We start from the raw sequence: 288,358 nt of genomic DNA on the forward strand, positions 1-288,358 counted from the left end.
AATCTAAACACTATGGTATAACAGTTGTTCAGCTAGTCACATCATATTACATTTTGCACAAATATAATACTCTATTCAGTGTATTTTGTCTAGATATCACATTTTTCTGTGATTTTCAGAAGTTGTTATATATTTTATACTCATATCCAGTTTTCTAAGCATTAAGATTACAGGATAGTTCTAGATTTTAAAAGAATTTGGCACAGGAAAACTGTTTTGGAAGAAACACTGATGACAACTCGGGATCTGACGGTCATTACTCCGCCCGTTAACTCAGAATGTTAACGTCCCTGGGGATATACAATTTTACATCCTTTACATTGTATTTCCCCTTCTGTAATCCACTTGTGAGATCTACTATAAATAACGTTTTAGGATGGATCACCTTTTGTACCCGGTACCGTCCCTCATATTTTTGGAAAAATTTATGAGTCTCTTTCTTCAGAGCCAGGTCATCGACTTGGTACTGAGGTTCCACAGCCTGTTCGCTATGCTTACTTACTCATTGTAGCACCTTTTCAATTAAATTCTTAGAATCTATTTCCTGATTTACTTCGTAATTGACACTAGGTTGTTCAAGCCAATTACAACACTTAACTAGAGGTTCTCCTATAAAAGGTTTGCCTAGAACTACTAAAGGAGCCAACGCAGTCAATAAATGGTTTAATTCATTTAGGATAAGTTCAAAGTCTTTAATTTTCATTGCCCACAAAGTATGTTTTTCATGGCAGTAAGTACGACATAATTTTCCAATTTCCTTCATTACTCATTCACACGGATTTGATGACAGGTTATGATTGGATATTAACACTTGTTGAATTCTTTCCCACACTAGGAATTCTCTAAATTCGTTACTCACAAATTGTGGTCCGTTATCCATAAGAAACTGTTTTGGTTTACCTGCTTCCAGAAAGTATTGTTGTAAACAGTGTATAACTGTCTGTGTATTTCCTCTTTTAATAAGACATAGTTTAACATTTTGACCAGCATCCTATGGCAACCAAAATATGTGATACTCCTGCCTTTCCTTGTGGAATTGGTCCAAAAAATCTGTCGCTGTTGGGTCATGTAATGTAAAAAAATATTTCCAATGCTGCAGTTCACTTGAGTTTCATATTTTACGAGTTTACTTTTTGTTCCCATTGTCCTGATTATGTATACTCCAGTCACAGGCGATTACAGTAAGTGCTTTTTATTCTGTATCGAGTTAAAAAATGCATTTGAGATGAGTGATACCTCACTCTCCGAATCTATAAATATGTTAACCTCGGAAGTTTCCACTGTCCCTGCTATTACAGATTGTGGGTTATTAGTAGCTTAGCTTGGTTCTTAATGCAGAAACCATTCCTTTGTGGGTATTTTGTGTGTAAAGTTAACATGCTTGTATGGAATAAGGCCTGCTAATGTATCTCCATGACCTGGGCCCTGGCTCTGGATCCAGATTAAACAATGTTTTCCTCATTACTACTAATTATGGGTTGGTTACCGAAATGAGATACTACATTCCCATTCTGTGTTTTATGGTTACTCGGTACAAGTTCTTGAGAAGCTACTGGATCTAAATTTGAATGTGATGCTTTTTTTGATAAATGTCATTACAAATTTTCGTATTGTACTGGTGTATTCTTGCAAAGTTTGCCTCATGCTTTTTAAAATTATTCCTGCTATTTCTTTTATAGTTCAAACTTTCATTTCAGTGTAAAGTATCATTGCAGTCCTTATTTATTGCATCAAGAGCATCAACAAAAGACAACATCTCTTCTATCGTTTTCCAACCACTACACAAGATGTCTTTTCTCACATAGATTGGCAAACATCTATTTAAAATACGTAGTAACCCTTCTTCTTCCATTGGCTTATCTAAATACTTTGCTAGTGTTAAATGTCAATTGAAATATCTCCTCGTAGTACTCCATGTTTAATTGTAATATTTTGGGTCCCATAGATCTTATATTAAGTTTTCTTGAGCACTGGCAGACCAGTACTTATCTTTAAATTTCTTTTGAAACTCTCCCCAAGAAGAAAAATTCTCATTATTTACTGTTTCCCATTCTGAGACTTCCCCTAGAAGGTACCCCACAGCAAATTCAATCTTGTTTGAATCTTCCCAATTTTTTGGTAAAGCTCGGTTAAATCTATTTAAGAAATGGGTCAGATGTATCTCTCCATCCAGTTTAAATTTAGGGAATTGTCTAGATAACCCTGAAGTAGCTTGTCATAGCAAATCAGTCTCCGCTTCACTAGTTAATACAACATTAGGTGAAGTTACCCTTTTTCCTATTTTATCTTGGATAAGCTTAATTTCTCTCCACAGGTCATCCATACCCTTCCTGGTATCATTGAATTCGGAAGAAGAATAGGTGACATGTTTCCAGACGTTAGTCCCTTGGTAACCTTTCTATATACAATTTCTCTGAATTGTTCCTCCAAACTAATTACATTTATAATATCAGAGTTAGCTATTTTCTCTTTGAAATTTCTTTCTACATTACCTACCTGCGTATTGACACCTTTAATTTGTGACTGAATGACTGGCATTAATTCGTGCTGCTTATTTACACTCTCTTTCAAAGTATTCAACCCCTGCCTTACATCATTATACTTAATGCTGTACACATTTTCAGAAGATCCTAACTTTTCAATAAGTTCATATTCTACATTATTACATTTGTTTTGAATGTTAAGTTCTAACTTTTTCGATAAATCTTTAAAAGTGTAATTCTGTTTCTGACCAATGTCAGTAAACATATGATTTATGTGAGTGGTCAAAGAATTTGTCAACTCATTCTTTAAATCTACTTTTAAATTCTCTACTTTATTACTTATAGCATCAAACTCGGTCTTCAAAGCACCCTTGCCTTTGCATAGATTACAAAATTCTTTGCTTTGAGAGTCAACTTTGGCATTTAATGAACCTAAATTTGTCATTTGAATATTTTGAGTTTCACTCTGGATATTTAATTGAGCACTTAATGAGTTTAACTTAAGACTCTGAGCTTTGATTAAATTTATCATCTCAGCCTAGTCAGGCACTTCTTTGCTAATTTTCATGGCCATAGCTGGGTCTTGAGTTTCCCGAACGTGTCGTATATTTTCCATACTTTTATATGACTTAGCTCTTGTAAGCATTTAAAACTAACTTTAAATATGATAGTTACACAATAAAAGTTCACTCAACAGTGTCTTGTACCACTTCGTACTAAAGTAATCAAACTTTGTTTCATGCTCACCCAGTGTAGAATTCACTTTACATAAGTGAGCTGATGTGGAAGCAGGTCAGCACCAGTGAACAGCAACTGGTGCCGGCAGCGTCAGATGTTGGTTTCCTCGCCTGTGTCCCCTCAATTTGTGAGAGAGCTGTATACTCCCCACACTGAATCTTCTTGGATGAAGCATTCTACATATATTTCTTCTTAGGCAGATATGTCAAAATCATCTTTGCTGCTTTATCATTATGAATTTTTCGTTTCTTCACCATTTTTCCATTTAAGTTTTGCTCCATTGGATAGTTGAACATATTCCAATTTCTTGGAGTAATTCCGTTTTCTTATTATGTTTGATTGCTATGGCAGCACGTAACAGCTTCATCTCTCATTTTTTACTTAAATTTCCTGTTTTCTTGGTCCTTTCACACAGGTCGCCATGTTCTAACGACTTAAAGTGTGAGTGTGAATTTGGGTTATATCAGTTTATTCCGCCAAACCACCTTACACTTCTTTACAAGGTGACTTACTTGGAGCATGCAGCCATTCTTCATTACTGGCTACCCAGCTGCTGGAAACACTCTCAACATCTTCTCCCTCAAATAACACTAGGTACAGGAATTTTTAGAGTCATTCTACTTATGATATAAGTAGACATACAAACTTTACTTTTCGTCAGTTAACGATGTATTTGCCCTCCATACACAATAAAACTCTCAATTTCCACATAAATATCGTAATTCCTGTAAGTCTTTCATACAGCTGAACGTCAGAAACAAATTGAGTTACAGTTAAAAACAAATTGAGTTACACTTAAAAGAAAGTTGGCTTAGGTACCATAACTTTTCTTGACAGGAATGAGAAAATAAGTCTCACCTATAGCAAGCTTATGTCAAGAGTTTTCAAGATGTCTTTTTAAATTGTCTTTGTTTTAATAACAATAGTCAATGACACAATAAGCTCAGAGCTGCATATAAACCCCATGGTTCTTCCTTACACATTCACTAAAACATCTATGGATTGCCCGACAGGTACTTGTCAGTGCCATTCGTCTGTCACATCTACTTTCTTTTCCCAACTGATTTTAAACCTGCATACACAAACTTGAGAAGTGCAGTAGGTAGGATTCTACCATCCCAGGCGCATATCCAGAATATCATGTGTTCGAGATGGTAGAAGGCTGAGTGGGTCTAGAATTTACACAGAAATTCTCAAATCACACCATGGTCCCTAAGGGAATGCTATATATGGGACTGTATTGTGTTCCACACTCCGTAGTGGTTCTTAGAAACTTTATATATAGGAATGACTGTCATTCTGTTTATTCTTTGTTGTGCTATCAAGTTTGGTCAAAGGCCTTTATCCCGCACAGATTTTTGTTAACAGCAAGAGCTGCATACATACATAAAAAGACATGATGTCAAAATTATAATATATGTTTATAAATAAGGTTTAGTAATGCATGAGTGTAGGTAGATAAGGACTTAACAAGTGACCACACAGCAGCCATCTTCTTGATTTATAACCACTTGACCTGGCTGAAAGACCAAGTCCATCGTATTCAGTCATACTGATGAAAGAACATGCATTCATTACATTAAAACTGGTGCCTTGCAGGGTTAACTGCCAATCCCACATCTACATCTGCAATTACGTACATGCTCCACAGGCCACCATACAGTGTGTGGTGGAGGGTACTTTATATACTATTGTCACCTCCCTTCTTTCCGTTTACAGTCGCAAATGGTTTGAGCGAAGAATGATAAACTTCTGTGTGAGCTTGAATCTCTCTAGATTATCTTTGTGGTCTTTTGTTGAGAAGTGTGCCCAAGGAAGCAATATACTGGTTCCCTCTTCTAAGAATATATGAAGGGCTTATTTCAATAGTAGTACAAGTCCACTTTTGTTCATATTGAGATACAGAGCCCTAAAGTTAAATGAGCACTGAAAAATCTGCAGTTGAGATACCAGAAATATTCAAGCATGTGGCTTCTTTTTAGAGATGAACCTTTCTTTCTGTTTGTTTGGCTCATAAATTTCAGGAGCATTATAGACAGAGAGTATTGAAATTAGCCCTTCATATGCTCTCAGAACTTTAACAGTAAACCACACCTTGATGCTGAACACATCTCTTGCAGTGTCTGCTGCTGGTGTTGACAGAGTATCTCTGTGATGCTATTGCACTGACTAAATGAACTTGTTAGCAAATATGCTGCTCTTCTTTGGGTCTTCAGTGTTTCCACTTTCAATCCTATCAGATATGGATTCTAGGCTGATAAGCAATATTCAAATAGTGGTCAAACAAAGGTTTTATAAGCTGCATCCTTTTTGTGTGGGCTTCCTGTTGATTCTTCCAATGATTTGCAGTCCATCCTACTCCATACCTGTGATTGCTTTTATGTGCTTGTTCCACTCTGAATCACCTCATGTGCATACTTCTAGACATTATATGGATGTGACTGCTTCCAGTATTGATTATATGTAACCAAATCTTTTTGCCTATTTACTATTTATGTGCAGTATGTTACATTTGTTTGTTTTAAGTGTAACTGCCAATACTTCCATCAAACACTGATTCTCTGCAATCTTCCTGAATTTTGCTACAGTTACCAGCATTACAACGTATCTTTGTACAACAGCATTATCCACAAACAACCTAATAGAGCTTATGATGTTATCGACTTCATCAAACAATGGAAAATCCAGGGTATAAGCTATCAATACCAAAGAAGGAAATTTGCTACTCACCATGTAGTGGAGATGCTGAGTCGCGATAGGCACAACAATAAGATTCACACAATTATAGCTTTCGGCCATTAAGTCCTTTGTCACAGCAGTACACACACACACACACACACACACACACACACACACACACACACACACACACACACACACACACATACACAGACACACACTCTCTCTCTCTCTCTCTCTCTCTCTCTCTCTCTCTCTCTCTCTCTAAGTGCAAACGCAACTTGCACAGGTCTGTAGTCTCAGAGAACTGAAACTGGTTTCAGTATGCATGTGTGTCTACTGCTGACAAAGGCCTTAATGGCCAAAAGCTATAATTGTGTGAATCTTTTTGTTGTGACTATCGTGACTCAGCATCTTCGCTATGCGGTGAGTAGCAACTTTCCTTCTCTGGTGTTGACTTCATTTTTTTTACATACCGGGTGATCAAAAAGTCAGTATAAATTTGAAAGCTGAATAATGTAGATAGAGAGGTACAAATTGACACACATGCTTGGAATGACATGGGGTTTTATTAGAACAAAAAAAAAAATACAAACGTTCAAAAAATGTCCGACCGATGGCGCTTCATCTGATCAGAATAGCAATAATCAGCATAACAAAATAAGACAAAGCAAAGATGATATTCTTTACAGCAAATGCTCAATATATCCACCATCATCCTTCAACAATAGCTGTAGTTGAGGAACAATGTTGTGAACAGCACTGTAAAGCATGTCCGGAGTTATGATGAGGCATTGGCGTCGGATGTTGTCTTTCAGCATCTGTAGAGATGTCGGTTGATCACGATACACTTGTGACTTCAGGTAACCCTAAAGCCAACTACCTACATTATCCCATAGTTTATTAAGATTTCAAATTTATACTGACTTTTTTATCAACCAGTACATTGTGAACAGTTACGGTCCTGTAACAATGCCTTTGGGTACCCCCAAGTTACTTTTATGTTTGGAGATTTCTCTCTGTATAGAATCCATGCTATGCTCTGTTTTCTACAAACTCTTTAACCCAATCACACAGCTGGTCTAATATTTCATGCACTTCTATATTGTTTCTTAGGGAGTAGTGCAGAACTGTACTGAATGTGTTCCACAACTCAAGAAACATGGCATCAGTCTGGACACCAATATCTCTGCTTTCTTGGTCTTGAATAAACAGAGCACTCTGAGCATTTTGCCAATCACTGGAATGCTTCACTCCTCCACCGAGCTATGAAACACTGCTCCTAGAAGAGGAACAAGTTCTTTCATGCACTCAATTTAAAACTCATATTGCTGTCCTGTCAGTTCCAGTGGCCTTTCCTCTGCTGAGCAGTTATAGTTGCTTTTCCACCCTGTGGCCACTTATTTACATTCATACAATGATTAAGGAAGAACCACAGTACAATCTACCTCAGTGAAACAATTTTGGAAAAAGAGATGTATTTCAGCATTCTCTCCATCATACTCCATGTTGATTCTATCATTGCCACAGAGTGTGGGAAGATGGTTTTGATTATTTACTTATTTAACATAAGATGAAAACTTTTTAAAATTTTACTTTCAAATCCACGGAATGCTTCACCCATTGCTCATCTTATACAAATTTTGGCTTCATTTAACTTTTGTTTATCTGTGAGGCTCTGGGTGTGTTTCACTAAGCTTGAGAGGGTACTATTGAAACTATGGCTGGGAAGATGAAACTGTGCACAATAGAACTGAGTAGGAAACACATCTGGAACAATGTATGTAATATGGTAGGAGAAGATAGCTAACTTTTGTGCATGACATTCACGAAACAAGAGACAGAAAATGATGATGATGATGATGACTCATTCATAGTACAGTGAAGTCAATGGATTTGAATGAATTATTTACAAAGTAATTTATTGCTAATTCACATGTGACCTACATATACATATACATCAACATACATAATATGTAAACCACTGTAAGGAACATGGCAGCATTATACCACATGTTAGAATTTCTTCCCATTCCATTCATGTTTGGAGGGTGGGAAGAATGATTGCTTAAATGCTCTAATTTGTCTAATCTTGTCCAAGAGTTATATGTAATGGGCTGTAGAAAATCACTGGAGTCTTCACTTAATACTGGTTTTCAAACATTTTTATGTAGGCTTTCATGGGACAATTGGTGTTTATCTTCATGTTTCTGCCAATTCAGGATTTTCAGCATTTCCAAAATCCACTCCCGTAAGTCATACAAATATGTAACCCTTTTTGCTGCCCTATTTTGCATGTATCCAATATCCACTGTTCGTACCAACTGACGTGGGTCCCACACAAGTGTTTTGTAAACAATCTCCTTTGTTGACTGACCACATTTTTCCAGTATTCTATCAATGAACTGAAGCCTACCACTAATGAAGTGATCATTGTGTTCATGTATCCACGAATGGTTATGCCAAGGTATTTGTATGTAGAACTGATGTAAATACATTTTGATGATAGTGCAGCCACTTGAATATCTTGATCTATCCCTTTAAGGATGTTGTGTAAGAAAAGCATGAGCTGTGTTACACATGTTTGTAATTCAAGTTGGTTGGCATGGTGGAGAACATTCTCTTTGAGATACCTCATTATGTTTGGACTCAGAGTATGTTCTAAGATTTTACAATAGATGTATGTCAATTATACTGAATGATAGATCTCTTGTGCTACCTCACTTGTACACAGATGTGACTTGAGCTAGACAGATGTGACTTGAGCTTTCCTTCAGTCACTGGGAAAAGTTTTTTTTATTAGAGGGATTTACAGTGTAATATGAGTATAAAGAGGAAAAATCAACTGTAAAATATTTATAGATCCTGAAAGGAATTCTACTTGTCCTTTCGTTTAATTTTATCTGTTTCTCAACATCACTGATGATAATGGAAGACCTGTCCCATACATCTTCCTACCACCACCTACTCCAGTCCGGTCACTAACATCACTTATCCCATCAAAGGCAGGGCTACCTGTGAAGCCAGTCTGCTGCTGAACATGCTGCCAAACATGATACCACTGATCTCAGTGACTGCTTCACAGCCTGTGCCATATGGATCCTTCCCACCAACACCAGCTTTTCTGAATTGCGCAGGTGGGAACTTTCCCTGCATACGTCCTACATTCCTGTAACCCTCCTGGCATCACCCTTTGTTAGTCACTGTCCTCACCCATCCAGCCCCTCCCCGTTCTCATTCCAGCACTACACAGCCGTCATTTCACAGCCACACCTAGTCTTTTAATTTCTGTTTATTTCTCTCCTTTCCATTTCTTACCCCTTCCCCTCTCTGCACCTTCTCCACTGCCCTCCATCTAAACTGCAACACTTCACTGTCCGCCACTCCCACCATACTATACCTCCCCCTCCCCACCTCAGCCTCCTCCTTACCCCCACCCAATTGGCACTCCCATCATGCACTGGTGCTGCTGCTCGCAGTGTGGTTTCAGCTCTCTGAGACTGTGTGTGTGTGTGTGTGTGTGTGTGTGTGTGTGTGTGTGTGTGTGTGTGTGTGTGTGTACTGCTGACAAAGGCCTTAATGGCCAAAAGCTATGATTGTGTGAATCTTTTTATTGTGCCTATCGCGGCTCAGCATCTCCGCTATATGGCGAGTAACAACTTTCCTTCCCAGGTATTGTTACATTCCATGCTGGATTTTGCCTGATGGCTTTTATTCAATCCGAATCCAGAGCTGTTTTCCTTTGTTATTATTATTTTTCTTGCACCAATGTTCATCCGTCTTTCTGTACTTTCCAATGTTTTTCTTGTCACCGACAAACCACACTGGACATTCTACTTACAAGCCACCTTTTGAAGATTGGGCTCCACATTTCCAATTTTGCTTTGATTTCCTCTGTTTCAGTTTTTGTGTCATTCTTGAGTGACATACATGCCTTGCACTTGGGAGTATCCCTCAATGTGTTGATCTCGGTGCCAGGGTGCTATTTTGAATACTGTCACTCTCCATTGTCATATGGATTTATTTTCTGATTTTTGCCACTAATGTACATAGTGATAATTCTCCAAGAGTGGGCAACAAAAGTAATGTGCACAGTAGATAATACCACACCATATAGAAGCCCCTCTTGTTGTTGTTGTTTTTTTTACATTCACCTAATAGCACATATTAGTCCTATTGCTGTTTGTGGCTAATAATAAGTATCAAGTTCATGTTAATTATGATTTACACATCTGCAATACAAGATAAATCCTTATCATGTAAATTCCACCTGCTTTTCTGGAACACACAGCAGGGCTCTACGTGTGGTGTAATACTCCTTAAGCAGTTGCTGGCAGCTGTACAAATTCAAGAGAAAGCCACATACATATTTTGCGAACAATTTTTCATACAAACTTTCTGATTTGGATTACAGCATTCAAGGCAGCACTGTAACATCCGTCAATGTGTGTGTGTGTGCGAGTGTACATCTGTCCTTTTTTTTCCCCCAAGGGAAGTCTTTCCGCTCCCGGGATTGGAATGACTCCTTACCCTCTCCCTTAAAACCCACATCCTTTCGTCTTTCCCTCTCCTTCCTGAAGAAGCAACCATCGGTTGCGAAAGCTAGCAATTCTGTGTGTGTGTTTGTGTGTTTTGTTCATGTGCCTGTCTGCCGGCACTTTCCCGCTTGGTAAGTCTTGGAATCTTTGTTTTTAATATATTTTTCCCATGTGGAAGTTTCTTTCTATATATATATATATATATATATATATATATATATATATATATATATATATATATATATATATATATATATAATTGTTTGCAAACAGGTAAATTGTATTAATGACTTACTGGTTTATGATTAGACTGCTACTACAGAACCTTAATTTTCAGTAATAATAAACTAGACTCAAGGTCAGACAGAGGGGAGGGAAATGGAGGTAAAAAATTGGAAGGTGGAGATGGACAGAGAGGGGGACGAAGAGATGGAGAGAGAGGGAAGGAGGAGAAAATTGCGAGAGAGGGCAGAGGAGGTGATGAACTGAGAGAGAAGGGGAGAGAGGGGCTGGAGGAGATCGAAAGAGAACATAGAGGAGAAGCTCTGGATCTACATCTGTACTCTGCAAACCACTGTGAGGTGCATGGCAGAGGTTTTCTTCCTGTTCCATTCATGTATGGAGCATGGGGAAAATGATTGATTGAAGCCTCTGTGCATGCAGTAATTATTCTCATGATCTCTATATCAATGTGAGCGATACTTAGGGGGTTGTAGTGTATTCCGGCAGTAATCATTTAAAGCTGGTTCTTTGAACTTTGTTAATAGTCTTTCTCGGGATAGTTTATGTCTATCTTGAAGAATCTTCTATTTCAGTTTATTCAGTGTCTCTATGACACTTTGCCGTGGATTAAACAATCCTGTGGCCATTCATGCTGCCCTTCTCTGTATACGTTCAATGTCCCACATCAGCCCTATCTGGTATGGGTCCCACATACTTGAAGAATATTCTAGAACTGGTCACAAAAATTATTCGTAAGTAATCTCCTTTGTAGACTGATTGCACGTCACCATTATTCTACCAATAAATCAAAGTCTGCCACCTGCTTTATGCACAACTGGACCTACATGATCATTCCATTTCATATCCTACAAAGTGTTACACCAAGGTATTTGTATGAGGTGGCTGATTCCAACAGTGATTCATTGATATTATAGTCATAGGATACTATGCCAATCTCTGCAACATGTTGAAAACTTATCAAGATCTGTCTGAATATTTAAGCAGCTTAATATTGTCTGCAAGGCTAATAAACACCCGAAGTTACTTCTACAACTAATGATGACATTCCATTCAAGATAACATGCTGTGTCCTCCCTACCAAAAATTCCTCAGTCCAGTCACAAATTTCACTTGATACCTCATAGGATCATACTTCTGATAATAAGCATAAGATGGGCAGAGAGAGAAAGGAGGAGAACATGATGGGCAGAGAGAAGAGGAAGAAGGAGGAAATGGACAAAGAAAAGGGGAGGGAGATATGGCCAGAGATGAGGGAGAGGAGATTAGGATGTATATCCAACTCTCGTACATATTATATCTGTTTCTCTCTATTATATTCATATTGTACATATTAGAAACATGTGTTTCCTCCATTCTTTCTTTTCCATTTAAGCAGACTGAGGCACACCAAAACATGGCTGGGTACAGCTAGTCATGAAAACATTGACCAAGCAGTAATACATAAATATCACCTATGGTGCTTAAAGGTGGAGGAAGAGGGGGGCACATCAAAGAGAGTAGATCAAAGGTAATACATTGGTAAGCACTGTTCTAGCTTCAGTCATTATGTTATGAAGAGTAAAAAATGGATTAAGAGGACCAGAAATTAATAGGACAAATATGAAATAGAGAAAATCAGAGAGAGAGAGAGAGAGAGAGAGAGAGAGAGAGAGAGAGAGAGAGAGAGAAGGAAATGAGGGCAATATAAAATATACATTGCAAATGATGTCTGTAGGGTAGTTGAGCAAGAGGAAAACCTGGGAGAGAGTCCAGGTAAATTTTGGGATGACAGGATATGCTGGAGCACAAGATCCTATCTCTGGAGTTCAAGGATACAAGCCTCAAGTGGGAGGATACAAACAGCCAGCGCTTTGCAGCCGGCACACAGCCCCCTTTGGCTCGATCAGCAACTTTTTATTGAGTGTTCTTAGGGTGGACAGTTTTTCTATAGGGTGGACAGTTTTTCTATAGGGTGGACAGTTTTTCTATGCCCATTCATGTACCCAGGCAAATTAATGGTGGTCACAGCTTTATAAAACACAGTACAGTGGACACAAGTTAGTCAATAAAAATCTGCATGGTTTTTCTCTGTCTTTGATGTTGTAGGACAGACCAGTACTGGGGCTGAAGTAGTTGGTTGTGGAGATGGTGCAGGAGTACTTTTGACATGGGCATGATTGCAGGGGTAGGAGCCTTGAGATAGATATAAAGATTTGGGGATGTCATTTAGGATGTTACAGAGGTTGTTAGGGGGAGGGGGACAGAAGCATACAGTGGGTGGACTGGGGGGGGGGGGGGGGGGGTTACACATAAGGATAGAGACTGTTATTTCAGCGTTCTACTTGAGGAAGTCATAGTCGTGGAGAAGTAATATGTTGAGTCATTGAAGGTATGGATGCTCCTAGGTTACAAGGATGGTTGGGTGGTTGGGGGTGCTTCTGAATTTTTTGGAAGTAGGAGTGGTCAGACTGTGAGAAAAGGATACTACCCAGGAGGTTTGTTTTATCAGATAGTTACTTGTTCTGTAGATAAAATTCATGGCAAACATTGTGGAATATGTCAACAGGAGAAGCATAGAATACTTATGTACAACTAAATAAAAATAAAGAATAATTTTGTATGGCTGTATACTGGCCATTTACAAGTAGTTTTTGATGACTAATTATCTCTATTTAAGAATTTCTCTGTGATATAGGAGTTTTTAAAGAGAAATTTCTTTAATCTACACCTGAAAACATTTATGCTATTTGTTAAACAGTTTACTTTTCAGGATAGATTGTTAAGAGGTTTTATAGTTGCATATTTCACTCCTTTCCATACCAAAGGTAGATTCATCAAACTGTAATGTAGATCATTGTTTCTTCTATTGCTGTTCTTGTGAATATCTCTGTTATTCTTAGATGGATTCTTGATAAAATGTTTCATAAGTGAATAAATTTACTGTCCTTAATATACCCAACAGCATAACAAGATACCTGCAGGATGTACTTGTGTAAATTCCACACATGCCCAAGCAAACAGTTACCCCAGAGTATTACTCCATAAGATACCGAAGAATGAAAATACGCAACATGCGTTAAGTTACTAACTTCTGTACCCCCAAAGTTGTCAATTATTCTTATGACAAAAGTAACCAAGTCTAAACATTTTAGCAGGTCTATTATAAGACTTTTCCAGTTTAAGCTTCCTTCAATATGCACACCGAGGAACTTAAAATTTTTTACACTGTTTATTATTTCTTGTTGGTATACTAGGTTAATAGGAGGTGAGATATCTCTTATAGTAAAAAACTGGGTGAACTGTGTTTATTCAAAGATGAATGCTAGCTCCGTTGTGCTAAACTATTCAGCAACTTTCACAAAAATAACATTTATTATTTTCTCTGTTGATGCTTCTTTGCTCAGCTTCTCAAGTATGTCTGTCTTACCTGAAAACAGAACTAATTCTGTCTCTGATTCAAATAAACAGGCAGATAATTAACATAAAGGGAGAAAAGTAGTGGACCAATGATTGAACGATGTGGGACTCGCATTGTAATTTCTCAACCTGCAGATCATCAATATGATGTCCCTCGTCGTATTAGTCAAACTCCCTAAGATAACTTCCTGCATTATTTTCCTTAAATGAAAACTAAATCATAAATTTGCTGAACTACATATTCCATAAGAAAGTCTTTAACACTTGGAGCTTTGGAGACCAGGCACGAGCCTAGCTTGTGGCACAATAGTGTGTCAAAAAGACTGTGCCGGAGTATAGGTTGGGCCACAATTTTCTTGACACAAGAGCCACCTAGCATTCAAAGACCACTGCTCAATAACTCATCTCACCTTACATTCTGGACCCCCTCCCCCTCTCCCCAAGGATAATGATCCTCCCTGTTATCAATATTTTAAAATTTATTATCTATCAGAGAACTAAATTAATATTCAAAATAAATCTTGAAGCTTGATCTATTCTAAGTGTGTATTACTCTTGAAGATACATCAATTACATATGTGCCAGTAATGCTTTAAATACGACATTTGGAACATAAATAGTGTCAACTATTTATTCACAACCGATACAAAAGAGTTACATGCTTGCACGTGTTAGTGTCCTTCAAAGTAGTAACCAGCATTGTGTAGAACCTGTTGCCAGCAATGTGGAAGGCATAGTGTACCATTAGCAGAGCCTGTTCTGTTTATGGTGCAAATGGAGCGGTCTACTTCCTGTAGAATCTCTGGTACAGTTCTGAAGCGATTGCCACGAAGTGGTTTCTTCATCTTCGGAATCAAGTCAATGTCACAAGGACTTAAGTCCGGGGAGTATGGTGGATGGTATAGTACTTCCCAGTCCCATCTATTGAACAGAGCAGCCACAGCTTGCGCTGTATGCGCCCGCGCATTGTCGTGCAAAATGATGGGTGGGTTGCGCAGAAAGTCTCGCTGCTTCTTTTGCAAAGCTGGTTGCAGGTGATGCTCCACAAACAAACAGTAATACTGTGTATTGACGGTCTGCTGTGTAGGAACATAATGCATTAGGATAACACCATCACAGTCGTATGAGGGTCACTCCAAAAGAAATGCACACTACTTTTGTAAAAATAGTTTTCATTCTGCTTGTGTGAAAGTCTTACAGTGTGTAGATACATTCTTCCCGCTTGTTTTCAAACTTAGTTCAACCTGTTCCCATGAGTGGCACCATCACAGCATGTCTTCAAGATGGCTGCTACACTTGACATTCGTCAGAAGCATCGTGCTGTCATAGAATTCCTTTGCTGTGAAAATGAGACAGTGGGTAACATCCACAAGAGGTTTGAAAAGGTGTATGGAGATGCTGCTGTCGATCACAGAACAGTTAGTCGGTGGGAAAACAGGTTATGTGATAAAGTGGGCACGGCAATATTGAGGATTGTCCCCACAATGGCAGGCCTCGTACTGCACACTCTCCAGACAATGTGCAGAGAGTTAACGAATTGGTGAGTGCTGACAGACACAGCACAGTGAATGAATTGTCACGCTACGTTGGGATTGGAGAAGGAAGTGTTTGCAGAATACTGAATGTGTTGGCGCTAAAAAAGGTTTGTGTCAGGTAGGTTCCCATGATGTTGACAGTGGCTCACAAAGAAACAAGAAAAATGGTGTGCAGTGAACTTTTGGAATAGTGCGAGAATCTACATCTACATCTACACTTATACTCTGCAAGCCACCCAACGGTGTGTGGCGGAGGGCACTTTACGTGCCACTGTCATACCTCTCTTTCCTGTTCCAGTCTCGTATGGTTCACGGGAAGAACGACTGTCTGAAAGCCTCCGTGCTCGCTCTAATTCGAATGGTAGAGATGAATTTCTTGGCTCCATCATTTTTCACCAGAGATGAAGAGGCAATCAATGGAGTGGCATCGTGCAAATTCACCCAAGGAAAAAAAAAAAATTCAAAACCACACCTTCTGCTGGAAAAGTTAAGGCTACGGTGTTTTTCAATTACGAAGGACTCTTGCTTCTGCACATCATGCCAAGTAGAACCACCATAAATTCTGTTGCATATATGACGACACTGAAGAAACTTCAAGCTCGACTGAGTCGTGTTCGACCACATCGGCAAAAGCCGGATGTTTTGCTGTTGCACGACAATGCATGACCACATGTCAGTCAGAAAAACATGCAAGCGATCACAAAACTCGGATGGACAACACTGAAACACCTGCCTTACAGTCCTGACCTGGCTCCATGTGACTATCATCTCCTTGGGAAACTGAAAGACTCTCTTCGTGGAACAAGGTTTGAAGATGATGACTCCCTTGTGCATGCTGCCAAACAGTGACTCCAACAGGTTGGTCCAGAATTTTGCCCTTTGTCAGAGTCACTTATCTGAATGGATTTCCCCATTTGCAGCCCATGTCTTCATTAAAGTGACTTTCCATCCTTGTCTGCTTTTGCTTAGGTGCTTCTGTTACCATGTCATTTGCCCTTGATGCCACCAGGTGGCATCCAGTGTCACAGAGAGCAGTGTTCATGATGAATTTGACTTATTAGCATATGTATACATGGAAGAAGCCTGGAGATACTGACAGCTTTCAGATAAATTATATAATGGTAAGACAGAGATTTAGGAACCAGGTTTTAAATTGTAAGACATTTCCAGGGGCAGATGTGGACTCTGACCACAATCTATTGGTTATGAACTGAAGATTAAAACTAAAGAAACTGCAAAAAGGTGGGAATTTGGGGAAATGGGACCTGGATAAACTGACAGAACCAGAGGCTGTAAAGAGTTTCTGGAAGAGAATTGGGGAACAATTGACGAGAATGGGGGGAAAGAGATACAGTAGAAGAAGAATGGGTTGCTTTGAGAGGTGAAATAGTGAAGGCAGCAGAGGATCAAGTAGGTAAAAAGACGAGGGCTAGTAGAAATCCTTGGGTAGCAGAAGAAATATTGAATTTAATTGATGAAAGGAGAAAAGATAAAAATGCAGTAAATGAAGCAGGCAAAAAGGAATACAAACATTCCAAAAATGTGATAGACAGGAAGTGCAAAATGGCTAAGCAGGGATGAGTAGAGGACAAATGTAAGGATGTTGAGGCTTATCTCACAAGGGGTAAGATAGATACTGCCTACAGAAAAAGTAGGGAGACCTTTGGAGAAAAGAGAACCACTTGTATGAATATCAAGAGTTCAGATGGAAACCCAGTTCTAAGCAAAGAAGGGAAAGCAGAATGGTGGAAGACGTGTATAGAGGGTCTATACAAGGGCGATGTACTTGAGGACAATATTATGGAAATGGAAGAGGATGTAGATGAAGATGAAATGGGAGATACGATACTGCGTGAAGAGTTTGACAGAGCACTGAAAGACCTGAGTCGAAACAAGGCCCCGGGAGTAGACAACATTCCCTTGGAACTACTGACGGCCTTGGGAGAATCAGTCCTGACAAAACTCTACCATCTGGTGAGCAAGATGCATGTGACAGTTGAAATACCCTCAGACTTCAAGAATATAATATTCCAATCCCAAATGAAGCAGGTGTTGACAGATGTCAAAATTACCAAACTATCATTTTAATAAGCCATGGCCCCAAAATACTAACATGAATTCTTTGCAGACGAATGGAAAAACTGGTAGAAGCCGACCTCGGGGATGATCAGTTTGGATTCCATAGAAATGTTGGAACATGTGAGGCAATACTGACCCTACAACTTATCTTAGAAAATAGATCAAGGAAAGGCAAACCTACGTTTCTAGCATTTGTAGACTTAGAGAAAGCTTTCGACAATGTTGACTGGAATACTCTCTTTCAAATTCTAAAGGTGGCAGGGGTAAAATACTGGGAGTGAAAGGCTATTTACAATTTGTACAGAAACCAGATGGCAGTTATAAAGAATCGAGGGGCATGAAAGGGAAGCAGTGGTTGGGAAGGGAGTGAGACGGGGTTGTAGCCTGTCCCCTATGTTATTCAATCTGTATATTGAGCAAGGAGTAAAGTAAACAAAAGAAAAATTCGGAGTAGGAATTAAAATCCATAGAGAAGAAATAAAAACTTTGACGTTCGCCGATGACATTGTAATTCTGTCAGAGACAGCAAAGGACCTGGAAGAGCAGCTGAACGGAATGGACAGTGTCTTGAAAGGAGGGTATAAGATGAACATCAACAAAAGCAAAACGAGGATAATGGAATTAAATCGGGTGATACTGAAGGTATTACATTAGGAAATGAGATGCTTAACATAGTAAATGAGTTTTGCTATTTGGGGAGCAAAATAATTAATTAATGATGGTCGAAGCAGAGAGGATACAAAATGTAGACTGGCGATGGCAAGGAGAGCGTTTCTGAAGGAGAGAAATTTGTTAACATTGAGTATAGATTTAAGTGTCAGGAAGTCATTTCTGAAAGTATTTGTATGGAGTGTAGCCTAGTATGGAAGTGAAATGTGAACGATAGATAGTTTAGACAAGAAGAGAATAGAAGCTTTCGAAATGCGGTGCTACAGAAGAATACTGAAGATTAGCTGGGTAGATCACATAACTAATGGTGGTGCTACAGAAGAATACTGAAGATTAGATGGGTAGATCACATAACCAACGAGAAGGTTTTGAATAGAATTGGGGAGAAGTGAAATTTGTGGCATAACTTGACTAGAAGAAGGGATCAGTTGGTAGGGCATATTCTGAGGCATCAAGGGATCACCAATTTAGCACTGGAGGGCAGCGTGGAGAGAAAAAATCGCAGAGGCCAAGAGATGAATACACTAAGCAGATTCAGAAGGACATAGGTTGCAGTAGGTACTGGGAGATGAAGAAGCTTGCACAGGATAGAGTAGCATGGAGAGCTGCATCAAACCAGTCTCTGGACTGAAGACCACAACAACAGTGTATGTAAATTAGTTGATAAGTAATTCCCATAATTTTTAGGTTGCGTATAGTAGCACTAGCCATAATTTGATGTTAGTATACTTTGTGGTAGTTACTGGAAGTGGTTCCTTCTGCCTATTACAGTATAAGTTGACTCATTTCCACATTCCTGAAGGCTCTCTTCCATGATGAGACTTGTGGGTCACCGTGTATGAATGAATGAATATGAATGAATGAATGAATGATGATGATGAGGCACATATGAATTTTCCAGTCATCCACGTCCTTAGTATGGGAGTAGACAGACAGTAAAGGGTGTGAAATATGTTTAATTGGTCAGGTGTTCCTTCTTACGCCTCATTGCAAATACCCTTTTACACTAAAGTTTCTGTACTTAATCAATGTTGTTATTTGTTAAGCAGAATGATGCCGTTGAGCTTCCTTGTAGTGTCTTTAGTATTGAATAATTAATGATGTAGATAAAATAGAAAGAAACTTCCACATGGGAAAAATATATTAAAAACAAAGATTCCAAGACTTACCAAGCAGAAAGTGCTGGAAGATAGGCAGAATAAATAAAACACATATTTTCTGCTTGTGTCTGTGTATGTGCGGATGGATACGTGTGTGTGTGCGAGTGTACACCTGTCCTTTTTCCCCCTAAGGTAAGTCTTTCCGCTCCCGGGATTGGAATGACTCCTTACCCTCTCCCTTAAAACCCACATCCTTTTGTCTTTCCCTCTCGTTCCCTCTTTCCTGAAGAAGCAACCGTCGGTTGTGAAAGCTAGAAATTCTGTGTGTGTGTTTGTGTGTTTTATTTATTGTGCCTATCTACCGGCGCTTTCCCGCTTGGTAAGTTTTGGAATCTTTGTTTTTAATGAATAATTAATGATAATTATATGTTCAATTCATAGATCAACCAGGAAAATGATCTTAGTGTCGACATAAGTTAGATGCATATCAATGATTTACACAGTTAATGTAAAATTATTCTTTTTACCAAAAAGAAAAAAAGATAAAATAGTTCATAAGATATGATAGGTAATTGACATAAAATACCAACCACAATAAAAGCAATAACTTGAATGTTGATTAACAATCTTACTTCAGCTAGCCAATGAGTTCAGCATTAAGGCTGAGTAGTCACGTTGTACATGTGAGCCACTTGGTGCTGTAGTGCTGAAATTGTGGAAAAAACTTGGGAAGGTTCAAGATTTTTTTATCTTGGATTCTGGTTAAACTTTTAACACAAGACTGCACCTTAATGTGTCATCTTTACAGTAAGTAGCAGTAGATTTTTTGCTACACTCTAAATAATGTTATCTGATAGTTTCGACCTAAGGATCAGAATGTTGGACCTGGCCAGAGAAAGATCTAAGCAGAAAACAAGTGACAGAGATGCACTCTTTATTAAGGATCCTGGGTGAGATGGAAAGGGACAGGATAAGAAATAAAACAATATGAAACATGTTTCAGATGAGTCCCCTAAAAGAAACTGTGCAGGGAAACTGGCTGAAATGGTTTGGGCCACATTAAAAGAATAGAAAAACAAAGACTACTGAGAAGTGCTCAGGAATGGACAAAATATGGAAGAAGACCAACTGGAAGACCATGAATAAGACGGCGAGACAAGGCAAAGTATGATCTGAATTGAAGAGAACTACAGTGGGAGGAAATGTTGAACAACAGACTGAGTGAAAAGAGAAGATTTGAAGAGGCTTTGTGAACAACCTGGGTAAGCAGAAATCTTTAAGGACGAAGAAGCTACTGAAATTAATTCATACCAAGAAAATTATTTTGGTGTGTATTATGCAGTGAAACAGATGTAATAAGCCCTGATTACTTTCAGGTTACATTAAATAAATTTAATTCTTCTGAAGAACATGCATAAGAACTAAAGAGCTATTTAGGCAACTATTAATGATGCAATTCTTTGCATCTTGCAGGTAATGTGTACTGTCTTGAAACTTTCTGGCAAATTAAACTTGTGTGCTGCACCTGATCAGCCAGGAAGTTTCAAGAAGGAGTTTGTTGACTAAAGATTGCATGTAATTTATTTGTTCACAAGTGAAGTTAATATTAAATAAATACTTCTAATTATGCACAAATGTGTGACTAGAGTCTGGCTTCCTGATATGAAGGATAATGGTGTTGAATGAACCTTGGACATCGATGCAAATTTCTTACCGATGGCAAATTTACAAGCATCAAACTTAACTGGGATCAGTTTTCAGTTTAAGGTGTCCCCTCCTGTCCCCACCTCACCCAACTCCTGCAAGCCCCAAGGTGGTATGTACTTACGATTGAACATTTTATGTTATTTTGCACATGTCTCTTCCTAAGTAAATGAAGAATGAGATGATGACCTGTCCTGCTTCTCACAGTTATAAGAATGTTATTCCTACTGTCTTACAAAATGCTTTTAATGCTAGAATATTTTATCATAGCTGAATTTGTGTGCTTTTTTATATAGGGATGTTCATAAATGAGATGATGTGTAAACACTGATTCAGAAGTCACTTTCTTTTAAATAGAAGAAAACATCTTTGTTGAATGACGTAGAAAATTTTCATGGATGTTCTTCAGTGGAAGGAAAGATCTGTTAAGAAATTAAATATTTCCAGTTCAGAGATTAGATCAAGTCTACAAACACTGATTACTAATTTAAATGAAAATAAGAAAAATATTTCGTACAACACAACAGGGTGTGTCATGCATGGAAACCAGAAGCCTGCAAATGAAGTTTGAGATGGTGTTGGGTATTCATATTAAGTTTACCACTTTTTCCCCAAATTCATTAACGTGAATGCATTACAATTAAAACAACTCACTACAATAAAACATGACTGAGGAAAAGTATATGCAGTTTTATGGTTTGCTCACTTCCCCAGTTATGGTCAAAAATCCTTGGATGCTGGTCAGTGAAACTAATATGAAGTACATTCCAAGCAAAGATCAACATTTTAGTTCAATGCAACATTTATTGTGAAGAAAATACTGTGTTTCCGCCAAAGCTCGAGGATCGGTAACTGTAGTTTGTGACATTTGATATTTTTGTACTGGCAGCAGCTCAAATTATGTTACATCTTTAACCCCTAGCTCACATATAGCACTAAACAACAAATGAAACATCAGACTTTGTGTATGTGTTTATTTCAGCCCTATTCATGTGTGTTTGGATATTGTCCACTGCAGTACGACACCAGTATTGATAAAACTGTTAGTTCTTCAGCTTGCTGTATAGTTTTTATGTAATAAGAACAAGCCTCCTGTTTTGATGAAGCTGCTGCTATGTCCATTTGATCATTTACATTTCCCATACACATTATGTTGTATGATTTCAACCTAGTTGGTGATGAAGGACGCATCTTTTACATGTTATACTTTTCATGTCTTCCTGATGTTATAAAATTAGAGATCACTTATAGGCTTCGATCAGTTTGTTTTTATTGATTTGCATGGGACTTAGATCTCATAGTGTGAATGACAAATGAGGATGTTTTGATTTGCTGAGCAGCTGACCCAATAGTCTGAGGTTTAAAGTAGAATAAGAGATCATTGATACTGTAGCTTTCTTTGATGAATTTATACATGGAGCTTCAACAACATTTTCCATTAATATGTTACTACACATTCATGTGTAACGGGTTTACCAAAGCCTAATATATGGCAGAATTATAACAATGATGTGTGTTTTGTAGACATACTTTTGGTTTTGCAAAAATCAGTCTGTCATAAATGCATTTCATTTATAACATTATTGATTTTACACATAACACTCTTATTCTTTGTTTTATGTTCCACATATCCAGAAATACATTTTATGAGCAACTTACAACAAATATTAAAGATAAAAAATAACATTGTTACAAAAAGAATATGTTCAGATATGTACAAATTCTTTAGAAAAATCTATGTCCATGAATCGTCCAACAGATTCATAAAAATACATTGTAAAAAATAGAATCACTTTTTTGCACCTGGTGAACAGGTCAAGTGTCTGTACATATAAGAGTACAAACAACTGTTTAGTTTCACAGCCACAAGGAATTATTTATATCTGGTACAACATTTCAAACATCTGTATGTCCTTCTGATTCAATCCGAGTGGCAAACTGAGGACCCCAGTTTACGCACACACCAGTAGTCTGACTTTCAGCACAAGAAACTGGAAAGATAAAAATTGTTCTCATTAATGGATTATTCATGTAGAAGGAATACAAAGAGCATTACCAATCAAGAGTAAACTTAAAAGAGCCAAGTGAGCAATAGATGTAAAAATAAACAAGCTACAAATACTAAGTGTCAGTATCATACGTGAAACCTCAAATGGTATTTGCTATTACATCAATGGAGGATGAAACAAGAAACATCTAAATGAGCAAAATATGAAAATCTGAGTGAATGGCAGAATACCTCTGTAGGAGGGGTGGGAAGGATAGTAGGCAGGAAATTTCTCATTTCAGGGCATGACAAGAGGTAATCAAAACCCTAGTGGAGAATGTAATTCAGTTACTAGAGTCCTGGGTGGTACTGAGTTATGAGGGGGCTGCTGCTCTGTGGCCGGATGGCGGGGCTTTGGGAGGTGGGAAAGATAAGGCATGGGAGGTTTGTTTTTGTACAAGGTGGGTAGGATAATTATGGGCAGTGAAAGCTTCAGTGAGACACTAGGTATATTTTCAGAGGGACTGGTCATCACTGCAGGTGTGATGACCGTGGGTCTCTAGGCTGTACGGAAGGGACCTCCTGGTATGGAATGGGTGGCAGCTGTCAAAGTGGTGGTATTGCTGGTTGAGTAGGACCAGGTGAAGCAAATGGGGGGTGAAGTTGTTGAGGTTCTGGAGGAATGTGGATAGGGTGTCCTCTCGTTCGATCCAGATAGCAAAGATGTCATCAATGAATCTGCACCAGATGAGGGGTTTAGGATTCTGGGTATTTAGGAAGGATTCCTCTAGATGGTCCATGAATAGGTTGGCATAGGATGGTGCTAGCGAGTGCCCATAGCCATACCCCAGATTTGTTTGTAGGTAATTCCTTCAAAGGAGAAGTAATTGTGGATGAGGACATAGTTCATAGTGACTAAGAAGGAGGTTGTTGGTTTGGAATCCGTTGGACATTGGGAAAGGTAGTGTTCAATAGTGACAAGTCCATGGGCATTAGGAACGTTAGTGTACAGGGAGGTGGCATCAGTAGTGATGAGCAGAGCACCATGTGGTAAAGAGACAGGAATTTTGGAGAGTCGGTGGAGGAAATGGTTGGAATATTTTATATAGGAGGTTAGGTTCTGGGTAATAGGTTGAAGGTGCTGGTCTACGAGAGGAGAGATTCTCTCAGTGGGGGCACTTCCCTGTACACTAACATTCCTAATGCCAGTGGCCTTACCACTATTGAACACTAGCTGTCCCAATGCCCAGCAGAACAAGGTGTTGACTATTTATCCATATCAAACCTACTAACCACCAGCAATACCACCACTTCGACAGCGGCCACCCATTTCATTCCAAGAAGTCCTTTCAGTACAACCTAGCCATCAATGGTCATTGCATCTGCAGTGATGAGCAGTCCCTCTCAAAATATACTGAGGGTCTCACTAAAGCCTTCACTGACCGTAATTAAAAACAAATCTCTCATGCCTTACCACCTCCCAAAGCCCCACCATCCAGCTACAAAGGAGCAGTCCCCTCGTAATTCACTACCACCCAGGACTCTAGCAACTGAATTAGATTCTCCACAAAGGTTTCGATTACCTCTCGTCCTGTCCTGAAATGAGATATGTCCAGCCCACTATCTTCTCCACCTCTCCCGCAGTGGTAGTCTGCCATCCACCGAACCTACACAATATACTCAATTCTTATACAACCAATGCTCCCAATCCCTTACCTCATGGCTCATACCCCTGTAATAGACATAGATGCAAGACCTGTCCCATACATCCTCTCACCACCACCTGCTCCAGTCCAGTCACTAACATCTTCTATCCCATCAAAGGCAGGGCTACCTGCGAAACCAATCACGTGGTCTACAAGCTAAGGTGCAACCACTGTGCTGCATTCTATGTAGACATGACAACCAACAAGCTGTCTGTCCACATAAATGACCACTAAAAAACTGTGGCCAAGAAACAGCTAGACCACTCTGTGGCTGAGCACACTGCCCAACATGACCTTCATTTCAATGACTGCTTCGCAGCCTGTGCCATATGGATCCTTCCCACCAACATCAGCTTTTCTGAATTGCACAGGTGGTAACTTTTCCTGCAATACATCCTACATTCCTGAAACTCTCCTGCCCTCAACCCTCATTAGTCGCAGTCCTCATCCATCCAGCCCCTTCCCTGCTCCCATTCCAGCACTACACAGCCATCATTCCACCACCACTCCTAGTCTTTTTTTATTTATTTTATTATATAATTTTTTATTTATTTATCTCTATTTCTCTTCTTTTCTGCTACTTCCACCCACCTCCACCTCTCTCCTGCCCGCCACCCAATCTGCAGTGCTTCACTGCCCGCCATCCCCACCATACTATCCCTCCCCCTCCCCAACCCAGCCTCATCGTTTCCCCCACTCAGTCGCCACTCCCATCATGCACTGGTGCTGCAGCTCGCAGTGTGATTTCAGTTGCCTGAGACTGCAGTAGTCGTGTGTGTGCGTATGTGTGTCTATTGTTGATAAAGGCCATTGGCTGAAGGTTTTAAGTGTGAAAATCTTTTTGTTGTGCCTATCTGCGACTCAGCATATCTGCTATATGGTGAGTAGCTACTTTTCTTCTCATAATATTGTTACATTCCATCCTGGATTTTCCATTGTTTTGTTAAATTCCCTTTTTATATTGATAGGAATTGTACAATGATGAAAGTCAGATATCAAAACTGTCCAAAGCAAAGTTTTATTTGAATAAATTTTTAAATAGTCTGTTGCTGTGTGTTTTGCTGAAATCAATCAACTGGTACATACTGTCATCGTAAAATAATCATATTTGATGATATTTATTGCCAATGATAACCATCCACAGTTGGTGGATTCTGTTCATTCCTATTCAACAGTTCAAAATTTGCTTGCTGATTCAAGCATGGCCATTCCTCTGCTGAAGAAGCTGAAAGAACATCCCAAAATATAATCCAGATGAAAAAATCAAACATTTTTGCAGTGTATATGAAATGGGTCCATCACAGCACAAGAAAATGAAACTGTAATTGAAACACTGGCTGGAAGGGTCCTGTGACATTCATTTCATATGCCAGAAGGTTTTATTTTGGATGTAAAAAGGATTTTTCTGACAGATCACATTGCAAGAGCTCAAACAGTAATAATAAATACCATGCATGTTTTTCGGGCCAAATGGATGGAAAATATTTGAGAAGAGGTACGGATTGCAAAGGAAAAAAGTATCTTTAATTGGAACAATGCAACTTCTCATAAAACAGTTTTCCCAGTGTGATTCTGGTGAATTTTAAGCACAACCTGCTGGATCATTAATCCAATTCACCTGATTTTACACACACTGATCCTCACATCTAAAGAAATTGGTTGGAATACATTTTGAGTGCAGTGTAGAAGTTATGACAGCCAAAGATGGGTATTTTTGCAGACTTTACCGAACTGAAATTCATGAATGAAATATCTTTACTCAGTGGAAAATCACTGAACAAAGCAAATTGACCTAATAGGTCCAGTTGTGACAAAAAAACCTGGAAGAATAAGAAATTACCTCTTTGCTCTTGTAAAGGTAGGCAGGTGACATAAGTATTTTGCAATATTTCTATAACAATATATAATGTTTGTAACAGTTTTACAGAAACTAGAATGAAAAGGTAAAATGTAAAATATGCACACAAAACTTTATATTGGCTTGTAGGTTTACGTTTTTGCATTGATTGCTGAAATTGTAGGCTACAGAGGTAGTGGAATGTTCTAGCAAAGAGTATTTCACATTTGACTTCAAGCAGCCATGTGTAGTTCATTTAGAACATCCATCAGTTACACAACAGATGCATTGTGAAGTAACCTCTTGCATCTTAAAATTTTGAGTTACTTACACAATGAATGTATGTACAAAGAGACTACCTTAAACGAGCAGTGATTTTAATTCAAATTATAAAAATTAACATCTTGACAAATCCAAACAATGGAAATTCCAGCTTGAAACCTGTGGTAACATACTGTCACTATATGCTCCACCCAACTGCTTTAACCTCTCTGTCCTGTCATCTCCTCACAATTCACCTCCACTCACTCACTCACTGTGTGCTCCTCTCTGCTGGTGCATCCACTGGTCTGTTCCCCTTTGTTGCTCCTCTCTTTTCTGCTCCTCGTTTTTCCATCACCTCTCCCTTGCCCACAGCCTCCCAAAACTGTGCCTGTCAGCCCTGTCCTGCCACCTCTAGTCCCTGCATGATCTGCCAGCCAGTGCTGATTCCCCTTCTCCCACCTTCCACCCCTATCCTACTATCCTCCCCCACATTGTTCTGGATTGCTGCTTCTGTTCAATGTGTTTCTGTTCCAGTCTGGCTAGAGCAGTCTGGGGTAATAGTTATGTGTGTGTGTGAGGCATGTTTGCATATGTGAATGTGTGTACCTTTCTCTTTTCTGAAGAAGTCTCTGGCCAAATGCTCATTTGTAACAATCTTTTCATCATGTCTGTGTGCAACTCAATATGTCATCTTTACAGTGAGTAGTAATCTATCCTTTCATAATATCAGGCTTATCCTTTGAAAAAAGGACATTATTTTTAAAAGTTTGTGAATATGGTTTATTTTTGCATGGGTATCCAAACACAAGGATGCACTCCATAAAACATAATGATTACAATGAGTCTTCTATGGCGACAGATGTAACAACAGAAAAATGGTACACTAACCTGATGCTGGGGATGAAATTGACGGTGCAGCAGATACTTCCCCCTCGTATGCATACACCTTACAGTCTTCTGCTGTATGTGCAATCAAATCTATATCAGCCTCTTTTTTGCATTTTTCTAATGTAGATGCTCTTCCTATTATAATGGATTCAAGGTGCACATCTGTAAATGCAAGTACAATTTAAAACAATGAATACTGGTAGAAGTATATGTAATGTAAATAGTTTACATAATCCAGACAAAATAGAACATATTGTAATGAATGAAGATTTATTAACAATAGTATTATAAATCTCCCTCATGTATAAAGCATTTACACTCTTACAAATAAACTGCACAGCTTTAATGAACAGAAATATACATAATCGCAGCACTAAAAAACAAGTTAAGTGACAAAGCATCTAAAATAGCCGGATGTATATTCTATAACAAATTTCCTAGCAATAGAAGGAACTTAAAAACATTGTCTGCTTTCAAACAAAAATTAAAATGGTCACCTGGTCTTAGCATGCTGTTACAATGTAAATGTATGGTGTAAATTAGTACTTAGATACAAGTGTACAAGATTTTTCTGCAGATTCCACATGAATAAAATTAAGATGATGTGCTGGCTACTGTATTTAAACACAATTGGATATATTTTTCTTAAATTTGTCTGTTACTGCTTTATGTAGGAATGTGTTTAATTTTTTTATATGATGCAAGCTCTTAATCTTTTTCACACCTGAAAAATTGTGTACCATCCATGTGTATCCTGATGTATACAATTACTCAAAGTGATCAAAGGATGAATAAATAAATAAATGTTCCTTTCTTCTGAACCTGCCAATGAGAAACAATTTACTCAGCATGTGATTGTAGAAAAACACATGCACCCCCCCCTCCCCCCCCTCCCCCCCCCTCTCTCTCACTATTTTCAGTGCCAATTCTACTGTTGTTGCCACACATACATACCATCACCATCCAAAACAACAGTTACACAATAAGCAGATACCTATTGCTAACAGGGTTATATAGCAACATTGTACTTGGTTTTTTCATGTTAAACAACTACAGAACAATTCGCAATAATGGCTATGTATATAGAGATTTTCACATATGTTGTAAGAACAATACATGAAATACATTGTGCTTTATTCCTTTACACTGAATAGTACACACTGTCCCATTTTCCATCTAATAACCAATATTTTAAATGAACCAATAGTGAAGTTATGCAAGCCAGCAATACTAACTTCTTTTATGGAATGTACTGAGTATAAAGTATGTCAGCTGTCAGATTTGAAGCTTTCCATTTTTTGGCAATAAGTGGATGGTACCACTGTCATCTGTCACATAAATCTGCTATGTTTCTGCAAAATCTTAATTTCTTCTGTAATGCAACACTGTATTTATGCTCCTTTATGACTCATTCCACCTCTATGCTACTTGTTGCTTAATAATCTGATTATTTATTCAAATAAGGAAAACACAGTGATATGTATTAGTAAATGCTTGTATGGTAATTCTGTGTACCTAATTGGTCATACTGCTTGAATTATGGACAGAAGGTTGCATGAAGAGCCAAAGCATCTATATTACTATTTGTCTGTTCCGAAACCTGGGGCACAGTACACTGCCACATTTGCAGATTGCTTATGTAATGGCTTCCAAGGGCAACAACAATTTTATTTTAATTATTTTGTATAATTATTGACCATATTAAAAATTCTGCCATAATCCATCATTAGGACATATAATATTATGTTAAAAGTTTAACACAGTAAGACAAAATTATAGTAAGAAATTGTCTGTTAGTCTCGCGGCAACATAATTGATGGCATGCTGATTCCTGGATTTTATTCATCCAGTATTTGAGAATTAGAGTACAAATAATTTCACACCTTCTCAAAACAAAGTTTACAACATTTCCATTATTCATGGAGTAAAACACCGCATCAGGCATGACATTTGCAACATAGTTTGCTTTTAAGCAGTAAGTGAGAAATTGAAATTATGCTTACATTTTGTTGTAAGTCACTAAATGCTCTCATTATGAAACACTGGATTTTGAGCAAAATTGGCTTTTCACACATTCAATGCTTATCTCCTGAACTGAGTATCATGCAACAATATAATTTTGTAGGTCTATTCAGTGGAATATGTAGATATTGTCTACAATGTGTGTTACCATTAGAGTTTGTGGTAAAGAAGTAATAAACTAAAATATCATGCATGATGTTGAAGTTTTACTGTGTCCCATGTCAAGCACTAGTTTTTCATGCATCTAAATGTTTTTGACTTCAAATCTCCTGAACTATTCAATGATATAATTTTGTAAAGTACATTCAATGGTATATGGTATCTATCCAATTAAATAAATTTTATCAATAATTGATTGTTTTTGTTGTTGTCTAATAAACCACATACAGATAGAATACCAGTGCTGAAAGTGGTTAGGACAGTTAGAAAAAAATCAGACTGCTGAGAACTGTTGAACTATAGGACACTGGATGGACCACAAACACTCAAGCTCCTCACTAGCGTTTTCTCTTTTTGGGACAGTCTTATCAAAGAGGCAGTTTGCATTCACACAACAAATAATTTAACTAACAAAGTCACTGGACACAACTTCAGCAAGGTGTGAAATCAGGAGCTAGTCATGCTAAAAACACAATGACTGTAGGATAATGTAACAAAAACCATAAGAAATATATTATGTTGTGCCTTTAGATTTAGCGGTCCACTCAATGTGTATTTTCAGAATCTTCCAACCGATTACAAATGGTGTACATATACCATTGCAAAAGATGACTGCTTATGACAGTGTTCTGAGAGTTTTCCCCTAACAATCCTCTTGGGGTCTTACATCACCAAATAGTTTCATTGACTGAAGGTGATGAGCACTTGCTCTGCCCACGGAGACCATTAGTTTGGTGACAGCAGTTTTTGGAATAAAGACAATGCTGAGCAATTTATGGAATGGCAGTGAGCCACAATTTTTCATATGGCAAAATAAGTAAAATATATATAATTTTTTTAATATTTTAGTCTTAGTTTTTAATGGCAGTATTGCCCATTCAAAGAATACAATTCTAAATTGCAGAATGACAGAACACAATTCATGTTTTACTGGAAGTTAGTAATGTTTTTTACATCAAAACAGAGGCAGACTAGAGTTCAACATTCTGTGAAGATTAAGGTCACTTTTAACTCAACTGAACAAGCTGTTTTTAAGGAATCATTGATATGACGAAATTACAAGAAACCCACACCATGATGTTTGACTGAGTATTTGGATCCCATTATTTTTAAATATTAATCTATTTACAACTCAATATCTTGTTTTTATGGAAATGTTCACAAATTTTTAGATATGCATCACAAGTGTAAAACATTCTTAGTGTAAAACATTCTTAAAGAACTAAACCTAAGCAATATAATACTATCAGCTGCTCAACCTTCCATGGTCTATGTTCATGGGAATTCACAGTACTTCATTTACAGCTCTGTGCAGTTGAGGGATGATTAACTGAAAAAAGTTCTTATTTACTCTAAGTGTCTGTAATTCAGACCATTCAGCAAATTGCTTTAGCACACAAAACTTTAAACATCCAGGGCAACTAGTTTGGTGGCTTCTGTGCAACACTAGGTCACAACAGTCAACAATAATGATAAGTTCAAACAACATACTGTGATCGTAAAATTCCTTGGGATCCAGCAGGCTAACAAGCTAAAATGGGTCCTTCATAATGATAAATTAATCAGGAAGCTCAGTTCAGAATTTCTCATAGGGTTTAATTTAAAAATGGGGTGCTAATTTATTTTGTATGATTTCACTCCCTGTTGTAGTTTGAAACTGTATTCTAGGACAAAGTTGTTCAAGTATGATGTGGTATCCGCAACTTCCAGAAACGTATTAATTAAAATTATTACATCCGACCTAAATTTTACTCTGCTCTACCACCAACAAAGTTGTTTCCTCAGCTCAGGTGCAAATACATCAACATCTATGTTTCTACCACATTTTAAAATTCATTCTGGAAGGTTTTTTTTTTTTTTAAAACCGCCTCAGTCTCTATTCAAACAGCATCCAGCAATGTTTCTCTGTTATTTATATTATGAGCTACTAAGTAGAAGTGTGTCACTTATTTGGTTTTGTCTGTGTGCTTATGTAGTTTAATATTTGATTTCTTATGTGTTTGCCTATTTGCAAGGCATACACTTGCTTATATTAACCATGCAGCTCAGAGTTATGCCTCCTTTAGCTTGGTTTTTTAGTGTGGGCAGGGACTATGAATGCTGAGTTCAAATGTGAGCCGAGTTGGTGTCCCTCTGTTCACAGCTCCAGGCAGTGTTGGGAGGTGACTTTGCCCATTCAGCTTGAGACCATTGCGAATGAACATCACTGTGTGCAGCTAGTCATTGGGATCCAAGGGGTGTCTAGTATGGTTGAAATGTCACCTAATTGTTCCATTGCTGTGGTTGGCCCAATTAATGCCCACATTTAGGTTAACCCCTCATCCAGGATCAAGTGAGAGGTCATTTCAAAGTGTGGCAGGAAGCGAAAGACTTACTCGGTGACTAATCAAAAGACCTCCTTGGTTTGTCTGACAAACAGATTTTGGGCACTATCTGTTTCTGATAATAATCACAAACCAGTTGCAATTGCTTGCCTTGTTTCAGAGGAAGCGTCTCAGTCTGAAAGATCTGGGCTTTCACACACGTAGCTTCCCTGTAAGGCATGTGGTGGAGCCTCTTGCAGATATGACTGCTAAGAAGGGAACAAATCCAGTGCGCACTCTGTGAGCACACTACAGTGAGTCAACCTATATGTGGAATGGGTCCTTCCAGACACTATAAAAAGCACAGTGTACAGCCAGCTGCAGGTAGGTAGTGGCTTATTCAAGTATCAATGATGTGTGTTGCTTCAGATCAGAAGAGGTTCGCTCTGGTTTCTGTCTGGAAACTGAAGTGTTAAAAAAAAACAGATGAAGATGGAGCTCACCATCTGCAATATTGTAGACAGGACCAATTGCAAATCCTTGGTACAGAGCTGATTGGAGGGCTTGAATCAGAGGCTCAGATGATGCTCTTACTGTGCAGGCTGCAGGTTCCTTGACTTCTGTCATAGGGAGGAGAGATATCGGGATCCATGATACCAGGATGATGGGTTCACTAAAACCAGAAGATTTCCACATTGACTGCAGGGGGTGTGTGGATCAGACTGAGTGGTTTTTTTAGGTCAAATGGTCTAGAAAAAGTTCAAACAGGGGTACAGTTGCAAATGGAACGGGTCAAACCCAGGATGAGGGTGGACCCAGAAAATGTCAGCATTATAGTTGTAAACTTGTAGCTGTGTTGGGAAAGAACCGGGTCTCCAAGCCCTCCTAGGAAACACTGAAGCAGAAATCATTTTAGGTAATGAAAACTGGATAAAGTTGGTGATAACTTCAACTGAAGTTTCTAACCAGGACTTCACAGTATACATAAAGGATTGACTGTATTCAGTAGATGATGTGTGCTGGTTGCTTTGCAAATTATTTGGCTTGTTGTGAAATTTAAGAGACTTCTTGCTGTGAGTTAATATGAGTAGAAGTTAAACAAATCAATGATTGCTTTCTTTTACCTCCAACCTTCTCCCACTGTCCTTATTCACCAACTCCATATGATGTTGCTGAAAGGTCCACTAAAACTTTAGGTCTCAATTTGAACAGATTCATAACTCATACGATTATAGTTGGCTGAGACTTCAATTTACCCTCATTATGCTGGCAAAGATACATGTTTAAAGGTGATAGTTAACATAAAACATCAACTGAAATACTACTATATTCTTTCTCAGAAACTGTTTTGAGCAATTAGTTCAGGGCCCTCCCAGGGGACACCACCTCATAGTAGGCACCTTCAGTGCTGGGTGGGAGGGTTTGCATATTTCCTTGAAGTCAAGAGCTATGCTGGTGGCAGCATAGCTACTGGCAGGGTCACCCAAGCTGAAATGGTCTTGACTGAGGAGCCAGACAAAGTGACTCCCACAACATATGGCAGAGAGGGTTCTAGAGGTGTGGTGAAGCCATCTTCACTAGATGGGTAAATCTAATACAAATTATGGAGAAGAGCTAACAGGCTGTGCAAGAGGAAGAAAAAGAGAGTGGACTAAGAAGAAACTTCAAGAACTAGAAGAGTTAAAGGAACAGAGTTAAATAAGAAAGTTCTGTCATGCTGTAGGCAAAATGAAGAATAGATTCCAGCCAAAAACAGTGGACTGGCCCAGTAAAGATGGAAAAATGATAAGGGAGGAAGAACAGATAGTGGGAATGGGCAGAGTATTTCAAAGATACACTAAGCACCAGCTTAGAAGATGAAGAGACAGCTGCACTGCAGGAAAGAGTGAGGCTGGAAGTAGACAATGATACCAATGAGGCTAGAAACCCAGTACCATAAAAAGTGGTGGTGAGGCTGTAATAAAGGAACTGCACACACTAATATCAGATATATGGGAAACAAAAACTATGCCATACAATTGGAAAACTGGAATAATGATCGCCATTTATAAGAAAGGGGACAGAACAACATGTGAAAACTATAGAGGTATAACATTCCTACACACAGCTTAAAAGATCTTCACAAGTATATTAAATGAAAGGATACAGAAGTGTGCAGAAGGCATACTAGGGGAACATCAGTGTGGCTTTTAACCAGAGCGAGGAACAACTGATCAAATATTTGTGATAAGACAAATGATGGAAAAGTTCTTTGAATATGATATAGCTCTGCATTTCCTATTCATCGACTTCAAACAAGCCTTTGACAGCATAAAGTGACAAGAAGTATGTAGTATACTGGAAGAAGTTGATATATATGCTAAACTATTAAGACTAATTAGAACAACAATGACAGAGACAAGAGCAAAAGTGAAGGTCCTTAGCAGAACAAGTGAAAGCTTTGACTTTAATAAAGGCATGAAGCAAGGTGATAGTCTCTCCACTGTCATATTCAATATAGCCCTGCATAGTGTAGTAAATAAATTCTACAAAAGAGGCACCATGTTTATGCCAGATATGTGCATAAGCCAGATATGTGCATAACTAGTCAGATATGTGCATAAGCTGATGACATTGCTATAGTAGGAAGAAAAATCAATACACTCCAAGAAACATATCAGACAATGGAAACAGAACCCTTAAAAATTGGCCTCATGGTAAATGAAAACAAAACAAAACATATGGTAATGTCACAATATAAGGCCAGAAGAACCCCTAAAAACCTAAACATCAATGGGAACTGCTTCAAAGGAGTGTCCTCTTTTAACTACTTGGGAGCCCTAATAACAAATTATAACAGTATTGGAAAGGCTATAAGGGAAAGAATAGAAGCAGGAAACAGAGTTTAGTTTACAAATATGCAGCTTTTCAGAAATAGCCTTGTTACAAGAAAAACAAAACTGTTGATATATAATTCCCTAGTCCATCTAGTTATCACATAGGGGTCAGAGGTATGGACATTGATAGAACATGATAAAAATACACTAAGAACCTTTGAGCGGAAAATACTACACACAATCTATGGGACAATAAGTGAGGAAGAAGGCTGGGGAATATGCTACAATGCTGAATTACAAGAGTTAATACAATGTAGGGACACAGTAAAATTTAACAATAGCTTGGACTCTTGGAGAGAATGGCAGAGGATAGAATTCCAAAGAAAAAGGCGAAAAGTTAGACCTAGAAGAAGATGGGTTGATGTCATAATAATGGATCTCACCAGTATGGGAGTCCGGGGGTGGAAAAGAGCAGCAAATAACCGAGAAGTGTGGAGGAAGATCATTAAAGAAGCCAAGAGTCACCAAGGACTATAGTGCTACTGAAGAAGAACTAGTTCAGGAGACTACATGAACAGAAAATGTTTGTGACAATACAGTAGACCTCCCTCTCTAAATCTATCAGCAAAATTGAAAGAGGTTCTGGTCATAAGAAATGTTTGCCATGGCAAGACGCAATCAATACCATGCTTTCTTTCATGACCAGTATTTTTTTTTTATATGCATTAGGTCTAATGACCCCAAAACAAAATTCACCGAGGACACAATCAATACCTTCATTGCTTTACAGCAATGGTACTGTTACTATGACAATACTGCTGAAGCAGAGTTGCTAAAAATGGTTTTGCGAAGTTCTTTTACCATGAAAGATGGAGCAAGTATTACAGAATTTAAATAGCTGCCAGCATGAGTAATTTGGATATCGACATCCTCAGTGTAGCAAAGCAGCTTAAGTCACTTAATAAAGGAAAGTATTCCAGGGCAAACCAGATAGAAATGAGGTTCTTCTCAGAGTATGCTGATGAAATTGCTCAATATTTTGCAATCTTATACAATTGCTCACTTCATGAAAGACCTGTACCTGGAAAGTTGCACAGGTCGCATCAATACACAAGAAAGGAAATAGAAATAATGCACCAAATTATACACACATATCATTAACATCTATTTGTAGTAGGATTTTGGAACATATACTGTGTTTCAACATTAGAAAATACCACAAAGAAAATGATCTACTGACATATATGAAATATGGATTCAGAAAATCTCATACCCGTGAAACACAACAGGCTCTTTACTAATGCTAAATAATGTGTGGTTTTGGCAACAGTCTCTAGTTAATTTCATATTTTAGGATTTCCAGAAGGCTTTTGACACCATTCATAATGAGTAGCCTCTAAAGAAATAGCTGACTTATCTAGTATCATCTCAGTTATGCTATTAGAGTTGAGATTTCCTGTCAGAAATGTTGAAGTTAACTAGTTATATCCAGGGTTCCACAAAGAAGCATTATAAGCACTCTGCTGCTCTTCATCTATATAAATGAGTTGGGAGACAATTTGAGCAGCACTCTTACATTGTTTGCAGATGTCGTGTCTCTTACCATCTAGTAAAGCTATCAGAAGTTTGAAGCAAATTACAAAATAATTTAGATGAGTTATCTGCATGGTGTAAAAAGTGGCAACTGTTCTTAAGCAATGAAGAGCGTGATGTCTTCTACATGGGTACTAAAAAAAAAAAAAAAATCCATCAAATTCTGGGTACACAATAACTCAAACAAATTTAATGGTTGTTGATTCAACCAAATACTGAGGGTTACAATTACAAACAGTTTCAATTGGAACCATCACATAGAAAATGTTGTGGGGAAAATGAACCAAAGACAGTATTTTGTTGGTGTAATATTTAGAACAACAAATGTACTAAAGAGACTGTCTACATTACACTTATCCATAGTCCTCTGAAGTATTCCCCCACAGTATGGGATCCTTACTTTAGTAACTGACACATTACTACACCTCCTCTGCTACTACCGTGGTGCAGTATTGCACCAATCAGCTGCTTCGGGTCCCCTCCAGAGGCCGCTAGCCATGGATGGTGCCTCAATCACCTGCAGCCAATAGCCAGTGGCCCCTGGCAGGCAAATGCTCTTTATATGGTGGTGCATCAGCTCTGGCTTGCAGTCTTATACATATCACTAAACTGTATTGTTCTACTTATGTTTACACTGTCACACTGTGACCTAATAAATAGTTGTTGGTTTCTCATGGCCATGCCTTTTATTTTTTTCAGAGTTAGAACAGAAGTAGCAATGAGGAGAACTTTTGATTATTCAACTTCAGTGGCTGTTTTTTTTTTGTGTAACTTCTCCATGGAGGTTATATTTTAATCACTTCTCCACCAGCAATGACTTACTACAGCTGCCTTGGGAAAACACGTGGGTATTTTGAATATTCTGGCCCCACAGTCTCACATGCACCTGCTGCCATTTCTGCCAGACGACAACTCTGCTGAGATTGGGAAGCATATGAAATATGGCTCTGCCAGAACTTCATTGTCTTTAGGGTGGCTGACCCGTACACTTGTAAGGCTTCATTTCTGTTGCGGATTTCTTCTCTCATGAACCAGTTGTTTCATCAACTGGGCACTTTGCAGGAACTGGCCTCACTCTCCATTGATGAAATATGTAATTTGTTGTCTTCTTATCATTGCAATTGCACCCATATGCTTAACATGTGCATAAAATTTTACCCATGCAGCAAGCAGCTAAAACAATCTTATGGAGCTTGAGCAGTGGAGCTCCAGGATTTCTAAGGAATCCTATGCAGTCTCTATGGTTAGGGATGTAATCCTGCCTAACACTGGCAAAGAAATTTGTCTGAGTGACCATCCTTGTCTGTAGTTTTAAACATTGCTCAGGCCTTTTGAGCCTCCTACACTGCAGGCCACCAAATCAACGTGTGGGGGATGTCACCATGGTTAGTAGTGAATGACATTGGTGCAGAGCATCATGCTCATCATGTGAAGAGAAAGTCAGTGACACACAGACCAGAAAACCTGGCCACAATGAATAACCTCAATGGCAAAAATGAGCATTTCCGTCATGCTTTGTGAAACATGAGACAGCAGCATGCCCCAGGCAGTGGGTGTCATACCGCAAATGTCACAAGAAGAATGTATCATTTTGTCATTCTCAGCAAACCTCAGAACAAATGGACATTGATATTCATTCTCTTTAATTGTCGTCTGCAGGCCATAATAAGATCTTTATTGAAGTGTTTTGTGTTGAACAAACCATTGTTGCCTCAAATGGATGCTGGAGCGACTGTTTCTCAATTCACCTCTCAAATGTACGCATGGCTGGGCTTGGCTGTTGGCTCCTGTCATTCACCACCTGGTAAGCTACAATAAACAGCATACTCCTGTTCCTGGTAAATTTACGGCCACCAAGCTCACAAATGTGTAGTCAATACTATCACGTACTTGATTGTTAATGATCCTCATACTGAGAATTTATTTGGGTTAACCATTTTCAATGCGTTTGAATTTTCTGTTACTGACACTGTACATCTTGCATCATATCAAGTTCCTTATAAAGACCTAAATTCATTGTGTCCTGAATTTCCAGATTTGTTTTCTAAGTGATTATAATGTGTGAACAACTTCACTGCCGGTATCATCCTTAAACCTTCAGCTCAGCCATGTTTTCTCCATGTGCGGCCTGTACTATGTCCTTAGGTGAACAAGTTAAGTCCAAATTGGATAGGTTGACATCACTAAGTATTGTACAATTGATTTCAACAAGTGGGTGGATTATGCCATTAGGGACTATCAAAAATCCATAGAGTCTGCTACAATTTTGTGGAGAGTTTAAGGTTACCGTCAATGTACAATCTGTAACTGACACATATGCTCTGCTTCAAACTGATGAATTACTTGCACAATGGGCTGAGGGTCAATTCTTTTCCAAGTTTGACTAAGCTGAGACCTACCTGCAGGTTTCATTAGATTACACATCAAAACAGTTGCTTGTCATGAGCATGCCTTTTGGTCTTTATTAATATCAACATTTAATGCTGGGGGTGGCTAGCACCCTGGTTATTTTCCAACGCATTTTTGACTAACTCATGGTGAAGGCTCCTTGCTGCATCGACTATCTTGACAATATTGTAATAATGGGCACTGTGTCAGAACAACATTAACGTAACCTCTGTTCTCTCTTTACTGTTTTGCAAACTGAGGGGCTTAAGTGTAATTTTACTAAGACATCAATTTTCCAACCCTCTGCTGTCTGTGTATCTCAGTCATGAACTTTCCAGACAAGATGTTTGAGCCCTGGAGTAGCATGTTGCTTCTATTACAGCTTTGCCTCATCTGGTCACTCTGCAAGAACTACACTCATTCCTTGGTAAATTAGCATATTATCACAAGTTTTTTCCAGGTGCTGCCACTCTGGCTCACCCTCTGTACCAGCAGTTGTTTCATAAAAATGTGTAAAAATGTTCATTTTGATTAGTTGCCAGCCTGTGAGCATACATTTATGCAGCTTAAAAACAAATTATATTACATGCTTGACGTTTCAGCCTTCCAGATGTAAATATTTAGTCTTGGCCATGGATGAACCCCACTATTAGGTTGCTCAGACCCATCAATATGTCAATGGCCCAGAACTGCCCCCAACCAATCACTTTTGTGTCAAAAATGTTTAATGCAGCTCAGCAGCGCTGTTCGAAAGTTGCAAAAGAAGTCCTTGCGGATGTTTATGCTGTAAATAAATTTCATGTCATCTTATGCACTACAAAATTCTACATAATCACAGATCAACAACCTTTAGTTTCCTTGTTCACCCCTCAGCTGCTTTACTTGACAAAGCTGATCATCACCCTTATTTTGGACATTATTTTTGTTGAGATGTAATTATGATATCCATTTCCAACCTACATTGCAGAACACTTTTTGATCAAGAAGAACTGTAGGTTCACACAGAATAAAGACAGATTATTGATGGTTTCCCCATTATGAACTCCAGGATTGCATTGAAAATAGGTGAGGACCCATTGCTTAAACAAGTTGTGTGCTTGGTACAACACAGTTGGCCTGACCATCTGTTGGGCCAGGCATTCAATCCACTGCAAAACTTCTATGTTTGTCTTTATTGTCTTTCCCTGTTAAGGGATGTCATTCTCTTGTTAACAAGAGGGGGTACTCCCCATGTTGTGATTCCTGCAATGTTGCGTAGTCAGGTTCTCAACCTGTTACATCAATGTCATTAGGCAGCTTCTTGCACTAAATAAGTGTCATATTGGCACGTGTTCTGGCCTCGTATTGTTTGTGAGATGGAGCATTTGGTAATGGCCTGCCAGAAACGTTCCAATCAACAGGTGTGACCAAACTCTGTTTTTTATACCTGGCCAGTGCCCACTTACCTTGGGAAACAATCCATAATGACTTTGCTGGAACTTTTTAGACACTTTTTGACTGTTGGTTGTTGATGCCTTTTCCAAGTTTCCTTATGTTGTTCATTGTTCCATTTACCACAACAGATGCAAAGGTCAACGTGCTGACAGCAATTTTCCTGTCAATGACCTCTCTTGTACAGTGGTTTTGAACAATGGTCCTCAATTTTTGGCTCAGTCCTTTGGAGACTTTTGCTCATATAATAGAATCTGTCATGTCATGGCACCTCCCTTTCATCTGCAATCCAATGGTAAAGCAGACTGTCTCATGCAAACTTTCAAAATGCAAATATGTCATGGGATTTCTGGTGGAAGAGACCCTTATGTTCTTTCTCAGTTCTTATAGAACATCTCCAATTGGGGACAAGAGCCCTGCTGAATTCTTACATGGCCAACAGCCATGGGTGATGTTCCATCTCCTACTGTTGAACAGGTGTCCTGCATCAGCACAAATTTCATCATGGTTTGCACCCGGAGATCCAGTCTGGGCCCGAACGTTCAGATAACACTTGAGTTGGATTACCAGCAGCATCCACAGCTGGTGAGGATGCCATGAGTTCATCTTGAGGACCGACGAGCACCTTATGACATTGCACTACAATCAGCTGCACCACTAGGTGAGTGCTGACATCTCCCCGCACCACCTTTGCTACCTCTGGACACTGTGGCTCCCCAGCTCATGGCACCTGCTTGCTCTGCTGTATGGGAAAGAAGATGGGTGCATCTGCACTTGTGTCACTCGCCCCCCCCCCCCTCCCCCCACTTGCTGTTCCGCATGTGCTGGTAGCTGTCCGTGCCAAGGACGAACACTTCAGGCACTATGGATGTGAAATGCTTCAGGCACTACAGATGTGCCAACCATCAGGTAATCATGGAGGAGCTGACACTGTGTTGCTCTTCCCTCCAAGGAAGGAGCAATGAAGCAACTTGCACATTACTATATATTTCCACTGCCCCTACTGATGCACCTGTTACACATTTGAGTATCAAGCCATATGGCTGCTGCAGGCCACCCCACCAGAGGACGCTGACCATTGATGGCACCTCTATCACCTGTAGCCAAAAGCCACCAACCCCTGGAGAACAAATGATCTTTATATTGCTGTGCACCAATTCCGGCTGGCAGTCTTGTGCATTTCACTAAACTGTATTGTTCCACTTATATTCTTATATTTATGCTGTAGTGCTGTAACCTAATAAATATTTTTGGTTTCTCACAACCATGTCTCTTATTGTACTTGGAGATAGGATTGGTGGAGGACGTTTAAAAAGTTCAAATAAGGGAAGCTCAAGTTGTATTGTTATGAAATAGGGGAGGCAGTGGCATAAGTATGATAAGTGAGTTAGGGTTGCAATCATTAAAGGAAAGACATTTTTGCCATGGTGAGATCTTTTAAGGAAATTTCAGTCAATAACTTTGTCCTTGAAGTAGTTGTGCCACGAATTTTGCTGCAATTATTCTAAACTTCAGTTCTCCTGATAGAAAACATTCACATGAACACAATTTGTTCCCAAAGTGTTGCATAGGTCTGAATCAGATTTCTCACTTTGTTAGTATTTTCTGGTGTAATGTCAACTGATGGCCAACTGAAGCCGTTATCATCACACTGTGTGGTTTCAGTTGCCTGAGACTGGAGTCATGTGTGTGAATTGCATTTGTGTGTGTGTGTGTGTGTGTGTGTGTGTGGGGGGGGGGGGGGGGGGTGGGTGTCTATGTCTATTATTGATGAAGGCCTTAATGGCTGAAAGCTTTATTTATTTGTGACAGTCTTTCTGTTGCGCCTATGTGTGACTCAGCATCTCCACTATATAGTGAATAGCAACTTTCCTTTTCATAATATTGTTACATCCCAACTGATGTTCTAACCAATTATCAGTATAGTCATATAAATAATAAGCTGAGAGTACTACATATGCAACTATTCAGTAAAAGTGTGTTAATGACAACTTTTTAAACATTAATGAATTGCTTGCAAATTTTGTGTGTTATGTTTTGCCTGAATAATCATGAATAGTTCATTGCAATGTAACCATAATTACTATAACAATTCCTTCACTTTCATTTATACAGGGTGTTACAAAAAGGTACGGCCAAACTTTCAGGAAACATTCCTCACACACAAATGAAGAAAAGATGTTATGTGGACATGTGTCCGGAAACGCTTAATTTCCATGTTAGAGCTCATTTTAGTTTCGTCAGTATGTACAGTACTTCCTCGATTCACAGCCAGTTGGCCCAATTGAAGGAAGGTAATGTTGACTTCGGTGCTCATGTTGACATGCGACTCATTGCTCTACAGTACTAGCATCAAGCACATCAGTACATAGCATCAACAGGTTAATGTTCATCACGAACGTGGTTTGCAGTCAGTGCAATGTTTACAAATGCAGAGTTGGCAGATGCCTATTTGATGTATGGATTAGCACAGGGCAATAGCCGTGGCGCGGTATGTTTGTATCGAGACAGATTTCCAGAACGAAGGTGTCCGGACAGGAAGACGTTCAAAGCAATTGATCGGCGTCTTAGGGAGCATGGAACATTCCAGCTTATGACTCACGACTGGGGAAAACCTAGAACGATGTGGACACCTGCAATGTATGAGGCAATTCTTTGTGCAGTTGACGATAACCCTAATGTCAGTGTCAGAGACATTGCTGCTGTACAAGGTAAAGTTGACCACATCACTGTATGGAGAGTGCTACGGGAGAACCAGTTGTTTCCGTACCATGTACAGCATGTGCAGGCACTATCAGCAGCTGATTAGCCTCCATTGGTACACTTCTGCAAATGGTTCATCCAACAATGTGTCAATCCTCATTTCAGTGCAAAAGTTCTGTTGCTGTGTGTTTCCATACCACGATTAATGTGATTTGAAGATAAGTAATAAAATGAGCTCTAACATGGAAAGAAAGTGTTTCAGGACACATGTGCATATAACATATTTTCTTTCTTTGTGTGTGAGGAATGTTTCCTGAAAGTTTGGCCGTACCTTTTTGCAACACCCTGTATATCATGATTCAAACTATGCATCATGGTGAATCGGCAAATGCTTACTTGGCTGACAGTGTGAGAAGTGGCAATGTAAACCAACAATCTAAGGCAGTGTGTATTAATAATCATGTCATGACAATGGTTTTTAAAAAAAAGGAAATGTAGGGCTTTAGTTTATGACATATGTTTACCTCCAAATTCTGAAGAACAGTCATATCTGCAGTGTTTGAAAGACAAAAGTATTTCTGTATTCATTCTTGTCTGACTGCTGCTTGTAATCTATCCATGCTCAGTTTTGGTACACAATGAGGCTAACACGGAAAAAATATTTCTCCTGTGATGTATGGGATCTTTCCCATAGTGTTAAAGACATTTTAATTTGATGCTGAGCGGCTGCTTCATCCTTCTGTTGGGTAGGAATCAAGTAGCAAAGGATAGCCAACTCACTGCTTAAGCATTTTGTTTACTTAGTGCCCTGTTGCTTTCAATGCATGTTTGTATAAAGACACAATTTTACGAGCTCTCTCTCTCTCTCTCTCTCTCTCTCTCTCTCTCTCTCTCTCTCTCTCTCTCTCTCTCTGTGTGTGTGTGGGGGGGGGGGGGGGGGGGTGGATAGATGCTTGGGTTGGTGAATGTAGTAAATGATTTTCTCTTTATTATCAGTTTTATCCCTCTTAAATACACTTGACTCATAAGGATCCAGATGTAGTGTGCTGTAAATGCAAACCACTTGTCATCATTGTCTAAATGTATTGCCATCTCAACAAGGACGTGTTTTGATACAATTATAAGTTTTAAATGATTAATGTAGAAAACTGATATAAAATTATTTTCTTATTTACTGTATAAGTTAGTATATGTGGCAGTGCTTTTACTTACGTTGTAGTTCAATGCAAGTAGTTTTATCTTTTCTTTCAATAGTGCCATGTAAGGATTTTATATCAAGTGCAGCAGTATTTTCTACGCTGTCTAGTTTATCACAGCAGCTTTCTCCATTTTTATGAGCATCATAATTTTCTGGCTTTGTTTTACCAAGACTTCTGGTCCTACGGCTCCACACAAGGAAGCCTACAGCTAAGGCTGAAATAAATCAAAGTGATAGTAGTAGTAACCAATGATGCACTAATAATAGCAGAACATGACAGCTAAATTTAGCACTGCCTGTATTGTTTAGAACAAAATAATTCAAATTATTTTATCCACTAAATCCCTTCAGACTGAGGGATGTCATTTGCACACACACACACACACACACACACACACACACACACACACACACACACACACACACACACACACACACACACGTTGCATAGAATGTCCTTAGGGATTTATGAAATAGTGAAAATGAAGGAATAACTTTTATTTTATGAGGCAGACAACTTTGAATTTGTATAGCACTATTTGCAGTGGAGGTTCTAAAGACTGATGTACTTACTGACTCGACATGAAGTTTGTGTTTTTGCCTGGCATTGTGTTCATGTACTTTAAAGTTTTTATTTGTCTTTTTCAAATTCTCTGTCACATATTTATATGTGTCTAGAATAAAAATACAGGGAGTGGGAGGACCGAAATATTTAGAAAGAGGGTCCTTGCAGGAATCTATTTGTCATGTATGGTTGCATGGTGCATTGCTCTTATAGCACTTTTTTGGGTCAAGAAGATGACTGAGCTAACAGTTGTGGTAACCCAGGATATAATCCCACAGTGTCTCCCAAAGAGGAATCAATGGCGGCAGTAGCATGAAAATCTCAAAGACTATGGAAAAAATGCATTAAAATTATAAAATATATTTCAACAATATATAAGTAATCTTCTAAAATATTCCCAAGAATACCACCTACTGCGGAGAAAAAAAAGGATGACCTGTTCCAAGTGAGGAATCTCTGGGTAAGGATTTTCGGGAAAGGAACACTTAGGCAAATTTTCTACGAGTCTTGTAGAGAAGCTGGGGATTCTGGAAAGAACAGAGGGATGGTTAATTTGTTGGAATTAGTAGCATGTACTGAAGTGAAATGAAGAGAGATCAGAGCTTACTAGTGAGTGATTACAGAACAATAACAGCAGTATTGGTGAATGCTGTAGCATGTGCTGATATAATTATGTGAAGGAAGGCATACTACAGGACAAATTACTAAGGGGAAACAATGACAAAATTATTTTTCTTCTGGTACTGAGCAGAGGCCATTGTCAACTACCAGTGCACAAATTTACATGCCTATATCAAAAGCTGACAATGAGGAAGTATAGAGAATAAGTGAGGACAGCCCTCTCATTGTCGCAGCCTAACAGTGAGACCTCAATTTTATAGTTTCATTTTACTCGCACCATGGATGAAATGTTCTTTCTAGCACCCAGCTGTAACCTGTTTTTGCCCAAAGCTAGCTGACATACTCATACCTGTAGTCTACGGGTAGTGTCTTTATTTCATAATCAAAATGTCTTTGGTCCCGGGTTCAGATCCCGCGGCTCCTGAAATTTTGATTAATAATCAGCATTGGTGGCTGAAGACTTCTGGCATAAGAAGTCACCCTCATTCTGCCAATGGCCTTGTCAAAGAGGGCAGAGGAGCAGACAGAGGTTCAGGGCACTCTCTTGTCCCAGGCGTGGGAAACTGCCCTTAAAGGTGGAAGAATCAGCAATGATCAACGGCATGAGGATGCAGAAGGCAATGGAAACCACTGTATTAAAGACACAAAAGGTGTATCCACAGGACATGTGGCCTAAAATTTAAGTATCACAATGATCTCTCCATTGGAAAAAGATTGAATAATTAAAGAAATAATAATGTTCTATCACTTGGGGCATGGAATGTTAGGAGCTTGAACATTATAGGGAAACTAGAAAATCTGGAAAGGGAAATGCAAAGGCTCAATCTAGATATAGCAGGGGTCAGTGAAGTGAAGTGACGTGGAAAGAAGACAAGGTTTCTTGTCAGATGAGTATAGGGTAATATCAACAGCAGCAGAAAATGGTATAACGGGAGTAGGCTTCATTATGAATAGGAAGGTAGGGCAGAGAGTATGTTACTGTGAGCAGTTCAGTGACAGTGTTGTTCTTACCAGAATCAACAGCAAACCAATACTGACAACGATAGTTCAGGTATACATGCCAATGTCGCAAGCTGAACATGAAGATATAGAGAAAGTGTATGAGGATATTGAAAGAGTAATACAGTATACAGAGGGGGATGAAAATCTAATAGTCATGGGAGACTGGAATGCAGATGTAGGGAAAGGAGTAGAAGACAAGGTTACAGAAGAATGTGGGCTTTGAACAAGGAATGGGAGAGGAGAAAGACTAACTGAGTTCTGTAACAAGTTTCAACTAATAAAAGTGAATAATCTGTTCAAGAATCACAAGGGGAGGAGGCTACTTGGAAAAGGCTGGGTGATATGGGAAGATTTCAATTAGATTACATCATGGTCAGACAGAGATTCCGAAATCAGACACTAGATTGTAAGGCATACCCAGGAGCAGATATAGACTCAGATCAAAATATAGTAGTGATGAAGAGTAGGCTGAAGTTTAAGACATTAGTCAGGAAGAATCAATACACAAAGAAGTGGGATACGGAGGTTCTAAGGAATGGCAACATCTACATCTACACCTACATGGATACTCTGCAAATTGCATTTAAGTGCCTGGCAGAGGGTTCATCGAACCACCTTCACAATTCTTTATTATTCCAATCTTGTATAGCGCGCGGAAAAAACAAACACCTATATCTTTCCATAAGAGCTCTGATTTCCCTTATTTTATCATGGTGATCATTTCTTCCTATGTAGGTCAGTGTCAACAAAATATTTTCACATTCAGAGTAGAAAGTTGGTGATTGGAATTTTGTGAGAAGATTCTGTCGCAACAAAAAACAGCTTTCTTTTAGTAATGTTCAGCCTAAATCCTGTATCAGTTCTGTGACACTATCTCCCACATTTTGCAATAGTACAAAATGTGCTGCCCTTCTTTGAACTTTTTCAATGTACTCCGTCAGTCCTATCTGGTAAGGATCCCACAATGCGCAGCAGTATTCTAAAAGATAACAGACAAGCGTAATGTAGGCAGTCTCCTTAGTAGATCTGTTAGATTTTCTAAGTGTCCTGCCAATAAAACCCAGTCTTTTGTTAGCCTTCCCCACAACATTTTCTGTGTGTTCCTTCCAATTTGAATTGTTCATATCTGTAATACGTAGGTATTTAGTTGAATTTACGGCTTTTAGATTAGACTGATATATAATGTAACTGACGTTTAATGAATTCCTTTTAGCATTCATGTGGATGACCTCACACTTTGTGTTACTTAGGGTCAACTGTCAATTTTCACACCATTCAGATATCTTTTCTAAATCATTTTGCAATTTGTTTTGATATTCTCATGTCTTTATCAGTCGATAAACAACAGCAGCATCTGCAAACAACCTAAGATGGCTGCTCAGATTGTCTCCCATATCGTTTATATAGATAAGGAACAGCAAAGGGTCTATAACACTACCTTGGGGAATGCCAGAAATCGCTTCTGTTTTACTCGATGACTTTTGTGACTGTGACCTCTCTGACAGGAAATTACAAATCCAGTCACATAACTGAGACAATATTCCATAAGCATGCAATTTCACTAAAAGCCGCTAGTGTGGTACAGTGTTGAAGATGCGGCTGAAGTTCTCTAAGACTACAGATACAGCAATAAGGAATAGCTCAGTAGGCAGTGCAGTTGAAGAGGAATGGACATCTCTAAAAAGAGCCATCATGGAAGTTGGGAAAGAAAACATAAGTATAAAGAGGGTAACTGTCAAGAAACCACGGGTAACAGAAGAAACACAACTGATCAATGAAAGGAGGAAGTACAAAAATGTTCTGAAAAACTCAGGAATACAGAAATACAAGTCGCTGAGGAATGAAATAAATAGGAAATGCAGGGAAGCTAAGAAGAAATGGCTGCAGGAAAAATGTGAAGACATCAAAAAAGAAATGATTATCAGAAGGACAGACTCAGCATACAGGAAAGCCAAAACAAACTTGGATGACATTAACAACAAGGGTAATAACATTAAGAGTGCAATGGTAATTCCACTGTTAAATGCAGAGGAGAGAGTGGATAGGTGGAAAGAACATCTTGAAAGCCTCTATGAGGGGGAAGATTTGTCTGATGTGATAGAAGAAGAAATGGGAATCGATTTAGAATCAGAATTTAAAAGAGCTTTGGAGGACTTAAGCTCAAATAAGGCAGAAGGGATAGATAAAATTTCATCAGAATTTCTAAAATCATTGGGTGAATTGGGAACAAAATGATTATTCATGTTGGTGTGTAGAATGTATGGGTCTGGTGACTTACTTTTGGAAAAACATCAGCCACACAATTCTGAAGATGGCAAGAGCTGACAAGAATAATTTACAGAAGAATGAAAAAGAAAATTGAAGATATGCTTGCTGACAGTCAGTTTGGCTTTAGGAAAAGCAAAGGCATGAGAGAGGCAATTCTGATGTTGCAGTTAATAATGGAAGCAAGATTGAAGAAAAATCAAGACATGTTCATAGGAGTTGTCCACCTGGAAAAAGTGTTTGACAATGTAAAGTGGCACAATATGTTCAAAATTCTGAGAAAAATAGGGGTAAGCTATAGGGAGAGATGGGTAGTATACAATATGTAAAAGAGCCAAGAAGGACTAGAAAAAGTGTGAATGACCAAGAATAAAGTGCTTGAATTAAAAATGGTGTAAGACAGGGATGTAGCCTTTCGACCTCGGGTTCAATCTGTACATCGAAGAAGCAGTGATGCAAATAAAAGAAAGGTTCAGGAGTGGAATTAAAATTCAAGGTGAAAGGATATCAAAGATATGATTTGCTGATGACATTGGTATCATGAGTGAAAGTGATAAAGAATCACATGATCTGCTGAATGGAATGAACAGTCTCTCGAGTACAGAGTATGGATTGAGAGTAAATCAGAGAAAGATGGAGGTAATCAGAAATAATAGAAATGAGAACAGCGAGAAATGTAACATCAGGATTGATAGTCACAAAGTAGGTGAAGGTAAGAAATTCTGCTACCTAGGTAGTAAAATAAACAATGATGGACAGATCAAGGAGGACATCAAAAGCAGACTAGCACTGGAAAAAAGGACATTCCTGGCCAAGAGAAGTCTACTAATATCCAACATAGGCCTTAATTTGAGGAATAAATTTCTGAGAATGTACGACTGGAGTACAGCATTGTATGGTAGTGAAACATGGACTGTGGGAAAACCGGAACAGAAGAGAATCGAAGCATTTGAGATGTGGTGCTACAGATGAATGTTGAAAAGTAGGTGGGCTATAAGGTAAGGAATGAGAAGGTTCTGTGCTGAATCAGAGAGGAATGGAATATGTGGAAAACACTGATAAGGAGAAGGGGCAGGATGATAGGACATCTGTTAAGACATGAGGAAATAACTTCCATGGTACTGGAGGGAGCTGTAGAGGGCAAAAACTGTAGAGGAAAACAGAAATCGGAATACATCCAGCAAATAACTGAGGATGTAGGTTTCTAGTGCTACTCTGAGATGAGGAGGTTAGCACAGGAGAGGAATTCATGGCGGGCTCCATCAAACTAGTCAGAAGACTGATGACCAAAAAGGAAGAAAGAAAGTTTATGCACTTTCTCTGTGACCACAAATTACAAGGTCACATTTGCTTTTCATTGTAAATGTCCCTGTTTTTCCTCTTCTACCTGTTACAATTTTCCACCCTCTTGCCCCCCCCCCCCCCTCTTCAAATATGTAACTGCCCTAGTTCAAATTTTAAGCTCTGAAGCCATCCGTTTCAGTACCTGTTTTACAATATCCAATTTTCTACCCAACCAGAGTTACATGAATGATACCAAAATTTGCAAGCTATCAACACACTTATGGCTCACAAACATAAGAGAATCAAAATTTATTTCCCATGAAAGTATAATGATTACAAGATACAAGTTATTATGAGATTCAAATTCATTTTTTTGTCACATTTCCCATCATCTGAAATTTTCACCCCCGGGAGTTTATGTTCTTAAGTGACTGCTACTGTTCCTACCACCCCCCTCCCCCCCCCCCCCCCCCCCCCAAACTGCTGTGCATGTTAAAGCACTGCTTCTGGGATTGGGAGGTGCACTGGCCCCAAAGCAAATCTGTCCAATAGATTAACAATGAGGGTCAGTGTGCTAGCCAGCCTAGAAGGGTTTCCTGTATGACACTAGATGAATACAGGGCTCTTACCTAAGTCCCACCTCACTTACACGATTCACAAACATTTAGGTAGGAGCATCAACATTGTAGGAAAATACAGAACTTACCGTAAAGAAGACATGTCAAGTTGCAGACTGGAACAATTAAAAGACATTCACGCATAGCTTTTGGCCAGAGCTTTCATCAGTAACTCTCTCTCTCTCTCTCTCTCTCTCTCTCTCTCTCTCTCTCTCTCTCTCTCTCTCTGAGTGTCTTTTAATTGTGCCTGTCTGCAACTTGATGTGTCTTCTTTACAGTAAGTAGCAATCTGTCTTTACCTACATTGTTGGTATTCAGAAACATTTAGGAAACTTTTGCTCACTTTTACTTAGATAAACACTACATGTAGAAAGTTGGGGGGGGGGGGGGGGGGGGGGGTTACACACAACATATTCACTCCTGGGAAGAGGGGGGGGGGGGGGGAAGTGGGTGGCAACAGGAAAGGCATCCAGCCACTCCTTAAACTAACCATGCCATATCTGATTACAACCATGCTGACCCTGCACCAAACTGGGACAAAGGTACAAGAAAAAGAAGTAACTGCTATTGTTCCCATCCCTTCTACGTATAACAGTGCTATATCTTCATTTATTCCATCAATTACCATGTATTTCATTATACTGCATTTACATTCAGAACTAATTTTTATATTCTTGTATTAATTTTCTGACCATACAGTCTACATCCTCTTAATCTACGGCTACAGTCAATGGGTCATCTACACATTGCAATGAGTATACCATAATTTATTTGCACCCCATTCTTTAAAGACTATATTGCCCCTTTTTCCAATCCTATTTCCAGATGAGTGTAGTAATATGTATGATTATTTATTAGTCCAGTATACGCAGTCAGTGAGTTTTCAAATATGCTATTAACAGTTTTTAAAAATAGTTTCCCCCAGAATTATGAGTAATATATACAGTGTGCATAACACATATTATTTTAGAAATCCTTTTTAAACTCTCTATTATTTCTATTATTCCCCATGCATCTGTACTGCTTTTCCCTCCAATAAAAGAATATAATTTTCGACATGATTGTTCCCAAGTTTTGTCCTTTGCTTCTATAACATTTGTTCCTGATTTTGGCTTGTGTGTTAAGCTCTATCCTGTTCTAAACTTTTCTAGTATTTAGGTATTTTAAAATATTGTTTTCTTACTTTAAAATTTTACCTCCTTTTTAATTTCCTCAACCCAATAACACAATGAATGGTTTGCATGTTTTTCACTTCTAATGTTTCTTTGGTTGATTCGTGTAATTTATTTTTGATATAATGTTACTGACTTTCTGTAGTACCAATGTAGTTTCCATTGATTTTGTATCTGGTTTCTTACTGAATAAAAACTTACATTCTCAAGAGTATTTAAATTTTGTTTAGAGATTGCCAGTTCTTGTTGTAGATTATCTGTGTCACAAAACTAGTTTTCTTGAATCGCCATCACTCTGAATGGAACAGAAATTTGAATTTAACAAGAAAGGTAGCACTAAGTGTTACTGCTTTATATGGCCTTAAATTCTTTCTCATCTCTTACCTGTTTAACTCTAATAAAACCCATTATTTATTTTTAATGCAGTTTATATTTATGCCATGTGTATTTATATGTTCCTTTAAATTAATAAAGGCCTTCCAGATTTTTCAGTGAATTTTACTCACAAATATAAAGAGTTTATTACTATTATTACTCGCACTGTTTTCTCCAAACAGTCCCATCATTTCATGTCCCCTATCACTTCCTGCCGGCCGCAGTGGCCAAGCAGCTCTAGGCTCTTCAATCTGGAACCGTGCAACTGATACGGTCGCAAATTCTAATCCTGCCTCGGGCATGGATGTGTGTGATGTCCTTCGGTTAGTTATGTTTAAGTAGTGCTAAGTTCTAGGGGACTGATGCCATCTGATGTTAAGTCCCATAGCGCTCAGAGCCATTTGAACCACTTTTCACTTCCTGTTGTACAGTTAAAATTTCCTACAATGAAAATCTCTCTTGTTTTCCGATATTGTTGCATTTATTAAGGAATCCATATTTTTTAATATAATGGTTACTCTTCAGTGATACCAAATGCTCAAAAAATTGTATATATTAAGCTAAATTTAATTTTCATCAGTAGCGTTCTGTTTCTGACCATTCTTTGGAATTTATGTTTCATCAGTTTCAATATTCCATGGTAAGTACTTTGATTTTTTTATGCTACACTATAAAAATGTGTACTCGCTTCCTTGATTTCAATAAAATGTCCCTTTTTCTTTGTTTCCAGGAGAAGAATAATAACCAGTTTCCTGTATACAATTCTTTAATCACTTTTGTTTTATTTTGCCAATGTGGTATTTTGCATACACAAATTATGATAATTCATTTCCATAGACTTTTCCTGTCTCCTATTATACAGCCATTCTTCTGTTACCTCGAAGCCTTTTAACTAAAGATTTTTTCAATGAATAAGGAGTTGTCCTCTTGTGTCATTCTCAACATGGAGGACCAGGTACTTTTTGTTCAAGATTTTCCTCATTTGTTGTGGTTTTAGTCTAAAGACTGGTTTGATGCAGCTCTCCACACTATTCCATCTGTGCATGCCTCTTCATCTCTGGATAATTACTGCACCCTACATTCCATATGAACCTGCTTAGCCTACTGTATGTTGAACAAATATATTTCAAGGAAGGCACAATACATGAAAGTCATAGCTTAAGTAAACAGAGTAAGACGTGTGTACACTTTAACAGTCAAATCATAACTGAGTCCAAGTCTAGCAGCCGCTGGCTGGCTGGCCACTTAGGTGGTGCTGCTGCTGCATGGCTGGCAGACAGCGCTGCATGTAGAGGACGCACGTAACTGCGTGGCGGCACTTTGAAAGATCGGCGAGCCACAACACTTTTCCCCCCTTTGAAGTTTTTGCACAGGTCTTGATGGAGGTGGCCTGTAGATTGCTAACATCCATAGGTATTGTTTGACTGGCCGTAAAGTCTCAAGGAGGAGGCTTCCCGTACGGATGTAAGAGTCCCCGATGATAACGGGTCAAGATGACAGGAGACGTGGGGGTCGAATCTGCTGGGGCCCCATGCACCAATCTGCCCGTTGCAGCAAGTCCGGTTGTTATACATGTAACAGGAGACACGAGTGACGTGTCAGCATCCGTAGGAGAAGGAGGTGAGTAGAGTTGCTCCGACAGATGATGGTTATCTGGTTCCTGCATGGGCACGTCTCCTGGTGGTGCCAGTTCTTGTGCTGGCACCAATATGATGGTGAGAGGACTGTGTTGTGAGTAATGAGAGATTCCAGTATCCCAAGTGTCAGGTACAGCCGAAGGTGGTGTAGCAGCATCTGGAACAGGCGTTGCCAGCACACGAGGCCGAAGCTGGTCCGAATGATGCACTGCAACACCTGTGTCCGTCTGCATTTCATACAGGCGTTGGCCACAGTGTCGTAAGATGTGACCGGGACTCCATTTTGGCCGTCTGCCATATCCCCGTACCCATACAAGGTCGTAGGCGGTGAACTGGCCAAGTGAAGGCACCCGCAGCTGTGAGGTGGAAGGCCGCAGAAGATGAAGTAGCGTGCCGGGCTGTCGGCCAAGTAAGAGCTCAGCTGGGCTGTGGTCGCCCATGGGGGTGAAACAGTAAGAAGTCCGACATTGGAGAATCGCATCATCATCAGCAGCAGAAGAAGTCAGGAGTTTCCTCATCTGAGCCTTAAATGTACAGACCAGTCGTTCAGCCTCATCATTTGACTGTGGGTGGAATGGAGGAATCATGACATGCATGATGCCGTGATGAGCACAAAAATCTGCAAAATCGGAAGAGGCAAATTGTGGACAATTATCAGTAACAAGAATAGAGGGAAGGCCTTCCAAAGAGAAAATGCGAGCTAGAGCATTGGTGGTTGCCGCGGTGGGAGCCGACGTGCGACAGACAATGAAAGGAAAGTTAGAGTAGGCGTCAATAACGAGAAGCCAATAAGTACCTACAAAAGGTCCCGCAAACTCAGCATGAATACACTCCCAGGGCTTCTCAGGCGAAGGCCGTGGTGACAAAGATGACTTCGGGGCGGCGGCCTGTGACGCACAAGGGCCGCAGGCAGTGAACATGTGTGCGATTTCAAGGTCAATGCAGGGCCAGCACATATGATGGTGCGCCAGAGATTGTGTGTGAGAGACACCCCAGTGCCCTTGGTGAAGGAGGCACAAGACCAAAGCACGCAAAGACGCAGGTACCACAACACGCGGCGAAGAATTTTCGGTGGAAAGGAGGATAACACCATCCCTAGCCGTGAGGCGGTAATGCAAAGCGTACTAGTTCCGCAATGGATCAGAAGTCTTAGCAGATGGACGATCCGGCAAACCCTTCTGAATACAGCATAAAACCCGGGAGAGGGTAGGGTCAGAAGCCGTAGCAGCTGCCAGCCAGTCCCCGGTGATGGGTCACCCGTCCACAATCCGGTGCTCGGCAACATCCAGGTGGAAACACGAAAGTTCGTCCCTATCGAATGCCAGATCAGGACCCATGGGAATGCTAGACAGTGCATCAGCATTCGCATGTTGAGCCGTTGGCCAGAAATGGATCTCATAATTGAAACGAGACAAGTAAAGAGCCCAACGCTGGAGGCAGTGTGCAGCCTTGTCGGGAAGTGACGTTGATGGATGAAACAAGGAAACAAGTGGTTTGTGATCCATGACAAGATGAAATTTCGTCCATAGAGAAAAACACCAAACTTATGAAGAGCATAAATAATTGCGAAAGCTTCTTTTCAATTTGAGAATACTTTTGTTGGGCATTCGTGAGCGTTTTGGAGGCATAAGCAATGGGTTGTTCAGAACTGTCAGAAAAATGGTGTGCAAGGACTGCACCAACCCCATATTGAGAGGTGTCCATGGCAAGAACAAGATCTTGGCGAGGTTGATAAGTAGCCAGGCACGGGGCCTGTTTCAGCATAGTCTTCAATTTCTGGAAAGCCGCATCGCATGATGCAGACCAGTGAAAAGGCACGTTTATATGCAACAGGCGATGCAACGGCTGAGCCACCAAAGCAGCAGACCGTAAAAACTTGTGATAGTATGCTATTTTCCCCAAGAAGGCCTGCAGTTCCTTAACAGATTTAGGGCGAGGATGGGCATCGATCACAGCGACAATTTGATGAAGCAGACGAATACCATCCCGAGAGAGTTGAAACCCCAAGTACGTGATAGATGCCTGAAAAAATTTTGATTTCTGAAGATTACACTTAAGACCGGCAGTCTGTAAGACATGAAAAAGTGTGCGGAGATTTTGAAGATGTTCGTCAGTAGTGGAGCCAGTGACAACAATGTCGTCGTGCAATACTTTAAACATAGTTGCACAACAGCAATAGTTTCATGTAATAAAATAATAAACAGCCGACTAGTTGCAATGGATTAAGAAATTCTTTACCTAGGTTTTGACAAATATAAATTTGTCTTCTTCAGAAGGTAGCAATTTTACATTAGTAAGGACTAATGTACCATCGCCGTTTTTACAATTGTTGGCATAGATCCATGCGTCAACAATAAAATATAGCCCTAGAATTAGGGTTTGTCATGTAAATATAAAATAGCTCGTGGATCTTGCAGTGCTCACCTAGGTAAAGAGTTTCTTTATCCATTGCAACTGATCAGCTGTATATAATTTTATAATGTCATCCTGGTAATTTATACACCCAGGGACAGTGAGCAATAATTGTTCCAAGAATTGCTGAAAGAGAGCAGGGGTGCTGGCAACCCAGAATGGCAATCGTTGGTATTGATAGAGGCCGAAAGGCGTGTTACAGACCAGAAACTGCCAAGAAGCAGCGTCGAGAGGAAGTTGATGATAAGCTTTTGACAGGTTAAGTTCGGAAAAATACTGGCCTCCAGCAAGTTTAATGAACAATTCTTCAGGTTGAGGCATAGGGTAAGTGTCGATAAGGCATTGAGCATTGACAGAGGCTTTGAAATCGCCACAGAGATGAATATCACCATTCGGCTTAGCAACGACAATGACAGGAGAGGACAACTCACTGGAAGTGACAGAAGACCCCTGAAGCAGTGAGATGATCCAGCTCCTGTTTGACCTGAACACAAAAGGCCACAGGAATGGGCCGAGCCTGAAAAAACTTAGGCCGAGCAGTGGGTTTGAGCATGATATGAACTTCAAAGTCATTTGCACGGCCTAACCCAGGACAAAAAAAAAGGGACAAAAAGGTCGTTGGCAAGGAATTGAATTGAGCATAAGGAATAGCATCAGAGACGATATTGACAGAGTCATCTATGGAAAAACCCAAAAACGCGAAAGGCATCGAAACCAAAAAGATTCTCCGCATTACTATGGCCGACCACAAATATGGGAACAGTGCAAACGACAGATTTGTAAGATACCTCAGCATTAAAATTGTCCCAAGAGAGAAATCTTCTGTTTATTGTAAGTCCGTAATTGCTTAGTGACAGGTGACAGGATTGGAGAACCCAACTAACAATATGTCTGAGAATTGAAGATAGTGGCAGCAGAACCAGTATCCACCTGCATGCGAACATCTCGACCAAGTATTTGAACAGTGAGGAATAACTTCCCTGAAAGGGAAGAAGTACAATTGACAGACAACACAGAATCAGAATCAGTGTCATGTTCATGAACATCATGTATGAGGTCGGATTTGCAAACGGATGTCACATTTTTCATTTGTGACACACAGCGCAACTTTGTGGACAATCTTCTCGTGAATGTTTCGTAAAACACTGAGGACATGAAGGAAGTTGCCGTGGGTTTTGCTGCAGTTTCTTAGAGGTTTGTTTATGGTAAGGCAGAGGCTGCGCTTGGGAGAGTACTGTGGCCACATCGGCCGATGGGGATATGCCACACGCTCTGTCAACATCCCACAGAGTTTGTATTTCCCAGACATCACCCCATGCCTCTATTTGCACTCCAGTAGTGCGAGGAATTTCAAAAGACTGAGCGATGCATAGGACTTAATCTAGAGTTGGATTTGCCAACTGAAGGGCACGTTGCCTAACTTCTGTGTCGAGTGCCGATCAGATAATAGCATCCCGTACCATGGAATCAGCGCAGGATTCTTTGTGAACTTTAGTAACAAATTGACACTTTCTACTGAGGCTGTGAAGTTCAGCAGCCCAAGTGCAATAGGATTGATTCGGTTGTTTTTGACAACGATAAAAGGCAACACAAGAGGCTACCACATGCGTTTGCTTTTGAAAATAGATAGACTGAAGTGAGCACATTTCACCAAAGGACAAAGACGCAGGGTCTTTCAAAGGAGCCAATTGCGACAAGAACCGATACATTTGAGGTGAAATCCATAAAAGGAACAGAGACTTACATGTTTGTTCGCCTGCGACACATGAAATGCCACGAAGTGCTGTCGAAGACGTTTTTTGTAATCAGACCAGTCTTCTGCCGCCTCACCGTAAGGAGGAAAAGGAGGTAGAGACAACGACGAGAGATGTCCTGCATTTGATGCTGCGATGAAATTACAAATCGCATTTGTGAGAAGCGTTTGCTGTTCTATAAGACCTTGCAATAGTTGCTCTAAAGTAGCCATGGAAACATGTGGGTCAGCGATGGAAAAGAAAAATCCCATCCTCATCACCAATTGTTATAACTTGAAGTTGAGCAAATAAATTTCAAGGAAGATGCAATACATGAAAGTCACAGATCAAGTAAACAGAGTAAGATGTGTGTACACTTTAACAGTCAAATCATAACTGCAGCTGCTGGCTGGCTGGCCACTGGCCGCTTAGGTGGCGCTGCTGCTGTTGCATGGCTGGCAGACAGCGCCACATGTAGAGGACACGCGTAACTGCGTGACGGCACTTTGAAAGATCGGTGTGTCACAACACCTACTGCATTTATCCTTGAGTATCCTTCTACAATTCTTACCCTCTGCCATTAACAGACTAACAATTCCTTCCATCTCAAGTAGCTCCTATCAACCAATTCTTTCTTTTAGTCAAGTTGCGCCATAATTTTTCTTCTCTCAAGTCAATTTAGAACCTCCTTATTAGTTATCTGATCATCTAATATTGAACGTTTTTCTGTTGCATTACATCTGAATAGCTTCTATTTCTTCCTTTAGCCTTTGGTAACCAATTTCCCAAATTGAAAGGGAGCAGGTGCTAATTTTGGTACAGTCCAAGTATTTCATTTCCCTGGTGCCCTTCTTATCAACACAAGGACCATAAATAAGCTAAATTGGGTAGAAGGTGTGGGGACAATGGGTTAAAGGAGACTGGGGCCAGGAGGGTTACAGCAGTGAAGGATCTTTTGCAAGAAAAACTCCCATTTGTGTAGTTCAGAAAAATAGGTAGTGAAGGGAAGGACTCAGAGGGCCCAGGTTGTGAAGAAGCCATTGAACTCGAGCATGTTGTGCTCAGATGCTTGTTGTACTCCTGGGTGGTCAACTTTGTTCTTGCCCACATTTCTGCAGTGCCCATTCATTCTGTTGGTCATACTGAGATAAAAAGCTGCCCAGTGACTGTAGCATGGTTAGTATATGACATGGCTGCTTTCACAGGTGACCTGCCTCCTATGGAATACCATAAGAATGTGACAAGATTGGAAAAGGAAGCACTGGGTGGGCGGATTGTGTAGATCTTGCATTGGGTCTTCCCATGTGGCAAGAGGTTGGAGGTAGGAGTGACATAGGGATGGACCAGGATATTGTTTTTAAGTTGCGTGAGTGGCTGAATAAGACTGTAGGACACCCTAAGTGAGATCCCTTCCATCTCTCATGAAGTATATTCCATTTACCTTCCAACTTATGCAAAATTCTGGTCCATCGCTATGCTACTTCCATTCCCAACCCATTGCCACAGGTGTCATACCCCTGTGGAAGCCCAGATGCAAGACCTGCCCAATCCATCCACCAAGCACTTCCTACAACAGTCCTCTAACAGGGTTATCCTATCCCAACAGAGGCAGCACACCTCTGAAAGCAGCCACATTATATACTAACTGCTGCAATCACTACACAGTTTTTTACAACCAGCCAGCTGTTCACCAGACTGAATGGCCACCAAGAAACACTGGCCAAGAGCAGACTTGACCACCCAGTGATACAGAATGCAGCTAAGCACAACATGCCGAAGTTCAGTGGCTACTTCACAATCAAGGGCATCTGAATTCTTCCCTCCATCAAAACCTTTTCTGAACTACACAGATGGGAGTTACTCTTGCAACACACCCTTTGTGCCCATAACACTCCTGGCCTCAGGCTCCTTTAACACACTCTCCCCACACCCTTTACCCAACAGTTTTCTCTTTCTCTGTCCTGTCACACCCCACTCCCCCCAATCAACAACATCATGCCATCATCATCATCATCATCATCATCATCATCATCATCTTCATAATAATCATCATGTGCAACACCCCACCAACTCCGGTATGCTTGTATCATAGGATAATACTTGGTTGTAACAGCCAAGTAACTGCCTACTGTGTGAATGATGGATGTATGGAAAGCAGATGTAAGTCTTAAGACTGTAAATATAGGAATTTCAATTTTAAATCTTGTACATAATCTGACTATTCTTAACTGAGGATCACTGAAATGAATAATTTACTTTAATTTTTGACAATACTTGGTTGTAATAGCCAAGAAACTAGCAAATGTCTGAATGATGGATTGAATGAAAGCAGACATAAGTATTAAACCTGTAAATATTAGAAGTTTAAATTTATTCATCTACATAATTTTACTGTTTATTGACTGAGGACCATTAAAATTAATGAAACTCAAGTTTTTCTTATTACATTTTTGTAATGTGTTTATCTGACATGTTCCACACCCAGGAGGATTCCCTCTTTTATGGATCTATGGAATTAATAATTAATCTAATCTAACCATGTAGCGAGCACTTGCCTCTGCTTCGGTGTGTGTGTGTGTGTGTGTGTGTGTGTGTGTGTGTGTGTGTGTGTGAGTAGCCTAACTCAACAAAGGATGTTTTCTTTCACTTGCATGTGTCATCTTGTGAATGTTTATTTTCACCTTGTGAATGTTATTAAATAAACTGCATACACGGTATATGCCAATATGAACAATCAAAGTTTTCTCAGCTAATCATGACATTTTCCAGTTCATAGTTATTGCAAAGGATATTACATACTTACCAAATATGCAAATAAAGCAAGTTATTATTGCTACTAAGGCACTGGGACTAAGTTGGAAAATTTGGCTTTCAAGTACAGATTCACAGTTTGGCCCTAATGTCCCATCAGGACAAGAACAATTATACTGTGACAGAATGTCTTGAGAAATGCACATGCCCCCATTCCAGCACGGCAGTTGTGAACATCCATTGTTATCTGTGCAGTCATTGTTACCAAATTTCAGTACTTCTTCTGCACACCTGAAATAAGTAAAAAACATAAACCAAACGCTGTCCTATAAATTATTTTGCATTTTGTTTTGAATAAATATAAAAAAAAAAACTGGGATCAGTGAAGAAATGTGTCATCTTGAGAACATCAAATGGAGGGTTTATTAAGGGGAGAAATTGATATACTAATTAAATTTTAAAACTTGTGTCAGTGCACAAAATTCATGACAATAATGGAAATTCCTGGATGGATCAATAAGTAAAATAAGGGGAAGAGAACCACTCACCTATACTGAATTGATGGGTGGAGGGCAGAAACATGTATTGACACTAGCTTTTGACCACTTGCTCTTTTTTTTGCCAAAATTACACACATTCACAACACAGCCACATTTACACATGTGTTTGGATGTCTGGGGAATTGTGTGTGTGATTGTGTCTACTTTTTCTAAAAAAAGATTGAGTGCTCAAAAGCTAGTGTGAATGCTATTTCCTATTATTTGCTTTTGTGCTCCAAACACTAATCTGCTTGCTATAGGTGAATGGTTGTCTATCACTGATTGCATGTAGTACGTGAAAGTAACTACAGTAAGTGAGTTGACAGAAAACAGTTTCTGAAATTTCTCTCTCTCTCTCTCTCTCTCTCTCTCTCTCTCCCCTCCCCCCCCCCCCCCCTCTCTCTCTCTCTCTCTCTCTCTCTCTCTCTCTCTCTCTCTCTCTCTCTCTCTCTCTCTCTCTTTCAAGTTAACAGCACTATCAAGCCTATCAAGCTTGATGTATTCCTTCATTACAATGTAATACAGTCACAATTTATCCATTTACAAGTACATTTTATACACAGTGACCTCAACAGTCTGTGTTTTGTATTCCACAATTTGTTTTTTACTCAACTGGAATTTCACAACTGACAGCATACTATCTATGTTCAGGTTAATGTGCACCTAGAGTACTGTGATACTGAGAGACATCCAAATTCTTAGCTTTACAACTCACAGAAGAAAGGAGGACAGGTTTTGGAAGGAGGGCAAATCACTCAAACCCCAAGTTGTTTTGTTTTGTTTTAGAGTGCAAAAACAACTAAAGTCATACATGTCCATCTCAGAACCATAGAACATGAAGGTGAAAAAGGAGTTAAAAGTGACTACATGTTAAGCTAAGCTGACAGAAGGAAAGACAGTTAAAAATAGGGACTTACTCTGAGAAAGGTCCATAAAATATGTCATAGAGACAATGGAGGTCCTGAACTAAAGATCAAATGTCCTTCACCATCTTGCTATCATGGGTAAAAAGTAAAATGTGGTCAACAGCCTGCATGATGTTTGCTAAAAAGGCTGATAACTCAAGATGGCAAAGACAAATTAGAACATAAGAGGTTAAAAAGAAGGCATTCAGTCAGGAGATGGTGAACCTCAAAGGTTGATGACAATGAGCACTAAGTGTGAGGGATCACCACTTAACAAATGGCAATGGCTAAAAAGATAGTGCCCAATACACAACCTAGTTAAAACGATCTCCTCACGGTCAGAGCACCCAGAGGAGGTTGGAGAGGTTTAATTCTGTGGAGCTTGTCCCCATGAAGTGAAAACCATTGATGATGCCGAAGTGACACCACCTGCTGAAAGACAGCGATACAGAGATCATTGGAGGGAATGGAAGAACTAGCGACCTGAGGTAGGAGGGCTGTAGCCTTGGCTGCAGTGTCAGTGGCCTTGTTTCCTGTCAGATGGACATGACCAGGGGCAAACATTAACATTACAGTGGATCAATCAAGAGTGAACAAGTGGAAGATTTCCTGGCCCCTTTGCACTAAGGGATGGACTGTGTACAGCACAGAGAGGCTCTGAATGGCAATGAGAGAGTTGGAGAAAATAACACAACTGAAAAGCCTATGTTGCCAGATGTATTGTGTAGTATGATACAGGGCGAAGACCTCCACTGTAAATACTGGCTGAACGGATGCCATGATGGTGGATTATTTGAGACAGAGTAAGATGGACAGACATGCACATGCATAAATGAAACACCCGTAGTCTAGTTTCTAGCTGACAAGGGATTGGTACAAATGGAGGAGGATGATCTAATCTGCTCACCAGGAAGTACCACTGAGAACACATAGGACATTGAGGGGCCAGGTTCACTGGGCTGCCAGGTAAAGCACATGAGAGGACCAAGAACGTTTCCTATCGAGCATGAGCCCCAGGGATTTTGTAGTTTCAGTAAACTGAAGAGCAACAGGCACTAGATGTAAAGACAGTTGAAGAAACCCACTGCGCCACCAAAAATTCAAACAAATAGTTTTGTCAGTGGAAAAGTGAAAGCCATTGTTGCTGTTCCATGAGTAAAGACTATCGAGACAACACTGAAAATGCCACCAAAGAAGATGAGTCCATGGAGAAACGCAATAGATTGCAAAATTGTCAACAAAAAGAGAGCCTGAGATGCCCAGTGGGGACAGGCCATAATAAGGTTAATGGCTATAGCAAAGAGGATGATGCTCAGAACGGAGCCCTGAGGCACAGCTTTTTTCTGGGATAAAGGTATCAGACAAGGCAGAATGCACATGTAACATGAAAACTCAGTCTTTGAAAAATTCCTGAAGGAAATGAGGCAGGTGGCCTCAGAAGCCCCACGTGTAGAGAGTGTGGAGGATACCAGTCCTCCAGCAGGTGTCATATGCTTTCTCCAAATCAAGAAACATGGTCACAGTCTGGTATTCCCATAGTAAACCATTCATGACATGGCTAGACAAAGTGACGAGATGGTCAACTGCTCAAAATCCACATTGTGCAGTGGTTAGCAAATTGTGAGACTCAAGCCACCATATCAGTCAGGCATGAATCATATGTTCCTTCACCTTGCAAACACAGCTGGTGAGAGAAATGGCATGGTAGCTAGAAGGAAGGTGTTTGTCCTTACCAGGCTTAGGTATGGGTATGACAGTGGCTTCACACCAGTGTCTGGGAAACATACCCTCTGTCCACATGCAACTGTACATTTGAAGGAAAAAGTGGTTGCCTACATGAGAAAGTGCTGCAACATCTGAATGGTGAACATCGTTCAGCACTGGAGTGGAGGATTGGGATGAAGTGAGAGCATCATCTAGCTCCCTCATCATAAAAGCGGCTTTGTAGCATTCATGATTCTGAGAAGAGAAGGGTATTTCCCAAGCCTCATCCACTTGTTCCTGATGGAGAAATACAGGTGATAGTGTGGGGCTCCAAATCTCCACAAAATAGCAGCTCAAGGTTTTGTCCGCTATGACACCATTTGCTACTGTCAGACCTGAAATTGGGGAATTGACCTTGGTCCCAGTAGGCCAACACAGGCTGGCCCGCATGACAGAAGATGGAGTGGAACTGTTAAAAGAACTAGTAAAGGAAATCCAGCTTGCTGTTTTGCTATCCCAAAGAATACAATTACTGCACTCGCAACTGTTTATAATGAATGCAGTTCGTCATCTTAGGATGATGGTTAAGAACCCGGAGTGCAAATCTTTGTACACAAATTGCATCATGGCACACCTCAGTCCACCAAGCAATGAGGACATGGCATGGTAAAGATGAAGTTTGAGGAATGGAATGTGGTGGTAAGGATAATGTTTGTAATGGGTGCTACCTGATCATGGGGAAATGCTGTTCATCAAAAATCGCCACGGAGGAGTAAAGCCTCCAGTTGGCTTTATAAAGCTACCTTGTGGGCTTGCAATAGGTGGGGTAGAAGCCAGCATATGGATAGCACACTGTAAATGGTCGCTTGAGTACACGTCAGAGAGAATGGACCACTCAAGGTGATGGGCAAGCTGGGCAGTGCAGAACGAGAGGTCCAAATAGGAATAGGTGTGCGTGGAATCTTAAATGTATGTGGGTCCTACAGTGTAAAGGCAGATGAGGTTGATTTGATTGAGAAGGTCAGCCAGGACGGCATCACTCTGACAGGTTCTGGGAGAGCCCCAAAGGGGATGGTGTGCATTGAAGTCACTGAGCAACAAAAATGAATGAGAGAGTTGCCCAATAAGTTGGAGGAAGTCTGCCCTGGTGACATAACATGACGGTGGGATGTAGGTGGTACAAAGAGCAAAGGTGAAGCGAAGAAGGAAAATGTCTACTGCATCAACTCACAGCCAGGTGAGATGGTTTGAATATGAATGTCATTCTGGATGTGCAGCATGACTCCCCCAAGAGATGGAATGCCGTCCTCAGGGGGAAGGTTAAAGTGGACCGCAAAGAAATGCATGAGGTCAAAGCCGTTGTGCGGATGCAATTTTGCTTCTTGAAGGCAGAGAACAAGTAGGAATTGTGTTTCCAAGAGCAACCATAATTGCTACTTGTTGGAACTAAAGCCGCATATATTCTATTGGAGGAGAGGCATGACAGGGAAAGGGGAGGAGGGAAAAAATGAAAGTGTGTCACCTTGGTGGCTGCTGAGTGCCAGTGTTCAAAGACACTCTGCTGCAAGGCACAAAGGTTGGAGGATCCTGCTCTATGAGATCTACAGAGGCATCAGCATTCTCCCTCAGTTGGTCTGCGGAGTCCAGAGCAGAAAATCGATTGGTGGTGACCGTCAGTGACACAGAGTTTGGCCAGGTGAAGGTATCATGCAGCAACACCCTTGAAGAGGATCTTTGAGTCAGAGGAAGAGGAGACCGTTTGCCTTTGTTTGATTTCTTTGAGCCTTTGCAGCTGACAGATGAAGTTTCGGAAGTTTGTTGGCTGGAGGCACATAAAAAATCTTTGTGGGAGTATTCTTTCCATCCCATCTGACTTGCTGGTTGTATAGCAGGTGATTTCGCCAGGTGAGACAAAAATTTGGTGGCTTGTTGCACAGCTGGAGGAGGAGGAGGAGATGGGAATGCTACCATGACACTGGGTGATTTTACAACCACAGTGCTGAATTTGAAATTGCAACTCTGTGTGGCGATGTCCTTCATGAGTTAGATGTGGCAAGAATGATACCGTAAGTGATGGATTGTAAAATGCAGGGCTTCCAACTAGCCAACAACTTGCATGTGTCAGGGTAGGGCACTTTTTCCTTCACTCAGATCTTCTGAATGGCCCGCTCATCAGGATACATGAGACATTCTCAGGAGGAGGCTGCATGGTTGCCATTGCAATTGATTTAGCAGGGAGGAGGGGGAGGGCAATCACCCTGGTGAGCATCCCTACCACAGGTAACAGATTTGGCCAGGTGTCGACAGGACATTTGAGTGTGGTTGTAAAGATAACACTGGTAGCAGCACATTAGGTTCAGAATTTACGGTTGGACTGTGATGATTTCATAGCCTGCTTTGATCTTTGATGGAAGTCCTACTCTATCGAACATGAGAAAAAGAGTTTATGTGCGCAGTAAGGATGCATATATATTTTTCATTACCTGATGGACTGCTGTGACGTCCTGATCAGAGAGGTAAATTTGGATTTCTGCCTTGGTCAGACCATCAAGCAGCCTAATGTAAATAACACTGTGTGGAGAATTCAGCATTTGATGGGCCTCAGCATGAACAGGATAGCCATAATGAAGTAAAGCTGCAAGCAGTTGCTGTGCTTGAGAATCATAATTAGTCTCCAAAAGCAAAGTGCACTGTATAAACAAGAGCATGATTTCAAGGACCGGCAGTTGCATCAACACCTTTCTGAATATTAAATGGATTAACCATAGCAAAGGACAGTGAATTATTAGCCACACACCATTTACACTTAGTAGACATAGACTGAGAAAAAGATAAGTGGCTTATTGTGAGAAAATCACCCATGATTGCCAGCATCTCTGATGGTGCACCCCTTCTAACTGGGGGGTCCCCTCTGAGGGTGGCAAACTCACCTTAGGTGATTGTTCACACTTCAGGTCATACCTCCCAAACACCTGACAGAGGGACCAATTGACAATTTGAGAAGGTAAGAGGTCACCCCTTCCTGGGTTGGGCCTGTACCAGGGGGTACATAGGAACACTACCTGTCAACCTGGGGATGGGAATTGTGTGTTACCCAGCACCTGTTATGCATCAGAGGCATGAACCAGCCTTCAGGAGCACACAGGGAGGAAGGGGAAAAGAGGAACCTCAAACATCAAAGCAGAGTAAGGATAGTAGAAGGGAAGCAAAGAAAGAAAAAATGAATGAAAAAACAGTGGGGGACTGTTCTGATGACAGGCTACTGAAAATTCAGAATATATTCCCAAAAATACTCAAGACATGTTCCCCAGGGGAGGTGAAAAAGAATGGCAGGAGGATAGACATGCAGCACTGAAGGACCATGTCTATTGTGCTGAAATGAGGTAGAAATTTTAAGAGGAAGGGGTCAGAGAGAGAGAGAGAGAGAGAGAGAGAGAGAGAGAGAGTATGAGATCAAAGACAGTATTCTGGTAAGCACTGTACTGGTTTCAATACAGAGATTCTCTCCTCCTATCATCTCTGGGCTATGGAGTGTCTTGCTTGGCAGTACTGATGTATTGGACCGGAAATTGACATCATGTAACCACACTCACCTTGCTTCAGAGAGCACATGGCTGCACTTATATTATTCTGAAAGTAGCTGTTAATATGTGCACTACACTTGCCTACTTGCATATCACTTGCTTACTCCTATTTTGCTTGCTTGCTTACTTTGTTATGTTTTATTTTTGTTTCTGTTTTTTAGCTGCTGCTGGAATCTACTATTTTTTATATAGTTTATGTTATTGAAGAGACAAATACAGTAAGCAGGACCAAAATGATATAGGTTGCAGTAGTTATTCAGAAGTGAAGAAAGTTGCATGGTACAGAGTACTCCTGCAGAGTTGCTTCAAACTAGTCTTCTAACTGAAGATCATAACAACAACAACAACTATTAAAAAAAATCAGTCTCTATAATGTAAATACATGGTAAAACTTGAGTACCAAAATTGTTAAACAGGGGTTTACAGGAGTTTCTAGGTTTACATCCTTTATGATTTATAATGGCTTTTTTTGTATTGTGAAAATTTGCTTATCAAATCATCCCAGAATATGACTTCATATTGGTAGTAATCTAGATTTCACTTTTAGACTGAATAAATCTTAATAATTTTAACTTCACTGGGAGGAAGATGTTATGAGCCACCTTTACCCTTGATATAGATGCCCAGAAAAATATGAAAGTTTTGTGTCATATATCAAATGCTAAAAGAGAAGTCTTTATGAAATTTGGAGGTATTTCAACTTAGTTTAGATAAACAACTATACAACTTTAAAATATTTTATTGGCACAGAGTAATAATTATATTTAAAATATCCATATGAATGTATTTAAAGTAATCCCCAATGTTCCCCTGGAGTATGGTGTGATCTCATTGTATTCATTTTGTGAGAACAATTTCAGTACCATAATACATTTCTCAAAATTTAATGTGCAATGATAATTAACTTGGCCATGTATGTTACAATAAATGTTGACTACTGTTTTATTTTGAGTCTGCTTCTACAACAGGATCACACACATCTGTTGCAAAAATAGCAACCACACACTTTCTTTCTGCCAGGCAGAAGTTCTTAAGCACACATGAATTGTAATTAGCACCACAGTTTTCTTTTTAATTGCCGTCAGCCATTTTAGTATACTTGCTAATTTGTTTACTGCTTGTAGATAACTGGGGGATCAAAATGAGGAAAAGTACATGAATTTTAAAGTTACAAACATACAATAATCCACTCAGGCATAGAGTTCCACATCAGCAGTTCATCTGTCATTGCAGCCAACTGTGCACAGCAGCTAGTCACATGGTCCGAAATGTCAATACAGCCGGCTGTTTTTCTGGTGTGACACACTCCCCATTGAACTAATGCTGGAATATTGCTTACCAATGTACTAACTTTGACCTGCCACTTCCATTTTCACTTTTATCTCCCTTTGTCCTCAGTACAGAGGGTTGTACTTCATTTCTCTACCTAATCTTATGTATCAATGTGTTGTACCACTTTTTAGAACAATATTGCCATTACAGAGGAATACAGACACTGTAATACCATTACAACATTTTTCGTGTTTACTGTAATAAGAAAACCAGATTATGGAACAATGGAAAACGTAGATTATGTTAGACAGATTTTTCTGTGTTAATTACTCATCTAATTAACAAAAAATTATTGTTATATTCATTTGAGAATTATCATCAAAATGCTAGAATACTTACACACATTCATATGAATCTGACATTTCAACACATCGGAGAGGTTCTGGGCAGTTAACAAAGGCACAAGAGTCATTTAATGTACAACCATACACTACATTGTGGGCTACTACTGCCTGCGCCCACTGGGTGGCATTGATCACTGGTGGTAATGGAAGACTTTTTCCATACAGTCTGATGTCATCCATACAACCTGTTACAGATAGTGCACAGTTAATATTCAGCTGGTCATTAATATTTATTCCTTTGCAATCTTTTATCCTAATGTTAAGAATGTATTGTATTTTGTAAATTTCATTTCTAACAACAGCAGCAATAATATTCTAATCCATAATTATACAGAAATAGTTTATGTTGATTAAAGGTTGTATGGTTTTCCAAGAATTACCAATAAAACTAGTTCTATTAATACAAGTAAAATCATTAGTATGTCAGTGCTTGAACTTTCAACAGATGCATTGATTATACAGTACTTTTCCTTCAATACATCTATTTCCCAGTGATCCAAGATCACAACAGAATAACTCCACAATTTGCTATCTGCTATTTAACTGCTCATTTCCTAAAATCTATCAAGAAAATTTCTGTGTCATCTCTTGTATCTGATAAATTTAAACCATTTATCAGCATTGTGAAGACCTCTCTCATTTTGTCCCAAATCTAAGCCCCCTCCTCCATCCCCCTCTTAGATACACAGCTTATGAGAAAGTGAGACTTAAAATTCTCTGGGATTATGTTTAAAGGACTAAATTTATGAACTAAATTATTTGCTTCATAAATACCTCTCAGTCAGCCATATTTAAGATAATGACTGAGTACTTAGATATTATCCTATGCTGTAATTTTTTATATTATCTAAATATGATTGGGGTGAAGTACTGTTAACATTTTATGCTCATGGTAAACCATTCATTACTGCACAGTGATGACCAAGCTGCAAGTTATTTTCAAAATAGTTATATTTACTGTCCTTCAGGATCATTTATTATAGAATCTTCTGGTGGAAACAGAATTGTTCAGTAATTTTAATAATAAGACTGGATGCTCCTAACAGTGGTTTGAGCAAGTAGACTGTTACCAGCAACATTCAAATTAGACTATACAACATGTCATGGAAATGAGTGCAATATACTACATAAACACATGGTTTTAACACTGGTATGTTGAGGGACTTTCAACTGATACAGCTTTCACATTAGTATGATGAACACACCCAGCAATGTGTCTCAAAGTACATTGCTGCATCTTTAAAACTGTAACATCATGAAGTTGGCATACATCTACCTCTACATAGTTACTCTGCGATTCACACTTAAGTGCCTGTCAGAAGGTTCATTGAACCATTTTCATACGACTTCTCTATCATTCCACTCTCGAATGGCTCATGGGAAAAAGGAACATCTAAATCTTTCCGTTTGAGCTCTGATTTCTCTTATTTTATTATATGATCATTTCTCCCTACGTAGGTGGATGTCAACAAAATATTTTCACATTCGGAAGAAAAAGTTGGTGATTGAAATTTCGCAAATAGATCTTGCCGCAAAGAAAACCGCCTTTGTTTCAGTGACTCCCACACCAACTTGTGTATCATATCAGTGACACACTCAACCCTGTTGCACGATAACACGAAATGAGCTGCCCTTCTCTGCACTTCTTTGATGTCCTCTGTCTATCCTACCTGGTAAGGATCCCATACCAAGCAGCAATATTCCAGCAGATGATGGACAAGTGTAATGAAGGCTGTCTCTTCAGTGGGTTTGTCACATCTTCTAAGTGTTCTGCCAACAAAGTGCAGTCTTTGTTTTGCCTTTCCGACAATATTATCTATGTGGTCTTTCCAATTTAAGTTGCTCATAATTGTAATTCCTAGGTATTTGGTCAAATTGACAGCCCTTAGTTTTGTGCGATTTATCGTATACCCAAAATTTATCCCATTTCTTTTAGTACCCATGTGGACGACCTTGCACTTTTCTTTGTTTAGTGCCAATTGCCACTTTTCGCACCATACGGAAATTCTATCCAGATAACTTTGCAATTGGCATTGATCATCTGATGATTTTACTAGGCGGAAAATTACAGCATCCTCTATAAACAGTCTAAGGGAGCTGCTCAGATTATCACCTAGATCATTTATGTAAATCAGGAAACATAGAGGGCCTATGACACTACCTTGTGGAACACCAGATCTCACTTCTGTTCTGCTCGATGATTTACTGTCCATCACTATGAACTGTGACCTCTCTGAGAGGAAATCACGAATCTAGTCACACAACTGAGACGATACTCCATATGCATGCAATTTGATTAATAGTCACTTGTGAGGAATGGTATCAAAAGCCTTATGGAAATCTAGGAATATGGAATCGATCTGAGATCCCTAGTTGACAGGACTCATTACTTCATGGGAATAAAGAGCTAGCTGTATTGCACAAGAATGATATTTTCTGAATCCATGTTGGTTATGTATCAATAAGTCATTTTCCTCAAGGTGATTCATAATGTTTGAGTACAGTATATGCTCCAAAATCCTACTGCAAATTGAGGTCAGTGATATGGGTCTGTAATTCAATGGGTTACTCCTATTTCCTTTCTTGAATATTGGTGTGCCCTATGCTACTTTCCAGTCTTTAGGAACAGACCTTTCGTCAAGTGGGCAGTTGTATATGATTGCTAAGAAAGGCGCTGTAGTGTCTGCATACTCTGAAAGGAACTTGATTGGTATACCATCTGGAGTGGAAGACTTGCCTTTCTTAGGTGATTTGAGTTGTTTCACAACACCTAAGATATGTACTTTCATGTCACACATGTTAACAGCTGTTCTGGTTTTGAATTCTGGAATGTTTACTTCATCTTCTTTCATGAATGAATTACAGAAAACTGTATTTAGTAACTCTGTTTTAGTGGCACAATCATCAGTAACATTCCCATCGCTATAGTGCAGTGACGGTATTGACTAGTTTTTGCTACCGGTGTACTTTACATATGACCAGAATCTCTTTGGGTTATCTACCATATTTTGAGACAATATTTCATTGTGGAAACTATTAAAAGCATCTCGCATTAACGTTCGCACTAAATTTTGAGCTTCCATGAAACTTAGCCAGTCTTGGGGATTTTGCATCCTTATGAATTTGGCATGTTTTTTTTGTTGCTTCTGCAACAGTGTTCTGACATGTTTTATGTACCATGGTTGATCAGTCCTGTCTCTTATTAACTTAAGCAGTATGAATCTATCTATTGCTGTCAATAATGTATCTTTGAATTTGAGCCATATCTGGTCAACACTTACATAATTAGCTTGGAAGGAATGGAGACTCTGTCTTAGGAAGGCATCAAGCGAATTTTTATCTGCTGTTTTAAATAGATATATTTTGCGTTTATTTTTAGTGGTTTGGGTTGATGTGATTTTGAGCCTCGCTACAATGACCTTGTGTCCCTGTATCCGTCATGAAGCTCTCTATTAGATCAAGATTATTTGTGGCAAAGAGGTCAAGTGTGTTTTCACAACCATTTACAATTTGTGTGGGCTCATGAACTAATTGTTCAAAGTAATTCTCAGAGAAAGCATTTAGTACAATTTCAGAAGATGTTTTCTGTCTACCACCAGCTTTGAACATTTATTTTCACCAACAAATCGAGGATAAATTGAAGTCTTCACCAATTATAACTATACGAGTGGGGTATGTATTTGCAATGAGATTCAAGTTTTCTTTGAAGCGTTCAGCTATTATATCATCCGAGTTGGGGGGGGGGGGGGTGTTGGTAGAAGGAGCCAATTATGATTTGACATGGCTGTTGAGTATAACATCCACATTCGCAGGAACTATCTATTTCAACTTCACTACAAGATAAACTACTACCAACAGACACAAACACACTGCCACCTACTTTATTTAATCTATCCTTTCTGAACATGGTTTGTGCCTCTGTAAAAATTTTGGCAGAATTTATTTCCGGCTTTAGCCAGCTTTCTGTTCCTATAACGATTTCAGCTTCAGTGCTTTCTATCAGTGCTTGAAGCTCTGGTACTTTCCCAACACAGCTACGACAATTTACAACTACAATACCAACTGTTGCTTGATCGATTCTTGTCATTTCTTTGCCCTGTACCCTTCGAGACTGGAGCCCTTTTTGGTCTTTTCCAAGACTGTCTAATCTAAAAAAACTGACCAGTCCACGTCTCACAGCTTCTGCTACCTATGTAGCTGCCTTCTGTGTGTAGTGGACACCTGACCTATTTAGCAGAACCTGAAACCCCACCACCCTACGGTGCAAGTTGAGGAATCTGCAGCCTACATGGTCGCAGAACCATCTGAGCCTCTGATTCAGACCCTCCACTTGGCTCTGTACCAAAGGTCCAGAATCGGTCCTGTCTACAATCCTGCAGATGGTGAGCTCTGCCTTCATCTTGCTAGCAAGACTGGCAGTCTTCACCAACACAGATAGCTGCCAGAAACCTGAGAGAATCTCTTCCAATCCATAGCGACACACATCATTATTGCTGACATGAGCCACCACCTGCAATTGGCTGCACCCTGTACCCTTCATGGCATCCGGAAGGACCCTTTCCACATCTTGGATGACTCCCCCCAGTATGCACACTTGTGGCTGTGCTGCCATATCCCTAAGGGTCTCCATCACCCGCCTAACATTGGAGCTCCCAATGACAAGCAATCCCACCCTCTGTGCTTGTCCGGACCTCTCAGGAAGATCAGCCACTTGTTAATTATTAGCATTTCAGTGCAACCACACATAGTCAGTAGGAAGAACGCCATCTAGATTTGGTGTATAAGGGAAGATTACACTGTGAGTTTCTCATTGTGAAATCACATTTGAATGTTAGTTGTTTCAGTGCAAATTGTATTTAAGAAAGAGAATTATCTACCAAAATGTACTGAAATTCAACAGTGGCAGGATCATGGCATATTTAGATCATTTTGTCATCCCATAATATTGTTGCTCATATTAGTTAGGGTACTATGATCAGGCAAATATGGAATCAGTGGATTCAGGAGGGAGATACGTGATGCCCTGCAGAAGCTCAATGGCCCCACACAATTAGCACCTAAGAGAGCAGGTGTCTTGTTTGTTCACTACGATGGAAATGAGCTTGTTGGCAGCAAGATGAGTACCCACAGCTAATGGACCACCAAGGACTATCAACATTGTGATCACTGCTGGGACTTCCCTGGACATGGCATCAGAAACAGACAGGCTGACAGTGTTTTACCTGATGATAGCACCAGACATAGAAGTGGCACCACATCAATTTTTCAGGTAACTCCTGGCTCTACATACAGCATCAAGATGGATTAATCTGTGTTGGAGGCTCTGTATAACAAATGTTGTGAGATTGTTATTGTCTTATTTTATGGGCCCTACACCTGGGATGATGGTATAGCATGCCATTGGGTACACAACATGATCAACTCTGGTTGACATAGTTGGATGTTTGGGCAGCAGGCATTAAAATTCTGCAACATTACAACTGGTGGCTGTGACTTTCCTCTGAAGACCGTGTGACATTATCTTTCAACAAGATAATGCACGATCTCATGCTGCATGTGCCATAGCAAACTACATCGATAAAGAGGACGTTTAAGTGCTGGGTTGGCAGCACATTTTCCAGATCTCTCACCCTCTGAAAACAGCTGGTCATATGTTGCTGAGACACTGGCATGTGACCAGCCAACAACAACTGATGAACTCCGGAATGGCATTGAAAAAGCATGAAATACAGACGCATATTACCCATGCTCCTTTAATTCATTGCCCAGCCATGTTTGAGCCATCTTAGAGCCATTCTCACAACCAGAGGTGGAATGTCTGTGTACTAAATTTTGTATCCTGTGTATCCTGAAATCACTGACAAATTTACTTGTCTCTTCTTCCTGCTACACTGTTCATACACCATAAGGAAAATTTCATTACTTTCTGTAGTCCTAGTGTTGCAGTTTTAATGGTCAACAGTGTAAATGCTATTTCATAATTGTGGTTGCAATCTAAAATATTGCCTGCCTCCCCTCTCCATTCCCTGCAACCTAAGTCCAAATGAATACAATACAACCTCTTTGCTATGATCTTTTGTACTTGCAAATTTATTTATGGTGTGATTCCAAGCCAGAATCACAATATGACCAATGATAAGGAGCAGGAAAAGATACTTGCTTTCTTCCTATTCTGTGGCTCCATGATGGGCAAGATAAACCACCTGCTGAAAAGACAAGATCGAATCAATCTTCAGACCTCTGACAAAAATCCTGTAATTATGTAGATCAGTTACAGATACTGCTGGTCACAGAACACCTAGGGTCTTAAGGATACATTGCAAGCATTACATCAAACAAACAGTACACACTGTAAAAGTACACGGGAAGGACCATGAGAGGTTTTATTGCCTACACTACCCTCAGAAACGTGCTTTAGTTGAATGTGGTTTGGAAAATGATCACCATATCAGATTTCATGAAACAATTGTTGTGGCCCACGCTAACAGCTTCTGGAACTGTGTAATTAAAGAAGCCGTTGAAATAAAAGTCACCAATAGCATCATTAATAGAGACAGCAACTTGCAGCTCAGCTCGGCATGGGATCCAGTGATTGCGCAGTTGGAGCAAGGGCATCAATAGCCAAGTCAACATATGCCCATATACAGTGATGCTGTGAGCACCTGTGACATCAAAGTTGGCAGCTAGTGTTTGTAATGACATAGCAGCAGCCCACTGGCAGTCATACCACTTGCCAGTGGCCAAGAAGTGCTTGGCTGAAGGCTTGTGTAATTTTAATCATTTGAAGTTGCCGGGAACCCAAGGGGTTTTTATTCATTGCTAACCACCATGAGGCTCTGCATTCTTAATTCTAATTCTAATCTCTAGCATTACAATTCATATTTTATTCATGTCTCCACCCTTTATGTCAGCCCTCTTCTGGAATCTTTTATGCTTCTCTATCTCATTTCTGCTGTTAACTTCACTATCCATTACTTATTTATTTCTTTTCCTTTCATTTGCTTTTGTAGTTTCCCACTTCTTGTTATATACTACCACCTAATGTCCTTTCTTTAATATCTGCCAATTTGATTTGAATCCATCTCTGCCTATCATTACCTAGTTTATGTTACAATAATAGAAATTATACAATGAAATAAAAATAATAAAATACAGTAAAAACTAATGACATGCAACCAATTAACTGCCAATGAATACTGAAAATATGAAAAGCATAGATTGCTACCCACACTACATATAGGAGCTGTGAAGTTGTCAGCAGGCAGCATGAAAAAGCTTGCTAATATATATCTAAAATATTAAAGCTTTCAGACAAAAGTCCTTTTTCTGAAGTGTAAAACACAAATATAGCCACATAAATACAATCAGAATATGAATGAATGTGAAAGTGTGTGTTTTCTACTTCAACAGTCCACATTCTCAGTTTTTGTGCATTACACATTTATTTTTCTGGCCAATTCACCATTAATTTGTATTTTGCACTACACATCCCATTGTATCATCTGACTTCTCCATACAATTTCCAAAAAGTTATAATTTTTCACTTTTACTAAATAGAAGAGACTGTTAAGTTTGGACTGCCAGATATTTTTGCTACTTCTTGCTCATGTATGTTTTCTGCTGTCTGTTAAGTTTTCTATTTTTATATGAAAATGTATTACTAGTTATTCCTATTAACTACTACCAGGGTTCCTGATCATTATGAATTATCTAAAAAATAAGGGAAGTATCATATCCTTTTGATTACACCCCCAATTGTCATATAACAAGAGTACTGAAAGTCTATGTTATTAGCAAATCCTGATCACAATATCATGCAGGAATCTAAATTCTGTTAATTTTAATGCTCAGATCTCACTGTTTTCAGCACTGAAGAATAAGTAATTGTGGCAGTTACTTATTACATGCATATAGCTTTAAAAAGTGTGTACCATTTTTAAAATCAGCCTGTATTTCAAATGTCTTAATTCCTGTGTATTCAGCTTTGCCACCTGCATATATCCCTTCTCTTTTATCAGCTACAAGCAGCTGGTGCCCTCTAAAGGAGAATGTCCCATTGTATTGTGCATTTTCACCATCATCAATCTGAAGAAAAGCTGTTGAGCCATAACGAGATGCCTACAAAAGAAAGTTCAATAGTGGGTGAGAGAAATCTACACCACCACCCCATTAATAACTATAAAGTATACTCACTTTCACTGTATGCCAATATCCATCATTTACAGGGATAAAGCACAAGCATATAGCTATCTCTTCAGAATAATAGCTGTTCAAGTTGTAACGAAATACAAGAACACTGTTTCGTATCTGCAACAATGCATATTAATTCACAAAATAAATAACACAGATATGTACAACAAAAGCAGCAATACATCTGGACACTGACAATTCTGAAGTAATGCAGGAGAGAATTTGCTTATAATATTAGCAGTTTGGTAAGATTAGTGTGAGTTAATCATATTACTTTATTTAACTTAAACCTAGGGTCATAGACACACTAATTTACATTCATAAATGTATTAATGCTTCCTTTTGTTGTTGTTGCTGCTGCTGTTGTAGTCTTCATTCCAAAGACTGGCTTGATACAGTCTCCATGATACTCTATCCTAAGCAAGCCCCCTCTCTGAATAACTACTGCAACTTACATGTTTCTGAATCTGCTTACTGTGTTAATCTCTTGGTTTTCCTCTACAATTTTTACTCTCCACACTCCCCTCCAGTATTAAACTGGTGATCTCCTGATGTCTCAGAATGTGTACTACTAACCTAACCATTCTTCTAGTCAGCTAGTGCCACAAATTTCTTTTCTCCTCAATTCTATTTGGTACCTCCTCATTAGAAACATGACCTACCCACTACTCTTCAACATTCTTCTATAGCACCACATTTCAAAAGGTTCTATTCACTTCTTATCTAAACTGTTTATTGTCCATGTTTCACTTTCACACATGGCTACACTTCATATAAATAGTTTCAGGAAAGACTTCTTTACAATTAAATCTATATTTAACATTAAAAATTTCTCTTCTTCAGAAATACTTTTCTTTGCAGTGGCAGTCTAGATTTTATATGCTCTCTACTTCGGTCATCATCAGTTATTTTGTGGCCCAAATAACAAAATTCATCTACCACTTTTAGTGTCTCAATCCCTAAGCTAATTTCCTCAGCAACACCTGGTTTCATTTGACTATGGTCGGCCGCTGTGGCCGAACAGTTCTAGGATCTTCAGTCTGGAACTGCGCAGCTGCTATGGTCACAGGTTTGAATCCTGCCTTGGGCACGGATGTGTGTGATGTCCTTAGATTAGTTAGGTTTAAGTAGTTCTAAGTCTAGGGGACTTATGACCGCAGATGTTAAGTCCCATAATGCTTAGAGACATTTGGACCATTCATTTGACTACATTCCATTATTCTTGTTTTGATTTTCTATATGTTCACCCCATATCCTCCTTTCAACTGCTCTTCCAAGTCCTTAGCTGTCTCTGTCAGGATACAATGTTATTGGCAAACCTTATAGTTTTTATTTCTTCTCCCTGAACTTTAATTCATGCTCAAACTTCAGTTCTGGCTTCAAATTTTCTTCGGTTTCCTTTACTGCATGTTCAGTGTACAGACTGAATAACTTCAGGGATAGACTACAACCCTGTCTCAATCTCTTCTCAATCACTGCATTCCTTTCATACTCATCGACTCTTTAAACTGCTGTCTGTTTTCTGTTAAAGTTTTAAATTCCCTTTTGTAATCTGTATATTACCTCTGCTACCTTCAGAATTTCAAAGGAAGTATTCCAGTCAACATTGTGAAAAGGTTTCCCTAAGTCCACAAATGCTATAAATGTAGGTTTGCCTTTCCTTAACCTATCTTCTAAGATATGTCAGGGAGTCAGTATTGCCTCACATGTTCCTCCATTTCTCTAGACTTAAAACTGATCTTCCTCAAGGTTGGCTTCTACAAGTTTTCCCATACTTATGTAATAAATTTGTGTTAGTATTTTGCAACCATGACTTATGATACTGATAATTCAGTAATATTGACACCCGTCAGCATGCACTTCCTTAAGAATTGTTATTACTACATTATTCTTGTAGTCTGAGAGTATTTCACCTGTCTCTTAAATCTTGCACATCAGATGGAAGAGTTTTATCATGGATGGGTCTCCCAGGGCTATAAGTAGATTTGATGGAATGTCATCTATTCCAGTGTCTTTTTATGACTTAGGTCTTTCAGTGCCCTGTCAAATTCTTCTCACAATATCGTATCTCCCATCTCATTCTCATCTGTGTTTTCTTCTTTTTCAATAATATTGCCTTCAAGTTCACTTCCATTGTATAGTATATCCTCAGTTTGTACAGGCGGTTGGCGGAGTTGGTGAAGGTGGAAAGCCTCGCTCGCGGGGTGAAATCAGAGCTAACTATTTGTAGTATCGTTCCGAGAACCGATCGCGGTCCTCTGGTTTGGAGCCGAGTGGAAGGCTTAAACCAGAGGCTCAGACGATTCTGCGGAGAGCTGGGGTGCAAATTTCTCGACCTCCGCTATCGGGTGGAGAAATGTAGGGTCCCCCTGAATAGGTCAGGCGTGCACTACACGCCGGAAGCGGCTACGAGGGTAGCGGAGTACGTGTGGAGTGCACATGGGGTTTTTTTAGGTTAGAGAATTCCCTCCCTAGGCCCGACAAACGCCTCCTGAGACGCGGCAAGGCAGGAGTAGGCAAAATGCAACAAGGAATAACAATATTAATGTGCTAATAGTAAACTGCAGAAGCGTCTATAGAAAGGTCCCAGAACTGCTCTCATTAATAAACGGTCACAACGCCCATATAGTACTAGGAACAGAAAGTTGGCTGAAACCAGACGTAAACAGTAATGAAATCCTAAACTCTGATTGGAATGTATACCGCAGAGATAGGCTGGACAGTGAAGGGGGAGGCGTGTTTATAGCGATAAGAAGTGCAATAGTATCGAAGGAAATTGACGGAGATTCGAATTGTGAAATGATTTGGGTGAAGGTCACGGTTAAAGCAGGCTCAGACATGATAATTGGATGTCTCTATAGGCCCCCGGGCTCAGCAGCTGTTGTGGCTCAGCACCTGAAGAATAATTTGGAAAATATTTCGAGTAGATTTCCCCACCATGTTATAGTTCTGGGTGGAGATTTTAATTTGCCGGATATAGACTGGGAGACTCAAACGTTCATAACGGGTGGCAGGGACAAAGAATCCAGTGAAATATTTTTAAGTGCTTTATCTGAAAACTACCTTGAGCAGTTAAACAGAAAACCGACTCGTGGCGATAATATATTAGACCTTCTGGTGACAAACAGACCCGAACTATTTGAATCAGTTAATGCAGAACAGGGAATCAGCGATCATAAAGCGGTTACTGCGTCGATGATTTCAGCCGTAAATAGAAATATTAAAAAAGGTAGGAAGATTTTTCTGTTTAGCAAAAGTGACAAAAAGCAGATTACAGAGTACCTGACGGCTCAACACAAAAGTTTTGTCTCAAGTGCAGATAGTGTTGAGGATCAGTGGACAAAGTTCAAAACCATGGTACAATATGCGTTAGATGAGTATGTGCCAAGCAAGATCGTAAGAGATGGAAAAGAGCCACCGTGGTACAACAACCGAGTTAGAAAACTGCTGCGGAAGCAAAGGGAACTTCACAGCAAACATAAACATAGCCAAAGCGTTGCAGACAAACAAAAATTACGCGAAGCGAAATGTAGTGTGAGGAGGGCTATGCGAGAGGCTTTCAATGAATTCGAAAGTAACGTTCTATGTACTGACTTGGCAGAAAATCCTAAGAAATTTTGGTCCTATGTCAAAGCGGTAGGTGGATCAAAACAAAATGTCCAGACACTCTGTGACCAAAATGGTACTGAAACAGAGGATGACAGACTAAAGGCCGAATTACTAAATGTCTTCTTCCAAAGCTGTTTCACAGAGGAAGACTGCACTGTGCTTCCTTCTCTAGATTGTCGCACAGTTGACAAAATGGTAGATATCGAAGTAGACGACAGAGGGATAGAGAAACAATTAAAATCGCTCAAAAGAGGAAAGGCCGCTGGTCCTGATGGGATACCAGTTCGATTTTACACAGAGTACGCGAAGGAACTTGCCCCCCTTCTTGCAGCGGTGTACCGTAGGTCTCTAGAAGAGCGAAGCGTTCCAAAGGATTGGAAAAGGGCACAGGTCATCCCCGTTCTCAAGAAGGGACGTCGAACAGATGTGCAGAACTATAGACCTATATCTCTAACGTCGATCAGTTGTAGAATTTTGGAACACATATTATGTTCGAGTATAATGTCTTTTCTGGAGACTAGAAATCTACTCTGTAGGAATCAGCATGGGTTTCGAAAAAGACGATCGTGTGAAACCCAGCTCGCGCTATTCGTCCACGAGACTCAGAGGGCCTTAGACACGGGTTCACAGGTAGATGCCGTGTTTCTTGACTTCCGCAAGGCGTTTGACACAGTTCCCCATAGTCGTTTAATGAACAAAGTAAGAGCATACGGACTATCAGATCAATTGTGTGATTGGATTGAGGAGTTCCTAGATAACAGAACGCAGCACGTCATTCTCAATGGAGAGAAGTCTTCCGAAGTAAGAGTGATTTCAGGTGTGCCGCAGGGGAGTGTCATAGGACCGTTGCTATTCACAATATACATAAATGACCTGGTGGATGACATCGGAAGTTCACTGAGGCTTTTTGCAGATGATGCTGTGGTGTATCGAGAGGTTGCAACAATGGAAAATTGTACTGAAACGCAGGAGGATCTGCAGCGAATTGACGCATGGTGCACGGAATGGCAATTGAATCTCAATGTAGACAAGTGTAATGTGATGCGAATACATAGAAAGATAGGTCCCTTATCATTTAGCTACAAAATAGCAGGTCAGCAACTGGAAGCAGTTAATTCCATAAATTATCTGGGAGTACGCATTAGGAGTGATTTAAAATGGAATGATCATATAAAGTTGATCGTCGGTAAAGCAGATGCCAGACTGAGATTCATTGGAAGAATCGTAAGGAAATGCAATCCGACAACAAAGGAAGTAGGTTACAGTACGCTTGTTCGCCCAATGCTTGAATACTGCTCAGCAGTGTGGGATCCGCACCAGGTAGGGTTGATAGAAGAGATAGAGAAGATCCAACGGAGAGCAGCGCGCTTCGTTACAGGATCATTTAGTAATTGCGAAAGCGTTACGGAGATGATAGATAAACTCCAGTGGAAGACTCTGCAGGAGAGACGCTCAGTAGCTCGGTACGAGCTTTTGTTGAAGTTTCGAGAACATACCTTCACCGAAGAGTCAAGCAGTATATTGCTCCCTCCTACGTATATCTCGCGAAGAGACCATGAGGATAAAATCAGAGAGATTAGAGCCCACACAGAAGCATACCGACAATCCTTCTTTCCACGTACAATACGAGACTGGAATAGAAGGGAGAACCGATAGAGGTACTCAGGGTACCCTCCGCCACACACCGTCAGGTGGCTTGCGGAGTACGGATGTAGATGTAGATGTAGACCCTCTATATACTCCTTCCACCTTTCAGTTTTCCCTTCCTCACTCAGGGCAGGTTTTCATCTGAGCTCTTGCTATTCATACAGCTGCTTCTCTTTTCTCCTAATGTCTTTTTGATTTCCTTGTAGGCAGTATCTATCTTTCCCATAATGAAATATGCTTCTAAATCCTTACATGTGTTCTCTAGCCATTCCTATTTAACCATTTGATACTTTCTGTCAATCTCATTTTTTAGATGTTTGTATTTCCTTTTGCAGGCTTCATTTGCTGCATTTGTTATATTGTCACAAAAGAAGCTGAGTAGCACAATGGTGTAATGATAATGATTATGATACCAAAATGTTGCATGGAGGGTCGTGAGTTCAAAACTCACCTGGACTGTACAATTTTAATTTCTATATTTGGTTCAAGTACATTCTAGAAGTATTCACAAATGTCAAGAATCAATGTACTGGTATGTTCTGTAGCTATATATATATACTGCATATGTTCTGGCAGGAGGTAGTTCACTCTGCACTCTTGTATGTGCAAGTGCTGAATAAACCTTTGTTAAGTGAAGTTAGTGTTCGTCATTATCTAATTACACCGCCTTTTACATGACATTATTCTGGTGGAGGCACCGGTTATTGGAACTTGTGATAGCTCTTATTATAAACAACACAGTGACTCCCATTAAGCCGCAATAGAGCTGCCGTTTATGTGACAAAAAACCCGAGTTCGAGTCATATTCAACAGATCACAATCTACCAGACACAGAAGGAGAAGGGGATGTTACAATGACAGCAACTGTGTTCCACCACATAAGACATCCTTCTGGGTTCTCTGGTGATGATGGCCAAGGTCCAAAACAAGTGGGTGAAGTTATATGAGCTTGTAGCCAAATTTAACAAATGGGATGACACTGTGTGTTTGGCTAATGTATTTTACTATTTGGAAGGCACACTGCCAAGCAATGGTATGAGAACAACAAGGAGAAGTTCACAAGTTGGGAAGTATTACAGGTGGAACTGCGCAAGTATTTCGGTGACACACAACAACGTAAGTGCAAGTTTGAAGATAAATTAAAGAGCAGGGCACAGCATCCAGGAGAAACTACAGTAACCTACATTCAAGATGTCTTGGAACCGTATAAAATAGTGGATCCTAGAATGAAGGAGGAAGATAAGGCTGCATATCTCATGAAGGGTGTTGCTGAGGACATGTATCAAGCCCTACTCCTGAAGGAGGTTTTGAGAGCAGACGACTTCATAAAATGGAGCCAGTAAATTGAGACAATGCATCAAAAAAGAATTACACGCAAGAAGTTTGAACAGCTTCCAAACATCTTAGTGATGTCTGTGATGGGGAAAGCAACTGATTTCACAAGTGCCCTTCATCAGATAGTGAGAGAGGAAGTTCAGAAAGCACTTGGATTGCATGGCGAGCAAAAACCGAGACACTTCAAGAGGTCATAAGGGAGGAAGTGGAACAGACATTGAACCCAATCTCTCGTCCTTCATTTCCCTTTAAAATGGTGAAAAAGTCAAGACCCAGGCAGTGTTACATTCCTACAATGCCACATGAGGAACCTGTTTGGGCACCAAGGAAGAATGACGTCTGGAGGGCCCAGGATAACCAACCAGTATGTTTCCACTGTGGATGACCAGGACATGTGGTGCACTATCGTTGAGAAAGGCAGTGAATATCTTATGATACCCGCACCAAAAAAATGGTTCAAATGGCTCTGAGCACTATGGGACTCAACTGCTGTGGTTATCAGTCCCCTAGAACTTAGAACTACTTAAACCTGACTAATCTAAGGACATCACACACATCCATGCCTGAGGCAGGATTCGAACCTGCGACCGTAGCAGTTGCACATACCCGCACCAGAAGACAGCAGATTGATCTTAGCCAATGCCTGTTCCGGGATGACGAAGATGAACAAGATTTGGGTGCAGGACGACGTAGGTCACCATTGCCGCAAGCTAGCCATGGAGAGGACATTCCCCAACATGGTGATCAAGGCCTCCATTGCCATTTAGAAGCTCTAGCCAATCACCCAGCTGCCATAACCTGGAAAGTTAAAGGGTGCAACCTTCCTTGGAGGTGAGGTTGCCAAAGAGAAAAATCCTCCATGGTCGATCACTACAAAAATCATAGGAAACTACATCAATATCCTTATGGATGGCCAACCAGCCCAAGCGCTTGTGGACTCTGGAGCATCATATTCAGTCATTTAGGAGAAGTATTGTCGCCAGTTGCAGAGAACCATATTCGTTGACAGCAAAACATCTCTGCTGAAGGTGGCTAATGGGAAATATGTAAAATCTACAGGAAGATGTACCATTAATGTCGGTATAAGTGGCCAGACACAGCCCTTAGAATTCATTGTCTTGCAAGAGTGTAATCACAACATCATTCTCGGATGGGACTTTTTGGAAGCTTCTCAGGCAATTATAGATTGTGGTCGCTCAAAGATTTTGCTAGACGAGATGAGATACTGTGGACAGGAAGATGCACATCCGAGTATGTGGAGACTATGTCTGCCGTATGAATGATCATTCCTGCAATCAGCACTAGCAAGGTAACTGTCACGTGTCATGCCATGCATCAGCCCATGGATCTTGTAGTGGAATGTAAGAGAAGCGTACCACTGAAGAATAACTTGGTCATCCCAGACTCTGTCGTCTCATTTAAGAACAGATTTGGTGAATTATGGATAGTTAACTGTCGTTGGGAACCGCAGATCCTTCCAAGACGCATGTGCCTAGCAAACACTGAGTCATTAATTGAAGAACAGCTGAGGGTCATAGAAACCTCCCATGCCAACTCTGTGGGCAAAATTAGTGCTACCACTACAAGACAAGATCTTCTAGCTCGACTATCACCAGACCTCACTAAGAAACAACAGAAGAAGCTACTTGCCATTCTCCAAGAGTTCTCTGAATGCTTAACTCCACAGATGAAGAGCGAATTAGACAAATTGACAGTGAAGCACCATATTAGCACTGGAGACCATCAACTAATACGCCAGAGAGCATACTGTGTGTCAGCAACAGAATGTCAAATAATTCACGACGAGGTAGAGAAAATGATGAAGTATGACATCATTCAGCCTTTGCAGAGCCCATTGTCATCACCAGTGGTCCTTGTCAGGAAGAAGGATGGCAGTTGGCGCTTTTGTGTTGATTACAGGAAGCTTAATACGATAGCTAAAAAGGGCATTTACAGTATTCCACAAATTGATGATACACTACATTGTCTGAAGGGGGGCTCAGTTTTTCTCAACCATGGACGTGTACAGGGTGTTTCAAAAATGACCGGTATATTCGAAACGGCAATAAAAACTAAGTGAGCAACGATAGAAATACACCGTTTGTTGCGATATACTTGGGACAACAGTACAATTTCAGGCGGACAAACTTTCGAAATTACAGTAGTTACAATTTTCAACAACAGATGGCGCTGCAAGTGATGTGAAAGATATAGAAGACAACGCAGTCTGTGGGTGCGCCATTCTGTACGTCGTCTTTGTGCTGTAAGCGTGTGCTGTTCACAACGTGCAAGTGTGCTATGGACAACATGGTTTATTCCTTAGAACAGAGGATTTTTCTGGTGTTGGAATTCCACCGCCTAGAACACAGTGTTGTTGCAACAAGACGAAGTTTTCAACGGAGGTTTAATGTAACCAAAGGACCGAAAAGAGATACAATAAAGGATCTGTTTGAAAAATTTCAACGGACTGGGAACATGATGGATGAACGTGCTGGAAAGGTAGGGCGACCACGTACGGCAACCACAGAGGGCAACGCGCAGCTAGTGCAGCAGGTGATCCAACAGTGGCCTTGGGTTTCCGTTCGCTGTGTTGCAGCTGCGGTCCAAATGACACCAACCTCCACGTATCGTCTCATGCACCAGAGTTTACACCTCTATCCATACAAAATTCAAACGCGGCAACCCCTCAGCGCCGCTACCATTGCTGCATGAGAGACATTCGCTAACGATATAGTGCACAGGATTGATGACGGCGATATGCATGTGGGCAGCATTTGGTTTACTGACGAAGCTTATTTTTACCTGGACGGCTTTGTCAGTAAACAGAACTGGCGCATATGGGGAACCGAAAAGCCCCATGTTGCAGTCCCATCCTCCCTATATCCTCAAAAAGTACTGGTCTGGGACGCCATTTCTTCCAAAGGAATCATTGGCCCATTTTTCAGATCCGAAATGATTACTGCATCATGTTACCTGGACATTCTTCGTGAATTTGTGGCAGTACAAACTGCCTTAGACGACACTGCGAACACCTCGTGGTTTATGCAAGATGGTGCCCGGCCACATCGCATGGCCGACGTGTTTAATTTCCTGAATGAATATTTCGATGATCGTGTGATTGCTTTGGGCTATCTGAAACATACAGGAGGCGGCGTGGATTGGCCTCCCTATTCGCCAGACATGAATCCCTGTGACTTCTCTCTATGGGGACACTTGAAAGATCAGGTGTACCACCAGAATCCAGAAACAATTGAACAGCTGAAGCAGTACATCTCATCTGCATGTGAAGTCATTCCGCCAGACACGTTGTCAAAGGTTTTGGGTAATTTCATTCAGAGACTACGCCACATTATTGCTACGCATGGTGGATATGTGGAAAATATCGTAATATAGAGTTTCCCAGACCGCAGCGCCATCTGTTGTTGACAATTGTAACTACTGTAATTTCGAAAGTTTGTCTGTCTGAAAATGTACTGTTGTCCCAAGCATATTGCAACAAACGTTTTATTTCTATCGCTGCTCATTTAGTTTGTATTGCTGTTTCAAATATACCGGTCATTTTTGAAACACCCTGTACTTGGGACACTGGCAGATTGAAGTAGATGAAGCTCATCATGAGAAAACTGCATTCATCACCCCTGAGGGCCTTTATGATTTTAAGGTAATGCCATTTGGTTTGTGTAATGCACCAGAAAAAGCTTTGATGACTGACCATGTACTTGGTATGTATGATGAGAGAGCACCTACAGAACTACACACAGATGCCAGTGGGTATGGGATCAGTGCTGTTCTGGTGCAAATTTCAGATGGAAAAGAGTAGGTTATATCCTATGCTTCTAGGACACTTACAAAAACTGAGAGAAATTACTCAGCTACAGAAAGAGAATGTCTTGCTGTGATCTGGGACATGTGCAAATTTCGACAGTATCTCTATGGAAGACCATTCACAATTGTTACAGACCACCTTTCACTTTGCTGGTTGACATGTCTTAAAGATCCAACAGGATGACTCACCAGGTGGGCACTACGTCTTCAAGAGCATGACATTACCACAGTGTACAAAAATGGAAGAAAACACCAAGATGCCGACTGTCTCTCAAGAAAACCTGTGCAAGACCATCAAGACTTTGATGAAGAAAGTGACTGTCTCACTGCACTCCAGGATCTCTTTGCTGAGCAGAAGAAGGACACCAAGATATCTCAAATTATGCTTGCCTTAAATTGGTCAGAGGATGTGAAAGGACAATTTAAGGTAGTTAACTGATTATTTTGCAAGAAAAACTTTGATCCATTTGGAAAGAGGCTGCTAATAGTGATTCCTAAACACACGCGCTTAGATGTTCTACAGATATTCCATGCCACACCTGAGGCCAGACATTTATGATTTATTAAGACAAACAATAGCATCCGCAAGAGATTTTTCTGGCCACGTTTATTTAGGGGTGTCCATCACTATGTGTCACACTGTTGAGAGTGCCAGAGGAGAAAGGCAGTTCTTCAGATGCCAACTGGCTGACTCATACCAATTCCACCAGTCGAAACGCCTTTCCAGTGTGTTGGGATTGACCTCCTTGGATGATTTCCAACATCTGCTAGTGGCAATAGATGGATTATTGTTTGCGCTGATTATCTGACATGCTATACCATTACAAAAGCCGTGAAAACAGCCAAAGCATCTGAGGTATCCATATTCACTGTGGAAGACATTGTATCAAAACACAGTGCCCCAAGGTTGTTAATTATGGATTGAGGGAAAGTTTTTCAATTGAATCTTGTGACAGAGATAAACTGTTGGTGCAAGATTACTCATCACATAACAACTGTCTACCATCCACAAGCTAATGAGCTTACTGAATGCCTTAATAAGACCTTGGCTGTCATGTTATTAATGTTCATCAATGTTGAGCAGAACAACTGGGATAAGTGACATTTGCCTTCAACACCGCCAAACAAGACACCGCAGGATTTATGCCATTTTTGCTGGTGGATGGGCAGGAGGCGACTATATTCATGGACACTGTGTTTCCATTACATCCTGATGATGTGGACGATGACTGCATCAGGCAGGTGTTAACCAGAGCTGAGGAAGCTCGGCAGTTGGCTCGACTCCGCACACTGCAGGCTCAAGAAAACAATCGCCGAAGGTATGACATGAGCCACCACCCTGTAGTCTACCAGCCTGGTGACCTCACCTGGATCATCACTCCTGTTTGGAAGGTTGGTCTCTCTGAGAAACTCCTCAAGCGCTACTTTGGACCTTATAAGGTTGTAAGACAGTTGTCTGATGTTACTTATGAAGTTGAAGATTTTGACCCTGACACAAGACATCGAAAGAGCAGAGATACGGTCCACATCCTTTGAATGAAGCTCTACAAGGATCCTGCCACCCAGGGTAAATTCGAAGCTCCAGTGACAGGCAACAAGCAGAGAAGTGACAAAGAGTGTAGCGGCAAAAGAAGTTCTAAGAAGATCACCACCAGGGCGAACATCAGTCATCGGGAATTGGAGTATTCTGGAACGATGACTTGTTCCCAGACTAGGAGAACGTAACACTGAGATGCTGTTCACTTAAGGAGGGAGCAGTGTCGCAAAAGAAGCTGAGTAGCACCGTGGTGTAGTGGTTATGATACTAAATTGTTGCATGGAGGGTCGTGAGTTTGAAACTCACCTGGACTGTACAATTTTAATTTCTATATTTGGTTTGAATACATTCTATAAGAATCCACAAATGTCAAGAATTACTGTACTGGAATGTTCTGTAGATGTATATATAATATATGTGTTCTGGCCGGAGGCAGTTTGCTCCATGCTCTTGTATGTGCAACTGCTGAATAAACTTTCGTTAAGTGAGGTGCTCATCATTCATCGAATTACACCTTCTTTTACATGACAATATTTTCTCCTGTGTTATCCAAGCATTTCTACAAGGCATTGTCTTTTCATCTATTTAATCCTCTGCTCCTTTCCACTGTTCTACTCAACTATTACATAGTGCTCCCTCTGAAAGTATCAAAACCTCTGGTTCTTTCAGTTTGTCCAGGTCTCATCTCCTTAATTTATACCTTTCTTGCAATTTGTTTAGTTTTAATATACAGTTTATAGCCAGTAAATTGTGTACAGAGTTCCTACTTGCTCTGTAAATATCTTACAATTTAAAATGTGGTTCCAAAATCGTTGTGTAATCACTATACGTAGGTTGGAACTTAAATAGTGACAACACTGCTGTGGAGACACTATGCAATGGAAGCTACTATTGTCACTGATAGCACCTTCCCTCTGAGCAAATGGACTCACCCAACCCATATCACCAGTGTGCACACAATCGAGGGAAAAACAGTTACTTGTGAGCGAGTTGTCTAACGTAATGGTGTACGGCTGTGATGGTGTTATCCTAATACATTACATTCCTCCACTTCAGACCGTCAATGCACAGAATTACTGTTTATTTTTGGAGCATCGCCTGCATCCAGATTTGAAAAAGAAGCAGTGACATTTTCTGTGCAACCCACCCATCATTTTGCATGACAATGCACATGCGCATACAGCTGAAGCTGTGGCTGCCCTGTTTGGATGATGGGCTTGGGAAGTATTGTACCATCCAACATAATCCCTGGACTTAAGTTGTTGTGACTTTGATTTGATTCCGAAAATGAAGGAACCTCTTTGTGATATTCACTTCAGAACTGTTCCAGAGATTCGACAGGCAGTAGACCACTCCATTCACACCATCAACAGAACAGGCTCTGCTGACGGTATACTACACCTTCCACATCGCTGGCAATGGGTTATACACAACACTGGTGACCACTTTGAAGGACAATAGCAGCTGCAAACATGTAACTTTTTTGTATCAATTGTGAATAAACAGTTGCCACTATTTAAGTTCCAACCCTTGTGTAATCAGCCTGGAACCTTCTGCTGTCTCCAGGCCTCTTCCACATATACAACCTCCTATCATGATTCTTAATCCAAATTTAGCAATTATTAAATTATGCTCTGTAAAATTCTAGCATGCGGGTTCCCATTTCATTCCTATCCCCTGGTACATATTCACCTACTATTTTTCCTGCTCCTCCGTTACCTACTATTGAATTCCAGTCCACCATAACAAATAAAATTTCATCTCCTTAACTATCTGAAGAATTTATTTTATTTTGTCAGACTTTCCTTCAGTCTATTCATCTGTGGAGCTAGCTGGTACATAAGCTGATATTACCATGATAGGTATAGCTTAGTATCAATCTTGACTATGGTAATGTGTTCGCTATGGTGTTCATAGTAGCATAACTGTATTCTTATTTTCTTATTCATTATTAAACTTACTCTTGCATTCCCTTTATTTGAATTTGCATTTATAACCCTGTACTCACCTGGTTCCCACTACATCTAACTCCAACTTATCCATTTCCCTTTTTAAATTTTCTAATCTACCTGTGCAATTAAGGGATTTAACATTCCATACTCCAATCCATAGAATGCCAGTTTTCTTTCTCCTGAAGATGACATCCTCCTGAGTAGACCCTAGCTGAAGATCCAAAGGGGGCTATTTTACTCCAGAATATTTTACCAATGAGGACACCATCATCATTTAACCATACACTAGAGCTGCATACCCTTAATAAAAATTATAGCTGTAGTTTCCATCGTTTTAGCTGCTCATAGTACCAGCATAGCAAGTCTGTTTTGATTGATGTTACAAGGCCAGATCAGTCAATCATCCAGACTGTTACCCTAGAAACTACTGAGAAGGATGCTGTCCCTCTTCAGGAACCACACTGTTTGTCTGGCCTCCCAACAGATACCCCTAGGCTGTGGGGCTGTGGTTGAACCTGCAGTATGTCTTTCGGTATCACTGAGGCATGCAAGCTACCTCACCAATGGCAAGGTAGATGATTTATGGAAGAGAGAGTGCCATATTTTGTGTGTGTGTGTGTGTGTGTGTGTGTGTGTGTGTGTGTGTGTGTGTGTGTGTGTCTTGTTGGTCAAATTATATTGTCACAGTCTTATTGTTGTGTCTATCTGTGACTTGGCATCTCTGCTACAGACTTTTTAATGTACACTACTGGCCATTAAAATTGCCACACCAAGAAGAAATGCAGATGATAAATGGGTATTCATTGGACAAATATATTATACTAGAACTGACACGAGATTACATTTTCACGTAATTTGGGTGGATAGATCCTGAGAAATCAGGACACAGAACAACCACCTCCGGCCGTAATAACGGCCTTGATACATCTGGGCATTGAGTCAAACAGAGCTTGGATGGCGTGTACAGGTACAGCTTCAACATGATACCACAGTTCATCAATAGTAGAGATGTGTATTGTGACAAGCCAGTTGCTCGACCACCATTAACTGGACGTTTTTCAATTGGTTAGAGATCTGGAGAATGTGCTGGCCAGAGCAGCAGTCAAACATTTTCTGTATCCAGAAAGGCCCATACAGGACATGCAACATGCGGTCGTGCATTATTCCGCTGAAATGTAGGGTTTTGTAGGGATCGAATGAAGGGTAGAGCCACAGGTCATAACCCATCTGAAATGTAACGTCCGCTGTTCAAAGCGCTGTCAATGCAAACAAGAGGTGACCTAGACGTGTAACCAATGGCACCCCATACCATCACGCCGGGTGATATGCCAGTATGGCAATGACGAATACACGCTTCCAATTTGCGTTCACTGCGATGTTGTCAAACATGGATGTGACCATCATGATGCTGTAAACAGAACCTGGATTCATCCGAAAAAATGGCGTTTTGCCATTTGTGCACCCAGGTTCGTCATTGAGTACACCATCGCAGGAACTCCTGTCTGTGATGCAGCATCAAGGGTAACCAAAGCCACAGTCTCTGAGATGATAGTCCATGCTACTGCAAACGTCGTCAAACTGTTCGTACAGATGGTTGTTGTCTTGCAAACGTCCCTATCTGTTGACTCAGGGATCGATATGTGGCTGCACAATCCATTACAGCCATGCGGATAAGATGCCTGTCATTTCAACTGCTAGTGATACAAGGCCGTTGGGATCCAGCACAGCATTCCGTATTACCCTCCTGACCCCACCGAATCCATATTCTGCTAACAGTCATTGGATCTTGACCAATGCAAGCAGCAATGTTATGGTACAATAAACCACAATCGCGATAGGCTAGAATCTGACCTTTACCAAAGTCTGAAATGTGATGGTCCATATTTGTCCTCCTTACACGAGGCACCACAACAACATTTCACCAGGCAATGCCGATCAACTGCTCTTCGTATATGAGTAATCAATTGGAAACTTTTCTCATGTCAGCACATTGTAGGTGTCGCCACCGGTGTCAACCTTGTGTGAATGCTCTGAAAAGCTAATCATTTGCATATCACAGCATCTTCCTCCTGTTGGTTAAATTTCACATCTATAGCATGTCATCTTCGTGGTGTAGCAATTTTAATGGCCAGTAGTGTATATGGCACATAAATAAGTACGTAGTACACAAAGGGGAAACATTATTACCAAATATCTCAAGAAGTTCTTAACCTATTTACTTCAAATTTTTACACAATACTCTGATTTATTTTGAGATGGGCACAGGCTATATATTTTAATATATAAATAAAATAGAAAGAAACTTCCACATGGAAAGTGTGTCTGTATATGTATGGATGGATATGTGTGTGTGTGTGCGTGTGTGCGCGCGCGCGCGCGAGTATATACCTATCCTTTTTTCCCCCTAAGGTAAGTCTTTCCATTTCCGGGATTGGAATGACTCCTTACCCTCTCCCTTAAAACCCACATCCTTTCGTCTTTCCCTCTCGTTCCCTCTTTCCTGAAGAAGCAACCGTTGGTTGCGAAAGCTAGAAATTTTGTGTGTGTGTTTGTGTGTTATTTTATTGTGCCTGTCTACCGGCACTTTCCCACTTCGTAAGTCTTGGAATCTTTATTTTAATATATAGTTATATATATGTAATATATATAGGATAAATATTGTTACCAAAATTCTGAAAAGTACTCAGCCACATTACTTCAAATATACTCATATATAATGCTGAGTGTGAGTGTCTTGCCCACACAATGTTAGTATCAATAAAGCACAAGGGGAAATGTTACATTGTTGTTAAGGCAATTTAAAAGAATCATCTTTCTTGTGCAATGATACATAGTGCTTTCACATGTTGGACACCCTCCCCCTTCCCACTCCACTATGGATTGTTGCTCTCATTTGACGCATTGCAGTTTGCCTGTCCTGAACAGTCAAAGAGAGCAGTTACATGTGTGTAAGGTGTGTGTGCTTGTGTGAATTAGTGTGTGTTTCTCTTTTCTGATAAAGGCTTTGGCCAAAAGGTTCATGTGTAACAATAGTCTTTACATTGTGCCTGTCTGCAACTCAGTGTGTCATCTTTACAGTGAGTAGCAATCTATCCTTTCCCACCTGGACTCTACATAGTTTGTTACTTTTTTTTAAAAAAAAGTTGGATGCTGCTTAAATGAGATGTTTATTTGCAGTTTTTTTCCAATTCAGAAAAAAATGGGATAAAAGGACCAAGCAAAGTTAATCTTTTTCAGCTAATTAGTAAATAAAATTGAGACTATTCACTATTGTTCATGTTAATTGAATTAGTTTCTTTTTTCCCTTTCAATCCTCATATTGATACTTTTATCTTGATTATTTTAAAAATATTTAACTACTAATTTTTTAAAACATGTATCCAGTTTGAGGAAAATTGACTAAATCGCAGAGTTCAGAAAAAAATGGCACAAAAACTACCATCCTGAATTATTCAAATGCTGTAGTGGGTCATTATCTACATGAACAAAATATATTCACATTTATTGGAAAATGAATGTTATAATCACCATTATAATGCCTCACACTGCTGTGTTTGAAAATGCTTTCACTATCTTTTTGACAATTTGCCTGTGCCATTATTTATGATTCTGTTGGACTTTTCTTTTCTTGCCTAAGCCTAATGAAATATTTATTTTGAGTTCAATATCCAATTAATTACATTCAGCTGGACTGCATGAAGTTATCAGTTTGTATTCTTGTTGGGAATGCTATTGTGGGGACTAACTAAAAATAGATGTTTTGCTATATCTGATATAATATCAACGTTAGAATTCCCACATACAATACCTTCTAATAATTTACCAATAATTCTCTTAACTGCCTCATGAAATATAAAGAAAATTCTTGTTGGTGGCTTGTATATAATTGAAATTACCAAAGTGTCTGTTCCCAGTAGCTCTAATGAGCATAGCGTCACCTGAATATTTCAACACAACATTCAAAAGATATTTATCCTTGCCTTTTACTAGTTCTGCATGATATCATGATATCACAGATTCTAAAATCTTGTTTCTCACAAACAGATACTACACATAACTTATGAATACATTATCTGATGTTTTAGGTATAGATATTAGTAAAGCTGGATGGAGGAGATATTCTAGAAATTTAAAACTGTCATTCCAACATACACATTCAGGTTCTCCAAAATTTACTTCTGTTTTATTTATGTTACCTCTGACATTTCCTGAAACAATATTAGACAGAGGAACACAAAAATCTACAGTACTGCCTTATCATTGTCTAGTATCTTCAAATGCTACCACCATAAACAGAAGCGCCACACAGACTCCTCTTAAATACAGACAAGAAATATTAGTGCATTTTTTGATAGACTAGTATTTTCACAAATATGGAAATATTAAAACTAAAAAATAAAATATGTAAAAGGTTCAAACCTCCAGTATTGCATACTCTTGTGAATGGTGATCAGCTATGTGAATGAGCTCCCCATTTGTCTCTTTTGTTCTAAATCTCATTTGCACAAGAGTACTGAAGTGACTAGGTTCAAAAGAAAGTGCAAACTTGACATAGCTATGAGGCAGGAAGGTGAATGGATGGGTTGGCTTCACACATGTTATTCCACTCCATCCTGGTTGACACAAACAGATGGGCAGTGATCCAGTCAAATCAGCAACACAGGACCCTCTGTTTCCACAATCCAGATTTCTGCATATGTTCTCAATCTTGACACAACCTGCTCCTGTTCCTGATGACATCCTAGAGCCTGATAGATCTAGAAGCTGCTGAAAAAAAAACATAGAAAGCCACCAACTATTAACATTTTAGTTTATTTTAACACACAAAAGAAGGAAAACAATATCAAGTCTTGAGAGAAATATAGAAACTCTTTGATTCACTCAAACATGGAAAGAAATTTAAAGTATGGACATCAGTTAATTCTGCCTGTAGCACTACTACATGAACTGAGTAGACAGCTAGTATTGCTGGCTTTCCAACACATGGATAAAGTTAGAGGACTGGCACTATGAAACTGTAAAATTCCAACTGTCAAAGGCAGGGTCCTCCAGGAATAACAATACAAGATTATTGTGAATGACTGAAGCGATTTCACAGATTTACTGTACCTGCATTATTTGACACATTGTTACATGAAGTTCTTTTTTGAGATATTGTAAGTTCTGCATGTGTCCCTCCTACTGACTCTGCAGATATGAAGTTCTTTTATGTTCAGTGCAGCATGTCCCTATAATCTGCTGCAGAGCACTGTTGATCTGAGCTCACAGTTCTGGTATTTTTGTTGGCAGATGAGGTGTAAACACCTCAAAATCACACACAAAAGTCACTTGGAATTAGGTTAGGAGAGTGTGGAGGCCATAATATGAATTAATGATCAAGCAATAAATCAGTTTCTCAGTTTCCTGTTTAAGAATTCACAAAAATGATCATGGAAGTGGGCTGGGATGAGGCTGAGCACCACCATCTTTGGCCTCATCCGAGATGTGGAGGCAGCCTTGTCTGTGGCTATCAAGAGTGCAGGATGCAGTCGTCTACAAGTTATGGCTCATGTTAGCACTGATGATGCCTGTCCTGTGGTTCAGTTCATATAGGCAGCTGACAAGAGTTGGTGAAGAATGCTGGCCTCATGTACAGGATACAAGCAGAATTTGCAATTTGCAGCATTTTTCCTGTAGTTGATCAGGGTCCTTTGGTTTGGAGCCGAGTGGAGGAACTCAACCAAAGGCATTGCTCTGTGACAGTCTTTACTTCAGGTTTCTAGACCTATATTATCAGGTGAGACTCGCCCTGACAGGTCAGAGGTGCACTACACAATGGAGGCAGCTATTCTGGTAGCACAGTATTTGTGGAGGGTGAATGGCTTTTTTTTTTTTAATGCTAGACAGTAGTCTGGGGTACTACACTTGCCAGTCTATATGCAGAAAAGGAAATCAGACCATTTTCAGAATAAAGACAATTCAATTGTCAAAATTTTATCAGTTAATTGTTGAAGTACTTGTGACAAAGTTTTGAATTTACTGCCCTCCAGGAAAGTCCTCACACTCGAATTATTCTTGAGACAGAGCTGGCTGAAATTGAAAGTAGAATATTATTAGCAGAATATTTAGTGAGTCATGGAATGTATACCGGAAAGTTGGATTAGACACTATAGGAGGGGGAGTGTTCACTGTGATTGACAAAAATATGGTCTCTAATGAAGTCGAAATTGAGTGTGACAGTGAGGTTATCTAGCCACAGACAGACGGTCATGTGAAGCACTTTTTGAACACTTTTTCTGAAAACAGTCTTGAGCATCTAATTTGGCAGCCCACATGTGATGGAATTATCTTAGACCTTTTGGCCACAAATGGGCTGGACTTGATTGATAACATCAGTGTAGACACACTGTATTTCACAATACATTTTTAAGGGTATTTGAAAATTGTTTTCCCAAGAAAATAGTTAAACATAATTCCAAGAAAACATATAAAAAACCTTGGCTAACTAAAGGAATAAGAATATCTTGCAACCGCAAAAGAGAACTGTATCTAACAGCAAGATGGAGTACTGACCCCGAAATTGTTCAATATTATAAAAACTATTGTGCGGTACTAAGAAAAGTTATTAAAAAGTCCAGAAGCATGTGTATCATGTCTGAGATCAGTAACTCTGATAATAAAATTAAAGCAATTTGGAATATTATTGAAAGGGAAACAGGGCAACCAAGAGCACAGGAAGACTTTAGTGCAATAAAATTGAATGACAAGTGCACTAACAAACAATCAGAAATTGAAAATATTTTGAATAATCATTTTTTAAATGTTGTGGAGAAAATAGGATCTAGATCTTCACTAGAAGAGGCAAGGCTATTAATAGAAGAGGCCATACCTGCACAGTTTGAAACAGCTGTAATTCCACCAACCTCTCCCTCTGAAATCAGTAAAATAATAAACTCACTGAAAAGTAAAAGCTCTTACGGAATTGATGGCATTTCCAGCAAAGTACTTAAAGCTTGTTCCCCACAGATAAGTAGAATTCTCAGCCACGTATGTAATAGCTCTTTGGAGCAGGGTGTTTTCCCTGATAGACTGAAATATGCCATTGTAAAACCATTGCATAAAAAGGGGGATATGTCGGATGTCAACAACTACCGCCCAATCTCTCTTCTGACAGCTCTATCAAAAATTTTTGAGAAAGTAATGTATTCAAGAGTAGCCTCCCATATTTGTAAAAATAAAGTACTAACAAAATGTCAGTTTGGTTTTCAGAAAGGCTTTTCAACAGAAAATGCTATATATGCTTTCACTGATCAAATATTAAATGCTCTGAATAACCGGACATCACCCATTGGTATTTTTTGTGATCTCTCAAAGGCCTTTGATTGTGTAAATCATGGAATTCTTTTAGATAAGCTAAATCATTATGGTTTGAGTGGGGCAGTGCACAAATGGTTTAATTCATACTTAACTGGAAGAATGCAGAAAGTTGAAATAAGTGGTTCGTGTAATGTTAAAACAGCTGATTCCTCAAACTGGGGTGCTATCAAGCACGGGGTCCCACAGGGTTCGGTCTTAGGTCCTTTACTGTTCTTGATATACATTAATGACTTACCATTCCACATTGATGAAGATGCAAAGTTAGTTCTTTTTGCTGATGATACAAGTATAGTAATAACATCCAAAAACCAAGAACTAAGTGATGTAATTGTAAATGATGTTTTTCACAAAATTATTAAGTGGTTCTCAGCAAACGGACTCTCTTTAAATTTTGATAAAACACAGTATATACAGTTCCGTACAGTAAATGGCAAAACTCCAGTAATAAATATAGAATTTGAACAGAAGTCTGTAGCTAAGGTAGAATTTTCAAAATTTTTAGGTGTGTCCATTGATGAGAGGTTAAACTGGAAGCAACACATTGATGGTCTGCTGAAACGTCTGAGTTCAGCTACGTATGCTATTAGGGTTATTGCAAACTTTGGTGATAAGAATCTCAGTAAATTAGCTTACTATGCTTACTTTCATTCACTGCTTTCGTATGGCATCATATTCTGGGGTAATTCATCGTTGAGTAGAAAAGTATTCATTGCACAAAAACGTGTAATCAGAATAATTGCTGGAGCCCACCCACGGTCATCCTGCAGACATCTATTTAAGGATCTAGGGATCCTCACAGTAACCTCACAGTATATATATTCCCTTATGAAATTTGTTGATAATAATCCAACCCAATTCAAAAGTAATAGCAGTGTGCATACCTATAACACCAGGAGAAAGGATGATCTTCACTATGCAGGGTTAAATCTGACTTTGGCACAGAAAGGGGTAAATTATGCTGCCACAAAAGTCTTTGGACACCTACCAAACAGCATCAAAAGCCTGACAGATAGCCAACTAACATTTAAAAATAAATTAAAAGAATTTCTAGATGACAACTCCTTCTACTCATTGGCTGAATTTTTAGATATAAAGTAAGTAAAAAAAAAAAAAAAAAAAAAAAAAAAAAAAAAAAAAAAAAAAAAAAAAAAAAAACTTAATCATTAGTGTCATGCAATATTTTGTGTAATGTAATTTCTTGTACAGACATCTTTTATTAACCTGACACGTTCCACATCATTACGAAGTGTCGTATTCATGATCTATGGAACAAGTATTAATCTAATCTAATCTAATCTAATCTACAGAGATTACTGATTATGATGTCATTATAGCAACTATGATTATAAAAGTTAATAAATCAGCCAAGAAGGCTAAGAAAGTGTTTCTGACAGAAAGAACAGATAAGCAGTTGTTGACATCTCACAGATAGTCAATTGACATCACTTAGTTCCATTAAGGTGGATGAGGAGGAACTATAAGAAAATGTTAAACAGAAGGTAAATGATAGTCCAGTGACCTAACTGCATAGTAGGTGGATTAAAGATGAAATAGACCCATCATGATTTAACAACAAAATTGGGAAAATGCTGAGGAAGCAAAGGCAGTCACACTCTTTGTTCAAAAGAGAACACCAAATGATGACAGGCAAAGATTAGTAGAGATTAGTGCTTCTGTGAAAATATCTATGCACAAAGCACACATCTACCATCATCATACCTTAGCAAAAGATCTGGCTGAAAATGTGAGAAAATTCTGGTCCTAAATAAAACTGTTAAGTGGATATAAGCCTTCCATCCAGTGACTCATTGGTCAGTCTGATGTGACAGTTGAAGATAGCAAAATGAAAGCCAAAGTTTTAAATTTTACATTTAAGGAATTGTTCATGCAGAATAATCATACATGCCATTGTTTGACCATTAGACAGACCCCATATGGATGACATAATAATAAAAATCCCTGGTGTAGAGAAACAACTGTAAGAGGTGAAAACAAATAAGTCAACAGGTTCAATTGGAATTCTGATTCAGTTTTACAAAGAGTACTCAACAGCATTGACCCCTTACCTAGCTTGGATTTATTGTGAATCTTTCAGCCAATGCAAAGTCCCAAGCAACTGGAATAATATGTAGATGACTCTTGCATTTAAGAAAGGTAAAAGAACAGACTTATAAAGTTACAGACCAATATCCCTGATATCAGTGTGCTGCAGAATCCTTGAACATTGTCAGTTTGAATATAATAAATTTTCTTGAGATCAAAAAGCTTATGTCCATGAATCAGCATGGTTTTAGGAAACATCACTCACACGAAACTCAATTTGCCCTTTTCTAACATGATATACTGTGAAGTATGGATGAGAGGCAACATGCAGGTTCAATATCTCTACGTTTCTGGGAAGCATTTGGAATGGTCCCCCACTGCAACAAAGATACAATCATATGGAATAGATTCCCAGATATTTGAGTGGCTTGAAGACTTCTTAAGCAAAAGAACACAGTGTGTTGTCCTCAATGGTGAGTGTTCATCAGAGACAAAAGTATCATCAGGAGTTCCCCTGGGAAGTGTGATAGAACTGCTTTTAATTTCTATATATATAAATAATCTGGAAGACAGAGTGGGTTGCATTATGTGGTTATTTGGTGACGATAATGTGTTGAACAGGAAGTTGTCAAAGTTGAGTGAGTGTAGCAGGATACAAGTTCATTTAGACAAAATGTCTAGTTGGTGTGACAAATGGTGCTTAGCTCTAAATGTAGCATAATTTAAGTTACTGTGGATGAGCAGGAAAAACAAAACACTCACTGTACTGTGGTGTCTTGCTTGACACAGTCATATATAGTTTGAACATCTGGGTGTAATGTTGCAATGTTGCAAAGTGTTATGAAATGGAATGAGCATCTGACGATTATGGTAGGGAAGATGAACTGTCAACTTTGTTTATTGGTAGAATTTTGGGAAAGTGTGGATCACCTGTAAATGGGACTGTATATAGGTCAATACTGGAACCTGTTCTTGAGTACTGCTTGAGTGTTTGGGAGATGTACCAGGTTGAATTAACAGAAGACACTGTAGCAATTAGAGGCAGACTGCTAGATATTTTTGGGAATTCAAAAGGGACACCCTGAAGAGAAGGCGGCATTTCTTTTTTTCAGGGAATGCTCTTGATAAAGTTTAGAGAAATGTCATTTGAAGCAGACTACAGAACAATTCTACTGTTGCCAACATGCATTTTGTATAAGGACCACAAAGATAAGATATGTGATGTTAGGGCTCATATGGAGGCATACAGGCATTTGTTTTTCCCTTGCTCTATTTGTGAGTGGAACAGGAAAGAAAATGACTAGTATTGGTACCACATACCCTCTGCCATGCACCATACAGTGGCTTGTGGATTATGTATATAGAGGTAGAGGTAGAGGTAAAGATAGATGTTCACACTGTAGGAACATGTCAGTTTTCCAGATTCGCATACCCTGTAATGGTCTTCTTTCGGAGCAAAAAGAGACTGTAAACTTTAAACCTTGATACTACACAGAACACATTAACTTTTGTTGAGTCTGTAATGTGCTACATGATAGCATGGGAATTCTCTACCCACCCAAAATTCTTTCACTATAGTCATTTCATTCCGTACTTTGTTGCAATTGTTCTGAAAATTCACAGCATCTGACTTTGTTAACAGGAGTCAGGGCTTGTAGCAATAGTAGGTGGTAAGGCTTTAGCTTTAGTTGTTTTCCTTAAGATCAGCTGGCCATGGTGGCCGAGCAGTTCTAGGTGCTTCAGTCCAAAACCGCGTGACTGCTACGGTCGCAGATTCGAATCCTGACTCGGGCATGGATGTGTGTGATGTCTTTAGGTTAGTTAGGTTTAAGTAGTTCTAAGTTCTAGGAGACTGATGACCTCAGACATCAAGTCCCATAGTACTCAGAGCCATCTGAAACTTGAGATCGCTCAAATGGTCGGTTGTAATATGCTCAGCTCCCTCTCTGCTCTGTTCATCGACTTCTGTTGGCTACATGCAAAACTCACCCACTCATGGTCAACCATTTCTTTACTCACTTCTGGCTGACCCACTAATTTCCCTTGCAGAGGCATCCTTAAGGTATAAACTGCACATACCATTGCTGAACGGACTTAGCAGTTGGTGGAGCTTTGTTGAACTTTGTTCTGGAAAGTTGTGGCACTTTTACAGCACACAGGTGTAAATGCATTTCAAGTGCAACGTAAGGTTTCTTGGTCCCTGTTGTCAACTTGCCTAACTGCTCACTGCTGCACTCTCATGACAGAAATCTGACATGCAGCTGCAAAATTACAAACCTTTTTGAGTTTTTATAAATGAGTGATGAGTTTTGTGACAATATGTCATTTAATATAGCTACAGTGCATATATTAAATTGCTTAGTCATTTATAAAAATCATTACATGTTGTAATTGGAGGGAGCTGTTACTCCACAGCAAACTCAAACTTCATAAGCATGATGCCATAACAGAACAAAACATTACCCAACAGGTAATTTTTTTAAAGAATCCACCATCACTGACAAACTATATCCATGTTTCCATGTTCAATTTGATTCTAGGGGGAGGGGGGGGGGGGGAGCAACCTGTGCTACAGATGATTCAGAGTGTCTTGAAAATCATAAACACAAACATAACAGGCATAAACACAAACCTAATTGAAGTTTTTTGGCAACTTTCAACATCAATCTGATACAATGTAGCAAGAGGATACAGCTGATCAAAACTCTTCATGAAAATAAGATCTCTGTAATAGTGTTACAAGAATCCCACTTCACAAGAAAAAAAACTTTTGAATCAGATCAATACTGTGTCTTCAAGTGCAGAACACAGAAGACTGTAATGAGAAGCACTCCTATTTTAGGCACAGCATTTGCAGTCAACAGCAATATTCTCATATTTGTTTGAAACATCCAACCTGTAAATGAAAGGCTTTCTTTGCTATCCCTAAGTTGTACAAATGAGACACTCTGAACAGTTGACAACTTTTGTGCTCAAGAAAGTTAAGAAGAAAAATGTAAGAAGATTGTGGGTCATTAACTGGCACACAACAAGACCAATAAAATGAAACATTCCTCACTGTATTACTGAGAACCATAAAAAGATAGCAGATGTTGGCATTTATGTGGCAGCAGTTAAGTTCTGACCCAACCACTAAAAAAAGTTCCATTTGATTCAAAGGAAAGGGGGGGGGGGGGGCATAAAAATGCATTACATCATATATATAACCTGTGCTATACAGATTTTTAGAAGTGTGGAGCTTACCTCTCCATTATGAAAAATGTTTCTTATACAGCCATCAAAACCTTCTGGATTCCCTCTACCTTGCCATTTGTGATGGCTTGAATGAACTGAATGCTTATAAATACCACCAATCTGCAGAGGGGTATTTAAATTGAGATGCTCACTGAATGGTGGTAATTTTGCTTCTGTCTGGCAAGCTGTCCCATTGAAGAATGTTGTTCCATCTTCTGCTTCAGCCACTACAGCAGACTGGCAGTAGTCTACCACAAGACGAGCATTCTATTTGAAAAATGAAAAGAAAGATGCATATGTAAATGGAAAGTAAAGCCATAGTTAATAATGAGGCAAATAAACTACCAAGTTACCTTAGTATTCCAGAAGAGATCAATATGATGCCACTGGCCATCAGTCACATTATTAGTCATTCTAAGCCTCAATTCTACTGCCCCAGAACCAAGATCCAAAGTAAACTGAGGTTGCCCATTTATTACTTCTAATAAAATGTAATCTGAGAGAAAATATAGAAATGCATTACATCATATTTATAACCTGCATTACTTATTATTTACCAGTTAACTCATTGCTAATTTAGCTTACTAGTATTTAAAAATACACACATAACAATGAATATTAATGTATACTGGTGTGGAAAACTTAAGGGCAAAGTAACTTTTGCATGATGTGTCACTACCAAGTAACAGACAGTAACTCAAAGAAACGTATATACAAAGAACCACTACAATATAGTACAGAAGGTAGCTGAAAGAAATATGCAATGAGCCAAATAGAAATGAAAGATGTACACTCATGTGAGGAAAAGTGGGAACACGAAATGCACCCAGGACATTGTCGAACCATCCAGCAATTGTCTACTGCACTGGTGGAGAATTGAACACCACACCACAAGAACTCCATTCCAACTTTGTGCCCAGCATATGAGCACAACACAGAGCATGTACTGCCATCTGTTATAATCACACACCCTATTAAGAATCATGTTCTGCATTTTTTAATGTGGATGGAACCATTATGTGTGGTGCCTCCAGCTCAATTATTGTCTTTTAATAAAAGTGGCATTTCTGTTCATTCCACAGCATACTTCTTTGTAACCTTCTGCACTATACTGTAGCAGTTCTTTTTATGTATGTTCTAAGTTTCATCTACCTATGTTACTTAGCAGTGACATGTAGTGAGAAAGATACTTTCCTGCTGTAAGTTTTGTGCTCCAGAATATTTTTATGTATGGTTTGATAGTGAGAGATACTGTTGTATTTTTCTCTTTGCGGTTGAGATAATGTTGTGAATGGCAATAGTGTATGATAGTAATTAACAGTTTTATAATCTAGATTATGAGTTATATTTTTGTCATATTAATTCTACATTTACTTAATAGAGTAAAGTATGTTATATACCTGATGCAAATATGTCGTTTGGCTGTGGTATTGACAATGGACCATTATAGAGAATTATGCCACTTCTTTTCCTTGTTATGAATTCTACACTAAGATGATTTTCACTGCAAGACTGCAATGGTGCAAACCATGCCCAGCCATGACCATTGAAATCTAAAGTTGTTTGTTGACATCTGGGTCCATCAAAACCAGATGGACATAGGCAGCTATTTAAGAGAGATTCACATTGAATTGTCAGAGATTACTCTATCACATCATGTTAAACACAAGTAGTAAAACCACCATAATCATAATGATGATTAAAATACAGGTAACACATCTACCAGAAAAATAAACAGTATTATGAAAAGGATAGTTACTACTCACCAAATAGTGGAGATGCTGAGTCACAGATAGGCACAACAAAAGGACTGTCAAAAAGTGAGCTCTCAACCAACAGGGCACTCATCAGAAATAGACTTGAACAAAAGGACTGTCAAAAAGTGAGCTCTCAGCCAACAAGGCATTCATCAGAAATAGACAAAACACACACACACACACACACACACACACACACACACACACACAAACGCAACTCATACACACATGACCACAGTCTCTGGCTGCTGACACCGACTGTGAGCAGCAGCACATGATTGGCTGGGGTGTGGAGGCACAGCAATAGCAAGGTAGGGGTGCAGGACAGTAAAGGGCTGCTTGTGGGAGCATACAGGGACAAGGTGGAGAGAAGGTAGGGCAGTTATGTGTAATTAGGAGGTTAGACAGTGTGCTCGGGGTGGGGAGCAGAGGGGGGCAGGGGGGGGGGAGGTGAAAAGGATAGAAGTAAAAATATTGTGAGTGTGTTTGTGGAACAGAGACTTGTGAAGTGCTGGAATGGGAACAGGGAAGGGACTAGGTGGGTAAAGAAAATGATTAATGAAGGTTGAGGCCAGGAGGGTTACGGTACCATTGGATATGTTACAGGGAGCATTCCCAACTGCCAGGACAGAAAAGCTGGTGTTGGTGGGAAGGATTCAGATGGAACAGACTGTAAAGGAGTCATTGAAATGAAGCTCGTGTTGGGCAGCGTGCTCCACAATGGTTGGTCCAGCTGTTTCTTGGCCACAGTTAATCGGTGGCATTTCAAGACTTGTCTCGTATATCCTCCCAGAATTACATACTTCAGTCCAATCACAAGCATCACCTATCCCATCAGAGGCAGGGCTACCTGTGAAACCAGTCACATGGTCTACAAGCTAAGCTGCAACCTCTGTGCTGCATTCTATGTGGGCATGACAACCAACAAGCTGCCTGTTCACATAAATGGCCACTAACAAACTGTGGCCAAGAAACAGCTAGACCACTCTGTGGCTGAGCACACTGCCCAACATGACCTTCATTTCAATGACTGCTTCACAGCCTGTACTATCTGGATCCTTCCAATCAACATCACCTTTTCTGAATTGCACAGGTGGGAGCTCTTCCTGCAGTACATCCTATGTTTCCGTAAGGCCTCAGCTCTTGTCAATCATTTTCCTTACCCATCTAGCCAATTCTCTGTTTCCATTCCAGCACAACACAGTCCTCTATTCCATTAACACGCCCACAGTATTTTTACTTCTCTCCTTTTCCGCCCCCTCCCCTCCTCCACCCCTCCCCACCACGCCCTCTCTCTAGTCTCCCAACTACACCTATTTGCCCTACCCTCTCTCCACCTTGTTCCCATATTCTTCCACAGGCAGCACTTTGCTGTCCCCCACCCCCTATCCTGCTATTCCTCCCCTCCATGCCACAGCCTCCGCCTTACTCCCACCACCTGGCTGCTTCTTCCATCTAGTGCTGCTGCTCACAGTCTGACCTCCATAGCCAGAGACTGTGATCACATGCGTGTGAGTTACATTTGAGTGTTGTAAGGGGTCAACAGCCCCTTATCTATTGAGAACAATATACCTTTGCCTCATGCAGGTCACAATAGGTACTATCGATAGTCAAGCACCCTGTGTGCCAGAGTAGTCAGTGTTGAGACTCCGAGCGATGTGATTAAGTGTTCACTTGTGCACCGTGATTACATGACAATCACGCCTGGCACCCATGATTTGGATTGCAGCGAGGATTGTGCATCCAGTGCTACATGAAGAATATTGGCGTGTGATGACATTAATGGGTGACCTGTGATGAGTTAACCATTATCACTTTGTCAGATGAAGGGAGTAGCTGCCTCATTCATGCTGTTTAGACAAAAGATAAAGAACATTAACAACAAGTATGTACTGATTATTGCTACCTGACATCCTAATTAGCTTTGTCGGATTTGATATGAAACAACTGTCATGCAAATATTAACTGATTAGGCTATGATCCACTAGTCAATAATTGTGGGTTTAATCATGGAGTGTTTCAGTGTGTGTGTGTGTGTGTGTGTGTGTTGTCTATTTCCCATGAATGCCTTGTTGGCTGAGATCTCGTCTTCTGACAGTCTTTTTGTTGTGACTATGCATGTCTCAGCATCTCTGCTATATGGTGAGTAGTAACTATCACTTTCTGAATATTGTTACATTCCATCCTGGATTTTCTATTATTAGAAAAGTAAACAGCATGTTTAAAGACTGCAGATCATGGATTCTTTCATCTGTGGAGAGAAAGGGAAAAGAAGCTAGAGCAAGACTTAACTGTGAGGTAGGTCGTAGCTGATAATGGTGTATTAGCTGACTCAGGAAGTTTATCTGTATACAAACTGACTTTATTTAGCAGGGGGTATATGTAGTTGAGCTCCTGCAATAAATGGTAATTCAGAGATCAAACAACTTTTTGCAAGATGTCTCACATCTTAGTTTTCAATGAAAAAAGAGAGAAATTTTTTTCCACATCCATGTGACAGCCTCCTTTTCCCCCAATCTCAGACTTTCTTATTTCTGCCATTTGAATGTGAGTTGTCATCCGTATCTTCTCTCCTTCCTTCACATTTAATTACCTATTATCCTTTTACTTCTCTGTCTCTCTTATAGTTAGCAGTTTCTAATTTTTTCTTTTTTTTTCCTTTTCACTACCTGTATTTGTTTTTTTTCTTGCCTACTTCTGCACTTCTGTCTAAACATTTATAATTACAGTCCACCTCTGTCACATCCTTTGCCACTTACAACTTCCCAGATAGTCAAATTTTATGTCTTGATGCCACTTTTTCCCTACCCTACTATGTCTCTATCGACCAGAACTATTTTAAAATGTATGGGAAAAGTTACATTTCACTCTTGCTAAACAAAGGGAACCAAAATTCACACCCTAATCAATTTTTCTGTTAATGTCTTTCTTCAAATATACTTTTGTTTGCTAAGTTGGCTCTTTCTGGGGTTACTTCATTCTACTTTCATATTGGATGGTATCATTGTTTTTATGTTAGGATATTTGTGTATCATGTGTTACACCTTCAGGCATGAGAAGAGGCAAACAATCACTAAATAGAAGAAACACTGACTAGAACTTAAGTACATAAGCAATGCTACATAGGTGCATAAGCAAACACTATAGGTTGGCTTTCAAATTAGGGATGAGTTTTTGACACATATGGAAAAAAGGGGGCAGGGGCATATGGGTGATAAGAAAGGGAGTTTCAGGAGACTAGTATAAAATGTGTGGCAGAGAGATTTTCACCAGATGTGTGTGGAGAATCATCCAAATCTGTTTTGTACACACAGAGAAGGAGGAGGGCTCTATAGGAGAGCAGAAGCAAGGAATATTAGGGTGTAACATCCACCAACATCGAGGTCATTAGTGATGGGGCCAAAGCTCAGAATGTTTTAACGATGCAGAAGGAAAATGACAATGCTCTTCCAAATGAATCACTCTGGCATTGACTGCAGCAATTTAGGGAAATCAAGCAAAACATAAATCTGAAAGGCCAGATGTGGTCTGAACTATCATTCTCCTGTATGCAAGTCCAGTGTGCTAACCACTGCGCTACCTTGCACAATAGGAGAGCAGGGTGAAGAGTGACTGTTAAGGGGACAGTTCATTGTGTGGGAGGACAGTTAGATGTATATATAAGTTAATAAATACAACTAAAGTGAGGAGCAGAGTGAACTATGAAGTTGTAATGTGTGATGGAGAGGGAGAGGTGGAGATGGAAATGGAGGTAGGAACATGGGCAGCAAGGGGCAAGGGAGCAAGAGTATGTGGAAGGCAGGGTTCAGTGGACATTGAGGACAGTAGCATATGAGTCCAGAAGGATGTACACCTGACAGAGTTCCCAATTACCCAATTCAGAACCACTAGTTCTGGATGGGAGCAAGGAACTACACATTTCTGGATGTGAAGCAGCAATTTAAATACACCAAATCATTATCAGAAGTGTGCTCTGCAATGAATGGTCAATAAGGGCCTTAGTTATAGTTTTATGGTGGCTATTTATATGAGCGTATAGCTGGTTAGTAGTCATATACAGATAGGATACATGCAGAACATTGGTTATAGTGAAAGTGATAGCCACTTTCACAGAGGATCTGCCTTTAATGCAATAGGATATCTGTGAGAAGACTGTAATACGAAGTGTTGTGTGAGAATTTGGGATGTGTCCTACCCTTGACTCTTTCACATGGATTCTATACTTGAATCTTCTACATCGGTACAACCAGTATGTATGTATGTATGTATGTTTTGTGAGCAGTTTAATGCCAATTTTATTGATGATGTATTCTTGCACTATTACAGAAGACAAAAAATGTGGAGCTCCTGCACAGCTGAATAGAAAACAACATGGAGAAATGCTCTATGCAATAGGAGAAGGAATTGCAGCATGTGTCTTATTTTTCTTCTCTCTCTCTCTCTCTCTCTCTCTCTCTCTCTCTCTCTCTCTCTCTCTGTGTGTGTGTGTGTGTGTGTGTGTGTGTGTGTGTGTGTTGGCGCGCGCACTGTAAACTACTTGTCCACTGCCACTGAGCAGTTACACCCTACTTCCTACTTTGTCAACACAAATGGATGCTTTGGTAATATGGGCAGTCTGTTTTAATTTTGTCAGGCATTTTAAATGAGTGAGTGTCAACTCCACATCACTTGCATCCAGAAATAATTAGGCCCGTATTTTCATAACAACATTGTGAGATTTTACCTATTTATTTGTGAGGAAAGGTGAAAAGGGACAAGAATAATTGATAATACACTATTACTACAAGGGACCATCTAAAAATAATAGTGGTGAATATGCAGATTATAAATGAAGGTATTGCTGACTGATGAAGATGCTCAAGCCCTTTAAGATCTCATTAAACTATCATGATAGGTAATGTAACTATGAGAATGGAAATTTTTGTAGAATATGAATAATGGAAAGAGTAAAGGTAAACAACCCACCACATAGTTAGGCATAAAGCAGTAAATGGGCACTCAAACAAGATTGCAAACATTGCAAAACTTTTGAAGGTTGTTGTTCTTCAGAGGTGATTAGTATAAAATACCTATTCACACCAACATACACCTGCATGGTTGCTTGTGTTGGTCAACATCATTGTACTGGCACAGCAGCTCAACTGGGGTGAGAGGTTATTTCATGTGGAGAGTGCAAATAGAGAGGAGCATGGAAGGAGAGGGTAGTATACAGTTGGAAGGGAGGGGCAGCAAGCACACAGGACAGGAATGTGGCAACAGTGAACTCACTCTGGGGAATGCTATACAATGATGAGGAGCAGTCAGCTGGGATGATGAGATAGAGCTGAAGTAGTGGGAGAGGAGTGTGTTAGGGGAGAAGAAGTGAAGAGGGGACTGAAGTTAAATGGGTGGAGATGAGTGTGGGGTAGGAGTTAACAGAGATTAAGACCAGGAGGACTGTGGGATCTACAGGTATCTTATAGGGATTAAGGACAATTCCCCTCTATATGTAATTAAGAGAAGCTGATGTTGAAGGGGGAGGGAGAAACTACACAGAATAGGATATGAAGCAGCTGGAGCAAGCTCACCAATGACATATTCTACCACTGTGTACTTATTACCTTTCGCTTCTCAATAATATAGTCTTGAGCTAACTGTTTCATACAATGACATTGATAATAGAGAGACAATAAAGGTAGCAGAGAGGGGGAAGGATGGTTTGAGGGAAGGTTGGCTGATGGCTGTAAGGGAAAGGTAATAAGTGCACAGAGGCAGAATATGGCATTGGTGAGCTTGCTGGGGAGGCTACTCTATGATGAATCCAAGATGTGATGAATTATGTCGCAGCCACCAAGGCAGGTTGGGGCAAACTATCAAATCATTCTACTGGGCAGGGGAAATGAAATTACTGTTTACTGATGCTACATTGTGCTGTCTAGGTTTAGCTTGGAGTTCAATGAAAAAACTGTTTGAAAGTTGCAAGCACAAGTAATACTAATAATGCCCCTCACCAGTAAGGCACATCTTCCAAAACCATCACTGTTTTCTATGCAAAGACACAAAATTTGAGTCATCCCTCCATGTTGCTACTGAGTTCACTGGTCTGAAGTATACCTAAAAAATTTCTGGTGTATACTAAACACTTTGAATACTATAAATTCTTCAATAAATGTTCTTATCACATCTTCTATACAAAAACACTAATACTAGTACAATCAAAGAATGGAAAATACAGGGATGGAATAACAGAAAGGCACATTTAAAAGTGCCTCTTCTATGTGATGACTAGAACTATCTACTTTCTTATTGTTGTAATTATTAGCACAAAAGCTTCTCAAGTGAATTGATGATTTGGTGATTTTTATTTTATGGGTATTAGGCAGTTATCCAAGGCACATTTCTTTGCCTTATGTTCCATCTTCCAATGCTGGAGACATGATTAGAGCCTATATATCAGAAAGCAGTCACAATCTCGATTAAGCTCAGCAAGCCAATCTTTTTATACACATCTACAAATGGTTGTTTCGTGACATCGGACCACTTCCTAGGATGTGTTACAGAGCTTGTAGTGGGGAACAGTTGCCACTCCTTGTTTTATTTAGCACTAAGACCCACATCTTGTCTAATTTCAATCTTTCTTACTTTTTGTTGAAGTTGTTCTTTGTGCTTTTGAATTTCTATGGCCCCTCTATAATCCTATCACAATAATGGTTAGATATTGATAAAACCCTAGAATCAGAGAAATGAATTTGATGGTTCCCTGTTCCCAGTGCATGATCTGCCACTGCTAATTTATCATGTTACCAAGACAAAAATTGCTTGTTTGAGATTGTAATAGCTTTCTGAGTTGTTACAGCTTCTGGTGATGTCTCCAGCATCGGAAGACAAAATGTTAGATCTTGGACCACAGCATAATACCATAAAATAAAAATCAACAAAAATGCAAATGCTGCCTGTGAAAGCCTGCACTGTATGTTTAAATGTTGTGCTACATCTTTTTAAACTGCTTTGACCTTTATCATTTACTAATTCAGCATAATTTCAGTTACATGTTACAGATTATGTATACTGTTAATAAAAAGGTGCACTTGAATGAAGAAGCTACCTTATTCCATTACCCTTCTGCAAACAGTGACCACCATTGTAGCAATAATCCTTATAACATCTGACTGTATTCTGCATTCTGTGCTTCTGTGTCTTGCACGTACATTCAGCTTTCATGGTAACCGAAACACTGACAAAAGATGTCATGTTTGCATCCACTAAAAGAGAGTGCTTTCCTATCTCCATTGCACTAGAGCATGGACCTTGACAGACTGAGTTCTCCTGAAGACAGTCATCAATTCCAACCATTATGATGTTGATGCCAACTTCCTTTGATACCTGACAATGAAATAATATAATGGCAAACTTTAACAGTTCATGAAGAAAAAATTTAGATTAGTGGTAACCAAAGACAAGTAATCAAATTTGTAAATGCATATGTAACTAGAAAATTGAAAGAACAGTAGCATGTCATGATTAATTAATTTAACCCTGTGTTGCAATTGTTCACTGGAGTAAACAGCTGCTAATGCTGCTTCTTTGGTTTTTTAATCAGTCCTGAAGCTGCAAATGCACACAGACCTCAATTGTTCACTGGAGTGGACAACTGTTAATGCTGCTTCTTTGGCTTTTTAATCAATCCTGAGGCTGCAAATGCACACAGTCCACTCCAGTGGGTACTCCCTACTCTTGCTGTGCCCTGTGTGCATTTGCAGCCTCGGGACTGATTAAAAATGCCAAAGAAGCAACATTAAAAGCTGCCCACTGCAGTGGACAACTGCACCACAGAGTAAAAAGAAATGTCTACTTCTTAGTTGTTAAATTTCTATTTTTCCCTTCATGCATGTGAGTGTGATGAAAGGATAAACATCTTCAAGAAATCCTAAAGTGACACAAAGGTACAAAATGATGTTGATGGATATTAGTATCCATAAAACAGAAAAAAAATTAATCAGTGAAAAATAAGAGCTATTACTGAGTTAAACAATGTGTGAATAACTAAAACTTATATAAATTGGCAATGATATTGACAAGTTTCAAGTAAAGATATTGTTTTTAGAACAAAAAATACAATTCTTGGGATGAGGCAGTAATGCAAAGGATAATCTGTTTACTGCAGTAATAACTTGTATGAGTATCTAAAATACAGCTCAAGATACTTTCACAATGTGGAATGGTTTCTGGTGAAATGTTACCATATTGATGATGACAAACATAAAATATTGCTGTCTGTTTATTTGGAATTTGATTTATACAATCACAAGAGAAGAAGTACATTGAGAAAGACAAAAGCAGTCTAGTACCTATTCTTGAATTAGTTATTGAAGTCTCTTGCCTCTAATGTACTGTTTTAGATTCATAAGAGGCTGCACTCTCTGTTTTAAAAGACATTATTCTTCTGGCTAACTTCTTCCAGATGGTGTGACAGTTCCACCTGCTTTTTATTTTATTTACTTGTCGATTGTTTGTTGTCCTCAGTGTCTTCGTACTGCATTGCTACACTGGCTGAAAAATTGGTTGTGTATTCCAAGACTGACTACTTTAAATAATGTAGCCAATAGATGCTCAGTTACGTTTTACAGTACTTTAATTTTCATTTTTCACAGCCCCCAATATTACACAGTTATATGGCGAGTGCAATATTGTTTATCCTGCGATAAGCCACATTAATAGTTAGCAGGTGCATCTCAACATACCACAACAATAGTTTCTTGTTGAATGTCTATGAGCAGTAAAACCTAACCACAAAGTCCACAGCTCTTGAAGAATAAGCAGATATGTATGGAGCAGTCACGGTCATTGGTTTTTACACATGGCCTAAATTTTTAACGCTTGTTCCACAGTTAATTTGAAGCATTGTTGTTGTCCTAACCAACACAGGTTTCTTGTCTGAAACTCGGCTGTGGACTGATTGTCTCATGACCAAAAATTGGGCCCCTATAAATCATCACAATAATCGGTACTACTTTTTTTTAATTTACAGAAATTACAATTACAACTTAATTCATTAAATTAACTGAATATATCGAAAAATTGGTTCTTTTTAGAAGTTTCTTCTACTACAAGACTTATGCCGCATTATTTGTTTAAAGGATGAAATTAACAAACATATAGTTATGAAAACAATACTCTAAATTACTTTGGAATTAATGAAGGCCAGGTTCTGCTAATATGTTTTCAAATGGATCCAAATACATACTTTAAGAATACTATTAGTTCATTTTCCAAACGTTTATAATTAGTATAGGATTTATATTTGTTTATATATCAACAATAGAATTTAAGTTATGAAACAATCATCGATTTCACCCTATACTGAAAGATACTAACCAGGAATAGTCAAAATAAAGTAGAAAATCAATTACATACATAAAACTATGCACTGAAAGACCTGAGTCGAAACAAGGCCCCCGGAGTAGACAACATTCCATTGGAACTACTGACAGCCTTGGGAGAGCCAGTCCTGACAAAACTCTACCATCTGGTGAGCAAGATGTATGAAACAGGTGAAATTCCCTCAGACTTCAAGAAGAATATAATAATTCCAATCCCAAAGAAAGCAGGTGTTGACAGATGTGAAAATTACCAAACTATCAGTTTAATAAGACACAGTTGCAAAATACTAACGCGAATTCTTTACAGACGAATGGAAAAACTAGTAGAAGCCGACCTTGGGGAAGATCAGTTTGGATTCCATAGAAATGTTGGAACACATGAGGATATACTGACCCTACGACTTATCTTAGAAGCTAGATTAAGGAAGGGCAAACCTATGTTTCTAGCATTTGTAGACTTAGAGGAAGCTTTTGACAATGTTGACTGGAATACTCTCTTTCAAATTCTGAAGGTGGCAGGGGTAAAATACACGGAGCGAAAGGCTATTTAAAATTTGTACAGAAACCAGATGACAGTTATAAGAGTCGAGGGACATGAAATGGAGGCAGTGGTTGGAAAGGGAGGGAGACAGGGTTGTAGTCTCTCCCCAATGTTATTCAATCTGTATATTGAGCAAGCAGTGAAGGAAACAAAAGAAAAATTTGGAGTGGGTATTAAAATCCATGGAGAAGAAATAAAAACTTTGAGGTTCGCTGATGAAATTGTAATTCTGTCAGAGACAGCAAAGGACTTGTAAGAGCAGTTGAACGGAATGGATAGTGTCTTGAAAGGAGGATATAAGATGAACATCAGCAAAAGCAAAACGAGCATAATGGAATGTAGTCAAATTAAGTCGAGTGATGTTGAGGGAATTAGATTAGGAAATGAGACACTTAAAGTAGTAAAGGAGTTTTGCTATTTGGGGAGCAAAATAACTGATGATGGTCGAAGTAAAGAGGATATAAAATGTAGACTGGCAATGGCAAGGAAAGCATTTCTGAAGAAGAGAAATTTGTTAACATCGAGTATAGATTTAAGTGTCAGGAAGTCATTTCTGAAAGTATTTGTATGGGGTGTAGCCATGTATGGAAGTGAAACATGGACAATAAATAGTTTGGACAAGAAGAGAAGAGAAGCTTTCGAAATGTGGTACTACAGAAGAATGCTGAAGATTAGATGGGTAGATCACATAACCAATGAAGAAGTATTGAATAGGATTGGGGAGAAGAGTCATTTGTGGCACAACTTGACCAGAAGAAGGGATCGGTTGGTAGGACATGTTCTGAGGCATCAAGGGATCACCAATTTAGTATTGGAGGACAGTGTGGAGGGTAAAAATCGTAGAAGGAGACCAAGAGATGAATACACTAAGCAGATTCAGAAGGATATAGGTTGCATTAGGTACTGGGAGATGAAGAAGCTTGCACAGGATAGAGTAGCATGGAGAGCTGCATAAAACCAGTCTCAGGACTGAAGACCACAACAGCAACACATAAAACTAAACACAAAATTAGATGTGGTGTTATTTACTTTAAGATTGAGGACCAGTCTTTTTTTTTTTTTTTTTTTTTTTTTTTGGAAATGCAGATTACATTCATGTATGTTAATGATAATTAGTTAAAAGTAACAAAATGAATTTAATGACACAGATGGCAAAACAAGAGGGGAATTAAAATTACCTCAGTTTGCTTCATCATAATAGGTTGAAAATTAGGCATAGACTAAAATTACAGGCCATATAGGACTTGAATCAAGACTCCGATTTGCATGGGCATTGTGTTTTCAGGTCACTTTTAAATTGTTTCAAGGAACAAAGGAACAGTGACATTTTCAAACACACACAAGAGAAAGGAAAGGAGGGAGGGAGAGGGAGAGATGGAGAGAGGGAGAGGGGGAGAGAGACAATATTAATTACAGGTTGACTCTTGTAAAGAAGATGACAGCAGACAGCTGCTTTTAGTAATGTTACTTATTTACATAAATAACATCATTACCAGATTAGAACTGGAAGGTTATTCATCATATGCTTTTTTCAGATTTGGATACAGTAATGTATCTGAATGTGAACAAGCCATCTGATGATGAACCTGTTGGTTCAAAACCAGTAATGGCTTTATTTAAATAAATAAATAGCATTACAAAAAGTGGTTGGTTGCTGTCATCTTCTCTGCAAGAATCAACCTGTATTTAGTACACATCCACTGACCCAGAAAGTCAGTTTTCAACAGAATAGCTATATTAATTTTTCCAAATAAATTTTTAAGGTAAAATTGTCTAGTGAGTTAACATTTAAATAGTTTAGCATCAGAGTTTCCCATATTTTGGTGAAGGAGATTAATTAATGTACTATTTCAAAGTAAAAATGTAAATGTAACTGAAGAAAAGAAGACCATGTTCTTCAAATTATGATGCAACAGAAAATAAATCGTTTTACCGCAGAACACAGAAATCTTAAATATTGTATATCAAAACTGATGATTTTCTTCATATTCATCATGAGCTTATAGCTCAATTTTTGTGTCCATATTTGATTCAATAATAAAATATTTTTTGAAAGGATTCTGCCTTGAGCAAAAACAACTTTTTCCTTATTCCACCCATACGTGTTTCACTGCAGGTTCACAATATTGGCAGGTTTCCTTTATTTTTCTTAATAGCACATACTATTTTTCATGTAGATGTCTGCCACCTACAGTAAAACTTAAATTTTGGTATAGTTCATCATCTGCAACTTTTATAGTTTCCACATTGTCAATACTATATAACAGTTTTCACTCATACAAACTGTATCAGTGTTTACAAAACACTGAATGTTGCTGACTTGTAGAATTCTCTTTTCAATTTTCGTTGTACATCAGTTTAGTCTTAATATCTTTGATTGAAGGGGTATATTCAGTTTTCATTGTACATTGGTTTATTCTTAATATCCTTGATTGTAAGGGTTACTTTCAAACTTTAAACTTTCTGTAGAACTGCTGAGAATCGTTTTGTGATATGGCATCTCCTTGTCTAATTTACCTTTCAATTCTGAATTTCTCATTATCCTCATTAAGTCTAATGTAAACTGTAACACTTTCAGGTACATTCTTCAGCAGAATAACATATGTTGAATCATGGCTCTGTTGGTAAAGAGCAGATAGTACAAATTTTTAGAGCAGCTAAATCTAAAGCTTTCTCAAAGTCTCTGAAAGTCACATAACTCATATGCATTGTTCCATTCTAATTTTCATCATCATTTGAAATAGAACATTGTGCTGTATCCACTTTAAGGCCAGCTTGTTTCTTTGGCTGATTAAAATCTAATGTTTTTTCTTTATAGCTGGTGATAATTGAATTAGTTTCTTTTACATTGTGGAGAGGAGGTTGATATATCTATAGTTTTTAAGTTTTGTCTGTATCCTTTCTGGTAAAGTAGAATAATTACAGAATTGGTCTGGTTTCAAGGGAATTGTTTGACCTATACAGTCATTCCATAAATAATATAAAAAATCAAGCAATGGAAACTCCAGGTAGGAATATCAGCAATGTAGGAAAAGACAGATTGCTACTTACCATAAAGAAGACACATCAAGTTTCAGGCAGGCACAGTTAAAAGACATTTACATAAAGCTTCTGGCCACAGACTTCATCAGTAAAAAACACACACACACACAAGATGTTGGAGATGGTGGTCATGAGTGCATGAGGGGTGCTTGCTTGTGTGTGTGTGTGTGTGTGTGTGTGTGTGTGTGTGTGTGTGTGTGTGTGTGTGTGTGTGTGTGTGAATGGTGTATGTCTTTCTTTTGCTGATGAAGGCTGTGGGCAAAAGCTTTATGTAAATGTCTTTTAACTATGCCTGTCTGAAACTTGATGTGTCTTCTTTATGGTAAGTAGCAATCTGTCTTTTCCTACATATTTTTTTTAACATCAAATATCATCCTTTCTACTGAAACTCTATCACACTGAAACCCCTCTGCTTGGTTTCATATCTTAAATGGCTTTGCACACCTCATCTTGAATCACTCCCAGAACGTTGCTATCTTCATTATTAACAATTTGTATTTGTGATCCATCTCCTGAGCTATACAACATTTAAAGAAATCTTTAAGGGCATACACAAGTTCCTCTATGTTGTTATTTACCATGCTGTATTCCATCTCAACTGATGCAATTTGGGTCTCACAAGTCTCTGTCTTGACTTCCTCATATTCTTACTTGTATCAAATAGGCCCCATATATAATTTTCATTGCACCTTCTCAAAGACATTTTTTGAATAGTTTTATTGAAGGCAGCATATTCTGTAATATTGTTATCAATATTTGTTTGAAACTCTCACTTCTTCTTTAACAGATGCCTATTCCGTTTTATATTTTCTTTACATTTGCCTTCTTTATATCAACAACATCTTTTGCAGTTTGTGTAAATACTTGTGTAAAATAATGGAGACTTTGATTTGTTTTTGTATGGCCTCTTTGTCTATGATACTGAACTTTTTGCTTCAGTTATTCTGTTGAATACTTCTATTCATAGATAAATTCTAAAAATTTACAATGCTGATCTTCTGCCAGTGAGTCTGTTTCTTTCTTTACATCTACTTGTACTCAGCTCTTTACAAGTTTATGGTCACATGCAATCCTATAATTATTTTGGACTGCTGTATCCTGAAAACTTTATTTATTATTTTATAAAATGTAATCATTTTATTAAAGGGTAAGTTTACTTGAGAAAACTATAAAACTATGACACAGAATTGCTGGTAATAGATGATGGGTCTCCCTCACTCTGGGGTCTGAGTGACCTGCCTTTCCTTTTTTACCTTCCCCACGCTGTTCTTCATCCCTCCCTGAGAAAATAATTTAGTAAGGAGGCTTTCTTGTTCTTTCATGTGGGTCTGTCAGCACTATTAAGAATTTCATCTGCTACAGGTAAGCACTGCCAGCAACTCTGCCACATATCTTTTAAATGCAGCCACTTTCATTTTCAGAGCAATTTTATCCTTCCCAATTTTATTTCCTATTTATTTTCTTCTGAAGTATCTATCAATGACATTCAAATTGTTTTTCCCAGGAAATTCTAATACTGTGTGACCTCAGTCTTTTCCAATATCATTATCAAAGTTTTGCACTGAAGTGTCGTTCTTCAGTTTTTATCCTTCTGCTTCTTTAAAACCTTGCATTATCAAATTCTATTTTATTTTGTTCACATTATAACTGTTGTCTTGTGTTCCACTTAGTTTAAACTTCAACAGGAGTTGCTACTGTCAATTGTTGTTGTTGTTGTTGTTGTTGTTGTTGTTGTTGTCTTCAGTCCTGAGACTGGTTTGATGCAGCTCTCCATGATACTCTATCCTGTGCAAGCTTCTTCATCTCCCAGTACCTACTGCAACCTACATCCTTCTGAATCTGCTTTGTGTATTCATCTCTTGGTCTCCCTCTACGAGTGTTACCTTCCACGCTGCCCTCCAATGCTAAATTTGTGATCCCTTGATGCCTCAAAACGTGTCCTACCAGCCGATCTCTTCTTCTAGTCAAGTTGTGCCACAAAATTCTATTCTCCCCAATCCTATTCAATACCTCCTCATTAGTTACGTGATCTATCCACCTTATCTTCAGTATTTTTCTGCAGCACCACATTTCGAAAGCTTCTATTCTCTTCTTGTCCAAACTAATTATCGTCCATGTTTCACTTCCATACATGGCTACACTCCAAACAAATACTTTCAGAAACGACTTCGTGATACATAAATTTATATTCGATGTTAACAAATTTCTCTTCTTCAGAAACGCTTTCCTTGCCATTGCCAGTCTACATTTTATATCCTCTCTACTTTGACCATTATCAGTTATTTTACTTCCTAAATAGCAAAACTCCTTTACTACTTTAAGTGTCTCATTTCCTAATCTAATTCTCTCAGCATCACCCGATTTAATTTGACTACATTCCATTATCCTCATTTGCTTTTGTTGATGTTCATCTTATATCCTCCTTTCAATACAGTGTCCATTCTGTTCAACTGCTCTTCCAAGTCCTTTGCTTTCTCTGACAGAATTACAATGTCATCGGCTAACCTGAAAGTTTTTACTTCTTGTCCATGAATTTTAATACCTACTCTGAATTTTTCTTTTGTTTCCTTTACTGCTTGCTCAATATACAGATTAAATAACATTGGGGAGAGGCTACAACCCTGTCTCACTCCTTTCCCAATCACTGCTTCCCTTTCATGCCCCTCGACTCTTATGACTGCCATCTGGTTTCTGTACAAATTGTAAATAGCCTCTCACTCCCTGTATTTTACCCCTGCCACCTTCAGAATTTGAAAGAGAGTATTCCAGTCAACATTGTCAAAAGCTTTCTCTAAGTCTACCAATTCTAGAAATGTAGATTTGCCTTTTCTTAATCTTTCTTCTAAGATAAGTCGTAAGGTCAGTATTGCCTCACGTGTTCCAACATTTCTACGGAATCCAAACTGATCCTCCCCGAGGTCCGCATCTACCAGTTTTTCAATTCGTCTGTAAAGAATTCGCGTTAGTATTTTGCAGCAGTGACTTATTAAACTGATTGTTCGGTAATTTTCACATCTGTCAGCACCCGCTTTCTTTGGGATTGGAATTATTATATTCTTCTTGAAGTCTGAGGGTATTTCGCCTGTCTCATACATCTTGCTCACCAGCTGGTAGAGTTTTGTCAGGACTGGCTTTCCCAAGGCCATCAGTAGTTCTAATGGAATGTTGTCTACTCCGGGGGCCTTGTTTCGACTCAGGTCTTTCAGTGCTCTGTCAAACTCTTCAAGCAGTATCTTATCTCCCATTTCGTCTTCATCTACATCCTTTTCCATTTCCATAATATTGTCCTCAAGTACATCGCCCTTGTATAAACCTTCTATATACTCCTTCCACCTTTCTGCCTTCCCTTCTTTGCTTAGAACTGGGTTGCCATCTGAGCTCTTGATATTCATACACGTGGTTCTCTTCTCTCCAAAGGTCTCTCTAATTTTCCTGTAGGCAGTATCTATCTTACCCATAGTGAGATAAGCTTCTGCATCCTTACATTTGTCCTCTAGCCATCCCTGCTTAGCCATTTTGCACTTCCTGTCGATCTCATTTTTGAGACGTTTGTATTCCTTTTTGCCTGCTTCATTTACTGCATTTTTATATTTTCTCCTTTCATCAATTAAATTCAATATTTCTTCTGTTACCCAACGATTTCTAGCAGCCCTCATCTTTTTACCTACTTTATCCTCTGCTGCCTTCACTACTTCATCCCTCAGAGCTACCCATTCTTCCTCTACTGTATTTCTTACCCCCATTCCTGTCAATTGTTCCCTTATGCTCTCCCTGAAACTCTGTACAACCTCTGGTTCTTTCAGTTTATCCAGGTCCCATCTCCTTAAATTCCCACCTTTTTGCAGTTTCTTCGGTTTTAATCTACAGGTCATAACCAATAGATTGTGGTCAGAGTCCACATCTGCCCCTGGAAATGTCTTACAACTTAAAACTTGGTTCCTAAATCTCTGTCTTACCATTATATAATGTATCTGATACCTTTTAGTATCTCCAGGGTTCGTCCATGTATACAACCTTCTTTCATGATTCTTAAACCAAGTGTTAGCTATGATTAAGTTGTGCTCTGTGCAAAATTCTACTAGGCGGCTTCCTCTTTCATTTCTTAGCCCCAATCCATATTCACCTACTATGTTTCCTTCTCTCCCTTTTCCTACACTCGAATTCCAGTCACCCATGACTATTAAATTTTCATCTCCCTTCACTATCTGAATAATTTCTTTTATTTCATCATACATTTCTTCAATTTCTTCGTCATCTGCAGAGCTAGTTGGCATATAAACTTGTACTACTGTAGTAGGCGTGGGCTTCGTATCTATCTTTGCCACAATAATGCGTTCACTATGCTGTTTGTAGTAGCTTACCCGCATTCCTATTTTCCTATTCATTATTAGACCTACTCCTGCATTACCCCTATTTGATTTTGTGGTTATAACCCTGTAGTCACCTGACCAGAAGTCATGTTCCTCCTGCCACCGAACTTCACTGATTCCCACTATATCTAACTTTAACCTATCCATTTCCCTTTTTAAATTTTCTAACCTACCTGCCCGATTAAAGGATCTGACATTCCACGCTCCGATCCGTAGAGCGCCAGTTTTCTTTCTCCTGATAACAACATCCTCTTGAGTAGTCCCCGCCCGGAGATCCGAATGGGGGACTATTTTACCTCCAGAATATTTTACCCAAGAGGACGCCATCATAATTTAATCATACAGTCAAGCTGCATGTCCTTGGGAAAAATTACGGCTGTAGTTTCCCCTTGCTTTCAGCCGTTCGCAGTACCAGCACAGCAAGGCCGTTTTGGTTAATGTTGCAAGGCCAGATCTGTCAATCATCCAGACTGTTGCTCCTGCAACAACTGAAAAGGCTGCTTCCCCTCTTCAGGAACCACATGTTTGTCTGGCCTCTCAACAGATACCCCTCCGTTGTGGTTGCATTTACGGTACGGCCATCTGTATCGCTGAGGCATGCAAGCCTCCCCACCAACGGCAAGGTCCATGGTTCATGGGGGGGGGGCTACTGTCAATATTTGTCACATATTAACACTGTTTTTGAAATTGTTAAATGTGAAACAAAATTATCTTTGAGAAAGCTGTAAATTTTTTCTGGAGTTTACTTTCATTATTTACACAAACTGCTTTCTTGGATTTTGAATATTTCTGGGTATCAGCTGGATGGTGTAACCCAGGAGGTGTGATATTCTGGCAATCTGACCTATTGTAATTTTTGGTGTTCCTGATGACTGGCTTGTGCTGGGCAGCACCTTTACAACCCCTCCCCTATCCCCCCCCCCCCCCTCTCTCGCCACCACTCCCATGGCCTCCAGCCATCCATCTCCGAGTGTGACCTGCCACAGTCGTAACGAGATCTAATTGCCAGGGCATGCTCCGATATCGTCAGTCCTGCTGCCACCAGTGCCAGGTGCATTTTGCCCATGCTTCAACAAATCTACTTATCCTCTCAAGTTCTGGTGACAGCAGTGGATTTCCACACCGAATGTCACTGTGCTTTGGTTATGTTCAAGGAAGGGTCCCTGGCCTTGCTTAACTGAAAATCTCTGTCTTTATTTATTACATTATCATGTAGTCAGATCTCTACAGCCTCTTTTAGAATAGGCTTCAACCCAGAAGGTGTTGGACTGTTGCAGTAATGTGATGCCATTTCAATTCATGACACATGCATAGGAGATGCCGTCCCCTGCCACAGGGAACTTTGTTGGCTATTCAGTGCCTGTGCATCTCTTCTTTGTGACACATGTAACCTGGCCCACATGCATTTTCTTGCACTGACAAGGGATGCAGTAGGCTTCTGGCTTCGAGAGTCATAGGTCATCTTTGACTGATATGGCTTTCATCTTGGCTGGTCGGTGGAACACACATTTGACATTATTTCTGGAATATTCTTCCAATTTTGACTGATGTGTTCCCAACAAATGTTATAATCACGGTTTCAACATGTTTCTCTTCATCCTCAGCAGGCTGTAGCTTTGTTTTCTTCAGTCTTATGGCAAGTTTTATCTGTTGGTTGCTATACTTCTTCATGCAGAACACAGCCTGTAGATGCTGCAATTTTGATGCTAGACTGTCGTGGTCTGAGATTTCACATGCTCTATGGACTAGTCTGATTAGGATATATTCTTGTTGTGAAGGGGCATGATAGCTGGAGGCATGCAAGTACAAATCTGTATGCACTGATTTACAGAAGACACTGTTTCTAAATATGCTTGACGAGCAGTCCACAAATGGAAGTTAATTATTTTCTTCCATCTCCATTGTGAATTTGATGTTTTGGTGCAGCAAATTCAGGTGTTCCATGAAGTCCTGTAGGTGATGTCATCCATGCAGCCAGGTTATGAACATTATCATTTAAATAATGCAAAAAGCATCAGGAATCTGGCTGCATAGATGATGGCACCTACAAGACTTCCAGCAACACCTACACTCACTGTAACAAATTATCAAATCCACAATGGAGATAGAAGAAAATAATTAACTTCCATTTCTTGATGTGCTCATCAAGCAAAGACCAGATGGCACACTAAGAGACAGCATCTACGGTAAACCAATGTATACAGATTTGTACTTACATGACTTCAGCTGAGTTCTGAGCACTCTAGTGCACAGAACATGCAAAATCTCAAACCAAGACAGTGTAGCAACTGAACTGTAGCACCTACAGGCTGTGTAACCATACAAAATGTTACAACCACTATCAGTTGCAGTGTGCCATAGTGTGTCATAAGACCAAAGAAGCTGAGGCCACTGCCTACTGAGGATGAAGAGAAACCGATTTTGATGGCAGTTGTCCCATACATCAGAAACACATCAGCAAAATTTGGAAGAATACTTGGAAATATGATGTTAAGTGCACATTCCACCCACTGGCCAAAGAGGCAGCATCAAGAGTATTCACTGATAACTCATCCATATATCCTCAGGTTCCTTTGACAATGTACAATGGAGCTGCAGGAAAAACAGTTCCAGGTTCAGTGACAGTAATAATATCCACAGTAATGGAATGGCTGAAGCATGCAAGAGCTGACTGAACTGAACATCATTAGTCAGTCACAATTATTATTTATTCACTAGTATATGACCTCATGAAAAATCTGTAAGAGGCACTCACACATAGTTCTCCACAATCTGATACTTTTTACTTTCATATGGTTGTTTTTACTACTGAAACACCTTGAAAATGTGAGCCCAAACTGATTTGTGCACCAACACATCTGCATAATTCAAATTATTGATTATTAACCATTTGCTTACTGCCATATATTTTCTAGGACCATATGGATATTTAGGCATATTTTCTGCAACCATTTTATCAAGTCAAATATTGTAGCTGATCTCTCATTAAGGATCTGTCTGTATAATTAAATAATCTTGAAAGAATAAGGTATCACATGATTGTGTGTTGCATGAAATGTTGCAAATGAACACAGAAAATATATTTCAATAACATTTTTATTTCTTCGTAATAAACACATTGGCTCACTGTTGTCTACACTTGGTATACTACTTTGAAACTAATTATTGTAATAAAAGATATAACAAGATATATGAATATAATAAGAATGAAGAAAGTAACCTTACCTGTTCTTTGTGAACTTGCACAATACCATTGATTTCAACTGGTTTATAATATTGTGTGTCATGGATAGAGAAAAAGACATTTAGAATAGGTGGATACTCTTTATGGAGACTGATGCTGAATATATTTACATTTTCATCTTTGACACTAAATAGCTTTGCGAGTTTTGCCACTAAAAGTTCAGCTTTACTTTTCTTTCTCTTTGTTCCCTAGGGAAATAAATCAGTATCACACACATTATAAAGAAATATGTGTGCAGTTCTGAGAGGAAAATTTAATTGGAATAGTTATTTTAAATACTTACAGTGAAGTTCCATTTTATGAATTCTTCATCTGATAAATCAGCAATTCTTATTGACCCAGAATTAATGATACTATCATGAGAAATTTTCTTCACAGTAACAGTGACATATGCTGGTGTAGTCTGCAGATGTTTTTTGTCATATACTTTGAACTTCAGATTGTATCTGCAAGCATGGATCTGCCATCAAATTCTTTGTGGTGCTAATGACAAAGCCCACTTCTTTATATGAAATTTATAATAAAGTAATAATGAAGATATCAGTGAAACTTATAGTTGCAGTTTTATACTTACACTCCTTCTGGTGCACTGTGTTGTATCCTGATCATTCCTGTCCTCTCGTTGATTATAAACCCTGGGTGTACATTTCCTTCCCAGTAAAATGTTTTGTCAGGCAGATCCCAATCATCTGGATCTTCAACATATATCCTCCCAATATCTGTGTCTGGAGTTTGACCCTTAATGTCAGTGTCAAATTAAAATGTATGTTTTTCACTAACTATATATTAAATGTTCACAATGTATTTAAGCACCAAAACCTTGTCAATTTACTAGGCTACATTTTAATTAACTGTTAGCTATGCAAAAAATAGATAAATATTACTTTGATACTACAGGGATTTCTTGGTAACAGCTCAACAATTCTTTAATTTACTATGCATTAGTCCACCAATATATCAAGTATATAAATTAACAGATACTGACAGTTATAGATCAAGAAACAAGGAACAGAAATACAATGAGTATGAAAGAAATGACAATAACTTACTGATATTTATACAAAGTAGGCTGTTCCTGCTCGAGTGCGCACTAAAGGGCAGCCATGTGCCTACACGCTACTATGAGCAAACAGCTGATTGGTGGACAATCAGGCAGCCAGACTGTACACTGTACACAATCATACTGCCCTGACCTTGTGCTCATGGGCAGGGATAGCCAAGTGGTTTGTGCATGTACAGAATGCGTGCAATATGGCTGCCTGATGGGTAGCCTATACTAGCTGCACCTGCCTCGAGCAAACTGATGGGCATTCCCCAGTGCCTATGTCCTATGGGTCAGCATTAGAACAGCCTAATCTAATATATTCTAAGGTTGCATTACAAGGCAGAAACATAGAAGGTGTATCCCAAAATTAAGGTCTATTTGGCCATAAAAAATAAGCTCATGAGAAAAGGATTTTATTGACAGTAATGTTTTACAAGATATTTACTTTATGTTTCCACATAATTGCCATTCGCTTCCCACACTTTCTGTAACACTGTGCCAGCTTCTTTCACCCCACTGCATGGAAGTCCGCCCCCCTAGGAGTTGAATCAGTTGGTAATTCCTATCTTCAATGACATGTTGAACTTGTTGTTCACCTAGCCATTTTTTCTAATGCAAGAAGAGGAAACAGTCACTTGGTGCAAGGTCGAGACAGGGCAGAGGGTGATCAAAAAAATTCTCAACAAAAATCTTGAATCTTTTCCTTGGTTTTGACAGCAGTATGAGGGCATGCATTATAGTGAAGGAAGATTGCGTCAGAAAACATTCTCTTATGATGTCAATTTTTGAGAGCATCTCTCATTTAAGTCAGCACTTTACAGTAAACATCAGTTGTAATTCTTGACCTGTGGGCCATGAAATCAACTAAAAGGGTGCCCTTTTCATCCAAGAAAAAAAGGTAGCCATCATTTCTGGATTCAAGAATGGAGAGTGCTTAAACTATTTTGGTTTGGGTGAACTGGAATGGTGCCACTACATTGACTGTTGTTTCAATTCTGTGTCAGCGTACGATATCCACATATTGTAGCCAGAAACAACGTGGGAAAACAAATCATATCCATCTTGTCTATAGCATTCCAAAACCTGTCATGCACTACCCATTCTTTGTTCTTTTTGCTGATCAGTGAGGTTTTTTGAACCCATCTCACACTCAGTTTGTGATATCCAAGTTGTTTGATGACTATCCTGTAAACTGAGGTTTGAGCAACATTTAGAAATTTGCTGAACTAAATATCATCAACTGCTGATCACTTCAATGTTTTCGGGTCACATGATCAACAATGTCCTTGGTCCAAATACTGTGCCTGCCATTTAGCTGTTCATTGTGAACAATTGTGTGGCCCTTTTGAAATTCTTGGCACCATTTTTGAATTTGCTTGTCACTCATTATTACAGGTCCATACAGTGGGCATAACTTATGCTGGATTTCAGCAGCTGAAGATCATTTTGCCAGCAAAAATCTAATCACATGACACACTTCACAACTGGTGGACTCTACAACTGTTGAGGCCACTGTGATCTGATCTGACCAACTGGCAAATGACTGCAGAACCAAGCCAAAACTACAGCAATTTCCTAAAGAGTTGGTAGACAGTGCTCCATGCATGAAACTTCATTCAAGCCTACCATCAGTTAAATATTAGTCACCGGATCTTAGTTTTGCAATACGCCTCATACATGCATGAGATAGCTAATGTAATGATTTGTTTCAGTACTCCATTTTCATATTTCGTAAGTGAGTGCCTCTCTACTATGAAAACATAGTAACAGCTTAGCTAGGAACCAGTTATCTGATCTATAACTTCTATTACAACAATTATTATTATGTAATTCTTCATGCTTTCCCGGCGATCTGTTGACATCTTGGATATTCGGGAATCCAGCCGGATGTTCGCGTCGTTCTCGCACGATATTTCACCAGTGGTGGCCAACCTATTTATGGAAAGGTTTGAAGAGGAAGCACTCTCTTCAGCCAGATATCAACCCAAGTGCTTTTTTTAGGTATGTGGATGATACCTTTGTCATCTGGCCCCATGGTAGAAGGAAGTTAGATGAGTTCCTGCTACATCTGAACTCTTGCCATCCGAACATTAAGTTCACAATGGAAATGGAGAAGGATGGAATACTTCCATTCTTGGATGTTCTGGTGAAGAGAAAGGGAGATGGCACATTTGGACACAGTGTGTACCGCAAACCTACGCACACTGACTTATACCTTCAAGCCAGCAGTTGCCACCATCCGGCACAGAAGAATGGAGTGCTCAAAACACTGGTCCACAGAGCACAAACTCTGTCAGATCCTGATAGTCTGGCCACAGAAATAGAACACTTACAATCAGTGTTCAGCAGGAATGGGTACTCCTCTAGAGATATCCAGAAGGCACTTCAACCTGCCAACCGGCCAAAGGATCCAGAAGAAGAACCAGAAGAGGCAAAGAAGATGGCATACTTGCCATATGCCGGACCTATCTCTACCAAGATCAGCAGGATTCTCCAGAAATATGACATCAGGAGCATATTTTGCCCACCCACAAAAATTGGGGCTATGGTGGGGACTGTAAAAGATGACCTGGGGCTACGCAAGCCAGGTATTTACAACATACCATGCCAGTGTGGGATGTCATACATTGGCCAGACCACCAGAACTGTGGACATCAGGTGTAAAGAACACCAGAGACATACCAGACTCAGACAGGCAACTAAATCAGCCATAGCAGAGCATTGTCTGGAACTTGGTCATTCAATGGATTACAATGACACCAAGATTGTGACACAGACCTCAAGATATTGGGACAGTGTCATTAAAGAAGCAATTGAGATTAAGGTCACAGACAATCTAATCAACCGTGACTCGGGATACCAAATCAGCACTGCCTGGAATCCTGCGCTTGAGCTTGTGAAAACTCAACGCAGGACACTCCAGGATTCAGAAGGAAATATAAGTGGAGACCGAGGGAACAGCTGTGAGACAAGGTGTTGGACATTAGAGACCAGATCTGACACACCCCAGGTCATGAACTCGACTTCAGAAGACGGCCAGGCCGGGCGCGGACGGCGGAGGGAACACCGGCCACCAGAGAGGGACAATGTAGCCGCGTCTGGCGGGCGCGGACCTCAGATGGAACACACGACGCGGCGCGGACCGATTAGGGAGCGCCCAGCACGCAACAGAAGGGGAAACCGTAGTAACAGTCATGAGATAGAGTACCTAACATCTCAGATCGGGCCTGACACACCTCAAATGACAACCACAACCGTTGAGGACGGCCAAAACCGGCGCCGACGGCAGTCGGAACATCCGCGACTGGAGGGGTCCGTTGAAGCCGAGTCTGGCGGGCGCGGAGCACAGATGGAACACTCGACTGGGCGCGGACCGATTAGGGAACGCCCAGCTCCTCCCAGGCATAAATACTGGACTCGATCGACCCAAGGACCAGTCTCAGGTAGCACCTGAAGAAGACAGCGAGGTACGCTGTTGAAATATCGTGCGAGAACGACGCGAACATCCGGCTGGATTCCCGAATATCCAAGATGTCAATTATTATTATTATTATTATTATTATTATTATTATTATTATTATCATTAATTTCCCAACTCTCAATATTCATGACAAAGGATTATTGTTACATGAAAGTGCACAGTGTTGTACATTGAAAAAAAAGGTCACTAAAATGCAGCAAAGAAAGAGAATTATCTATATATATTACTTAATCAAAGTTCTCCACTGTTTTTCGGTATACATGTGAAGGCTAATCTTAGGAACTGCTGTAGGGTTTATGAAACAGCTTTAACTAATAGACAAACTAATTCATTAGGGAAGTTTGTATAAGTAATTTATTACCACTGCACCAGAAAAGTTGTATGGCTGTAGATTACCCATGCACAGCCAGAGCAGGTCATTAGTTTTACATATTATTAACAGCCGACTAATAAACCTATTTGTTTTTACAGAACGCACATGGAGATGAACTGATATAACTTTTTACAGTATGTTAAGACTGATGTATTTAAGATTATCTGGATGTAATAGGTGTCAAGTTTCATTATAAAGAAAACTTTGTTAACAGAAAGGATGAAGTTGTAGCAACAATGTCTCAAAATCTGGTAAGGAAACTCAATCCAGAAAAGCTCCTTTTGCAAGTTATAAGGCAGAATGGTTGCTGACATGCAGAGGAGATGACATCACATTTTGGGAAGCTAATAGAACACAATACTGAAATTTACAGCAACTATTCCAAATTAGAATAAAACCACTATCCTCCCAGAGTCAATGTTAGAATGAGATCCTAGCAGTACTTCTCTAATATTTTTCTAATTATTTTGGCATCATTCAGACATGTACACAGGACAGAATAATTCCTGGAAAGAATTGTTCCCTACTTTCAAGTTTGTCTTGTATTATTCCATAAAAAACAATCACGCACCTCAGATCATGTTAATATTCTGACAGAGAAACAAGACTTCATCTTCCTGTTCATTTTCATAACAAAATCAATTAACAGACATGAGCATAATGTTGAAAGTGCTGTATGGCTTCATAATGCTGTACTCATATACACTGATGAACAACTTGTACATCACAATTTCAGTGTACAGCACCTCAATTAATGGCCCTGGACCTCTCCGGGGGGACACTACCTTGACAAAGCACTGTCCATGTGGGTGGAGAGGCTTGCAAATCTGCGTGAAGCTGAGGGCTATGATGAAGGTAGAGGACCTACTGCTGGGAAGGACTTAGCTGATGGATCAGACTAAGAGTGTCCCACAACTTCCTGTCTTCCTTATCCACTCCTAGTCGTTACGCAATTCCCTTTCCAACCCAAGGTGTGATGTGATCCGTGCCGAGGGGTGCATGGCATATGGAAATATGTGTTGTAAACGGAGCCTCAGGTATACTGGGTGAACTTCCTGAGTAAGCAGCCTTACACCATGCGGGGTTATCATCCTGTGGACCATGTAAATCGCCAAATCTTGTGGGACCAAGATGGATGTGACAAATGGAAATAAATTAAAACAAAATGAGGGGCATACTGAGACCTCAGACACACAAAAATTGGGGTCAGGACTGATAGAATGCACTCCACCTATAGAATAAGTGTCTAGACCTGAGCAAGAAGTGGGAACTGTAACTGAGAAGTGGGACCAGATCAAGATTAAAGCCTTGTCTGGGCCCAGAGGACGAAACTTCCCAGGGAAGAATGGCTTCCCAAATATAAGTGGAGGGAATTAAAAGGTCTTGAGCCCAAGACCCCCAAGAAAAAACTGTCACAGCTTGAAGGGGACATGCAGACCCCCCCTCCCCCCCCCCCCCCCTCCCCACAACGTTGAAGACAGGTAACAAGTGGAAAAGGGAGGAATATAAGATCCCTCCTCCAAGGATAAGCGAGCCCAGGAAAAGCTGAGACAATAAATACCTATAGTACTGCAGTCTCGGATTTTAAGATGGTAGTTATCCAGGAAGGCTATCCACTAGTAGCCATCATTTCTCAGCAGCACAAGGAACTTGTACAGATGTCCGTTTTTGAAAATATGGGGGGTCTATCTAGATTGTGGTGCCCTAATTTTTGTCTGTGAGGAGGTTCATATGGTGGAATGGCTGAAGGACAAGGTGCCCATGATACCCCGTGGGAGGATGAAATCTGCTGGTCAAGACGGCAGCTGAGCTTCTGAAGACCACGAAGGTATCAATATGGGTACCAAAGATCCTTAAGGATGTATCACCAAAGACTCTGTTCAAGAAAATAGGGATCCACAACACAAAAGTCTCAACACAGAATTGGAAAGTAATCAACCAGTATGCTGTACTGGAAGGATGAGCCCTGGTGGTGGAAGTCGGAGAGAAGTCCCTGAAGGCGATGTGAGAGCAAGACCTGAAATTGTTTTTAGGGTTCTCACAGGTAACTGTCAGAGTAATCAAAGGCCTCAAAGGCAATGATGGCAGCAAGATGGAGACTGGAGGTGCTGCAGACTAATCTGCAGCTGAGTAAAGGGGCCCACTGCTGCCCTGAGCCATTCCCTGGGGAGACAAGAAGTGGATGTGGCCCTGATACAAGAACCCTACTTATATAAAGGGGGTGTATCAGGCTTCAGTGGCACTGGAGGTAACCTGATTTATGCTAGAAATCTAATAAACTTCAGAACATGCACCTATGTGAGAAATGGTATTCCTTTCATGCCAATGACGGATTTCTGCTCCAGGGACCTGGTGACCATCAGGATGCAGCAACGTGAGGAAGGTATCGCAAGGGAAATTGTTTTGGTCTCAGCATACCTTCCTTACAAAGACAGTTCCCTTCCTGCTTTGGGGGTGAGGAGACTGACAGAAGTCTGCCATTGGCAAGGTGACCAACTGCTGGTTGCATGTGATCCCAATGCCCACAACCTAGTGTGGGGCAGCAAGGACACCAACAGTAGAAGTGAGTACCCTCTTGAATTTCTCTTGTCTAACAGCTTGGAGGTCCTGAATAAGGGCAATGAATCTACATTCATGAATAGCAGAAGGGAAGACGTAATTGACATAACCTTTGGTTCCCTGATGATGGGCAGCTATGTCAAACAATGGCATGTTGCATTAGAGCCATCCTCATTATACCACATGTATATTAAATTCAAGGTTGAAATGGGAATCAGACAGACCATGACCTATAGGTATCCCAGAAAAACAGACTGAGACACATAAAGGAATTAAAACCTCAATAAGGAATCCAGTAGAATTTGAGGAAGTAGTAGAGGCTGTTGTCTCTGCCATAGTGACCTCACACCAGGTCAACTGCACAATCACCAATAAGTGCACAAATAGGAGTGTGCTTTGATGGAAAAATAACTTGGAAATGCAAAGAAAACAGGTACAAAGACTGTTCAGCCTTGTGAGACATAAAGGACAATGGGCAAAATATCATGAGGCCCTTGTCAACTACAACCATGCAATCAGACAAGCAAAGGAGGCATCCTGGAAGGCATTCTGTGAGGAAGTGGAGAGCACAGCTGCTCAAGCCAGACTCCACAGAATCCTCACTAGAGTATCAACTAATCCATGAGGTATGTTGAGGAAGGAAGATGGGGAATATACAAAGACAGCACATGAGATACTGGAACTGCTCCTCAAAACTCACTTTCCTCAATATGCTCTGGTGGATAACACAGACCAGAATGTGATCCCTGAGAGACATGGTTCTCAGGCATTCAAAGAGAGGACTGGGAATCGGCTAAGGAGTGTGTCGACTTCAATAAAATCCAATGGGTGGTGGGTACATTCCAACCGTTCAAGTCACCTGGCTCAGATGAAATCTTTCCAGCTCTCCTGCCTGTTGCAGGAGAAAATCTCATAAGAGTCCTATGCAGGTTATTCAGGGCTAGCCTAGCAGCAGGAATCATTCCCTATGCCTGGAGGGCAGTGAAGGTTGTTTCCATTCCAAAGCCAGGGAGAATTGATCATACCAAGGCCAAGGATATGAGACCAACCAGTCTGTGCTCCCCCATTCTCAAAACATTGGAAAAACTGGTTAATGTATATGTTGGGGAGAGGAGGCTAACTAGGGCCCCATCTACATTCAAACCAACATGCAGATTAACCAGGTAAATCACGTGAGACAGCTGTCCATCAACTCATTTGGAGGATGAAAAAAGCACTTCAGTTTCAAGAAATAGCCCTCTGCCTCTTCCTGGACATCAAGGGGGTCTTTAGTAACGCAACCTTCGATTCCATGGTTAGGGCAGCAGAGGTGCATGACCTATGGACCACTATATGTAAGTGGACTAGGGCCATGCTTAGTAGATAAAGGTAGAGGCAACCATGATGTATGAAAAGATGGTAATTGACACCACTAGAGGTTGTCCACAAGGAGGAGTTTTGTCCCCTTTATTGTGGTATCTAGGGGTGAATGAACTCATTGAGAAACTAAATTCCAGACAATGCTTTTGCCAAGGATACACAAATGTCCTTGTCATTGTAATACTTGGCAAATTTACTGACAAAGTTAGAAATATGGCACAAAGTGCATTGGACATTGTACAAGACTGGTGAATTAAACAGGATCTATGAGTTAATCCTAAGAAGACTATTGTGGCAACATTTACAAAGAAGTATATCCACCACTGTAAAGCTCTTCGATGAAATTCTACCTGTTAAGGGGATAGTGAAATATCTAGGAGTAACCTTGGATGAGAAACGAACATGGACCCCTCACATTAAGAGCATTTGCTCCAAGGCAAAAGGTATTCTAGTGAGTACCAGAAGGGCTTGTGGCAAAAACTGGAGCCTAAGCCCCAGAGGTATGCACTGGATATACACCTTGGTGATTAGACCTAGGATTTCCTATGGGGCCATAATGTGGTGGAAGAAGGTAGAACAGCAGGTTGCAGCTAAGGAACTTGCTAAGCTGCAGAGACTGGCCTGCTTAGCCATAACAGGCAGAATTAGCAGCACACCAACTGTGGGATGGAAGCCATGCTGGACATGCCTCCACTACACCTTTGGGTCAAGATGGAGGCAGCAGCTGGTGCATACAGACTCAAAACTGGTAAAAACTGGATGTCACTGGGATATCCAGAATCACACACTAAAATAGTGAGTGAGGTAAATATAGGGATGGCTGGGGAAATACCAACTGACTATATAACAACTCCCAACTACTTCAACAAGCCTTACAATATAATGATTGGAAGCAGGGAGCAGTGGGAAAAAAACAGTTCGACTCTGTACTTGGGACATTGTCTGGTTCACTGATGGGTCGAAATTAGGCCAAGGTACTGGGGCCGGGGTTTATGGGATTCAGCAAAGACTGGAGGGCATCATCTCTCTAGGAAAACTGGCCTCGGTATTCCAAGCTGAAATTATTTCAATCAGGGCATATGTGGAGGAGAATATGCATAGGTGCTACAAGGACAGTAGCATCTACAGCCAGGCAACCCTGAAATCATTGGCAGCTCCTGCAATATGATCTAAGATTGTTGCAGAATGCCACAGGTCTCTGGTGGAGCTAGGAGGAATCAATAGTGTGAACCTAATGTGGGTCCCTGGCCACTCAAGGATCAGTAGCAATTAACAGGCAGACAGACTGTCCAGGATGGGGGCAAAATCTACATTCATTGGACCAGAACCTGTCCTGACAATCACCAAGGCTATGATCAAACTGAACTACGTAACTGGCTTAGAAAACAGCACATAGAATACTGGACCAAGGTCTATAAAGAAAAACATGGTAAGGTAATGATGTCTAAGCCATGTTTTAAATGAAGTTTTAAATCCTGCAATTGAACAGGAAAGAGATTAAACTCATGACTGGACTGATGACCAGCCATGGGAATTTCGATAAACACCTACATACAATGACTATAATGGAAGAGGATCCTAAATGTAGGATCTGTTATGAGAGTGAAGAAACTGCATCACACCTAATCTTCGAAAGCATGGCATTGGAGAGCAAGAGATACAGAATTTTTGGGACAGCTAGACCTGAAGAAATTGTGCCTAATAAAAAACTGGTAAAGGGACTCCTTGCACTATTTATGGGCATTGGTTGGCTGTGCTAAATATACAGGGAGCGATACTGCACAATAAACTCAGTTTCAGTGAGGGCAGTGGCAGGTTAGACCAAAGCTGTTTTAGCTTCCCTGCCAAAATCAATCAATCAATCAATGGGCCTGGAAGAAGATTTGAGATTATTGTATAAAGTTCTTTATGGTTAGCCTCACACCTGTGGCACTGCTTTTACATCGATCCACAAAAGTCTATTTTGAAAACCAAATATCCCAAATATCTTTTACAACTGAAAAGTATGGTGGTTTGAAATGGGGATTTATTCAACCAGTACTGTAGTAAACATCAACTAAACAAGATGCAAAGTTAGTTGAAATTAAGATATGAATTCTCTGAAGACAGCAAGAGCTCATCTACTGTGCTCAGAAGACATTTGAACTGCTGGTGAGGGAATCACTGATTTTGCCACTATTGTTGTCATTTATTCAGTAACCACAGCTGAAAAAGTGCCTCCATTACACATTTCCATATATTATGGTGATGGGACCTGGATAAGCTAAAAGAACCAGAGGTTGTACAGAGTTTCAGGGAGAGCATAAGGGAACAATTGTCAGGAGTGGGGGAAAGAAATACAGTAGAAGAAGAATGGGTAGCTTTGAGGGATGAAGTAGTGAAGGCAGCAGATGATAAAGTAGGTAAAAAGACGAGGGCTAGTAGAAATCCTTGGGTAACAGAAGAAATATTGAATTTAATTGATGAGAGGAGAAAATATAAAAATTCAGTAAATGAAGCAGGCAAAAAGGAGTACCGACGTCTCAAAAACGAGATCAACAGGAAGTGTAAAATGGCTAAGCAGGCATGGCTAGAGGACAAATGTAAGGATGTAGAGGCTTATCTCACTATGGGTAAGATAGATACTGCCTACAGGAAAATTAAAGAGACCTTTGGAGATAAGAGAACCGCTTGTATGAACATCAAGAGCTCAGATGGAAACCCAGTTCTAAGCAAAGAAGGGAAAGCAGAAAGGTGGAAGGAGTATATAGAGGGTCTATACAAGGGCGATGTACTTGAAGACAATATTATGGAAATGGAAGAGGACGTAAATGAAGATGAAATGGGAGATATGATACTGCGTAAAGAGTTTGACAGAGCACTGAAAGACCTGAGTCGAAACAAGGCCCCCAGAGTAGACAACATTCCATTGGAACTAGTGACGACCTTGGGAGAGCCAGTACTGACAAGACTCTACCATCTGGTGAGCAAGATGTATGAAACGGGCGAAATACCCTCAGACTTCAAGAAGAATATAGTAATTCCAATCCCAAAAAAAAAGCAGGTGTTGACAGATGTGAAAATTACCAAACTATCAGTTTAATAAGACACAGTTGCAAAATACTAACGCGAATTCTTTACAGACGAATGGAAAAACTGGTAGAAGCCGACCTTGGGGAAGATCAGTTTGGATTCCGTAGAAATGTTGGAACACATGAGGCAATACTGACCCTACGACTTATCTTAGAAGCTAGATTAAGGAAGGGCAAACCTGTGCTTCTAGCATTTGTAGACTTAGAGAAAGCTTTTGACAAAGTTGACTGGAATACTCCAGGGCAAACCTGTGCTTCTAGCATTTGTAGACTTAGAGAAAGCTTTCGACAAAGTTGACTGGAATACTCTCTTTCAAATTCTGAAGGCGGCAGGGGTAAAATACAGGGAGCGAAAGGCTATTTACAATTTGTATAGAAACCAGATGGCAGTTATTAGAGTCGAGGGACATGAAAGGGAGGCAGTGGTTGGGAAAGGAGTGAGACAGGGTTGTATTCTCTCCCCGATGTCATTCAATCTGTATATTGAGCAAGCAGTGAAGGAAACAAAAGAAAAATTTGGAGTGGGTATTAAAGTCCATGGAGAAGAAATAAAAACTTTGAGGTACGCCAATGACATCGTAATTCTGTCAGAGACAGCAAAGGACTTGTAAGAGCAGTTGAACGGAATGGATAGTGTCTTGAAAGGAGGATATAAGATGAACATCAACAAAAGCAAAATGAGGATAATGGAATGTAGTCAAATTAAGTCAGGTGATGCTGAGAGAATTAGATTAGGAAATGAGACACTTAAAGTAGTAAAGGAGTTTTGCTATTTGGGGAGCAAAATAACTGATGATGGTCGAAGTATAGATGATATAAAATGTAGACTGGCAATGGCAAGGAAAGTGTTTCTGAAGAAGAGAAATTTGTTAACATCGAGCATAGATTTAAGTGTCAGGAAGTCATTTCTGAAAGTATTTGTATGGAGTGTAGCCATGTATGGAAGCGAAACATGGACGATAACTAGTTTGGACAAGAAGAGAATAGAAGCCTTCGAAATGTGGTGCTACAGAAGAATGCTGAAGATTAGATGGGTAGATCACATAACTAATGAGGAAGTATTAAATCAGATTGGGGAGAAGAGAATTTTGTGGTACAACTTGACCGAAAGAAGGGATCGGTTGGTAGGACATGTTCTGAGGCATCAATGGATCACCAATTTAGAATTGGAGGGCAGCGTAGAGGGTAAAAATCATAGAGGGAAACCAAGAGATGACTACACTAAGCAGATTCAGAAGGATGTAGGTTGCAATAGGTACTGGGAGATGAAGAAGCTTGCACAGGATAGAGTAGCATGGAGGGCTGCATCAAACCAGTCTCAGGACTGAAGACAACAACAACAACAACAACAACAACAACAACATCATGGTCTTCACTAACATGCATCCATATTTCTCCTGCATATTCTGTCATTATCTATCCACCATCCATGAGGTCATCACCTGATTCTTTACTTATCTCTTAAATTCTGGTAAAGGACTTTCTTGGTCCGCACAGCATCCATCACCTGGTTGCTGGTCTCACTCACCTCCATTTCATTCTCATTACGTTACATTAATACTTGCTCCACAGATCATGAATAGGACATTGTTAGACTTTTAATGCTATTTGGCACACGGCCAAAGATTTTTGTGGCAGCATAATTTACCCCTTTCTAGGCCAAAGTCAAATTTAATCCAGAATAGTGAAGGTCACCCTTTCTTCTAGTGTTGTAACTATGCACTTTGTTGTTATTTTTGAACTGGGATGGATTATTAATAACAAATTTCATAAGTAAATATATGTATTGGGAAGGCACTGTGAATATCCTGAGTTCCTTAAATAAATGTCTGCAAGGTGATCTTTGATGGGCTCTAGCTATTATCCTGATTACATGCTTTAGTGCAATGAATACTTTTTCTGCTAATGATGAACTATCTCAAAGTATGACATCAAATGAAAGCAATGAATGAAAAATAGACATAGTAGGCTAATTTATGGATATGTTTATCACCAAAACTTGCAATAACCCTAATAGCACAAGTAGCTGAACCTAACTGTTTCCACAGATCATTTCATTTCATTTATCATCATCCTTTGCATCATGAACATGATATAGGAATTGTCATAATACTGTCCAGAATATGCACAGGGCAAAATATTACAAATTTCTATCAAACATATAAAATTAACATTATATAATATAATGAAAATTAAAACAATGAATTAATGGGTTGTTCTTTTACATGCTCTTTTAACATGTACCATTTGTGATGAGTTTATATGTATTTAGTAAATTTGGAAAACACATGTTACACATAATTTAGCGTTAAAAGAGTATAAACAAGACATAGAACAGACAATGAGAACAACATGATATTGACGATACAGCTATCAGTTAGTGATTTAAGGATTCAAAATATTCCTCTATGCTATAAGAACATTTATTTATCAGATACTTTTATAATTCTGACTTAAATTTTCCTTCATCTTCTGTTCCCCTGATGCAGAATGGCAGATCATTATAAAGCTTTATTCCATTAGTGGCTCACACATTTTTAGGTTTTTGTTTTTCTTTCTACATGCAGATTCTTACAGATATGTGTATTGTAGATTTGAATTTACATGCAAACTACTCAGGTGTGTTCTTGTGTGCTTTTTTAATATGTGCAAAGATGGTACTGTAAGTATGTTTAGTTGCAGGAGCAAGGTCTTGTAGTGTGTTACTGGAGAGGTGTGTGTAATAATTCTAATGGCCCTTTTCTGTAATTTAAAAACCTCTCACAAGCGACATTTAGTTGCACCCCAGAATGTTATTCCATAGGATATAATAGAATCGAAATAAGCCATATACACTAATCTTGTACACTCTGCAATGCAAACTCTAGAAATTATTCTCAGTGCAAAACATGCTGAATTTAGTTTTTTGGATATGTATGTGACATGGTCTTTCAAGCTCAAGTGCTGATCAATGTATATGCCCAAAAATTTTGTAGACCAGACTTTCTCTATTTCATGGTCACTCAATGATAAATGGTGATCATCCTTCTCATTTACTTTACCGTACTGTATGTAATTTGTTTTATTTCACTTATTGGCATAAAACCACTGTTGCACACTCTCCAGAACTTTTTAAGCTGTAGTGAATAAGGATTTACTGTCATCACTTATAATTATGCTTGTACCATCAGCAAACAACATAATTTTTGATGATCTGTTGGGCCTTTCAGTGTCATTTATATAGATTAGGAATAATAAGATTGAAGGTGTCAAGGTAACTTATGAGTCTAATTTTCATCAGTTTTTCAAAAAATTTTGATAAAGATGGGAGAAGGGATATAGGTCCATAGTTTTCTACCCTATGTGTATCCCCATTTTTGAATAATGGTTTAACTTTAGAAATTTTCAGTCTTTGGAGGAACACTCCACATGATAAATTGACAATATGTACCAGTGGTTCCAAGATTTGTGAGGCAACTTTTTATTATTGTCACTGGCACATCATCCAGTCCTGCAGACATTTTGGGTTTCATACTGTTAATTACTTCCAATACTTCATATTTATTAGTGGGACTTATTGTCGTGCTACTGGCTACTTTTGGTGCTGTTGTTTTCTCTTCTTTGGTAAAGCTCTTGCTTAATTTATCAGGTACACTTAGAAAGTAGTTGTTAATGTAACTGGGCAAGACTTCCTTCTTTATTTCAGTGTTATCACTAGATTTAAGTACAATATCGTGGTCTTCAGAGCTTTTTCCTATTTCTCTTTTAACAGTTTTCCATGTGGTCCTTAATTTATTGCCCTACTTCCTTATTTGTTTATCATTACTTAGTACTTTTGCTAGATTAATTACCATTCCATATACCTTTTTGTAGTTACTAACATATTTTTTAAAATTATGGTCAGTATAAATTTTCACCTCAGAGTCTACTCTTAGTCTTGGGGGAGTTTTTAATGCCAGATGTGATCCAAGAATTTGTGTGTCTATGGCTAGATGAGTTGATTTTAACTAACCTTTTTGGAAAGCACATTTCAAAATTTGGCATGAAAAGATCATCTGTATCAGTTTGTGACAATACTGATTAGTCAGTGTGATACCAAACTGGTTGCAGTTTTCGGGAGAGAAAATTCTCTTATACATATGATGCACTGCTTTAGTATGTATTGGAACTGTGAGCACTTTAATAATAAGTGCATTATGATCAGATATTCCTAGGTCAATATTCAAAACTTCTACAGCTGGGCTTTCTATATTTGAAAATATATTATCTATAAGACTTTTTGAAGTGTCTGTTACCCTTGTAGGACTGTTTATATTAGAATATAGGTTGAAACTGTGTAGAATATTGAGGAATTTAATTTGAAATAAACCGTCTACCAACATATTGACATTAAAGTCCCCACATACAATTATTGATGACTTCTCATCATGTAAGATGCTCAGCCATTCTTTAATCTCATTTTTAAAAAAAGAAAATTTGAGTCACCACATGGTGATCTATACAGTGACATGCCTTATTTTCCTATTTTCTTTTTTTTTTTTTTTTTTACAGTCATTTGCACTGCTGTTGCCTCAAGATGTTTTTCTATTCTCAGGAGTTCAGCTTCAGGCCTGTTTCTCACTTTAATATCTGATTTTACATAAATGCAGACACCCCCATTCTTGGCTTCCTTCCTATAAAAATGACCAACCAAGTTATATGGGGAAATATTAATGTTTTCTAATTCATAATTTTTGCACCAATACAATCAACACAATATTCATTGGCCTCAATCTCAAGACTAGAATTTTATTTTTGAGACACTGTATATTAAGGCTAAGTAATTTTAAGCTGTTGAGAGGAACTCTTACTTGTATTGTCTGGTGTCAACAGTTTCTTTGTGTTGAGGCTGGGTACCAAAAATCCTTTAGGTACACAGGTTTCCTGCATCTTGCTTTTCTTTCTTCTGGATGTGCTGCAACTTTTGATGCTGGAATTCCTGTTGTATCTGATGACTCACTGGGCATAATCACATTTCTTGCTAATGATGCCGTTGTATAGTCTGTAGCTGCTTCTGATACTGTTGAAGCTGTTGTGGAGGCTTCACTTGCTTCAGCTATTTTTGTGGCAAGTGAAGATTCTACTGCTGGATCTGTTGCCAGTGAATCAGTTTCATTTTTATGTTGGAGAATTTCAGTTGCTGTGATGGGTGGTGGTAGTGGTATGGTATGGCAATTCTTGTCTTCAACTGCTAACACTGCATTAAGTATTTCTTGACTAATGAATGCTTTTCCAAGTTTATTTCTGTGTAGCCCATGCCTGGCAAAATGACTTCTTTCTGTAGATGGTACATGCACATATGTAGCATTCGGGAAGCTTCGGCACATTTTTTGAAATTTTCTATTAGTAACAGTGATTTCTTTGTTGACACAAGATTTTTTCATCAGATCATGTCTATGTGGTATACTTGCAATATAGAAGTTCACATTTGTAATTTTCTGTAGTGTGCTTCTTAGCATTCCTGTGGTGACTTTTACCTCATTCCTATAAATGTCATTAGCACCCCCAATTATTAAACAGTTTCTTCCAGGCTCCAAAAATTGTTCACAGTTTTTTTAGGATTTCACTCAAGGGAGTGCCTGGTTTTGTTATTCCACTAACCTTAAACATAGTTTGCATGTTTCACATGATACCAGCTAAGCCCTTTCCATGACTGTCTGAGAGAACGTAAATACTTCTTTGTTCATTTTACTTGTGGTTGTCATGTTCTCATGATTTGTATGTTCCCTGCAGATTATAGTACTGGTATTTCCTTGCTTGTTATTACAAGACTTCATACTTGACTGGTTTTTTCATCTCTGCAGTTGGTGAAAGTACTTCATTTTTTTCACTATTTTCACATCTTTTAGACTCATCAGAGGTTAAAAGTTCAGAATTATTTGTTACTGGGAGTCTGAAGCTGTTCTCATTACGGTTAACACGTTGGAACTTTTTAGGTCATATGCAGTTATCGTTTTGCTCATTTACAACAGTTTCACTACACTCTGAATTGGCTCCTATCACTTTTCAAGCTTCTGTACATACAGTATGGCTAACATAAGATCGTATTTTAATGAAGGAGTCACACAGTCTTCTCAATATTCCTTATGTAAACACAATATATCACAATAACTAAAGAGCACATTTCCACAGTCACAAGTCATGTTTCTTTCTTCTAAGGTATTTAAACATTGTTGATGGATCCATTTTTGCAACCATGGGCATAATTTAACACCATTTCTCACCTTCTTACTACATTTTACAAACACAGGATTTAAAAATTCATAATTTTCCATGGATCTGTTGATTAATATGTCTATATGCGGCGGTGCCATCTTGTTGATCATCAGTGTGTTTCTTCCAATTCCATTTATCACCGATGCATACACCCAGAAATTTTGTATATTCTGCCTTAGCAACAGACTTCTGTCCACAGTCTATATTTATAAATGGTGTTATGCCATTTGCTATATAGAACAGTATATACTGTGTTAACCATTTGCAGAGGGCCAGTTATTAATTTTCTGAAAGACTTTATTTACAAGTTCCTCAGCTAATTCTTGTTTGTTGGGTGTGATTACTATACTAGTATCATCAGCAAGAAGACTTAGCTATGCAGCTTCATGAATATAGTGAGATAAGTCACTAAAACTCACGGAAGTGCCAAAGAAACTGGTATAGGCATGGGTATTTAAATACAGATATATGTAAACAGGCAGAACATGGCAATGCTGTTGGCAATGTCATATAAGACAGCGAATGTCTGGCACAGTTGTTATATCAGTTACTGCAGCTATAACGGCCAAGTTATCAAGATTTAAGTGAGTTTGAATGTGGTGTTATAGTCAGTGCATCAGTAATGGGTACAGTGATAGCAATGAGGTAGGGATTTTCCCATATGACAATTTCATTAGTGTACCGTGAATATCAGGAATTCAATACAACATCAAATCTCAGACATTGTTGTGGCCAGAAAAAGATCCTGTACAAATGGGGCTAACGACAACAGAAGTGCAACCCTCCCACAAATTGCTGCAGATTTCAGTGATGGGCCATCAACAAGTGTCAGAGTGTGAACTATTTAACAATACATCATTAATGACTAAAACTAAAAACTAAACTCCATCCGAAGAGGCCTTGCATGGCCCAATAGTACTGGCTGGCCATCATGTCATACTCAGCTCGTAGCCATCACTGGATGCAGATATGGAGGGGCATGTGTTCAGTACACCACTCTCCCAACTGTATGTCAGTTTACAAGACCAGAGCCGATACTTCTCAATCAAGTAGCTCTTCAGTTTGCCTCACAAGGGCTAAGTGCACCCCACTTGCCAACAGTGCTCGGCAGACCTGATGGTCACCCATCCAAGTGCTTAACTTTGGTGATCTGACGGGAACCGGTGGTACCACTGCTGCAAGGCTGTTGGCACCCTTGATGACTGCACAACACAAAGCTTTGCGCCTTGCCTGGGCCTGTCAACACAGGCATTGGACTATTGATGACTGGAAACATGCTGCCTGGTTGGACAAGTCTCGTTTCAAACTGTATAGAGTGGATGGACATGTGTGGGTATGGAGACAACCTCATGAATCCATGGAGCCTGCATGTCAGCAGGGGACTGTTCAAGATGGTGGATGGCCTGTAATGGTGTGGAGCATGTGCAGTTGGAGTGATACGGGACCCTTGATGCGTCTAGATATGACTCTGATAGGTGACACATATGTAAACATCCTGTCTGACCACCTGCATCCATTCATGTCCATTGTGCATTCTGATGGACTTGAGGAATTCCAGCAGAACAATGTGACACTCCCACATGTACAGAATTGCTACAGAGAGGCTCCAGAACCACTCTTCTGAGTTTAAACACTTCCACTGGCTATCAAACTCCCCAGACACGAACATTATCGAGCATATCCGGGACGCCTTGCAACATGGTGTACAGAAGAGATCTCCATCCCCTCATACACTTATGGATTTATGGACAGCCCTACATTATTCATGGTGCCAATTCCCTCCAGCACTATTTTAGACAGTACTCAAGTCCATGCCACATCGTGTTGCAGTGCTTCTGCATGCTCACAGGGGTCCTGCATGATATTAGGCAGGTGTACTAGTTTCTTTGGCTCTTCAGAGTATATTATTAACAATAAGGAACCCAAGACTGAATTCTGTGGGACACCATTCTTGATACCTTTCCTGTTAGAGGACTCTGCTGATTTTTGCTGACTATCTGTACTGTAAATTTCAACCTTCTTCATTCTATCCATTAAATATGAATTAAACCATTTGTGCACTGTCTCACTCATAACACAATAATTAAGCTTATACAGTAGAATTTCATAATTTATGCAGTCAAAAGCCTTTTGAAAAATCACAAAATATCCCAATTGGTGATGTTCGATTATTCAGAGCATTTAATATTTGATCAGTGAAATCAAATATAGCATTTTCTGCTAAAAAGCCTTTCTGAAAATCAAATTGACGTTTCTATAGTACTTCATTTTCATAGGTATGTGAAGCTACTCTTGAATAGATTACTTTTCCAAGAATTTTGGATAAATGTGTCAGAGGTGAGATTTGGGCAGTAGTTGACAGCATCAGACCTATCTCCATTTTTATGCAATGGTTTAACAGTAACATATTTCAGTCTATCTGAAAAATTGCCCTGTTTCAGTGAACTACACACATCAAAAAAAGTTTTACATCACCTCGGTTCTGAGAGTTCCGGAACCTGTACAGAAAATTGGAATAGAGATCAACATAAACATCATTTCCGCCCTTTTTATTGCTCATGAAAACCATATACTGATGTTGTACCACCGTACAGCTAGATCTTCAGAGGTGGTGGTCCAGATTGCTGTACACACCGGTGCCTCTAATATGCAGCAGCATGTCTTCTTGCATTGATGCTTGCCTGTATTCATCGTGGCATACTATCCACAAGTTTATCAAGGCAATGTTGGTCCAGATTGTCCCACTCCTCAATGGCGATTCAGCATAGATCCCTCAAGTGGTTGGTGGGTCACGTCATCCATAAACAGCCCTTTTCAATCCATCCCAGGCATGGCCGATAGGGTTCGTGTCAAGAGAACTTGCTGGCAACTCTCGTCGAGCAATGTCATTATCCTGAAGGAAGTCATTGGCAAGATGTCCATGATGGGCGCCAAAATGTCATCCACAAGGACAAATACCTCGCCAATATGATGCTGATATGGTTCCACTATCAGTCGGAGGATGACATTCATGTATTGTACAGCTGTTATGGCGCCTTCCATGACCACCAGAAGTGTACGTCAGCCCCACATAATGCCACCCGAAAACAGCGGGGAACCTCCACCTTGCTGCAGTCACTGAACAGTGTGTCTATGGCGTTGAACCTGACAGGGTTGCCTTCAAACACGTCTCCGATGATTGTCTGGGTGAAGGCATATGCAACACTCGTCAGTGAAAAGAACGTATTGCCAATCCTGAGCAGTCCTTTCGGCATGTCATTGGGCCCATCTGTATTGTGCTGTATGGCATTGTAATTGCCAAGATGGACTTCGTCATGGATGTCGGGAGTGAAGTTTTGTCTCATGCAGCCTATTGGACACAGTTTGAGTCGTAACATGACATCCTGTGGCTGCATGAAAAGCATTATTGAATATGGTGGTGTTGCTGTCATCATACATGACTGAACTGATCGGCTGTCAGACCCCCTCCGTCTAATAGGTGCTGCTCATGCATGGTTGTCTACATCTTGGGTGGGTTCAGTGACATCTCTGAACAGTCAAAGGGACTGTGTCTGTGAAACAATGTCCACAGTCAAAGTTTACCTTCAGGAGTTGTGGGAACCGGGGTGACACAAAACTTTTTTTTGATGTGTGTATTATGTATGTGGCTAAGAATGCTATTTGTCTGATGGGAAAAAGCTTTTAGTACTCTGGTGGCAGTCCCACCAATTACATAGAAGCTATTAGTTTTGATTGAGTGACTTCATTATTTTCCTAATTTCAGTGGGAGAGATGGGTCGAATTTCAGTTTTATCAAGTTGTATAGGTATTGCCTCTTCCATATTCAGCCTTGCATTTTCTAATTAATAGCTGGATCCTATTTTCTCTACAACACTTAAAAATGATTATTACACTATTTTTTACTTCTGACTTTTTGTTAGCAAATTTTGTATTGAGTTTGATATAAATACAGTCTTCTTGTGCTCTTGGTTGCCCTGTTTCCCTTTTGATAATATTCCAAATTGTTTAAATTCTATTATCTGAAGTGCTAATCTCAGACACAATGCAGACACTGCTGGACTTTCTAATAACGTTTCTTAACACAGTGCAGTAGTTTTAGTAATGTTTGACTGTCTCTGGATCATTAGTCCTTTTAGCTATAAGTTACATTTTCCTTTTCTGCTTACAAGATGTTTTTATCCCTTTAGCAAGCCATGCCTTTTTAGGTGGTTTCGCACAATTATGTTTTATAATCACTCTTCATACTTCAGCAGATCCACTAGATTGTTTAACTGACTCTCCTAGCTATTCCCAATAGCCATTCATTTCCATCACTCACTGAACAATCATCAGGTTCTTAATAGTTTTTGAAACAAAAGTCAATGTCTCAGATCTATAGGGAACACACATTCTGTAAACTTTCCTTTTCAGAAAAACCTGAAGCTGTTTTATAAACCCTATTGAGTCATCCATACCTGGAATGGCCTTATCCACCTCATTGTGCATCACTTCTTGAATGTCATTATTTTTGTCATTAATTATTTATTTCTGATTCATTCTTTGAACTGCACAAACATGTAAAAAATCTTAAAATGCTTGGACACTTTTCTCACTACTGTTAGATACTGTGCCATCTGTCACTTTAAGTGATGAAATATAGTGTATATCCAGCACGTGTTTCAGTTTTGTTTTATTCACACTTTTATTGCTATCAATTGTTTCCCATATCAGATTTCACTGGATCTTCTTACCTCCTCTCAGAGACATTTACCAATAGTTACTTTATTTTCAAATTACTCTACCATATTCCTATTACTGTTTGTTTGAAGACTTTGCTTCCTCCTTAGTAACTGTGTCATTCCATTTGAAATTTTCTTTTCCTTTGTTTCTTTCATATCTGTAACTTGTTTTGTTGTTTTTGAATGTACACCATAGCATTATAAAATAATATCCCTTTTCATAAATGTTTGAATAACCTTCATTTACCAAGATGCTGAACTTGTTGCTTAGCTGAATGTGGAACACCACCCTACTTTTAATAAATTCTTGTTCTCCACATTCATGACTTTATGTTTGATGAGTTCCTTTCTTTCTAGCTTTGTATCTTCTTTGTTTACTCTGCATATTATAAGCCTGTTATAACTTGCACTTCCAAAATGATTTTGGACCTTATATTCTACAAATTACTTTCTTATTTGGTCAAATGTACACTGTTTCACTTTTAGTTCCATTTGATCATTGTCAACTCCATATACTATTTCTTTTCTTCTGGAAGAACATAATAAGCACAGACCACTTGGACTTATCAACAAAGTCTACCAATGTAAGACGTCAAAATTCATTATTATAAATGTAAGAAATTTGTCACTTCTTATATCATATTCAAAGGTCTCCACTGAAGAACTGTTGCTAAGTTTTTGTCCTACTTTTTTATTAACCTTTCTTAATAATTATGTTGTTATGGGATATCTTCAAAGGGATCCTCTCCTTGTTGTCAGAGTGTGACTACATTTATATATAGCTATGATGATTCTCATGAAATATTATTTGTTTAGTTTTAAAACTAGTCATGTGGTTCTGTCTGACAGTACTGCAATATACATAATATTGTTTTTAATTTTCTAGTTTAAAATTCAGTGTTTCCTGATGGCTTTTCAGGATGGGATGAAGTGAGATGGTGAAGTAACAGAAAAGTTATAGACAACTGGAGGAGTGGTTAGTGTAAGTTGAAGCCAGGTGGATGGAGAGAACCAAGCACAAATTTATGAGGTTATCCAAGTTGTGTGCTGTACTACTAAAGGTATAAAGGGCCATCAGATGTGCTAGTAGAACAAAGCCACTAGAGAAAAGTTAGTAAAACTTAATATACAGATAATGCTTTCATCATACATAGGCGAAAGAATTACACTTCTAAAAAGTAAATTGTAATACCTTACTGTATATGCATAAAAAGAGGAATTAATACAACATGAATAAAAGAGGAAGGATGAGGTTTAGGTACAAGCCAATGGAAAGAGGCCACTGTTAAGAAGACAAAAACTAAAGAAGTTAGGTCAGGTGGTTTTAAGGGATAAAGAACATATTACACAGACATTCCAGTTTAGAAGATCTGGTGTTGGGTGAAGAGGACAAGGGGCATGCTTATGGCACGAGTCATGAAGAAATTGTTAGAAGATGGAAAAGTTCCAATTTTTAAATCACATAAAAAGAACGTAAACTCAATTTGTGTTTGAAGAAAAAGGTGTGCAGATGTATTATTTGGTAATTTGTAACCATTTAGCATTCTCTAAGCAGGAAATAAACAGAACTTACCTGGTAACTATATACAAGAATATTTTTCATTCCTGGTTTCATTTTATTATCATTGACATCACCAATGACAACAACAATAGTTCCCGTTCCTGTTAAAGCAGGCTGTCCAGAATCTGTGATCAGAACTGGAATACGATATTCTTTCTCTTGCTCCCTGTCGAAGGTCACCAATGAAGATACTGACGCTGAACCTTCACCATCTGCATCATCTTAATAGAAAAAAGAAGTTACAGTTTACAATATGCCTTCATTTTTATGGTGGTGAGTGATTCTGTAAACTCTAAAATTAATACTGGTTCAGTAGTATGAAATATTACCACAAAATACATCATTTTTCCCCAAGTAGGTTCATTTTACAAAATGCTGATACTAATAATTAATTTTTGTCTCTATGAAGCTAAATAATTATTAAGTCTTCTGGCATCACAACACTAGGGGCTCTGTATGAATTGAGTTTTGCTGACAAATACCAATTTACCCTGCAGTCCACGGACACTGCCCTCAGTGCTGACATACTTAACCTACCTTTTTATCTCAGCAGAATAGCTGAGTATGGCAGCATGATTCTTGTACAGAGGGACCACTGCCCTTCATGTTGATGTACTTAAGCTAGCTTTTTAGCTCAGCAGAATAGCTGACTATGGCAACATGATTTGTCAATAACATGTTGTGTTAGCAAGACACAGAACTCTATTCTCTAGCAAAAATTTCACATGATATTAGTCTGTAACCCCCCCCCCCCCCCCCCCCTATGAACCATGGACCTTGCCATTGGTGGGGAGGCTTGCGTGCCTCAGCGATACAGATGGCCGTACCGTAGGTGCAACCACAACGGAGGGGTATCCGTTGAGAGGCCAGACAAACGTGTGGTTCCTCAAGAGGGGCAGCAGCCTTTTCAGTTGTTGCAGGGGCAACAGTCTGGATGATTGACTGATCTGGCCTTGCAACATTAACCAAAACGGCCTTGCTGTGCTGGTACTGCGAACGGCTGAAAGCAAGGGGAAACTACAGCCGTAATTTTTCCCAAGGACATGCAGCTTTACTGTATGATTAAATGATGATGGCGTCCTCTTGGGTAAAATATTCCGGAGGTAAAATAGTCCCCATTCGGATCTTTGGGCGGGGACTACTCAGGAGGACGTCGTTATCAGGAGAAAGAAAACTGGTGTTCTACGGATCGGAGCGTGGAATGTCCGATCCCTTAATCGGGCAAGTAGGTTAGAAAATTTAAAAAGGGAAATGGATAGGTTAAAGTTAGATATAGTGGGAATTAGTGAAGTTCGGTGTCAGGAGGAACAAGACTTTTGGTCAGGTGAATACAGGGTTATAAATACAAAATCAAATAGGGGTAATGCAGGAGTAGGTTTAATAATGAATAAAAAAATAGGAGTGCGGGTAAGCTACTACAAACAGCATAGTGAATGTATTATTGTGGCCAAGATAGACACAAAGCCCATGCCTACTACAGTAGTACAAGTTTATATGCCAACTAGCTCTGCAGATGATGAAGAAAGTGATGAAACGTATGATGAGATAAAAGAAATTATTCAGGTACTGAAGGGAGACGAAAATTTAATAGTCATGGGTGACTGGAATTCGTCAGTAGGAAAAGGGAGAGAAGGAAACATAGTAGGTGATTATGGATTGGGGCTAAGAAATGAAAGAGCAAGCTGTCTGGTAGAATTTTGCACAGAGCATAACTTAATCATAGCTAACACTTGGTTCAAGAATCGTAAAAGAAGGTTGTATACATGGAAGAATCCTGGAGATACTAAAACGTATCAGATACATTATATAATGGTAAGACAGAGATTTAGGAATCAGGTTTCAAATTGTAGCACATTTCCAGGGGCAGATGTGGACTCTGACCACAATCTGTAGGTTAAAACTGAAGAAACTGCAAAAAGGTGGGAATTTAAGGACATGGGATCTGGATAAGCTGAATGAATCAGAGGTTGTACAGAGTTTCAAGGAGAGCATAAGGGAACAATTGACAGCAATGGGGGAAAGAAACACAGCAGAAGAAGAATGGGTAGCTCTGAGGGATGATGTAGTGAAGGCTGCAGAGGATAAAGTAGGTAAAAAGACGAGGGCTGCTAGAAATCCTTGGGTAACATAAGAAATATTGAATTTAATTGATGAGAGGAGAAAATATAAAAATTCAGTAAATGAAGCAGGCAAAAAGGAGTACCGACGTCTCAAAAATGAGATCGACAGGAAGTGCAAAATGGCTAAGCAGGGGTGGCTAGAGGACAAATGTAAGGATGTAGAGGCTTATCTCACTAGGGGTAAGATAGATACTGCCTACAGGAAAATTAGAGACACCTTTGGAGAGAAGAGAACCACGTGTATGAATATCAAGAGCTCAGATGGCAATCCAGTTCTAAGCAAAGAAGGGAAGGCAGAAAGGTGGAAGGAGTATATAGAAGGTTTATACAAGGGCGATGTACTTGAGGACAATATTATGGAAATGGAAGAGGATGTAGATGAAGATGAAATGGGAGGTAAGATACTGCGTGAAGAGTTTGACAGAGCACTGAAAGACCTGAGTCGAAACAAGGCCCCCAGAGTAGACAACATTCCATTAGAACTACTGACGGCCTTGGGAGAGCCAGTCCTGACAAAACTCTACCAGCTGGTGAGCAAGATGTATGAGACAGGTGAAATACCCTGAGACTTCAAGAAGAATATAATAATTCCAATCCCAAAGAAAGCGGGTGCTGACAGATGTGAAAATTACCGAACTATCAGTTTAATAAGTCACAGCTGCAAAATACTAACGCGAATTCTTTACAGACGAATGGAAAAACTTGTAGATGCGGACCTCAGGGAGGATCAGTTTGGATTCCGTAGAAATGTTGGAACACGTGAGGCAATACTGACCTTACGACTTATCTTAGAAGAAAGATTAAGAAAAGGCAAACCTACATTTCTAGCATTGGTAGACTTAGAGAAAGCTTTTGACAATGTTGACTGGAATACTCTCTTTCAAATTCTGAAGGTGGCAGGGGTAAAATAGAGGGGGCGAAAGGCTATTTACAATTTGTATAGAAACCAGATGGCAGTTATTAGAGTCGAGGGGCATGAAAGGGAAGCAGTGGCTGGGAAAGGAGTGAGACAGGGTTGTAGTCTCTCCCCGATGTTATTCAATCTGTATATTGAGCAAGCAGTAAAGGAAACAAAAGAAAAATTTGGAGTAGGTATTAAAATTCATGGAGAAGAAGTAGAAACTTTGACGTTCGCCGATGACATTGTAATTCTGTCAGAGACGGCAAAGGACTTGGAAGAGCAGTTGAACGGAATGGACAGTGTCTTGAAAAGAGGATATAAGATGAACATCAACAAAAGCAAAATGAGGATAATGGAATGTAGTCAAATTAAATCAGGTGATGCTGAGGGAATTAGATTAGGAAATGAGACACTTAAAGTAGTAAAAGAGTTTTGCTATTTAGGAAGTAAAATAACTGATGATGGTTGAAGTAGAGAGGATATAAAATGTAGACTGGCAATGGCAAGGAAAGCTTTTCTGAAGAAGAGAAATTTGTTAACATCGAATATAGATTTATGTATCAGGAAGTTGTTTCTGAAAGTATTTTTTTGGAGTGTAGCCGTGTGTGGAAATGAAACATGGACGATAACTAGTTTGGACAAGAAGAGAATAGAAGCCTTCAAAATGTGGTGCTACAGAAGAATGCTGAAGATTAGATGGGTAGATCACGTAACTAATGAGGAGGTATTGAATAGGATTGGGGAGAAGAGAAGTTTGTGGCACAACTTGACTAGAAGAAGGGATTGGTTGGTAGGACATGTTTTGAGGCATCAAGGGATCATAAATTTAGCATTGGAGGGCAGCGTGGAGGGTAAAAATCGTAGAGGGAGACGAAGAGATGAATACACTAAGCAGATTCAGAAGGGTGTAGGTTGCAGTAGGTACTGGGATATGAAGCAGCTTGCACAGGATAGAGTAGCATGGAGAGCTGCATCAAACCAGTCTCAGAACTGAAGGCAACAACAACAACAACAACAACAACATTATTGATTTTGTTTTCCATGCACTGATACAGAAATTGTAGGCTTGTCACACACAACTTTAACCAAAACAACTGATATTGTGTGCACAAAGCATGCAAAATTTTTCCTATCAAATTTGGTTCTTAGTGGATTAAAGTAGCTTTTCCAGGCCTGTTTTTCCCTAGGCATCCAAACAGACCTGGTCACTCATGTAAATTCACAGTATTATTAGACTTTATCACAATTAGTTTCTCTGTGGGAGTTGTAGAATATACGTAGAGTTAACAAAGCTACAAAATGTAAAATGGAAAACATTTTTTTCCAGTTGCAAAACAAAATGATTGAACAGTAATCTTGTGTGCCAAACAGATAGAGTAACCATCAAATTAGCGTGCTGCTATATTCATTTCCCATTATATCTGTTAATGGAGAAGGTAAAATATGAAGACTGACCAACATTTCAACAATGACTGTGTAACTCTGCTGTGTGGCGGACTAGTAAAATAACATGACATGGTATAAACTTTGCTCAGTTTCAGTTGGATATACTGTTTAATCAGCTATTGTCAACAACTTCAATAAAAGTCACAAATTTCAGCCAGCTCTACTACCTGTACCCTATACATAATCTTACAACACATTTTTTGTAATGAGAACAAAAACAAAAATGATGTTTTTTGCTGTTACTGCACATCACATGAAGCATTTGATGAGCAGTCATTGTTTGAACTGACTTCACTTACAAATCAGAAAAAACAAAACTAAAAATATCTTCTACAACACACATAAAAATATAACTGACAAAGCTCAGGAGACATTACAGATACATATTTTAAATGAAACAGTGAAAAAAGGTAGAACAAACAAATAGTGGCAGGGAAGAAAAAAGAAAAGTAACTGCATGGGGAGAGGGAGGGAGGGAGGGAGGAAGGAAGAGAAAGAGAGAGAGAGAGAGAGAGAGAGAGAGAGAGAGAGAGAGAGAGAGAGAGAGAGAGAGAGAGAATGAGAATGAGTACGCATATGCATACTCATAAGCATGTGCAAATGCACTGATGGAGAATGCAACTCTGACAGCTAAGCTATGGTCGTAAATGCCTTGCCCGTGAACAGCCACATAAAAAGTATCTAAGAAAAGTTTACCTAACAGGAAAAGCTAAAAATAATTATATGAGAGTATGATGAAAAATAAGGCATCTAAATTTTTTATGTGAAACTCTTAAAACTTTTTAAATGAAACAAACATTATTAACATTCCTCATCTTTATTCTTCATGCTTACATTTTTGCCACCCCGCTACTAGAGGGGACTGACTAGTAGCATGTAACAAAGCACTGACTAGTAGCATGTAACAAAGCACTGCAAGAGAGGCAGTATTCTATAATTGAGTTTTGAATTTGAAGAGTTCATCCACACATGGAGAGCACCCTCTCCTTCAGCATGACAATGCCAGACCACACATGAGCATTGCAACATCTTCAACAATCCGATGCCTTGGATTCACTGTCATTGATCAGCCACCGTACAGTCCTGACTTGGCCCCATTCAATTCTCATCCATTCCTAAACTTAAAGAACACCTTCAAGGGTGACCCTTTGATAGTGATGAAGCAGTGCAAGGAGAGGTGAGGTTGTGGCTCTGTCAACAACCACTATACAGTGATGGTTTCAACAAAATGGTCTCTAGTTGAGAGAAATGTGTTCATTTGCCATGATCACTATGTTGAGAAATAAATATGTAGACATGAGGAATAGAGATGTAGAATGTTAATAACATTTGTTTTATTTAAAATGCTTCAAGAGTTTTCACATAAGCAATCCAGAGGTATTACATTCCAGCATGCCTTCGCACACAATGATATATATATATATATATATATATATATATATATATATATATATATATATATATATGATGATGTAAATAAAACAGAAAGACACTTCCACATGGGAAAAATATATTAAAAACAAAGATTCCAAGACTTACCAAGCGGGAAGGCGCCGGCAGACAGGCACATGAACAAAACACACAAACACACACACAGAATTACGAGCTTTCACAACTGGCAGTTGCTTCGTCAGGAAGGAAGGAAGGAGAGGGAAAAATGAAAGGATGTGGGTTTTAAGGGAGAGGGTAAGGAGTCATTCCAATCCCGGGAGCGGAAAAACTTCCCTTAGGGGAAAAAAAGGACAGGTGTACACTCGCACACACACACATATCCATCCGCACATACACAGACACAAGCAGACATATTTAAAGGCAATTCTGTGTGTGTGTTTGTGTGTTTTGTTCATGTGCCTGTCTGCCGGCGCTTTCCCGCTTGGTAAGTCTTGGAAGCTTTGTTTTTAATATATATATATATATATATATATATATATATATATATATATATATATATATAGAACTTTATTTCTTCTGTATTAATGGTGATAATGGCTGAGTTTCAGGAACAAGGGTAACAACTTGCCAAATAGTTGGTTGTCATCCAAACAAAACAAAACACTTTGATAACTTTCAGATGAATTAACTACATTGTGCTGGCACTGCAGGTCAGCTGGGGGTGAGAGCTTGTGTTGAGTGCAGGGGGTGAGGGGATGGATAGCAAAAGAGAGGGTTGTGAAAGGATAGCTAATGGCTGGGTGGGAGAGGCATCAGATGCATAGGACAGTTGTGAGGCAATGTAAGCTTTGTCCAGCCATAGGCAGGGGGAATTGAGTGCAGCACATAATGATGTAGAGGGGTGGGTTGAAAGGCGGAGATAGAACAGAGGAAGTCAGAGACTGTCGAAAGGAGGATATAATTGCAGGGTGAGTGAGGTTAGGGCCATTGGGCATGGGTGGAGGTGAATCTAGGCAGAGGCTAGTTGAGATTGAAGTCATGTGGACTAAGGGGAACATGGGATATGTTGCATGAACAACCCCCATCCATGTAATTTAGAGGAACTGGAGCTGGTAGGAAGTATCCAGATGACATGGATTGTGAATCAGCCATTGAAATCAAGCATGTAGTGCTCAGCAGTGTTTTATGCCACTGGGTGGGCAACTCTGCTCTTGGCAACAGTTTGGTGGTGGCTATTCCTTTTGTTTGACAGCTGACTTGTGATCGTGCCCACTGAGAATGATGTGCAGAAATTACATCAGAGAAGGCATATAAGATGACTGCTGTGACAGGTGTCCCTGTCTCTGATAAAATAGAATATGCCTCTGAGGGGACTAGAGTCCCCACATTGGTAAAACTGCTGACACTACTGCGTTGTGTGAAAAGTATCACTTTTAGCAATGATGGAGAGAGGAGATGACAAGGTTGATGAAGGAGGATAAGGACCTATTCAATTCCAACAGTACATAACCTGTTATGCCTATTACACAACAGCACACTACCAATAGGACTCTGTGCTCCAGAACCATTGCAGGGTGTCAACGTCTAGCTCCACCCAAATACAAAAGACTCTAGGCAGTATGAAACAATGTCATTACCGCATCACTGTGAATATGAAGAGCCACTGACACCAGTTGGAGATAGGACATGGGGATCATATATAAATTGTGGTTACTGTTCCAAGAAGACATTGTCAGTGTCACCAGATACACTTTGAGTTGAAAACTGTGCCAATAATATTTCAACACCTTGTGTCACAGCGTGGTTGAACCTTCCCATCTGTTATATTTTTTCTGCTCCCAAAATTAACCAAATTTTCTCTGCTAATTTTTATATTATTTTCAATGCATTTATCTATTGGCATGTGACACTTACATAAAAATCTCAAGATCTTATTTAGACTTGATTTCACTCATATTTATTGTTCAGATTATTATTTTGGTTGTTCTGTTTACACTGGTGTAATTAGTTTTCATTAGAGCACTCATAACTAAGAAAATACCATTACAGTTTGTAAATGGAAAATGCTATTAGCTAATCAATATATTTGAGAAGAGTGACCCACACGAACAGAGAGTTCTACAGTCCCACTCTCCAGTGAAATACTTTAAACAGGGTGCTATTCAAACATGGAGAAAAAAAAAGTATCTGAAAATTCCAGATGCAAGGATTAAGATTGTGTCAAGAAGCCCCTGCTAAATTATTGGTGAGTGTGGGTGGGACAGGGGGCATATGAGAGTAATGACTTTTCTTTCCTCTCAGGTGAGCTATATACAAGCCATAAGCTGTAGTTTAAGTGCAGTTTTTAAACACTGATAATTTACATGTAATAATGTTAATATAATAAACACAGTTTGAAATATTATGTATTTTAAATTACAAATGCAGAATTTCTGCTTATTCCATGAAATTCCTGAAATTGCCTGAGATGAGATGTAACTCCCTGAGAATTCCAGGCTTTCCAGAAGAATCACCACACTATTGAATTCTCAGAAACTAATTAAATGGAGAGGTAATTAGTTCAACTTCATAAGCAGTCCTATTTTCGACTGCAGATTTCATCAGAGCCACTATTAGAGTATGACTTTTGTTTACATGCTTTTGTTAATTTAATTTTCCCTGTACAGAGTGATGTACAGCACTAATTAATTAACCAACAAAGTCATAGTTTCTTCTGATTTACTATAATTTGCAATATGGTACTTATACAAGTAAACAAGGAGCTGTCACATAACAATAATAGTGTCCATTTATTTATCTAGATTCTTAACCCGAAACATTTTCTACAAGCTGTATCACATTAGTTCATGCAATTCATTCAAAATAGAGAAATCCAGCCTAGCCAATTTTCATGGCATAATATAGTTTACAACATAAGAGTTCATTCTTAAGCCCATCTACAAGCATCCAGACACCACCCGAAACTGACAGTTCAGGGGTAGACAGCCTGTGAGTAAGATTTATGTTGTGAGAAATCTTGGAGTTGGCTCATATCATGTCATGCACATTTTGTACCTGAAAGTACTTGCACCTATAAGTATGACACTCATTAACATTAATTTTTAAAGACTTGTGAGTGATTACAGTACTTCAAACTAAGAAACATTTTAAATGAACTAGGTTTTCATTAGCAAGAATATGTACTGTTATTGTCATTGGAACTAGTGATTGTTGGATGTGGTGATGCTCATTATGGACTGAATTAAATGAACTACTGAAGTGTGATTCTTTTTAATAAATTACTATATGACAGGGCTAAGTGAACTATGACTTTTTCATATAAATGTGTCTCAATAGAACTGTGGGGATGTAGAGCCACTGGCTCTACCCCCCCCAGTAGTATCACTGCCCTACCGCAGCAAGAACAACTGTATCATTGTCCGATCAATTCCCTGTAGCATGTGCTCTATGCTAGACACATTGTGTATACACTTTGAGAATAAAAGTATTCATATTTACTAATGGGGGTGTGAGTGATCATTTATCATTGTAATTACCACACCTGCTCCCCACTACCTACAGAACAATTAACTTTGCAGTGGGAAGAGAAAGTCTAAGTAGATGTAAGTATTGTGGAACAAGCACACTAATTCTCACAGTGTGAGAAATGCAACTTTACAGGCATTGACACAGCTTTTAATTTATGACATTGCAAATTTTCTAGCTGTACGAGTGGAGGACACACTTGCCTTATACTTTCAATGAATCATGTGTGTATGGTCAAAGTTGACTGGGTAAACAAGTGCTTGCTCAGAAATGGTGACAGTGTCTATAACTGAGATCAGGTAACAAGATAAATGAAGTACATGTCCGAGTACATGTTACTAAGTGAAAATCCATTATACTCCTGCAGTGATCCTCAAAAGCCCAAGTGATAAAGTGTTAGGCTTAAGCCACTCACACTTGAATTTTTTTCTCGATGAAGAAAACTTTTCTTTATGCTGCATTGCTCTTATGTGATTTTTTAATTAGTTTTAATGCAAGATTTATACAAAGATTGTACCTGTTTTCAAAATATACTTTGTACACTTGGCTTCTTTTTTATGGACTACAATAACTAATTTTGAAATATTCACTGTTGTAATAAATAAACTGATCATTGAATAACCACCATAAATATAACAATAAAAATAATGTTGATCTATACAGTGGAATATAGCTAACTGACCACTTATATGTATTCTGGCAGCTGCTGCGCACTGCTACACTGACTTGTTAATATTTTTATTGAGAAACCCAACAGTTGGCAGCAATTGCCCACAATTAAAATATGGAACATTCACAAATGTGTATATGAGATTTCCACTGCAGAAAAATATTTCTATTACAGCTAAAAAACAATAAAATTTAATGTACACAATTACAGCCAGGGGGTCTGAAAGAGTTAAATCCCATAATATCTGAGAAATTACTATGCTACAAAATACACCATTCACTACTTATGATAGAATGTCAGTGCTCGGTGAAAGGTGTATATAGATCAGTCTTTTTCATCCAAGATATGCTTAACAGCATTGAGAAGAGGCAGAAAAGTTAAAAGAGGGAGAAGGGCTAAGGAGCAACAGAGGACAACTGGACAGAGGGGCCATGATTTTTCTCTCCATTGCTTACAAAGTAAAATTTGGGTAAGTATAAGTAATGCTATAAGAAGAGAGTCAAATCAATCAATTGCCAGAGAGAAGAAGATTGGAACAACAAATACACTGATGGGGGAGAAAAAATAGTACATCTCGAAAGAAGATGTTGATTTTGATTTGATGACACATACGCCACATGGGGGATAGTAGATGCACTGATAATGGTTTCAACATTGTCCACCAATAGATAGCACAGTGGCACAGCCACAAGAGTGCCACCTGTCTACAATTTAATAGGGAATGCCTACAGTAAGAAGGCTGTGTGGATGCAAATTTATAAAGCAAGCAGGCAGCCATGACATCAAGGTGCCCATGCTTCCTACAGCCAAGTGAGCAAGTTTGAAAGAACTCAGACTGTTGTCTTCTGGGTGGCTGGATTGTCCTTTCAGAGAATTATCACAGGCATTGTGCTGTGTAAGTTGTGCAATGATGTTGGTATCAGTGGTCACTGAACATTATCACACCTGTAGACAAGGTTCTGGATGTCATCACAGCACAGATGACCACCAGGATCATCATACTGTAAGGGCAGTAGTGGCTGATCATGCAGCTACCACAGCACAGGTAAGAGGGCTTGTGACACCAAATATGTCAACATGAACTGTTGAGAACCATTTATTAGCAATGAGACTATGGGCATGCGCACCTCTAGCCTCTCTTCCACTCGTGCTACAGCATCAATGTGCATCGGTCAATTGGTGCCATCAGAGGATCACTTGAAAGATGGAATGAATTGCTGTGGTCTTCAGTGATGCAAGTGAATTCTACATTCATGCAAGTGATGGTCATTTGCACATACAATGTAGACCTGGTGAGCACTGTCTTGTAGAGTGCATTCACCCAAGACACACTGGCTGCAATCCAGGCCTTATGGTCTGGGGTGCGATAAGCTACAACTCTCATTCACTTTTGGTGCTTCTGAAGGGGATGTTAAACAGCACTCGGTATGTGCAGAATGTTGTTCAACTGATTTTTGCAACAGGAAGGTGATGTGTTGTTCCAACAGGATAATGCTTGCCAACACACTGCTGATGAGACTCCACTTTCTCTGCAAGTTATGCAACAACTCCCGTGGCCAGCACAGCCTCTTGGACTTGTCTTCAATCAAGCACATGTGAGATATGATGAGATGAAAACTAAATCATGATTTGGTAGACAACAAGTCGTACGAAACTATGTGAACAGGTTGAGCAGGCATGGCATAATGTATCCCAGGACAGTATTCATCATCTGTATGATTGAATGGATGACAGAGTAAGTGCTTGCATTACTTCCCATGGAGGCTATACTACATACTATTATGGGTGTTTCAGCATGGGTCAATACCTGGTAGCTCAGATCTGCTTGCACTACTGATCTATAAACGTAGTCATTTAATGAATGTGATTTTCACTCTGCAGTGGAGTGTGCGCTGATATGAAACTTCCTGGCAGATTAAAACTGTGTGCCGGACCGAGACTCGAACTCGGGACCTTTGCCTTCACAGGCAAGTGCTCTACCAACTGAGCTACCCTAGCATGACTCACACCCCGTCCTCACAGCTTTACTTCTGCCAGTACCTCGTCTCCTACCTTCCAAGGAGGTTCGCAGTAGAGCTTCTGTAAAGTTTGGAGTCTCGGTCCAGCACACAGTTTTAATCTGCCAGGAAGTTTCGTAGTCATTTCATGTACTCCATTATGCACTGTTGCAACAATAAATCTTGAGTCAATTGGGAACCTCTAAAAGGGTCTATTATTTTTTTCTGGCAGTATAGGTACATAAGCAAGAAGCTGATGACTATAAATCTGTTTCTGAACTTGCATTATTTGTTGGAGTACGTACATACAGCCATCCTCTATACTGACCTTTGTGTTTGAGAAATGCACAACATTTGTCAGCTCTAATTTAAGCATGTATGTAGAGCTCAAAAGACTTCCACACCAAGACGTATTACTGTCCTGACTATATTGCTTATATTCTAAATAGAATTTTCTATTATATTAAGATGAGTAATCCCAGTTTATAGCTGAAGGCCACTAGAAGAATTGTAATGGACTGCTCATTAGTAGCAGTAGTAGTAGGAGGAGGAATATGTAAAAGAAGACATGACTCAACAAGGATCTGCCAGAGTAAATTGATAATTTATTAGGAATAACAGAGAATGGGAAAAATTCTGACTGAATACAGTCAGCATTGAGACACCGGTGCTATTAATCACTGACAACAAAACAACCAATAAGTGTCAGGCATTGCTAGCTGACTTATACTCAAGGCAAAAATTGTTTCACTGCCACACTAATGACCAACACACTTAATTTTCCTGTAGTGCCTGTGCTAAAATAAAGTCACTTATCATGTATGAAAGCAAAGCAGAAACCAAGAACTTACTTCTTTCATAAACTACAGTGAAAGAGGCATGAATATGATCATCTGCTGCAGGATCCATTCTAAAGAAGAATGGTGGGCCATTTTGTCTCATATAGTCATCATCATCTGCAGCTCGTATTTTCATAATTTCTCTTGGAGGCATATTTTCTGGTAATACAGATTTATAATCTTCCAGAAGGTGAGGAAAATTATCATTGACATCTTCAATTACAACATACAAAGTCGCAGTGGATGTTTTTGCTGGTATTCCATCATCAACAGCCAACACATGTACCTGTTAAATTAGATGAAAATTGATTAGATTAAACTGAAGATATACAGGGATTTTTCAGATAATGTATTTTACTTTGTGACTTACAAAATGATAAATCAAAGGAATATTTATTTAGGTAGGTAAACATATGAAACATTACTCTTTCTGTAGAGTTATGAACATAATTTATTTAGTTATTTTACAGACAATTGCAGCAATGAGTTGTACTTTTTTAAATAGAACTTTTTTTTCAACCATGTAGTTGATGTATTTAAATAAACTGTGCACATATAAATTTATGAAATTTCTACCAGTTTCAGTTACAGAGACAGAAACATTCAAAGTTTCAGGAGTGGATGCAACATGCTCTACATAACTGGCAGTCTTCAAATGGATGTTCCAGTGGCAAAATATTCATTCAAGTGAAGTGTTCAAATAAATGCCTGAATGCTCAACTCACTGCACCTTCTAAACAACCTTGATATCTCACAACATAAGCCACAGTTGTTTCATTGCTATTGCGTTGGTAATCGCCAAGAGTCAGCAACATGTCAATATATCTGTAGGAAGCCTTGCATATAGCAGTGCAAGGATACATTCTGCAGCCTACCTGAACATGGTTCCAAACACTGCTACAAGGAACACTGTAGCTCCGTAACCTCAGGGACTTTGCATCTCATCTGTAGGCCATTTAGAAGGTGCCTTCAGTTGTGCAATCGTGAAAATGAATACTTGTTTGAACAATTCTTTTAAATGAACTTACTGACACCAGAACTTTCATCTGAACACAACCAATTATGTACATCATGTTGCATCCACCCCTACAACTCTGAATGTTTCAAACTCCCTAACTAAAATTGACAGAAATTTCATAGACTGATTTCTACACAGCTGATTTAAATACATCAGCTACATGATAGAAAAATTATAACTCACTGTTGTAACACTCTGGAAAACAAGTAAATAAACTATGTTCATAACTCTGCTGAAAGGGAAACTTTTCTTATGTTTACGTATTTAAATAAATGTTTCTCTCACTTATTATTTTGTAAGTTACAGAGAAAAACACCTAAATTTGTACACCCTATAAAGAAGACAGACAATATTTTACATTTATTGCAAAAGAGATTTTTATGAACAATACAACACTGAGACCTACATGGATTTGATAAAAAGTATCAATTTCACAGTACTTCTCCACTGTCTGACATGGTAAGTTACACAGGATGAACCTGAACTCCACCGACAAACTTTCAGAGGTTGCTGAGGGACATCTGAGTATTTTACTACAAGAGACCCATGGTCTCTGGTAGCTCATTACGGAGTAATAATGTACTTATTATTTATTCGGTTTGCTACCACAATCATTGTTATTTCTCTGAAAATACCTTCACAACAGAGAAGAAGCCTGTAACACACTATAACCAAACTGTACAACACAATGCAGAGAAATGCAGCAACTCTCAGACAATTCCAAAGGAATGTGGTTGCCACTGCTGCAGGAACAGCACATCATGGTGTTGTGCCACTCTTCCACAGCACTCAGTGAATCCATACATGAAATGTATATCAACCAACTTTTCATCAGTAAAATCATTCTTTGTATCACTGTTAATATACAACACTGCCTGAAAAAAACAAACCCAAGACAGAAATGAACAGTACTGAATGTGAGCTTGCCGGTGAAGAGTAAAGTGGGTTTTACTGTTGTTAACCACAACTGCCATGAATTAGTGAGAGAAGCTTGTTCTAAAAAAAGACACACAGTGCAGATCATCAACTTTTGTACTGTTGTGCATGTATGAGGGTGCCGTATCAGTATAAAGATGGCCGTCCCACTTACGACTTGCACCAGGCAAGAACAGCGTTCTATTATTCATTTTTTTGCGTGGTGAAGTTGTGAAACATATTGAAATTCATCAACGAATGAAGGTTCAGTACGGTGGCGCATGTTTGTCACAGCTACAAGTCGACAAATGGAGTGGGAAGTTTGCAAATAGTGTGACTTCAGTGGAAGATCTCCTCGTCCAGGTCAGGCATAACGAGTTGTGACTTCACAGAACACTGCAGCAGTTGAAGCCATAGTGAAGGAAAACCATTGAGTGACACTGAATGACATTGCAGCATGTTTACAGATTAGTCATGGTTTAGCACACCACATTGTGCATGATGTGCTCTAGTTTCACAAAGTGTCTGCAAGATGGGTGCCATGGCAGCTGACTCCTGAAATGAGAGAATGCCGTGTTGATGCTTGTGAAGAACTTCTTCGGCACTTTGAACGAGGAGGTAATGGCTTCCTTGCAAGGATTGTTACTGGGGACAAAACCTGGGTTCACTTCCACCAACTGGAAATAAAGAGAGCGAGCAAGGTATGGCACCATTCCTCGTCACCAAAACCAAAGAAGTTTCAAACAACCATCAGCAGGGAAGGTTATGCTGACTCTCTTTTGGGACGAAAAAGGCATCATTTTGGAGTATTACATGCCTAGAGGGACCACGGTCACCAGTGCATCATACACACATCTCCTAAAAAATCATCTGCAGCCTTCAATCAAATCACAGCGATGTGAATCACTGTCAGCAGGTGTCCTTTTGAAACTTGACAACGCAAGGCCCCACACTGCCCGTACAACAGTTGCAACAATCACAGACTTGCATTTTGAGTGTCTTCCTCATCCACCATACTCACCAGACCTTGCCCCAAGTGATTTCAATATGTTTGGACCACTTAAAGACGCAATGGGAGGAAAGAAGTTCCGTTCTGATGAAGAGGTACGCCATGCGGTGCATGAATGGTTGTGCGAACTACCAAAAGAATTTTTTTCAAAAGGAATTTATGAACTTTGTAAGAACTGGAGAACTTGCATTGAGTGTGGGGGAGATTATGTTGAAAAGTGATACAGCTTTTTACCACTTCTGCACAATAAATAATATTTAAGAAAATATTTAAGGTTGTCATTTGACTCACCCTCGTACCTTAAGAGGTGCACAGATAAAAGCTACTTGGGGAAAGAAACAGAATGAAATGCAAAAACTGTGTAATGAGCTGCCAGAAACCATGGGTCATTATATCAAAATATTCACAAGGTATCTCTGAACAACGTCTAAAGGTTTGTTGGTGGAGGTCTGGTTTATACTATATGTATGATGACTTTTAAAACATGAACATCACAAAAGAGAGCTATTAATTTCACAGATAAACAAAAATTGTGACTTGTCAGTGGATGGACTGTTCAAATAATGATAAATATGCCTTGCTATGAAATACAGCTAAATTTCTCAGTAACAGCATTGCAGGAAAGTGGGATCAATACTCAGGTTCCTTGACCTGGAAATAGGCAGGAAGGGCAGAAAAGTTACAATAAGAATTGTGTACGGAAATCAACACAGATACATCATGATATGATGAGAGGACAGCCCCAGTCACATGTTAGAAATGGATGAGATTGAAAAGCCTGAGAAGTTAGAAGTGACAGAGATAAGAGAATATGTTTCACGCAGAAACACTGAGAGGACATGCATTAGTATATATACAGTAAAAAGAAGAAGGTAATGGTAAAGAATCACTCAAGGAAAGAAAAGACAAAAACCCACAAAATGTAAAAAAAGAAATCATAAAAGGAAAGTTCTCTTTGGATTAGTGGCTATGAGAGTTTACGAAATTGGTCTTGCTAGTATGAGAGATGAGTGAAAGTTCTTGTCTGAATGTGCAGGAATGTAATGTGGAACGGAGATAGGAAAACTACAGATGAAGTAACTATAAAGAAGTTTTTGACTGAGTCATATCAGTTAGATGTACAAGAAAACATGCATTCCCTGTGAAAGGTGAAAATCCAAGTTTGAGTTTCCAGCTAAGCATACAACTTTAATTTCTAATAAAATTTTTTGCAGTACTTCTTTGCTCCAGAGTGAAAAAGTCATTCTAAAACATGTACACCCATCTTCAGGTAAGACTTAAGTATCAGTCAGTGCTGCCACAAGAACCTGGATCAACTGTTATTTTGATGCTCTTGATGTAAATGTATTTGTTTTAAATTTGATTCCATGTCTCTTTTACATACATGAGGGCATTCTTTTACTGTTCCATGTGATACTCTTGATTCCTATTCTCATACTCATCTTCCATAAACATTTCCCTTAACGTGGTATTATTTGCCTCCATGAACGTGGGCTTACATACAATAATATTAAAATTGTTAATAAAAGTGAAAATTTCATAGTTGCCAACAGCTTTATGTGAGAAATCACTTGCACACTCATGCATACTTACTCATTCTGATATAAAATATGAGATAAGAAGTGATCTTAATTACATGAATGAAAAGTGTATAGATGAAAGCTGCTGTGTCGAGTTAAGGAACATAAATGTCACAAGTTTCTGTTTACTTAGTATCAGAGAAAGCTAAAATTTAAGCTGCTCCAGTCAATGTTCAGTGCTTGCTCAAAAATCTCAACAAACAAAACAGGAAAAGGATTGTAATAGCTGCTGACTTCAGTATTAATCTCATGGTGAAACACAATGGCATGTCCAAATTTACTTATGTAATATAAATTTTTGGCTAGGGAGTAAACTTCATGGAAGCTACTACAGTATAAGCATCGTCAGCGACCTGTATAGATAATATTTGAATAAACTGTGTCTGAAGATGTTTATAACTTTGCATTGATTGACTTGTTCTGTTGGTTCTTGGTAGAATATTTTATACATTATGAATGAAACACACATAACACTGGTGTAATATTCTACAATATTTATTATTTGATACATGAATCAGTTTTCAGCTGTTACATCATCATTAGGTACAAAGAGAAGCATGTGATGCAGAGAAATTTTGTTGGATCAAAGATTTTAAACTAGTGCACATACAGAGTATATGCATTTCCAGAGATGAAAATGTTAATATTAGAACATGTAAATAAAACAGAAAGAAACTTCCACATGGGAAAAATATATTAAAAACAAAGATTCCAAGACTTACCAAGCGGGAAAGCGCCGGCAGACAGGCACATGAACAAAACACACAAACACACACACAGAATTGTGTCTGTGTATGTGCGGATGGATATGTGTGTGTGTGTGTGTGTGTGTGCGAGTGTACACCTGTCCTTTTTTTCCCCTAAGGGAAGTCTTTCCGCTCCCGGGATTGGAATGACTCCTTACCCTCTCCCTTAAAACCCACATCCTTTCATTTTTCCCTCTCCTTCCTTCCTTCCTGACGAAGCAACTGCCAGTTGCGAAAGCTCGTAATTCTGTGTGTGTGTTTGTGTGTTTTGTTCATGTGCCTGTCTGCCGGCGCTTTCCCGCTTGGTAAGTCTTGGAATCTTTGTTTTTAATATTAGAACAGGAATAAAACAAGTCTGGTTATTTCAGTGTAAAAGCAATTTATGATTACTTAACTAAGATAAAATATGTAACACATTGACTAATGAACAACAGACAAATTACAACAGTTGTATATAGAAGAACATAACTGAACAATAATCTTTGGTGACATATTCCAAAAAAGTGGCTTAACAAAATAATCTTGTCTGTAATAGATAATAAATTGCAAAAAGATATGATATAATAGTGATAACAAGCAGGTGAGTGATACAGCCGTGACAAATTTTTTAACACAACAAGAGAAATCACAGTAACTGAGAAAAGGAAATGGAGCATTTGGGTAAGAGGGGTAATTTACAACCTGGCCTGGATGGGATTTTGAGTAGTATTTGCAGTCAGAAGTGGTCAATGAGGGAACTGTGTCTGGTCATTCAGTACTAGGCTTGGGTTTATAGACATGTGTCTATTTCCATAATTTCAAGACAGTTCATCTCCCTTCCTTTGTGGATGTAATCTAATACTTCAAGTTTCTCCATTGATATGTGTCACGTACAAAATCAGAATATTTGGGTAAAATGACACAGCACTAAAAAGCTTGCAATTTAACTCTTTAATAACATGTTTTAAATTACCTGAAACTTATTAATATAAGAGATAATTAACATATGAACTTCCATACCATCATGTTTCCTGTGGCAGGTTTGACTCTGGGCTTGTTAGATTCTGAGGTTTGCCACTGTACTTTTGCTACCCTAATTTTTATGGGTATTATGACATCATTCACTAATTAAGAGTTTGGATAATTTATTATAATGTAAAATAATTTTCAGAATACTTGGTAAGTAGGTATTCCTTATGCAGAAGCATAAGATGATTCAATATATTTTTTATAATTTATCAAACTTTAACATAGTCAGCATATTAAACAACTGTTAAGGCTCATGGTCTATTTGGAATAGGAAAACTTGCTTTTATGTTTTTTTAAAGCATTACATAATTCCTGAGGTTAACAAATATCTTTATGCCAGTATTTATAAGACCAACACAACTGCAAAACAACCACTCTGACACAGTAACAACCATGTCTGTTAGCATGAAAAAGTATGGGGTGTGATATTAACCACATAACATCTCTATGGTGGATTGAGTAAAAATCTGTGCTCTGGTAGCAACAGTGTAAAATCTTGGTCTCAGTTACTTATATAGCGGATAGGCACAACAAAAAGATTCTCACAGGTATAGCTTTCAGCCATTAAGGCCTTCATCAACAATAGACAGACATACGAGCAGCAGCACCAGTGCATGATGGGAGTGGTGACAGGGTGGGGGGAGGGATAGTATGGTGGGGGGTGGCAGACAGCGAATTGCTGCAGATTAGACTGAAGGCGCGGGAGAGACGGAAAAAGGGTGGGGCGGGGGGTAGCAGAAAAGGAGAGAAGTAAAGAGACTGGGTGTGGTGGTGGAATGATGGCTGTGTAGTGCTGAAATGTGAACAGGGAAGGGGTTGGATGGGTGAGGACAGTAAGTTGAGCCCAGGAGGGTTACGGGAGCGTAGAATGTACTGGAGGGAAAGTTCCCAACTGCACAATTCAGAAAAGCTGGTGTTGGTGGGAAGGATCCATATGGCATAGGCTGTGAAGCAATCATTCAAACGAGATATACCATGTTTGGATATCATGTTTGCATACATCTTCCCACCACCAGTCCGGTCACTAACATCATCTATCCCATGAAAGACAGGGCTACATGTGAAACCAGTCATGTGGGCACAAGCTAAGCTGCAACCACTGTGCTGCATTCTATGTAGGCATGTCAACCAACAAGCTGTCTGTCCACATGTATGGCCACCGAGAAACTGTGGCCCACCCTATGGTTGAACATGCTACCTAATATGACATCCTTAATTTCAATGACTGCTGCACAGCCTGTGCCATATGGATCCTTCCCACCAACACCAGCTTTTCTGAATTGTGCAGGTGGGAACTTTCCCTGCAATACATCCATGTCCCCATAACCCTCCTGGCCTCAACCTTTGTTAGTCACTGTCCTCACCCGTCCAGCCCCTTCCCTGTTCCCTTTCCAGCACCACACATCCGCATTCCACCACCGCATCCAGTCTTTTTATTTATCTCCGTTTCTGCTCCCCCCCTTCGCCACTGTCCTCAGTCTAATCTGCAGCACTTCGCTGTCTGCCACCCCCACCGTACTATCTCTCCCCATCACTGCTCCAGCCTCTTCCTTACCCCCACCCTATCGTTACTCCCATCATGCACTGGTGCTGCTACTCACAGTGTGGTTTCAGTTGCCCGAGACTGCAGCCATGTGTGAGAGTTGCATTTGCATTTTGTGTGTGTGTGTGTGTGTGTGTGTGTGTTAACAGCCAAAAGCTATAATTGTGTTAGTCTTTTTGTTGTGCCTATCTGCAATTCAGCACCTCTGCTATATGGTGAGTAACAGCTTTCCTTCTCATTATATTGTTACATTCCATCCTATATTTTCCATTGTTTTATTTTAATATACAAAAACATTTTTAAATCTAAATCTATGGAAACTGGTATTTGAGTTCTAAAGAAATGTGTGTTAGAGGCGAAAGTGTCTATCAAAATATCACGACAAGAACCGAAAATGCAGGAATAACAAAGAGCTCCAATAGCAGCTACAAGAATGATTTGTGGTCAGAAGCACATTCTGAAAAATCAGGGCTTCTATGGCCTGAATTAGTGTGAAAAATTTAGAAGATGTGGCAATTTGTGAACAACACAAAAATTGGATAAAAGAAAAAACAATCTGTGCAGATTGTATAATAAGAATGCAAGCTGGAAATACAGGCTGACTTTCTATTTTTTAAAAATAGGCAGTTGTATTTACAAGGGGCTTACACATGTACTGCACAGAAAAAGAATACTGTTACCCATTATTTTGGAAACTACACATCTTAACTTCATGAAATTGTAAAGTTCTTACATTGCAGTCAAAAATGATTTGAGGAGTATCATTTCTGCCACATGTGTTACTCTAAACAAAGAGAATTTTACACTACCCACACACCAGCTAAAATTATAGGCATACACTTCACAGTATATGGATATGAAAGTATTGAATCAATTAATGGTCAAAAACATATTTAATATGGAGCTAGAGATTCTGAAAATAAGACTACAGCACATTCTGTAGGAGAATAATACTATGCAGTAGAATGAAACAATGGAAACTCTAGGAAGGAATATCAACAATATAGGAAAAGATGGATTGCTCTAACTATAAAGAAGATATGTTAATTTGCAATAACACACAATTAAAAGATGCTTACATAAAGCTTTCAGCCACAGCCTTCTTCAGCAAAACAGAAAGACAAACCATTCATACACACAAGCAAGCACACTTCATGCACATATGACTGCCAACTCCAGCATGTTGGGCCAGAATGCAACACAAGCAAGTGGGACACAAGCAACAATCTGGAGGGTGCAGGGAAGGAGAAGGGATATTAGTGTATGGGTGGGAAGAGAGATGAACACTGTTAGTGGAAATGAAATGATCATGCGGCATTGTTAGCTGGAAGGCCCCTTTTGGGATAGTTTGGCCACCAGGTTGCAAGTCTTATTTCAGATGACATTGGGCAACTTACATGTTGGTGATGATGAGGACAATACAACACCCAGTCCACGAGTGGATAAAATCTCCAACCCAGCCGAGAATTGAACCCAGGCCCACTGCATGGGAGGCAAACATGTTAGCACTCAGCTAAGCAGGCAGACTGTCTGGTCGAATGCCCAGGGAACAGAGTGCCAACAAGCCTAGCATCAGGAGGCTGTGAGACAGTGGGGTGAGCTAAAAAGGAGAGGAGTGGGGAAAGATGGGCAGATGCATTGGCAGAGGGTGGCAAATAAACAGGGTGGGAGATAAGAATAGAGAGGAGACAACAGGACAGAGAGGGTGGAAACTATTGGGTGGAGGATGTGGGGACAGTATGTTACTGTAGGTTGAGGCCAGTATAATTAAGGGAGCAGAGAATGTGTTAAGGATAACTCCCATCTGCGCAGTTCAGAATAGCTGGTGGTGGGAGGAAGGATCCATATGGCTCGGGTAGTGAAGCAGCCATTGAAATCAAGTATGTTATATTCAGTTGCATGTTATGTCAGAGGATGGTGTACTTTGCTCTAACCCACAGTTTGGCACTGGCAATTCATCCTGGTGAACAGCAGGTTGGTAGTCATACACCACTATAAAAAGCTGTGCAATGATTGCACCACAGTTGGTAAATGACATGTCTGCTTGCCCTCTGATAGGGTATGATAAACTTGTCACAGGAATGTAATAGGAAGTGCTGGGTGGATGGATTGGGCGGCTCTTGCACCTGGGCCTTCCAAGGTAATAAGATCCTTGTTGCAAGGGCTTGGGATGGGAGTGGCATAGGGATGGACTGAGATGTTGTGGAAGTTGGCTGGGTGATGGACCACCACATTAGGAGGGGTAGGAAGTATCTCAGGTAAGATGTCCCTCATTTCAGGGCTTGATAATAGGTAATCAAAGTCCTGGCAAAAGATGCAGTTCAGTTGTTCTACACTTGGGTGACAAAGGACACACTCCTTTGAGGTTGGTTCTTAGGGGTGATGGATGGGTGGTGTCTTTCACAGACAGGCATTCTCGTCTGGACCCAGTCTGTAAACAGATCTCCCATGCTATTTCCCCTTGGTGAGACCCTCTGTATACATTTACATCTACATCTATGCTCTGCAAACTACTGCAAGGTGCATGGCAGAGGGTACAACTCGTGTACCAGTTATTTGGGTTTTTTCCTGTTCTACTCACTTATGGAGCACAGGAAAAATTACTGTTTGAATGCTTCTGTGCATGCAGTAATCATTCTAACCCAGGTGCGGCTCGTGGTTTCTATACTGGGGAAGGCTGTGGCATTTATTGATCAGAGCCAACATAGACCTCGGGTTATGTTACACATTAGTCTGACATAAACAACTAAGAATTCAGGGAGAGGGGGGTAGGCAGATCACTCTCTAACCATAGTTTTACGTACTGTATCTTCTATAATCAGGTATTAAATATCATTAGAAGCTAACTTAGAGTTAAAATCTATGGTTAGTGTTTTTATACGTCATCATTACATTTTGTGACACTTTGCAGCAAATCATATGAAAAGACGTGTTTTGGAGAGATCTTTAATACGATGAATGTTAACTTTGCGGCTGCTTAATATTTTTGGTGTTTTCAGTTCTAAACTTAAGGCGTTTACTGTGGTTTACCTCCAAAACTTGAAGTTTGCAAGTTCGCATGATGATACTGTGATGTTTTGGTGATGTCACAGGTCTTGTGCTATGATTGGGTGGCATGAGTAATCCGTGCAACTGCCATATTAATTTACATGTTTGAGAAGCGAACAGTTCATATTTATTGTGTATTATGAAAATAAGCATTTATGTGAAATAGCGCACTAAAGATCTCTCCAAAATACGTCATTTTTAGCACGGTTTGTTGTGCTAAAGTACACAAAATGTGACACTGTAGCACAACAGATTGTACCAGTCCCAAAAGTGATTTGTTTCAGAAAATGTCATCACGTTTATGACTGGCTAAACATGACACTAGCCTTTTTTTACTCACTTCACTTAATAGGCTAAGTAGGACTTAATATAAAGAAATTACCTCTTATCAATTATGAATGTACTTTTGCTTACTTCAATTAATTTGTTTATAGACGAAGTCAACTCGTCTCCTCTTCTGCACAGCAAAATGGTCTATGACCATTTCATTGAAATTTGGCCAATTCAGTAATTCTTTTTCTAGGGAACACATTGCAAGCGCACAAGTCTGTCCTCATTCATAGTGTGCGGATGAAAGTTTTCACTAGCTTCAACGTAGAGAAGCAGCGTTCTGCATCTCCGGTCATCATAGGGAAGGTTACTATTATTTGCATAAGTTTTACACTTTCAGGAAAAGCTTTAGCCAAATTGTTATCTCAAAGAAAGTTCAATAAGGTGAAAGCACCTGGCGCCTTCATAAAATCTTTTCGGCTGTACAACACGTTCAGCTCATGACGTAGATCTGAAGACTGTAAATTGAACAAATTAACAGCTATTTTAAGCTCTTTTTCTGGAAAAATAGTTTGATGTTTTGCAAACAACATTGGATCAAACAGCTGTGCAATCGATAAGTGATCATTGAAACTGAATCGTTCTCTTATCTGAGTTGTGATGAGGTCACAAACATTTCGTGCACACACTATTCTTGATTCTTTGAAACATCCCCACTTTGCAAATGGTTCTACCTGTTCCCAGTGATCGTCAGTTTCAAGTGGGGCCCTAATTCGCTGCAAAGGGCGATATATATTCAACAGTTTTCACTGCATCAGTATTCCTCTGTTGCAGTTGATTAAAGAGAATGTCACAATGAGGCATGACTGTATTAAAAAACTGTAACCAGAAGAGGAAATCTTCGTCTTGCAGGAAACTCTTCAGTCCCATGGCCTTGTTTACTGTCTTGTAATCACTGGCATCATCATCAATAATTCTTTCTGGGCACTCAACAATTTCCTATTGGTATTTGTACACAGTGGTTATGCTCCGTGATTTAAAATTCCATCTGATGGACTGAGGACAGGTAGGAATACGCTTCTTCACTACTTTGTCAAGAATGGCTGTACGGCTAGAAGACCAGGAAAAAAAGGTGGAAATTCCTTCCAAGTTGCTAAAGAAGATCCACACTTGTTTATTGCCCATCACACAACATTCAAAATTAAATTTAACTGATGGGCATAACAGTGAATAAAGTGAGCATTCCTGTACATTTCTCTAATTCTACTTTGAACTCCACTTTTATGGCCACTCATAACAGGAGTACCATCATAACAAGGAGCTGTCAGTTTTTCAGGTGTTTCATGTACATTCATTTCATCTAACTCGCAGAGAACAGCTGCAGTTACATCGTCTGCACTGTCACTTTTAGGGTGTACAAAGGAAATAAATCTTTCATTTATTTGTCCCAGTAGCTCATAGCAAATTATTAGGACCAATTGTGACAAATTTGCACAGTCAGTAGTTTCATCAATTTCTATTGCAAGAATGTTTGCCTTTGACAGTTCACTCCTGTCGAGATTGAGGCATACCTCATAAATTGATTCCAGGAGTTCATTTTGAATTGTCTTCGATAGGCCTAAGAAAACACGGTTTTCTGATTTCTCAATGTGCTGGTTCAAGATGCACTTCAGTTCTGCCATAAGACTGACTAACCCTCGAAAAATTCCTGGGTTTTTGGAATCTTCTGTTTCTTCATGGTCCATTAAGGCAAGCTCGAATTTGCCGCAAAATTTAATACAGTCTATCAGTTTACCCAGAATATACCGATTTTTTTATACATTTTCATTATATATCTTTACATTACAGCAATAAGCACCATCTAATTGGCACATGATGTCCACTTTCCCTAGCATTGAAAACTCAATGAAACCATTTAAATATTTTTTGCTGGAATTATGTTATTTCACCTTTGCATGAAAATTCTTTAAATCAGTGACAGCAGTTTCAGTCCAGGCACTATCAGTGCTATTTGTAAGAAGACAGATGAAACAGAAAGATACATTTTTCACTTCATGACCACACAACCAATCAGCTGCATTGTACATTGCTCTATTAAAACTTTGTTTGTATCCTTGCCTAGATTTGCACTGTTTCTGTTCTTGATTGATCGTTAGATTGTGTCTGGGTTCACCAAGTTCTTTCACTTTCATCCTATGGCCGTATTCCAAGTTTTTACCTACTAAATTGCACACTGAATTCATATTGTGCTGGTTTCACACTCGCGGTATGTTGCAGATATTCACAAGCAAGTAAAACTCACTAAAATCTTGCAAAATGCACTCCAAAAAGAAACTTGCTAATATCACATGGTATCAACAAAAGCAGTCAGCACCAGCAAGCAAGGAAAGTAAAGTAACTAGACAAATTTCGCCCACTTTGTCCTCTAATCACTTATGAAACTCTCATTAGATGGCAGTACTGTTATGTTACTGTAGTCTAGTGCACTCAGGTGGGATATTTGCAAACTTATTCTAGATGTGGATAAAATAGCCAATGGCAGAAACAGAACAACTATGTAAAACATTATCGAAACAGTAATACTAAATGTCGATTAAAGACGCATCAAAGCATAGTATAGATGTGCAGAGACAGAGATTGGATAGCGAAGTTTCGGCCAGTCTACATCCTTTTATTACATAGATAGTGGAACTTGAAAAACATGTGGTGGTTGGTATGACACCCTTAGGCTGCAAGCTCTGAGCCCAAAGGTCGCCCATAAAGAGCAGTACTTTGTAGAAGCCACAGCCCCAAACCGGTACTACATGCAGCTTACAGATGTTCCAAGGTGCAGCCTAAACTCTACTAACCATTTGGAAAACATCTATCGATACAAACAGTTCCAAGAACGTTCACCATCGTTATTTTAATCGGAATGGGAAATATGAGGAATTTGTCCTGATAATTTAAATTATGTAATACATTCTTGCAAAATTTACTTTAACATATATTTTGGGGCGGCTCCACCTCAGATCCTTTAATTACGAGCTGCACCTGTTCTAACCTTATCCTTGCAATAACTATGTGAGTGATACATAGGGGGTTGTAGTATATTGAGTAATGATTTAAGGCCTGTTCTTGAATCTTTGTTAACAGAGTTTCTCAGTATAGTTTACATCTATCTTAAAGAGTCTTTCAGTTCAGTTCCTTTGGTACCTCTGTGACATTCTTTCATGTGTCCCCATGGTACACTGAGCAAGGGAGTTCTTGTCACTGCAGATATGCCATCCTTGGGTGGCTGTGTGGGAGGAATATTTTAGTGTGAAAGGGATGACAGCTGTCAAACTGCAGGTACTGTTGGTGGTTGGTGGATTTAATGTGGATAAAGGTGTGAATGGAGCCAGCAGAGAGGTATCTAGGAAGATGGAACACTGATTTAAGGATGACTACATGAAGCATGTGGGAGACAAGGTGTGGAGGTTGTGAAGAAACAAAGACAGGGTGTCTTGGCCCTGAGTCCAGATCATGAAAATATCATCAGTGAACCTGAATCAGACTAGGGGTTTGGCATTTTGGAGGCTAGGAAGGCCTTCTCTAAATGGCCCATAAAGAGGTTGACACAGGAGGGTGCATGTGGGTTCCCATGGATGTGCCATGGATTTGTTTATATACCTTCCCTTCAAAGGAGAAGTAGTTATGGATTAGTAAGGTGTATGAGGAATGAGGTAGTGAGTTTGGAGTCTGAAGGACATAAGGAAAGGTAATGTCCAATAGCAGTAAGACCATGGGCATAAGGGATATTGGTGTATAGGGAGCTGGTGTCAACAGTGATGAGTAGGGATCCAGGAGGTAAAGAGCTGAGGATGGTGTAAAGTCAGTGAAGAAAATGATGTGGGAGGCCAGATTATGGACATTCTACTATTCAGTAGTGTGTGTGTGTGTGTGTGTGTGTGTGTGTGTGTGTGTGTGTGTGTGTGTGTGTGTGTGTGTGTTAGAATGAGACCTTACTATTGTTAGCTGGAAAATGAAAAAAACATATGTAAGAGTGTCATCAAGACATGCACTAATTACTTGATACAAACCTCATGAAGTGGTGTTTTTTCTCTGTCCAGCTGTCGTTGAATAACAACTGTTCCATTCTGATCAACATCAAAATGTCTCATTGGGTCCAGAGAGTGGTCAACAAGATAAAACACTTTGCTCTTTCCATTATTATCAGGATCTCTTGCTGTAAATGAATGCACACTCAGCCCAACTTTAGCATCTTCGGCCACTGAAACTTCAGTATATGGAACATCAAAGACAGGTTTGTTGTCATTGACATCTTTCAGTTTTATAGTCACCCATGAATATGATGTGTGGTATTCACTTGTGATATTATCTTCATCCTAAAAATTACATAGAAATTTAGTGACAAAATTGTTAATAAATATATGCAATAAAAATTTCAGACATAGGCAAGCAATAATTTGCTTAATAGAAATAAATCCAATCATTGTTTTCAATGAAAATAATGATAATTTTTTGTTGAAGTATCTCTGCTTTTTGTAACCAAATATAACTTATTCAGTCATGAATATTAATATCAATGGTCAGACGAGATGGAAAATAAAAGCAAAAAGTATTAATTACAGTTTTTTATTTACCTTATCTGTGACCTGTATTTTAAATCTTAGTGTGTTTCCATGTATATCCTCATAATCCAGTGGTTCAACAGCTCGTATTGTACCTGTTCCATCACTGTTGGCAGTAATAATAAATTTATTTGCACCATAACCACTGCCTCTAATAATCTGAAAAAGGAGTTCACTGCTACGGCGTTAGGCACATTTGTTGGAATAGCAACTTCTACGGGCTTGGAGAAACTCTTTGTATAGATTGTTACCTCATACTGAAATTTGCTTCCATCATCCTGATCAAGAACTGTGACTGTAAGAATTGGTTCGTCTGTCACATTATCTCCTTCTGTTTCATCAAGTTCCGTAAACCATTCATTATTAGTGAATTCTGGAGGTGAGTCATTTATATCTTTTACCAAAATCATCACATCACCTGTACCTGGAACATGAACAACTGATTGCAAATAATAAATATACATTTCTATGGTATGTAAGTAAAATCAGATCTCTAGCCACACCAGCAATCATGTCATCAAGAGTGATACTTGATAGCATCTTTAACAATAGACTTGATTGTGTTATTTCAGAGCTCAAGGAAGTGGATGTCTGGATGTCACTAGTTAGTTGTTCCTTAAAGTCTAGTGTATTCTTTATAGCACAGAAACTTCAAGCTAGCAAGGACGAATGAACAGACAGACAGACAGACAGACAAACAAACAAACAAACACACACACACACACACACACACACACACACACACAAACACACAAACACACACACACACACACACACACACACACACACACACACACACACACACATACATTTTGTGTGTCTGACTGAGGGATACGTAATGAATGTCTGTATGTGCCTCTAAAATGTAATAGAATTTTTTTTACTGAAAAGTTTTTAACAAACTATCAGCCCTATGATGTTTTCTGACTATAGAGCTGGTTTGAAGGATGTTTGCACTAATTTCCAGAAGAAAAACACAAACAGACATCATATCCACACAATTGCAAGCCCCATAGCACTTCACAATTGGAATACATGCCTGAAATATGTCAATTTGTTTTTAATCTGTACAACACACTTAAAGACTGTCAACATTATTTATGATGATAAAATTACGGTTTTATGTATATCAAAGTTTGAGTATGACTCAGTGCCTTGAATTACTGGTGTCTAATCTGTTTTATAATATAAAGAAGTAGTATGCATGTGTGTAAGTCCTGGGTTTCCTCTCGAACCCCTGGATCAATTTGGCACAGAAGTAGCATGCCTGATGAGTTTCAGCACTGAGGGATTTGTAGCCTCCCAGCTCCAGTAAGAGCAGAGTTAGGACAAAAATGTGTTTCTGAGCCCCTGATGTATAGGCTGCACTGCATAGCAGCCATGTTGTTTGGAAACAGTACTGGCCTGCCAAATCAACCTGATTTGCAGGGCAACCTAGTGTCAGGGGCAAATTGAAGATATGAAGATATGATTAAGCTTAACATCATCCACATCCGATGAGGGCGGATCTGGCAAGGAAGCCACTAATATTGCAGGCCTGTCAAGTAAATTCCATAACAAGTCAATACAAGGCCATCCAGGTCTAGCTTGCCCTCAGTTTTCTTTCTGTAGCTGCTATCATTTGACTCTGCCTCTACAAGGTGAACTACAACTGATACTGTTGTCTACCTGGGTTGGCCTGAACTTGTGTATAGAAAGTGACTGCAGTGCTTCCTGATTTACTACACGAATAGTGACAGACCTGTTATCTATACTCAGTAAGCTGGTATAACATTTTTTATAGTGCTTCTATTTGATGAGCATGTAGTTTACACCACTGTAAGACTTATCTGGAAATGTGCTTGATATTATAAATGCAACATGTGTGGACAATGAAGCATCCATGCTTGAACTTCCATTAATTTCAATTAGGAGTTATTATTGTTTGGTTTTGTGCAGTAATGGACAATTTAATCTGTTGTTACAGAAAGCTAATTCAGTGTTCAACAAGCCTACTTACAAAATTTCAAGAATAAGTTTTGAGTGAAGAATTTTGGAGTATACTGCACCTACCTATTTATCACTTATGCAGGAGCAAAGAATACAAGCTTGGACTAGTTACAGCATGCATAGAGAAATTTAAACAGCCATTCTTCTCATGTTAAGTATGTTAAAGGAGTAGGAAGAAACCCTAATACATGCTACCATGTGAAGTACACTCTGCTATGCATATCACAGTGTTCTGCATAGTGCGGATGTGGATGTAGATGTAGATATGGAACATTATCTGCAATGGGCAAGCATATGGCTTTTTTGAAGAAGTATCTAACATTATAGTAATCGAAACAAATAAAAAAAGTATGATCATGATAGGTTGATGTGTATGTGAATCATCTCATCACAAGTAGAGATAAGATGTCTTAATAGATGTCTCATCTCACTTGGTGTTTCTTTAAGAAGACAGACAGTTTGTTTATTACAATGAAGCTTAAATTTTTAGGTTCATCAACAATGTAGGAAATGACAGATTGCTACTTACCACACAGATAACACACTTAGTTACAGACAGATACAATTAAAGGACACTTACATATAAGCTTCCAGCCACAGCCCTTATCATAAATAAGAAATACACACCATTCATTCACACAAGCAAGCACAACTCACACACACATGACTATCAACTCCAGCAGCTCAGGCCATAATTCAGACCAGAAGCACTCTGGCTCAAGCTGGTGGTCAGGTGTGCATGAGATGTGCTTGCTTGTGTGAACAAATGTTGTGTGTTTCCTATTTCTGATGAAGAGCATGGCTAAAAGCTTATGTGTAAATGTATTTTAATTGTGCCTGTCTGCAACTTAGAGTGTTATCTTTACGGTAAGTTGCAATCTATCTTTTTCTATATTGTTGACGTACCTACCAGTATGAAAGTTTTATGTTTAATGTTTAACACCTAACTAATGTATATGAAAGTCTAAAAAGGGATTTTTCTGAGGAGTCTTGATCCATATAAGTAGGCTTGTGTTCTGTCTTGTGAGCTAGTTTGGCCAAACATAATTTTGTTCTCTTCCTAAAAGTGAAGGAAATGTCCATAAGCATTTCTTTGAGCCCAGTGAATTTATGTGTATGGATATGAAGCTATCCTAAACAACTGTACCGATTAAGGTGGAGCAGTGGTTAGCACACTGCACTCACATTCGGGAGGACCATGGTTAAATCCCACATCCGACCATCCCGATTTAGGTTTTCCATGATTTCCCTAAATTGCTCCAGGCAAATGCCAGGATGGTTCCTTTGAATGAGCATGGCCAACTTCCTTCAACGTCCTTCCCTAATCTGATGAAACCGATGACCTCGCTGTTTGGGCTGTTCCCCCAAACAACCCAACCCCAAACAATTGTGCCAACAATGCATATCAGGAAGCCTGTACTAACTTATTTAAAAATGATGCAGTGATGCATAACTAATAAAGTGTGATGTCATGTGAAAGTTAGAAAAGCATCTGCTTTTCAGGAAATCTTGAGGCATATGCAGTTTGGTGCAAAACGTAGTGACAATAGGCTACCTAATCATGAGGCACTTGTGTACAATGAATGAAAATGCAAATAAAGAAGGATACGAAAATTTTTCCTTCCCAAGCCACATTCAAAACCCATCACTTATATCTAAAGTAACTCTGTATGAAAAGGAGTTACATGATAAATGACAGTTTATATGTCAATGTCTTACACTGACTACCTAGATTACCAGTACTTGAAACAATTGGTTGATTCATAAGGGTGGAACTTTTATGTCTTTCCACATTTTGGAAGTGCTATTATACATTTTTCTAATAGTATATATCTTGGTTGTGGAAACGAAATCTGGGTGATAAGCAGTATATTCAAGAAGTAGACAGAAGCTTTTAAGATGTTTATTACAGAAAAATACTGAAAATTATACAAGGGTCATTCTAAAAGTAAAGAATGTTTTAATCTGACAAACAGTGCAAGTCTCCTTGGCCCCCACTGCTATGTCATACACCTTGCTATCCATTTGCACTAGCATGATGCTAACAGTGAGCAGAAATAAGTGTTTATCAAATTATTGCCAAGCAGCATTGTGCTTTTTTACAATAACATTCACCCACTTTATGCTGCACTGGCAAAGAATTTGCTTTGGTTGTTTAAGTGGGAAGTTTTTAACATATGCCTTAAAGGCCACTGTTTAGCCTCAAGTGACTACCATTTTTTCCCAAACTGAAGGATTTTTCCCCAGAAAGCACTATGGAAATGACAATATGAAAGAGGACAATAGTGAATGGTTCACCACTTTTGTGACAACTATGTATGCAGAAGGCATAGCAAAGCCTGTGGAGCACAATGACACATGTTTTGTTAGTGGGAGGCTTGGGAAGACATCCTGTGAAACATTGCTACAAGCCTTCTCTGAAAACTACCTAGAACAGACAGTTAGGAATCCCACTCATGAAGCCGTTCTAGGTGCTTCTGTCTGGAACTGTGCAACCGCTACGGTCGCAGGTTTGAATCTCGCCTCTGGCATGGATGTGTGTGATGTCCTTAGGTTAGTTAGGTTTCAGTAGTTCTAAGTTCTAGGGGACTGATGACCTCAGATGTTAAGTCCCATAGTGCTCAGAGCCATTTTGAACCCACTCATGATGGAGATATATTGAATCTAATCGTAACAAATAGATATGACTTCTTTGAGGATGTTCACATTGAAACTGGTATCAGTGACCATGATGTAGTTGTGGCAACAATGATTATCAAAGTACAAACGACAACTAAAACAAGTAGAAAGATAAATAGTTAATTACAATAGATAAAAAATCAGTGTCATATCTCTCAGTGAGGGTCTTGAAACATTCAGCGCACGGTAGGAGTATATAGAGGAACTATGGCTCAAGTTTAAAAGAATAGTTGACCATACACTGGATAGATATGTGCCCAGTAGAGCAGTTTATAATAGGAGGAAACTGCCATGTGATACAGTCACTGTAAAAAAAGTTCTAAAGGAACAGAGACTACTGCATAATAAGTCTAAATGAAGTGTAGGGCTATAGACAGAGAGATGGTGAAGGAAATACGTTTGACTGTCAAGAGAGCAAAGCATGATGCCTTCAGTCACTATTTCAGCAGAATATTGTCAAATGATATTTCATAAAACCAAAAGAAATTCTGGTCATATGTAACAGCTGTCACCAAAGTTAGTGCCCAGCTTCTTGTGAATCAGACAGGAACTGAAACTGAGGATAGTAAAGCAAAAGATGAAATGCTTAATTCAATTTTCCAATGTTTCTTTATAAAGGAAAACCCTGGCCAACCGCCCCAATTTGATCATCATACCGCTGTAAAGATGAATGAAATAAGTATTAGTTTCAGTGCTGTGAGAAACAGCTGGAATCGTTGAAACTGAACAGAGCTCCAGGGTCAGATGGAATTCCATTTGAAGCTTAGTTCGCCCCTCTTTTAACTATGTTCTATTGTAGATCCCTCAAACAAAAATCTGTGCCCAGTTCATGGCATCGATCTGTTGTAGGGTCGTATTCTGAGCTCAAACATAATGAGATATATTGTACAGAATGACCTTCTCAATGCCAACCAGTTTGGGATCTGAAAACACTGATCATGTGAAACCCATTTCACACTTTTCTCATATGACATACTCATAGATTTGGATCAAGGCAGCCATGTAGATGCAATATTTCTTGATTTCTGAAAAGCATTTGACTCAGTACCGCACCTACACTTATTGTCAAAAGTATGATCATATGGTGTATCAAGTGACATTTGTGACAGGATTGAGGATTTTAAGGTAGGGAGGACACAGCAAGTTATCTTGGATCGGGAGTCATCACCAAATGTAGAAGTAACTTCAGGTGTGCCCCAGGGAAGTGTGTTGGAACCCTTGCTGTTGATGTTGTTTATTTATGACCTGACAGAAACTATTGATAGTAAAATCAGGCTTTTTGCAGATGATGCAGTTATCTATAATGAAGTACTATCCAAAAGAAACTATATAAATATTCAGTCAGATCTCAATAAGGTTTTAAAGTAGTGCAAAGAATGGCAACTTGCTTTAAATGTTCACAAATGTAAAACTGTGTACTTCACAAAATTAAAAAAAAGTAGTATCCTATGACTATAATATCAATGAGTCACTGTTGGAATCAGCAAACTCATACAAATACCTGGATGTAATACTTTATATGGATATGAAATGGAATGATCACACAGGTTCAGTCATGGGTAAAGTAGGTTGTAGACTTCAGTTTATTAGTAAAATACTGGGGGAATGCAATCAGTCTACAAAGGAGATTGCTTAAAAATCACTCATGTGGCCTGTTCTAGAATATTGCTGAGGTGTGAAGGACCTGTACCAAATAGGGATAACATGGGATAGTGAACATATACAAAGAAGGGCAACATGTATGGTCACAGGATTGTTTGATCTGTGGGATGGAGTCACAGAGATACTGAAAGGACTGAACTAGCAAACTCTTGAAGATGGATGTGAAGTATCCCAAGAAAGTCTATTAACGAAGTTCCAGGAACCAGTTTTAAATCATGATTCAAGGTGTGTACTAAATTCCCTATGTATCACTCACATAAGGATCGTGAGGAGAAGATTAGCAGATGTTTAGATTTGAAAAGGAGCTCTGTACAAAATAGCTAAAATATCAAAACAAGTGGTAAAATATGTTTTCTGTCATGATCTTGAATACAACTCTTCGGAGAAAGAAATGTTCTTTTCTTTTAGAATGAACCTCATATAATAATAATAATAATAATAATAATAATAATAATAATAATTAATGAATTGAGTTGGAGAGAAAAGAAATTTATGGCACAACTTGATTAAAAGAATAGGTTGATTGATAGGTCACATCCTGAGGCATAAAGGTATGACCAGTTTGGTAATGGAGGAAAATATGGGAAGTAGGAATTCTAGAGAGAGACAAAAGGATGAGTACAGGGAGGTTCAAATGGATGTAGGTTGCAGTAGTTTTTTACAGATGAAGAGGATTGTATGGAATAGAGCACCATGAAAATCTGCATCAAACCAGTCTTCATACTGAAGGCCACAACAATGAAAGGTTCATAGGACACATCCTGAGATGTGATGGAATAGTTAATTTGATAATGAAGGGATATGTGGGGAGCTAAAAACTACAGAGGGAGATCATGGCTTGGATCATGGCTCGATTACATTCTGTAGGTTCAAGTGTATCTAGATTGCAGTAGAGCTACACCTGCATTGTACAGACACACTACTTTGGAGTGCATGGTACAGGATAATTTCCATTATACCAATTATTATGGCTCCTTACCATTTTAATTGATTCACATATACAGATGGAAGAATGACTACTTACATGCCTATGTATGCACTGTGATCAGTCCAATTGTGTCTCTGTGGTCCCTTTGTGAGTGATAAGAATGGGGGTTGTAGTAAAACTGGTCTTGAAACTTTCACAGGAGAGTCTGTTAAGTAACATGGTGTATCAATGTATAAAACGTCACCCATGTCTGGCAAGGGCACTTGGATTGAGAATGCCAACGATATCGCAGGCTGGTCACTTGAACTTCCTTGGCGTGCAAATGTCAGACCACCCCATGGTGCTCTCAGTTGTTATTATCTGACTTTGCCTCTGCAGCTGAATTACAACTGCCATTGCCATTTACCAGGACCAATTTCGAATTCTGTTGTATAGTGCTTCAGCTGACAAACGTGTAATCTTCACTATGGTACTTTGCATAATATCATAGTTTTAATATGTATGAACAACAAAGTAGTTGTGCTTGGATTTTATCAAACTCAATCAGAAATTCATGCTTATATTAATTTCTATCAAGAACTATTATTGTTTAGCTTTGTGGAATAAAAGAAAATTTTAATTTATTGTTACAGAATATTTATTTATTCAATACATTTCATTGTCTGTAAAGGGAAGATTACAATATTTTAGTTCTATCTTCAAGCATCAGCCAGTTCACTTTTTTCAGCATCTCCACTATAGTCACTCATGGGTCAATCAAAATTATTACCATCCATACTGCAACTCTTTTTATAAGTTCAAAATCCCATGTTGGTCCTATCTGGTATCACTGCCACCCACTTGATCACTACTGTAAGATGGGCCACCTGAGGGGTTTTCAAGTAATCTGATTTGTAGACTGACCGTGTTTTCCCAGTATTCTGCCAATCAGCCAAAGCTGGCACCTGCCTCACCTACAACTGATCCTACGTGATCATTCTGTTTCATTTCGCAACAAATTTTTACACTCATGTATTTGCATAACATGGTTGATTCTAGTTGATTCATTGGTACTGTAGTCATAGTATTCTGCATTTTTTTAAGATCATAATTTTACATTTATGAATATTTAAAGCAAGATGCCAGTTTTGGTCCACTTTGAAATCTTGTAAAAATTTAAGTAAGTAGTTGTGCAGCTTCGTTTCTGCCAGTAATTCGTTGTAGATAACTGCATTAGATGGGGAATCTCTACGGTTACTATTAATATTGTCCACATGATCACTGGAAGTTAATTCTACATCTGACTATGACAGTAGTTATATAGAAAAGAAGAGGATAACCCAGAATAGACTAGCACAAAAAACTGAATTAAACCAGTCTTCAGACTCAAGATAAAAACAGCATACATCATGTGTTAATGACTTATGTTAGTTTTATAGTCCACAGCTTATGGTGCAGTGGTTGACATTGCTGCCTTTAGAATAGATCATGGGCCCTTCGGTTTGTTTATGGCTGGGGACTGAGTGTTGTGTTGTCTTCACCATCGATGCGTAACTAGCTGAAATGGTGTCAAATAAAAAGACTTGCACTAGGTGGCCAAATCAACCCAGATGGCATCTCCCAGCCTGTAATGTCAAATGATCATTTCATTTCAAAAAAATGTTCAAATGTGTGTGAAATCTTATGGGACTTAACTGATAAGGTCATCAGTCCCTAAGCTTACACACTACTTAACCTAAATTATCCTAAGGACAAACAAACCCATCCATGCCCAAGGGAGGACTCGAACCTCCGCCAGGACCAGCCTCACAGTCCATGACTGAAGCGCCTAAGACCGCTCGGCTAATCCCGCGCATTTCATTTCTTTTTAAGACAACATTGCTAATTTGTTGACAGTGCTGATGACACTCTTTTAGTTGTGATGTAATTGTCCTAACTGACTTAATAAGCTTGACTGCTGTTTAGCATTATTGTGATAATGACTAATAGTATTCAGTTCAGTAAATACATATATTTCATCAACAAAAACTCCATTATCTTCACTATCAGTTACTGTGAAACTAGAGGAGGGCAGAGACTTATGGTGTGCTGATAGGTTTTGTGGTGGTTGTCAGCTTTAATGATTTAATTATAAATAATTGCCAAAGAAATAACAGCTTTGGTACAAATTTTATTCTCATAAAATTATATAAATTACAAATGATAGGAGGAAATACTGTTTTATAATAATTACACGTTTTAGTGCAATTTTATCATAAATATGTGAATTTTGCCATTTTGATGTATCTGAATACATACTACGAGTAAAAAAAAGTTGTATAAGAGTGTGATGTAGATTCAAAGTTATCATTATAATTATAGAACTATTTGTTTTAAAAAGGAAAATGTAACATCTCAGAAAACTTTGTGTAAGTAGTTCACCTGAAGAGTCACACACACACACACACACACACACACACACACACACACACACACACACACACACACACAGGGAGAGAGAGGGAGAGAGAGGGAGAGAGAGAGAGAGAGACCATGGAGCCTCACAGTTAGAATGAATAAATCAGCCTGCAGTTTGTTACAGTTCAGATTTTGAATAAAATATATGTCAACATTAAAATCGTTAAATAATGCTTTTGCACAAAGAAGTGTCCAACAACTTATTAAGTAACTGCTGCAGAATTGAATCAACAATTCAAGTAAGAGAACTAAATATTATTTCACGTTCTCGCTTAAACTTATATATAGTACATAAATATTCATTTCTTTCTGAACAATAATTTACAGAATAATAGATTCATATCTTTTTAGCCAAGTGTGAAGCAGGAAGTTACCTAGTGTGGCTCATAAGATTTGATAATTCCTTGAGTAATCTTGATGATGCTGATGATGATAACACTTTTAAAAGGAAATGGGTCTTAAAGGATGTTTTTTATTGCTGAAATGCTAACTGAACATACCTTTGAGTCCTCCTCCATCAGATGCAACAACTTGAATAGAATAATATGCTGTCCTCTCACGATCAAGGCAACAAATGGCTGTTCTTATTTCTCCAGTGGTTGGGTTGATTTCAAAAATAGAATTTCCACTTGCATCATCTATGGCATTTTTTTCAATAGAATACCTAATTTTGGCATTGCCACCTTGCTGCAAGTCATCTGTGTCCACTGCAGTCATGTTCATAACAAATGTACCTAAATGGCAGCAATGATTTGTTAAGGACAGTTTTAAAAACAATTTAAAAATAATGTTATTAAAATCTATAATTTTACAAAGTGCGCTGACAGTATGTAAACTACAAATGTTGGTATACAAATACATTTTTTAGAACATTATAATTGCATTATAATGTGGTAATATTAATGAACATTACACAATGTAATGTACAGATGCCATGGGACAATGTGGACAACACAAATTTGCAACCAGACTATTTGCCCATCAGCCATGTAAATGTATATGATAAGTGTCTCAAATATTGTCCCTGTTCCTAATATTAGCGGAGTCTGTTCCAGAGGCAATATGCAGGCTATCTTTGATACATATGATCGGCTTGGAAAATTAGTGTGACATTACACACAGCACTAGGACTGAGTTTCTTAGTGTTAATTAAGACAGTAATGGATTTAGAAAATTTATAGAACTGTTCATAGTTGACTTCTGCTTTTGACTTCTGCTCTGGCAGGTGAGTGACCAAACATGCATGAGCCAATTTTCTTTGTGCAGGAACCATTCAAAAGAACCTCAAGTGGAAATTCATCTGCATAAAATTTATGAAAAACATGTACTCAACTTCTGTTTTTTGGAAAAATGTACGCACTGGGCCATGTGCAATACACCGCACACCAATTTGTGTGTAATATCACCCACTGATGATAATTGGAGCAGTCACATCATAGCTCATGCACCTACTTACTTTCCTGAATGTCATTGATCTGGAAAATTATAATAGATGTTCAACACAATACTTTTTCAGGTGCTATTAAAATATCACACAGACCATGTCGATGGGCTGCAGAAAACAATCATAGCAGGTAGAGTGCACACAGAAAACTTCGGCTGACCAGTGCAGAAGGCTGGGGATGAGACAATGAAGGTTCACTGTCATTTGGAAGGTGCAGTTAAACAGGTGAAGCCTACACATGAACTCGCAATCTAAATCAGTGGTTTTCAAACGTTTTTCCTTTGGACTCCTCTTCACGAGAAAAAGATGTATCAACTCCCCACCTCTTTTATTAGAAAAAAAATCATTTTTATATTTTCTTTGCCTCAGTATCTGTTTTAGCAAATTCAGTTTAGGATTTTACACAACATAAATCAAAACTATGTGAATTATTATAAAGAAAACACGGAACAAATTGTATATCTTTTATCAAATTTTCAGATATTAAAAAACTATGAAATGAGTGATATTTACAATCTAGCAAAGAAGGATTATAAGAGCATTACAAATTTGAATGACAAAGTTCAATGTGATGGATGGGCTAACATTTCTAAAGATGTGGTGTAATATCAGAAATGGCCAATTAAAGTTCTTTGCATAAATTTAGCTTTCAAATATAGTTCAACTTTATAGCTGTCAAAGGTGAAAAGAACAAGTATGTTGTTGCACATGAAATAATTATCTTAACAGCATTTTGGCTCAGTGCTGCAAATTCCTTACTAATACATATTCAAAACTTCAACAAAAACTTAATGAAATCTACTCTTCAGTGGAGTATCACAAGTGAGATCAAAAATTTCTTCTTGCTCTTTTATGCAGTATTTAGACATGACAGTCAAGGATCATTTTGGAACAGATTTTTAATACAGTTACATTTATGAAAATCATTACTGAAATAGTTTTCAAAGTGAATTTTTAATGTTTCAAGATGATGTAGAAGGTAGACTTTATCTCCACTGGAAGTACTGGATCATCTGTGCCCTCTTAATAGTGACACTAGAATAGGGAACATATCTAGCATGCTACTTTCCATTCTGTTTTGTCACAGCTCTAATTTCTTTATGAACACCTTCACTTTTTCATTCCAAGACAGCACAGTTGCCTGATTACCTTGAAGTGACCTACCTAGAACAGATATTTCAGAACCCAATTCATGATGGAAATATATTGGATCCAATGGCAACACACAGACCTGACCTCTTTGAGGTTTTCCACATTGAAAATGGTATGTTCAGTAAACTAGATAAAAATCATAGTGTCCAATCTCAATGAGGAACTAGAAACTTCCAGTACAGGGCAGGAGCATGTAGGGGAACTATGACTCAAGTTTGAAACAGTAATTGACCATGCACTGGATAGATATATACCCAATAGAGCCATTCATAATGGGAGGAACATAATGGACAGTGACAGTATAGTCACAGTAAAGAAGTGTATAAAGAAACAGCGATTACTGCATAATAGATGTGTAACACAAAGTGTAGGGCTATAGATAGAGAGATGCTGAATGAAAAGCGTACGGATGTCAAGAGAGCCATGCCTGATGCCTTCAATGGCTAACGTAGCAGAATATTGTCAAATGTTGTTTCACAAAACTCAAAGAAATTGTGGTCATATGTAAAGGCTGTTAGTTTTACCAAAGTTAGTGCCCAGTCCCTAGTGAATGAGACAGGAAATGAAATTGATGATTCCAGAGCAAAAGCTGAAACACTTAACTCCATTTTCAAATGTTCCTTTACAAGGAAAGCCCAGGAGAATTGTCCCAAATTAAGTTGTCATTTTATTCACTTCATATCTCCAGTAGAAACCAGGAAACAATTAAAAGCTGTAGTTCATTGTTTACTTTACGCACATACAGTTCCGTTCAGATGCTCATAAATGAGAATTTAATAGTTCTGTCCATAGTGCTGCTACAGGCGCTTGGGGCCAAAATAGCGCTTGCCACTGAGCTGGCAATACTTTATTCAGAGCTTTCGTGTACACAACACTGTACTCGCCGAACCATCTACCACCACACTCCCCTATGTAAGGACAATGCGACAGGCGTAGTGTTGCCAAATCAATTTTTGTTGATCTAACTCTGGCTTCTTTCTAATACCACTTAGCTGAGGAATGAGTGATTTAGCTGGGATGTGGAAGTATGACTTTTTTCACAATCATTTGGCTTCTTTTCTAGCTTTTTTCCTTGAAAGTAAGAAAGCTTAAAATTCATGCTGATTAAAGGAAAATTACTTGCATTGAATTAAGATTTCAAAACTTGCTTCAATGTTCCATGAAAATATATTATTAGACTGAATCAAAAAACACAAAAAAGCAAACTTAAGTTGTGCTGGTATGTGTTCTGGGGTCGTCAGCATACACAGGACTGAAAATGTAACTACGAAAAATAAACAGTTGAGAGGCTTACTGGAAACTCTGTTGAGCGGAGCTACCATCAGCAAAGCGTCACAGCTTCAGAATAATGAAGGAAGCTGTTCTACGCAAAGCAGACAAAATATAGGCAGATATATTATATGTATATCATAGAAATAAAATCTCAAATTGTTATATCTTCATTCGAATTACTAATGCATCCAGAGATCATTTCTCTAATAAGATGCACAATGCACGCCTCTAAATTTTTATTCTTTCGTACTTTTCTCTCTAGCTGTTAAAATCATTAAAATGAAATGTTATATATGCATTAAAGATAAGATGCAAAATTCTGTGGAACAATTATTTCCTGAAGTAGTTTTAAACTGAACAACATACCTAGCATGAGTAAATCTGTGTAAAGTATGGTATTTTTCAAGAACCTGAATCTAAACTAAAAAAATTCCATCAAAATAATTTCAGCGTTGATTACTTTTTGACTTGTATTTGCATAAAATTTGAGCAAATTGCTCTTAATATGGTCGGAGTTATCTAACAATATCAACCTTACTGGATTTTCGCATACGTTCCTCACTTATACCTTACACAGTATAATTATCACAAAAATTAAACTCGACAATAATACACTTTGTTTTATTTCAGCTTTTTCTGACTTCTTCTTTTTTGGGAGGGGGGGGGGGGGAAGGAGTGGAAACATTTAACTTATTTTGCACAGCTAGTAACATTAGGCATAGTCATTTCTCAGATTGTGTTATACTGCTTATTGTACCATTTTTATGTTTGTTATTTGCTTGACTACTTCTTCTGCTGCTGCTTATCCATTAATGGATGTTGGCGACCACATACTGCATCTTTCTTCTGTGAACGAGAGTATGTAATAGCTGGTCTACACTTCGTAGTGTCGTTCACTGCTTTATATTGTCCAACCAGGATATTCTTCTTTGCCTTGTTTTCTTTTTCCTTCAATATTCCCTTCTAATATTAACTGTAGAAGCATATATTTGGTGTTCCATGCAATATGTCCTAGGTATGCAGTTTTTCTTCTTTTAGGCACTGTCAACATTTATCGCTGCTTGTTCATTCGTTCCAGTACTTCGGTGTTGGTTATTCTTGCAGTCCTCGGTATTTTAAGCATTATGCAATAAATCCACATTTCAAAGGCCTCTAATGTCTTCGTTGTTGTCATATTTAGTGTCCATCCTTCAGAACCATACAGAAGCACTGACCAGATTTAGCATTTTACAAATCTAAGGTTTAGGTCTAGGTCTGTGCTTGTAAGAATATTCTTAAATTTAGGAATTTGTTTCGGGCATTCTCTATGCAGCATTTTATTTCCAAGTCTGTTCACCAGTCTTCACAAAGCCAGGTTCCGAGGTATTTAAACAAATTGATTCTTTGTATTACAGATCCTTGAAATTGTAGATTTGGATCTTTAAATGAGTCGGACTTCCGTGTGACAATCATAAAATTAGTCTTTTTGATGTTAATATTCAGACCTAGAGTACTGCTGTAATCTCATACTATGTTGACGAGTTGGTGAAGGTCATCTAAGTTATTGGCTATCAATATCGTGTCACCAGTATAACGAATGTTGTTGATATACAGGGTATTACAAAAAGGTACGCCCAAACTTTCAGGAAACATTCCTCACACACAAATAAAGAAAAGATGTTATGTGGACATGTGTCCGGAAACGCTTAATTTCCATGTTAGAGCTCATTTTAGTTTCGTCCACCTACGCTCAATGGAGCACGTTATCATGGTTTCATACAGGATACTCTACCTGTGCTGCTAGATCATGTGCCTTTATAAGTACGACACAACATGTGGTTCATGCACGATGGAGCTCCTGCACATTTCACTCGAAGTGTTCGTACACTTCTCAACAACAGATTCGGTGACCGATGGATTGGTAGAGGTGGACTAATTCCATGGCCTCCACGCTCTCCTGACCTCAACCCTCTTGACTTTCATTCATGGGGGCATTTGAAAGCTCTTGTCTACGCAACCCCGGTACCAAATATAGAGACTCTTCGTGCTCGTATTGTGGACGGCTGTGATACAATACGCCATTCTCCAGGGCTGCATCAGCGCATCAGGGATTCCATGCGACAGAGGGTGGATGCATGTATCCTCGTTAACGGAGGACATTTTGAATATTTCCTGTAAAAAAGTGTTTGAAGTCACGCTGGTACGGTCTGTCGCTGTGTGTTTCCATTCCATGATTAATGTGATTTGAAGAGAAGTAATAAAATGAGCTCTAACATGGAAAGTAAGCGTTTCCGGACACATGTCCACGTAACATATTTTCTTTCTTTGTGTGTTTCATCAAACAGAATAGTCCATTATTCTGAGAGTTGTCTGAATTAAGGTTAGTGACATGTATCTTAGGAAATGGCCTATTGCGATCCTATTTTACTCTACTGTCACAAATTTTAAGTTCAGCCACAGTGTGTCTCACCATGTTTCAACGCACGTCTGCGAAGTTTCCATGCCGATCCATTCAGATACACCATTCTGCTCATTCTCTCCTGCAGAACGTGGCTAAGGTAGGTTACCATCCGAAGCACTACAATTTATCAGGCAGTCGCAGGCGGCGTGGGACAACCTTACCAAGTGAAATGAAACGCCGTGTGGCTATGGCCTCCCGTCGGGTAAACCGCTCGTCTGGTGCAAGTCTTTTTAGTTAGCGCCACTTCGACTGCAACAGCGGGGAGCCGTTAGTTTTACATTTGACAAACCGCGAAAATAAGAGCAAGAGCATTATGGTCATTAAGTCACGTTCAGTATATACGCGAACTGAATAGACAGAGCTCCTAACATTGTATTTCGCTTTTATAAGAGAGATTCATCAACAGTAAACAATGGCTTTTTCTTAGTATCTGAATGGACTTCATAAAACTCTTCTGTGATGATTAGTTTTAATATCTTTGAATGTAGTCGAATTAAATCAGGTGATGCTGATTCTCTTAAATGAGGATATTAGACATTAAAAGTAGTCGATTAGTTTTTCTATTTGGACAAGAAAATAGATAACGATTGTAAGGAAATGAAACGCCTACAGCCGTCCTTATGATCTTGTTAGCTGTGTAGATACCAGTTTCATTGCTTCAATGCGCCATCTTCAGGCCCTAGCTGACACACCATAAGTTCATAAGGACGGCTGCAGACTTATCATTTTCGTACAATAGCGAACGGCCGTGGTCTTCCAGACTTCCAGTCAAATGGATGGACATACAACAACTTCAAATGAAAAACGATAGCCGACGTACCATATTGACTTGACTGGTATGTCTACTACAATTCTTTACATTCTCATTCATTGGCTGCTATGCGCACAGGAAATTATTAAAACATACACATCACGATAATATACTCAACATATTTATACACTTCATTTAAATGTACGTAAATAACAAAGCAGGAAAAAATTATATGTGAGCAGGGCACTGTATTACTGCGTTACAAACTCATGTATTGTTTGTGCTTGGCGTTACGTGTTTTGAGCCCAGAATTTCCAGTCGGTTTCGAGGCAACGAAGACTACAGGTCACGGTGCGTGGGCCCTGTAGGCTGTGATTTCTTAGGCCTTTCAAAGGAATAAATAAACGATGTCGCTTGTTGTTAATAATCTGTTCATCTCAATGGACCTGAAAGTAAACAGTTCTTGTCGGATTACCACACAATCAGTAATCGTCCAGGTTGCAATATTTAGCCGGCCGCGGTGGTCTCGCGGTTCTAGGCGCGCAGTCCGCAGCCGTGCGACTGCTACGGTCGCAGGTTCGAATCCTGCCTCGGGCATGGATGTGTGTGATGTCCTTAGGTTAGTTAGGTTTAAGTAGGTCTAAGTTCTAGGGGACTAATGACCACAGCAGTTGATTCCCATAGTGCTCAGAGCCATTTGAACCATTTTTTTTGCAATATTACGTTATCTGGAATAATCCCTCTGTCTCCTACTAACTGTTTCGCGAGAAATGATTTTTTCAACCTAGGGCGTAATAGCTGATGTCAGTTATGGCATTCTTTTCATGAGCACAATAACATTTCTCTGATCTCAAATTATAGATACGTTTCCTACTTTATGGTTCCTCCTGAACAGCATCTCCTTGTTCTTTAATTTATCATCAAATTTCGGGACAGTAGAACTATTCGTACTCGTAAAGATTTGCTTTGCGTTACTGCTTTTCGATTAAGTTCCATTCTGCAATAGTTGCCTCCTTAGTCCGACGTGTCAAAGCAGTCTCTCAGCACACCAAAGTCGCACTGGACTTGATTTATCAGATATCCATTGAGAATCATATTGACGCAGTTACTGCAAGATTTGAGTTCGTCCTGTGAATTGTATCGATTAATATAGTGAAACATTTCATATATGTTATCGTTATTATTAAATTCCTAGACATCTGGAGTACGTTAAAACTGGGGGGGCTAGGGGTTATTTTCAGGGAAGCGAGTGCAGTAGCTTTCGACGTTAGGATTACTGTAATTTCAGTATATTGGCCGTTAAAAGTAGGAAAAAAGTAAAATGTGTCAAAGTAAAATGTTATATGCTTTGCTTAATTATTTTGCTCAGAAATATATTATTTTTTGCTTTTAGAAATATTTAATAAATAACTGTCCCTCTTGAACAGTTTCACGGAATCTTTGCAGTAAATTAAGATCAATAATAATTTATTTTTTATCGACTTCAGAGACACTTTGGTTCTTGCGTATTGTACATGTACAGGGAGTACTCAGCTTACTATAATTGTCTTTATCCATGATTCACTATTTCATTAAGCTATAAAACTGAATAATGGAAGTTTATTGCACTCAATCCGCCTCAAACAAAACAAATTGAAACACACAACACAAAGCTTTGCCACACTACAATACTGTCACAGCAATTAGATCGCTGAGCTTGGCAACAGAACGGAAACGAAATATTGCGACTATTGCCAATATGTAACGAGCAGTACTGAGGAGACTGTGGGCTAACTTTTCTTGAAATAAATAATCCACAGAGACATGGTTACTTACTTCACACAGTCTACATGCGTCGTACGCGGTACAAACTGGTTGCAAAGATGAGAAAGTTAACGTGTTCTCACTCTTTCTCAATATTGTAACTCCTGTCACTGAAAATATTGATATCTGAGGCTAGGTGGCATTTAGAAACAAGTTCACAGTTCATGGTTAAGTTGCTCAGCGGACCCATTATAGACAAAATTCCAATCAATTTTTGTGGTCTTTTAATGATTTACGAAAAGTGACTCCTAAAGAAAATCACACTATGTGAAATAAAGTATTTTCTCTTCCCATAAAGTCTAGAGAACAACTGCCCGAAATAACATACAATATTATCATGTACAGGTGGCAGTCCTAGTTGACATGGAGAATTTACAACGAGAGGAAACCATACAGGGTGAGTCACTAACTATTGCCACCAAGAATAACTCCGAAAGTAGGATAGCAGCTGAAACGTTTGTGGGACGAAAGCTGCATGGGACAACGGGGGCCATAATATGACGTTGGTTTTTTGTTGCTAGCTGTGGTCCCGTCACAGATATTGATGGTCAACTTTGTTTTTTAAGTGGCATGCTATAGTTTGGAACCTATTTTCTGATAGCGGCTATCGAAACGAATCCAATGATGTGTAACAGTAAGGTCTTTGAAGGTCAACGAAGGTCAAAAAGTTGGCATGAACTTCCACTTATAGGTGTTCGAAATGATGAAAACTGGTATCAATGCAATTCTGCAATTTTCTTATTACGGATTGAGGGGTATTCCTTATCACATCGGTACTTATCGAAGCACATGCTCTGACAATTCTCTCTCGCATATCTTCAGGTGTAGTTGAAACGTCTTTATAAACAATGTCTTTTACGAATCCGCACAGGAAAAAATCCAGACGTGTCAAGTCTGACGAACGAGCCGGCCACGCCACATCTCCTCCGCTCAAATCCAACGTTTTTGGGAATTCTCTCTGCATATCATTTCTAGCCACCAGCGAAAAATGTGCCGGACACCCATCGTGTTGATACCACATTCTGTTCCTTGTTCCTAAAAGTATTTTTACAGTGACAGACCTAATGTTTCTTGCAGGAACGTGGTGTAATTCCTGCCGCTGAGATTTCCTTCGATGAAATAGGGGCCTAAAATTCTGTCCTCCAGAATCCCGTACCATACATTCACCGAGCACGGGTTTTGGTGTGCAACTTGCCGCAGCCAAGAAGGATTTTCAGTTGCCCAATAATGCATGTTATGCAAATTAACATTTCCATAATTCATGAATATAGCCTCGTCAGTATATAAAATCAAATTAAATAAATGTGTCATCCCTCTGAATCTGAAGTTAAGCCCACCGGCTGAATTAAGTATGACGCATACAATCCTTACCAGTTAATTCTTGGTGAAGGTTCTTATGGTAAGGATGATGTTTACGGCGATGCAGAATATGAACAACACTACTCTGGCTCATGTCAGATTCCCTTGCGATATGACGCGAACTAACACAAGGTTCTCGAACTACAGTTTCAAGAGTACGAATTTTGGTTTTCTCGTTAGTAACTTTCCTTTGCCGGATATGTTTCCGATGCGTTAAAGATCCAGTTGTTCTCAATTTATCATACACACATTTGAATGTACGACGTGTAGGGTGAGTAAGTAGAGGATATCTTTCAGCGTATAAGCCTCTAGCTCTCACTGAATTTCGTTGGCATCCTCCGCAAATAAGAAGCATATCGAGTTGTTCTTCGAAGGAATACATCATTCACATTCGCTTGATTCGACGATGCTAGTCTTACCGTCAAATGATGTTTACATGGCAATGGAACGTTAGATGGATACGCCATATTCGGCGAATATTAACTATTTGCGCGATATACGAGAGAGAACTGTCAGAGCATGTGCTTCGATAAGAGCTGAAGTGATAAGGAATACCACTAAATCCATGATAAGAAGATGGCAGCACTGCATTGATACCAATAGTCATCACTTCGAACAACTTCCTTAAACGGACATCCATGCCACCTTTTTGACCTTCGCTGACCTTCAAACACCTTACTGTTACACATCATTGGATTCGTCTCGATAGCCGCTGTCAGAAAATAAGTACTAAACTACAGCATCCCATTTAAAAAACAAAGTTGACCTTCATACCTCTGGCGCGTCCCCACCTAGCAACAAAAAACCAACGTCATATTATGGCCTCCGTTGTCCCATGCAACATTTGTCCCACAAACTTTTCAGCTACTATCATATTTTCAGAGTTATTCTAGGTGACAATAGTTAGTCACTTAGCCTGTATACTGAAGAAAACAACAGATGGTTGTGTTTGATATTTTCATTCCCTTGTACTGTGGTGGTAAAACCCATTGCTCCAGAAAATCACTCATATCAAGGAAAGACAGCAACAACTCCTTCCCTCCCCACTAACTCGTAAAAAAAAGGTGGAGAGAGCGCAGTATTAACTAAGTCTCGAAGAAGAAGCTAGAAATTTGTATTATTCTAAGAAGAAAAGTACTATTTTTGCTTCAGCCTCGACGATTCTGAGAAAAAAGCTCCACGAGTTGTCTTAGACAATGACCTCGATATGGACGCGCACATAATGGACGCCCCTTACATGTTTCGCCAAGAAAAATTTTCCTCCGTACTTCACTGGAAAATTAAATTTTTTGACGTAACCACTGCTCAAAGAATGAAACATACGTATTTATTTTTGATGCTTCAACAACTTTACCTTACTTTCTTGGGCGTAATCAGGACTTTACTTCCAGGGGGGGGGGGGGGGGGGGGGAGGGAGGATATTTCTATCTTCATTTATGAGGCGGCATTTTCAAATTGTAATGTCAGCCCAAATATTTATCAATTTTGTGCAAACATTGACATAGAAAACTGTTTTCAAATATTTATCCGTCCTATCAGTTCTGAAAAGTGACGGACTACTTCCTCTAGGTCTACATCAACTGGTACGCAGCGATGCACAGAGAGGAGGGCGAGACCACCGTTTCAACTGTTCCCTTACGTTGCTTTTTTAAACGTTTTAAACTCTAAAGTGTCCTTTGTGGAGTTGTTGTTGAAACTGAGATGTGACTAGAATTTGGAGCAGAAAAAGTTTTGAACTGCATGTCACTAATGCAGCTAGAAACCGTTCTCAGGTCTTTTACTTGGTTTTTATTTAAGCTATTTGTGTTTCCAAACTGAAAGTTCTTCAGTTGAATACAAAGGTTCTGGTAACATCGACTGACAAAATTTGACAGGCTCCGTTATAACTATCTTCGATACTGAAGTTTCATTGGAATTATGCTCTGAGGGGATTTAATTAAATTTTGTTTGCTCGGAAACCTATCGTGGAAATGGTTTCTTACCTACGTTACGCAGGAAACGTAAGGCTACGTTTCTTCTGTAATATTCCCTTGTGCTGCTAGCAGGACTATCGTTTCGGTCTTTCATTGTGGACACGGACATCGGTAATTAGATTGTTACTTCGACTTATTATGTGAGTTTTGAGGCCTCGTTATACACATATTTGAATTCTTTATCACCGTTCCGTGTCCTTTCGCCTAAGACGTTGGACATACTTCTAACGTATCCAAATGCTGCAACAAGATCGCAGTTAATAACATTTTAATGCTTTCTGCAAAGGGGAACAGCTAAGGAGAAACAATGAACTGGCTATGAATGATTGTACATAACAGTTGTGTGCGTTTTGAACAGTTTTTCGTGAGTACACGGTTTTAGCTCTTGCAGGGAATTTCACTACGACTTAAAACATTTCTTTAAACCGCAGAATTGCCTCATGTTTGTAAATGCACCAGGTTTTTCACGCTGCCAAATGTGAAGTATCTGGTCGCCGGTAAAAAAATCTTTGACGGATGGTTTCCGATTGTCACTGTGTTTAGCGGGACTTGTAAAGAAGTTTCCGATGGACTGTACTGACTCTATGCAATTTCAGATATGCTGCAGAGAACACGAATCACCTAAGGCTAAATTTAAAGACAGGGCACCGCTGGGCATTCTCATCTACTGAAAGCTTGTGCTCTGCATAAACGATCGCTCATTGCCACTGTTCTGTCGTACTACCGATCGACAAAAAATTCACAATTACCATATTTTACGGTCTATAGGACGCTGCGGACTATTGCAAGGACAGACTACAAAAAGTTATAAGTTTATAAAACCGAACTGACCTTTAAAATCCTTCGTCATCTGAACTTCTTCTTCCTCTTCGTCATTGTTGTCCTCTTCATGTACGAGGGTTGACTGAAACGTAATGCCTCCACGTTCGTAACTCTTCAACAGTTGGCACCACTGGTATGTGGCAGGTACTGGCTTATTCTGTAGCCCCTTCTCTACAGCTCCAGTTGGCGGAAAGGCTTAGCACTGAACGGTCGTGTTGTACAGTCTAATGTATGGGACCCTGTGCAGACTGTCGGTCAATGCGATTTAAGCAAACTGCAGTCAATTAATTCTTGACAGCAGAAGGTGTCACCCCAAAGGAGATTCACCAGGGAATGAAAGTTTATGGTGATTGTGTTGATGCGAGTACTGTGCGTCGTTAGGCGAGTAAGTTTAAAGATGTTGAGGCGAGAACATCTGACCTTCGTGACAAACAAAGTGTTTCACGTCCTGTGACAGCAACCACCGAGTTTCAAAAGCAAAATGTTGACTGTTTGATCCAGGACTATCGTTGTATCACTCAGAGCGAAACTGCAAGCACAATCGGCATTTCACAAGAACGTATGGGTCACATTATTGCTTTGCTTGGCTATCGGAAGATCTGTGCACAATGGGTACCCCGGATGCCGACTCCTGAAATGAAAGCGCACAAACTTGAAATTTGCCAGGAACTCCTCTCCCGTTACGAGAATGAGGGTGACGCCTTTCTCCATTCATTGTGACAGAAGACGAAACGTGGGGACATCATTGTGCTTCCGATGAAGACGTTGAGAGAACTGTGAGACTGTCGACTTCTTCCGAGACGGTTTAAGAAAATTTGTTCGTCGCTGGCAGAAATGTATTCAATTGGCTTGTGATTATGTGGAAAAGTGAATATTAGTAATTAAAGATCACATTCTAAGGATTATTTCTGGCCGCGCGGGATTAGCCGAGCGGCTTAAGGCGCTGCAGTCGTGGACTGTGCGGCTGGTCCCGGCGGAGGTTCAAGTCCTCCCTCGGGCATGTGTGTGTGTGTTTGTGCTTAGGATAATTTAGGTTTGAGTAGTGTGTAAGCTTAGGGACTCATGACCTTCGAGAGTGTTACTTATGCCGCACTTCTTGAAAGATTTAACAACATCGGTACTTTAAATTTATAGCCAGCATCATATAAATACCTTTCATTTTTTCCCATAACTGTTAACTAAAATATATATGTCAGTCAAGTGCACTGGCACCTAGAGTGCAATGACACATCATAGGCTAGACAATGTTCTGGGCGTGCGGCGGCAGGGTGGGAGGGAGACAGTGTTAGCAAACTTGCGAATCCCCAAACTCACTGCTGCTCCCAGTTGAATCCAATGCTGCTAGATAGAGATAAATTTCGAATATGTGGCCATTTTTAAGACTGATGGGAATTTTAAATCGAATACTGGACATTTTTATATTAATTTCGAGTATAAAACGCACCTGAATTTTGGAGGCATTTTTTTGAAGAAGAAAGTGCGTCCTACAGTCCGTGGAACACTGTAATGCCGATCAATTCCAAATGGGATAATATTAAGTTCACCAGACCGTGCCGCGTTGAGTATGTAGCAAATATAACCATCAGAAAGTCTCCACGAATCTTATTTATTGCTAAATCTACATACCAAGCACACAAAGATAGTTGTTCAGCTCTTGCAATGTCTGCCGCTTCTTTAACAAGAATGGTGCAGCACTTACACACGATTACTCTGTGAACATTTCACTTCCTTATAGTACCACCACGTATTTCTACTATCCAGTTGTGAATAGCAGCGCTGATGCATAGCGCATCCTAGGACGATTTCAACGATGCTTCTGCAAAACTGGATCATCAGCTTCAGCTAGGAAGTTCAGAAGAGAACGAAAATTTCCCTCATTTAGTTCGCCATCATGTGAAATTTAGTTTTCAGAATTTTATCTGTCGCGCAGAGCCAGTTTCTGTCAGCCACGTAGAATCACAGTTTTCTCAACTGCCAAACACTTTTCTGCGCTTAACATGTGGACGTGTCTTTTCGCTTTTCAGTTTATGTACAACACATTCCGGATTCGACACATTTGAGATGATATGGTGTCTTCGCATGACCAGAAAAAAACCTTCTAGAATTTCTTCCAGTTCGTGTATTTCCGACCTACTAGGAAGATTGGGTTTAACGTCCCGTCGGCTTCGAGGTCATTAGACACAGAGCATAGGCTGAGAATATGTTAAGGGTGTGGAAAGAAATCTGCTCTGCGCTTTGAAAAAAACCATCCCGTCATTTTCCTGGAGAGATTTAGGGAAATCACGGATAACCCAAATCTGGATGGCCGGACGCGGCTTTGAACCGTTTTCCTCCTGAATGCGAGTTCAGTGTTTTAGCCACTGCGCCACCTTGCTCGGTTTGTGTTACTAAGAGACCCACCTCCCATGACAATATCCAGCTTAGAAAGAACACGACTTTCACTGAACGCTCCTTCTCTGTGTCCAAAACACGCCTGAGAAGCCATTGCTCTCTTAAAAAGTGACAGTAACGCACAGTCCAGGTGACACCCACGAGGATTTCAACAGTTTTTCACCACTCAAGTTTTTCAATACACTAGTCTTTAATATTGTATTCACTATATCGTCACTTGAGTATGAGTTTATTTGGGATGTACTAGCACCAACCGAAGTTGAGTTTTCATAACACCCCTTTCTTTGCATACGAAATTCGATAGAGATAACCGTTTCTCACTCATTCCCTTCATTTTATCCCGATCACAACACTTTACTTACTGCATTAAAAGCGTTATCCACGTCCAAAACTTGAATGTATAACACTTGCGAAAATCCGACACACGTATTTTAAGGAAGAGCGCTCTTTCTTCCGCGGCGTCCACTGTTAACACGATGAACTGCAACTCACGTCCACCATCGACAAAACTGTGGTCTGTGCAAAATGTCCAGCAAATAAATGACCGAGTTTGTGGTAAGCCACAGTTTAGCAGTGGTCATTAATATGGGTAGACACATGGTTAGTTGTCATTCCCACACCGAATTCTGTAAAGTAATTACAGCAGAGGTGGTATATAACATGGCTGCTTTCAAACGTTGTTAATTGATAAAGCAGTTTCTAACAGTTGCTTCCCTTTGGTAATTAATGTTCACATTGTGCCAGTCGACGTCACTGAAGGGTCTTTTTCTTGGAAGCTTTTTGTCAGAATCAGAACGGTTGCCAAAAATTACATGATGGAGTCACAATGTATACAGTGGTTATATATATATATATATGTATACACACACACACACACACACACACACACACACACACACACACACACACACACACACACATATATATATATATATATATATATATATATATATATATATAGTTTAAAAGGACGTACTTTTATTCGTTTATGAGAAAAATATTTTATAAAGGTTAATTTCTTCAGTTCAAAATGGTTACATGTTAGCAAGGATTTTACAGCACTCTTATTTAGTTAATAGTAGTTGTAGACCAACAGAGATGAAAACAGTGTTTTTAAATTGCTTTGTTGACTAGATAAGAGCTTTAGAATAAATCCCAAACCTTTCTCGAAACGTGTCAGGAAAACTGTTGAAAATTTGTTTTCTGGCTGCCTACATCTGCCACTACCCCTCTTCCTTGCATCTATCCACACGTTATTCTGCCCTTAATATCATATAATTAATTAACATGCGGTTTGATGTGCACCCAAACAATACCAAGATTCTCTCTCTCTCTCATAATACAGGGTGTTTCAAAAATGACCGGTATATTTGAAACGGCAATAAAAACTAAACGAGCAGCGATAGAAATACACCGTTTGTTGCAATATGCTTGGGACAACAGTACATTTTCATGCAGACAAACTTTCGAAATTACAGTAGTTACAATTGTCAACAACAGATGGCGCTGCAGTCTGGGAAACTCTATAGTACGATATTTTCCACATATCCACCATGCGTAGCAATTATATGGCGTAGTCTCCTAATGAAATTACCCGAAACCTTTGACAACGTGTCTGGCGGAATGACTTCACATGCAGATGAGATGTACTGCTTCAGCTGTTCAATTGTTTCTGGATTCTGGCGGTACACCTGGTCTTTCAAGTGTCCCCACAGAAAGAAGTCACAGGGGTTCATGTCTGGCGAATAGGGAGGCCAATCCACGCCGCCTCCTGTATGTTTCGGATAGCCCAAAGCAATCACACGATCATCGAAATATTCATTCAGGAAATTAAAGACGTCGGTCATGGAATGTGGCCGGGCACCATCTTGCATAAACCACGAGGTGTTCGCAGTGTCGTCTAAGGCAGTTTGTACCGCCACAAATTCACGAAGAATGTCCAGATAGCGTGATGCAGTAATCGTTTCGGATCTGAAAAATGGGCCAATGATTCCTTTGGAAGAAATGGCGTCCCAGACCAGTACTTTTTGAGGATGCAGGGACTATGGGACTGCTACATGGGGCTTTTCGGTTACCCATATGCGCCAGTTCTGTTTATTGACGAAGACGTCCAGGTAAAAATAAGCTTCGTCAGTAAACCAAATGCTACCCACATGCATATCGCCGTCATCAATACTGTGCACTATATCGTTAGCGAATGCCTCTCGTGCAGCAACGGTAGCGGCGCTGAGGGGTTGCCACGTTTGAATTTTGTATGGATAGAGGTGTAAACTCTGGCGCATGAGACGATACGTGGACGTTGGCGTCATTTGAACCGCAGCTGCAACACGGCGAACGGAAACCCGAGGCCGCTGTTGGATCACCTGCTGCACTAGCTGCACATTGCCCTCTGTGGTTGCCGTACACGGTCGCCCTACCTTTCCAGCACGTTCATCCGTCACGTTCCCAGTCCGTTGAAATTTTTCAAACAGATCCTTTATTGTATCGCTTTTCGGTCCTTTGGTTACAATAAAACCTCCGTTGAAAACTTAGTCTTGTTGCAGCAGCACTGTGCTCTAGGCGGTGGAATTCCAACACCAGAAAAATCCTCTGTTCTAAGGAATAAAACATGTTGTCCACAGCACACTTGCACGTTGTGAACAGCACACGCTTACAGCAGAAAGACGACGTACAGAATGGCGCACCCACAGACTGCGTTGTCTTCTATATCTTTCACATCACTTGCAGCGCCATCTGTTGTTGAAAATAGTAACTACTGTAATTTCGAAAGTTTGTCCGCCTGAAAATGTACTGTTGTCCCAAGCATATTGCAACAAACTGTTTATTTATATGGCTGCTCGTTTAGTTTTTATTGCCGTTTCAAATATACCGGTCATTTTTGAAACACCCTGTATTTGTAAGTATTAAAATAAATCTTTTCGACAAGTTTCCAGACTGCACTGCTTCATAGCTATTTGCTCACACTATTCCTTCATTTTTACAATGAAAGAATGAGTGGACTAGTTAGTTACTTGTATGTCCTTATCAAGACATGTTTGTTTGGTCATTAGTCCACAGAAATTTTGCAGTTTATTTTCACATTTGGATATCTTGGTTAAAGATCACTTCTGCTATTATGTGTGGTTAACAAACACTGAAAGGTCACTTGTAAAAATTATCACTTTTATCTACACAAATTGTAAAAGTTCTCCTGAAGTTAGTGACATACGAGTGTGATTTGAAAAGTTCTCTGAACGGAATAGAAAAAAAGTACTTACATCACTGAAACTCTTTTAATTTTTCAATTCAATCTCCTTGTAGATTAATTGACTTGGTCCAGCGATGTTCCAGAGCCGTGATCCCATCTTTAAAATGAGTTTCCTCCAGGCCTGCAAAATAGTTGTCAACTCCGGCTATATTTTCAGTATTGGAAAGAGATTGAAGTCTGCAGAGCCATATCAGGTGAATAAGGCGTGTGTGGCAACAATTCATACCTTAGTTTGAGTAGTTCGTATAATTTTGCCTTGGTGACAACACTTGTTTTTGATTCAGCGTCAAGAGTTTCGGCACCCATATTGCAGATAATTTTTTCATTTCTAATTCTTCTTTTAAAATGTGATATACCCTTTCACATGACATCTGGCAAGCATGAGCAATTTCACGTACTTTCAATTGACGATCCTCCATGGCCGTTTTGTGCACTTTTGCAGTGATTTCTGGGGTAGTGACACGTCTTGGCCGACCACTGGACGGATCATCATCTAAGCTCCCCCGACCAAATTTAAATTCATTTGTTCACTTGGCAAAAGTTGAATATGAAGAAGCAGCGTTCTCCAGTATATTCTGTAAATCGGCATGAATGTCCTTTGCCTTCATAACTTTCTTCACGAAGTATTTAATCACTGCTCGATTCTCGATTTTTTCCATCTTCGCAAATCACTACGGGGGAACAACAACACAACCACGTCACCGCCACAGCTCTCTTCAAAGAGCACTTACGTGGCGCGTGTTTACAGGTAGCAGTCCAATCAAGTGAACAACTCGTTGCCCTAGCGCTGACCTCTCGTGCTGATTCCGAGAACTTTTCAAACTACATTCAGATTTCGCGAGGGAAAGGTGCCTGCAGGCGTGAAGGACAGGGAAAAACTTTACAATTCAGTGGCTGAACGTGCCCTTTGGGATCTCCCAGCCACTACAATTAGATGTCTATTACAGGTAAATTTCAGATTTTATTGTATTTTGCGATATGAAAAATACATGAAAATATTATTGTTATGGTGAATAGAATATTGTAGACATCTGATGACGCGTGGAAACGAGACACAGTTGTCGTCAGAAGAGCTACTGTCATCTCTGATTCACTGATTGATGACAAATGGAGGTTAGCCTGATTCTTTGAGTCTTATACTTAGCGCCTGTCAATCTGAGCGAAAGGCTTCAGTCAAGCGTTGACGAGTGTCACATCATTGACCACATCTTTCCAGAAAGTCGTAACGCTGTAGAAACGAGAACACTGTGGTTGCTTCCATATGGCAGTGAAAAACTAGAGTTTAATCATAAAAACTGTTCTTTTGCATGCTTACTATCACTAGTTGAAACTCTTATTTCGATATCTCATACCACTTTAGGTATTCCATGCCGTCAGGGAGATCATGTATGCAGTGTATCACATGTGTGTAATTCACAATTGGTAGAGTTAAATGAAGCCGCATTCCATATTACATAAAAATAAAGGAAATTATTATGTGCTCTAATTTTTGTGGGTATCCAGTACCAGAACCAGGACCAGCTACACACTCATATAAAGGGAGGTCCCACAGATCCAACCATTCTAATGAATAAGGTATTTTAGTTGCAATAATTACAAATCAGAAAATGCTTGTACCTGAACAATCAGAATACAAGTGTACACCGATGATGGCAGAAATGTAGAGAAACATGTTCGGGAAATAAAAACATCAGCTGCTTACATAATCAGCAGGCCTGAATTCTCATAACTTCTTCTGCTAACACGATTGCTGTTAGATCCTTGAAAACTAACGGCGATTGACTAATTTTCTTTAGGAGAAAGTAACAGTTTTAGGAGACAGGATGATTTGCTGTGCTGGCTGTTACTATTAGTATTACATATCCTTTTCTTTCGTGTTGTTCACTATTATATAGTTGAGCCGCGTAGCCCCTCTGAAGTGTCCACGACACTTATCAGATATGACATAATTAAAATACAAAGCATAAAACACCCATTGGCAATATAGTCGAAAGAATAAGAAAAGAGCTTACAGAGCATAATCTGTTGAAGCATATAATAGGCTTATAATTAGTGTACTAGTCTACATTATGCAATTTTAGAAGCAGACCACAGTTGACCTGACGTACAATAAAATGAAGATGAAATAAGTAAAGTAAGATATGATTTTTCTTTCTTTTTTTTTCAGTCATCAGTCTTCTGACTGGTTTGATGTGGTACGCCACGAATTTCTTTCCTGTACCAATCTCTTCATTCCAGAGTAGCACTTGCGGATGTATTCCAAACTCTATCTACTTTTACAGTTTTTGCCTCCTACAGTTCCCTCTAGCACCGTGGAAGTCAATGCATGATGTCTTAACAGATGTCCTATCGTCCTGACCCTTCTCCTTATCAGTGTTTTCCACATATTCCTTTCCCCTCTGATTTATGCAGACCCTCCTCATTTGTAACCTAATCAGTCCACCTAATTTTCAACATTCGTCTGTAGCACCAGATCACAAATGCTTCGATTCTCTGCTGTTCCCGTTTTCCCGCACTCCATCTTTCACTACCGTACAATTATGTGCTCCAAGCGTACATTCTCAGAAATTTCTTCCTCAAATTAAGAACTATGTTTGATATTAGCAGATTTCACTTGTCCAGGAATGCCCTTTTTTGCCATCGCTACTCTGCTTTTGATGTCCTCCTTGCTCCGTCCATCATTGGTTATTTTCTACCTAGGTAGATGAATTCCTTACCTTCATCTACTTCGTGACCACCAATTCTCATGTTATTAAGTTTCTCGCTGTTCTCATTTCTGCTACTTCTCATTACATTCATCTTTCTTCGATTTACTCAAAATCAAATTTGCGTGAAATCTTATGGGACTTCACTGCTAAGGTCATCAGTCCCTAAGCTTACACACCACTTAACCCAAAAAAATCCTAACGACAAACACACACACCCATGCCCCAGGGAGGACTCGAACCTTCGCCGGGACCGGCCGCACAATCCATGACTGCAACGCCTAAGACCGCTCGGTTAATCCCGCGCGGCTTCGATTTACTCTTAGTCCATATTCTGTACTCATTAGACAGTTCATTCCATTCAGCAGGTCGTTTAATTCTTCTTCACTTTGACGCAGGATAGCATTGTCCTCAGCAAATCCTATGTTTGATATCCTTTCACCCTGAATTTTAATTCCACTCCTGAACATTTCTTTTATTTGCATTACTGCTTCTTCGATGTACAGATTGAACAGCAGGGTCGAAAGACTACATCTCTGTCTTACACTTCGGTCTTGGTCGTTCACTCATGGTATTCCCTGTTGGCTCTTGTACGTATTGTATACAACGCGTCCCTTCTTATAGCTTACCCCTATTTTTCTCAGAATTTCGAACATCTTGTGCCATTTTACACTGTCGAACGCTTTTTCCAGGTCGACAGACCCTTTGAACATGTCTTGATTTTTCATCAATCTTGCTTCCATTATGAACCGCAACGTCAGAGTTGCTCTTCAACAGTGGGAAGCAAAAAGGTGCTTAAAACATCAGTGTAGGCCTGTGCTGTGATAGTGCCACGCAGAACAATGGGTGAAAGCCCCCTCCATGAAAAACACGACCACACCATAACATCACCGCCTCCGAATTTTACTGTTGGCGCTACATACGCTGGCAGATGACGTTAATGGGGCATTCGACATACCGACACGCTGCCATCGAATCGCTATATTGTGAACCGTGATTCGTCACTCCACACAACGTTTTTACACTGTTCAATCGTCCAGTGTTTACGCTCCTTAAATCAAGGGAGGTGTCGTTCGGCACTTACCGGAGTGAAGTGTGCCGGCCGAAGCGGCCGTGCGGTTCTAGGCGCTGTAGTCTGGAACCGCGAGACCACTCCGGTCGCAGGTTCGAATCCTGCCTCGGGCATGGATGTGTGTGATGCCCTTAGGTTAGTTAGGTTTAACTAGTTCTAAGTTCTAGGGGACTAATGACCTCATAAGCTGGGTCCCATAGTGCTCAGAGCCATTTGAACCATTTTGAGTGAAATGTGGGTTATGAGCGTCAACAGACGAGATCGGCCTATACGCTTTTGTACTGTAAGTGTCCCTTCACGTTTGCAATTCACTATCACATCGGAAACAGTGGATCTGGGGATGTTTAGGAGTGTGGAAATCTCGCGTACAGACGTATGAGAAGTGACACCTAAACACCTGACCACGTTCGAAGTCCGTGAGCTCCACGGACCGCCCCATTCTGCTCTCTCACGATGTCTAATGACTACTGAGATCGCTGATGTGGAGTACTTGGCAGTAGATGGCAGCACAATGCATCTAATATGAAAAACGTATGTTTTTGGGAATGTCCGGGCACTTTTGATCACATAGTGTTCTTGATATCTTGTACCGTGCAACTATGACAGTAAAACTGACACATATACGTCACATATCTCTAAATATCTCATGAAAATGGTTTCTCCGAGCTGTAGGTTGTTAACACAATTGACCAGGAATTGCTTCATTGTCCACTTTGCAGTAGATTACTAAACTGATTGACACAACAGTAACTGTATTACCATCACTACACTGCTATGAGGACTACATAAGATTATTATTATTATTATTATTATTATTATTATTATTACTATTATCAGTGACCATGCTCACGCACAAAGCATTAGCAGTCGGAAGTCTTCCAGTATTCGTCAGTTCAGAAGTAAGGAGTCCAGCAACAAGTGATTTACAAACGGTAAGCGTAGTGTAGACGTTTGTACTTGGTACATTTTAAATGAAGTAGTAGGCTGTGAGTGAAGCAAGCATGACTAGAGGGAGAAGCGATGCTGAGGCAGCACGTTTTTTAAATATATGCCCTCAGTGTGGCTTGCTACCTTTCCTCCCTCAGAAGTAGTCGTAGGAGGCCACTCACGATGCACTGACACCTGCTCCTTCATTCAATAAAAAAAAAAAAAGGTTGTTAGACATAAGCAGTATCTATAGCCTCAATGACTCATTTTTCGTGGTTTAATGAAAGTCCTGTAAAATTAAATAACATTTATCTTTCATTTTAAAAATTAATGTTCAAAGAAAATGAACCGTGGCCGGCTCGCGTTGATGCCGTTTGTTCTTTGGCATTTTGTCACAATCGAGTGATGTCTTATATGGCTGCATGCACACACGGTCGGATTGTGAGGCGCTAGCTGCAAGAGCTACAAAGTTTGTTGCCCACCAAACCTGGACACTGAAGTTGAGTGATCAGTTCACCTGTTACGAAACCTCAACTGCTGTGACATCTCTTCGTTCATTGGTGGTTGTTACTTCCTGGGCTGTTCCGGCTAGCAGCAACATATGGTATGGCGAAGTTGGCAAAATTTTGCAGCTGTCTTCCTGTATGGTCTTTAACTATTAATCTGGTTGTTACTTATCAGTGAAGTGCACCAGCTGTATTTTCTGCCTTGTGGCCATTAACACCCCAGTTACCTGCCCTGGTCGTTAGCGTATTTTTCTGGCAGTGTGTTTTTCCTCGGCATGTTGATGCTGTCCAGCACGGCTTGTAGATCGACAGCCTTTTAGTTGTTTGTTCATATTTTTTTCTTAAGAGTGGTTATTGTTCCTGGGCTGATTTTAGACGCCAATTTTGAAGACGTATTTCTGCTGGTATCTTCGTCCTTAGCTGATATTTTACGTTGTCGTACTGCTGGTCGGGTGGAAGGGAATTGATTAAGTTTTTGGTCAGTCCTTCAGCCGCCCCTGGGTCGGGTTGCCATCTGATTATTTAGCCTTACTCTTGGATGTCTGTCTCACCTGACCTTACGTTAGAGCTACCTCTTCAGGCCGACCCTTGGAACACTTCTGAGCACCACTGTTCTGTTGGTTTTAGATTGTGATTTTCATTTTAGTCTGATATACTGTGTGAGGCCTTCAGCCGTATATTAATTTAGTTTGTTTTAATTTTAAGATAAGACCTCCAGCAGTCTATGACTTTAGTTTCTTTTAATTTTAAGATAAGACCTTCAGCCGACTTATATTAAAATTTGAAGAATGATTTGTTTAAAAACTAAATTTTGAAAGTTTTTTCTATCTGAAATTCTTGTTACCTGGGCCTTAAGCCCTGAGATGTTCAATGTTCAGTGTGTGGCCTTCAGCCGAGCTTTTATGTGAAATCTTGTTAAGATAAGGCCTTCAGCTGTCCTAAATTAAAATTTTGAAATTTGATTTGCTTAAAACATTTTTTTTTAAATTTTTACTATCTGAAATTCTTGTTATGCAGGCCCTCAGCCCAGAGTTGTTCAATGTCTTGTGTGTAGCTTTCAACCGAGTATTTACATGAAATATTTTTTTTAAAATAAGGCCTTCAGCCGTGTGTATTCTTTAAAGCAATTTTTATAACTTGTGTTCAGGCCTTCAGCCGTTCTTGTTTTTGGTGTGGTTTTGGGCCTACAGCCCAGAAGGTATTGCACGTTTTCTTAACTGGGCCTTCAGCCATATTGTTTTAATTTGATCCTTTTAAGGCAATGTGTAATTAAGTGGTTCTTGGGAAAATAAATTTGTTTTGTGCAACTAACAGTAACTGATTATGGCCCCCTCTTCAACCATAGCCTGATCTGCTCTATCCTGCGAAACCAGATCTCAGAAAATTCTTTTTCATTTTAAAGTTTAGTTAAGAATAAATGTTGATGACAGTAGGGTGGGGGTGTGAATGTTAATGACAAAGGGTTGGAGGAAGAGAGGATACTAGCTAATATCTGATTACATTCGAGGATAATTATCCTCAGAAAGATTGTGAACCACTGACTTAGAGCATTCATCATAATGGAATGCCATAGGACCATAGTTTAAGGAAATCTAAAATAACTTTGGGTGAGACTCTGAAGACAGTGCGATGCAGACCGGGGAGGTGCCATCCACTGCCAATGGGTTCGTTCTGAGGGACATGCGGTTGGTGCTCTACGCTCGCGCCCGTGTCAGCTTTCCGATCCTTGTAGCTGCTGCTTTTCAGTTATGTATCTCCTCAGTCGGCCTCACAAAATTGCTTAGTATGATAAAAGCCAGGGTCTCCAACGATTTATTCACAAAAGCATTTTTATGCATGCAACAGTAACTTAATTTGACACAGAAAATTAAAAATAGGATCTAGAAAAAAATTCTAAAACGATTTAGAAAATCATATTGATAGGAACAAAACAAATCCGAAAAGCGTGGTGCATTACTACTTCTCCACCGCCATGGTATCTCCGAAATCGTAGCCGTGCCAAGAAAACAGCCATTTCCCCTGAAATGTCTCACAACAACCAAACCCAAGTTATAGTGACCGGAAAAAATCTCAACACCAAGAAGGAGTTATTCGACATAAACGAAAGTTGGTAGGTGTGTTTCTACACCTGAAAGGTGTATGTTCAAGTTTCGTGCTAGTCGCATACGAGTGGTGCTTTAAATATACGCATTATTGATCACTGTACACCCTCCCCTGGCGTATTTTAGTTTCATAACAATCCTTATCACTTATTCAATTCCTGTCTTTTCGCTTTCCCATTTGTTTGTTTTTCTGCCTCTTCTTGTTGTAGTCTACAAGAAACTTCCCACTGCTAGTTGGGCAACCCTAAAGTTTAGAACTGTCGCGGATTTAACGCCCAAGTTTCTCTTCCGTGAGCTAGTACTGGCAGTACACGCTATTGGCGTGCGGTAATGGCCTCCGTTAAGATGAAACGTTCTTTCCGGCGCTCTTGTGATCGGAGCTTCCGAGAGGGACTTCACTCGAAGTCCCTCTCGTTGCTGTAACCACAGTCCCTGAACTCCAGCAACGTGCGGCGTGGGAGACAAATTACGAGACTTATCGCTCCGCAGACTTGCTCGTTAACGTTTATTGGCGAATCCGGATTAACCTCTACGTCAGCGGTCGTCAAACTGTGGCCCGCGGTGCGCATGTGGCTCGAATCAAGTACTCGTATTTTATAGTAACATACACATAGCAACTAAAAGCAGAATCCTGAAACATGAACTAACAACAAGAGCTTCTTAAGAGTGCAGCTTTCCAGCTCAGTAACAAACAAAAATGTTTACAGAGACCGTAGTATTTTAACACGTGCTTAATTGTAACTGCCATTGGTAAATTCGGCAGCTTGCCTCAGGAGCACAGAAGTAGTGCTGTCACTTGGGGCTTAGAGGATATGCGAGGGAGAATGTTTCATTGCTTATCTTTCAGGACTGAAAACACACGGACGTGTACGACTTGTGCCGATCAGCTGCTGCGGTACAAATTTCAAACCGACGTAACATGGATTCGCCAAAACACATTATAGAGATTGTCATCCTCAGGTGCGATTCATACAGGGTGATACCATGATGATGTTACATTTTCAGGGATATCATAGAAAGGCAAACATATCGATTTAATGTAAAGAAGCCTTGTACGCTAATGACCGAGTACGAAACTTATTACCGAAACTCGTTCTGATATCTCCAGAATGAGATTTTCACTCTGCAGCGGAGTGCGCGCTGATATGAAACTTCGTTCTCATATTTCTGACAGTGGAATACATGTACCGGTACTGTTGTTGCTACGAGAAGGTAACTTCCATATGTAGTAGTAAGGATCCACACAAAAAAATGTCTAATAAACATAGGCTCTGAAAGATGTACCTTAAGAGCAAGAGCATCTCTTCTGCTGCAAGCTCCTTCCACTGATGTTCAGAAAAAAACAGAATATCTTGTACGACTAGAGATAGTACGTTGATGTTCACAGCACATGTACGTTAGTGTGTTCTGCAGAAAGGATTAGCATCTGAACCACGTTGGCCCGCGGGTTCAAGGTCACATCGATATCGCGACGCAACACCATCTACCGCTAAAATGCGCCTGCGGCTCTCGTTGTCGCTGTAAACTGAAGGTAGTGGATCAGTGTGACTTCAGCAGACGTGCTGCGTGCGTCGCAGACGTATGCGCGAACTACACCGTGAAATCAGTAAGTTTGAAAGACGGCGCATTATTGGCATGAAAGAATGTGATGCATTCATCCGGGAAATTGCTGCTCGCGTGGGACGAAGTGTTTCGACAGTGCAACGCGGCTGTGTGTACACAATAGGTTGGTTTGAGCAGTTACCAGACAGCGCCAGACAACAGCCTGTACTGCGCTTGCAGCCCGTGCTTGGTGCTTGCTCTGCTCATACGCTTTTCGTCGAATTTCTGGTGGAATTTCGTGCGCGGTGGGGCATCACCTGACCATGTGCAGCCCTGCGCATGTAGTTGAGAGGACATACAGAGTTGTACTTAGAGCAATTGTTTTATCATATCCCACCCAGATAAAGGATGCAAATAAGGAAGCAGTTCTTGGCAAAAAATCGTTTCAAAATTAGACTCCACACCTCGAAGTACCATAAAATTTTGCTAAGGGGTGACGTTGACAGTTTTTTTTAAAAACTTCGTATTCTGCAATATTGTTATGTAGTATTTCCAACAGATTTACATCTACACAGCACTGCAAAAAGCTAGTAGGATGGAATACAAATTTCTTGCAAAAAGAAAAAAAAGGACAGCTTCTTGTGTAGCCTACACCGTAATAAAGGACAATAAATCACGTGGAAATCGGGTTTTCTGCCGGATATCAGCGTCTTTCAAACACGATATTTCGACGTCATTACTTGACGTCTTCATCAGGTGTTCCCTGAGACTGGCTGCTTACTCACTCACTCACTAGAATGACGGGCCTGCCTTGGCCCGAGGTAGCGGAGTTTAAGCTGTTTTGAGCTGTTCCTCCTGAAGTCCTCTCCGTTTGGAATGGTTTTTCTTCGCGTGTTGGTCTGTCCTCAGGTTTCTGTGGATGTAGCGGCTTATCTGCCGGCTGATTCCGGCGGCTTCTTGTTCTTCTTCTTCTTACTGCTTCCTGGCTGCCCGAATTCTATTCTCTTCAGAGAAGTCCACTGGCGGCGTCTGCGTCCGGATATACTTGACTGCTTCCTCAGTCATGTATTTCGAGTCTTCGTCCGTAAAGATCGGGTGCTTGTTTATGAGCTCCAGATCTCCACGCCTGACGATTTCCCTCCCGTGCAGCCTCTGGTTTAAGAGTTCGCATCCCCAGTGGAAATCATAAGGTTTGTGGGGAAGGGGAGGGATGTTATCTACCGTGAAAGGGTACGGATGATCATGATGGGGGTAGCTACCGTCTCGCAGGGAATCGGCGATCTTGGTGAGCACCTCCCTCACACAGTTCTTGTTGGGGAGGGGGAGGCACTCGAACGGCTCGTCTTCTTCTTCTCCCTCGGTCTCCATCGGCACTTCCCGTGTCGTCTGCGTTTCCGCAGAGACAGGAGTGACGATTGCTTCCGAGGGGGCCGTTTTCTTGTTGTCGGTGGTCTTCGCCGACTGTATGACCACCTCCCCAGCAACCTGCGTTGCCGCGTCGGCCAGGGAGGCGGTCGGTTTGTGTTGCCGCGTCTACCCCCGCCATGCCCGTCTTCATGCAGGCCGCGGGGTACACGGTGCACCTTAGTTGAGATAGCTCCTCGCGAATCTCTTCGAGTTGCGCTCTCATGGCCGCTCTCTCCTCCGCCATGGCGGATTTGAGCGCGGTGATTGCGTCCTCGTTGGCTTCCCGCATTGCTTGGCGGAAGGCGTCCACGTCGTCTTGGTGGCGCGGCTCACTTCCCTTACTAAGGCAGGGGTGCGGGGTGACCACCATTTCTGCTTCTTGGGCCACCTCTTCGTGCGTGGTGGCCGACTTCCGCTGCTTCCACGTCTTCAGGTAACTGCAGCTGCGCGCGTCTGCGGCGTGCGAGCCACCGCAGTTTACGCACAGCGCTGCAGTACCTCTTGGTTTTGTGCAGTTGCGCGTGTCGTGCGGTTTCCCGTACTTGACACACGCAACCACGCCGCAGCATTCTTTGGCTATGTGTCCAAGCTTTTGACACTTATAGCACTGTAATTGTGCCACAGGCTTCCGCTTCTTCTTCTTGTTGCCGCAACCGTTGCTCCCGACTGCGTTTAGCAGGAGCTCCACAGCAGCAGCAATCTTGCCTCTTCCTCCATTCCTACTTCTCGGCATGGCGATGGGCTAGTGGCGTTAACGGTCAACGGTGCGAGCCGCAGCAGCGGAGTGCCCTGGCTGCTTGCTGGACCGGGTCGCATATTTATGCCTGCCCGGTGCCTGGTGTTCTGTTTGCCGTTCCCTAGTCGGTCGGCGCCGGAAAGTCGCGCTATCCTGCCGCTCTAGGTGTTCCCTATTCCGTCCGCGCCCACTCCGGCCTCCTCCAACTGCGGTCGTGGCCTCCTGGTGTTGCCTTCTCGGTCCGCGCCCGCAGTGTGCGGGTGTCTGAGGCTCGTTGTTGGTGTTGGAAACGTATTTTCTCCGGTATTGCTTCAGCAGTTCAAATGCCGGCTTCCATTCAGTGCTTAGCTCGTATCCTGCTTCCCGGTTAATCAGGTTTTGTGCCGTCTTTATCTCTATAGATTCAGTGATGACACTATCCCAGAACCTGGGGGTCTGGACCATGACCTTGGTGTTCTCATAATCCGTGGAATGTTCCAACTCTAGGCAGTGTTCTGCTATTGCTGATTTTGTGGTCTGCCTTAGCCTGGTACGTCGCTGGTGTTCCTTACATCTGATTTCCACCGTTCTAGTCGTTTGGCCAATGTAGGACATACCGCATTCACAAGGAATATTGTAAATGCCAGGCACACTTAAGCCCAGGTCATGTTTGACTGTTAGCCCTGATTTTGCTAGATGGGCAGAAGATGTTATGTTTCATTAGTATTCTGCTGATCTTGGCAGAAACAGACTCGGCATACGGTAAAAATGCCAGCTTCTTGATTTCTTCTTCTTGCTCGTTCTGTGGTGTATCCTGACGTCTGGCGGGATGTAGAGCTCTGCGGATGTCCCTGGATGAGAGTCCGTTGTTAGCAAACACTTTTTGAAGATGTTCAAGTTCCTCTGTCAGGCTGTCAGAGTCAGACAGTGTCTTGGCTCGGTGTACGAGTGTTCTAAGCACCCAGGTCTTTTGTGCTGGGTGGTGGCAGCTCTCGGCCTGTAGGTTTAAGTCTGTGTGTTTTGGCTTTCGGTACACACTGTGGCTGAAGGTGCCATCCGCCTTCTTCTTCACCAGGACATCCAGAAACGGAAGCTGACCGTCCTTTTCTACCTCCATGGTGAATTTAATATTCGGATGCCTTGAGTTCAGGTGGTCCAGGAAGTCTTCCAGTTTTTCGCGACCGTGGGGCCAAATGACAAATGTGTCATCAACGTATCTCAGGAAGCATGTTGGCTGGTGAGTGGCAGTTGTAAGAGCCTCGTCCTCGAACTTTTCCATAAGTAGGTTGGCCACTACTGGTGACAAGGGGCTACCCATCATCACCTCTTCAGTCAGTTCATAGAATTGATCTCCACATAGGAAGTAAGTCGATGTTAGAATATGCTTAATCAGATCCAGCACAGCTCCATCAAACTTCTCACTGATTAAGTCAAGCGTGACCTCAAGGGGCACTCTGGTGAACAGGGACACCACGTCAAAACTGACCATTAAATATGCATCTGATAAACGTAGGTTTTTAAGACGTTCCACAAAGTCCCGTGAGTTGCGGATGTGGTGTGCACACTTCCCCACATACGGTGCGAACATTTTCTTGAGATATGTTGCAGCTGGGTAGGTGGCTGCCCCAATATTGCTCACAATGGGTCGCAGTGGCACACCTTCTTTGTGGATTTTAGGTAGTCCATAGAGTCTGTGTGGTATTGTTGCCTTGGCTTTCAGTTGTTTGATAACTTTCTCGGGCCAGCCAGTTTCCTTTAGCAGAGACTTGGTTTTTCTGTCCACCCTGTCAGTGTTTGGAAGACGCTGATATCCGGCAGAAAACCCGATTTCCACGAGATGTCATTAAATCGACGGGAAAGACTAAGAAATTACATCACATTCTACTCTAGGAATAGATATGAAGCCATGTGGGGAGTTAAAACGATAAAGCACGGTATGCTGCCAGTCTACAAGTTGGTATAGAATGGCATTCTATAAATTTGAGACGTAAACACAAATTAAGGAATAACTTCAGGCCTAGAGGAAGTACTAGACAAGTGGCTTGTGGTCGAAAAACACGTTCACAGAAGGCAGATATGTAAAATTCTGCTACAGATGTCATTATATTTGAAACAAAATATTTAGTTCAAAACTTCTGACCAAATTTGCCTACTTAGTCAGCTTCAAGTCAATGTTTACGTATGTTCGTACGCGCAAACTACCCACTTAACAGGTTACGAGATATTACAGTGTCATGAAAGGAACAAGACTCAGAGACTGCTCCAGCAGCATCGGAATTTCATAAACCATACTAAAATGCTTCATTCCGCTCTAATTGCACATTTCTATGTCCAGATGCACTCTGAAGTCCCTGATATTCAGCTTTTCATGTGGTTTTCGTGATACCAATTTTCTTGGAGGTCCAGTAATGTATTCTCATGTTTGGTTTTTTATTATGGTATACGTCATTCGTCCCAGAAAATGAAAATTTGCACTTGAAATTGAACGAGGTTGAAAGTAGCCAATAGTGTGGAATGAAACACTTCGTTTCAAATAAACTAACTTCCTCAGAGAAAAAAAATTAATAGAAACAAATTTCTCTATAAAACAGACAGAACTAGCTTCATTAAGACATTAATGGTTAACTGCTAATAACGTGGAAATAATATAAAATCAGAAAATTGAAACTACTAACTTATTTTGGTCTTTCATGGTTTTTAGAATGCATATTAATTCACTTGATGGCTTCCGGCCACAGAAATCTGTTTTGATTTCATTTGACGTGGGAGCCGTAAACGAAGAGACCAGCAATACGAGGTGCATTCAAGTTCTAAGGCCTCCGATTTTTTTTCTCCGGACTGGAAAGAGATAGAAACATGCACATTGTTTTAAAATGAGGCCACATTCATTGTCAATACGTCCCAGAGATGACAGCACCGTACGGCAGATGGAATTTTACCGCCAGCGGCGAGAATGAGAACTGTTTTAAATACTTAAAATGGCGATGTTTTCCTTACTTGAACAGCGTGCAATCATTCGTTTTTTGAATTTGCGTAGTGTGAAACCAATTGAAATTCATCGACAGTTGAAGGAGACATGTGGTGATGGAGTTATGGATGTGTCGTAAGTGCGTTCGTGGGTGCGACAGTTTAATGAAGGCAGAACATCATGTGACAACAAACCGAAGCAACCTCGGGCTCGCACAAGCCGGTCTGACGACATGATCGAGAAAGTGGAGAGAATTGTTTTGGGGGATCGCCGAATGACTGTTGAACAGATCGCCTCCAGAGTTGGCATTTCTGTGGTTTCTGTGCACACAGTCGTGCATGACGACCTGAAAATGCGAAAAGTGTCATCCAGGTGGGTACCACGAATGCTGACAGACGACCACATGGCTGCCCGTGTGGCATGTTGCCAAGCAATGTTGACGCGCAACGACAGCATGAATGGGACTTTCTTTTCGTCGGTTGTGACAATGGTTGAGACGTGGATGTCATTTTTCAATCCAGAAACAAAGCGCCAGTCAGCTCAATGGAAGCATACAGATTCACCGCCACCAAAAAAATTTTGAGTAACCGCCAGTGCTGAAAAAATGATGGTGTCCATGTTCTGGGACAGCGAGGGCGTAATCCTTACCCATTGAGTTCCAAAGGGCACTACGGTAACAGGTGCATCCTACGAAAATGTTTTGAAGAACAAATTCCTTCCTGCACTGCAACAAAAACGTCCGGGACGGGCTGCGTGTGTGCTGTTTCACCAAGACAACGCACCCGCACATCGAGCTAACGTTACGCAACAGTTTCTTCGTGATAACAAATTTGAAGTGATTCCTCATGCTCCCTACTCACCTGACCTGGCTCCTAGTGACTTTTGGCTTTTTCCAATAATGAAAGACACTCTCCGTGGCCGCACATTCACCAGCCATGCTGCTATTGCCTCAGCGATTTTCCAGTGGTCAAAACGGACTCCTAAAGAAGCCTTCGCCGCTGCCATGAAATCATGGCGTCAGCGTTGTGAAAAATGTGTACGTCTGGAGGGCGATTACGTCGAGAAGTAACGCCAGTTTCATCGATTTCGGGTGAGTAGTTAATTAGAAAAAAATCGGAGGCCTTAGAACTTGAATGCACCTCGTATTACGAAGACATACACGGCTCACGTGGGGAGGACCTCCCCCCCCCCCCCCCTGCCCCCTACTATAACTCAGCTTGCTCTGCGCATGCGCGAATCTAAGTAGCTTCTGGCTACTTGCTGCTACTGCTCATACAGCAAACAGCCACGCTTCAAGTAGCCAGAAGCGGGAGGAAGGCACTGATCATATGCGAATTCAGCTCTGCACATGCGCACGAGCCCGCTGGTAACTGATCATACGAACCTAATGATTCACGGAAGGCCGTAGAACACGACGCTACGGGTCAGGTCGCACCGCCCAGACCCTCCCCCCCCCCCCCCTCCCCCCGAGAAGATCCACACCTCATCCGAACGGCCTTGCAGGAATGATTTGCGTCATTCTCGGTTGTGTCGCATGAGTGGTATCGTGTAACACATCGTGTACCATCCGGGGTGACAGCCCGTCGCCAGGATACGTGCGCGCCCTCCACTTTACCGCCTACCTTTGATGAATGTGCAGGAACGTGCTAGACGGTAGTGGTGTATGGAACGACGTCAGTGGGTACAGGAATGGCATCAGATAATGTTTTCAGACGAATCCAGGTTCCGTTTGTTTGGTTTGTTTGGAGGTGATGGCCACATTTTGGTTTTCATTCAGACAGGGGAGCGGCATCACTGTGATTGCATTCGCACAAGACATACAACGCCAGTTCAAAGCCTTATGGTGTAGGTTACTGCTGGGCACAACAACAAATCACAGTTGGTGCGTGGCCAGAGCATTGTGAACTACGTTAATGACACCATGCTAACCGTAGCCATACTCCGTCTGCACAACATCCCAGACGCCATTTTTCAGCGATACAATGCACGACCACGTGTTGCTGCACAAACATGTGCAGATCACCAGACTTGTCACCAATCGAAAATGGGTGGGACGTGGTGAAACGACTGGTGCAGCGCTGTGACCCAGTGCCAAACACCACAGATGAAGTTTGGAAGCAGGTGAATGCAACATGATGGCTATACCACAGGACTCCATTGGCGCCTTATACCCATTGACGTCATCATGCATGGCGAACCCTGTGCCTACAAGGCAACAGGCCGCATGCTGAACCGAGGTGACTTAAATGCTAATCATACCTGCTAAACATACTCACGTAGATGTCCTGTGAATATGAACGTTCGTTCTATCGTCGTTCAAGGGGTTCTGTTTTTTTTTTTGAACATGAGTGTAGTTTCCAAATTTTAGATGAGGTAGTGTGTACCGAACCAAGACAAAAATATCCGGGCTCTGAAATGCATACCTTAAGAGCTGTGTGCACTTTTTCAGTAGAAGACATATGTTTCACTGTAGCGAAGATGAACAAATGCGTATAGCTCTGAAGGCATGCATTTTAGAGCTCTATGTTTACTGGAAATTTTTTTCTTGTTCTGGTCCGTACTACCATCTCCGAAAGTTGCCTACCCTATAATCTTAGCAAAAACAGCATTTAGCAATTATATACAAGCACGCGCTCACAGAAAGATCCGTACCTAAAGACTGGAAAATTGCTGAAGTCACACCAATACCCAAAAAGGGAAGTAGGAGTAATCCGCTGAATTACAGACCTATATCACTAACTTCGATTTGCGGTTGGGTTTTGGAACATATACTGTATTCGAACATTATGAAGTACCTTGAAGAAAACTATTTATAGACAGATAGTCAACACGGTTTCAGAAAATATCGTTCTTGTGAAACACAAATAACTCTTTATATTCATGAAGTAATAAGTGCTATCGACAGGGGATGTCAAATTTATTCCAAATTTTTAGATTTCCAGAAGGCTTTCGACACCGTTCCTCACAATCGTCTTCTAATCAAACTGTGTGCCTACAGAGTATCGCCTCAGTTGTGCGACTCGATTCGTGATTTCCTGTCAGAAAGGTCGCAGTTCGTAGTAATAGACGGAAAGTCATCGAGTAAAACGGAAGTCATATCTGGCGTTCCCCAAGGAAGTGTTATAGGCTATCTATTGTTCCTGATCAATATTAACGACATAGGAGACAATCTGAGTAGCCGTCTTAGATTATTTGCAGATGATGTCGTCAATTACCGTCTTGTAAAGTCATCCGATGATCAAAACGACTTGTAAAATGATTTAGATATCTGTATGCTGCGAAAAGTGGCAGTTCACCCGGAATAAGGAAAAGGGTGAAGCTATTCACATGAGTACTAGAAGAAATCAGCTAAATTTCGATTGCGCAATAAATCACACAAATCTGAAGGATGCAAATTCAACTAAATACTTAGGGATTACAATTACAAATAACCTAAATCCGAACGATCACATAGATAATATAGTGGGTAGAGGAAACCAAAGATTGCGATTCATTGGCAGAACATGTCTACTAAAGAGACTAAAGAGACTAATTACACCACGCTTGTCCGCCCTATTGTGGAGTATTGCTGTGCGGTGTGGGATCCGCATTAGGTTGAACTGACGGATGGCATCGAAAAAGTACAAAGCACGGCAGCTCGTTTTGTATTATCGCCATATAGGGGAGATAGTGTCACAGACATGATACGTGAATTGGAGTGGCAATCATTAAAACAAAGGCGTTTTTCGTTGCGACGGGACCTTCTCATGAAATTTCAATCACCATTTTCTCCTGCGATAGCGAAAACATTCTGTTGGCTCCCACCTACACAGGGAGAAATCATCATCACAATAAAATAAGAGAAATCTGGGCTCGCACAGAAAAAAATACGTGCTCGTTTTTCCCGCGTGCCGTTCGAGAGTGGAACGGTAGAGAGACAGCTTGAAGGTTGTTCATTGAACCCTCTGCCAGTCACTTTATTTCGGATAGCAGAGTAACCACGTAAATGTAGATGTAGACTTGAGAAATACCCTCCATTCCGTGGACACGGGGAAACTAGCGCTGGCGTCCGTGGTTGCCAACGAGGGAACACATAGATGTGGTCTTGAACGAAATACTACAGCAGAGGGAGATACTTCGACAGGTGGTCAATCATCAACTGAATATATTAAGGGAGGTGACGTGAAGAGCTCACCGGCTGGCGCGTTCTCGACGACCTCTGCGCGGCAGCAGTCTTCGGGGAAGGCTGGCGCGTTGTCGTTGACGTCGGTGAGCTGCAGATGGACGTCCGTGTAGCCGACGAGTCCAGTGCCGTCCTCGTCCTGAGCGAACGCCGTCAGCCGCCACAGAGATCGACCCGCAGGAGGATCGCGGTCCAGGGGCTGCAAAAGATACTGCCTTCGTGACAGTTCTGACGGTCAATAAAGGACTAGGCTTACTGCCAGTTTCGTTTGGTTATTTGCATATTCCATGGATCATAATTGCTACCTCTCGCTATGATATCTACCACGGCAGTTTTACATTGAAAATAGGACAACTTGCTGACCGTTACTATACAGAGTGGAACAAAGAAAAGTGGCCCGGAGAACAGAGTTCGAAGGTACAAAGAAACACATCAGGGGAAAGGAAATACAGTACTAAGTTGACTATAGCAGATGTTGAAAGTGACCACCATTCATCTCTCGGCACTTTTAGGCCTTGTTCAGCAAATGTAGAAGGTGGATCGAAGCTGAACTGCTGGAATTGCTACAGTCTCATCCGAAATGTTCTGCTGCAGTTCTTAAAGACTATGGGGGTTGTTGCGAGACAACTTAGACCTGAGGGCTTCTCATACGATGTAATCGCACACTGACATATCAGTTGACCTGGGTGACCAACTAGGGCCGCGACCAAACTGACCTCTGCTAAAAGCTCTGTCAGGCGTGAAGATTGTGTACATTTGCACCATCGTGTTGGAAGTAACTGTAGGTTCTTTCCTTCTCCGTTAATGCTGCCTCAAATACTAGGGGCGTTTGAAAAGTCCGTGCAAAGCCCGAGAGATGGCACCACCGGCACGTATCTAGATGTTTAGTTAGTATCATCTTTGGAAAGAATGCACACAAAGTTTCAGCCATATTGGTCTATTTCTTTGTGTTTGGTATTCGTGTGAATCAAGGAGGTCGAGTGATTGTCAAAAAATGGACGAAAAATAACTTCGTGTGGTGATTAAACATTACTTTATGAAAGGGAAAACGCCTTAGGTGACTAAAGAGACATTACGGTGACTCTGCACTTTAGATTATAACAGTTTATAAGTGGTTACAAATTTTTCAGAGTGGCGATATGGGCACAAGTGATGCTGAACGTTCTGGCCGTCCTGTGGAGGTTACGACTCCAGAAATCATTGATAAAATCCATGATATGGTGATGGATGATAGAAGAGTTAAGGCGTGGGAGATTGCTGGTGCTGTGGGCATCTCGAATGAACGGGTACATAATATTTTGCATAAACATTTGGACATGAGAAAGGTATCTGCAAGGTTGGTTCCTCGATTGCTCACGCTTTACCAAAAACAGAATCGTTTGAAGTGTTGCAAGGATGGTTTGCACCTGTTCAGGAAGAATCCACAGGACTTTAAGCGTCGTTTCGTCACTGTGGATGAAACATGAATACATTACTATTATCGTGAGACCAAACAACAATCTGAACAATGGGTTACCAAGTGAGAATCTGCACCAAAAAAGGCAAAGACCATTCCTTCGGCCGGAAAGGTTATGGCGACTGTCTTTTGGAATTCGCAAGGGATAATCCTTATCGACTATGTGGAGAAGGGTAAAACTATTACAGGTGAATATTATTCATCGTTATTGGACCGTTTAAAAACCGTGATACAAGAAAAACGCCGGCGATTGTACCGCAAAAAGTCCTTTTCCATCACGACAATGCACGAGCACACACCTCAGCAGTTGTGGCCGCAAAATTAATGGAAATAGGATTCTAACTCGTTTCACATCCCCCCTATTCTCCAGACGTCTCCCTCAGACTACTATTTGTTCCCCAATTTGAGGAAATGGCTGGTGGGACACAGATTTTATTCAAATGAGGAGGTGATTGCAGCAACTAATAGCTATTTTGCATACTTGGACAATTCGTATTATTCGGAAGGGATCAACAGCGTTGGACGAAGTGTATAAGTCTGAAAGGAGACTATGTCGAAAAATAAAAAAGGTTTACCCCAAACACTAAGTAATTTTTATTTTTGCACAGACTTTTCAAACGCCCCTCGTAGTTTCAAAATATTGGCAGTGTAACGCCCCAAAGTCAGAATCTGATGAAAGAAGATGGGACCAATAATGAGGAGTTCAGATACTCCACACCGAACTTCAACCTTCTGAAGCTACAATTATGTTTCGTGGAAGTTATGCGGATTCTCTGCTGTCAAGAAACTGTGATTCTGTAAGTTGACATAACCACTCAGATGAAACCAGGCTTCATCCGACACGAAGAACAGATACATGCCCAATCCATTTAATGTTATCTCAGTGAACAGCCACTCACAAAACTGGAGGCGCTGAGGAGCATCAGCTGGGTTTAGTGCATGAACAACAGACATTCGACGGGAACGCATGAGCAGGTCCAGGTGGAGCATTCGTCTGCGTGATCGGCGTGATACGCTGGTCCCTTGCGACAGGCGTTGGGTTGTAAATGGAAATGAGCGTTTGGCGTCATTGGCCGGGAGGCCCCTTACGAGGCAGGTCCGGCAGCCTTGGTACAGCCCTTATTACAATCGACGCCACATGGGTATGAAATGATGATGAAGACGACGCAACACGCAGTCCCTGAGCGGAGAAAATCCCCGACCCAGCTGGAAATCGAACCCGGGCCCGTAGGACGGCAATCCGTCACGCTGACCACTCAGCTATCGGGGCGGACATGCGTTGTGGTTGACTTGGTATGAATCTGAAGCATTTTCTGACGAATTGCAGCGAAATTTTCTGTTATGGGGGCACGTTTCGGAATGTTTTTTGACTTGTTCAAAACATATCTTGTGTGGAGCCATTTTTGGACTAAGTGTTGAGTGACACTCTTTGGAGGCATTTTTACACTATTAAACCTCTCAACGAACAACTGAACACACCGTTTCCACGACTTTATTGTCACGTAACTTTCCACACGGAACACCCGCTGCTCCACTGTGAGTACCATCGTCCCATTTGCACTGCTCCTCTCACACTGACACAGCCCGCACTACGCTCTGAATCGGTGTGCATCATGTGGTATGCACGTCAGGGTGTGTGGTTATATGCATGCCTTCACGTCCAATTGCATCCACTTGTCCGGGCCACTTTTATTTGACCCTTTCTGTATTTTTATTAAATGAAATCATATGGTTCTAGAGATCTCACTAGGTAGATGCGCTACCAACTTCGCCACCCTGGCACAGTGACTTTGCACAACTGTACAGACTACTCTAGCATGCCTCCTTCCTCAATCCAGATTCGTGTATTTGGCTTAAGTTTATATTTTTTTCTTACAGTGATTTCTGCTTGTAGTTGTGGTCTCCAGACCCAAGGCAAGTTTGATACAGCTCGTTACACAAGTCTTTGGTATGGAGCAGTATTCATTTCTTCATAACTACTGCAACCTACATCCACTTGAGCCTGCGTACTGTGGTCAATGTTCAGTCGTCGTCCCCCCCCCCCCCTCCCAATTCTCATCAGTAGCATACTGTCAGTGTCTCGATGCCTCAGGATGTGTCCTATCAACAGATCCCTTCGCATAGCCGATTTGAGCCGTAAGTTCTTTTCTCTCCAGTTCGATTCGACACTTCCTCATAGTTATGTGATCTACCCATCGAATATTTAGCATTATTCTATAGCACCACATATCAGAAACTTCTCTTATTATCTGAAATGATTATCGTCCATCTTTTACAGTGTTACATTCCAGACAAATACTTTTAGAAAAGCTCACTAAAATTAAATTTGTATTCAATTAAAACATATTTAACTTTTTCAGTAAACCAGTTTTTAAAAATTCCAGTCTCCAAGTTTTGTATATTCTTTAGTTCTGACATAATAAATTTTTTCCAGCCCACAAAAGAGAACTCGTATTTTTCTCACGCAATTCAGTGCATATCACTTAACTTTATTATACGATATTGCACAGTCTATGTTATTCCGAATTATGATGCAAAGTTCATTTGGACAGGACAGCGATAAGCGAGAATCAGGGTAAGAGTCCCGATCCGGCACAAATTTTCGTTCTCGTCATTCCATTCTACAGTTAATGGTCGTCCATATTAGCAATTACGAATGTACACTCCTGGAAATGGAAAAAAGAACACATTGACACCGGTGTGTCAGACACACCATACTTGCTCCGGACACTGCGAGAGGGCTGTACAAGCAATGATCACACGCACGGCACAGCGGACACACCAGGAACCGCGGTGTTGGCCGTCGAATGGCGCTAGCTGCGCAGCATTTGTGCAGCGCCGCCATCAGTGTCAGCCAGTTTGCCGTGGCATACGGAGCTCCATCGCAGTCTTTAACACTGGTAGCATGCCGCGACAGTGTGGACGTGAACCGTATGTGCATTTGACGGACTTTGAGCGAGGGTGTATAGTGGGCATGCGGGAGGCCGGGTGGACGTACCGCCGAATTGCTCAACACGTGGGGCGTGAGGTCTCCACAGTACATCGATGTTGTCGCCAGTGGTCGGCGGAAGGTGCACGTGCCCGTCAACCTGGGACCGGACCGCAGCGACGCACGGATGCACGCCAAGACCGTAGGATCCTACGCAGTGCCGTAGGGGACCGCACCGCCACTTCCCAGCAAATTAGGGACACTGTTGCTCCTGGGGTATCGGCGAGGACCATTGTCAACCGTCTCCATGAAGCTGGGCTACGGTCCCGCACACCGTTAGGCCGTCTTCCGCTCACGCCCCAACATCGTGCAGCCCGCCTCCAGTGGTGTCGCGACAGGCGTGAATGGAAGGACGAATGGAGACGTGTCGTCTTCAGCGACGAGAGTCGCTTCTGCCTTGGTGCCAATGATGGTCGTATGCGTGTTTGGCGCCGTGCAGGTGAGCGCCACAATCAGGACTGCATACGATCGAGGCACACAGGGCCACCACCCGGCATCATGGTGTGGGAAGCGATCTCCTACACTGGCCGTACACCTCTGGTGATCGTCGAGGGTACACTGAATAGTGCACGGTACATCCAAACCGTCATCGAACCCATCGTTCTACCATTCCTAGACCGCAAGGGAACTTGCTGTTCCAACAGGATAATGCACGTCCGCATGTATCCCGTGCCACCCAACGTGCTCTAGAAGGTGTAAGTCAACTACCCTGGCCAGCAAGATCTCCGGATCTGTCCCCCATTGAGCTTGTTTGGGACTGGATGAAGCGTCGTCTCACGCGGTCTGCACGTCCAGCACGAACGCTGGTCCAACTGAGGCGCCAGGTGGAAATGGTATGGCAAGCCGTTCCACAGGACTACATCCAGCATCTCTACGATCGTCTCCATGGGAGAATAGCAGCCTGCATTGCTGCGAAAGGTGGATATACACTGTACTAGTGCCGACATTGTGCATGCTCTGTTGCCTGTGTCTATGTGCCTGTGGTTCCGTCAGTGTGATCATGTGATGTATCTGACCCCAGGAATGTGTCAATAAAATTTCCCCTTCCTGGGACAATGAATTCACGGTGTTCTTATTTCAATTTCCAGGAGTGTATTTAGTGTATGACTTTATTATATTATACACCGTTACTCCTGTTTAACTTTTGTTGTTGCTACAACCTCTTTTTAAGGCACTATCCGTTCTGTTCAACTGAGCTTCCTTGCCTTTAGTCTTGTGTGGCAGAATTACATTGTCATAGACAATTGTCGAAGTTTTGTTATATCTTCCTGAAATTAAATTTCATCTCCAGATTTCTCCTTGGTCATCTTCCCATCTTGCTCTGTGTACAGACTGTGTACTATTGGGCATAGGCTACAGCCTTCTTAATTACAGCTTCCTTTTATGCTTAAGTATGTTCCAATCTATCTCTCTCTAAATCACAGACACACATTATTCAGAAATGCTTCTGTGGAGAAAGGGTAGTTGACAAACAGATATTATTTAAGTTTGTGTTTGAAGTTAATTTTATTACTTTTTTCCTTTCTGTGTGTCACTGTGTAGGTAGCCAACGTTTTTATGGCTGAAAACGTCAGTCCGTTTTGTGCCTGTAGGCTGAGTGAAGGATAACGTAAATAATTTATATTTCTATTTTATACGAGGGCTGTTCGGAAAGTAACGTCAGATCGACCGGTAAATGGGAACCACAGTGCAAATCAAAAATGTTTTATTTGCAGCCGTAGGTACTCCTTCCAGTTACTTCGCTACGTAGTCACCACTTCGAATGAGACATTTTCAGTAGCATTGTACCAGCTTTCCAATACCCTCGTCGTAGAAGGCAGCCGCCTATGATTTCTGCGAATTCTTCAAGCTGATCTGTAACTCGTTGTTCTGTCTGGAACCACGCGACCGTTGCGGTCGCAGGTTCGAATCCTGCCTGGGGCATGGGTGTGTGCGATGTCCTTTGGTTAGTTAGGTTTAAGTAGTTCTAAGTTCTAGGGAACTGATGATCTCAGATGTTAAGTCCCATAGTGCTCAGAGCCATTTTTTTTTTTTTTTTGTACTTCGTTGTCTGTGCCAGAATCTTGTCTTCATAGCCAGCAGTTCACGTGAGTAAAATCAGTGACAAAAATCAGAGAGAATCAAGCCCGGGCTGTATGGTGAGTGATCGAGCACTTCCCACAGAAAACGCTGTTGGAGCGTCCTGATTGCAGCTGCAGTGCGCACACGACAGCTGCCATGATGAAGGAAGTGCATGACAGTTACGCTGTGTAAGCTGCATGAAATCACGCGAAATCTCTCACAGGCACTCATATTTGGCGGGAGAACCAATTTTCTAGACATTCTCACTTGCTCTTTGTGCGCTCAGAACTAAAACAAAGCGATGTGACGCAGTCGACGGGCATACTAGAGATATCCACCACATATATGCAAAGCTTCATCTGATTTTCACTGTGATTTCCGTTTAACGATCGATCGGACCTTGCTTTCCGAATAGCCTCGCATTTATGTGTGTTACTGTTGTTTTACCACTCTCATTGATTACTTGAAAGAAACTTTCTAAGGGAGGAAAAGTGAGCCGTTCTGCGGCTCGTATTGGTGCTATTTTTAGATTTCCGTCCTCTGCTGGAGGCCAGACCATATCGTTTAACTGACATGGTTGCGGTTGTTTGTCTTCTTCTCGTGTTGACTGGTGACACTTGGTTTCGCAGGCGTTACCTGTAGCAGCAATGGCGGGTATCGATATATAGTAACTGCGGCTCTACCTTTGGGGCGACGTCGTGGTTCTTCAGGGTAGTGTCAGTGTGGGACTCAGGAGGAGCCAGGTCCACGGTGCTAGAACACGTCAGGAACGCTGGCGGCGCGCATGGACTGCCGGACCGAAGGCCTTTGCTCACGAGGATGCACGACCTCGTCGTAAACCGGATCCGGCAAGCTTTAAGCTGAGTGTATTTGGATTCATGTAGAGAAACCTCCACCACTGCGAGATCTTGTGATTCTCCAGTGACTTGGGTTCCTGTTGCTGCTCATAGTGTTGCCGAGGCGAAGAGCAGCGAGTGGAGTGCTTGGGGAAGGCGGATCTCATTAGCTTTGCTGGACTTCTAATTACTATTTATTGCATTCAGTTTGTTACTATTTGTTAAGTTCAACCAGCGATATTTTTCCTTCCTCGTGGCCGCTAACGCCCCAGTTACCTGCCTTGGGGGTTAGTGTTGGTTGGCGATTCTTCTACTCTGGTCGTGGTGATTCCTTTCTCGTCCCGGGCGCTCTAAGCACAGAATTCTGTGAGCGGAGTCGAGACCACCAGTTCCAGCTTTGGCGTTTTTTTTACATCTTTGCATTTGGTTTATTGGACGTCAGGTAGCCTCAGCAAGATTATCATTAGTCAGTCGTTACACTGCCACTAGTCTGAGTTACCATCTTGTGAAGTGAACGCAACTCTTGGCTGTCTATGTCATTGCTCGCGAAAGTGTTTTTTGCCAGACCTACTCAGAGCTGGGTTCTTGGTGCACCATCTGTGACTGGCCTTTGTGTTTTCTTATTGTATTTGCTGTTTTATTGTATGCTTAGAAATGGCAGTTACATAAAAAAATTTAGGGCGTTACAGCAGGTTTAAATAATTGTGGTACTAAGTTTACCATCATTTTGTGTCACCTGTTTGGTGACCAGTTGTTTGTCCTTTTAAATTAACCTTTGCTGTTCTGTTTGCTATTTTACTGTATGTTTTTAAAAATTTTTATATACTTGCCATTCTTGTCGTTACAGCAGGTTTTAATGGTTGTGCTACCAAGTTTATCATCATTTTGTCTCAACCGTTTGGTGATGAGTTGCCTGTCTTTTTAAATTAACCTTTCTATTGCATTGCTGTTTTACAATATATTTGTTGAATACTTTATAATTGCCGTTCTTGGAGTTAAAGGCCTTCAGCCATGACTGTGGTTAGTTTCCTTAAAATTCTAATTGGGACCACATTGGCTTGTTTTTAAAACATTATTTGCTGTGTCTGTATTTTATACTCATTTGGTAAATTGTAACGCACTGAAACAACTATTAATTACATAGTTGTTTATTCCTTCATTAATAACGTGTGATATCTTGATTTATTGCTGAGTCTGGAATTACCGTTTTGAAATAAATGTCTGTAATTGCTAAAAGGGAACCAATAGTAACTGATTACGGCCCGTCCAAAATCGTAACCGAGTCCTGCCTTCCTTGACCACCAGGTTTCAAAAAGTGCACCGTGAAGTTCTGTTGCGCGAAATGCGTGTGGAATGTCCGCCACGACGGAACTGCAACGTCGCTAGCCCGCGTGTCATATAGTATATCTCTTCTCCTCAAGCTACTGCAGTTTTTACCTGTAGAGACCACTGTTATTGAGACACACCAGCAGAACTTTTCTGCTGAGTGGTTGCCATAAAGGCCTACTCACAGACATTTCGGATTGATGCCGCAAGAGGTACTTACCCTGAGCACGAATATCTCGCCAGTCCTGGGGTCGATGCGGAAGGACGCGCCCTCAGGATCACCAGCGTCGACGCCCGGGCCAGATGCCGAGTACACGATGCTGCCAGGTCGACCACGATCGCCGTCCACCGCCCGTACCTACGGCACACGACAATTCGTACTTTATGTGGCGATCGAAGTAATGTTCGTAAAAACCGCTGGCACCAACTCGGCAGTCCCATACGATGGAGTACGGCAGGGAGAGGAAAAATGTTGACACACATTTTCACTCTAACTGACCAACTGATCGTACATTTTATGGTCGTGTAGTAACGTTAATTGACACTGAGATCACAAAAGTTAATGTATACCTCCAAATGTATCGAACTTACCAGGCAGTAACTCGACGTGGCATGGTCTCAAATGGCCGTTAGAAGTCCCCTGCAGAAATACTGAGCCATGCTGCCACCATAATTGTGAAAGTGTTGCCGGGGCAGGATATTGTGCTCGTACTTACGTCTCGATTATGTCCCATAAATATTCGATGGTATTCTTGTCGGGCTATCTGGATGGCCAAATCATTCGCTCGAACTGTCCAGAATCGCGAGCAATTGTGACCCGTTGCCATGACATCGTTGTTTGGCAACCTAAAGTCCACGAATGGCTGGAAATTGTCTCCAAGTAGCCGAGCATAACCATTTCCAATCAGTGATCAGTTCTGTTGGACGAGAGGACACAGTTCATTCCATATCAACACAGCCTGCATCATTACGAAGCCCCCACCAGCTTGCACAGTGCGTTTTTGACAACTCGGGTACATGGCTTCGTGTGGTGTGCGCCACACTCGAACACTACTATCAGCGAAGAATTCGTCGAGCTACGTTCCGAGCGCATTTTCCTCAGAAAATGTTCCTTGAACGTCATTCGGTACACAGCGGAAAAGGTGAAAATCTGAGAGCGCAAGATCAGGTGAATAAGGTGGGTGCGGAATGACTTCCCAACACAAGTAATGTATGGTAAGGGAATGGGTGAAGTAGGCAAGCGATCGTTCACCCTCCAGCGCTGTAGACACATTTCAATCACCGCTGATTCCGCATTTCCGGGCCTTTGCACGCGCGAGTCAGCTAACAACGCAGAATAAATGTGGGTCTTTCTGTCGGCCGGGCGGCTGTTGTCATCAGACACCCTGCTGCGTCGTCAGACACCGGGCTTCCGCGTCTCGTTTGGGTCGGTAGGCTGCGACGACACTAATCGCTTCTGAGTATGTATGTAACGAGTTTTTAATAAAAGTAAAAGTAAATTATTCGACCGTGTTCAAATGCTGATCACCGGCTCGCCCTAAGACCCTCACGCCCACCCGCCATCATCTTGACCAGTCAGATAACTTATAGTATAGTGTTTTGTGCCAGTCTAGCAGAATCCGGGTGGTCATTATTATGGAGTGGCATCACTTCACAGTCTTCCTAGTCCTTGTTGGATTGCATCTGCAAGGCGCCTCAGTTGTTGATAACAAATGTCAACAGTCATGGTTTCACCTCATGGAAGCAATTCGTAACACCGTCGCTGTTCCACTAGAGGTGTAACATTATTTTTTGTAGTTGAGCAAAGGTTTTTGTACAGCTAGTTACTGCTTTGTTAGGGCTCGGCCATTCAATTCCCGTTCTAATGTTAGCATAAAGACACCACCTCTCACGAACAGTAAAGATACAGGACGGAAACGGTCCGTGTTGTTCGCGAGTCAACTAGCGACGAGCAAGCAGAGATAAACATACGGCCACCCGTTGATTTTCATGATTTTCGCTCAGAGTATGCGGTACCCATATACCCGATTTTTGAACCTTCTCCATTGTATGCAAAATGGAAATGAGCGTACGGCATTGTGGGCCGGGAGTCCTCCATTCGGGGAACTTCGGCCGCCGAGGGCAACTACTTATTGCATTCGACGCCACATTGGGAGACTTGTACGTCGGAGATGGGGATGTAATGATGATAAGGTCAACACAACACCCAGTCCCTGAGCGGAGGCAAACTGCCTGCTCCAGCCGGGAATCGAACCCGGGCGCCTTGGCGTGGCTTTCCACCGCGCTGGCCACTCAGCTAAAGGTGGCGGACTCCAATGTATGCAAATGTCGGATGATGGTGGAATGGTCGGGGTTCATCACATTTGCCAGTTCTCGAGCACACTGACGTTGATCATTGTGGATTAATTCGTTTAAATCATCTTCATCGAACTCGAAAGGTCTTCCTGAACGTGGAAAGTCTCTAATCTCAAAACGATCCTCCTTAAAAAGAGGATACCACTTTCTTGCTGTGCTCTGTCCAATGGCATTATCTCCATGCACAGCGCAAATCTTTCTGGCTGCCTCCACTACCGTAACCCCTCTATTGAACTCAAGCAGAAGAATATGTCGGAAATGTTCCGATTTCTCCACTTGGCACTACTTACAATAAATATAATGATTTCTAAAATAGAAATTGTAGACCCAATCCTTGAAAAAACATTTCATGATGAGTATGCGTGCGGGTAGTCTGAGTTTGGAGATTTTCTAGCGTCCACAGCTCCAAATGACAAAATGACAATACATGAACTCAAATAGCAAAAGTGAACTACAAATAAAAAAACTTCACAACATCTGAAATACCAACGTGCAAAAGAAAAACGCTACGGATTTATAAATCAATCTCGTATTTTTCAATTTTTGTTAATAATTGATCATTTTTTTATATTAAAAGTATCGACCGACATACTGAAATGTCGATATTCTTGTCTTATCTACACAATATAAATGCATATTTTCAAAATTTTGCTCATACCTACCATGCCAGTTCCAACAAACGCACTGCCTTTTCCGAATACGGTTTGATTTTGGCCTTTTTCGATGGTAATGAATCCATATTGGTTTCTTTTCTGCTTCGTTTCGCAGTGACACACCCAGCATTACTTCACCGTCATTAGGCGGATAATCGAGACATCTGGAGTGACCTGAGACGGCTGCCACAAACCTGCTGCTGCCTCGGTTTATCAAAGTTTTTTGTTGTCTTGACGCCTAACCTAACGAGCATGGACCTTCGTCATGTTCAGAATGTGCAAGATGTTGAAAACTGATAAACGTCTTTTTTGCGTTGGATTCCCGGTTCTTCTTAGAAAGATGGCCTGCCCTTTTTTTTTCTTCTTGCAGAGTTGTCTGACCACACTGAAGGCGTCTACGCCATCTAACCACTGCGTCGTAAGACGGTGCAATGTTGCCGTACATTTTCACCACGTCAGCTTGGATTGTTGCAGATTTTCAAGGATGAGCAGATGAAAGTTGATAGATTTTTCTTTGAAACTAAATTGTGTAACTTACTGTCTGGAAATGTTTATTACAAGCAGACACAGGGAATAAAATTATAACTACATATTAAAGAAACTTATCTTCTGTTTTAAGAGGAAGATACAAGTACAATAAATTCAGTGCAGAAAAGAATCAAATCGAAGAGTTTACCTTTTTATTCAAGGTAGCAAATAATAGCACTTAAATTTACTCTTCTTCAGTATGAGAATAAATTATACAAAATGCCTTGTACCATTCAAGCATTTTACGCTGAGGTGACAAAAAGTCATCGGATGTTTCCTAATATCGTGTCGGGCCTCCTTTGGCCCGTTGTAGTGCAGCAACACAACGTGGCATGTACTGAAGAAGTCATTGGAAGTCCACTGCAGAAACACTAAGCCATGCTGCCTCCATAGCCGTCCATAATGGCGGAAGTGTTGCCGGTGCAGGAATTTATGCACGAACTCTCGCGATTATGTTCCATGATTGTTCGACGGGATTCATGTCGGCCGATCTACTTGCCAAATCATTCGTTCGAATTGTCAAGAATGTTTTTTTGAAGCAATCGTGAACAATTGTGGCCCTGTGACTTGGCGCATTATCTTCCCCAGTAATTCCATCGTTGTTTGGCAAGATGAAGACCGCGAATGAAAATGGTCTACAAGTGGCTGAACATAACTATTTCGAGTCAAAGATCCATGTAAGCAGCCAACACCATTATGGAGCCACCACCAGGTTGCACTGTGCCTTGTTGACAACGTGGGTCCAAGGTTTCGTGGGGTCTGCGCCACACTCTAACCCTAACACAGCGCTTACTACGTGAAATAGGGAATCTTCTCACGACGCCACGGGGTTCTGTTCATCTAGGGGGGTCCAACCGACTTGACCACGAGCGCAGGAGAGCCGCTGCAGGCGATGTCGTGCTGTTAGCAAAGCCACGTACGTCGGCCGTGTGTTGCTCATTGTTCTGACGGATACGTTCGTAGTACGTACCACATCGCTTTCAGTGGTTATTTCAAGCAGTGTTACTTGTCTGTTGGCAATGACAACTCTACGCAAACGCCGTTGCTCTCGGTCGTTAAGAGAAGTCCGTCGGCCACTGCATTGTCCATAGCGAGAGCTAATGGCTGAAATTTGGTGTTCTCCGCACATTCTTGACATTGTGGATCTCGGAATACTGATTTCCCTAACTATTTCCGAAATGGAGTGTCCCATGCATCTAATTACAACTGCCATTCCGCGTTCAGAGTCCGTCAATTCCTGTCGTGCGCCCGTAATTACGTCGGAAACCTTTTCAAATAAAATGATACCTCCGCCAATCCGCTGCCCTTTTATAACTTGTTTACACGATACCACCGTTTGTCGTTTCAGTGTTTGATGAAACTTTTTGCTGTTATCAGTTATTCAGCAAAAACGTGAGGTATATTTTTCTCAGAGCTTTCTTACTGAGACTTGATTTCCTTGTGCACTGAACTCCCCAACATTATGGTTACTGTTAGTATGTGATGTCCATGCTCGTCCCATCACTTCGGCACAAGCACGACTGATTGCGTTCCCTCTGGGATGGCAAACCCTCTTCATGTCTAGTCTTTGTGTCCACAGAACCATTAGACGCTGCATACCAAAACAAGATAAGCTGCGGACGCATAGCAGGGACAAAAGAGCGAGCGCGACCCACCGTGAGGACGGTACGCGGCAGGCTGGCCGGGTCCTCCTCTTCTGCTATCTGAGCGCGGTAGAGCGCCTTCTGGAACACCGGCGGCTGGTCGTTGGCGTCCAGCAGTCGCACCAGGAGCGTCGCCCTGGCCACCACGCGTCCTCCAGCGGTCGCGCTCAGCTGCAGCTCGTGCTGGAAACCGACAGTCGTCAAGGATGCAGCCTTCTGGTGCGATGCATTTACAGTGGTTGGACAAAGTAACATCAACAGCTGTACAATACACTACTCGCCAATAAAATTACTACACCAAGAAGAAATCCAGTTGATAAACTTGTACTCACTGGACAAATATATTATACTAGAACTGACATGCGATTACATTTTCACGCAATTTGAGTGCACAGATCCTGATAAATCAGTACCCAGAACAACCACCTCTCGCCGTAATTACGGCCTTGATACGCCTGGGCATTGAGCTAAACAGAGCTTGGATGGCGTGTACAGGTACAGCTGCTCATGCAGCTTCAACACTATACGACAGTTCATCAAGAGTAGTGACTGGCGTATTGTGACGAGCCACTTGCTCGGCCACCATTGACCAGACGTTTTCAGTTCGTGAGAGATCTGGAGAATGTGCTGACCAGGGCAGCAGTCGAACATTTTCTGTATCCAGAAGTCCCGTACAGGACCTGCAACATGCGGCCGTGCATTATCCTGCTGAAATGTAGGGTTTCGTAGGGATCGAGTGAAGGGTAGAGCCATGGGTTGTAACACATCTGAAATGTGACGTCCACTGTTCAAAGTGCTGTCAATGCGAACAAGAGGTGACCGAGTCGTGTAACCAATGGCACCCCATACCATCACGCCGGGTGATAACGCCAGAATGGCGATGACGAATACACGCTTCGAATGTGCGTTCACCGCAATGTCGCCAAACACGGATGTGACCATCATGATTCTGTAAACAGAACCTGGATTCATCCTACAAAAATGACGCTTTGCCATTCGTGCACCCAGGTTCGTCGTTGACCTACTGGAGAGTGTCACAGGGATGCTGAAGAAACTGAACTGCCAGACTCCTGAAGATAGTCGTAAACTATCCCGAGAAAGCGTGCTCACAAATTTTCAAGAACCTGCTGAAAATGATTACTCTAGGAAATCTCTGCAACCCCCTATATATCGCTAACATATGGACAAGATTAGATTAATCCAGGATCACTTAACCCTCGTAAAATTTACGATTGCATAAGTACTAATTTGCAGTTCCTGTCAATGTGTTAATGTCAATGTAGGATGTCAAATAGGTCATTTTATACTTATTTTGTATGCTACATACCATTGGAGACCTTATAATTGTAATAAACAAGTGTATAAATTATGAATTACGACTTCCTTTGTGTAAAATACGGAGTATAAAATTTACGATGGTTTAGTAAAAATGTTACATTACCCCCCTTTAGTGTTCTAGGGTTAACCTCAGCACGCAATGACGCATTTAAAAAAACCATTCTTCCCGCACTCCATGCATGAATGGAACGGGAGGAAACCCTAATAACCAGTACAATGGGACGTATGCACTTCACGGTTTTCAGAGTATAGATGTGCATGACGATGTGGACGTAGTGTAGATGTACGTGTACATGTTCATGCGTCAGTGGGCATCACCGCTGGGGGAGACAGGGAGGCGCAGCCCAGCCCCCCCCCCCTCCCACCCAATACTTTTTGAAAAGAAGTAATTTCAATGTTTTTGAGTCTTAGTTGATTAAAAATTGACACCGTTCAATGAATATATCCAAGCTTAATTAATCACATATGTTTAAAGCTCTTGCGCGGTAATAATTAATGGTTTGCAGGTTTTACTAAAGGGCCAGTAAATCAGACCTACCTATATTGTTCACTAAAAACACAATATTCCAAGTTTAAATGAATTGTGCGTTGCAACTACGAATGATGAAGGAACAGCGTAAATGAGCGCGACTCTCCTTGGTTTTGCTGTAAGCTTGAAAGAGAGGTGGCTAAATGGCAGACGGCTAAAAATCGAACGCCAAGTGACAATCATTTACCCCAGACGTTGGTATTTATTACAACACGTATTCTAGTTTATTCAGTTTTACCACTATAATATAGCAGGCAGGACACCTAGTTTACAGGAATTTATCAACTGTTTTTTAAATTGCTTTAAGTGTAACATATAGCCTGCAGGCTGCATATATATTATTTTTCCTTGGTTGTTTCCTACAAAAAGGTTTATAATCAACTAGCAATTTACGGATGGTAGTTTCGTGCTCATTACTCAGTGAAAGAAAGGTATACAATGTGAATTTTTTGAGGGTATTCTTCTTACGTAAAAGTTTTCCACTTTCTCCATGTTTTAAAAGCATAGGTCTGTATTTTAACCTACAAAATTAATCGTACTTTTAATTGATAAAATAAATAAGTTGTCAGCAATTTATTGTTTATTGCACGACCCGTTTCGAAACCTAAAACTTCAGCTCCAGGCGTCACCAGACAATGATGCAAACATAAATGTATTTCTCAGTTGCGGATGTTCGCCTGATCAATATTTTGTATTTTTAATGTTAGAAAAATAATCTAAATGAAATTTCCGACAAAAAACAAGTGCAATTTACTTTGAAAAACTGTTCAATTCGAAATAGTTGCCGGCCGCTGAGACGGAGGGTTGTAGGCGCTTCAGTCCGGCACCGCGCTGCTGCTACGGTCGCAAGTTCGAATCCCGTCTCGGGCATGGATGTGTGTTGATGTCCTTAGGTTAGTTAGGTTTAAATGGTTCTAACAAGGGGAAGCCACGACGTTTCGAACGCGGATTTACTGTAAACTTCATAAAGTCGTAGTACTGCATGAGGGTAACAAAATGTGTAAGCAGTAGCGCGCACTTCTCAGGCGGTACTGAGAAAATCGCGAGATAATTTCGTCGTCAAAGATGTATCTGTGCGTGGCCATTTTAACTATGAAGCGGCTGCAGCCGAGTGATGCCGGCACGGTACCTCATACCAGCACGGTAGCTCAGCGTGTTCGGTCAGAGGGTTAACTGCCCTCTGTAATAAAAAAAACTGAGTTAATGGATCAACGACGAACTGAAACAGGTGTCTCGCGACGTCCGCCCCGAGCAGATGAAACGAACGAAAACGAATAAAATGGTATTAAAAAAAAAAAGTGTGTTTGGTCAGAGCTTTAGCTACCCTTTCTAACAAAAATAAACTGAGCGAACGGATCAACGAACAACCTGAATGGCTGTCATCGGACGTCCTCTCTGAACAAATTCAGCGAACAATATAGAATAATTCTTTTATTAATAAAAGTGGTTGGCGTTCAAGCCGCGGGATCGCTGGATCGAGTTCCGTTCGTCAGTTTTTTTATTTTCAACACAATAATTTTCTTTACTATTTACATTACAATTGATGTAATGAGAAAAATACGTATAATCGGATGAACTTTTACTAAATTTACAATGTTATTTGGCTGTCCACTAATTTTTATTATCACATATAATAAAATATTAATAACTATCGACTAGTAAACGACCAAACGCATAAGTGATACTGAAAATGTTTGCTTGTCCGTGTCTTCAAAACTGTTCGTATTTAATCGAAAGAGAACGAGAAATTGCTTCTCGGAAGACGCTATTAAAATACACTCGATACTGCAAACCCAATCATCAGCGACGAATTTTAAGGAAATACTGCGTTATGCATGGTTTGCTTCCAAACTATCGTCTGAAAGAGAGGTTTTTGAAAATGTTAATGAGATTTGTTTTCAACTGAAAACGTCAAAACACCTTGCGTGTGCGGAAACATAGCATTTACTCAATGCAGCTGGTGCCGTTTAACTTGGTTTTCCATGTTTTTACGAAAAATACCCTCCTGCAACTTGCAGTCGTAATATCGAAAGAGACGATTAATTGTACATCTTTCGAAAGCCGTCTGTGCCGGTCAAAACTTGGAGGTAACAAGTCGTTTCGGACTCTTTTCAGGTATGAGGGATTTCTCAAATCACGAACAAACATACATTTTCAGTGTATCACTTTATGCGTTTGGTCGTTTAATAGTCGATAGTTATGAATATTGAATTATTTGTGATAATAAAAATTAGTAGACTGCCAAATAACATTGTAAATTAAATAAAAGTTCATCTAATTACCCGTATTTTACCCATAATAATAACTGTAATATAAATGTAATATACTGTAATATAAATGAACTACTCCTATGAACCATGGACCTTGCCGTTGGTGGGGAGGCTTGCGTGCCTCAGCGATACAGATGGCCGTAACGTAGGTGCAACCACAACGGAGGGGTATCTGTTGAGAGGCCAGACAAACGTGAGGTACCTAAAGAGGGGCAGCAGCCTTTTCAGTAGTGGAATGTTAGATCCCTTAATCGGCAGGTAGGTTAGAAAATTTAAAAAGGGAAATGGATAGGTTAAAGTTAGATATAGTGGGAATTAGTGAAGTTCGGTGGCAGGAGGCACAAGAATTTTGGTCAGGAAAATACAGGGTTATAAATACAAAATCAAATAGGGGTAATGCAGGAGTAGGTTTAATAATGAATAAAAAAATAGGAGTGCGGGTAAGCTACTACAAACAGCATAGTGAACGCATTATTGTGGCCAAGATAGACACAAAGCCCATGCCTACTACAGTAGTACAAGTTTATATGCCAACTGGCCCTGCAGATGATGAAGAAATTGAAGAAATGTATGATGAGATAAAAGAAATTACTCAGGTAGTGAAGGGAGACGAAAATTTAATAGTTATGGGTGACTGGAATTCGAGAGTAGGAAAAGGGAGAGAAGGAAACATAGTGGGTGAATATGGATTGGGGGAGAGAAATGAAAGAGGAAGCTGTCTGGTAGAATTTTGCACAGAGCATAACTTAATCATAGTTAACACTTGGTTCAAGAATCATAAAAGAAGGTTGTATACGTTGAAGAATCCTGGAGATACTAGAGGGTATCAGATACATTATATAACGGAAAGACAGAGATTTAGGAACCAGGTTTTAAATTGTAAGACATTTTCAGGGGCAGATGTGGACTCTGACCACAATCTATTGGTTATGAACAGTAGATTAAAACTGAAGAAACTACAAAAAGGTGAGAATTTAAGGAGATGGGACCTGGATAAACTGACTAAACCAGAGGTTGTAAAGAGTTTCAGGGTGAGCATAAAGTAACAATTGACAGGACTGGGGGAAAGAAATACAGTAGAAGATGAATGGGTAGCTCTGAGGGATGAAGTAGTGAAGGCGGAAGAGGATCAAGTAGGTAAAAAGACAAGGGCTAGTAGAAATCCTTGGGTAACAGAAGAAATATTGAATTTAATTGATGAAGGGAGAAAATATAAAAACGCAGTAAATGAACCAGGCAAAAAGAATACAAACGCCTCAAAAATGGGATTGACAGGAAGTGCAAAATGGCTAAGCAGGGATGGCTAGAGGACAAATGTAAGGATGTAGAGGCTTATCTCACTAGGGGTAAGATAGATACTGCCTACAGGAAAATTAAAGAGACCTTTGGAGATAAGTGAACCACTTGTATGAACATGAAGAGCTCAGATGCCAACCCAGTTCTAAGCAAAGAAGGGAAAGGAGAAAGGTGGAAGTAGTATATAGAGGGTCTATACAAGGGCGATGTACTTGAGGACAATATTATGGAAATGGAGGAGGATGTAGATGAAGATGAAATGGGAGATATGATACTGCTTAAAGAGTTTGACAGAGCACTGAAAGACCTGAGTGGAAACAAGGCCCCGGGAGTAGACAACATTCCATTGGAACTACTGACGGCCTTGGGAGAGCCAGTCCTGACAAAACTCTACCATCTGGTGAGCAAGATGTATGAGACAGGTGAAATACCCTTAGACTTCAAAAAGAATATAATAATTCCAATCCCAAAGAAAGCAGGTGTTAACAGATGTGAAAATTACCGAACTATCAGGTTAATAAGTCACTGCTGCAAAATACTAACGCGAATTATTTACAGACGAATGGAAAAACTTGTAGAAACCGACCTCGGGGAAGATCAGTTTGGATTCCGTAGAAATGTTGGAACACGTGAGGCAATATTGACCCTATGGCTTATCTTAGAAAATAGATTAAGGAAAGGCAAACCTACGTTTCTAGCATTTGTAGACTTAGAGAAAGCTTTCGACAATGTTGACTGGAATACTCTGTTTCAAATTCTAAAGATGGTAGGGGTAAAATACAGGGACCGAAAGGCTAGTTACAATTTGTACAGGAACCAGATGGCAGTTATACGAGTCGAGGGGCATGAAAGGGAAGCAGCGGATGGGAAGGAAGTGAGACATGGTTGTAGTCTGTCCCCGATGTTATTCAATCTGTATATTGAGCAAGCAGTAAAGGAAACAAAAGAAAAATTCGGAGTAGGTATTAAAATCCATGCAAAAGAAATAAAAATGTTGAGGTTCGCCGATGACATTGTAATTCTGTCAGGGACAGCAAAGGACTTGGAAGATCAGTTGAACAGAATGGACAGTGTCTTGAAAGCAGGATATAAGATGAACATCAACAAAAGCAAAACGAGGATAATGAAATGCAGTCTAATTAAGTCGGGTGATGCTGACGGAATTAGATTATTAAATGAGACACTAAAAGTAGTAAAGGAGTTTTGCTATTTAGGGAGCAAAATAACTGATGATGGTCGAAGTAGAGAGGATATAAAATGTAGACTGGCAATGGCAAGGAAAGCGTTTCTGAAGAAGAGAAATTTGTTAACATCGAGTATAGATTTAAGTGTAAGGAAGTCGTTTCTGAAAGTATTTGTGTGGAGTGTAGCCATGTATGGAAGTAAAACATGGTCGATAAATAGTTTGGACAAGAAGAGAATAGATGCTTTCGAAATGTGGTGCTACAGAATAATGCTGAAGATTATATGGGTAGATCACATAACTAATGAGGAGGTATTGAATAGAATTGGGGAGAAGAGGAGTTTGTGGCACAACTTGACAAGAAGAAGGGACCGGTTGGTAAGACATGTTCTGAGGTATGAGGAGATCAAAAATTTAGCATTGGAGGGCAGCGCGGAGGGTAAAAATCGTAGAGGGAGACCAATAGATGAATACACTAAGCAGATTCAGAAGGATGTATGTTGCAGTAAGTACTGGATGATGAAGAAGCTTGCACAGGATAGAGTAGCACCGAGAGCTGCATCAAACCAGTCTCAGGACAGAAGACAACAACAACAACAACAACAACAACAACATAAATGATAAAAATGATAAAGAAAATGACTGTGTTAAAAAAAAAACAACTGACGTACGAAACTCGATCCAGCGATCCAGCGGCTTGAACGCCAAACACTTTTTTTTTTAATGACACTTTGTTCTATATTGTTCGTTGAATTTGTTCAGGGCGGACGTCAGATGACACCCGGACACCCGTTCAGTTTGTTCGTTGATCCGTTCGCTCAGTTTTTTTTTTTATTAGAAAGGGTACCTAACTTTCTGACCGAACACGCTGAGCTGCTTTATGGTAAAAATGGCCACGCACAGATATATCTTTGACGACCGAAATTATGTTGCGATTTGCTCAGTAACGTTTGAGAAGTACGCGCTACTGCTTAGGCATTTTGTTGTCCTCATGGAGTACTACGAGTGTACGAAGTTTGCAGTAAATCCCCGTTCCAAACGTCGTGGCCTCCCCTTGTAAGTCTAGGGTACTGATGACACATGTTAAGTCCCATAGTGCTAAGAGCCAATTGTACCATTTTTCGAAATAGTTTCCACATTTCCTTAGGACATAATATACAATAATAATACAAACAGTGTCAATACATTTAAATGTTATTATAAGTTTTTTATGCTCGATTATCGCAAAATAAGGTTTAACCCAGGCTCACATTGGCACGGTTTGGAAATTTAAAGTGCTACTGAAACATATTGCCTGAAGCATCAAGAACGCACCAAAAAATGATACTAAGTTCTAATCTTTTCAACTTTTATCAGGAGAATCTCCCGTTTAGAACCCTTTGTGATACCCTCCCTCTCCTCTCACACACTCCCCCCCCCCACCTCCTCCCTCCCCAACAGATAATTAAGTATTGGCGACGCCTGTGAGAGAGCTAAAACTTTATGTACATAGTCCACCGCGAAATTTAATGCTGCTTAGTTGCAATGCAGACTCGAGACACGCCAAGAAAGTTGCACAGGTGGTGCAGTGACGAATAGGGGAATCATTCTAGCGTCGATTTCTTTCTTTCTTTTTTTTTTTTTTTTCTTCGTGTCACCAGTCTTCTGACTGATTTGATGTTGCCCGCCACGAATTGCTCTCCTGTGCCAACCTCTTTATATCAGAGTAGCACTTGTAACCTACATCGACAGTTATTTGCTGGATGTATTCCAATCTCAGTCTCCCTCTACAGTTTTTACTCTCTACAGCTCCCCCTAGTACCACAGAAGTCAGTCCCTGATGTCTTAACACATGTCCTATCATCCTGTCCCTTCTCCTTGTCAGTGTTTTCCACATATACCTTTTCTCTCCATTCTGCACAGAACATTCTCATTCACTACCTTATCATTCCACCTAATTTTCAACATTCGTCTGTAGCACCACACCTCAAATGCTTCGATTTTCTTCTGTTCCTGTTTTCCCACAATACACGTTTCCCTAGCATACAAAGATGTGCTACAAACGTACATTCTCAGAAATTCTTTCTCAAATTAAGGCTTATGTTTGATACTGGTACACTTTTCTTCTCTCAGGAATGTGCTTTTTGACAGTGATAGTCTGCTTTTGATGTCCGTTTTGCTCCTTCCGTCATTGATTATTTTGCTGCCTAGGTAGTAGAATTCCGTAACTTCATCACCATCAATACTGATGTTAAGTTTCTCGCTGTTCTCATTTCTGCTACTTCTCATTACTTTCGTTCTTTCTTCGATCTACTCTCAGTCCATATTCTGTACTCATTAGGTTGTTCATTCCATTCAGCAGATAATGTAATTCTATTTCACTATTACTCAATATAGCAATCTCATCGGCTAATCGTATCATTGATATCCTTCCACATTGAATTTTAATTCCACCCCTGAACATTTCCTTATTTCCGTCATTGCTTCTTGGATGTACAGATTGAACAGTATGGACGGCAGATTACAACCCTGTCTTACACCCTTTGTAATCTGAGCACTTCGTTCTAGGTCGTCCACTCTTATTATTCCTTTTTGGCTCTTGTACATACTGTATATTACCCATCTCTCCTTATAGCTTATCCCTATTTTTATCAGAATCTCGAACACCTGGCACCCTTCTACACTGTCGAACGCTTTTTCCAGGTGGACAAATCCTATGAACGTATCTTAATTTTTCTTTAGTATTGCTTCCATTATCAACCGCAAAATCAGAATTGTCTCTTTGGTGCCTTTATCTTTCCTAGAGCCAAACTGGTAGTCATCTAACACCTCCTCAATTTTCTTTTTCATTGTTCTGTATAACACCCTTGTCAGCAACAAGATGTTGGTTGTGCAATAATTCTCGCACTTGTCAGCTCTTTCCGTCTTCGGAATTGTGTGGATGATATTTTTCGAAAGTCATATGGTATGTTGCCAGACTCATACATTCTACGACCATCGTGAATAGTCGTTTTGTTGCCACTTTCCTCAATGATTTTAGAATTCTTACAGAATGTTATCGATCCCTTCTGCCTTATTTGATCTTAAGTCCTCCAAAGCTCTCTTAAATTTGGATTCTAATACTGGATCCACTATCTCTTCTAAATCGACTCCTGTTTCTTTTTCTGTCACATCATCTTCCCTCTGAGAGAGGCCTTCAATGAACTCTTTACATCTATCCGTTCTCTTCTCTACATCTACATCTACATCCATACTCCGCAAGCCAACTGACGGTGTGTGGCGGAGGCTACCTAGAGTACCTCTATCGGTTCTCTTTTCTATTCCAGTTTCGTATTGTTCGTAGAAAGAAGGAGTCTCGGTCGGGCACACAGTTTTAATCTGCCAGGAAGTTTCATATCAGCGCACACACCGCTGCAGAGTGAAAATCTCATTCTGGAAAGAAGGATTATCGATATGCCTCTGTGTGGGCTGTAATCTCTCTGATTTTATTCTCATGGTCTCTTCGCGAGATATACGTAGGAGGGAACAATATACTGCTTGACTCCTCGGTGAAGGTATGTTCTCGGAACTTCAACAAAAGCCCGTACCGAGCTACTGAGCGTCTCTCCTGCAGAGTCTCCCACTGGAGTTTATCATCTCCGTAACGCTTTCGCGATTGCTAAATGATCCTGTAACGAAGCGCGCTGCTCTCCGATGGATCTTCTCTATCTCTTCTATCAACCCTATCTGGTACGTATCCCACACTGCTGAGCAGTATTCAAGCAGTGGGCGAACAAGCGTACTGTATCCTACTTACTTTGTTTTCGGATTGCATTTCCTCAGGATTCTTCCAATGAATTTCAGTCTGGCATCCTTTACCGACGATCAACTTTATATGATCATTCCATTTTAAATCACTCCTAATGCGTACTCCCAGATGATTTATGGAATTAACAGCTTCCAGTTGCTTACCTGTTATATTGTAGCTAAATAATAAGGATATTTCTTTCTATGTATTCGCAGCACATTACACTTGTCTACATTGAGATTCAATTGCCATTCCGTGCACCATGCGTCAATTCCCTGCAGATCCTCCTGCATTTCAGTACAATTTTCCATTGTTACAACCTCTCGATATACCACAGCGTCATCCGCAAAAAGCCACAGTGAACTTCCGATGTCATCCACAAGTTCATTCATGGATATTGTGAATAACAACGGTCCTACGACACTCCCCTGCGGCACACCTGAAATCACTCTTTCTTCAGAAGACTTCTCTCCATAGAGAATGACATGCTGCGTTCTGTTATCTAGGAACTCTTCAATCCAATCACACAATTGGTCTGATAGTCCATATGCTCTGACTTTGTTCATTAAACGACTGTGGGGAATTGTATCGAAAGCATTGCGGAAGTCAAGAAACACGGCATCTACCTGGGAACCCGTGTCTATGGCCCTCTGAGACTCGTGGACGAATAGCGTGAGCTGGGTTTCACACGATCGTCGTTTTCGAAACCCATGCTCATTCCTACAGATTAGATTTCTAGTCTCCAAAAAAGTCATTATACTCGAACATATACGTGTTCCAAAATTCTACAACTGATCGACGTTAGAGATATAGACCTATAGTTCTGCACATCTGTTCGACGTTCCTTCTTGAAAACGGGGATGACCTGTGCCCTTTTCCAATCCTTTGGAACGCTTCGCTCTTTTAGAGACCTACGGTACACCGCTGCAAGAAGGGGGGCCAGTTCCTTCGCGTACTCTGTGTAAAATCGAACAGGTATCCCATCAGGTCCAGCGGCCGTTCGAGCGATTTTAATTGTTTCTCTATCCCTCTGTCGTCTATTTCGACATCTACCATTTTGTCATCCGTGCGACAATCTAGAGAAAGAACTACATTGCAGTCTTCCTCTGTGAAACAGCTTTGGAAAAAGACATTTAGTATTTCGGCCTTTAGTCTGTCATCCTCTGTTTCTGTACCATTTTGGTCACAGAGTGTCTGGACATTTTGTTTTGATCCACCTACCGCTTTGACATAAGACCAAAATTTCTTAGGAATTTCTACCAAGTCAGTACATAGAACTTTACTTTCGAATGCATTGAACCCTCTCGCATAGCCCTCCTCACACTACATTTCCCTTCGCGTAATTTTGGTTTTTCTGCAAGGCATTCGCTACGTTCATGTTTGCCGTGAAGTTCCCTTTGCTTCCGCAGAAGTTTTCTAACTCGCTTGTTGTACCACGGTGGCTCTTTTCCATCTCTTACGATCTTGCTTGGCACATAGTCATCTAACACATTTTGTACGATGGTTTTGAACTTTGTCCACTGATCCTCAATACTATCTGTACTTGAGACAACACTTTTGTGTTGAGCCGTCAGGTACTCTGAAATCTGCTTTCTGTCACTTTTGCTAAACAGAAAAATCTTCCTACCTTTTTTAATATTTCTATTTACGGCTGAAATCATCGATGCAGTAATCGCTTTATGATAGCTGATTCCTTGTTGTGTGTTAACTGTTTCAAATACTTCGGGTCTGTTTGTCACCAGAATGTCTAATATGTTATCGCCACGAGTCGGTTCTCTGTTTAACTGCTCAAGGTAGTTTTCAGATAAAGCACTAAAAAAAAAAAAAATCACTGGATTCTTTGTCCCTGCCACGCGTTATGTACGTTTGAGTCTTCCAGTCTATATCCGGCAAATTAAAATCTCCACCCACAACTATAACATGGGGGGGAAATCTACTCGAAATATTTTCCAAGTTATCCTTCAGGTGCTGAGCCACAACAGCTGCTGAGCCAGGGGGCCTATAGAGCATAGCGGAGGTCGAGAAATTTGCACCCCCAGATCTCTGCAGAATCGTCTGAGCCTCTGGTTTACGCCTTCCACTCGGCTCCAAACCAAAGGACCGCTTTCGGTTCTGGGAACGATACTACAAATAGTTAGCTCTGATTCCACTCCGCGAGCGAGGCTTTCCGCCTTCACCAACTCTGCCAACCGCCTGTACGAACTGAGGATGACCTCTGAACCCAGACGGCAGCAGTCATTGGTGCTGACTTGAGGAACAATTTGCAGTCGGGTGCACCCAGTGCATATAACACTGACATTCGCGTTGCATTCTTAATGTTACCACCCCTCCTTTTAATTTCATCGGATGTTGTTTTGACTTTCCTATATGCTGAGTCAGTCCTTCGGACAATAATTTCTTTTTCGATTTCTTCACATTTTTCATGCAGCTATTTCGTCTTAGCTTCCCTGGACTTCCTTACTTATCTCACTCCTCAGCAACTTGTGTTCGTGTATTGTTGAATCTTCCTTAATATTTTTCTACTTGCTTCCTTTATCGATCAACTGACGTTATTCTCCCGTTACCCATGGTTTATTCGCAGTTACCTTCTTTGTATATATGTTTTTCTTTCCAACTTCTGTGATTGTCCTTTTTAGAGATATCCATTCCTCTTCAACTGTGGTGCCTATTGCGCTATGCCTTATTACTGTATCTTTAACCTTATAGAAGTTCAAGCGTATTTCGTCATTCCTCAGTACTTTCTTATCCCACTTCTTTGCATACTGAGTCTTCCAAACTAATCTCTTAAACTTCCGCCCACTCTTCATCACTACTATATTGTGATCTGAGTCTATACCTTCTCCTGGATACGCCTAAGAATCCAGTATCTGTTTCGGAATCTCTATTTGACCATGATGTAATATAACTGAAATATTCTTGTGTCACCCGGCCTTTTCCAAGTATACCTCCTCCTCTTTTGATCCTGAACAGAGTATTCGCAATTACTAGCTGAAATTTATTACAGAACTCAATTAGCCTCTCTCCTCTCTCATTCCTTGACCCAAGCCCATATTCTCTTGTGACCTCTTCTTCTACTCCTTCCCCTACGAGTGCATGCCAGTCCACAAAGACTGTTAGATTTTAATCTCCCATTAGGTACTGTATTACCCTTTCAATATCCTTTTACACTTTCTCTATCTCATCATCTTCAGCTTGCGTCGTTGGCATGTAAACCTGAACTATCGTTGTCGATGTTGGTTTGCTGTCGATTCAGATGAGAACAACCCTATCACTGAACTGTTCACATTAACACACTCTCTGCTCTACCTTCCTATTAATAACTAAGCATACTACAGTCGTACCATTTTCCGCTGCTGTTGATATTTCCCTATACTCATGCGATCAGAAATCCTTGTCTTCTTTCCATTTCACTTCACAGACACATTCTATACACAGATTGAGTCTTTGAATTTCCCTTTTGTGTGTTACCTAAACGGAAGAGAGACTCCAGCGAGAAGATGAAAAGATTTTGACAGAAGAAGAGTGCAAACACATCAGCTACAAGTCACGTTTCTCTGTAGGACATAATATTGTAAAATAAATAAATTAAATTTGAATGATAATAACAATTGGTTAATAATAAAGGCTTGGTGAAGGTTTTGTAAGGATGATAATTTCTGAAATGAAATGTATATCTGCAACTTCAAAATGCAGAAGTGTAGCGTTGAACCTCAATTGTTCGTCGAAATGAAATTTAAAGCACTCAATTACAGAGAAACGTTAATACTCGTGATATTTACGAACTCAATAGCGTCAGAAACTGAATGTTATTTTGGCGAAGGGCACAACAATAAATAATACTCTGGGATGCAGTCAAGTGAGTTCAAAGATATAGCTTGCTTCTAAAGCCCGGCTCTACTATTAAACAGCATTGTCCGGTTTCATAGCAACGCTCATTCAGATGGCACCAACAGCACTGCCGAAACTCGTCATAAATTTTTTACTACAATCTGACTAGAACGACTGAAAATACTTTATTGGATCACCCATTATTCGCGGTTCAGTAAGTGTCAGATTCTGTGCATTTCTTTGCCGAAAATACATGAGATATTTGTGAAAAAGTAGCTAATTGTTGTGTACATAGTCCCGCGTAGTAAGCGCGTACACAAATTTCCCACTAGAGCGCGCCCCGCTAAGCAAAACAGCGCAGGCGCAGCGCTCGTCCGTCTCCGTTCTACGAGATGGTGCTGCCATAAAGACGGACCAAATTCTGCTTCCGCCGATCGGCGTATTAATATGTAATGCAGCCAATGAGATTGCTGCTAACGTAGAACCTTTTCTCCTCACGGTTCACACTCGCGCAGTGATACCTGAACGCGTGAGGTATTATAACGAGTGTACAGACCTCCGATTAGCCAGTCTGCATTAGTCTGCACCAGTCTATAGTCAAGTTTCAGTCTGCTCCTAATAAGATTATCATATTCCTGTACATAGCCATGAAGAGAAATTTATAGACACTTTGTCAAGTATCAGAGATATGTGAGAATAAGATTAATGTACCAAGACCAAAGGAACTTCAGATTGTCAATTGTAAACAGAATCCAGAATCAAGTTAAGTAATTTCTATGCTTTTTATTTTTTCAATAAATGTGTGTGAAAATTAATCACTTTCTGTTTAAAGTTGGTCACTGTCAATCTGCTACTCTAAGCGTACAAGTGGCATTTCTATCGTCTGACCTAACGGCACAAGATAAACACGCCACGAAAAGACCACGAAATATATTGCTGACACTCGCCTACTTCGTTAGAGCGACAAGTCAAATAATCTGATGGTGTGTGTACCGAAGGTCTAAAAGTACGCACACCACACTAATGTATGCTGAGACCTTCGGTTCGGAGAGTATCGCCAGCAATCAAAAAATGGGATATCAATTACAGTTACGCTATGGTATCAGTACTAAAAAGAAAATACCGTGCTACACTTTCTCTACCGATGTTTCAATGAACTATGTGAACAGGCTGCGTATACGTATTAAATTATCCTTGTGGCTTTATCATACATTTAGAGTAGCTCGAATTAACTACGAAAGGATTATGGAATGAAGTTATTTCAGTTACGTTATTATAAATGTTGAATAACAGGTCACGGCTTTAACAGCTGTGTTAGTTATGGTACTAAATCTTCTAGCAACGTAGTAAGATTTAAATAAGTAAAGTGGCTAGAATATAAAATTTAAATAATGGATTCTGACGACGAGAGTGCTAGCTCTGGCACAAAAATCAGAGATGTTTTGCATACATTTCGACTTATTTTGTGGCGTCGGGCAGTAGAATTGTGTAGTACGGGTATTTACTGCAGGCAGACACTTGTCAACTAAGAAAAACAGCAAACTAATACCAAGTGGAGTGGATGACTTAAAATTGGGTAGAGTGGTACTTGACGAGGCCAAATTCACCACCACAAAAGAATAACGTTCGGTGATTTCGCAGATTTATTGTTGGACACAGTCAACACGCTTACTTCAGTTTGAAACATCTATGTCAGTGATGAGAATGTGGCTATTACAGAGTCCAGTAGGCTGACATTCAGTCTAAGCTGTCTGTTGTATCCAGTTCCGCTTTCATGCGCCAATCGACTATGTTGAACTTCCTGTATGGTATAGATTTTCATTAAGTGCTCTACAGAGCCCCAATTATGTGCGGTCTTGGCAAGGAATCTGAACTCTCTAGAATTTATTTTTGGCCATTTTTCAGGCTTGTTTCCACCATGGCAGATTTATTCAGCTCCTTTTAATTGGAGTTTGTTTCCAACACAAAGCGGAGCCCGCTGCTCGGGCAATCTTCTCGATACGCTTTTCTCGCCATTCACGTGGGATGTTGTTAACTTCAGATATTCTGCAAGCTCTTCACTGACCGCCAGAGTTTCATACCGTCAGTGCATCGACGCGTCTGCGTCTAAACGGTGAATGACTACTACGATTGTTGTAAAGGCAATAAGTGCGCGAACACAGAGAAATGCCATTGTCTCCATCTGCCAGTTTAGTTAATTCATTACTTGTTCCATGGATCATACTTTCGATAAGCTTTATGATGTTGAACAAAAGTTGCACAAGTTACTTAAAATATCTACACTCTGGACGTTTAGATGTTTCTAATTGATGATGTATTTTTGTCCAAGAATTCCACTGAAGCAGCTTTACGTAATTACGCACGATTTAGCTGGTTTTTAGAGAGTGAATTTTCGTCAGTGTGTGCGTCCCAGAGTGAGTACCGAAGGTGTTACACTTTCGAGAGTTGTTAGCTAGGTGGTCTGCGGTTTGCTACAGTTTACAGAAAGCCGATTTGCGGAAAAGCACTCAAGAACTTTCACAGAGCATTATTTATTATCTTGTCAGCGTGACAGCACTTTTATCGACCAGAAAAACATGGTGCCAATGAAGTGATAAATCATTCATATACAACAAGAAAACAAGAAAGGACACAGAATTGCCCTTCTGTTACAGATGTTGTAATTTACCCCCTGAAAATGATAAGTCGTTCTTCTGTGTCTTACTCGAATAGCTTAGTAAAACTTTCTGTAATTTTTCCTATTTAGAAATTAAAGAAAGCATGTACAGAGTAAGATATTCCACAAAATCGTGATAACTCTAGCAGATTGTTGTTAACACGAGCGGATTGTTAGGAGTGACAGCCAATTTATTTTTCATCGTGTATAAGCTATATCAACTGTGGTATTCTAAAGGCATTACAGAAAAATAACACCCATAACCTTGCTGGTATCGTCTTGTAAATATAAAAAGTATTATTAACGATAGCGCAGGAGACACACAGTCTAAGTTACACGTCCGCTTCCGCAAATTTATGATTATCGAAATGTCCTGAGAAAATGTTCGCAGTAATGCGAGAGAAGAAATACTACGACCATAAACATTGCCACTGATAACTGGATAAAGTGAGGTATTCATATGAGTTGCCTCTTTGCTTCCAAAGGAAGTAATTATTGCTCTTATTTGGAAATTTTCGGTAAGACATGTGACAGGAATTTTGTCTTTGAGACACGGTTTAGGACTTTAGAGCAAAATGACACAGACCACAGCTCAGAATATACTAAATTTGAATTTAGAAAGATGCATTTCCAATGTTTTTCTCAATCAATCAATAAATTAAAATAATCCCTGTGATACTGAGAACAAGGTATTGTAACTGGTATAGTGTTACACAATTGGAGAATTTCTCTGTGCTGTTCCTCAAGATATGGATAGTATCTAACTGTATTGTGTATTGAGATGTATTTAAAAGTAAAAAAAAACTTTGTAGACATGATAAAACGTTGGTATAGTCGAGTGTAATAACAGTTACACCTCGTTATTATTCTAAACTGAGAAATCCGTCCAAATATAGCCTCTGTAAATTCGAGTTTTGCAAATATCTGGTTTAATTTCAGTTGATTATAATCACGTTATTTCCAGAAAAGACTCTCCTGTTTCAAAATAACATAGATTGGAAATTATTGTTACTAATTAGCATTACAGCTATAGCAACTTTGTATTTGGCCAGTTGTTAATAATTTCTGAGAAGAATAGCTTTTACTCCCTAATTTTAGAAATATTTCCACAGTCTGCATTTTGGCATTGCTGGAATTTTATATACGACTGTATAAATTCTATTACTATCGTATTTGAACATACGACTTTAAAGTGAATATTACAGCTCTTCATTTTAGGAAGCTGTTGACAAAAGTGTGGCATTACGTCATTATCTGTAACATTTAATCTGATCTCTGACATTCATTTAAAGTGAAAATATTCCCTCCATCTAGAAGAAATGCACCAACACTCTCAATGTTGGATATTATGCACAGTACAAAGGCACTTGGTGACTAGCAATGTTCCGTTACGCCGCATACGTTGAGGTTGGAGTTGTCAATATTATGTTACACTGTCTTGGAAATACACAGCGATGCAGTTTACAATGGATGGCCCAAATCCCACCAAGAACTCTTCCTTCATGGATGAGCCTAACTAGACTAAAACTCAGAAACTTAACAACTCGGTCCAACGCACTGGGAAAATGGCTTCATATTGATGGCTTCATATTGATTATGTATTTTTGTCCAAGAATTCCACTGAAGCAGCTTAACGTAATTAAGTACGATTTAACTGGTTTTTAGAGCGTGAATTTTCGTCAGTGTGTGCGTCCCCATGTTTGGGGAAATATGAATCGATGACATTACCTGCACATTTTGCTGCTAATTATGCATTATCAAAGGCATAAGCAAAATGTGGCAATACTGACCCTACGACTTATCTTGGAAGCTAGATTAAGGAAGGGCAAACCCACGTTTCTAGCATTTGTAGACTTAGAGAAAGCTTTTGACAATGTTGACTGGAATACTCTCTTTCAAATTCTAAAGATGGCAGGGGTAAAATACAGGGAGCCAAAAGCTATTTACAATTTGTACAGAAACCAGATGGCAGTTATAAGAGTCGAGGGGCATGAAAGGGAAGCAGCGGTTGGGAAGGGAGTGAGACAGGGATGTAGCCTCTCTCCGATGTTATTCAATCTGTATTTTGAGTAAGCAGTGAAGGAAACGAAAGAAAAATTCGGAGTAGGTATTAAAATCCATGGAGAAGAAATAAAAACTTTGAGGTTCGCCGATGACATTGTAATTCTGTCAGAGACAGCAAAGGACTTGGAAGACCAGTTGAACGGAATGGACAGTGTCTTGAAAGTAGGATATAAGATGAACATCAACAAAAGCAAAACGAGAATAATGGAATGTAGTCGAATTATGTCGGATGATGTTGAGGATATTAGATTAGGAATTGAGACACTTAAAGTAGTAAAGGAGTTTTGCTATTTGGGGAGCAAAATAACTGATGATGGTCGATGTAGAGAGGATATAAAATGTAGACTGGCAATGGCAAGGAAAGCGTTTCTGAAGAAGAGAAATTTGTTAACATCGAGTATAGATTTAAGTGTCAGGAAGACATTTCTGAAAGTATTTGTGTGGAGTGTAGCCATGTATGGAAGTGAAACATGGACGATAAATAGTTTGGACAAGAAGAGAATAGAAGCTTTCGAAATGTGGTGCTACAGAAGAATGCTGAAGATCAGATGGGTAGATTACATAACTAATGAGTAAGTATTGAATAGGATTGGGGAGAAGAGAAGTTTGTGGCACAACTTGACCAGAAGAAGGGATCGGTTGGTAGGACATGTTCTGAGGCATCAAGGGATCATCAGTTTAGTATTGGAGGGCAGCGTGGAGGGTAAAAATCATAGAGGGAGACCAAGAGATGACTATTCTACGCAGATTCAGAAGGATGTAGGTTGCAGTGGGTACTGGGAGATGAAGAGGCTGGCACAGCATAGAGTAGCATGGAGAGCTGCATCAAACCAGTCTCAGGACTGAAGACCAGAACAACAACAAGCAAAATGGAAGTTAAAATCGAGAGGAACAACACAAGAGATTCCTGCTCAGTAAAAAGTGGATTATGATACCCGTTTTCCATCAGGTTTCACATTTATTCTGGTTTGCTAAACAACTAACGTAACTTTAGTTGAGGCTCGTGTAACAGAAGCATTAAAACCAACGTAAATATTTTAAATTAATTGCTTTTGCACTTCATATTCCATTTTTATCTTACAAGTTGTAACGGGCTTGTTGACAGGGTTGATAATAGTCACAGGTATAATGTTATGGCACGATATCCAGTACTGAGCAACGAGAACGGATAAATTTTTATTATTAGGAACAAAGTTTGATGTACGTACGTGTCTCGTGCTGTAAATAAGTAAGAGAAAAGGGAACTGAAACACCTTCAGACGTGAGAGAGACACAGTAAGGCGGAAAATCCGTGGTTGGCTGTTACCGACGAAAGCCAAGAAGCTGGCCACAATAGAAGAGCTGCGTTCTGCAAGAGCCACAGCTATTGTCACTAAGAGGCTATAAACGTGTACTTCTCTGGTTGTTTAATGAGACTGACGTTTTTTCTTAAACTCTCGATTGTAGAAGTGGTAATAGATGTGCATTACCGATACAGAATCAGCGTATAAAAGTTTTGGAAGTTGGCCAGATGTGAAGGAAGTCTCGACACCTAAACTGTGGGTCACTATTTTGAGATTGTTTTGGTCAGACAATTGAAGACTTTTAGTTGTGACGCCAAAATAATCCCGATAGATCAACATTCAAGTTGTCATTCAGGAAGGGTGAAATAACCGCTAGAATTTAATGGGTAAATGGATGAGAAAAGTCTCTGCAGAGAAGTTCATATGTTGAAAATATATAGCCTCTTGTAGATAGGCAATCACTGAATAATCAGAAGTAGCGCTTTTAGTCCATTGGTGTCTGGCTTAAATCGATTTCCAGGATTTTGCAATGGGAGAAATTGGTTTGACAGATGCCAACGTATGAAGAGGAAGTTTTGACAAAATAAATTTAACGGACAGGGGCAAAGTGGTGGTGGTGGTGGTGGTGGTGGTGGTGTGTGTTTTATATGACTGGCCCAGACTGACTGGTATGATCAAAAAGGATATTATGAAAATTGGTTTCTACTATGTACAATCAAGAAGATAATAAACGTTAGCATTGAGTTGTTTTGAAACAAGAGGTGCATCTGGAGGGTCTTTGGCGTTTTCACAGTTTATAGTTGAAAGAAAAGTAATTATTCTGCAGGAGATCTCTTTGATATGTAAGAAACAGAATAGACAGAGAATATAAATATGCATTTACATATAGAGAAAAACATCTTTCTAAACCAAAGCGATTGCGAATAACCTGCTTGACGGAAGGTGTGGACAGATAGCGTTATACTGTTGACAGTTCAGCGGTGAACATCATTGTCTTCCAGTTGTGGGTAGGTAACAAATGAACGAACGTCAAAATTCTGTCAACATCTTCGTGTAAATAACCTGAATAAAATAGCAAGGAGGCGGCCTGATGCACACTGTAAAAGGTAAACGTTTAAAAATTTTTCATCAAAAAGAATAAGACTGATTAATTCGCCTGCTTCTACACGTAAAGCCTCCTCTGCACGGAAGCGAACACAAGCGAATGCGCATTCGTAAGCGATGTGGACCTCTGAATTTTTGTACTGGCGTGAAAGAAGTGATGGTTTGGCTCTGATTAGTGATTTGCGGCTGTAAGCATCGCCTGCTTTATTACAAAATTTCACATGCTTATCGACGAATGATTTTCGCCTTCTTCTAGCTGCAACTGAACCAAAGATTTCAAAACAAGTCACAAATAATCGACCTAACATATCAGCTAGAGAGGGGCTAGCACTAACGCTGCGGTCCTTAGAAACAGGTGGTAGTTATGCTAGCCTCAGATATATCAACCGCATCTGCTTCCAAAGTAACTCATGAAGTATTTAGTGCCATATGCGAAATACTCGTGGATTTTATAAACGTAAATACGAGGGCGTCATTAAAAATTGGTAGTGATACGTAAAAACATACGAAAGACCAGCCACGTATTTGTGGGAAGCAAAACCACTTTCACTTATTATGTTCCTGTATTTATATTTCATAAAATAGTAGCTAAAATGTGATATTAAGACAGATACCTTCAATGTAAGCCACTAGAATGGTCAGGTCTTTGTGTATCTTCATTTTACATTAATACACATTATCTACAGGGTGGCGCACGAAATGTGTTACCATTTTGTTTTTGAATATAAACTTTATTGTCAATACAATCTGAAAGGAACATATACTAAAATGAAGTGCCGTCCATGGAGATTTGTTCTAACCCAGCACATGCTCAATATGTCCAACATTTAGTTTCCTAACTTTCTTCAAACGAACACTGCAGTTAGTGATTACCCTACGGCATATGTCTTCCGTAATTTCACTGCAAGCTTGAAGAATAAGTCTTCTGAGCTCATTAAACGACGAGGACGTTTCGGGAAAAAAATTTTCCTTTAGGTATCCCCAAAGAAAAAAGTCACATGGATTGACGTCTGGACTATTGGAGGGCCAATTTTGTCCGTCATTGAAGCGACCTGGAACCCTGGGTGAAATGATCCGCATGTCGAAATGCTCGTGTAAAAACTCCAACACAGTGTTTGCAGTATGTGGCCTTGCTCCATCTTGCATGAACCACTGCGTGTTGAAGGACAAGGCAGTAGCAAGAAGCTGTGGAACGAAGCTATTGCAAGCATGCTCAAATACGCCCGCTGTTGAGTTTCTTCAAAGAAAAAGGGTCCAATAAGTCCGTGACTGGAAATTGCTACCCACGCTGTAATCCTCGGAGCATAATGTTGTCGTTCATGAAGCACTTGTGGGTTTTCAGTGGCCCAAAAGCGCACATTTTGTTTGTTAACCACACAGTCTAAATAAAAGTGGCCCTCGTCTGTAAACTAAACGTTGTTGAGAGTTTCTTCCCTATTCTCCGCCCACTGAGCAAACAGCAGTCTCTGCTGCTTGTGTTCTTCAGTGAGCTTCTGTGCACAGATCATCTTGTTTGGTGACATATGGAGGTCACTTTTAAGAATGCGTTGAACGGAGGATCTAGATATTCCCAGTTGCACTGCTGCCTTTCTACACGATTTCCCGGGACTTCTCTGTACAGCACGTACCGCTACAATATACTTCGGCGAAAAAACAGGCTTAGGCCGAGGTCGCTTCGCTTCCAATATTGTTCCTTCCTGTACAAATTTATCTTAAAACCTGTAGATGGTCTTCTTACAAGGGACCCATCGCATGTTAAACTGTTGTTGAAAACGCCTCTGAGTCAAAATGAGGCTTTTCGTTTCATGAAAAAGTAAAACAATTGCTGATCGTTGCTGTGTCGTCCGTCTTCCATTGTCAGTCATTGCTGCTTACTAGTCTCCTAGTGACAGTATAGTGAATTACACGTCATTTCGTAACTAATTTGTTTTTGCCAGCTCTGCTGGTACTGCTGTAGAGATCCCAGCGGGATGTCTAATGTGCTTAGTAAATTGTGAAAGAAACAATTGGTAACACATTTCGTGCACCATCCTATATTTATTACAGAAATTACACGAAACAACTTAAATTGCTCTGCTGGCACTGCCAATACTTCGCAATTTCTTGCCAAGCATCATTTTATTTGTTGAGCATTTTATGATGTGGATCATTAGGGTGCCACAAGCACCTGTGGGATCTGTACTGCCGGCCGGTGTGCCCGTGCAGTTCTAGGCGCTTCAGTCTGGAACCGCGGGACCGCTACGGTCGCAGGTTCGAATCCTGCCTCGTGCATGGATGTGTGTGATGTACTTAGGTTAGTTAGGTTTAATTAGTTCTAAGTTCTAGGCGACTGATGACCACAGCTGTTAAATGCCATAGTGCTCAGAGCCATTTGAACCATTTTTTTGATCAGTACTCTTCTATCAACAGAAGTACCATTTCATCCAATCACTCCATCACCACAAAAAACACAGTAAACAACACCAACTACAGTTCACGTGCCAAAAACGGCACATTGCGGCAAAGCGAGTGCACTGTGTCTATTATGTAATCTAGCGGAGAGGGCGAACTTCCTTTGATGGTTCGCCCTACAACTGACGCCCAGAGGATCACAAGCAAATGGGACCAACGCACAACCGAACACCAAGCGTGAGAAAGGAAGAGTCCGTGATAAGATACACGTAATCTTTGATTTTAGTACGCCTACGTTGGAAAGTTGTTTATGTAGTAGTGGAATTTAGTTTACACCTTACTTTAGATATTAATTTTATGTTAATTACATTTATTAATTATAAATTAACTATGAGTATGGTATCTTAAATTAAAACAAATAAACTGATAAGATGTGTCAATGGTTGGCGTGTAAATGAAATACATTGCAACAGCTTTAAATTTTCCGAAATATGTATTTATGTGTATCACAGCTAGATTGATTTCAGTTACCCTCTTGCTATATTTGTCCTAGAACAAGTAATACCCCTCCATCATACACTACAATAAAAAATTAGTTGTATGCAAATTATATTAATGAAAATCTCGTGTTCACTTTTTCTGGGTTTTAGTTATTACTGTAAGACAAATACAACATTGAAATTAATTAAATGCACTGAAATGAAGCGAATGAATCGATGAGGATGAAAACAAGGGAGATGCAGTTGTATGAAATGATATCAGTGCAAACTATTCTGATATGCAAAACCTGCATTGTAATAAAATCAATGTGACCATGGAAAATCTGTGCCAGACTGGGAATCTAACCTAAATTCCCTACGAGAGCGTTTGTGGGAATTATATCAGTGTAGGGGCAGGCGCAGTGAAATACGGAGCCTACGGAGGACCTACCATATGACAGATATACAGGATATCCCAGAACGAATGGTGCTCCAGTCGCAAACGGATCGCAGGAAGAAAGATTGATTGTGAACCCCCGTGTGATCTCGAATCTAAGTTTACCTTCTTGTTCTTTTTTGCGAAATATGTGGAGGAGGAAGGAGGTCATGGTTGACTCTTCTCGGAACTTCGAAAACAAACCACACCACGATGCAGAACGCCTCTGTTGAAGCGTCTGCCACTGGAACTGGCTGAGGATCCCCAGGCGGTTTCACGCTTACTACTAATCGCTATGCAACACGTATTTTCAAATATGTGAAGATGGTATCTGTTCTTTCGGACATGTATATTCATATTGATAAAGCTTACCTCCCAATGATCTTCTGACCCCACGCACTCACACTGCTCAGACTCTTATGGGAACCGTTAGCTGACTGCCGCCAGTAATGAGCATAGTGGGCAGGGGCATTAGAAATGTAGTGTGTGGACACGAAGTTGGAAATGTGGGTCTCACAGGGAGCGTGCCAGAGATACGTCCCTGCTTTCGCACTATCCTCTGTGTCCTGGGCGGCTGAGTCAGTCAGCCTGTGGCAGGGCAACAGAGAGGACGCGTCCGTGTTCACCGTGTGCGGAGCGCGAGGTCGCCGTTGCTTAAGGCCCGGCTTACCGTGTACGATCCATGGCGAATCGTTACCGTAAATCTACACTCCGATTTACTATCTGCTACGATTATGCCCGAGCCAAAGCACTCGAGGTGGAGCGCTTTCTGCGACAGAAAGTGAAGATCCCAGCGACCGATATTATCGGCATACATTTGTCGATCGTGAGCAGCACGGTGTATGTTAAAATCATTAACACCAAACGGCGACTCCGCTTCTAACATGCTGATGCAATGTGAGGGCGGTAACCGCCGACCACGAGGGCTTAGGTATGCGTACGAGGCGAACATCGCCGGATACCGCGCAATAATTATATACGACGACCAGCCTCGGACCTGTTCCGAGTGCGGCAAAGAAGGCCACCTTGGATTCTACAACAAGGACCACCCACGTCGCAACATACGGCGCTAAGTGTGACCTACGGCGCTGCTCTAACTTCTCCTCTCGCTTTGCAACGTCGCCCGGACGCCACAAAAAATGGTTCAAATGGCTCTGAGCACTATGGGACTTAACATCTATGGTAATCAATCCCCTAGAACTTAGAACTACTTAAACCTAACTAACCTAAGGACAGCACACAACACCCAGTCATCACGAGGCAGAGAAAATCCCTGACCCCGCCGGGAATCGAACCCGGGAACCCGGGCGCGGGAAGCGAGAACGCTACCGCACGACCACGACCCGACGCCACAAACGAGCCCGACCATAACTCGACGGAGAGCGCGGGCGGCCGCAGCTCCGACGATGCCGGCCCGACCGGTCGCTGACCCTACCTTCGGCAACGCGATGGAGATCGACTCGCTTATCGTCCCTACGGCGTCCTTCCTGCCAGAGCGACACGACTCCCTTCCGTCGTCGGACACCGAGGACCGCATAAGGAGACAACGTTCTCCGAAACCTCGCAAGAAAAGGCGCCGCTCCATTTTCGGCCAAGAGGAGACGTTGTAAGGGTGACTCAACCGTCGACGAACACGACGTCCCCGAATCCGCTACTGCCGACAAGACGTTATGCTCAGGTCACTCCAACACCCAAAAAGGGAAGGAGGAGTAATCCGTTAAATTACAGGCCCATATCACTAACGTCCGTTTGCAGTAGTGTTTTGGAACATACACTGTATTCGAACATTATGAACTACCTCGAAGAAAACGATTTATTGACTCGTAATCAGCACGGATTCAGAAAATATCATTCTTGCGAAACACAACTAGCTCTTTATACTCGTGAAGTAATAAGTGCTATCGACAGGTGATGTCAAACTGACTCCATATTTTTAAATTTCCAGAAGGCTTTCGACACCGTTTCTCACAAGCGTCTTCTAACAAAACTGCGTGCCTATGGAATATCGCCTCAGTTGTGCGACTGGATTCGTGATTTCCTGTCAGAAAGGTCACAGTTTGTAGTAATAGACGGAAAGTCATCGAATAAAAGAGAAGTAAAATCCGGCGTTCCCCAAGGAAGTGTTATAGGCCCTCTATTGTTCCAGATGTATATTAACGACATAGGAGCCGTCTTAGATTGTTTGCAGATGATGCTGTCATTTACCGTCTTGTAAAGTCATCCGATGATCAAAACGACGTACCAAATGATTTAGATAAGATATCTGTATTGTGCGCAAAGTGGCAGTTGACCCTGAATGAGAAAAAGTCTGAAGTTATTCACATGAGTACTAGAAGAAATCAGCTAAATTTCAATTACGCGATAAGTCACACAAATCTGAAGGCTGTAAATTCAACTAAATACTTAGAGATTACAATTACAAATAGCCAATATGGCTCTGAGCACTATGGGACTTAACATCTGTGGTCATCAGTCCCCTAGAACTTAGAACTATTTAAACCTAACTAACCTAAGGACATCACACACATGCATGCCCGAGGCAGGATTCGAACCTGCTACCGTAGCAGTCACGCGGTTCCGGACTGAGCGCCTAGAACCGCCAGACCACCGCGGCCGGCTACAAGTAGCCTAAATTGGAACGATTACATAGACAATATTGTGGGTAGAGGAAACCAAAGATTGCGATTCTTTGGCAGAACATAGAGAAGGTGCAACAGGTCTGCTAAAGAGACTGCTTACGACACGCTTGTCCGCCCTATTCTCGAGTACTGCTGTGCGGTGTGGGATCTGCATCGGGTGGGACTGACGTATGACATCAAAGTACAAAGAAGGGCAGCTCGTTTCGTATTATCGCGAAATAGGGGAGATAGTGTCACAGACATGATACGTGAATTGGAGTGGCAGTCATTAAAACAAAGGCGTTTTTCGTTGCGACGGGACCTTTTCATGAAATTTCAATCACCAGTTTTTTCCTCCGATTGCGAAAACATTCTATTGGCACCCACCTCCATAGGGAGAAATGATCATCACGATAAAATAAGAGAAATCAGGGCTCGCACAGAAAAAATTTATGTGCTGGTTTTTCCCGCGTGCCGTTAGAGAGTGGAACGGTAGAGAAACAGCTTGAAGGTGGTTCATTGAACCCTCTGCCAGGCACTTTATTGTGAATGGTAGAGTAATCACGTAGATGTAGATGTCAAGCAACCAACCACAAATAATTTCGCCTCTCTTCGAGTTCGCCGTATTTCTCGGGAAGTAAATTAATACCTTACGGGAAACTGCGGTCGGTTAAACAGCCACCGTCTTGAACATTTAGATCGTTATTTCTGATCTGACACTTTGGCAACATTTTCAAGGCTAGTAGCAAACACAGACCTCAGCAGAATTTCCTTCATTATGAGTTATTGTCCTGAAAAGAAATACCCTTTGCGAGAGCGTAGCCGCTTGCCGCTGAAATTTCTTTCCTAGACCTACAGATGGCGTGCCGTGTTGACACACAATTTCATGTACAGACATCTGCGCGGACAGCTCGTTCTTTATGGACCAGCCGTACGAGCCACTACCGTTAGTTCAAAAATGGTTCAAATGGCTCTGAGCACTACGGGACTTAACATCTATGGTCATCAGTCCCCTAGAACTTAGAACTACTTAAAGCTAACTTACCTAAGGACATCACACAACACCCAGCCATCACGAGGCAGAGAAAATCCCTGACCCCGCCGGGAATCGAACCCGGGAACCTGGGCCTGGGAAGCGAGAACGCTACCGCACGACCACGAGATGCGGGCCCACTACCGTTAGACCGTGATGTTTGCAGGAGTCGTAAACTGAAATGTTCCGACTTACTCGATAAGTACTAACGGATAATCGGATTTCTTTTTTTAATCAAGTTATAGACAGTAATTTAATACTCAACAGGCTTTAAAACGCAGGAAAAATTTAAATAATGAATCGTAAGAGTAATAGATTATGTAAAATTCATTGCTGCGCAAGAAATATTGGTTAACCTATAATCGAGTCCCAGAGTAATTGTGATGAATCGATTAACTACAATTAATTGCTCATTCGTACTAAGAACCAAGGTTCTCACCCATATATGAATACTTAAATTACAATGAAATCCAGACCATTATCTGCTTACAGCCGTTGTTAAATATCGTAGGGGACAGTTGAAAATGTGTGCCCTGACCGGGACTCGAACCTGGGATCTCTTCCTTGCATAGCAGACGCTCTATCCGACATTTTTTTAACTCCTAATACAACACGGTGAAATACTTGTAAGAGGAGAGTAACTTCAACGCATGAGAGGCTGATCGCGACATTGCTGTTTCTGGCAACAGATAAAAGTTACAAAGATTTAGAATTTCCGACAGCAAAGTCCAAACAAGCAGAGGCGCAACAATACTTGACAGTTGTTGATCCATATAGATTACATATATTGAAGAAGGATTTCAAGAAGACAAGTAAGATGCTTCAAATGGCTCTGAGCACTATGGGACTTAACTGCTGAGGTCATCTGTCCCCTAGAACGTAGAACTACTTAAACCTAACTAACCTACGGACGTCACACACATACATACGCGAGGCAGGATTCGAACCTGCGACCGTAGCAGTAGTACGGTTCCGGACTGAAGCGCCTAGGAACGCTCGGCCACCGCGGCCGGCACAAGTAAAAGACCTCAGTCATGTGACACATTAATTGTGACAAGTTCCAGATAATATTTTTAAATTTTAAACGTGTTTTGAACCCCGTATATTCTAATAAATTCCAGGAGGGGCCAATGATGTCTCTTTTACTTTGTTTCTGAGTAAATGGGAATTTTTCAATTCTCTCACTGAAGTCAAGCAGCAACCTATTATAAAAATCTGCATGGGCATATAACGACTCTATACAGGATTCATAGTCTGTATGAAAAGTTTTACTTTTAGTATTGTGATAGTGAATTGTACAGTTTCAATCCTGTTATGAACGACAGTATTGACACACAAATATTAGACTCCCTATGTCTCTGACGGCACTGCTGCGAGATGTTAATTTATCATCTTCACAAAATATTCTGAATGCGCTCTTCCGTAGGATGAATACTTTATATTTTATCTACTATGCCACGAAAGATTATGGCATAGGTGAGTAGTAAGTGAAAGTATGCTAGCAATCGTGTATGCAGGTCAACGTAATGAGAGAGATTTGTAAGCGCAAAGCATGCAGAACTAATAATTTTGGTAAAGAGTACAACTTTTTTTTTAAAATTACCGTCTTCTCTGCTTCCCGTATGGTAACTGCCCTCTTCTATTAAAGAATTATAGGCTGCTACTTTTAGGGGTAATCATTGATCTCAACTTTCCACAAACGTATGTGACTCCTATATATTTCAATGGATTCAGAAATGAACACCCTAAAGCACTGACGCGTATTATCCACCAACGCCAAGTGATCCTCAAAAATATCCTTTGTGATAAAATAGCCTCTTGCCGTTGAAAGTTCTTTCCTAGAGCGAACGATGGTGGGCCAGCAGTAGACTGAAGAAAAGGGTAAGGCTCAACTTCCTGTCGACAACGAGGTCATTAGAGGCCGGAGCACAAGCTCGGATGAGGGAGGGATGGGGAAGAACGTAGGCCGGGCCCTTTTAAGGGAACCATTTATCTTAAGCGATTTAGGAAAAATACGGAAAATGTAACCTGGATGGCCGGACGAACAAAATTTGGAAATTTGTGATAAGGACTATGGGACGAAACTGTTGAGGACATCGGTCCCTAGGCTTACACATTACTTAATCTAACTTCAACTAACTTACGCTAAGGACAACACACACACACACACACACACACACACACACACACACACACACATGCCCCAGGGAGGACTCGAACCTCCGACGGTGGCAGCCGCGCGAACCGTGCCAAGGCTTCTCATGGCCGGACGAGAATGTGAATCGTCGTCCAGTGTGCTAACCACTGCGCCACCTCGCTCGTTAGCAGTAGACTGGTAGTGCGTCGCGTCGACGCACGGAATTATTAGCGATTTATTGCACACACAGACATGAGCAGATACGTAGATAGATAGTTGGGTGTGGAACGGCCTTTAAGTAGCTTGGCCAAGCCTTGTGTTGTGTGTGTCACTTCAGAAATAAATAACGTACCAATGTGCTCCAACATGAACATCCTATGAGGTCCAAACGTTGTTATAATGTATAGCATAGCTACTGGTTGTAACGAGATGCGCGAACCCATCAGTGTCCTTAAGTTTATTTCCTGAAAAATGTTGGTGCTTGTAAGCATATTTGCTACGGTATCTGTGTCAAAAACAACCATATTAATTAGTTTTACTAATAAATGTTAAATAGATAAATATTTCTGCTAAAAATAAAAAAAAATGTAACTGTAACAAACGCATTTTACTGAATAACTAGTACTGTATGTTTCTTAAGACGGAACATCTAATGTTAATTGCAAAAAGACAAATAAGTGTGTTATAAGAACGTAAAGTTAATGGTTCTGGCCTCAGAGGACCATTCTGGTTCGACCGGCCGCCGAGTCACCTTCCACAACTCGGATCCGGTGTTGGAGGCCTGTGGTCAGTACGCAGGACTCCCGATCATCATAGGCTTTCTTGAACTTGGAACAGATACCAATTAATCGGTCGAGTACCTCCTCAGTTGGCCTCACAAGTCTAAGTGCACTCCTTCCCAGTCCTCCTACCAAGGAAAAATCCGTCGCAGTGATGGGAATCGAACCCGGGTCCCTCATTTGGCGGTCAGCAGCGCTTACCTCTCAGATACGGAGGCGGACATAAAAGTTTGATAGCATCACTTTATTTTTTGTAGAACGAATCTTTTTATCGTAAAAAATAAATTTTAGGGGAATACATTGTATACTTTAAAACAAATACCTACCGTCGAATAATCGATTATTATAATACAATTAATCGGTATTGTTAGACGTTTTATTTAAATTGTCGAAAAGCCCAGTTAATCGACTGATATTCACAACAGCGTGTCAATGCTGTGCAGTGTCTTGCACGCTAGTACTCTCTTTGACCACTCAAACAATGGTGCGCTTACGCAACGACCTGACAACTCGATTTAAACGAACATATGTGCCTCCCCCCATGAACCATGGACCTTGCCGTTGGTGGGGAGGCTTGCGTGCCTCAGTGATACAGATGGCCGTACCGTAGGTGCAACCACAACGGAGGGGTATCTGTTGAGAGGCCAGACAAACGTGTGGTTCCTCAAGAGGGGCAGCAGCCTTTTCAGTAGTTGCAGGGGCAACAGTCTGGATGATTGACTGATCTGGCCTTGCAACATTAACCAAAACGGCCTTGCTGTGCTGGTACTGCGAACGGCTGAAAGCAAGGGGAAACTACAGCCGTAATTTTTCCCGAGGACATGCAGCTTTACTGTATGATTAAATGATGATGGCATCCTCTTGGGTAAAATATTCCGGAGGTAAAATAGTCCCCCATTCGGATCTCCGGGCGGGGACTACTCAGGAGGATGTCGTTATCAGGAGAAAGAAAACTGGCGTTCTACGGATCGGAGCGTGGAATGTCAGATCCCTTAATCGGGCAGGTAGGTTACAAAATTTAAAAAGGGAAATGGATAGGTTAAAGTTAGATATAGTGGGAATTAGTGAAGTTCGGTGGCAGGAGGAACAAGACTTCTGGTCAGGTGACTACAGGGTTATAAACAAAAAATCAAATAGAGGTAATGCAGGAGTAGGTTTAATAATGAATAGGAATGCGGGTAAGCTACTACAAACAGCATAGTGAACGCATTATTGCGGCCAAGATAGATTCGAAGCCCACACCTACTACAGTAGTACAAGTTTATATGCCAACTAGCTCTGCAGATGATGAAGAAATTAAAGAAATGTACGATGAGATAAAAGAAATTATTAAGATAGTGAAGGGAGACGAAAATTTAATAGTAATGGGTGACTGGAATTCGAGTGTAGGAAAAGGGAGAGAAGGAAACATAGTAGGTGAATATGGATTGGGGCTAAGAAATGAAAGAGGAAGCCGCCTAGTAGAATTTTGCACAGAGCACAACTTAATCATAGCTAACACTTGGTTTAAGAACCAAAAAAGAAGGTTGCATACGTGGAAGAACACTGGAGATACTAAAAGGTATCAGATAGATTATATAATAGTAAGACAGAGATTTAGGAACCAGGTTTTAAGTTGTAAGACATTTCCAGGGGCAGATGTGGACTCTGACCACAATCTATTGGTTACGACCTGTAGATTAAAACTGAAGAAACTGCAAAAATGTGGGAAATTAAGGAGATGGGACCTGGATAAACTGAAAGAACCAGAGGTTGTACAGAGTTTCAGGGAGAGCATAAGGGAACAATTGACAGGAATAGGGGAAAGAAATACAGTAGAAGAAGAATGGGTAGCTCTGAGGGATGTAGTAGTGAAGGCAGCAGAGGATAAAGTAGGTACAAAGACGAGGGCTGCTAGAAATCCTTGGGTAACGGAAGAAATATTAAATTTAATGATGAAAGGAGAAAATATAAAAATGCAGTAAATGAAGCAGGCAAAAAGGAATACAAACGTCTCAAAAATGAGATCGACAGGAAGTGCAAAATGGCTAAACAGGGATGGCTAGAGGACAAATGTAAGGATGTAGAAGCTTATCTCACTAGGGGTAAGATAGATACTGCCTACAGGAAAATTAAAGACACCTTTGGAGAGAAGAGAACCACGTGTATGAATATCAAGAGCTCAGATGGCAGCCCAGTTCTAAGCAAAGAAGAGAAGGCAGAAAGGTGGAAGGAGTATATAGAAGGTTTATACAAGGGCGATGTACTTGAGGACAATATTATGGAAATGGAAGAGGATGTAGATGAAGACGAAATGGGAGATACGATACTGCGTGAAGAGTTTGACAGAGCACTGAAAGACCTGAGTCGAAACAAGGCCCCCGGAGTAGACAACATTCCATTAGAACTACTGACGGCCTTGGGACAACCAGTCCTGACAAAACTCTACCAGCTGGTGAGCAAGATGTATGAGACAGGCGAAATACCCTCAGACTTCAAGAAGAATATAATAATTCCAATCCCAAAGAAAGCAGGTGCTGACAGATGTGAAAATTACCGAACTATCAGTTTAATAAGTCACAGCTGCAAAATACTAACGCGAATTCTTTACAGACGAATGGAAAAACTGGTAGATGCGGACCTCGGTGAGGATCAGTTTGGATTCCGTCGAAATGTTGGAACACGTGAGGCAATACTGACCTTACGACTTATCTTAGAAGAAAGATTAAGAAAAGGCAAACCTACGTTTCTAGCATTTGTAGACTTAGAGAAAGCTTTTGACAATGTTGACTGCAATACTCTTTTTCAAATTCTAAAGGTGGCAGGAGTAAAATACAGGGAGCGAAAGGCTATTTATAATTTGTACAGAAACCAGATGGCAGTCATAAGAGTCGAGGGGCATGAAAGGGAAGCAGTGGTTGGGAAAGGAGTGAGACAGGGTTGTAGCCTCTCCCCGATGTTATTCAATCTGTATATTGAGCAAGCAGTAAAGGAAACAAAAGAAAAATTTGGAGTAGGTATTAAAATTCATGGAGACGAAGTAAAAACTTTGAGTTTCGCCGATGACATTGTAATTCTGTCAGAGACGGCAAAGGACTTGGAAGAGCAGTTGAACGGAATGGACAGTGTCTTGAAAGGAGGATATAAGATGAACATTAACAAAAGCAAAACGAGGATAATGGAATGTAGTCAAATTAAATCGGGTGATGCTGAGGGAATTAGATTAGGAAATGAGACACTTAAAGTAGTAAAGGAGTTTTGCTATTTAGGAAGTAAAATAACTGATGATGGTCGAAGTAGAGAGGATATAAAATGTAGACTGGCAATGGCAAGGAAAGCGTTTCTGAAGAAGAGAAATTTGTTAACATCGAATATAGATTTATGTATCAGGAAGTCGTTTCTGAAAGTATTTGTTTGGAGTGTAGCCATGTATGGAAGTGAAACATGGACGATAACTAGTTTGGACAAGAAAAGAATAGAAGCTTTCGAAATGTGGTGCTACAGAAGAATACTGAAGATAAGGTAACTAATGAGGAGGTATTGAATAGGATTGGGGAGAAGAGAAGTTTGTGGCACAACTTGACTAGAAGAAGGGATCGGTTGGTAAGACATGTTTTGAGGCATATAGGGATCACAAATTTAGCATTGGAGGGCAGCGTGGAGGGTAAAATCGTAGAGGGAGACCGAGAGATGAGTACACTAAGCAGATTCAGAGGGATGTAGGTTGCAGTAGGTACTGGGAGATGAAGCACCTTGCACAGGATAGAGTAGCATGGAGAGCTGCATCAAGCCAGTCTCAGGACTAAAGACAACAACAACAACATGTGACAGGGGTTTACACATGAGGCGCACAGTACCTTATTTAACAACAAATAATTTGAACGATTCAGCTTTACACGATATTCACATTTCTTTAAAGTTCATTAATACGTACAGAGACATAAGAGCAAGCAACAGGTGGCGCTATTATTACTGCAGCGATTACGTTCACATTCGGTTTTTCTCGAAATAAAATGTTATGATACTAGGTGTGGCGACGTTAGAAATTTTTCTCTCAAAGCGCTCTCTAACAAATCGGAATCAGAGTTTCCATGTTTTGTCTTATTCACTTTGATTAAATGTCAGGATGGTTTGTTCAATAAAGGACAGAGTTTGGCTTCCCCCGCATCTGTGTGGTGGTCTTTCGAGTAAAACAGGTGCAGTATGGTAAGTTGGTCTAAAATTCCCATACATCGAGCTTTCTCTTTGGTAGTTTGCATGTTCACTGCATCATAATCTTCCTCCATGCAAGAACATCCTACGTAGCAAGCACATTTAAAGAGTGACTACAGTGCTCGGAAAGGAAGTCATAAAAGGTTTAAAAACAGCTGTGCTAATGAAACTAATCCAAAGACGAAACTAAGTGTAAAGAGTGACATTTTCAGACCAGAGATGGTATGTTAGATGAATAAAACGGATTTCGTATGACAAGAAGGAATTATACAGCTGCATAGTGTACTATTTGTTTACTTCTTCTTTAGTCCTTTTAAAATGATTACGGATAGTGAAGGGATTTTCCATCCTACCCACGAAATCCACCAGGGAGGAGAGAACATTGGGTAAAGTAAGCACCCGATCCTCCCCCGTACGAAATGCTACCAACCTAAGAAATCGCGGCTGTGTTTCGTTTTTTGTTGGTCTGAAATTGGTCTGCACAGAAATGAAAAAAAAATCATGTAAACTGAAACACATTTTTCCTCACTATATTAAAAAACAACGCTATGAAACGGCATAAAAAATTCAACAACGGCGTTAAAGCGGCTCCTAGACCGTCAATATTATTTCGCGATATTCCTGGATGCCCAATAATACTAAACGCTTAGATACGAGTCTAAGAGGCAGCGTAATAATATTGAGCAAATCAAAAACTTTCGAAATAAACTACTCTGTCGGCAAATGGTGTGCTGACTGTGGGGAGTATCTCACATGCTACAGGCTCTTGATATGTTTATGTTGACTGTACGTTGTTGTGTTAAAAATGAGTTCGAAACAAGATGAAAGAACGTTATTATTAGAGCACATGAGGGCAGATGAGTACAAAAACCGAAATGTTAAATGTAATCGTATGAATTGTTGCTCAGTAAACACAGGGGCAGCCACGGTGGTCGATGTTTGAAAAAAAATTTAACCCAGATTTATGTACAAATGTATATATATACTTCAGTGCACGTACTGCGCGAGACGTTTCCGTAACTATGTTTCAAATACTTTTAGGTGAAACTGCACTTGGAAATTTTAAGGCTTCGAAAGAAGTGCCAGTGGCAGGGTATCGTAGAGTGATCGACAAGTGCTGACTTGGTGGAAATGCGATCCCCATTGTAGTATTTTCTATTTTGATCATGGGGATATGGGCGTCCACAGAAATAAATTTATCCAGGGGGAGGAGGAGGGGGGTGCAAGACTCCAAAATCGTCATTATTAAGTCAACGAATTAGTCAATTTAAGACTGCCACTCCACAAGAATTAAACTTTATACGTAAAAGCAACAAAAACCTTTTTATATCCCGGGGAATTTATGGTTATTCGGCTAATATTTGTTGTAGGTACATTACTTTGATACTTCAGATCAACAATTATACAGCAGTTGCTAAAGACATGGTATTATCTCACTGCAATCAGCCATGTAGTGCATTTGGCTAAAGGAGGAGGGTTTAGCGGAATCACGGAAAATCACTTCTGGAAATGTATGACATTTTTGTAATGAATAAAAACTGCTTGAGGTTGGCGGAAGTAGTGGGGGGCCAGTGCGTATCTATGGGAACGCCTGTATATGAGGACAACCATTTCCAGTAACATATCAGATGTTGGCCCATCAACAAATAAAAAGTTATGATAATCTATTTTTTCGTTCAACCTCAATTCTCACAAATTTTCATGAGTGATGTTGGACGCTCGTTGAACCAATTTTTTGTCAACCTGTTTTCCGCTTGCAAAAAAACCAATCATCATAGCAGCAGCGTCTTTATCGTCAACATTCCGAAGCACATTATTATTATCAAAATTACTGAGCAGCCTAAAGAGTTCTTGAATAATACTGCACTATATTACTGTGCAGTGGAACTTACTGTCTAGGGGGCGCTTAAGGTTGCTTCTGCATCACCATTATGTGCCCTGAAAGGCTGACGTAATACAATGCACTGCACAGTTTGGAGGCTTCTAACTTCTAGCGAGTCTTACTTTTGGAACTCATTTGTCAGAGCTAAATAAAATGTGAAGAAATAATGTCTGAAGTAATAAAGTGAGTTTACAACTGTAGATGCATTGTCCAAGAAAACGAACAAAATATCTACAAAACGACATTTTAATTAACTAGGTGGTATAAGAAGACGCTCTCGCAATCTTTGCAAACTGAAAAAGGACAGTGGCGCTGTATTCTGCATTTCAGTTTACTGCATATTCAGCTGTAATAATCGCTTAGATGATAATAAGAAACATCTTGGAAAATAAATACTCACAGAAGGGCGCGTCTCGAAGTCCAGCTGACCAGCCACTGTGACGTCACCAGTCTCAGGATCAATTTCGAAGACGCCGTCTTCGTTGCCTTCATCTATCTCGTAGAGAACCCCTCCACCTGCACAAACCGAAACAAAGATACTTTTTGAGTTCGAGTACACAGCGTGCAATCGTCTGGAGGCTAACGAAGACTAAGACAAGTCAGCCGCTGAACGTTCGTTACCAGTTGTACAAATGTTAATGATCTCTTTCATCTCGAGGTGTAGGTATAATGTTTGCTTTGAATTTATTACACCTAAGGAGTATTTTTTCATGGAAATTTCTGCCCGATTATAGGTATAATGTTAGGTGTGAATTATTCACACTTCAAGGAGTATTTTTCCATGGAAATTTCTGCCTGCTTACTCAGGACGTATACATAAGGTTGCCATCCCTCTCGATATATCGGAGCCGTCACCGTTATGGACCTTCTCGACCCGATTTTGCAAATTACTGTTACGAGCTTGGCTCAATTACTGAAGTAACGATACCTGTTAGTGCAACATTTAAACGCAGCCTCAATTATTTATGTCAACAAGTTTATGTTGACAAGGTCGTCTCACAGATGACATTGCATGTTCCGTATCTTGTATCAACGATGTGAACACCTTCTAGATCTTACGCCATCATCGGAGAAAATACCAGACGTCTCCAGTAGAAACTAATGAAGCAGCGCCACGAGGAAGAATCGGGCAGTTCCCCTTTTAACAACCATCTGATAAGACAATTCTTTCTAAACGTGATACGAACAAGGAGTGCATGTTACTAATGTTTGAAGTGTTTACTACGGGTATATAGGGCGTGAAGTATATAGGGATGTGTACTTCGGTGACCAAAGTGTTATTGTCGACTTCCCACCGTCTAATAAACTTATAATAGCTCACGACAATTCCTAAGGATAGAAAGAGAGTGTCGCTTTTCGGACGGTTACACAAAAGAGTGGTCTTTTGTCAAGAAAAGACGTACGGACCAGGAAGCGTTGTGTGAGATTTGTAGCTGTTTCATCTCAATAACATGGAGATAAGGCAGACGTGAGGCATTACATTTCTAAGAGGAATCATACAAGTAGATTCGCGGTAGCAACGACATCAAAGCCTATTTCTAGATTAATTATTAAAGAAGATACCCAGGAAGGATTATTACTCATGCTGCTGCAGAACTAACAACAGCTTATAAAGTTGTCAAGCATCATTAGTCGTTCAGTTCTGTTGACTATACTGTAAAACTGAATGGCGTAATGCACTTATATTCTGACTCCCAAGTCGCCGCAAAGCAGTCTACAGCCAGGCAGTGGCGGATATAAAAAAACTGCAAGGAGGGGGCGCTAAAGATATCTTTAGCTAGCTTTACTTTTATCGTAATTAAAAATACTGCACATATACAAGCAACGCCATCTTATGATATAAAAAAGTTACAATTTATTGTGGTTCTCTTCCTTAAATTATGAATTCTATGCGCCTGTTCTTCCTGCCAAATTGGTTAATTACATCGTCAATAGGACAATCAGTGTCAGGGGGCGTCGCGGGTACCTATGCGGCGGCTCCGTAATGAGGGGGTGGGGGGGGGGGGAGAGGGGGGTCGCTCCTCATATGTATCCGCCACTGCAGCTAGGACTAAAGCAACAGCGACTCTTAAAAATATTCTCGAACCGTTCTCCGTGTTCGAATTCATAAAGGAACTGCAGGAAGTTTCATTTTGCGGCGCATCGAACCACGAGGCTGAAAATGTTTCCTTTTGTTGTTAAATACTTGACTAAACTGACGGAATCCAACGAAGCTGTTGAAGTTTGTTTCGTTGAATAACGAAACATAGGAGACAATTGCAAAGTTTTGTCTAGACTCTTTAAGAAAACTGCAGATTCCATTAGATAAATTAATAGCCCTCCGTGGAGACAATATCAACTTCAGAGGGGTTCATCGACGCGACCAGCGGCATGTGTTTCACCAAATTAAGAAGAACTAGGGGGAAAAAAAACGTGGAAGGAACTGGATGCCCTACCAATATTCTCCACAATACTATATCAGCTGGATGCTTAACTGTCGACATTGAAATAATCGTCATGAAAATAATTAATTACTTTTCATTATACACGGTAAGGACAGAGGAGCTGAAAAAATTCTGCTTATACGTTCATGTCATTGACCAGATCTTAGGCGAAAGAAAGATGGCTGCCGTTAATGCCCATAGCTGATAGAATTCCATTAACACAAGTTTTTGACGCCGAAGGCATGACACTTAAAATAATTTCAGATATTTTCAGTAGTTCTATTACTGAAATGTACTTCATGTTTTTGTAGTCAAACTTGGCTCTGTTTGCAAAAAAATATTAAAAGCAGGGAGAAGAATAAAACCTCGATAACTGAAATAAGAAATATATTAATCGACCCTCAAAGGTGTTTGATTGAAAGGGAAACTACCAATTATATTAGCATGAAAACCAATACGAATTTGAACAAATTAAAGAATGAGAACCCCAACCAAGAAATAATTTGATTTCGAAATTTGAGGAAGTGTCATTGGATTTCTACACCATAGTATTTTATTACTTAGAGAAATGGGCTATTTCTTTTAATAAATATGAAGTATTTGATTCGACGAAGCTGTATGAATCTGAAACCCCAGATTGGGGGACTATTGAAAACACTGTTATGTACCCGACTAATATTGGTGTGAAGATTTCAGGCGAGAATTGTTTTAATGACTGTACAGTATGTATCTGAAGGGCTTTTTAGAAACTGCGCGTGGCTCGGAAGAGAGGAAGTCTAAACACTCCTTGAAAGAAGATGGATTTACTTTCTTAAGGAATCAGAAAATTCTAAACGCAAATGCCAACTAAGATTTTTGAAATTTTTGAAAATATATTTAGCGATCTTAAAAGAAGTGAAAATTAAAATTTTAAAACAGCCTTGCTCGCAATCTTGTTAAAATGTTTTTTTATTGGATGAGTTCCGTCGACCTTCGACGCTCGTGTAACGCCGACGGAACTCATCTAGCAGTGTCCATCCACCGCTCTGAAGTCTGAAGATGACTCTTTCATAGAGTCGAAATAGGTCAATCACTCCAATAAAAAAGATTGCGATCAAGGCTGTTTTAAATTTTAATTTCAAATGCCAATTGCTGAAATTATGCGAGTATATTTTGTTTTCTGTTTCAGCACACAACGCCGCTGTAGAAAGAGTATATTCGCTGACGTCCGTCCAGTGGACCGATGAAAGAAATAGACTGCTGCCAGGGATTGTGGAATCAGTTTGCAGTGCCAGTTTAACAACAAGCTAACTTGCACGGAGTTTTGTAAATACGTATTAGGGGAAAAAAGACTTGCTGAAACAGGTGAAATCTTCCGAAAAATATGGTTTACCGACTAATTCTGCCGCAACAATTTTCATGTAATTGTATTCTAAATAAAAAGTAATTTTGTTACATATATTTTTTACTTCAGTTCTACACTTCCATCTTAAAGTGTCCCGATGAGGTCGCAGTTGGATTCGGCAACACTACGTACATAGCATTATGAGTACAACTTATGTCTAGTCAGAGGCGGTTTATCCATGTAGTACATGTTACAGGTCCTCTTTATAAAGCCACTCTTAACAGTTTTAAACTTATAATAATAATACTGCTTGATATTATTTGGGCGTGATTGTGCAGTAATTTTGAAGCACTAGAAATGGTAGTATTATGGTATTTTCGAAAGCTTTCATCGTAATTCTACTTTGTGAACCACATTTTACCCATTACAGGTATACGGTAAAGTGTGGTTTACTTGTTCTGCTCCATTCTGGTCTGCTCCAGATTATCACAAACTTAAAACAATATTGTTGACAGATATTGTTTGCTTCACATTCCTAACAAAGCACGCCTAAAAGTTTGTACGCATGCTTGAATGCTTAACTCATTCAGATAAACCGGTGCCCTCATTCTATCCCGTCGAGTGTCGCAGTATTAGGTTCCAGCTTCCGTAGCTAAGCACAACGTAGAACAGGCTTTCCTAACCACTGTTTCACGGCGTTTTACTGTGTGACAGAATCATTTGTACTGTGTTGCTAAATTTTTTTCGAACCAGAGGTTTACATTTTTTTTAGTTTATAATAAGACGCATTTTAGTTTTCATTATGATATGCATCTATTCATAATCCATTTGTACAAGTCACCTCTTGCATTAGAGGGAAACTATCAGGTTTGCTTGCCGGTACTTTGACCGATGGTAAAAACACGGAAAAATGGTCTCCTTACTTTTCCCATTTAGTGAAAACATGAGAAAGAACACCCTGGTCACTTGGTCACTTTCTATGTATCCAAGGCACAAGTAGATAGTTACCTTTGAATACATTATGGGAGTGACAGTGATCAATGTGTTACAAATATTTACTATCAAAAACAGTCTTGATCACAATTTATTTTTTACGCTGACCAGTTTCGACCACTACTAGTGATTCTCTAGCAGAAGGAGTTTCATACTCATTGGTCTGAAGATGACCACAGTAGTGGTCGAAACCGGTCACCGTAATCAATAAATTGTGGTCAAGACTGTTTCTGATAGTAAACAAGTAGATAGTAATCCTTAATACAGGGTGTATCAATAAGAATCATCCGATTTGGCACGTGTATGTTTCTGAAACTAGTAAATATATACAATGAATTTTGTTTTTTGATGAAAGGGAAACTCGAGTTTTTTTCATACCTTTTCATAGGTATTCAATATGGCCCCCTTGAGATGCACGGAATATGTCAATATGGTATTCACACTGCTCCCACGCTGCAGCGAGCATGTCACAGTTACTGTTATGCGATGTCTCAGTTCATTCATTATTGTTGATAACGGAGGCACATAAACAGTCTTTTATAATCCCCCACAGAGTCCTGTTTCAACTTGTCCTACAGTGATGACTGCATCCTCATTCGAGGCCAGTATGATTAGCCGACTATATTGTTTAGCAACATAGTGGACAAACGCCAAGTGTGATGGTTTGGGACGCCCAATGCCTATAAAACGCGAAGTTGCCTCCTATGTGGTGAGGGCAATCTAGACAGCTACCGCTACATCAGTGATGTTTTACAGAGCGAGACATTGACTTTCCTGCAGGCCGGTCCGGATGCCATATTTCAACAGGCCAACTCCCAGCCACTTGTGGCGACGAATGTGCAAACTTTCTTTGAAGAACGATGGGTACCACTGCTTCCCTGGCCTGTCCATCCACGTGACATGTCACCAGTCGCTCGTGTCTGGGATATGGTCGGTTGGCACCACGTCCGTTCACGCCTCCGATAGCCATAGTTGACGCTTTTTTGACGCCTACAAACGCGTGGCAGATTATTCCCCAGAAGCGTGTTCAGGCACTCTTTGATTCCATACCACGAGGCCTAGCAGCTATTATTGCAGCACATGACGGGAGTCACAGTGCATGTATAGGTCTGTAAAGATAATCATTTGTGTAGTAGCATGTCTCAAATCGATTGAATAAATTTCAAAAAATAGTTCAAATGGCTCTGAGCACTATGGGACTTAACATCTGTGGTCATCAGTCCCCTAGAACTTAGAACTACTTAAACCTAACAAACCTAAGGACATCACACACATCCATTCCCGAGGCAGGATTCGAACCTGCGACCGTAGCAGTCCTGCGGTTCCGGACTGAGCGCCTGAACCGCTAGACCACCGCGGCCGGCGAATAAATTTCATTGTGATCACATCTCTCCGTATTGGTGTTTCACGTTTTCCGAACAGTAGTGCATTTTGGTCAAATGATGGGACGAAACAGAAAGTGAACTGCATTTTGTAGGCTTAAATTCATTCAATAAAATTTTGTTATACATTACATGTCGTATAAACTCTGTACGACAGGCTTCGGAAGGCTCAACAGTACTTACCGACCGCCGCTTCATCCTCAGCCTAATGGCGTCTTCGGATGTGAAGCCTCCAAATATCACTCACTGCCAAAACAGGTATACAGTATAGGTGGAATGATCAATATTCAGGTATATGAATAGAACGATCAGTTGAAGCAAAAAAAAGTCTAGTAAACATGGCCCTATAGGGCTTACCTTAAGGCGTGTGAGCACTTTTTCATCTTTGATACTGTGAAACAGATCTCTTCTAGTTGAAGCTCTTTGCTTTTCATATTTCATGTGGTGGTAGTATGGGTCATAATAAGAAGAAAATGTCCTATAAACATGGACTCTAAAGTGAATACCTTAAGACCTATGAACACTTGTTCATCTTCGCTATTGTCAAACACACCTATTCTTCTGAACAAGTACTGAAGAAGTTCTTACGGTAGGCATTGTGTTGCCCATGTTTACTAGACTTTTTTTGTAGTTTTGGTAAATACTATTACTTCCGAAGCAAGCATGGAAAGCAAAGAGCTTGCAGTAGAAGATATTTGTTTCACAGTATCGAAGACAAAGTACTCATAGCTTTTAAGGTATGTATTTTAGAGATATGTTTAGTAGACTTTCTTGCTTCCAGTCACAGCCCTGAGCATTGACAATGTTTTCTGGGACACCGCAGCGAAAAGCCAAATGGAAAAAAAACCAGCGAAATGTGAGTCTGCTATGAGCGAAACAAGGACTTGGTATAAGCGTTTCGACAAAGGTGATGAAGATGTTGAACATCACGAGCGTCCTGGACGCTCCAGCAAATCATCAAAGCACGAAATACTAAAAAACAGTGAATGAAACAATTAGGAACTACAGCCGAATCACAATCAGAGAAGTCCATATGATATTGGCTCTCGCCACAAAATTTGTTGGTCTACTTTGGGTGTGAAATGTGTGGCAGCAAATCTTGCTCCAAAACAGTTGAATTTCGAAAAAAACAACGATGAATGGAATTTTCTAGACAAAGTCAACAACGACGAGGAAGTACTCTAACGTGACAGTACAGGCAACGAAACGTGGATTTAAGGATATGACGTTGAAACTTACGCTCAGTCGTCGGCTACATTTTGAAATTCACGCACCACAATACCATAACAAGCTGCAGGAGACATCAAATGGCTCTGAGCACTATGGGACTTAACATCTGTGGTCATCAGTCCCCTAGAACTTAGAACTACGTAAACCTACCTAACCTAAGGACACCACACACACCCATGCCCGAGGCAGGATTCGAACCTACGACCGTAGCAGTCGCGCGGTTCCGGACTGAGCGCCTAGAACCGCTAGACCACCGCGGCCGGCGCAGGAGCCATCGGAATTAGCGTAAGCCATTGGTAGACTGGAGCATGTACGATGTGGTATAAATCTCTGTAATGACTCCAAGCATGTCAAAAACCGGTTCTTAATTTAAATTAGCACTCAATTTTTGTTTCTTGAATTAAGTAAAATTTTCTCAACTGGAAAAATTTCGTATTTGCGAGCTGACAGGCACAGTGCTTTGCTCAGTGAACTGGCAATAAACTGGGAGCCGACATTGCAAGTACAGCTCCCATAGGTGTATCGCTGGAGGGAACACTCTGGCCCTCTCGCTGTCAAACACCAACTAATTTAAATCGGATTAAAGTTAATACAGAGCAGTAAGGAACGACGACCACCTAATGTGTGTGTGCGTGTGTTTTGTGTGGTTCTTGGGGTGTACAAACGGACATGTGAAGCTCAACTAATAGCTAAGGGCAAGTAATGGTGAAGCCGGAAGTGTTTCTGAGCACCTTTGCTACCAACAGTACTAATTTGTGGAGCAATTTCGACAGCTGGCTGTGAAGTGTCGAATTACAACTGTCTTCCCGGCTCCGCTACACAGATGAAGCTTCTTTTACACGCCATTATGGGTGGAAAACAGTTCCACAGCTTCCATGATTTCATAAGTAGCATCCACCCTCAAATTACTTTCACTTTACAGAGTGAGGGCGTTCTCTTTTTGTCAGATATGTTGACTTCCAAAATTCTAGGTTATACTTGTAAGTAGACTGTTTAGGTTTTTATGTTGGTGACGTGACGTAGCGCTCTGTATGAAAATCACTGACAGTGCTGTGTGCAGTCTGTGGCTGGTGGGCATTGTTGGAATATTCGCTATTGTAGTGTTGGGCAGTTGGCTGTGAACAGCGTGTAGCGTTGTGCAGTTGGAGGTGAGCCGCCAGCAGTGGTGGATGTGGGGAGAGATGGCAGAATTTTGAGAGCGGACGATCTGGATGTGTGTCCATCAGAAAGAAATGAACTGATATACATATGACTTTTGAACACTATTCAGGTAAAAAAAAAGTGTTTGTTCTCTATTAAAATCTTTCATTTGCTAACTATGCCTATCGGTGGTTAGTGCCTTCAGTAGTTAGAATCTTTTATTTAGCTGGCAGTATTGGCACTCTCTGTATTAGAAGTAGTTCGAGTAATGAAGATTTTTCTGAGTTAGGTGATTCATGAAAGTTATAGGTTATTGTTAGTCAGTGCCATTTTTTCTGTAGTGATTATTGAAAGTCAGACTGCGTTGCGCTAAAAATATTGTGTGTCACTTTAGTGTTGATCAGAATAACTGAAGAGAGAAATCCAGAATGAGATTTTCACTCTGCAGCGGAGTGTGCGCTGATATGAAACTTCCTGGCAGATTAAAACTGTGTGCCCGACCGAGACTCGAACTCGGGACCTTTGCCTTTCGGGGGCAAGTGCTCTACCATCTGAGCTACCGAAGCACGACTCACGCCCGGTACTCACAGCTTTACTTCTGCCAGTATCCGTCTCCTACCTTCCAAACTTTACAGAAGCTCTCCTGCGAACCTTGCAGAACTAGCACTCCTGAAAGAAAGGATATTGCGGAGACATGGCTTAGCCACAGCCTGGGGGATGTTTCCAGAATGAGATTTTCACTCTGCAGCGGAGTGTGCGCTGATATGAAACTTCCTGGCAGATTAAAACTGTGTGCCCGACCGAGACTCGAACTCGGGACCTTTGCCTTTCGCGGGCAAGTGCTCTACCATCTGAGCTACCGAAGCACGACTCACGCCCGGTACTCACAGCTTTACTTCTGCCAGTATCCGTCTCCTACCTTCCAAACTTTACAGAAGCTCTCCTGCGAACCTTGCAGAGAGAAATATCTGAGTACGTTCAGCTTTGCTCAGCTGTTTGAAATAGCGTAGAGGTTTATCAGCAGAGTAATTCATTAATTTTTCCAAGGGGATGTTTCATACTCAGAGAATATGCAGGAAATCTACAACACGAACAGCTGCTAGGTCGACAGATTACTATACCATTCATTGCAGAATCAAGCAATAGTGGCTGACTTATCTTTCAGGCTTTCAGGAACTTCATAACCGACTGAAATCGTAGCTACACTGATCTTGGAAAAGACAGGTGTCCATCAACGGAAGTGAAAATATATCTTAGTTGCCGAAAGTCGCTGAAAGGGTTCTCCTATTTCAAGATGTGTGGTGTATGACAGCCAAATATTGCAACTATACTGATGAGTTAAAACATTATGACCACCAGCTTAATAGCTGGTTTGTCCGTCTTTGGAACGAAATACATCACTGGTTGTGCGTATCAGGGATCCGACAATTTGTTGGTAGGTTTGTGAGGTATGTGGTGTTATATAGCTACGCACAGGTCATGTAATTCGAATAAACAGGCCGCTGATTCGCGTACTCGTGATGGAATGCGACAGCGACTCAGATGTGTTCCAAAAGATTTACATCAGTCGAATTTGGTCGCCGAGACATCAATATGAGCTCAATGTAATGCTCCCCAAACCACTGTAGCACGGTTCAGGCTCCGAGACACGGGCAGCTATACAGCTAAAAGACGTCATCGCCCTAGGGGAAGGGATGCAGGTGGTTCGCAGTTCACATAATCAGTTGATGAAGCTCATAATGAAATCTACAGAATGTTTTTCCCTACTTTTTAAGATATATATACAGGGTGTTTCAAAAATGACCGGTATATTTGAAACGGCAATACAAACTAAACGAGCAGCGATAGAAATACACCGTTTGTTGCAATATGCTTGGGACAACAGTACATTTTCAGGCAGACAAACTTTCGAAATTACGGTAGTTACAATTGTCAACAACAGGTGGCGCTGCCGTCTGGGAAACTCTATAGTACGATATTTTCCACATATCCACCATGCGTAGCTATAATATGGTGTAGTCTCTGAATGAAATTACCCGAAACCTTTGACAACGTGTCTGGCGGAATGGCTTCACATGCAGATGAGATGTACTGCTTCAGCTGTTCAATTGTTTCTGGATTCTGGCGGTACACCTGGTCTTTCAAGTGTCCCCACAGAAAGGAATCACAGAGGTTCATGTCTGGCGAATAGGGAGGCCAATCCACGCCGCCTCCTGTATGCTTCGGATAGATCAAAGCAATCACACGATCATTGAAATATTCATTCAGGAAATTAAAGACGTCGGCCGTGCGATGTGGCCGGGCACCATCTTGCATAAACCACGAGGTGTTCGCAGTGTCGTCTAAGGCAGTTTGTACCGCCACAAATTCACGAAGAATGTCCAGATAGCGTGATGCAGTAATCGTTTCGGACCTGAAAAATGGGCCAATGATTCCTTTGGAAGAAATGGCGGCCCAGACCAGTACTTTTTGAGGATGCAGGGACGATGGGACTGCAACATGGGGCTTTTCGGTTCCCCATATGCGCCAGTTCTGTTTATTGACGAAGCCGTCCAGGTAAAAGTAAGCTTCGTCAGTAAACCAAATGCTGCCCACATGCATATCGCCGTCATCAATCCTGTGCACTATATCGTTAGCGAATGTCTCTCGTGCAGCAATGGTAGCGGCGCTGAGGGGTTGCCACGTTTGAATTTTGTATGGATAGTGGTGTAAACTCTGGCGCATGAGACGATACGTGGACATTGGCGTCATTTGGACCGCAGCTGCAACACGGCGATCGGAAACCCAAGGCCGCTGTTGGATCACCTGGTGCACTATCTGCGCATTGCCCTCTGTGGATGCCGTACGCGGTCGCTCTACCTTTCCAGCACGTTCATCCGTCACGTTCCCAGTCCGTTGAAATTTTTCAAACAGATCCAT

The 288,358-nt window shown here is 40.2% G+C and overlaps 1 protein-coding gene across 1 annotated transcript; it reads right to left on the reverse strand.

Moving 5' to 3' along the window:
* Positions 1–22,663: 22,663 nt before the first annotated feature.
* Positions 22,664–179,896, reverse strand: LOC126278818 (neural-cadherin-like). The gene is made up of 21 exons (XM_049979092.1): positions 179,887–179,896; positions 179,635–179,807; positions 179,396–179,542; positions 178,832–179,137; positions 163,646–163,919; positions 150,756–150,964; positions 126,917–127,080; positions 126,626–126,788; positions 126,324–126,530; positions 112,871–113,148; positions 105,430–105,635; positions 104,383–104,525; positions 104,039–104,296; positions 95,816–96,163; positions 77,495–77,608; positions 77,233–77,419; positions 69,297–69,486; positions 60,946–61,184; positions 44,474–44,674; positions 27,847–28,008; positions 22,664–23,155 (listed from the first exon to the last, which is right to left on the reverse strand). Exons 1-21 carry the CDS (start codon positions 179,894–179,896, stop codon positions 23,061–23,063), a joined length of 4,074 nt encoding a protein of 1,357 aa, XP_049835049.1. The 3' UTR covers positions 22,664–23,060.
* Between the last annotated feature and the right edge of the window lie 108,462 nt (positions 179,897–288,358).

The sequence above is a fragment of the Schistocerca gregaria genome, chromosome 6, assembly GCF_023897955.1.
Source record: "Schistocerca gregaria isolate iqSchGreg1 chromosome 6, iqSchGreg1.2, whole genome shotgun sequence".
Classification (NCBI taxonomy): Eukaryota; Metazoa; Arthropoda; class Insecta; order Orthoptera; family Acrididae; genus Schistocerca; species Schistocerca gregaria.

Excerpts from the sequence above, each read along its gene's own strand:
- LOC126278818 (XM_049979092.1), bottom strand. Across the intron at positions 150,965-163,645 it reads CACTGTAGTTTATGAAAGAA|ATGATGCAGATGGTGAAGGT; the intron begins GTAAGTTCTTGG and ends TTTTCTATTAAG. Across the intron at positions 113,149-126,323 it reads TGCAAGTTCACAAAGAACAG|GTATCAAAGGAAGTTGGCAT; the intron begins GTAAGGTTACTT and ends TTTCATTGTCAG.